This window comes from Phyllobates terribilis, unplaced genomic scaffold (assembly GCF_046119375.1).
Source record: "Phyllobates terribilis strain yellow unplaced genomic scaffold, ASM4611937v1 Scaffold_2__4_contigs__length_985480577, whole genome shotgun sequence".
NCBI lineage: Eukaryota > Metazoa > Chordata > Amphibia > Anura > Dendrobatidae > Phyllobates > Phyllobates terribilis.
Genome location: NW_027362762.1, coordinates 741,672,536 through 741,960,893, shown reverse-complemented (window position 1 = coordinate 741,960,893; position 288,358 = coordinate 741,672,536). Strand labels below are relative to the sequence as shown.

The window sequence follows — 288,358 nt, the reverse complement described above, 5'->3', positions numbered from 1 at the left end:
TTTAACCAGAGCTGTGCCTTTGATTGCTGCCAATTGTAGCTTGGCTTATGAGGTGTGTGCTTGCTCTGTGCTCCTTGTCTGGTATTCTGTTTTTTGCTGCACGACCTAGGACTTGTCTTGACCATCCGTTTGCCTAGCCCTTTTGTCGTGACCTAATACCTTCTTGGAATATTGACTTCAGACTATTTTCTGACTACGCCTTTGCCTCACCCCTCTGTCTATGATGTACTCTCTTGGCTTTTGACCTCGGACCTCTTGACAATCCAGCCTCACGGTTTATGGGTGAGTAGTGGCTAGCATAACATAGCATACATGTATATGCATTCATATGATCACCCAACTGCACAGAAAATACAGGTTGGCGATCACACACTGTCATGATTTGGCAGTCTGCAGTCAGACTTTTCAGAAAAAAACAAAGATAGAAACATAATAAGCAAATACCCTACAGTAGATAAATAATCAGCAATAGTGCATGAAAATAATATAGGGTACTTAGTTAACATAATTTTGATCAAAAAAATGCAAAAGCCATCCCACCACTTCATGGTGACCCTAATCGGCCTAACCTCTAATATTTAAAACCTTACCGTTTGTCAAGCAACATGCATGTGTATAAGAGCTGAGAAGGACTGAACCCGGCTAGTAGACACGCAGCCATGGGGAACCACATGAATATAATATCCAGTTCAAAGAAAAGGCAGGCAACACCTTTATATTCACAGGGTGCAAACAAACTGAAAAAAGTATGTGTACCCTAGGGTATTATTTCCATGCACTATTGCTGTTTATTTATTTACTGCAGGGTATTTGCTTATTCTATTTCTATCTTTGGATTTTTCTGCTTAGTGGCCAGTGTGAACATGCACTTAAATGCTTCATGCTCACCAACTAATATCCCAGTTTATTTCTTAAGTTTTTTTCTTTCAGTTTGTTTTCACCCTGTGCATATAAAGGTGTGACCTGCCTTTTATTTGGGCTGGACATTATATTCACGTGGTTCCCCATGGCTGTGTGTCTACTAGTGTTGAGCCACCCCCGTAGTGTTCGGGTTCGGTTCGGTTCGTCGAACACCGGGATGTTCGAGGAACTGTTCGTCGAACTGTTCGTCGAACACCTTAGAACACCGTCGAACACCGTTAAAACCAATGGCAGGCAAACAAAAACACATAGAAACACATAGAAAACACCTGCAAAGGTGTCCAAAAGCTGACAAACTGCTCAGAAGACACTCTCTTTAAAAAAGCCGACCGGCAATTCAGCAGCGGCATACACCGGTACCCGACAATTTAGACAAGAAGAAATAGAGCATCACACATAGATTAGATAGATAGAAACATGTCAGTCACACATATAAGAAGTACAGTGACAGTGTTGGTTACTGCACTTGTCATTTAGTGTAAAGGATTTATTAAAAAAAATATTAGTGTTTTCATGCACCGTCTCTTTAAAAAAGCCGGCCGGCAATTCAGCATCTGTACCCGACAATTTAGAACAGAAAGAATAGAGCTTCACACATAGATTAGATAGATAGAAACATGTCAGTCACATATATAATAAGTACAGTGATAGTGTTGCTTACTGTACTTGTCATTTAGTGTAAAGGATTTATTTAAAAAAATAATAGTGTTTTCATGCACTGTCTCTTTAAAAAAGCCGGCCGGCAATTCAGCAGCGGTACCCGACAATTTAGAACAGAAAGATAGAGCATCACACATAGATTAGATAGATAGAAACATGTCAGTCACATATATATGAAGTACAGTGATAGTGTTGGTTACTGTACTTGTCATTTAGTATTAAAATAAAGGATTTATTATTAAAAAAATTGGCGTGGGGTTCCCCTTAATTTTAGGCTCTAGCGGAGGTTAAGCAGACAGCTGGGGCAGATGTTTGAAGCCTGGGAAGGGGGTAATACCCACGGAGCTTCCCAGGCTACTAATATCAGCCCCCAGCTGAATACAAAAAAAAAATGACGTGGGGTCCCCCCTAATTTAATAGCTAGCAAAGGCTAGGCAGACAGCTGGGGGCTGATATTAATAGCCCAGGAAGGGAGCCATGAATATTGGCCCCCTCCCAGGCTAGAAACACCAGCCGTCAGCCGCCCCAGAAATGGCGCATTCATAGGATGCGCCAATTCTGGCACTTAGCCTCGCTCTTCCACGCTGCCCTGGTGCGGTGGCAGGGGGTAATAGGGTTGGGGTTGATGTCAGCTTATAATGCCAGCTGACATCAACCCCAAGCTTTCTGTGGCCCAAGCTTTCTGGGCCACCCCCGCTGCAAATTGCAGTCCGCAGCCACCCCGGAAAATGGCGCGTTCATAGAAGCGCCATCTTCTGGCGCTGTACCCAACTCATCCAGGGCCCTGATGCGGTGGCTCACTGGGTAATAAAGGGGTTAGGGCCAGCTTGGCATTATCAGCTGGCCCTAAGCCCGAAATTCATGGGGTCACGCCAATATTAGACATGACCACCATGAATTTCTAGTAAAGTATTTAAAAAAAACACAACACCCAGAAAAAAGTCCTTTAATTGAAATAAACACACAATTCTTTATTGTTCTAAATTAAACCATACATACCATCACGCCCATTCCAGCTGAAGCCAACGATCTCCTGAAATAAAAGAAAAATAATAAAGCAACATCATCCTTACCTTTCCATGGTTCCCATGACAGCTTCAGCTCTGCTACATCGAGATGACAGGCTGGACCGCAGCAGAACGCTGCCATCCAGCCTGTCATCCCGCAGACACTGAGAAGCGCAGGCTTGCTTGCGCTCCACAGTGTCTCTCTGTGAGGGCATCCAGATGAGCCGAGTTAATGTCCAATGAACTCGGCTCACCTCATGCACGTCACTGACAGCGTGGGAAAATTCTCCTGCACTCAGCGCTTCAGCGTGGGAGAATTCTCACACTGAAGCGCTGAGTGCAGGAGAAGTCTCCCACGCTGTCAGTGACGTGCAGGAGGTGAGCTGAGTTCATTGGACATGAGCTCACCTTATGCACGTCACTGACAGCGTGGGAAAATTCTCCTGCACTCAGCGCTTCAGCGGGAGAATTCTCACGCTGAAGCGCTGAGTGCAGGAGAATTCTCCCACGCTGTCAGTGACGTGCAGGAGGTGAGCTGAGTTCATTGGACATGAGCTCACCTTATGCACGTCACTGACAGCGTGGGAAAATTCTCCTGCACTCAGCGCTTCAGCGGGAGAATTCTCACGCTGAAGCGCTGAGTGCAGGAGAATTTTCCCACGCTGTCAGTGACGTGCATGAGGTGAGCCGAGTTCATTGGACATGAACTCGGCTCATCTGGATGTCGTCACAGAGAGACGCTGAGCAGCGCAAGTAAGCCTGCGCTTCTCAGTGTCTGCGGGATGAGAGGCTGGATGGCAGCGTTCTGCTGCGGTCCAGCCTGTCATCTCGATGTAGCAGAGCTGAAGCTGTCATGGGAACCATGGAAAGGTAAGGATGAGGTTGCTTTATTATTTTTCTTTTATTGCAGGAGATCGTTGGCTTCAGCTGGAATGGGCGTGACGGTAAGTATGGTTTAATTTAGAACAATAAAGGATTGTGTCTTTATTTCAATTAAAGGACTTTATTCTGGGTGTTTGTGTTTTTTTTCACTTTGACTATGGGGTTAGTAATGGGGGTGTCTTATAGACGCCTCTCCATTACTAACCTGGGCTTGATGTCAGCTGGCATTATAAGCTGACATCAACCCCAACCCTATTACCCCACTGCCACCGCACCAGGGCAGCGTGGAAGAGCGAGGCTAAGTGCCAGAATTGGCGCATCCTATGAATGCGCCATTTCTGGGGCGGCTGACGGCTGGTGTTTCTAGCCTGGGAGGGGGCCAATATTCATGGCTCCCTTCCTGGGCTATTAATATCAGCCCCCAGCTGTCTGCCTAGCCTTTGCTAGCTATTAAATTAGGGGGGACCCCACGTCATTTTTTTGGGGGGGTCCCCCATTTTAATAGCTAGTAAAGGCTATGTATTCAGCTGGGGGCTGATATTAGTAGTCTGGGAAGCTCCGTGGGTATTACCCCCTTCCCAGGCTTCAAACATCTGCCCCAGCCGTCTGCTTAACCTCCGCTAGAGCCTAAAATTAAGGGGAACCCCACGCCAATTTTTTTAATAATAAATCCTTTATTTTAATACTAAATGACAAGTACAGTAACCAACACTATCACTGTACTTCATATATATGTGACTGACATGTTTCTATCTATCTAATCTATGTGTGAAGCTCTATTCTGTCTGTTATAAATTGTCGGGTACCGCTGCTGAATTGCCGGCCGGCTTTTTTAAAGAGATGGTGCATGAAAACACTATTATTTTTTTTGATAAATCCTTTACGCTAAATGACAAGTACAGTAAGCAACACTGTCACTGTACTTCGTATATATGTGGCTGACATGTTTCTATCTATCTAATCTATGTATGATGCTCTATTCTGTCTGTTATAAATTGTCGGGTACCGCTGCTGAATTGCCGGCCGGCTTTTTTAAAGAGACGGTGCATGAAAACACTATTATTTTTTTTGATAAATCCTTTACGCTAAATGACAAGTACAGTAAGCAGCACTTTCACTGTACTTCGTATATATGTGGCTGACATGTTTATATCTATCTAATCTATGTGTGAAGCTCTATTCTTTCGGTTTTAAATTGTCGGGTACAGCTGTATGCCGCTGCTGAATTGCCGGCTTTTCATGTTTCACTGTGAGCACTGTTCCCATCGATTTGGGCAATCACTGTAATGCCACAACCACCATGGCTGTGGCATTACAGTGAGTGGCAGACAATCCCTGCATGATTGGTGCTCTAAATAGCGCCAGACATGCAGGACACGCTTTTGGTGCACGAACAGTTATCGAACATAACCTCGAACAGCCGAATTTTTTGCAAATCGTTCGGGTTCGTCGAACAACTCGAACACCGCCCAAAACAGCTCGAATTTGAGATTGGCGAACAGTTCTAGTCGAACACCGCTCATCTCTAGTGTCTACTAGCCGGGTTCAGTCTTTCTCAGCCCTTATCCACATGCACGTCACTTGACAAATGGTAAGGTTTTAAATATTAGAGGTTAGGACCATTCCGATTACGATGAACATGAAGTGGTGGGATGGATTTTGCATTTTTTTTTTATCAAAATTATGTTAACTAAGTACGCTATAATATTTTCATGCACTATTGCTGTTTCTTTATTTAATGCAGGGTATTTGCTTATTATGTTTCTATCTTTGGTTTCAAAATACTGTATGGCTATGTGCCTACGATGCAGAAATGCTCAGGATTTTTTCCTGAGTGTTTCTGCATCTCCCTGGCAGAAAAAAACACATGTGGATTGTACATGCGGATTGTACATGCGAATTGTACATGCGTTCTCCTGCCAGGGACATGCAGATGTGAAGTGTTTATTCACTGACATTTCCGCATGTGGATTGACAAGCGCTTTCCAAGCGATTAGCATCACTTGGAAAGTGCTTGTGACAACTAGGTCACACTATATAAATCCATGCAAACAGCATGGATTTATATAGTGTGACCCGAGAGAGTGGCAAAAATAAAAAAATAAATATATACTTACCCTCCGATGGCCCACGCTGGCTTATTTCGCTCGGTCCCGGCTGCCGGCAGCAATGAATTGAAAGACCTGCCGACGTCAGCGTCGCGTGACCCGTCACATGACTCTGACGTCAGCGCAGGTCCTTCAACTCACTGCAAAGTGGCGGGAAGCAAGTAGGAGCACAGCGCGGGCCGACAGAAGGTAAGTATACATTTATTTTTTATTTTATTCTTTTTTTACAGCTTTTTAATGGTACCTGGGTGTGGATGAGACTCTCCTCTCATCTACAACCGGGTACCATCCGCACATTAGAACGCTTGGATTATGCATCTACATATACAGTGATGCGTAATCCATGCGGTCTAATGCAAGTCAATGGCGGCGAAGACGCAGCGCTTCCGCAAAATAATTGGTAGTGCTGCGTTTTTTTCCGCAATGATAATCCACAGCAGAAATTTCTGCAGCATGTGCACAGCACATGCGGATTATCATTGGGGAACATTGCTGCCCTTCTACCATGCGTTTTTAATGCGTTTCCACAGCTGCAAAAACGCTGCGGAAACGCATTAAAAACGCATCGTGGGCACACAGCCTATCAGTTATAGAAAGATTGTATCTGGTAGCAAAAATAAAAGGACATAGCGTTACTTATACTTCTTGGCCATGAGTTTCCTTTTAGTGTTTACAATATTTTTCTAAAATCCTGCTAGTTATGACTATAATTGGACAAATATATCATGAGATTAGAGGTGACATTGGATCTGGATTTAATACAGCATTTAGCACTTGGGCAGTCAGGAAAAAGTTTAAGCAGATATGTGAATAATCCCCTGTATGTGCAAGTCAAAGTTGTGCATAAATTACATTATTTAGAATGTTCTCAGTTTGAAGAAAATAAAAACTTGACAATTAATGAAGTGTTCTTGTTTATAAAGTTTATAAAAGTGATTTCTGTACTTGTACTTAGCTTGGGTGAAAAGTTTCCACTTATGCCCATTATATATATGAAAAACATTTCATACCACATTGTATAAGAATTGATTCATGCAAAGTTGTTTTATGTTTAATTCCAATCTTTTGGGTCACGCTGTACTGAAATGTTTTTAATGTTCAGCTATTTCATCAAATCATATAGCAACTGCTGTTTTTAAAGCTTCAGATAGCTCCTGTCAACTCTAAAGACTGTTATCAAAAAATTTGACCACAATAACCACAAAGCTTTACAGTTACTAGTAAGGCCCCCAAGTAAATGTTATGTTCACCTTTTTTTCATATTTCCATTACATATTAAAAGTTTGCACTGCGAAGAACATTATGTTAGCAGCTTTGTCAAATTATATTCCTAGTTGAATTATTACTTGTTTTGTTTTCAGTTCAGGTATGATGAGAGCCACCAAGAGCTAGAGTAGATAAGTGATATATAGAGTCTGGCATATGGTAAACTTGTTGGGCCTTGGGAGGCCACACACCCTCTAGCTAATCAATGCTCAATTTGTAATCGAAAGCATCATAAAAACAGAAAAAAATAAACAGTTTTGCAAAAAAACAAGAGTGCCAAATTTTGGAATGTTTTCAAAGAATTTTGGCGCTTGTCAAATAAAAAATGTCTCCCAGTACAATGTGGAATTTTGCTCCAGAGAGTGATATTATCCATGGTGAAATTGGGGAAGATGGGGATAACGCAATGTAAAATCTGTAGGTAGCACGTTCGGATTTTATTACAGATTTTTGGATATTATTCTCAACAGAAAATTTCCATGTAGCATATAGAGGAGCATATATCAGCACCATTTAAATAACTTGTGATGTATAAATTAATTATACATGTTTTTAGCCAGTATAAGCTACAGTACATACCCTTGCCCCAGACTGGCAAGTCCAGTATTTATTCACTTAGACTCACAAGTTTGTCCTACAATTTGCCTCTTCAGCAAACTCCTCTACTAGCTGCCTTCTGCCCACAACCCACAACTTTATTTCTGGATTCAGGCCATACTCACTTTCTTTTCCACTTCACCACACAGGGTCCAGGATGTCTTTTCCACTTCATCACTCAGGTTCCAGAATGCTCTGGCCATACAGTATTACTCTGCCACTGGATCCAGTTACAGAATCTTGCTACCTCTGTTCTGCTTCTTCTTTCACACACTCATTACTATGTGGCCTTGTCTGTCACACTCCCTGTGACTGGCTTCACTTCACTACTAACTGCTGACTCTATAGGAAGTAACTTTCCTCTTACTCCTAAATACTACTCCTATCTGCAGGGCTGGCTACCTGTCAACTCTTCTTTGCCCTGCATCTAGTATATCATAAATACCTTTAAAAATGTAAAATAAAAAAATACCTGATATTGCAGCTACAATATAACGCACTATATATTGACCTTCTTATTTATACCTACCTGACCGCAGAGGTTGGCAACCTAAATGGAACGATATATGGCACCCCGCTTCCCAATGGCTGTCCCTTTATATCCCTATATGGCCCTGTGAATTTAGAGAATAGTGATAAAGATAATAATAATCAGGGTTAAACAATGTATCACATGTGGATACATATAGAGCAGTCTGAAAGAAGTAGGACAATAATAGTGTTTAAAGATAATAATAACCTATTCCTCTATTGTTTTACAAAAACATGTAATATACTGTAGGTATTAGCACTTATTCGTCAATCTCTCAGTAAGACTCTGAGGAACCATGATACTAGTCTCCATAAGTCCCAAGGAGGTTGACAACAATAAAGTGACAGTGGTTATAATTGAAGATAAAGATACCAAGAGGTTACTTATCTCATCATAAATGCCTCAACACATTCCCCCAAAGCAGGTTCATCAGCAGGCCAATATGTTTTATACAGGAGTAAATGGCGGATCCAAGATGGTGTGTATCTTATCATGCCCAATCCATTTAAATATCCCACCTAGCCCCACACGGAGGCTGATGGTCTCATCACATAACTACTGGGCCTCAGTCCTGCATCCCCTGCTTCCCCTGTCATGCAGCACTATCTTCATTGCTGGGTGTAATATTTGATCGTCCAGCTTGACAGTATATTAAAGGGTGTTCTGCTGTGCTGCTGGGCAGTCTGTATTGCTGCGCAGCTGATCATATTTTATATTCTGTATAATAGGTCTAGCTGACTGGCCAATGGCAAGGCCAATTATTGAGCATGGTGCCCATATTATATTTTCCTTATACATGCGATCCCTGACAGTTATAGGTACTACTACTCTGGTGCATAAATCTTGACTCCTGTTCTGAACATAGTGTACTTATACTACCTCTTCTGTCTGACACTCAGATTGTAACTTGAACTTGACCCTTGACCCTTTTCCTGACTGTTGATTTTTTCTCCAGATTCACTCTCCTGCTTTTACCTTTCGCTATCCTCCTGAGATTGCTACTGCCTGCTTAATTTGTCATTGTCCCTGTCTTCTGGCTTTGAACTGGCTTCATGACTGTTTTACAGACAACATGCTCCACCGGCCAGCAACTACATGGGTGCAAATGAGGGATCTTTACAGAATCCTGTACATTGGTGAAATTATAAAAAACAAAGTGTTCTTTAGGACCTATTAAGAAGAGGGGATAATGCCAAGACTGTCAGTGGAAGGCTTCTTAATAGTTGCTAGATCTCCACGTTTCGTCAGTAACAGTATTATGCTAGTGCATGAGATTTTGAAAACCTACTCATACGTACAGACAAAATCTGAATTAATTTGCTGGACATTTTTCCAGAAGATTTTACTCTTCGCAAAATAAAATGTTAACGTCTTGAGGAACCCCTTTTGGAAAAAACATGCTGTATTATACAGCAAGACCATTTGCATTCTAGCTTTTAGTCACATTTCTTTTTATGAATTATATGAATATTTTGTTTTTCAAATAAAGCAGTTTGTATAATGTTTGTGATTGGAAAAGTTTAGGAATGTATAAAATGTGTAATGGTTAGAACATTAACAGTTCAAATACTGTAATGTGAATCTTGTGTTGGTTAAATTGTAAGATTTACTTTAATCAAGAAAAAAATCAATAAACAAACAAGTAATATTTGATGTAAAATAAAATAAGTGAAGTGATTCAACAATGAGCTAGAAAATATTATGTGCTCTTTTAGTGAATTAGATGTTGTTTTCCTAAAGCATCTGAACAGCTATTTATTTTCCTTTAACGCCTCTGGTCTATTTGAATTGGACCAGAAAAAACAAACACATCTCACAATACATTTCAGATCCAAAAAAGGTAAAAATGTATAAAAAAATTAAAATTCCACAGTAAACCATGGCTTTGCAGTAACTTAATTTATAGGAATTGCTAAAATAAAAAATGAATAATATTCTCTTTTACCCCATGGTACCATAGCAATACTTGCAGAATCAAGTAAAATTGTGATTATTACCACTACTCAGCTTGCAATTATAAGCAGCTTCTTAGAGAAGAAAAGTTGTTCATAATCTTGCAACTGTTTTTCTACCAATGGTTTACTGAAATGCTTATTTACAAATTACTAAATAGTAACCACCATTTCACTTAACTAAAAAAAAAACACTTTTATTCACACATGCTAAAACGTATACTATACTAAAGCAACTGAAAACTTAAAAAAAGAATCTGATATATTTCCCTACGGTATCTACTTTTCATTCATTTGTTCCAAATGCCATGCATAGCAAATAGCAATAGAGTGCATACCACACCTCATATATTATTAGGGAAAAGTCAATTTGAAAATTCATTAATTCAGCACCCAACATGTTTCGCCACATTATTGCTTCATCATAGGGATCCAAGGCTATGACACAGGAATGCAATCCCTCAGGTATATTTAATGATTTCCAAATCCCTTTTACATACAGTACAGACCAAAAGTTTGGACACACCTTCTCATTTAAAGATTTTTCTGTATTTTCATGACTATGAAAATTGTACATTCACACTGAATGGTTGCGATTGTAGCCAGGTCGCCCAATTTTCTTTGATAGGCAGCTCAATCCATCACCATCTGAACTCATTTACTCACTGAGACAAATGATTGGCACTTCACTAAAGATATTATATCCATGCTTCCTTACAAAAAGTCACACCTTTAAACAAGACCTACTGACTCTGCTATGCTTGAAATCATAAGAACTGGAGTGCAGGAAACTGTCAGCAATTTCTCTGGCCTGATGAGTCAAACTTTGAAATATTTGGCTGTAACAGAAGACAGTTTGTTTGCCGATGATCTGGAAAGGAACAGTAATGAATGTCTGCAGGCAACAGTGAAACAAATACATTTTGGGATTCGGTCAGGATTAATGGTGTTCTCAATGCTGAGAAATACAAGCAGATATTTATCCAGCATGCAATACTATCAGCGAGGCGTCTTATTGGCTCCAAATTTATTCTGCAGCAGATCAATGACCTCAATCATACAATGTCATTAAGGACTATCCTTAGCGTAAAGAAGAACAAGGAGAACTAGAAGTGATGATATGGTCCTTACAGAACCCTGGTGTCAACATCATGAAAGCTGTCTGGGATTACTTTTAGAGATAGAAGGATTTGTTCATTTGTCTACAACAGAAGGTTTGTGGTTAGATCTTCAAGATGTTTGGAACAATTTCCTTCCCAAGTTCCTACAAAATTGTGTGCAAGTCTACATAGAAGAATTGATGACGTTTTGAAGGCAAAGGTGGGTCACAATAAAAATTGATTTGATTTAAATTTCTCTTTTCTTCACGCACTTGAATTTGTTAATTGATAAAAATAAAATGTTAGCGCTTCTATTATTTACAGAATTCTTACTTTGCAGCATTTTTCCACATCTGCCTAAAACTTTTGCACAGTATTGTACATTTTAGGAATGTATCACTCCTTTTGTTAGGCAAATAATAAATTGTAGTAAACTGTACTTTTTAACATCCACTGGATTTATGAACTCCTTTAACCACTTCCTGCCTGTTTTCACCTTCGTGACCAGGCCAATTTTTTCAATTCTGACCAGTGTCACTTTATGAGGTAATTACTCTGGAACGCTTCAACGGATTCCCCTGATTCTGAGATTGTTTCTTCGGGACATATTGTACTTCATGATAGTGGTAAAATTTCTTCGATATCACTTGCGTTTATTTGTGAAAAAAATCAGAAATTTGGCGAAAATTTAGCAATTTTCAAACTTTGAATTTTCATGCCCTTAAATCAGAGAGATATGTCACACAAAATAGTTAATAAATAACATTTCCCACATGTCTACTTTACATCAGCACAATTTTGGAACCAACATTTTTTTTGTTTGGAAGTTCTAAGGGTTAAAAGTTGACCAGCGATTTCTCATTTTTCCAACAAAATTTTCAAAAACATTTTTTTAGGGACCACATCTTATTTGAAGTGACTTTGAGGGGCCTTTATGACAGAAAATACCAAAAAGTGACACCATTCTAAAAACTGCACCCCTCAAGGTACTCAAAACCGCATTCAAGAAGTTTATTAACCCCTCAGATGTTTCACGGGAATTTTTGGAATGTGGAAGAAAGCAATGAACATTTAACTTTTTTTCACAAAAATGTTACTTTAGACCCAATTTTTTTACTTTCACAAGGGTAACAGGAAAACATGGACTACACAATTTGTAGTACAATTTCTCATGAGCAAGCTGATACCCCATATGTGAGGGAAAACCACTGTTTGGGTGCACTGCAGGGTTCGGAAGGGAAGGAGCGCCATTAGACTTTTTGAATGTAAAATTTGTTTGAATAATTAGCGGACACCATGTTGCATTTCGAAAGCTCCTGATGTGCCTAAACAGTGGAAACCCCCCACAAATGACACCATTTTGGAGACTAGACCCCTTAGGGAACTTATCTAGATGTGTGGTGAGCACCTTGAACCCCAGGTGCTTCACAGAAGTTTATAATATTGAGCTGTAAAAATAAAATTTTCACATTTTTCCCACAAAAACGTTTTTCAGCCCTTAATTTTGCATTATCATAAGGGTAATAGGATAAATTGCACCATGAAATTTGTTGTGCAATTTCTCCTGAACACGCCGATACCCCATATGTGGAGGAAAACCACTGTTTGGGCGCACGGCAGGGTTTGGAAGGGAAGGAGCGCCATTTGACTTTTTGAATGTAAAATTTGTTTGAATAATTAGCGGACGCCATGTTGCATTTGGGGAGACCCTAATGTGCCTAAACAGTGGAAACCCCCCACAAGTGACACCATTTTGGAAACTAGATCCCTTAAGAAACTTATCTAGATGTGTGATGAGCACCTTGCACCCCCAGGTGCTTCACAGAAGTTTATAATATTGAGCAGTAAAAATAAAATTTTCACATTTTTCCCACAAAAAATGTTTTTCATTCCCTAATTTTGCATTATCGTAAGGGTAACAGGATAAATTGCACCATGAAATTTGTTGTGCAATTTCTCCTGAACACGCCGATACCCCATATGTGGAGGAAAACCACTGTTTGGGCGCACGGCAGGGTTTGGAAGGGAAGGAGCGCCATTTGACCTTTTGAATGTAAAATTTGTTTGAATAATTAGCGGACGCCATGTTGCATTTGGGGAGACCCTAATGTGCCTAAACAGTGGAAACCCCCCACAAGTGACACCATTTTGGAAACTAGATCCCTTAGGAAACTTATCTAGATGTGTGATGAGCACCTTGCACCCCCAGGTGCTTCAGAAGTTTATAATATTGAGCAGTAAAAATAAAATTTTCACATTTTTCCCACAAAAAATGTTTTTCATCCCCTAATTTTGCATTATCATAAGGGTAACAGGAGAAATTGCACCATGAAATTTGTTGTGCAATTTCTCCTGAGTACGCCGATACCCCATATGTGGGGGAAAACCACTGCTTTGGTATACGGCAGGGTTCGGAAGAGAAAGGAGCGCTATGTTGGCTGGGATAGGTTGCAGACACCATGTCACATTTGAAGAGTTGCTGACATGCCGAAACAGCAGAAACCCCCACAAGTGACCCCATTTTGTAAACTACACCTCTCAAGGAATTCATCTAGGGAAGTAGTGAGTATTTTTTAATTTTTTAATTTATACCATTGGGCAGTGAAGAAAACATAATTATATTTTTACCACAAAAAAATGTTTTACCCTCAGATTTTACATTTTCACACAGGGCAATGGGTAAAAATGGTGCCGAAATGTGTCACACAATTTCTTCTAAAAGTGGCAATACCCCATATGTGGCTGTATCGTACCGCTTAGCCATACGGCGAGATCTGGGAGGGACGGAGCGCTATTTGACAATTGGAGAACAAATTATTGTAGAATAGGCATTTGGATTTGGGAGCACAAAATTTTCTGAATTTCTTTTGGGGGGCAAGGGCTATTTCGCTTTTCCAGAGCCTTTCTGCTACCAGTAACTTGGAAGTCCCTTATATTTTTAACAGATAACGGACCTGAGTGGGGACTAGCTTTTTTTGAGGACTGAGTTGAAGCTTTTATTGGGAACATTTTCCGTAACATTTATCCGGCGCTCTAGGCTGAGCACTTACATCGGGGTTTCCATCTAAATTTCCAAGTGATGTAATTCAGATGAAACCCCTGCGGGATCCATTCACTGTAATGAGGCAGCAGAGTTACTCTGGACTCCGTCTGGCCTCTGTTTAGCGGTGTCCTTTTTTTCAGATGTGCACAAAACTGTGGCCAACCGCACTTTTATGCGCGCCTAAAAAAACTGACACCGTGGGATCACAGGCCAGTCGGCATCCACAGTGGCCTATATCTGCCTCATTACAGGGAATCTTCCGTCATGGGTTCCGTCTGAATCATGTATTTCAGAGATTTACACGGAAACTCTGGGGCAAGTGCTCAGCGCAGCGCGCAGGATAAATGTGAGCAGAGCCTTACTGCGATCTTTGGGAGACATAATAAACAAATCAGTAGCAGGTGAAGAATTGGTTTTATTTATTTTTTACGCCGTTCCTCGTGAGGTGTAAGTGATGAGATTACTTTATTCTTCGAGTCGGTGCAATTACAGAGATACCAGATTTATATTGGGTTTTTATGACTGACAGCTGTCACACACTAAGGCTATGTGCCCACGATGCAGAAATGCTCAGGATTTTTTCTTGAGCGTTTCTGCATCTCCCTGGCAGAAAAAAACGCATGCGGATTGTACATGCGTTTTCCTGCCAGGGACATGCAGAAGTGAAGCGTTCTTCACTTGCATTTACGCATGCGGGTTGACAAGGGCTTTCCAAGCGATTTTAGCATCACTTGGAAAGTGCTTGACAACTTGGTCACACTATATAAATCCATGCAAACGGCATGGATTTATATAGTGTGACCGAGAGAATGTCAAAAAATAAAAAAATAAATCTATACTTACCCTCCGATGGCCCCCGGTGTCTTGCTTCACCGTCCCGGCTGCCGGCAGCGGTGGATTGAAGGACCTGCCGACGTCAGCGTCGCGTGACCCGTCACATGACTCTGACGTCAGCGCAGGTCCTTCATTCCATCGCGAAGTGCCGGGGAGGAAGGAGGAGCGCACCGCGGGCCGCCAGAAGGTAAGTATACATTTATTTTTTATTTTATTCTTTGTTTTACACCTTTTTTATGGTACCTGGGTGTGGATGAGACTCTCCTCTCCTCTCCACCCGGGTACCATCCGCACATTAGAACGCGCAAATTGCGCAAGTACAGATGCAGTCTTGCGGAATTGGCGCGTTCTAATGCAAGTCAATGGCGCCGAAAACGCAGCACTTCCGCAAAATAATTGGTACTGCTGCGTTTTTTTCTGCAATGATAATCCGCAGCGGAAATTTCCACAGCATGTGCACAGCACATGCGGATTATCATTGGGGGACATGGCAGGCCTTCTACCATGCGTTTTTTAGCGGTTCTGCAGTGCTTTTGCCGCTGCGGAAATGCTTAAAAAACGCATCGTGGGCACGCAGCCTAAAAGACGCTTTTTTTTTTCAAAATCTAGCTTTTGCATCGCCATATTTTGAGAGCTATAATTTTTCCATATTTCGGCCGACAGAGTAATGTGGTGGCTTGTTTTTTGCGGAACGAGTTGACATTTTTATTGGTACCATTTTTGGGCACGTGACATTTTTTGATCGCTTTCTATTACGTTTTTTGGGAGGTAAAATTAACAAAAACCAACAATTCAGGAATAGTTTTTTGAGGTTTTTTTTTATGCCGTTCTGCGTGTGATAAAAGTGATCAGGCAGCATTATTCTTCGGGTCAGTACGTTTACAGCGATACTACACTTACTGTATATTTTTTTATGTTTTGGCGCTTTTACACAATAAAACCATTTTATAGAAAAAATATTTTTTTTGCATCGCTTTATTCTGAGAGCTATAACTTTTTTATTTTTCGGCTGATGGAGCTGTATGGCAGCTTTTTTTTTGCGGAACAAGATGACGTTTTCAGTGGTTCCATTTTTATTTCCATTTTGCTTTTTGATTGCATTTTTTCCACTTTTTGTTTGGCGATATGATGAAATAGCATAGTTTTTTGCTCCGTTTTTTATTTGTTTTTATTACGGTGTGCACAGAAGGAGTTAATTAGTGTGATAGTTTTATAGATCGGGTTGTTTCGGATGTGGCGATACCAAATGTGTGTTTGTTTTTGCATAAATATACGGATTTATTGGTTTAATATTTTATTTATTTATTTTTATTTATTTTGTGATTTTTTTTAAACAGTTTGAAAACATTTTTTAGACTTTTTTTTACATTTTTCCTTAGTCCCTGTATGGGACATTAATTTTTATAATCACTGTTCTCATGCAATGCAATAGACATGTATTGCATTGCATGAGAGCTTTGCTGACAGTTTCACAGTCAGTGTCTCCTGCTAGACTCAGCTGCAGGCTGAGCTTAGCAGGACACCATACATGGCAGACCCGGAGGTGGTCATGTGACCTCCGGCTGCCCTCTGGCTGCCATGACAACGGCAGGTCCTCTCAGACATCAGCGGGCCATTGGAGAGGTAAGTGGACGACCCCCCCTCTCGTCTCACTATCTTCTAAATGCCGTGATCGCTATATATCGCGGCATCTAGAAGATAGCAAAGGGTTAACATCATTGGGACCTGATCCAATCAGGTCCCGATGATGTCCCCTGTCACTGCTACTGATCTGAACCGCAACCGCAGCGCCTGCAGGACCCTGGGGGTCCTGAGCGCTGCGGGACCACCGACCATTTATAAACGTCGGTGCTGCACAGAGCCCAGGCAGCTCTGACGTTTATATACAGTGGGCGGTCGGGAAGCGGTTAAGCAGTGTATTGCAAAAGATGCAAATTTCATATAGGAAATAGCTTACAGTTTATTAAAGGCAGCTAGCTAATGTTCATAAAAATATAAAAAATATATAGCTGCACTCTAGGTTGCTAGAATGGTAAATTTAGACAATTGGAACTACATTACTGCCATGAAAAATGATAAGTGCTACATTATGTACATGTGGAATTTTGGAAAAATGGAACCGCAATATTGCTCTAGAAAAAATCACAGTAGGAGAAAGGTACTTAGTGCTAGATTTATGGGCTAAGTACCTTCCTTCTAATGTAAATGGATGGATTTTAACTTTTCTCTATGAGATGGACAAATGAAAAATCTTTTATTTCCCCATGTCCCAACAAAGTTCTAACTTACATATATTTTTTATTTAACTTGTAAACTTGTATTATAATCCCAGGATTCTTATCTCTGAGTTGAACCCCCTGTTGCTGCCTAAAAGGGACATTCACACTTGGGGTACATACCTAGTCCCAATGCCCTTTACACTGTTTTGACTTTGCATTGTATTGGGGATATCAGCCATTGCTTCTGTAGTTAATGGTACTTTGTGAATTTGTTCTGAGTACAATTTATAAGCCCCTACAGTAGATTTAAAAAGTCTACACACTCCTGTTAAAATGCCAGTTTTTTGTCATGTAAGAAACCATACCAAGAAGAATCATTTCAGAACTTCTTCTACCTTTAATGTCACCCATAATATGTACAATTCAATTAAAAAAAACTTGAAAACTTTTTAGGTAGAAAAAAAAGAAATAACTAAAATAATGTGGTTGTATAAATATGATCCTTTAAAACTAATACATTGTTGAAGTACCCTTTGAATTTATGACAGCATTCAGTCTTTTAGGGTAAGAGTCTAGCATGACCTGGCACATCTATAATTGGCACTCTTTGCCCACTCTTTCTTGCAGTAGCGCTCCAAATCTGCCAGATTACAGGGGAATCTCCTGTGTACAGCCCCCTTCACGTCAACCCACAGATTCTCAATTGGATTCAGACCTGGGCTCTAGATGGGCCATTCCAAAACTTTGATCTTCTGGGGAAGCCAATACCTTTTCTGAATTGATGGTATGCTTAAGGTTAATGTCATGCTGAAAGGTGAAATTCATCTTCAGATTTTTAGCAGAGGCCTAAGGGTTAAGTTGCAAAATTAACTGATATTTGAAACTGCCAATAATCCCTCCAATTTAACTAAAACTCCAGTTCCAGCTGCTGAAAAATAGCCCCAAATAATGCTGCCTCCACCATGCTTCACTGTGGGTATTTTGTTCATTTGGTGATGCGCAGTGTTGGCTTTGTGCCAAACATATCTTTTGTAATTATGGTCAAACCTTGGTCTCATCAAACCATAATACGTTTTCCCACATGCTTTTGGTAGACTTGATCTAGGTTTTGGCAAAGCATAGCAAGGCTTGGATGTTTTCCTATGTAAGAAAAGACTTCCGTCTTACCATCCTACTACAAAGGTAGACATACAAGTAATACGGGAGATTGTTATCACATGCAGCACACATCCGGACCAACTTTCTTCTTGTCTTTTCATAAATTTTTGAGATCTGTCCAGTTCTAGGTAATGTTAATGGTGTGCCAAATTTAAGCCACTTTTTAATGACAGTCTTCACAGTGTTTCATGGTATACCTAATGCTTTGGTAATTTTCTTGTACCTTCTCCTGACTAATAACTTTCAACAATGAGATCTCTTCATTGTGTTGTAAGCTGTTTATGGACCATGGCATTTGCTGCAAAATGCAACTTATAAAATCCTATAAAATTCCTACTGAACAGTTATACTTTTCATGAGATTAATCAAAATCACTTTAAATGATGGCAGCTGTGTATTGACTAATATTTCACATGAATTTAAATGTGATTGGCTAATTCTGAACAAAACCACATCCCCAATTATAAGTGAGTGTTCACACTGTTGCAACCACATTGTTGTTGTTTCAATTTTATTATTTTCCCCCACAAAATGATTACACTTTGTTTCTTAATGGATTTGAACAGATTATGAGTGAAGCTAAGGGTATGTGTAGCACCCTGAGGATTCGGCTGCTACAGGGGTATTGCACCTCAACCCAGAGGTGTGATATTCCACTCCCGGGTAAGGATGGAGTGTGGATCTGAGCTCGGTAGGCTGCATGCACTACACACATCCCATTTCCGAGGAACAGGCCGACGGTACTCCCACTTAGAAATGTGCAGGTACGACCGAGTCTGTTCCTGGCTGGAGTGGGAGGGGGGTGGAACATCCCAAGTAGTGTAGGGGCAGATAGGGGGAGCAGCCTGGGTAAAGATAGGAGCTCATTGGGTGCTGGTCACCTGAGCTCACACATAGAGGGTGTATATAAGGTGGGCACCAACTAAGAACAGGGTCAGTTGCAGAGAGAAAGTCAGCGAGCGGAGGAGAAGAGAGACCCAGAGTGAGAGAGGAGAGAGAGAGACCCAGAGGGGGAACCAGAAGAAAAGGACTCCAAGAACCCAACTTAAATCCCCGGGTGAAGAGTCGGCACAGGGTACCGGAACCCAAGCTGGTGGGGGCAAAAACACTCCCCAGCCAGAGACCGGAGACCGTGGGCAGCGTTTGTCACGGTCACCCACCACATCCACCACGAAGGCATACCACGAGGAGGGTCAGGGAACCCCAGGCCAAGGGTCTCCCCACAGAAGGCCCGAGGGAGCTGGACCTGGGTGGATCAATAGTGGGGACGGCCAGAGAAAGGACAGAAGGAGAGCTCAGGGTCACGCTCCGGACTTATTTGGGAGTTGGCTGGATCCAGAACCTGGTGGACGCAGCACGGCTCGGGAGGTCACTCGAAGCTGGAGTGACCAGAACATCAGCAGTGAGTAAACATCCTAAACTGCATAACCCGACTCTGTCTCTGATTGCCGTCTACACTGCATCACCACAACTCCCATCCTCTGCACCTGATCCCCCTGAGGCTATACCCCACCCGTTGGGGATTATACCATCAAAAGCTGCACCAACACCATCAGCCTCAGCGGACCCTGCTGCAGCGGCGGCCATAGTGACCGCAATACAACGGGTGGCGTAGTCGACATAAAGAACTTTATAACATCTGTAGGACTGCCACATACTCTGAGCTTGACACCCTGGGCACGGACCGGGTCACAGCCACTCGGAAGACTACAACCCCCATCTGATCCGGCTCCGGGTATTCCCCTAAAGAATATGGCCCAGGGGGCGCGTCATATGAGCACACGGTCAGAAGCCGCCTGCAGACCCGACGCTGCAGAATAGCCACTCGTCTTCCGCCCTCGTTATGCAAATGAGTGGCATCATTTTTATTTTTTCACATGCAGACTTTCCTCATAGATGTTAGTCTATGGGGAAAGTCTACACGCGGACCCGCAAGAGAAATTGATATGCTGCAGGTCTGAAAGACGTGCCGCAAGTCAGTTTCGGCGGGTGATCCGCAGGTGTACGGAGACACATAGTGGACATGGGATTTCTAGAAATCTCATCCACTATGCTGTAACATCAGGACACTGCAGGTTTGACGCTGAATAACATGCAGCGTCAAACCAGCAGCGGGTCTTGACCGTGTGCACATACCATAAAGGTGGAAAAAGATCAGAAATGATTCTTTTTCCATGACAAAAACCTGGCATTTTAACAGGAGTGTGAAGACTTTTTATATCCACTTTGATGCAAGAATGTCTCAAGGCTTTCAAACTTTGACCATGATTTCAAATGCTGTTTAAAGGTTTTTACATTTTTGAAAATTATATTAATAGCAATGTGATTTAACTGGAGAAATTTTGACGAGCCTCAATGATATAAAACTATAATTCATTTTTTGAGAAAGAAAGCCTGCCATAACAAGGTATATCTCTAGAAAATTTGTAAATCCAGCATCAAAGCATCCAACACTAGTATAATATATATCTCAAACGCTTTTCAGTCTTCAGTCGCTGCAAAAAATATAGTGCACAAATCGGCATTGTTCTAAGGGAAATAATTAACTACAGTAACTAATAAAGCATCACTTTCATTCACACTAGCTGAAATGTATACTAGAGAAACTGAAAATTAAAAAAAAAAATCTGGTATCTTTCTCCTTAGTGTCTAACTGTCATTTATTTGGGACAAATTACCATGCTTGACTAACAGCAGTAGAGAAAAGGATCAGGTGCACTCCACTCCTCATACATTGTTAGGTAAACACCAGTTTAACTTTCTTTAACACACCTCCTCTCCCCGCCCCCCGACATGCTATTAGTTTAGCATGTCAATTGGCACAAAGGAATGAACAGTAGATACTATGGGGTAAGACACCAGATATTTTTTTACATTTTTCAGTTTGTATAGGATAATAAGTTTTATCAAGTGTGAAGAAAAGTGAAGTTTTATTAGTTAGATGGAAGGATGATAATTATTTTCCTTAGAGCAATTTATAAATAAGCAACCTTGTGTCAATCACAAAAAAAGTGCTTCAGCCATAAAGCTCTTATTACAGCCAGGATGCCCTCATAAAAGCATGAGTGTCAGACTCCTAACCAGAGCATCCTATAACAGCCAGAACAGTCGCCCCCATTAAAAGCATGAGTTCTAGGCTGCCTATAGACATGGATATACAGTGTGGAAAAAAAGTATTTAGTCAGCCACCAATTGTGCAAGTTCTCCCACTTAAAAAGATGAGAGAGGCCTGTAATTCACATCATAGGTAGACCTCAACTATGAGAGACAAAATGAGAAAACAAATCCTGAAAATCACATTGTCTGATTTGGACAGAAATTTTTTTCAAATTTTGGTGGAAAATAACTATTTGGTCAATTACAAAAGTACATATCAATACTTTGTTATATATCCTTTGTTGGCAATGACAAAGGTCAAACGTTTTCTGTAAGTCTTCACATGGTTGGCACACACTGTTGCTGGTATGTTGGCCCATTCCTCCATGCAGATCTCCTCTAGAGCAGTGATATTTTGGGGCTGTCGCTGGGCAACACGGACTTTCAACTCCCTCCAAAGGTTTTCTATAGGGTTTAGATCTGGAGACTGGTAGGCCACTCCAGGACCTTGAAATGTGTGACACCCCAGGGGTCTGGTTGCCACAGTGATAGAGATGTTATGTCTGAGAGCAGGTGGGAGGTCTCTTGGCCAGGGATCCTATGCATGCCACACCTCCTGCCCAGTCTTGGGAGGGGAAGAACTTCCCCTATATAAACCCGGGGCTGGAGCAGGGTTAGGAGTCAAGGAGAGTAGAGACAAGAAACAGTCATAGGAAGAAACAGCAGGAGCTCAGTGGGAGCAATACTACTACGAGTCAGGGGCTGGCAGCTGCAGAGCTCGCCCTGACTGAGAAGCTTTCTTACCGGACCCGGCGTCCGAGGCTGTGGGGACTAACTCTTACCCAGCAGCAGAAGCCGACCGGCAGGGGATTTCAGGTCCTCAGGCCCAGAAACCCGAAGGCACGGTCACACGTGTGGGACCAGCACCGCCATCGTGGAGCGGAAGCCAATAGAAGGCCCCGAGTCACCGGCCATACGGGTGAGCACCACACGGTACACTCAGGGACGTGGGCTACTTATATCCGCTTCTAGCACGGTAGCCAGAAGAGTACAGTCAGTTTGGGAGGCCTACAACTCCGCCTGGCCAGGGGAGATCCCATCTGCTCAAGGACTGACCAGGCCCCGTTCGCTAGCAAGTACTCCGGGAGGGTCTATCGTTGTTACCAGTAAAGACCCTGAATTACACCGCACCGTCTCTGAGTGGTTCCTGCTACCCCCATCTTCCACGTCGGCTGCCCTGAGGCCATACCCCTCCCGTTGGGGGTTATACTATCACGCTGCACAATTCTACACCGGCCTCAGCGGTCTGCCCTGCAGCGGCAGCTCCATAGCTGCAAATCAACGGGTGGCGTAGTCAACACTCAAATAACATCTATCAAGACTGCCACACACTGAGTCTGACCCCCTGGGCACGGACCGGGTCCCCGCCACTCGGAGACTACAACCCTCATCTGATCCGGTTCCGGGTAAGCCCCCGTGCGCGAGACGCTGCGCGACACAGCAGGCCCAGGGGCGCGTCAACTTTGGCGTAGTCGGCAGGATCTCGTGCCCGCAACCACCGGGTACTGCGTGCCTGAAAAGCAAAGACTGTTCAAACTTACCAGTGGTGAGGTTTCCCGCCATCCGGCGCCATCTTCTGCCTTCTTCCCGCCATCCGCGAAGTTTTCCCGCCACCCGGCGCCATCTTCGGCCTTCTTCCCGCCATCCGTGGAGTTTTCCCGCCATTGGACGCCATCTTGAGGACGCCGCGCGGGAAGAAGAGGGGCGTGGACTTCGAAAGCGCGCGAGAACTGAAGCCCCGCCTCACGTCCGGACGTTGCGTAAGGTCCTGGAAGGAGCCCAGCAGACGCCGACGTCACCGGAGCGCGACGGAAGGTCCTCAACCCTGATGATCTACTGCGGAGCCGCGGCCTACGGAACAGGATCATCGCAAGGTAGGCCACGGTCCACTAGGGGGGAGGAAGATGTCGGATACGGAGGAGAGCTTCACTGCCTCAACCCCCGCCAGCGCCACCGCTGCTGCAGTTATGCCCTTCACCATGCCCTATATCCCGGGAGCAGCTTGGCTACCCCAGTACTCAGGGGAGTCACATACCCTGCATGACTTTAGAGAAAAGCTGGATAGCCTCTTCCAGGTGTACCCCCTCACAGAAGAGCAAAAAGTGAGCATCCTGGTGGCCCAACTAACCGGGGCAGCTAAAAGGGAAGTAAAATCCTGGCCACCTGGGAGGAAGACTGTCGCAGGGATACTAACCCGGCTGAAGGATACCTTTGATACCCGCACCTCAGCCGAGATTAAGCTTAGATTCTACGGGTGCAAGCAGCGAGCGCAGGAGAGTATAAGGGACTATGCACTAAACCTACAAGAGGCCCTGAGGGCCATTAAGCAGACCGACCCTGATGGAGTGGGAAACGAGGACAGGCTGTTGACTGAACAATTTATAGAGGGACTGTATTGTAATGCCCACCGAACCCAGTTGCGGGCGATGGCCTTACAGGATCCCCATCTGGGCTTTGCACAGTTCAAGGACAGAGCCATCCGGGTGCTCCGAGAACCGGCACCGGGTGGCGTTATGACCCACAGGCGCCCAGCTATTACTTACCACCAGGAGGCGGTGCCCTTGTCGGCAGGGCCTGTGGGAGCTGATGGGCAGGCTTTGGACAATGACCCGGCTCCAGACCTACACCATCAGGTCCAAGAGCTAGCTAAGAGCGTTGCTGTGCTAACCCGAACTGTGCAGTCTTTACAGGTTTCCACCCCAGGGAAGATCCAGCTGGCATCCGGACCGGAGGACATCCCGTGGCGTCGACCAAGGAGGACCCCACCGGCCAGAGGAAGACCCAGTGACCGATACAGCGAGGACGGACGACCCATCTGCCGCCGCTGCAATCAACCCGGACATATGGCAAGGTACTGTTCTTTAAACGGGCACAACCTGGGGTAGAGGGCCAACCCCCAGAAAAAAGATCACCAGGCCCATCGAACTGGCGCGACAGATATGTGGGAGGACGTCCAGTCTTGCCTGTGGTACTGGATGGCATTCCCATGAGTGCCCTACTGGACACCGGGTCGCAGGTCACCACCATCCCGTACGTGCTCTTTAAGCAGTACTGGAATGACTCGGATATTACCCGCTACCCTGACGACGACTTGAGTATCATCGCCAGCAATGGCCAGCCTGTGCCACAGATCGGATTTAAAGAGACGACCATCAAAATCGGTAGAGTCGAACTGGCAGCACAGGGACTGATCATTGTAGATATTGACAAACATGAGAGTCACCCAAAAATAACTCTAGGAACTAATGTAATTGAAAATTGTCTTGCAGAGGTGATTTTCCTTTTACAGCAGGTTGCCAAGAACGCCAGCTCCGGCGAGCAGCGGGTGCTCCAGAAAGAGATCCGGGCACTGATGCGACGGCAACAGGTGGAACTCTCCGGCGGTGAGATTGGTAGCGTAAGAATGTGTGACCCTTTTCCTATTGCCATGCCCCCAAAAAGTGAAATGATGATTTGGTGCCGGGCAGCTATTGGTCTGAGAGGTAGGGATTACCAGGCAATGGTAGAACCAGTTTACTCGGACAGTAGGCCCACCATTTTGACAGCACGGGGGGTGGTTGATGTACGCCATGGGAGGGTGCCCGTTCGCATAATAAATATCGGGGAGAGGGAAGTGTATCTGCCCCGGTATGCCACGCTAGCTAAATTATACACCATTAACCAAAATTCTATACAATCTGTGGAACCCTTGCCTCCATCTCACCCGGAGGAAGGTAACGGCTCTAAGAAAAACATGGAGGACTGGTGTCAGCAACTACATCTGGGTACTGACTCCACTCCCGCACACCAGAAACAAGGAGTCTATCGGGTGGTTCAAGAGTACGAGAGAGTGTTCAGTAAACACCCGTTAGACTTCGGGCGAGTCAAGGGGGTAGAACACCACATCCCCACGGGAGACCATCCTCCTATAAAAGAGAGGTATCGACCCGTACCCCCTGCCCACTACCAACACGCCAAGGGGATGCTTAGAGACATGAAGGAGGCTGGGGTGATCAGGGATAGCTGTAGCCCCTGGGCAGCTCCACTAGTCTTAGTCAGAAAAAAAGACAACACCATGAGGATGTGTGTAGATTACCGGAAAATCAACCGTATCACACACAAGGATGCGTACCCCTTACCAAGGATAGAGGAGTCATTGGCTGCTTTAAGATCTGCTAACTTCTTCTCTACCTTGGATCTCACTAGCGGGTACTGGCAGGTTCCTGTAGCAGAGGCGGACCGGGAGAAGACCGCATTCACCACCCCGATGGGACTTAGCGAGTTCACCTGCATGCCGTTCGGACTCTGCAACGCACCAGGAACCTTCCAACGACTAATGGAGTGTTGTCTGGGCCACAGAAACTTCGAGACGGTCTTGTTGTACCTGGACGATGTCATCGTATATTCCAAGACGTATGAGGACCACCTGAAACACCTGGCGGAAGTGTTCGAAGCTCTGGCGAGTTACGGCCTAAAGGTGAAACCCTCCAAGTGTCACCTCCTGAAACCAAAGGTGCAGTACCTGGGACACGTGGTGAGCGCTGACGGAGTGGCTCCCGACCCTGATAAGATCACCGCAATTAAGGAATGGCCAAGCCCCTCCAGCGTAAAAGAAGTGCGGCAGTTCCTCGGGTTGGTAGGCTACTACCGAAGGTTTATTCCCGGTTTCACCAAAAAGGCAGCACCTATGCAGGACCTCCTGATAGGCCAGTCCCGGAAGGCCAAGAACCAGAAGCCGCCCTTCAAATGGGAGGAGCTGGAAGAAGAGTCCTTCCGCCAGCTGAAGATGGCCCTCACGGGGGACGAAATCCTGGCGTACCCGGATTATAGCCAGCCCTTTATCCTCTACACCGACTCCAGTAACATCGGGCTAGGAGCCGTACTGTCCCAGATCCAGCAGGGGAAGGAACGAGTAATCGCCTACGCCAGCCGAAAACTGCGACCCACCGAAAGGAACCCCGAGAATTACAGCTCATTTAAGCTAGAGTTCCTGGCCGTAGTATGGGCAGTCACCGAGCGCTTTAAGCATTACCTCGCTTCTTCCCGGTTCACCGTGTACACGGATAACAACCCGTTGACACACCTGGACACGGCAAGACTCGGTGCCCTGGAGCAGAGGTGGATGGCCCGTCTGTCCAACTACGAGTTCACAATCAAATACCGGGCCGGACGCTCCAATACCAACGCGGATGCCCTGTCCAGGATGCCCAACCTGCCGGACGAAGGAGAAGATCCGGAGGGACTGGAAGAAGTTGAACTCCCTGCGTTCCACCGTCATGGGACTATCCAGTATTCCCACCGGGTAAGGAGTAAGCAGGCTGCTACGTTGAACCCCTTACCTCACTACAACTGGGCGGAAACGCAAGACAGCGACCCTGCCGTCCGACTGGTGAAGGAGATGCTGACTCGCCCGGAGGCTTGCCTTGAACCAGACGCTCCGGAGGAAGCCAAACAACTATGGGCAGAGAAGAGTCGACTGTTCCTTTACAAGGGGAAGTTGTGCCGCAGAATGGTTAACTCCCGGACGCATGAACTACTCTGGCAAGTAGTGGTGCCACGAAGAGACGCAGCCATGGTGATGGAGGCATACCACGACGGAGCTGGACACTTCGGGTGGAAGAAGCTGGAGTTCCTGCTGCGCGAGCGATTCCACTGGGTAGGCATGAGGGGAACCATTGAGAAGTGGTGCAGAGACTGTGGCCCGTGCAACCTGAGAAGGAAGGACCGTGCCAGCCAGAAGACTCCCCTACAGTCCATCGTCACCCGGCAACCGTTGGAACTGGTAGCCTTGGATCATGTAAAACTGACCCCAAGCAGAAGTGGCTACGTCTACGCGTTAACCATCGTGGATCATTACTCCCGGTTCTTGGTTGTCGTCCCCGTCAAGGACTTAACGGCTCAAACAGCAGCTAGAGCCTTCCAGCAGCACTTTTGCCGTCCACACGGGTACCCGGACCAAGTGCTGACGGACCAGGGACCTGCCTTTGAAGCGGAGGTCTTCCAGGAATTCTGCAATCTGTATGGCTGCCGGAAGATAAGGACGACACCCTACCATCCGCAAACTAATGGACTTTGTGAGAAAATGAACCAGGTGGTAATGGATCTTTTAAAAACGTTGCCCCTGGAAGAACGCAGTCTGTGGCCTGAGAAGTTGCCCGATCTGGTGGACCTATACAACCACATCCCGGTAGGTTCCACCAACTGTACCCCGGCTTACCTAATGAGGGCAAGACCTGGTAAGTTACCTGTTGACCTGGAAATGGGAGTCCTGACACCCGAGGACACTTCACCAGAAACAGACTGGGACACGGAGAGGCAGCAGCAGTACCGGAGAGTACAGGAGAGCGTGGAGCGAAGTCTCTGTCAGGCTAGGGAAAGACAAGAGAAAACTTACAACCAGTATGCTCCCGCTGTTCCTCTGGTACCCGGAGAGCAGGTCTTGAAGAGGAAGAGACGGCTCCACAAGTTGGACGACCAGTGGGAAAAGGACCCGTACACCGTACTGCCCTCAAGCCACGAGAACCCGAAGGTTTGTACCATCAGTAAAGACGGAGGGGAAACCACAGCTATTGTATCCCGGGACCACCTGAAGAAGTGTCCCGAACAACTGAGGAACCCTGAAGAGGAACAAGAAGACCATCGACCCGTAGAGGAAAGGGAAGATATGGTTAGTACTGTGCTCGGGGACTTCCCTCGGTCTTGGACTCAAGTCAATGGTGCAGTTGTGGTACCCGTACTCACCTTCCTCCAACCAGCATCCCAAGCACCTACGGAGCAACAGGTAGAGCTGGAAGAACAGCCGGTCCAGGAGGCAGAAGACCCCACACCCGCAGACCAGGAGGATCAACCCTCTGCTTGCAGTGAGCCTGCCATATCCCTAGTGAGCCAAAGAGCCGGTAGACAGCTGCCCAGTTTACCCTTGACAGCTCCTACACCCTGTAGTTCAGGGCTAGGCAGTCAGCTCCGTAGGTCCACTAGGGCCACTAGAGGCCAGTTACCCGCACGGTGGAGGATTTGAAGTGTATAAATTGTTTTATTTATGTTTACCTGTGTATTGTTGCTTGTGTATAATTTTGTGTTTCTAGTTATTTGTAGGAGTCCTTGGTGGATTTACCGGGAATCCTTGTACATAGTTGGAGCGTAACCCAGGACGGACTAAAGACTGTTAAGGACTCGGGGTAGGACAGACCCCTACCTGGTTACGTCTCCCTGTTTTGGTGAAATGGACACCTTGCTTTTCAAAACTGCACCCGGTTGCGGACACGCCGTGACCATCTTTATATGTTTTTCTTATTGTACTATTATTGTTTATACCTTGTTATGTTTTTTCTAAAATATCTTTAGTCCCGGAGTACTAAATTTCACTAGGGGGGAATGTGACACCCCAGGGGTCTGGTTGCCACAGTGATAGAGATGTTATGTCTGAGAGCAGGTGGGAGGTCCTTTGGTCAGGGATCCTGTGCATGCCACACCTCCTGCCCAGTCTTGGGAGGGGAAGAACTTCCCCTATATAAACCCGGGGCTGGAGCAGGGTTAGGAGTCAAGGAGAGTAGAGACAAGAAACAGTCATAGGAAGAAACAGCAGGAGCTCAGTGGGAGCAATACTACTACGAGTCAGGGGCTGGCAGCTGCAGAGCTCGCCCTGACTGAGAAGCTTTCTTACCGGACCCGGCGTCCGAGGCTGTGGGGACTAACTCTTACCCAGCAGCAGAAGCCGACCGGCAGGGGATTTCAGGTCCTCAGGCCCAGAAACCCGAAGGCACGGTCACACGTGTGGGACCAGCACCGCCATCGTGGAGCGGAAGCCAATAGAAGTCCCCGAGTCACCGGCCATACGGGTGAGCACCACACGGTACACTCAGGGACGTGGGCTACTTATATCCGCTTCTAGCACGGTAGCCAGAAGAGTACAGTCAGTTTGGGAAGCCTACAACTCCGCCTGGCCAGGGGAGATCCCATCTGCTCAAGGACTGACCAGGCCCCGTTCGCTAGCAAGTACTCCGGGAGGGTCTATCGTTGTTACCAGTAAAGACCCTGAATTACACCGCACCGTCTCTGAGTGGTTCCTGCTACCCCCATCTTCCACGTCGGCTGCCCTGAGGCCATACCCCTCCCGTTGGGGGTTATACTATCACGCTGCACAATTCTACACTGGCCTCAGCGGTCTGCCCTGCAGCGGCAGCTCCATAGCTGCAAATCAACGGGTGGCGTAGTCAACACTCAAATAACATCTATTAAGACTGCCACACACTGAGTCTGACCCCCTGGGCACGGACCGGGTCCCCGCCACTCGGAGACTACAACCCTCATCTGATCCGGTTCCGGGTAAGCCCCCGTGCGCGAGACGCTGCGCGACACAGCAGGCCCAGGGGCGCGTCAAATGCTTCTTACGAAGCCACTCCTTCATTGCCCTGGTGTGCTTGGGATCATTGTCATGCTGAAAGACCCAACCACGTTTCATCTTCAATGCCCTTGCTGATGGAAAGAGGTTTGCACTCAAAATCTCATGATACATGGCCCCATTCATTCTTTCATGATCAGTCATCCTGGTCCCTTGGCAACCCCAAAGCATGATGTTGCCACCCCCATGCCTCACAGTAGGTATGGTGTTCTTTAGATGCAACTCAGCATTCTTTCTCCTCCAAACACGCCGAGTTGTGTTTCTACCAAACAGTAATACTATGGTTTCATCCGACCATATGACATTCTCCCAATACTCTTCTGGATCATCCAAATGCTCTCTCTGGTAAACTTCAGATGGGCCCGGACATGTAATGGCTTAAGCAGGGGGACACGTCTGGCACTGCAGGATCTGAGTCCCTGGCGGCGTAGTGTGTTACTGATGGTAGCCTGTGTAACGTTGGTCCCAGCTCTCTGCAGGTCATTCACTAGGTCCCCCCATGTGGTTCTGGGATTTTTGCTCACCATTCTTGAGATAATTTTAATCCCACGGCGTGAGATCTTGCCCCAGATCGAGGGAGATTATCAGTGGTCTGGTATGTCTTACATTTTCTAATTATTGCTCCCACAGTTGATTTCTTCACACCAAGTTGCTTGCCTATTGCAGATTCAGTCTTCCTAGTCTGGTGCAGGGCTACAATTTTGTTTCTGGTGTCCTTCGAAAGCTCTTTGGTCTTCACCATAGTGGAGTTTGGAGTGTGACTGTTTGAGGTTGCGGACAGGTGTCTTTTATACTGATAACAAGTTCAAACAGGTGCCAGTACTACAGGTAATGAGTGGAGGACAGAGGAGCCTCTTAAAGAAGAAGTTACAGGTCTGTGAGAGCCAGAAATCTTGCTTGTTTGTAATTGACCAAATACTTATTTTCCACCAAAATTTGAAAAAAATTCTGTCCAAATCAGACAATGTGATTTTCAGGATTTGTTTTCTCATTTTGTCTCTCATAGTTGAGGTCTACCTATGATGTCAATTACAGGCCTCTTTTTAAGTTGGAGAACTTGCACAATTGGTGGCTGACTAAATACTTTTTTCCCCCACTGTAGATATGTAGAGCATATGTTTCATTATAAGGCATTAAAAAAGGACCTAAAACTTACATGAAATATTTCAGTTCTAACTAAATCAAATTGGCCTAGCGGGTTGCATTATTACAAATATAAAGGTGGAGAAGTTGTCCTGACACCCTCTCTGAAGATTTATTGTATTGTCATAACCCTTTTTATATATGATTTTACATACTGTATGCAGAAGCAGTTTAATAAGCCTGTGGATAGGGTTAACAGTTGGTGACAGCCCAGGGTGGGGAGGAGTTACATGGGCACTTAGGAAGCTACTTCCTGTTTGTTAGATAATTGATGAATAGCCTTTGAAGGAATAAGAAGGATTGTTGATTAGAAAGCAACAAGCTGGAGAGTGTGTTAGGGACAGAAGATTCGAAGGGTTATATAGTTTCAGAACAATTAACTACCAAGATGACCATAGTGCAAAGTTTGAAGGATAAGTAATAAGAGGGTTCCTTTCTTCATCAATGAGTACATGCTGTAGCAATAAACAGAGCTGAGGGAGGCGTAATTCCCTAGGCAGTTAGTTAGGAGTGGCCCACAGAACAACATGTAAACCGGTCCTGGATGTTTAGAGAAGTCCTATTCCGATCAGGAAGAAACACGGGGTAATCATTGCAGTGGAGGATTATCAGTCTGACGGTCAGAGCCAGGAAGCTCTCAGAAGGTGGCTCAGTGGTTATCACTGCAGCCTTGCAGCGCTGGGGTCCTGGGTAGTGTTGAGCCACCCCCGTAGTGTTCGAGTTCGGTTCGGTTCATCGAACACCCGTGTGTTCGCCGAACTGTTCGGCGAACTGTTCGTCGAACACCTTCGAACACCGTTAAAACCAATGGCAGGCAAACAAAAACACATAGAAACACATAGAAAACACCTTCAAAGGTGTCCAAAAGCTGACAAACTGCTCAGAAGACACAACTAACACATGGAAAAGTGACAAGTACATATAGTCATGCGAAAAGAAAAGAGGTGGAGGAGTAAAAGGAGGGGGAGACACAGATATAGGCATGTCATGCCCTTCTAAAATCCAAAAAGTGAGAAGCCGACACGTTCAGTCCGCTCCTGCCCGTGCCACCTCCGCGTCGCCGGGTTTGTGCCAGAGCCGCGGTGAACCCTGACGGCCAGCCCCCCTCTCCCAATACTGGTGCCTGTCCGCTGGTGGGTCGAGCGAGCCCCCCTGTGGTGGAGGCAGCTCTAAGCTTTTTAATTTAAATTGTCTCTCTAATTTGAATGAATACACTTTAAATCCATTTACAAGGATCTATTGGAGGGCAAGTCTCATGCCAGCAGCCGCGTAATTCCAGCTCCAATAGCGTCCACTAAAGCTGCTGCAGTTAAAAAGCTTTTATAAGGATCGAGCTCGGCTGTCCACCGCAAGGCATCCTACTGCCAGTCCCAGCCCCTATGCCTTGGGGTGCCTCCTGATGCTCTTCACTGAGTATCCCGTGGTCCCGAAGCATTTCCTTTGAAAAAATTAAGTGTCCAAACTACAGTTGGTGTAGCTTGCTTAACAGCCGGGATAATCCGCTGACTAGCAGACACTGCTACTAGGCACAAAGTATTTCCTGGGCTAGATGCAGTTAAAAATTTGTAATTAGATACTCTCGTTGGATGCTGAGAAAGCATTCCATAGAGTCTCCTGGCACGCCATATATGATTCTCTTAAAAAGCTTGGGGTAGGGGTCTAGGGGACCCTTTTATAGCCAAAATCACGGCCCTGTATCGCAATACGTCACCTAGGCTGAAGATAAATGGAACTGTAGCACCCTGAGGGCTCGGTTGCTACAGAGGTATTGCACCTCACCCAGAGGTGTGATATCTCACTCTCAGGTAAGGATGTAGTGTGGATCAGGACCCGACACCTGCATGCATTACACCACATTGCCGTGGGGCAGGGCGACCAATATGCCCCTGAGATGGGCACGACAGTCCCTGTCCCTGGCTGGAGTGGGGGGAGGGAAAACTGAGGAAGGGGAACCCTGTAGTGCAGGAGCAGGGAGGAAGCAGTTCCTGGGTGCATTGAGAAGGGAGTATAAAAGGTGGGCACCATCTTAGTTCAGTGCAGAGAAGTCTGAGCAGAAGTGGCAGGGAGCAGGGGCTCTGCATGAGCTCTGCTCCGGAGGCGGGCCTAGTAACAGAGGCCCAGGCCTGGAAGAGGGAGAAGGAAGGAAGAGGAGCGGAGAAGGCTCCAGGAACGAGGAACGAAGGGATACCAGGGGTGCGGACGGACGAGTCGCCACCGTACGCCCGAATCCACCTGCGTGGAGGGGTCAGGCCAAAGGGGGAGACCGGTCCCCGAAACTAGTGGAGGCAGGAAACGACCCTCAGCTAGAAACAGGAGGCTGTGACATTTTATGTGGCGCAGCCCCTCGCTACACCCGCTAGGAAGGCACCACATAGGGTCAGGGAAACTGGCGCCAAGTTTACCAAGAGGAGGCCCGAGGCAGCCGGACAGAAGGGTTGGTAAGAAAGGCCAGACAAAGGACACACAAAGGGGGTCCTGTGAAGCGCTCCAAAGTTATCTGGGAGTTGTCTGAGCCCCTCACCTGGTGAGCACAGTACGATGTGGGCAGCCGTTACCTGCAGACGTGGTCTGGATAATAAGAACTGTGAGTAAAGGCCCTGGACTGCATCACTGACTCCGTGTCGTTACTGCTGCTGCCCTGCACCATCACCCCCATCCTCCGCATACACTGCCCTGAGGCTATACTCCTCCCGTGGGGAGTTATGCTACGCTCTGCTGCACCCACAACACCAGCCTCAGCGGTCTGCCCTGGAGCGGCGGTTCACTCTGACCGCAATCCACGGGTGGCGTAGTCGGACATTTAAACATCAAAACCACATAAATAGTTCCGCCACTGGTTTGACCGCCCTGAGCCACGGAACCGGGTCGCCGCCACGGAGACTACAACCACCAGCATCCACCAAAAAGGGTCCGGCTCCGGGTGTCCCAAGGCCCAGGGGGCGTGTCAGAACATTTTCATCACCTTTCACAATCACCAATGGGACAAGGCAGGGATGTCCTCTGTCCCCTCTCTTATACATCCTAGTGACGGAGCACCTGCTCTCATCAATTCGCCATAACCCCAATATTAGGTGGATTGAGGTGGGAGGCACCGAGTACAAGTGCTCTCTATTTGCTGATGATGTCCTAGTATATATCACTCAATCACATATATCCATCCATGCTGTTATGGCTGAAATAGATCACTTTGTTACATGGTCAAATTTTAAAATCAATGCAGCGAAGTCTGAGGCCCTCGATGTCTCCCTCCCCAAATCCATATAGGATTCCATCCAGTCCAACTTTCCCTTTGCCTGGCCCTCACAGGGTATCAAATACTTAGGAATTCCTATTCATAGAGACCTCTCCCATCTATGTTATCTTAATTTTGGGCCCTTTATTGAACAACTCCATACAGACCACGGTTGGCAAGTTAGAACTGTAAGATTCACTACGTGAACCACTGGTGTTTTGTGGAAAAGCACATGTACACTGTGTTCCAAATTATTATGCAAAAAGTGTTTAGGAGTGATAAGGGAAGAATTTGTTTGTTTGTCAGTTAAACTCATTGATGGTGATGTGTGTCAGGGCTCTTTATATCACTGTAAGCAATTGCAGACACCTGTGCTAATTAGTTTGGCAGGTGTGTCCAATGAAAGGCAAGACTACTTAAGAAGGCTGTCTCACATTATTAAGCAGCCTACATTTTCTGCCAAAATGGGAAAGAAAAAGGATGTGTCGGCTGCTGAGAAGCAACAAATTGTGGAGTGTTTAGGTCAAGGCATGACTACAATCAACATTGTGCGATGATCAGGATGAAGTGTCTTGGCAATCAAGAAGTATGTAGCTGATTCACAGTACACACGTGTGCGTGCTGATAAGGGCAAATTGAGGACTCTTTCCTACAGGCAATTAAGTCAGGTTGAAAGAGCAGCGGCAAAAAAGCCTTGTCATAGCAGCAGACAAGTTTTTGAAGCTGCTGGTGCCTCCAACGTCCCCCGAACAACAAGATGCAGGGTCCTTCAGAGGTTTGCAGCAGTGCATACGCCATCCTGTCGACCTCCTCTATCCACTTCACACAAGCAGAAACGGCTCCAGTGGGCCAAACATTACATGAAGACTGATTTCAAAACTGTTTTGTTCACGGATGAGTGCCGTGCAGCGCTCGATGGTCCAGATGGATGGAGTGGAGGATGGCTGGTTGATGGACACCCCACGCAAACACGGCTACAGCGCCAACAAGGAGGAGGTGGAGTAATGTTTTGGGCTGGAATCATGGGGAGAGAGATTGTCGGCCCCTTTAGGATCCCTGAAGGCGCTAAAGATGAACTCCATAATGTATGTGGATTTTCTCAAACAACACTTCCTGCCATGGTTCAAGAAGAAGAACCGTGTATTTCACAGCAAGATCATTTTTTTGCATGATAATGCACCATCTCATGCTGCACATAAAACATCTGCATCTCTGGCTGATATGGGCATAAAAGGGGACAAACTTATGGTGTGACCCCCATGCTCCCCTGACCTCTACCCCATTCAGAACCTTTGGAGCATCATTAAAAGGAGTGTCTATGATGGCGGGAGGCAGTTCACATCTAAGCAACAGCTCTGGGAGGGTATTCTGTCCTCATGCAAAACAATTGAAGCAGAAACCATCCAAAACCTGACAAATTCAATGGACGAGAGAGTTCAGAAGCTCCTTTCGAACAAGGGGTCCTATGTGAAAATGTAACATCACCTAGAATAAAGTTTTGAGTTGAAAACTGTTTGATTTCAGTTTCTAACAACCTGCTAATGCTTATAATTTCAAAAATGACCATTTTTTTGGTCTTTATTAAAATGAAAAGGTTGATCGAAAAGTTTGGGGGATCTAAGAGTGTGGCAACCCAGTAGTCATGATTACTTCGAATTCTGACAATATGAGGGTCATGCTGCAGGTAGTGCAGCAAGAAGGCACTTATGTGTCTTGCGCATCTCGGAGCCCCAAAATTATTTTCCGGGCTAGATGCAGCTAAAAATTATTATTAATTTTAAATCTGGTGAAGCTTTAGTATAGATGGCCTAATAGGATCAGTGCTGCACACTGCTACAAAGCCCAAATTATTTTCCAGTCAAGATACAGATAAACATGATTAGTAATTTTAAATCTGGTGGAGCTTATTATAGATGGCCTAATAGAATCAGTGCTGCACACTGCTACAAAGCCCAAATTATTTTCCAGCCAAGATACAGATAAACATGATTAGTAATTTGAAAGCTTAAAACGGTTGGTAGGGTGATTTTAACCAATCATCAAGCTTTTACTCTCCCCAGGATGACACAGGGGTAGAAAAGTCGTTTCGGATCCATGATTTGTTCATCTTTATGAACGTGAGTCTGTCTACATTATCAGTGGAGAGCCGCGTGCGCTTATCTGTCAGCACACCACCAGCAGTGCTGAACACACGTTCAGACAGAACGCTGGCTGCGGGGCATGACAAGATCTCCAAGGCGTAAGTGGCTAGCTCCGGCCATTTATCCAGATTGGAAGCCCAAAAAGAGCAAGGGTCCAGTGACACAGTCATGGCTTCAATGTTTACTTGGAGATACTCCTGTACCATCGTCTCTAGGCGTTGACTATGTGTCAGACTTCTTGTCTCCTGTGGCCTTGCAAAGGATGGGCTAAAAAAGTGGTGAAATGATTCCGCAAAATTGATGTTACCAGCAGATACTGTGGTTCTGTTACGGTTTGAGTGCTGAACACTTGACGGTCCCACGGTTGGCAAGTTGGAACTGTGAGATTCACTACGTGCACCACTGGTATTTTGTGGAAAAGCACATGTAAGATTCTGCAACAGTCTCTGCTGATACTCCTGCATGCGTGCATCCCTTTCTATGGCAGGAATAATTTCTGCAAATTTACTTTTGTACCGGGGATCTAACAGTGTGGCAACCCAGTAGTCAGGATTATTTCTAATTCTCACAATTCGAGGGTCATGTTGCAGGTAGTGCAGCAAGAAGGCACTCATGTGTGTTGCGCATCCAGGAGCACCAAGTCCCTGTTGTGTTGGTGGCGAGGTAACAATCATGCTTCCTTCCTCTGTCCTCTCCCCCCAACCTCGCACAACAGAAATGTGATCAAGGTCTCCCTCATCTGATGAGTCTTCCATCAGTTCGTCCTCCACTTCTTCCTGGGCTCCTGCACCTTCCTCACTAGTTTGGCTGCTACCATGCGCCCTGGTAAAACCATCTCCCCCACCCTCACATGCCTGCCGCCTTGGTGCTGCCGACCGTCTGGACCTTGCAGATGTTAGCCCTTCCGCATACAACTCCTCCTCCTCAACTTCCTCCACCTCCTCTTGTGCCACCACCTGACTCCGAATTCTGTTTAACATGTGCTCCAGCATGTAAATCACCGGAATAGTCATGCTGATAATGGCATCGTCAGCACTAAACATCTTCGTCGCCATTTCAAAACTGTGCAGAAGGGTGCATAGGTCCCTGATCTGAGACTACTCCTCCAGCGTGATTTGCCCCACCTCTGGATCTCATTGGCCCAGGCTATACGTCAGAACGTATTGCACCAGGGCTTGTCGGTGCTGCCACAGTCGCTGCAACATGTGCAGAGTTGAATTCCACCGGGTAGGCACATCGCATTTTAGCCGGTGAAGTGGCAGGCCCAACGACTTCTGTAGAGATGTAAGTCGCTGAGCTGCGGGATGCGAACGGCGGAAGTGAGCACACAGCGACCGTGTCCTCTGCTGAAGGCCATCTAGTCTGGGATAGTGGGCTAAAAATTGCTGGACAACCAGGTTCAACACGTGAGCCATACAAGGCACGTGTGTGACATTGCCCCGGCGAAGGGCCGCACCCAGGTTTGCAGCATTGTCGCACATGGCCTTCCCTGGTTTCAGGTCCAGTGGAGACAACCATTCATGAAATTGGTTCTCCAGAGCTGACCACAACGCCTCAGCTGTGTGACTCACATTTCCCAGACATTTCAATGTAAAAACCGCTTGATGACGTTGAGCCCTACTGCCAGCATAGTAAGGAGGTGTGCAGGATCCCTTCTGCGCAGTTAGAAAGCTTGTGGCATGACCAGACAGGCTTTGGGTGCAGGTGGAAGACCGAGAGGAGGTTGAGGAGGCAGAAGCAGTGGAGGAACTTTGACATAAAGAGGATTGACGCACAACTCGTGGGGACAGCAAGACTTGGACAGCAGCCCCTTGTCCTGCTGTCACCATAGTTACCCAGTGCCCAGTCAGCGACATGTAACGCCCCTGTCCATGCCTACTCGTCCAAGTGTCTGTGGTGAAATGCACCCTGTCACACACAGAGTTTCTCAAAGAAGCGGTGATGTTGTGTGCGACATGCTGGTGGAGCGCAGGCACACCTTTCTTTGAGAAGTAGTGCCGACTGGGCATCTGGTACTGGGGCACTGCGACGGACATAAGGTCTCGAAAATCCTCTGTGTCCACCAGGCGGAAAGGCAGCATTTCTGTAGCCAAGAGCTTGCACATGGTGAAATTCAACCTCTTAGCTTTCTCATGGCTAGGAGGAAATGGTCTTTTACTTGTCCACATCTGAGGGACCGAGGGCTGGCTATTGTGCTTAGACGGGGTTGATAAGGGTGTCCCCGGCAAACTGCCGGTCTGTGAGGAAGATGCAGGCGGACATGTTAGGTTGCTTTGATCCAAAGGTGGTGCTATCGATGTCGGACAGCGCTCAACACCAGCTGGTGTTACCACCTCCAAAGAAAATGATGACCTGCCAATCACGCTGGCTGTTGCGGGTAAAGAGGTGGCAGGTCTGCGCCCCAAAACAGGTGTGACTGCTGTCCCCCCAGTCACAGAGGATGAAGAGGCCGCGGATGCACAAGATATGGCAGACGGTGGTTGGCCCGGCCGGCTAGGCCGCATTGTAGCACACTGAGCTTCCCACTGCAACTTATGCTTCATGTCCATGTGCCGGTTCATGCATGAAGTACTCAAACTATGTATTTTTTTCGCCTCTACTTAGCTTTTGCTGACAAATGTTACAGATAACACGAGTTGGGTCATCTTTATCGATCTGAAAAAATGCCCAGGCTATGCAAGGCTTAGCACCCATGCGACCTGAAGAGCCACCACGACTTGTGGTGAGAGGCAGAGTTGTGTTTGAGGATGCAGTTGTTGACGTGCTTCCAGTACTACGTCTCTGTCCAGGAAGGCGCAACCTGACCTCGTCGTCACTAGCATCTTCCTCCACCTCCTCTGCTGACCTCATCTCTTGGCTGACTGTGGGTTGACAGTAAGTGGGATCTCCAACCTCATCATCATCACCCTGTGCGTTATCACACCCGTCGTCCTCAGAGCCAACCTGTTCCTGCCCTGACAAAAAACTAAAGTTGTCGCTCCAATCAGGTATTTGAGTCTTATCATCGTCTTCCTCATTGTCTCCACCAACAGGAGTTACAGTTTGGGAATGAGGGTCTACATTATGGTCAGAACCTTCTGCGTCTGGTCCTGGATCCGACTCATAAAGATTCTGGGCATCAGTGCAGATCATTTCCTCGTCTGAATTCACAGAAGCGCTGGAGTCGACCTCTGATTCCCAGGCTATAGTATGAGTAAACAGCTCTGCAGACTCAACCATCTGTTCTACCTCATACTCAGACGGGCAGCTGGAGATTTGGGAGCTGTGAGGAAGCAAGTGCGATTGGGGTGACACCTTTGAGGACTGGAGTATTTGTGATGTTGAAGTTGATGTGGAGGAGAGCCCACTTAAAGGAGCACTTGATATCCGTTGAAGCACCTGCTGTTTTTGTGCCTCATCTGGAATTTGTAGCGATTGGCGTGGCCGTAAGAAAGGGATCTTATCACATTGTCCGCTAAAAGAAGTAGACATTTTAGTTTGGCTGGAAGATGGTCTTTCTTCTGCAGATGTTACTGTTGCTTTAACACCTACCCCACGGACACAACCTTTTTTCCCCTTCCCAACACGCCTATTCCCCTTTCCACTAGCAGCAGGCCTTTTTCCACTCATTTTGGTGGTTAACTAATTCACAACTCTGGAGTTGTTTGCACAAAAAAACAATGGATGGGAACCAAGCAGAGCTGAGTGGCCAAACTGTGGTATTAGGCCAAAACTATTGGCTGGGTTAGATGCAGAAAAAAATTATATTCAATTTGCAACCTGATGGAGGTCAGTATAGATGGACTAATAGACCAAGTCCCACACACAGCTAGAAGCCCAAATATTTTTTCAGAGGTAGATGCAGAAATTTTTTTTATTCAGTTTGCAACCTGATGGAGGTCTGTATAGATGGATTAATAGAACAAGTCCCACACACAGCTACAAGCCCAATATTTTTTCAGAGGTAGATGCAGAAAAAAAATATATTCAGTTTTCAACCTGATGGAGGTCAGTATAGATGGACTAATAGAGAAAGTCCCACACACTGCTAGAAGGCCAAATATTTTTTCAGAGCTAGATGCAGACAAAAAATTATTTTGAATTTGCAACCTGATGGCGGTCAGTATAGGTGGACTAATAGAACAAGTCCCACATACTGCTAGAAGGCCAAATATTTTTTCAGAGCTAGATGCAGAAAAAAATTATATTCAGTTTGCAACCTGATGGAGGTCTGTATAGATGGATTAATAGAACAAGTCCCACACACAGCTAGAAGCCCAAATATTTTTTCAGAGGTAGATGCAGATAAAAATTATTTTTAATTTGCAACCTGATGGAGGTCAGTATAGATGGACTAATAGAGAAAGTCCCACACACTGCTAGAAGGCCAAATATTTTTTCAGAGCTAGATGCAGATTAAAATTATTTTTAATTTGCATCCTGATGGAGGTCAGTATAGATGGACTAATAGAGAAAGTCCCACACACTGCTAGAAGGCCAAATATTTTTTCAGAGCTAGATGCAGATAAAAATTATATTCAATTTGCAACCTGATGGAGGTCAGTATAGATGGACTAATAGAAGAAGTCCCACACACAGCTAGAAGCCCAAATATTTTTTCAGAGGTACTGTAGATGCAGATAAAAATTATTTTTAATTTGCAACCTGATGGAGGTCAGTATAGATGGACTAATACAACAAGTCCCACACACAGCTACAAGCCCAATATTTTTTCAGAGGTAGATGCAGAAAAAAAATATATTCAGTTTTCAACCTGATGGAGGTCAGTATAGATGGACTAATAGAGAAAGTCCCACACACTGCTAGAAGGCCAAATATTTTTTCAGAGCTAGATGCAGACAAAAAATTATTTTGAATTTGCAACCTGATGGCGGTCAGTATAGGTGGACTAATAGAACAAGTCCCACACACAGCTAGAAGCCCAATATTTTTTCAGAGGTAGATGCAGAAAAAAATATATTCAGTTTGCAACCTGATGGAGGTCAGTATAGATGGAGTAATAGAACAAGTCCCACACACAGCTAGAAGCCCAAATATTTTTTCAGAGGTAGATGCAGATAAAAATTATTTTTAATTTGCAACCTGATGGAGGTCAGTATAGATGGACTAATAGAGAAAGTCCCACACACTGCTAGAAGGCCAAATATTTTTTCAGAGCTAGATGCAGATAAAAATTATATTCAATTTGCAACCTGATGGAGGTCAGTATAGATGGACTAATAGAGAAAGTCCCACACACTGCTAGAAGGCCAAATATTTTTTCAGAGCTAGATGCAGAAAAAAATATATTCAGTTTGCAACCTGATGGAGATCTGTATAGATGGATTAATAGAACAAGTCCCACACACAGCTAGAAGCCCAATATTTTTTCAGAGGTAGATGCAGAAAAAAATATATTCAGTTTGCAACCTGATGGAGGTCAGTATAGATGGACTAATACAACAAGTCCCACACACAGCTAGAAGCCCAATTTTTTTTTTCAGAGCTAGATGCAGAAAAAAATTATATTCAATTTGCAACCTGATGGAGGTCAGTATAGATGGACTAATAGAATGATGCTATGCCCAAAAGATTTTACTTCACTAGGTGCAGTAAAAAAATTGGTATTCTATACACAGGTGGTATATCTTGCAACACAGATAGGCTACTCCATTGACTAACACACTCTGCAATAGGCCAAAAAGGATTAGCTTTGCTAGATTCAGCCAAATGCTGTGAAAAAAACTTGCACAGCACTGGCACAGACCTGCCTGGCAAAAACTGATAGGAACTGATGTAACCTAGTCCTGAAAAGGACTCCATTTACAATTAGTCTTTACTCCCACAATCTATCTACTTAAGAGCACAGACCTGCCTGATAAAAGTCGTAGGAAATGCTGTAACCTAGTCCTTAAAAGGACTGCAATCACAACTATTCCCTACTCCCAAGCTATCTGTAGATTTGTGCGAAAATTGGCTTGAAATTAACAAGGTATAGCGCACACAGCAACAGCGGTGCCGTCTAACACGCAGCTGCAGCAGTGAGAAAATGGTGGCGACGGGGAAAATGGCTTGGTCTTATAGGGCAAGGACATGTGACATACACTGCCAATGACACACGCCCTTGCTTGTCTGAAAAAAAGCACTTCGCTCCGTGTGTGCGCTGCTGATAGGCTGACAGATTGCACCTCCCCACTGTAAATGCGGGAAAGAGAAAAAAAAAATGGAGATCTTCATTGTTCCTGCAGAGATCCATCCCCTGCCCCTCCCCCCACCCCACTGTACACTCAAACTGCGTATTAACATTAATTTTCATCATTACTGAGAAAAAATCCAGTTATGATTTTGGTGCACGAACAGTTATCGAACATAACCTCGAACAGCCGAATTTTTCTCAAATTGTTCGTGTTCGCCGAACGGCTCGAACACCGCCCAAAACAGCTCGAATTTGAGATTGGCGAACAGTTCGAGTAGAACAACGCTCATCTCTAGTCCTGGGTTCAAATCCCACCAAGGACAACATCTGCAAGGAGTTTGTATGTTTTCCCCATGTTTGCGTGAGTTTCCTCCCACACTCCAAAGACATACTGATAGGGAATCTAGATTGTGAGCCCCAATGGGGACAGCGCCCGTAATGTCTGTAAAGCGCTGTGGAATTAATGGCGCTATATAAGTGAGTAAAATAAATAAAAAAAATAAGTACACTTGTGGCGCCCCTGAGGGTTCGGTCACCGCAGAGTTATTGCATCTCATCCAGAGATGTGGTACCTCACTCCCAGGTAAGGAAGGAGTATGGCTCAGGACCCTAACACTACATCCACTACACCACATTTCCGGGGAACAGGGCGAGATTGCTCCTACGGGAGAGCACAGTCCCTGGTCCCTGGCTGGAGTGGGGGGAACCACCTAGAGAGGGGGAACTATGTAATGGATGGGGTGGAGGACATAGATCCTGGGAGCACATGTGTAGGAGCTATAAAAACAAGGAACTGGGGAGAGTTCTAGTCAGACAGACTGAGAAGTCAGGGAGCAGAGGCTCTGCATGAGCTCTGCTCCGGAGGCGGGCCTAGCACTGAGGCTTGAGCCTGAGAGAGAGGAGAGGGAGCTGGACGGCTCCAGGAATGAGGAGTGAAGGGACCCTAGGGGTACGGGCCGTGCAGAAGGCCACACGTACGCACGTTGCTACCAGGAGGGAGAGGGGTCAGGCCAGAACAGGGAACCGGGTCCCTCAACTAGTAGAGAACCAGCAAATGCTTAACTAGGAACCGGAGGCAGCAGTGTTTCAAGTGCTGTAGCCACAAGTCCACACCAGTCGCACTAAGAAGGTGGCCACATAGGACCCAGGGGACGGAACATACGTCGCCCGCCAAGGCCCGAGGGTACCGGATAGAAATGGCGCTGGGTGTGAGGTACAAGAAGAGGCCAGGGGAAGGTACACAGAACGGGGTCCTGATAAGTGCTCTGGAAATACCTGAGGGTGGACTGAACCCCTCACTGAGTACGCACAGCACGACGGGGGAAGATTGCTTGGTACATGTAATCTGAACTACAACAACAGTGAGTAAAGACCCTGGGACTGCACTATCTTGTCTCTGTGTTCCTTGCGGCGCCAGCACTCACAGCACTAGAATGCCCTGCACAATCACCACCGTCATCCAGTCACGCTGCCCTGAAGCTACACTCCTCCTGTGGGGAGTCATATCACCTTGCTGCACATACCACCAGCTTCAGCGGACTGCTCCGCAGCGGCGGTTACCAATAACCGCATTCCACAGGTGGCGTAGTCGGACATTAACATTTGTACACATAGACTACCCCCTTGGTTTGACCGCACTGGGTCACGGACCGGGTCGCCGCCACGGTGACTACAACCCCCAGCATCTACAGGCCCGGCTCCGGGTATCCCCACGGCCCAGGGGGCGCGTCACACTGTCACTCATGAATTGTAGCTATGCCATCGATATGCCATATGAAACTCAATGTAAGTATGAGCCACTGCCTAATGCAGAAGAAATGTACAAAAAGTATCGTGCACGATATCACCGTTTGAAGTATTCCAGTAAAGACGCTTATATCTTTTTAAAATGGATGGTTGTCTCACCAATTTGTTGCATATTTTTAATGTCCCAGTACCATCATACTGCTTATGGCCTCAAAAGGGATAAGCAAGCAGCAAATCCTCAGATTGCACACACACTCAGGTTTACCATAACAAGGTGTTTTGGGACCGCGAAGCAAACCTCGCCGCGAATGGTCCCTTACACTTATACACAATTCCATCCATACAGTAATGAAAGTTATCTCTCTGTTATGGTTTTAAATTCTGTGTACTGTAAATAAAGTATGACATCAGCAATGCTTTGTAAAGTCTTAGTTCAGGCTCACTGCCTCGTTTCATCCTCCAGATGAAAGAAATGTTACTGTGCATTGGAATAATCATTGACATTAACTTGACTGGCAAATTGCTTCATGGAATGTAAGAAATGACAGCATACCTTCAGATAATAACTTCTTAACCTCTGGCAGATTTTCAGTTGTTGGGTCAGAGATTACAAAGATTTGTAATGAGTGGAATGAAGAACACTAACTAGGACATACCTGGAGATTCCAGGATAATCATTGAAATACACAGACAGTAGTATGTGGAGAGTCCTAAAAGCAGGCCTGTTCTAAAGAACCTCAGTACAAGACATTATGCTGTTCCCCACCACTGTGTTTTTGTTAGTGCCGTACAGTGCACAAGTGTTATATAATATACAGGCAATTAAATTACATGATTTTTTACTTAAAGGCAACCTGTAATTAAATACATGCTGCCCAAACCACGGGCAGCATGAATTAGAGCCTGGTTGCGTGGTTGTAACAGGAATGTTTTATTCTGTAACGCTGCAACATTAAAGAGTAATCATACTTTGAATAGTTGTCTGTGCACTACATGGCCCAGCTGACAGGTCTCTCCCTTTGTGTTTACATCTGAATGCTTTTATTAAATTTTTTCGGGAAATGTGGTGACTAAAAATGGCAATTCTGACATTTTGTTTGTTTGGTTTGGGTTTTTTGGGCGGGAGGGTTCGGTGTTTAACATCTAGTTTAAATAATTGCATATTTTGATAGATTAGACTTTCATACATGATCTTACCACATATATTTATTTTTTTAACATTTTTAAATTTCTTTATTTTCATTATTTTAAACAAATACTTATGTTTTATTTCTTTTTTTAAAACTTTTTTCATTTTTATTTCATCTTTTTAGCCCCCTTAAGAGACCTGAAACTTTGATAATCTGATTGCTTATACTATATATTAAAATACCACAGTATAGTAGTATTTGGTAAATTGCGGTTTTCCTATGGAACCCAGCCTGTGGCTAACCTTCACAGGTAGAGCAATATGATAGTTACCGGGGCTTTCAGGAGGCTGCTGACTGCCATGACTGAAGGATTACAGTTACTTTCCTCCTGGTAGCCATGCTTCCAGTGCAGCAGCTGGGCAGCTTTAGAATTCTATTAACCTGAAGACTAACTCCATATCTGCAGGGTAATAGCATTTGGGGACATGACAGGTTCCCTTTAAGTCCCACATAGAGTCAAGCAACTTGATTCGCAGGACCATGATCCAGCAGCCTGGTGAATATTCTGGTGCTGCTGGATGGAAGCCCTATGAATTGGGAGCCTTACCTGATAGTATCCATGACTAATCTTTTTATTAGCTGACACAACGAGTGTGCGTCACAACCATGGTATGCCAAGACGACTAAACAAAAAGGGAACCGGGAATGATTGGCAGGGCTGCCGTCCAGAGGCCAAAGAATGCTGATGATCATTTCTAGTCCCTCACAACCCACGCTTTGTTCCCTTTATACTATATATGTTTGGCCCTATCCCTTTATAAATTAGTCATGGCCGAAAGTGTTGGCACACAAAACCCCAAAATGGGCAGGAAAGAATTGTTGGCATCCTCAAAGGTTACATACCCTTTGGAATAAATAACTGCATCAATTGTTTCCTAACCATAAACAAACTTCTTACACCTCTCAAATGAAATTTTGGACTACTCTTTTGCAAATTGCTCCAGGTCTCTAATATTTGAAGGGTGCCTTTTCCCAACAGCAATTTTAAGATCTCTCCATAGATATTCAATGGGATTTAGATCCGTACTAAATTCTGGCCACTTCAGAACTCTCCAGTGCGTTGTTTCCATCCATTTCTGGGTGTATCTTGAAGTATTTTTGGGGTCATTGTCCTGCTGGAAGACCTATGACCTAGGACACAAACCCAGCTTTCTGACACTGAGCACTACATTGCTACCCAAAATCCTTTGGTAATCTTCATATTTCATGATGCCTTGCACACAATCAAGGCAGCCAGTGCCAGATGCAACAAAACAACCCCAAAACATCTTTGAACCTCCACCATATTTGACTGTAGGTACTGTGTTATTTGCTTTTTAGGCCTTTTAGGCCTCATTCTGTTTTCAGTCCACAAGATGCTTTCCCAAAAGGATTTTATTTTACTCATGTACATTTTGGAAAACTGCAGTCTAGCTTTTTAATGTCTCTGTGTCAGCATTGGGGTCCTCCTGGGTCTCCTGGCATAGCGTTTCATTTCACTCAAATGTCGATGGATAGTTCGCGCTGACACTGATGCATCCTGAGCCTGCAAAACAGCTTTAATTTCTTTGGAACTTGATTGGGGCTGTTTATCCACCATCTGGGCTATCCTGCATTGCAGCTTTTCATCAATTTTTCTCTGCTGTCCACGTCCAGGGAGATTAGCTACGGTGCAATGGGTTGTTGTTCACCGTGGACAATGGAACATTAAGATCTCTGAAGATGGACTTGTAACCTTGAGATTGTTGATATGGTTTAACAATTTTGGTTCTCAAGTCCTCAGACAGTTCTCGTCTCATCTTTCTGCCCTCCATGCTTAGTGTGGCACACGCAGACACAATGCAAAGATTGAGTTAACTTCTCACCTTTTTATCTGGTTTCAGGTGTGATATTCATATTGCCTGATATTCGCCACAAGTAAGTTTGAAAGAGCATCACATGCTTGAAACAAAGTTGTTTACTCACAATTTTGGAAAGGTGGCAACAATTTTGTCGATCCTATTTTGGGGTTTTGCGTGAAATTATGTCCAATTTCCATGTTTCTCCTTTTTTGTGTGTTGTTCCAATACACACAAAGGAAATAAATATGTGTATAACAACAAAAAGTGAAATTGCAATAATTTTCTGGGAGGAATACTTCATTTTCTGGAACAATTTCAAGGGTGCCAACACTTTTTGCTGTGACTGACACTCTAAAAATGTATTGCTTGCAGTTATTTCAAATATCTATGTTCTAATCAGGCTACAAATATCCATATTTATGTATATTAGTTGTTACTTATTGATTTACCGTGAAGCTGGGGGCCACATACAGTATCATGACTTTTGAGACTATGACACACTGTACTGTCATTATTACTTTATCTCCATAGACACATTTTATCTATTGCTTCATTCATTCCTGTCTGCACCCACAGACAGCAACATTATTATGCCATATGTCCATGTGAAATGCTTATCTTCTGAATCAGGAGAATGCAAAGTTCAATAATCTGTCAGCAGGCTGCAACCTTATTGCTCATTTCACAGTGAAAGCCCAAATATCCCAAAACCTCAAAGTTTAACAAACTCTAATCAGCTACATAAGTTAGCCTGCTAAATTATTTAAATGAAGTATTGAAAATGATCTCAGAAGGCTTTCTACATTGTTAACTATTAGAGATGAGCAGATTGATCTGTGAAGGCTCGGGTTCGAGGAGAATTTCCCGAAATTAATGGTTTCATACAAATGCAAACACTTTCAGATTTGACACCACAGCACCATTTCCAACACTGCTGAAGCAGTAGAGAGTGGTCTAATGTCTTTTTGCATGGTTGGGTGGATTTCCCCATAATTGCCCTTTGCTATGACATCTAGAGGATTATCATAATACAGTGATGGTCAGTACCTGATCTTTCACAGATCAGCAGTTCCCAGTGGAGCACAGTTTATACGGCAGAGACTTTTTCCATGTCCAAGGTCACTGGGTAAGTCTCTCTCTCTCCTGTACAGTGTAAGCTCTTATGGTTCTCTCTCTTTTTATCTTTTGTAATCTGTAAGCTCTTATAATCAACAGGATCCTCTCTTTTTCTCTCTTCTGTAATTATCAGCAGGGTCCTCTCTTTCTCACTCACTTGCATGTAAAGTGTAAGCTAAGCTCTTATGGTCAATGGAGTCATCTCTCTCTCTTCTGTATTGTGTAAGCTCTCATGGTCAGCTTGGTAGTTTCTTGCTCTCCTCTCCCCCACAATTGCAAGCTTTCCAGTATTGATATTCGTGGGAAGGGTGTATGCACCCTTTGCAAAGTTCTTGTACAGGGTGGCCCAAAGGTAGGTTTAAAAATATTGCACCATTGATGGAAGAAATTTCCAGCACTTACAAAATGAAACAGTGTTAAATGTTAAAGTAATACACACACAATGTAATAAATTACAAGTACATTTCTTTTGCTGTGTGTCAGTGTAACGGGTCTGGGAGACGGAACCTCTGAGCAACTTATACAAGGGGGCGGTCCTTGTAAGGAAGCGGGTGGCGACCAGGGAAGACAGGCAGGCAGTCACAGCAGGTGACCGGGACAGTCTCTGGGTAAACGGGCAGGAGGTCACAGCAAGTGACCGGGACAGTCTCTGGGTAAACGGGCAGGAGGTCACGGCAAGTGACCGGGACAGTCTCTGGGTAAACGGGCAGGAGGTCACAGCAAGTGACCGGGACAGTCTCTGGGTAAATGGGCAGGTACGACCTGTGACGGCTGAGCCTCCAGGTAGGCTAGCAGGCAGATGGCAGATGAGTGCTCCCAGGTGAGCAGGCGAGAGTCTCTGGATAAGCAGGTGGTCACAGCATGTGACGGCGGAGCCTCCAGGTAGGCTAACAGGCAGGTAGCAGATGAGCGCTCCCAGGTGAGCGGGCAAGAGTCTCTGGACTGGCAGGTGGTCACGGCACGTGACGGCGGAGCCTCCAGGTAGGCTAACAGGCAGGTAGCAGATAAGCTCTCCCAGGTGAGCGGGCAAGAGTCTCTGGACTGGCAGGTGGTCACAGCACGTGACGGCGGAGCCTCCAGGTAGGCTAACAGGCAGGTAGCAGATGAGCGCTCCCAGGTGAGCGGGCAAGAGTCTCTGGACTGGCAGGTGGTCACAGCACGTGATGGCGGAGCCTCCAGGTAGGCTAACAGGCAGGTAGCAGATGAGCGCTCCCAGGTGAGCGGGCAAGAGTCTCTGGACTGGCAGGTGGTCACAGCACGTGATGGCGGAGCCTCCAGGTAGGCTAACAGGCAGGTAGCAGATGAGCGCTCCCAGGTGAGCGGGTTAGCTGGTCCATAGACAGACTGACAGGAGTCGGATGGCAGATCGTCGGACCTCAGGCTAGCAAACGGGTAAGCGGATAACAGGCAGGAATCAGACAGCAAACTGGCAGGAAACTGGCAGGAAACTGGCAGGTAACTGGAAACGGGACCGGAGGGCTGAAGCAGAGTAGTGAACAGTGCAACAACATTGCTCGGGCACCTCCATTTTGGAGGAGGTGCCTTATATATGGAGGGATCCTCCGGCCATTGGCCGGGGACTCCTTAGGGCGACGCGCGCGGCCCCTTTAAGAGAGGGGGAGCGCGCGCGCGTGCCCTAAGCACAGTGACAGGGGGAGAGCGGGCGCTGCAAGCAGAGCGGGAGGAAGCCGCCGGGCACGGAGCAGAGAGGTGAGGGGAACAGCGTCCCTGCCTAGCAGGAGGCAGGGACGCCGACGCTACAGTACCCCCCCTTTAGGCCCCCCCTTTTTTAGGCCAGACAGAAATTTAGCAAGGATGAGAGGGGCATGGATGTTCTCCTGGGGCTCCCATGTTCTCTCCTCAGGACCAAACCCCTTCCAATCCACTAGAAAAAAGGTCTTTCCTCTTACCCTTTTGGTGGCCAGAATGTTCTCTACCTCAAACTCGTCTTCAGCAGAAACCGGAGCAGGAGGCGTACCTGTAGACTTGGAAAAGGAGTTAAGTACCACGGGTTTGAGAAGAGATACATGGAAGGAGTTAGGGATCCGTAAGTTGGCCGGGAGTTTCAATTTATAGGCCACCGGGTTGATCTGTTTGATAACCTCCATTGGGCCGATGAACCGAGGCCCTAACTTATAGGAAGGAATCTTGAGCCGGACATATTTGGATGAGAGCCAGACTTTATCTCCGGGACGAAATTGTGGGGAATCCAGGCGTTTTTTGTCGGCGTGTCTCTTCATCCGCTCGGACGACTGAAGGAGTGCGGATCGGGTACTCTCCCAAATGGAGGAAAATTTGCTAACGAGAGATTCCGCGGCCGGGTTGTCCACAGAGGTGGAGACAGGAAAAGGGATCCGAGGATGCTGACCGAAGACTACAAAAAACGGGGATTTAGAAGAAGATTCGCTCTCGTGATTGTTGTAAGAGAACTCGGCCCATGGTAGGAGATCCACCCAGTCTGAATGGTGGGCATTAACGAAGTGCCGGAGGTAACTGGTCAAATTCTGATTGATCCGCTCCACTTGACCATTGGACTGTGGGTGGTAAGCGGAGGAGAAGTCCAGGGTGACGTCGAGCAGTTTACATATGGCTCTCCAGAAGCGTGAGGTGAACTGAACCCCACGATCCGACACGATGTGGAGAGGCAGACCATGGAGACGGAAGATGTGGCGGATAAAGTCTTTAGCTAGCTTGGGAGCAGACGGGAGGCCTGGCAGGGGAATAAAATGAGCCATTTTGGAAAAGCGGTCAGCGACCACCCAAATGACCGTACAACCGGCAGAGACGGGGAGATCTGTTATGAAGTCCATAGCTATATGTTGCCACGGGGCAGCAGGCACAGGCAGAGGAAGAAGGCGGCCGGCAGGCAGGTGTCTCGGAACTTTGTTGCGGGCGCAGGACACACAGGCAGAAACAAAGTCAATTACATCCTTGTGCAGGGTAGGCCACCAGTAGTGCCGGGTAATAAGCTGGAGGGTCTTTTTCTGACCGGCGTGCCCAGCTAGCTTAGACGAGTGACCCCAGTGTAGAATCTTCTCCCGATCGGACTCCGTTACGAACGTCTTACCGGGAGGGAGACGATTTAGGCCCACGGGGGCTACCTGCATTACTCTGGCGGGATCGATGATGTGTTTAGGCTCCTCAAGATCAGACACCAGAAAGGATCGGGACAGGGCGTCAGCTTTGATGTTTTTGTCAGCCGGACGAAAATGAAGAATGAAATCAAAGCGGGCAAAAAACAAAGACCACCGGGCTTGGCGCGGGTTAAGTCTCTGGGCGCTCTGGAGATATGCCAAGTTCTTGTGGTCACTGTAAATTATTACCGGGCGGAGAGCCCCCTCGAGCAGGTAACGCCACTCCTCCAGTGCCATCTTAATGGCCAACAATTCTCCGTCTCCTATAGAATAATTGCGCTCAGAAAAGGAGAAAAGTTTGGAGAAAAAGCCACAGGTTACCTTTCTTCCGGAAGAAGATTTTTGGGTAAGTACCGCCCCAGCTCCGGAGGAGGAGGCGTCAACTTCTAGGAAGAATTGTTTGTTGCCGTCCGGACGATGCAGCACCGAGGCGGAGAGGAAGGCCTGTTTTAAGGAAAGAAATGCCTCCTCTGCTAAGGGCGGCCATTCTCTGGGGTTCGTACCTTTACGGGTGAGAGCAGAGATAGGGGCGGTCCGGGAAGAGAAGTGCGGTATGAACAGGCGGTAATAGTTGGCGAAGCCCAGGAACCGCTGAATAGCCTTCAACCCCTCTGGTCGGGGCCACTTCTGGATGGCAGACAGTTTCTCAGGATCCATTTGTAGACCTGTCTGAGAGATTATGTAGCCCAGAAATGGAAGAGAGGTCTGCTCAAAGATGCACTTCTCATATTTAGCGTAGAGGTGGTTCTGCCTGAGCCTGATCAGGACCTGACGAACGTCCCTCCGGTGAGTAGGAAGATCCAGAGAGAAGACCAAGATATCGTCCAGGTACACCACCACACAGGAGTAGAGAAGATCACGGAAGATGTCATTGACCAACTCTTGAAAGACGGCAGGAGCGTTACAGAGACCGAAGGGCATCACAAGGTACTCATAGTGGCCGTCCCGGGTATTGAATGCCGTCTTCCACTCATCCCCCTGACGGATACGGACCAGGTTATACGCCCCACGGAGATCCAGTTTGGTGAAGATTCTAGCCCCCCTCAGATGGTCAAATAATTCAGGAATAAGCGGAAGGGGGTATTTATTCTTCACAGTAATCTGGTTTAGGCCTCTATAGTCTATACATGGACGGAGTGAGCCGTCCTTCTTTTTGACAAAGAAGAAGCCTGCTCCCGCCGGGGAGGTAGATTTTCGGATAAATCCCCGGGCCAGGTTCTCCTCAATATATTCAGACATGGACCGGGTTTCAGCAGCGGACAAAGGGTAGATTCGCCCACGGGGAGGAGTAGAGCCGGGCATCAGGTCGATTGGGCAGTCGTATGGTCTATGAGGAGGTAAAGTCTCTGCCTCTTTTTTATTGAAGACATCCGCATAAGACCAATAGGGAACCGGAAGACCGGGCAGATTGGCTGGGGTAGAAGAAGGACGGGCAGGACGAACGGGAACTAGACAAGTCTTATGGCAGTCCTGTCCCCAGCGAAGGACCTCTCCGGTCTGCCAGTCAAGCACGGGTGCATGTTTCTGGAGCCAAGGCAGGCCAAGCAATAGTGCGTGAGAGAGTCCAGGCAGAACATGAAAGGAGATGCTCTCAGAATGCAGCATTCCCACCTGTAGAGTCAGAGATTCGGTGATGAGTTGGATGGGATGTGGTAAGAGACCCCCATCCACGGCGGCGACAGATAAAGGTACGGCCAGAGGTTTGGTGGGAATGTGGTATTTTTCTACCAGGGATTGAGAGATGAGATTTCCAGCAGCTCCAGAGTCAAGTTGAGCCAGTTCAAAATAGCGGTTCTCTCCGCAGAAGATAGAAACAGACAGCAACAGGGATGGAGAGGGTTTACTTTTGTCTAGGGCGACCTCTCTGAGCGATCCTAGACACAGGCGTTTCCCGACCTCTCAGGGCAGGAACGGATCCGGTGCTCCTTACTGCCACAGTAGAAACAGCTCCCCTCGGCACGGCGTAAGTCTTGACGGGTCTTGACCATCTTGGTCTGGTCGACCTGCATAGGCTCAGGTGAGTGTGCCTGGGGAGTAACAGAGGGAGTGACGGGTCTCTGGAAGGTAGGGACTAGACGTGGAATCCTCCTCTCACGGGTGACCTCCCTAGCGCGCTCCTGGAACCGGATGTCAATCCGGGTGGCAAGTGTAATCAAGTCGTCGAGAGTGGTAGGAATGTCCCGACCGGCGAGTTCATCTTTAATACGGCCGGACAGACCCTCCCAGAAGACGGACACCAGGGCGTCGTTATCCCAGGCCAGCTCCGAAGCAAGGGTACGGAACCGTATGGCATATTGGCCCACGGTGAGACTCCCTTGACGGAGGCGTAGCAGAGATGAGGCGGATGAGGTCTTCCGTCCGGGTTCGTCGAAGACCTTCCGGAAAGCCGTGAGAAAGGCTGGCAGGTCGGACACCAGAGGGTCTCCTCTCTCCCATAGAGGATTTAGCCAAGCCAGTGCCTCTCCCGTGAGATGGGACATGATGAAGGCTACTTTGGCCCGGTCGGAATTAAACTGGTGGGACTGGTGTTCAAAGTGCAGGGTGCACTGGTTAATGAAGCCCCGAGCTTGAGCGGAGTCGCCTCCGAAGCGAGGAGGTGCAGAAAGCCGGATTCCAGAGCAGGATACTATGGTATTGGTGGGCAGCGGAGTAGCCGGGCTGCGAGTCATGACACTAGCGGTGGTTGCTGGTGGGGCAGTCAAAGTGTCCAGGCGAGTATTGACATTCCGCAGGTGACCCAGGATGGACTCCTGTTGGGACCTCTGTCGGGACAGTTCATGACAAAGGTCCGAGAGCGAGGGAGCTTGGGTGCCACCGGTTTCCATGGCCCGAGCAAACTGTAACGGGTCTGGGAGACGGAACCTCTGAGCAACTTATACAAGGGGGCGGTCCTTGTAAGGAAGCGGGTGGCGACCAGGGAAGACAGGCAGGCAGTCACAGCAGGTGACCGGGACAGTCTCTGGGTAAACGGGCAGGAGGTCACGGCAAGTGACCGGGACAGTCTCTGGGTAAACGGGCAGGAGGTCACAGCAAGTGACCGGGACAGTCTCTGGGTAAACGGGCAGGAGGTCACGGCAATGACAGTCTCTGGGTAAACGGGCAGGAGGTCACAGCAAGTGACCGGGACAGTCTCTGGGTAAACGGGCAGGTACGACCTGTGACGGCTGAGCCTCCAGGTAGGCTAGCAGGCAGATGGCAGATGAGTGCTCCCAGGTGAGCAGGCGAGAGTCTCTGGATAAGCAGGTGGTCACAGCATGTGACGGCGGAGCCTCCAGGTAGGCTAACAGGCAGGTAGCAGATGAGCGCTCCCAGGTGAGCGGGCAAGAGTCTCTGGACTGGCAGGTGGTCACGGCACATGACGGCGGAGCCTCCAGGTAGGCTAACAGGCAGGTAGCAGATGAGCGCTCCCAGGTGAGCGGGCAAGAGTCTCTGGACTGGCAGGTGGTCACAGCACGTGACGGCGGAGCCTCCAGGTAGGCTAACAGGCAGGTAGCAGATGAGCGCTCCCAGGTGAGCGGGCAAGAGTCTCTGGACTGGCAGGTGGTCACAGCACGTGACGGCGGAGCCTCCAGGTAGGCTAACAGGCAGGTAGCAGATGAGCGCTCCCAGGTGAGCGGGTTAGCTGGTCCATAGACAGACTGACAGGAGTCGGAAGGCAGACCGTCGGACCTCAGGCTAGCAAACGGGTAAGCGGATAACAGGCAGGAATCAGACAGCAAACTGGCAGGAAACTGGCAGGAAACTGGCAGGTAACTGGAAGCGGGACCTGAGGGCTGAAGCAGAGTAGTGAACAGTGCAACAACATTGCTCAGGCACCTCCATTTTGGAGGAGGTGCCTTATATATGGAGGGATCCTCCGGCCATTGGCCGGGGAATCCTTAGGGCGACGCGCGCAGCCCCTTCAAGAGAGGGGGAGCGCGCGCGCCCTAATGTCACGGGTGTGTTGCCACGAAGATCGTCACGAGTACACAGCCTGACTTCTCGCAGCTGACTTGTTGGTGCTTTGTGTTTTCTCGGCAGTGTAGGAGTTAATTCTCTCTCTCTCTGGGCTAGCTGAGGTCCAGCCTCGCCCAGCTGCAATCAATGCTTCTTTAGTGAGACTCCTTTATATTCCTGCAGGTCTGTTTGGGAGGTGTCGGTGAAAGCTTTTCATTCAGACTTACAGAGCGGATCGTGGTGTTTGGAGTTGCTGAGATAAGTGTATTTGGAAGTGTTTTTTCCCTTTCCTCGCTTTATCATTTATCTCCTTTCCCGTTGGTGTTCCCTCTGTTGTAGTTGTGTAGAAGTTGTATGCAAGGTGGTTTTGGTTTTTCCCTTGTACTGTCTCGTTCGTCTAAATACTGTGTGTGGGCATATTATTTCTGGTTCCCTATTGTTGTGATCGGGGTCCTTCTCAGGACTAGATTACTTAGGTGCAGGGATCCTCAGGAGGTAGGGGTTACGCTGGCGGCCTGGACCTCTGTACCTTTAACAGTACCTCCAGGTTGAGGGGTTAGTCAGGGTCCCAGCTTAGGGTCAGCTTAGGCCCCCTACCTCCAGTATTCTGTGACAGTGTGACATTTTCACCGACCCACTTAGTTTTCTCCAGCTACCATGGATCCAGTAGCCGGTCTAGCTCGGCAGTTGCAGAGTTTGTCCATGGGGCTGGCGGACGTTAAGTCCAAGGTTTTGCATCCTCTGGAGCAAGCCGGACCAGAACCTAAAGTAGCTCTCCCTGACAAGTTCACTGGGGGGCGGGACAAGTTTTTTGTTTTCCGGGAGGCATGCAAATTGTACTTTCGGCTGCGGCCTCGGTCATCGGGCAGTGAAGAACAAAGGGTGGGAATTGTCATCTCGCTCCTACAAGGGGACCCTCAATCTTGGGCGTTCTCTCTTCCCCCAAGCTCCCCGGTTCTCCAGTCAGTGGATAGGTTTTTCGCTGCTCTGGGACTCGTATATGATTACCCAGATCGGATCTCCCTTGCTGAGTCTAAGTTACGTAGGATTCAGCAGGGAGATCGTCCGGCGGAGGAATTCTGTTCGGAGTTCCGTAGGTGGGCCACGGACACCCAGTGGAATGACCCGGCTCTTAGGAGCCAGTTTTGTCATGGTTTATCCGACAAATTACAGGATGTGTTGGCACAGTATGACTCTCCCGCGTCACTGGAAGCCGCTATGGCCCTTGCTATTCGTGTTGACAGACGGCTTCGGGAGAGGTGCGGGATAACTCTACCCCCTGTAATGTCTCCACCTCCTACAAGGTCCCCTCATATGGTGGTTCCCCTGGTCAGTCCGGAGGAGCCTATGCAATTAGGAGGGACATCATTTCGGGGAAGGGGACCGGTGGTGTGCCATAAGACAGGAAGGTGTTTCCTCTGCGGGAAAAAGGGACATTTTATTGGGGGGTGTCCATCCCGTCCCTTGCAGAGTAAAGAGTCGTCGAAAAAACTGTTGATCCCAGGTTGTGTGGTGGACGGCAATCTGGGAGTAGGTATTTCGTCCCTAGGTTCGTCTCAGTTTCTCGTACCGGCGGAGGTGGTGGTGGGTACGAGAACTGAGAGGATATCTGTTCTTCTGGATAGTGGGGCCGGGGCTAATCTGGTTGATGCTCGGTTTGCCCGGGTTCAAGGTATGCGATTGAGTGAGTTGGCTAAACCCATCCCCATATTCTCGATCGATGCCAGGCCTCTCGGTCAGGGAAGTTTTTTGCAAGCTGTGCATGGTGTAAAACTTCAAGTGGGGGCAATACATAAAGAACTGTTGTCTTGCTACGTGTTGGAGGGTCTTCCCACTCCTATAGTGTTGGGCCTTCCTTGGTTAGCTAAGCATAACCCGGTTATTAATTGGCAAACCAGAGAGATAAGCCAATGGAGTAAATTCTGTAATAAAAACTGCATGAACACGGTCATCGGTGCGGTTACTCCTTGGGTCTTACCTCCATTTCTGGCGGACTTTGAGGATGTATTCTCGGAGAATGGGTGTCAGGAACTACCTCCTCATCGCGAGTATGACTGTTCTGTAAAACTGCTCCCTGAGGCCAAGTTACCTAAAGCTAGGTTGTATAACCTTTCTGGTCCTGAGAGGCAGGCCATGAAGGATTATATTTCTGAAAGTCTGGCTAAGGGGCATATTAGACCTTCATCTTCACCGGTGGCCGCGGGGTTCTTCTTTGTTAAGAAGAAAGATGGAGGCCTACGCCCTTGCCTGGATTTCCGTGAACTTAATCGGATTACGGTCCGAGATCCGTATCCGCTCCCACTTATTCCCGATCTCTTTAATCAGATCGTGGGCGCCAAATGGTTCTCTAAGTTGGATCTCAGGGGGGCGTACAATCTGATTAGGATGAAGGAGGGGGATGAGTGGAAGACGGCTTTTAACACTCCGGAGGGGCATTATGAGAACCTTGTCATGCCATTCGGTCTGACTAATGCCCCGGCGGTGTTTCAACACTTTGTTAATGATATTTTTCGCCACCTGGTGGGACAGTTTGTTGTCATATATCTGGATGATATCTTAATTTACTCGCCGGATCTGGTGTCTCATCAGGAGCACGTTAGACAGGTGTTACAGATCTTGCGGGATAATAAACTGTATGCCAAGTGGGAAAAGTGTGTGTTCGCCGTACAGGAACTCCAGTTTTTAGGCTTCCTGGTTTCAGCGTCCGGTTTTCGTATGGACCCTGGGAAAGTGCGGGCAGTTCTTGAGTGGGATCGGCCGGAGAATCTTAAGGCACTACAACGTTTCCTGGGGTTTGCTAACTATTACCGGAAGTTCATTCGTAATTTCTCGTCCATGGTTAAGCCTCTCACAGACATGACTAAAAAGGGGACGGATTTTTCTAGGTGGTCTGACAAGGCTTGTCAAGCATTCTCCTCCTTGAAAAAATGTTTTGCCTCGGCACCCATACTCATTCAACCTGATGCGTCTCAGCCATTCTTTGTAGAGGTAGACGCTTCCGAGGTAGGGGTGGGAGCAGTATTGTCACAGGGTTCGTCCCCTGGTAAGTGGCATCCGTGCGCCTTTTTCTCTAAAAAGTTGTCGTCCGCTGAGAGGAATTACGATGTCGGCAATAGGGAACTCTTGGCCATTAAGTTAGCTTTTGAGGAGTGGCGCCATTTTTTGGAGGGGGCAGTTCATCCGGTCACCGTCATCACCGATCACAAGAACCTGCTATATCTGGAGTCCGCTAAACGTCTGAATCCCAGACAAGCTAGGTGGTCATTGTTTTTTACCAGGTTTAATTTCGTCGTTACATATCGTCCTGGGTCTAAAAATGTAAAGGCGGATGCCTTATCTCGCAGTTTCCCTGGGGCCGGGAATACGGACGACCCGATTCCTATTCTTCAGGAGGGGGTGGTGGTTTCGGCAGTATGCTCTGAGCTGGAGGAGGAGATATTGGAGGCTCAGGGGGACGCCCCTGTTGGACCTTCGGGGAGACTGTTCGTTCCAGATCAGTTGCGACAAAAGGTGATCGAGGCACACCATAACTCAGTTTTTGCAGGACACCCGGGGAGTAAAGCAACTGTGGATCTCCTCTCGCGTCGGTTTTGGTGGCCTAACTTACATAAAGAGGTGGTAACTTTTGTCGCGTCCTGTGGGGTTTGTGCGCGCTCTAAGACCTCACATACCCGTCCGTCTGGGGCCCTCTTACCTTTGAAGATCCCGGAGCGTCCTTGGACTCATCTGTCTATGGACTTTATTACGGACCTCCCTCCGTCTTCGGGTAAAACGGTCATACTCGTTGTAGTGGACAGGTTCAGCAAGATGGCACATTTTATCGCTCTTCCGGCTCTCCCTAATGCTAAAACTCTTGCGCAGGTGTTCATTGGGGAGATTGTGAGGCTTCACGGGGTACCCTCCGAGGTGGTGTCTGATCGGGGGTCTCAGTTTGTGTCCAAGTTCTGGAAGGCGTTTTGTGCTCGGCGGGGGATGCATTTGTCATTCTCGTCGGCTTTTCATCCTCAGACCAATGGTCAGACGGAACGTATGAACCAGAGCTTGGAGACATATCTTCGGTGTTTTGTGTCAGAGAACCAGGAGGACTGGGCTTCTTTCCTACCTCTGGCAGAGTTTGCTCTCAATAATAGGCGGAGCGAGTCCACTGGTAAGTCCCCGTTTTTTGGGGCATATGGTTTTCACCCCCAGTTTTGTACTTTCAGTAGGGGGGGCTCTTCGGGGGTTCCGGAGGAGGAACGATTTTCCTCATCTCTCGCTTCAGTATGGAGAGGGGTGCTGAAGAATCTGAATACTATGGGGAACCGATACAAACGTATGGCTGATAGGAGGAGAGTGTCTGGTCCGGACCTAAGTGTGAACGATCAGGTATGGTTGTCTACCAGGAATATTAAACTTAAGGTTCCCTCCTGGAAACTGGGTCCCAGGTTCATCGGGCCGTACAGAATCAGTTCTGTTATTAATCCGGTGGCATTCCGTCTTGACCTCCCCCCTACGTTTAAAATTCACAACGTGTTTCACAGATCATTGCTTAAGAGGTATGTGGCGCCGGTGGTACCGTCACCTTTACCTCCCCCTCCTGTGGTTGTCAATGGTAACTTGGAGTTCCAGGTATCGAGGGTCATTGATTCACGCTTTAATCGCCGGTCCCTTCAGTACTTGGTTCATTGGAAGGGGTATGGTCCTGAGGAGAGGATGTGGGTTCCTGCATCGGATATTAACGCAGACCGATTAGTTCGGGCCTTCCACTCGACTCACCCGGATAAACCTGGCCCTGAGGGTCCGGAGGCCCCTCGTAGAAGGGGGGGTACTGTCACGGGTGTGTTGCCACGAAGATCGTCACGAGTACACAGCCTGACTTCTCGCAGCTGACTTGTTGGTGCTTTGTGTTTTCTCGGCAGTGTAGGAGTTAATTCTCTCTCTCTCTGGGCTAGCTGAGGTCCAGCCTCGCCCAGCTGCAATCAATGCTTCTTTAGTGAGACTCCTTTATATTCCTGCAGGTCTGTTTGGGAGGTGTCGGTGAAAGCTTTTCATTCAGACTTACAGAGCGGATCGTGGTGTTTGGAGTTGCTGAGATAAGTGTATTTGGAAGTGTTTTTTCCCTTTCCTCGCTTTATCATTTATCTCCTTTCCCGTTGGTGTTCCCTCTGTTGTAGTTGTGTAGAAGTTGTATGCAAGGTGGTTTTGGTTTTTCCCTTGTACTGTCTCGTTCGTCTAAATACTGTGTGTGGGCATATTATTTCTGGTTCCCTATTGTTGTGATCGGGGTCCTTCTCAGGACTAGATTACTTAGGTGCAGGGATCCTCAGGAGGTAGGGGTTACGCTGGCGGCCTGGACCTCTGTACCTTTAACAGTACCTCCAGGTTGAGGGGTTAGTCAGGGTCCCAGCTTAGGGTCAGCTTAGGCCCCCTACCTCCAGTATTCTGTGACAGTGTGACACCTAAGCACAGTGACCGGGGGAGAGCGGGCGCTGCAAGCAGAGCGGGAGGAAGCCGCCGAGCACGGAGCAGAGAGGTGAGGGGAACAGCGTCCCTCCCTAGCAGGAGGCAGGGACGCCGACGCTACAGTCAGTGTGTATGTTTACCCATATAGTTGTGCTCAAAAGTTTACATACCCCAGCAGAATTTTTGCTTTCTTGGCCTTGTTTCATAGATTATGAATGATAACAAAAAAACTTTTTCAACACGCATGGTTATTGGTTGGCTGAAGCCATTTATTGTGAAACTACTGTGTTTTCTCTTTATAAATCTTAATGACAACCAAAAACATCCAAATGACCCTGATCAAAAGTTCACATACTCCAGTTCTTAATACCGTGTATTGCCCCCTCTAACATCAATGACAGCTTGAAGTCTTTTGTGGTAATTGTGGATGAGATTCTTTATTTTCTCAGATGGTAAAGCTGCCCATTCTTCTTGGCAAAAAGCCTCCAGTTCCTGTAAATTCCTGGGCTATCTAGCATGAACTGCGTGCTTGATATCTCCCCAAAGTGGCTCCATGATATTGAGGTTAGGAGACTGAGATGGCCACTGTAGAACCTTCACTTTGTTCTGCTGTAGCCAATGACAGGTCGACTTGGCCTTGTGTTTTGGATCGTTGTCATGTTGGAACGTCCAAGTACGTCCCATGCACAACTTCCGGGCTGATGAGTGCAAATTTGCCTCCAGTATTTGCTGATAACGTGCTGCAGTCATCTTTCCTTCAACTTTTACCAAGTTTCCTGTCCCTTTGTAGCTCAAACATCCCCAAAACATCAGAGATCCACCTCCATGCTGTACAGTAGGAATGGTGTTCTTTCATCATAGGCCTTGTTGCCCTCTCTCCAAATGTAATGTTTATGATTGTGGCCAAAAAGTTCAATTTTGGTCTCATAACTCCAAATTACCTTGTTCCAGAAGTTTTGAGGCTTGTCTCTGTGCTGTTTGGCATATTGTAGGTGAGATACTTTGTGGCATTTGCGCAGTAATGGCTTTCTTCTGGCAACTCGACGATTCAGCCCATTTTTCTTCAAGTGTCTCCTTATTGTGCATCTTGAAACAGCCACACCGCTAGTTTTCAGAGAGTCGTGAATTTCAGCTGATGTTATTTGTGGGTTTTTCTTAGCATCCCAAACAATTTTCCTGGCTGTTGTGGCCGAAACTTTTGTTGGTCTACCTGACCGTGGTTTGGTTTTTACAGAGACCCTGATTTTCCATTTGTTAATCACAGTTTGAATTCTGCTGACTGGGATTATCAACTCCTTGGCTATTTTTTTGTATCCCTTTCTTGTGTGATACAGTTCAACTACCTTTTCCCGTAGATCGGTTAACAATTCTTTTGCTTTCCCCATGATTCACAATCCAGAAACGTCAGTTGCTGGATGAAAGATGCAAGAGTCTGTCTGGATCCCAGAAACTCACTCAGCTTTTATGCACACACACTGATTACAAGCAAACAGGTCACAGGGGAAGATATTACCTTTAGTAGCCATTCAAACCCATTTGTGTCAAATTCTGTGCATGTTATCAGGCCAAAATCACCAGGGTATGTGAACTTTTGATCAGGGTCATTTGGATGTTTTTGGTTGTCATTAAGATTTAAAAGGAGAAACCACAGTAGTTTCACAATAAATGGCTTTACCCAACCAATAACCATGAGTGGAGAAAAAGTTTTTTTGTTATCATTCATATTCTCTGAAACAAGGCCAAGAAAGTAAAAATTCTGCCGGGGTATGTAAACTTTTGAGCACAACTGTATAATCGGTTGTGATCATTTTCATTGATTTAACTGTATAGCTACTTTTGGGCTATCCTGAATGTTAGAAATCCCGCGCACTATATTTCAGACTCTTCTGGGATTGGCAGGCCCTCTTTTTCTTTCACAGCTTGAAATCGTTTCCTGACTCCTTCCTCCTGAACAGTTATAAAGTATCATGATGTGCTAATAGATGAATAGATTGGTTTATATACAGTTGCATAATTTAAGTAATCCAGAACAGAAGGTAGAATTAATTTAAACCAATATTTCTTAACACTTCTAAACTAAGTAATTCCTAGTAAATGAAATTTCAGCCATATTCCTACAATTTTATGAGTCAGTATCAATTAAAGTGGTTGTCAACCCCTTTTTATTTACTTGGTGAAATCATATGAACGCTGCAATTCTGTGGCTTATCATTGGCTGCTGTGGGCATGTGATGTCCCTGCTAAAGTGGCATAAGTTATGCTAGAAATGAACTCCAGTTCCTGACTGGAGTAACGTTTCTGGCAGTGGTGCATTATTGTTCAAAGATGCATCAAGGTCATTAAGATACTCATGCCTCTTAATGAATTAGGCATATCTTACTCCAGAGTACAGTTCATTAAGACTGCCTTACAAAACGCCTGTCTTGATGAATTGGGTCCTTAAAGTTTAGTGGGTTTGTTTGTTAGCATTTTTTTTAAAAGGTTACACTTTTTTAAATTTAGGAAAAGTCCCCCATCAGATCTCTATTTATTTTTATTTATTTATTTTACTCACTTATATAGCTCCATTAATTCCACAGAGCTTTACAGATATTATTGGATCTCTATCTCTCCTTTTACAAAATTACAAGTGGGAGCTGTGGGAGAGCACAATGCTGCCTTTGTCATCTTAGTTGCCTCTTACGCTACGCTCAGCTGTGAAGATTCACGTGACATTGGCTGTTGCGCTTTGCTTAGGCAGTGACTGAGGTGACAAAGCTCACTTTATTTGAAATAATCTCAGCTGATGTCAATGCAGAGTGCAGCAGTGAAGAGGAGTTTGTCATTAGCTCCAGCGCTCTGCATAGGCAACGACCTAGATGGCAAAGCTCATTTCTTAATACTGTGAGCTTTGTCATCTCAGTCACCATCTATGAAGAGTGCAGCAGCTGTTAACAAACTTATTTTAACTGTTGCACTCTGCACAAGAACTTGTGATGCCGACATTGGTATCAAAGCAGCCCCTGACTTTTTCAATCAACTAGTTCTCTGGCCACTGGGAGGGCGCCTGGGGCACATTTTTGGCACCTGGGGCACAGGCCTTTGTGGCCACCCAATGCTATGCCACTGCTGTGCACCTCTTTTGCTGATAATTACAGCATTGCCTTTTTCAAGGAATTGGGCTGAGTGAAGTTATTGTCACATACAGATAGCAGGGAGATGAGCGGTTCAAGGAAACTGACAAAGCAAAATCCACTTTGATAAAAATGTATTTTAGAGATAAATATGGCTATAATTGGATATGTTTCAATGAGAAACCTAATTTATGATATTAGCAAAATAACATACAAATTAGCCTATTATTATGTGTTTAAGGCTCATATAATCACTTTGACAACTGTTGCAATGAAATCCTATTTTTAATATTAGAACAATGGCATAGAATGAAAGTTGTCACATGATATAATATGTATATAGTTGTCATAACATTATTAATATTACTATTAATAATATGAATATAATTATTACTATTATATCACGTAACACCTCTCTCTGAGTCGCTTTAATATAATTTATAAGGGTAAATTTTAGAGAATAGAGTAAAACATCTGGTTCGAAAGGTGTGTCAACTTGTTCTGTACTAACAAGAGAACTGATATTCTCCTGGTTGTAAATTGCTCTCAGGCAAAGAAGAGGAATGCATGACTTATATTTTCAGTTCGGCTGGGAAAAATTATCTGAAAAATATTTTTAGCATAAAGAAATACTGAAAAAAGTCATTAGGTTGTAAAACAAATGGGATGAAAGCCTTCAAATTAATTGGAAGCTGACATCAGTCTAGAACATTTAATATGGTATTTCACTCTTCCAGGTATCACACTTCTGTTTAATTCACAATAATAGTCTAATAGAAGGCAGTACAAATACAAGTATCAAGATACACACTAAGAAGTTTCTACAGTATATTTACCAAAAAGTTCTCTTTTTGTTATACCCACAGCATATTACTGTGTGAATACTTTTACTATATAGAAAAATGTTGGTTCCTATTCTTTCAAAATAAGATAAAAAACATAAAAGACTATTAATATGACAGTGGCATTAAACTGGTGCGATCTGCTGGGAGACATGTTTATTGACCTCTGGCTCCAGCCATGTCACAATCACGGGGTGCCAATGGATCTGCGGGTTGCATGAGCACCTGAGGCTCACAGGAGATATTCAGTCTCTCTATACAATGTGCAAGTGATAAAATGAATGCAGGTTTAAGTCCCATAGGGGCATTAACATGTTAAAAAAAAATAGTAAAAAATATATATAAAAAATGTTACAACTCTAAAACTTTAAATCATCCTCTTTTTCCAATCTGAAAATAATAATAAAAAAAAAGAAGAAGGGAATAGATAAGCATATTTTGTATTGCTTTTTTTGTAGTATTTTTTTACAGCATTTAGGGGATAAAATGAATTAAGTAGGAACTAAAAATGCATTATTACACTATACAGGTATTTTAATCATCAAAGAAGCACAAAGGGGGCATTGCTAGTTTCAAAGGGACAAAAAGAATGCACTATTTCTTTCTAACGTGCACACCGAGGGATTTCATATTTTCTAGAGATTACCGTTACCATCTAAAGGGTGCAAAAATTGTGTTATTACTCTGTAAGGGGCATAATGGTGAGCATTATTATTATGTGGGGCACTAAAAGGAGCATTGTTACTGTGCTAAACATCAGGTCCTGTAAAAGGGACAAAGAGGGCAGCAAAAGGCTCAGTACTGGGGTATCAGCAGGATGGGGAGTTTGTGTAGTCTGTGACTATATGGGGACAGTGCTGGAAATGTGAGAAGCCAAATGTTTCCATGTTGTTAACTCTGTAGATGAGTCATGGCTGGAAGAAGTTGCCATCATTTCTGTCTGGGCCAGATGGAAAAGACTGGAAAAGTGAATGTATGTATGTATAATATATAACTGTACTCAGGGGTGAATTAAGAGTAGCCAGGGCCCCAGGCAGTTTAGAGTGTGTGTCCCCCCAGCACCTGATGTAAAACTTGACGTGTCATATGATTTCCTTGAGAGATCGTGTGATCGATCACGTGATTAACACACAGGTGCTCTGGTGCACATCTGCAGATACAAAAAGCCAGAGAGACCGCAGCGCAGTGCAATTTTTTTCCCTTATATACAGCCCTATACATAATAGAGGATGCTATGTAATAAGAAACGGCTCTATATATATAACAAGAGGACGCTATACAGTTCTGCTCCTCGTTATTGGCACCCCATAATTTTTTCATAAACTGTACAATATCTTAGGAAATAAATGGAAATGTACCAAAGTTATATCCTCAGGATTTTTTAATTAGTGGTCCAAATAATACAATAATAAAACATTGTTTTTTAACTTCCATATTGCAATTTCAAAGAAGAAACAGAATAAACTCCATGTGTAATGCAGGTGCCGGAATGCAACGCACAGAGACACAAGGCGAGAACAGTCAGAGATGTTTGTAAACAGTTTTATACAACAGGTATACTGAAACAAGGGATTAGCAACAAGGGTAATGAACAGTGGTTTGAAATATCAGAAAAATCCGAAATTTCTCAAAGTAAGGCGCAGTCTCTTAAAATAAGGTGCAGTCTCTTAAAGTAAGGTGATGCCCTCAAGCATGAGAGACACCAGACAAGTTCTTTAACTGTGAATTTGGCCCTAGCGGGGGTCACCGGTTATTCCCACTAGGCCGTGAGTCTCTTTCCGGATAAATTCAATTAAATCACGTTGTGCTACTTTAGCCCCAACCGTCCCCCTCCCAACCTGAGTACTTAAACCCAATTGTCCCCGATACCGTGGGTGAGCAGTGGAAGTGATGGCCCTGCTCACGTATGCAGCTCCTCTCTGCTTGGCCGTTGGAGGCAGTCTCTCGAGCCTTGGATAGGGGGGTCCAGGCCTCGTCTGTCGGCGGCCGACGTCGGGTTCCGCAAACTCACTCAGCACCGCGATCAGGTTCCTAGTATCCGCAGCAGGCACAGCACTCGGGTCACAACTGTGAGGGATCCGGAGCTCTTTTACCGGTGCCCGGCTGGAGCACCTCTCAGGCCTCTGGATTTGGCCTGTCACGTGGGGTTTCTCAGGACGCAGGGAGCACGTCTGCTCCTCTCTGCTGTTTGGTGCCAAAGACCCCTCAGGTTTGGCGCGCTGGCCTCTTATCCCTCTGAACTCCTTCCTGGAAGTCACCTGATCGGGTCCAGCGTCTGAACCTGCCCTCCCTGCAACTTCCCTTGTATATTTTGGTTCTGCTTGACTGTCTCTGGCAAGTAGATGGCAGTCTCGCTCCATCCTTGAAACGTCATGTTGAAGTTCTTTTACAAGCTTTCTTGCCCGTTCTACACATGTGCATCAATAAAGACACCCATAATTAATACTTGGTTGCACACCCTTTAGCATTGCTGACAGCCTCCAAACGTTTCTTGTAGCCATCTATAAACTTCTTGCACTTCTCAGCTGAAATTTTCTCCCACTCTTCCTTTGCAGTTTGTTCAAGCTTGTGAATGTTTGCAGGGTTCTTTTTTCCATTTGCAGATTTTAGCTCACCCCAAAGATTTTCAATGGGATTGAGGTCAAGACTCATTGCTGGCCATTTTAAAACAGTCCAATCATTTCAACCCTTCCTGTGTACTTTTGGATGTGTGCTTTGGGTCATTGTCTTGCTGGAGAATCCATGATCTTTGACTAAAACCAAGTTTTCTTACACTGGGTAGGACATTTCGCTCTAAAATATCTTGATAATTCTCTGATTTCATGATTCCTGTGATACGGTCAAGGCCTCCAATACCAGACGCAGCAAAGCAACTCCACAGCATTATGGATCCTCCATCATGTTTACAGTAACTCTTGGAAAGGTGTTATTTTTCTTCTAAGCTTCATTGAGCCGTCTGTAAACTGTTGCTTTGCATTGCATTGTTTCATCTGTCCACAGAACATTTTCCCACAAGGATTGTGGTCTGTCAAAGTACTTCTTTGACAAAGATCAGTCGTTCCTTTTTATGTCTTTTCTTCAGCAATGGTTTCTTCCTTGGCCTTCTCCCATAAAGCTCTGCTTGGTTTAGTGTGCGGCGTAAGGTACTTGTTGAAACCATGACCCCAGACTGTTCCAGGTTGGCCTTCACGTCTTTGGATGTTTGACAAAGTGTTTTTTCCACCATTCGCACCAAATTTCGAAGACATCTCTTGTCAATTTTCCTCTTTCCACCACATTCAGGGAGGTTCTTGACGGTTCCATGCTTGGCAAACTTCTTAATAACATTGCACACTGTTGAAACTGGGATACCAAGGTCTTTGGAGATGGCCTTATACCCTTTGGAAGTCTTGTGTTTGCTAATAATAGCTTTTCTGATGTCCTCAGACAGATCATTTGTCTTCACCGTTGTGACAAAGGATCAGGGCCTACCATGTGGCTTTTTAAAACAGTGAAGTCATCATTCATTGGCTAATTCATGTCACATGGGCACCGACAATCACAGGAGAATTTCTTTTGTGATTTTCCACAGGTGAGTCAAAATGTGTTTTCATACTAATTTAATATAGAGGGTGCCAATACCAGTGTCACAGCAAGCTTTAGGTGTTTCTATTTTTCCATCCCATTGTTTTTGGTTTGAAATTATTGTTTATCATTTGCTCTTTTGTATTTAACACAAATGCTCTATACAAAAAACTGTTTCACTTGATTCATTTTTTTCAGGAGACATTCCACATTATGTGCTTAAACTTCATGAGTGCCAATAACGATGAGCGGGACGGCGCTATATATAAAAAAGGGAATGCTATGTAATAAGGGACAGCACTATGTATAACAGCAAGAGATGCTATATAATATGGGACTGATCACTCAGTATGCATCGTTTAACAGCCTGTTTAAACAGACAGACAGCAGTAAACAACTGCCAATCGGTTATGGTTTACCGATTGGTGGTCATTTAGTGCTGCCTGTCTGTCCATGTAAACGTTCACCTATACAGAATAAATATTTACATCCAGTAACTTTCCGCTGACATCTCGTCTGATTACAGCCTTTTAATTCTTTATCTTGTCAAACCTTCATGTTGATGTCTTAACGTCATGACATGAAGGTAACGTCATGACTCACTGCAGAGTGTGCCGCACTGATCATCACGCCCCTGAAATTAAAAGCGGTCACATATATGTACACATTTGTTTCCCGAATAAGAAATCCCCCACACTGCACTGCTGAATACAGACATACACCCAACATTAATGTACAATTAGTTATTATGCACCCCACCATTCCAAATGTAAATTGATAATCAGCCACTTTTCCCCACCCAATAAATATATTAATTTAATTAGCCACTAAACTCTTTCACCTATTTCATTACCAGTCACTATCCTGCATCCTCAACGCTCCACTACTGTGCTCCTCCTACTTCCTCGATTCATCATAATTACATACCCCTCCAATTCGTTGTATTCATACTCCCCCATATTCATTATGTCATGTCTTCTCTCCCACCTCTCACCCTCAATTCATTATAATATAATGTCCTCTCTCCCACCCCCATTTCATTTACTTTATTGAAAAGAAAAAATAATAATTAATACTTACCTCTCCATACAATCGCCTGTGGCTCTACTTCCTCTTGTGGCCGGCTCATTCATGCTGGCACTAGCTGAGTCACAGAGAAGGCAACGGGAGCTCCCTGCTGCACTGCCATTCTATATTTCTGGCAGCTGAGCTTAAGGAAGGCTCCCTGCCTGATGATAAGCACCTCCATTAGTGGCGCACAAAATATTATTACGAGAGCAATCTGGCCATGGCCAAGGCCCCCCCTGGTGACTTGGGCCCCAGGCAGTAGCCAAGATTGCTTTCATTATAATCCACCTACAACCGTTTTGTAATCACTTATATGGTCTGCTGAACTGATATCTACCACTACATGTTCACTGTATAGTAGCAAAATTAATTTTGTTTTTTGCATAATTATTTGTACTTAGTGATGGCTCTGTCATCTTCTGAGATGCCCACTTATACCACCTCGAATGCTCTACCAATCATGTACAGCAACAAATACGTATAGTCAGCCTCCGATACTTACCCCCCTACCGAATCTTCAAGCTCTTGCCACAGACGCCATGCTGAAAAATACTTATCCCAAGTGCTCAGAGTGACCGAACTCTTCACCAGCCTCAAAACTGTACGTAAACCAAATCCCACAATCCGGCGCCAGCCCCCAAAACTGATCCCACTGGAAGCAAGACAATGCATCAGTTATTGAATTCTGCACATCAGGCACATGATTGGTACAAAACTAAACATTAAACGTCAGACACCTCAACACCAAGTGACGTAACAAAGCCAAAACTGGTAAGAACCCAGCTGACAAGTTATTTATACACTGAACCAAACTAAAGTTATCACAAAAGAAACACATTTTCTTGTTCCTGGTTCAGTACCCCAAACCTCCAATACTACCACAATTGGAAACATTTCCCATAAAGCCAAATTCCTAGTAAAACCTGTAACTCTCCATGCTTCTGGCCATTCTACCACACACCTACTTCCACCAAAGTAGGCCCCAAAACTGCATGAACCTGACTCGTCTGTAAGCAAAGCCAGATTAATGTTGCTCTTATCTAACCACACTGATCTCATGTTACCAGATTGAAGAAAGTCAGCCCAAAGCTCCAAATCCTCCTTTTGTTCAGCTTTCAGTCTTACAAGATCTAAAGGGTGTCTTTCTGACACCAGCCATAGCATGTGCCAATCTTCTTGAAAAAACTCTACCCATTGCCAGGATTCTGCAAGCAAAATTAAGCTTACCTAAAAGAGAATGCAAGTGAAGGAGTCTCAATTTTTTAGCCTGTAATGCATTCTGTACAGAAACCTTCAAATCCAGTAACTTATCTACTGGCAAATGGCATTCCATCCTAACGGTATCCAAGTCGACACCCAGGAACTTTAAAACCATGACGGACCCTACGTCCATGGTAAATGGAATGCCGAAATGAGAAGCAATTTGTTCAACTGTCCTCAGCAGCAAGGAACATACTGGGGACCCGGCCGATCCAATAGACAAAAAGACATCTAAGTAGTGAAAAATGGTGTCCACACTGAACTCCTCCCTCATTACCCATTCAATGAAGGAACCAAACTTTTCAAAGTAGGCCCACGAGATAGAACACCCCATTGGCAAATAACAATCCACTTAAAAACTATAGTCCCAAAAACAACCTTGCAAGTAAAAACTCTCTGGATGAACTGGAAGCAACCCAAAAGTAGACTCGATGTCCGTGTTATCCATAAGAGACCTTTTTCCTAGTTTACGCACCCTGTCCACAGCTCTATCAAAAGAAACATACAAAACCCACACAAAATTAAGGTTAATATCATCATTAACTGAATTGCCTAAAGGATATGACAGATGAATCATAGAATCATAGAATGGTAGAGTTGGAAGGGTCCTCCTGGGTCATCTGGTCCAACCCCCTGCTCAAAGCAGGATTCGCTAAATCATCGCTGTCCAGCCTCTGTTTGAAGACATCCATTGAAGGGGAACTCACCACCTCTCGTGGCAGCCTGTTCCACTCATTGATCACCCTAACTGTCAAAAAGTTTATTCTAATATCTAATCTGTGTCTCCTCCCATTCAGTTTCATACCGTTGCTTCTAGTCTTTTCTTGTGCAAATGAGAATAAAGATGATCCTTCTAAAATGTGACATCCCTTGAGATATTTGTAGACAGCTATTAAGTCTCCTCTCAGTGTTCTTTTTTTCAAGCTAAACATTCCCAAATCCTGTAACCGTTCCTCATAGGACATGGTTTGCAGACCGGTCACCATTCTGGTCGCTCTTCTCTGAACTTGCTCCAGTTTGTCAATGTCGTTTTTAAAATGTGGTGCCCAAAACTGAACACAGTATTCCAGATGAGGTCAGACCAAAGAGGAGTAAAGTACGATAATGACTTCACGTGATCTGGACTGTATGCTTCTGTTAATACATCCCAGAATTGTATTTGCCTTTTTTGCTGCTGCATCACACTGTTGACTCATGTTCAGTCTATGATCTATTAGTATACCTAAGTCTTTTTGACATGTACTGTTGCTTAGCTCTATTCCTCCCATTCTGTATATGTTTTTTTCATTTTTATTGCCAAGATGTAGTACTTTGCATTTTTCCCTGTTAAAAACCATTCTGTTAGATGATGTATTAACCTGAATTTATTAGGTTCTTTCTTCAGGATTACCCTCAGTGAAGAAACATACAAATAAGGCCATGGAAGAAAAATGTCCTGACATATGGCCAAAGGCAACGTCCTTTTCCAACTTTTCCCTAACAACACCAAGTGCATACAGGCCGCATGCAAATTATTTGGTCGCATAAACATGGTTCAACAACATAAGGGATCCTAAAACCAAAACTGAAACCCTCACTTAACAAAACAGCTGCTTCTCTATCAGGATACCTCTTTAGAAATGGCAGCATCCGATCTACTCTCACTGGTGTCATCCCTTTTTGCAGAAGCCTCGTCTGACTGTCCCTTTCCCTTAAATCAGCGTGGCTGTGGGACACTCTGCAGCCAGAACATTCATGTTTAAACTTATAGGATGAGATGAACCGGCACTCCAGTTCATTTAATTGCCAGCACAGACTCTTTTGCAGACCTGCTGAGGATGCCGCTGTGTTTGCAGCACGTCCAGCACTCCTAGAAAAGGACTGTGACGATAACCTAGACACTGCCATCATACATAACCACAAGCTAATATCCTTATTGTCCCACTGCAAACTTGGACGAACAGCTTTGCTTTGTCTAAACTGTTCTTCATAACGAAGCCACGCTGTACCGCCATAAATGCGGTATGCCTCTCCAATCAAATCCAGATAACAAAACAATGCTGAACAATTGTCAGGAGCTTTCTCAGCTATAACACCAGCCTATATGGCAAACATATATGCCTATATGCAGCATCCGGATAATGAGGCAATACCACATTCGTTCCTACTCATCCTTCTTAGTTTCATCCGGTTTAACCCTATCCAGAATAAATTTCTCAAGTGGCAACAACGAAAAGATATCAACATATTCATCTGTACAGGCTAGACTTCCAGGTATATAGCGCGGTCATGTGACCCAGATGTCATCCCACTGGCCTCACGCTTTAACCCCGGTGAAGGGAAGAGGTCAGTGATGTCACTCACCTCCTCCACTGGACCAGGCCTACGCTGCAGATTCCTTCCAGAGTGACATGCGGTGGATGCAGGCTGGGTCACCACCTATGCCCCTGAAGGGAGTCACTTCAGGGCTCAGTCTCTCTGGAGGCCTGAACCTTCTCATTCAACCTGTAGAACCCCTCCTCAGTGTTCCATTGTTCCAGCTGGCTCTGTAGACACCACTGCCACCACCAAAGAGGAAGTCCAATAGACAACCCCTCCTTTTATACCCCCCAAATGGAACCCTCCTTCCCATAAGTCCATAAACTCCTCCCCCAAAATTCCCGCTCAAACCACCACTTCTTCCAATTAACCCTTCATCACCAAAAATTCTGGTATAGTAAACATTCTAAGTCATGGGACCCTCCATTGAGCCATGGGGACGCACAGTCCCGGCCATTCCTGTACAACTAGATGTATATTCAGAGAGTACCTGACAGGTTCCTTATATACAGGGCCGTATTAGCCACTAGGCACTTGAGGACGGGTGCCTAGAACAGCGAGTTAAAGGGGTGGCGCCATCTTGAAAGAAAAAAAATTACATTTTTTTTCAACCCCCTTTCCCTTGGCCGGACCAAGTGTCAAAACTAGCATTTTTTTAAGTGGGCGGGGGAATTCGATATGCGAGTGCACAGCAGGGACAGAAGAGCTTTAATTAGCTCCCTGCCTAAACAGAAGAAATCAAGAAAATACTTACCAATGGTACAGAACCTGCGATGACGTCACAATCATGTGACACGAGGAGGAGGAGCCACAGAGTTTTGCCAGCTGAAAGCTGCAGAAGAAGCTGGTGGAGATGTGGAAACTGAGGGGTAATGAGGGAACAGGGGTAATGAGGAGTGCAGGCTCTGTGGGCTGTGGGGGTGCAGACTGACAGAGGGATGTGTGGGGGTACAGGCAGTGGTAAATAGAGGGGTCCAGACTGTGACAGAGGAGTGCAGGGAGTGTTAGATAAGAGGGTGGAGGGAGTGTGAGATAATGGGGTGCATGGTGTGTGAGATAATGGGGTATGAGATAAATGGGTACAGGGGGTGTGATATAAGGGTGTACAGGGGGTGTGAGATAAAGGGGTGCATGGAAAGTGAGATAAAAGGGTGCAGGGGGAGTGAGATAAGGGGGTGCAGGGGGCGTGAGATAGAGGGGTTTGAGATAGAGGGTGCAGGGGATGTGAGAGAGGGCTGCAAGAGGGTGCAGGTGGTGTGATATAAATGGATATGTGGCGCCCTGCTGTGCATTAGTGCCACAGATCCTAGAGGGGTGCATGGACGGATTCCTCCACAAGAGGCCCCCACAGAATACACACACCTCCACCTTCTACCTCAGACCACCAGAGAGAGCCCGTTAGGGATATAAATAGGGAAGTTGGAGCTAGGCAGTCAGTCTGGTCTGGAGTCTGGAGTAAGTCTGAAGAACAGTTTCCTCAGGGGACAGAGCTAGTTCCAGTCTGTGAGAATCCAGTCTGTAGAAGGAAGCCTGTTGAGAGGAGCTCCTGCAGAAGCCATCCTGCAGTGGAGCGCAGTCCAGACTCAGGGAGCTCAGGTTAGTGAGCCCAAGGCGTGCTGACGCCATAAGAGCGGTGAAGCGCGGCAAGCTGCCGCTAGTGCGTATAGCCTAGTGAGGGCCTCGGGCGAGGCCGAAGGCTAGAGGAGTGAGTAGCATTGGGGGCAGAGGAGCTGTACAAGCTCACCCCAGAAAACATATACCGGACACCGGGTCCGCGTCTACAAGGCCGTATATCCCCCTGTGGAGACAACCGGAGACCCCTGGAAGACTTCAGGTCCCAGGATCACCCGAGAGCTGATACGTACCAGAGCCAGGAGTCACGGAGGCCCCGCAAGCTGGGAGCGTGTACTCCAAGAGAAGGCCCTACCACAAAGTCAGCCGGTGCAGGACAGAGACAAAGTTAGGCCTAGCTCCAGGCAGGTCAGAAACTTACCACACAAAGGCAAGAAACAGGAGGCCTTATACCCGCTCACTGGGGAGAATCCTGATATGCACCCTTCACCCTACAGTGCTCCGGAATGTGCCTGATCTTCCATCAGTAAAAGGTACTGAAGTGAACTGTGTCTTTGCCTATCCTTCTTCAGACCCGGCTGGGTTCCCCCTGTCCTGCATCCCTACATTCACGCTGCCCTGAGGCCTAGCTCCACCTGCGGGGAGCTATACCACCCAAGCTGCCTTAACACAGGCCTCAGTGGGCTGCCGCAGCACTGGTGATCCTCACCAGACACCACAGGTGGCGTCACGAACTTTCACATAAGTATCCACCATTTTAAGAGAGGCCCAGGGTACGGGCCCGGGAGCCGACTACCGCGACATCCCCAAGACCAGGCAACAAGGCCCGGGCGCCGAGTCGTCCCCGTCCCCTGGGCACGTCAGATACAAGGTGCAGGGGGTGTGAGATGAGGGGATGCAAGGGGGTAGACAACTCCTTTCAATATACTTCTTCTGTGCACATGCTGTGTAATAGAATTGTTCTCGGCAGCACATGTTTATTCAGGACTACCTGCTGCCGAGAACAATGATATTTATAGAGGTTGTCCACTACTTTAACACTGATGACCTATCCGTAGGCTAGGTCATCAGTGTCTGATCAGTGGGGGTGATATCAGTTGTTCTCGGTGTCAGCGGCCAGAACTGCTTAGTTACAGAGCTGCACAACACAGGGGGCAGACGTGCAGTACCCGGCCGCGGCCACTTTACCATAGACGGAGCTGTGCAGCTCCATAACTGATCAGTTCCAGCCGCCGTCGACATCAAGAATAGTTGATCGTTGAGGGAGCCGGGTGTTGCACCCCCACCAATCAGACTGATGACCTATCGACCTATTCTAAGGATAGCTCATCAATGTTAAACTAGTGGACAACCTCTCTAAGCAGCTTATATCTTATTTCACTCAAAGGACAAACATTTTGCTCGTGCATCGGGTGACTGACAGCCTGTTCTGTGTAAATGTGTTCAGTGGCTCTATTGGGGCTTAGATCTGACCCTAGTTGAGTCAGGTGGCAAGATGATCAAGGTGGCATCTGATTGGCTCCAATTTATTTTACAGCAGGACATCGAGCCCAAACATAAAGCCAATACCATTAAAGGGGCTGTCCAGACTTGGAACAAGAGTCTGCATTCTCTGTATGTGACAGCTGCATCGTGACGGCTTGTGGTGTGCACGCTATTATGATTCCCTAATGCAAGATAGTGGTCATGTGACTTCATGCTACTGATTTACATACCTGGGGTCACATGCCGACTCAATGTATTCAGCTTCTCTCAATAACAGTGAATTGATTGCATTTATTGCTTAGTGATAAACTTGAATAAAAATGTGACCTTCCAAGTGTTTGCTGGCATCGAGCAAATCATCAGTGAAAAAAACGGAAGAAAAAAAAATGTAAGCAATTAGGATGACTGAGAAAAAAATCAGCCCCTTTCACACAGATTGTAATACACGGATGTGTGAATCTAGCATCAGACTGTCGGCTGAGCACTTTGATATCGGCGGGTTTTGGCCGACCTTAGTCTAATGTGTATGAGGGCCCTTAACTACTATCAAAAGGAAAAAGACACTTCTAGACCTCATTCACACGTCCGTGTAAACATGTATGTGTAAAATGGTTCCTGTGTCATCAGTGTATGGTCCGTGTATCATCAGTGTACGGTCCTTGTGTCATCAGTGTACTGTATGGTCCGTGTGTCATCAGTGTATGGTCCGTGTGTCATCAGTGTATGGTCCTTGTGTCATCAGTGTATGGTCCTTGCGTCATCAGTGTATGGTCCTTGCGTCATCAGTGTATGGTCCGTGTGTCATCAGTGTATGGTCCTTGTGTCATCAGTGTATGGTCCGTGTGTCATCAGTGTATGGTCCTTGTGTCATCAGTGTAAGGTCCATATGTCCGTCTTTACCATCAGTTATCGTCAGTGGTTTTCACAGATGAATAAATAAATTACAAAGCATCTCCTATTCTTCACAATGTTAATCACAGACAGCACACAGACTGTATACTGATACTATCCGTGTGCTGTATGTGTTTTTTCTGGACCCATAGTCTGGAATTAGCACTTTTTATATGTTGTACTGTAAAAAAATGGACATATCTCCATGAGCTTTGCACGGGCACACAGTGCGTGAAAAAACACGGATATGTGAACTGCCTCATAGACTATAATGGTTACCTGTTGTAGCCGTGAAAAATATGGATAGAATCTGTACATGTAACACTGACTGCTGCATGAGGCCTCTGTTAGACTTACCAATAGGGGGCGTGACCCCTTAAAGTGCCTAGCGCAGCATAAATGTGACGCGCCCCCTGGGCCATGGGGTACTCGGTAGCCGTGCCGGTCGGTGCTGGGGGATGTCACGGTGGCAGTGACCCTGTCCGTGGCCCAGGGCAGTCAATTAAAGGGTAAAAGTGAAAGGGGAATAAAGTTTTTATAGAGATAATGTTCGTGACGCCACCTGTGGTATGCGGCTATATGGGGCTGCCGCTAGAACCTCTGGAGCTGATGGTGACGCAGCAGAGTTGGTTCAGCTCTCCACAGGCAGAGCTTAGCTCCAGGGCAGGATATAGGGGTTTTATGAGGTAGATGTTGTTGGTGCTGTGTAGTGCAGGGCTGGTGATGGCGCAGCAATAATTCCAGGACACAGTGGAGTGCAGTCTTCAAGGTTTACTCACAGTTTTTCAAGACTCCAGGTTACCAGGGCCAGTGTGTAACCTCCCACGTCGTCCTGTGTTCACCAGGGAAGGGGTTCAGCAACTCTCAAGTTTCTCAGGAGTACTTAAACGGGACCCCATTCTATGTTCCTTTCTCGGTCGTCGTCCCTGCGCTGGCTCTCGCCCTCCTGCCCTGCGCCTCACAATCAGTGTCCCAAGCCGGTAGCCTCGGGTCTTGTCGGGTGACTTGCAATCCCCTGGACCCTATGCGGCCACTTTTTCGGCGATGTAATTGTGGTGGTTGGCAGCTGCACCTTGCAAGTACTGTAGCCTCCGGTTATCTAGCTGAACCTGATTGTTCCCCTCTACTTTAGGGGCCGGTCCCCTCTGCGGCCTGATCCCTCCACGTCCGTGTAGATTTGGGTGCACGGGTGGCATCCTGCACTCACCGTGCCCCTGGGATTCCATCTGTCTCTGGAGCCTTCCCTCTGCTCCCGTCCTCTCTCACTCTCTCTCCTGGGCCTCTCAGACTAGGCCCGCACTCCTCTGTACTCACACTGCACTTGACACGCCCCCTGGGCCATGGGGTACTCGGTGCTGGGCTGGTCGTTGCTAGGGGAGATGTCACAGTGGCGGTGACCCGGTCCATGACCCAGGGCGGTCAGTAAAAAGGGGATTTTATAGTTTTTATGTACAAAGTTCGTGACGCCACCTGTGGTATGCGGCTAAAGGGAGCCGCCTCTGCGGAGCAGGTCCTCTGGAGCTGATGTTAGTGCAGCAAAGCTGGTGTGGCTCTCCACAGGTAGAGTTTAGCTCCAGGGCAGTGTAGATGTTATAGGTAATGCTGGGCGCTGTAGTTCAGGGTTTGATGGCGCAGCAATAATCAGTCCACAACTTAATGGCGGTTTCCTCTTATCTTTACTGGCGGTGATTAGGCAAACCGTGACTGGGGTACTCGCTAGAAGTGGAAGTCCGGGCAGCCTGGAAGCAAGTAAGGAATCCACCTCACCAGGTGAAGTTGGAGGCCTTCCCTTTCCACTAATCTCTTTGGCCCTGCTGCTTGTAGCTGTGTAGTGGCCCTCTTCCCTGAGTGCAACGTCTTTGTGCTCATCCGTATGGCAGGCAGCTCGGGCCTTGCTGATGCGTAGCTCCAACGTGGCGGTGCTGGGCCCTGCGGTGCTGCTGAGCCTTCGGGCATCTGATGGGGCCAGGAGACCTGCAGTCTGCTGCCCTCCGGTTTCTGCTGCTGTGCCTTCAGTGCCCCACAGCCTCGGACTCCCGTGTCCGATTCCTCTGTGTTGGTTCCTTCTGGGGTGAACTGCCGCGCAGCTCCACTCCCAAGCTCCTCTGTCGTCGACGTCCTCACTTCAACTCCTCACACTAAGTCTAACTAACCCCGCCTCCTGATCCCAGTTGCCAAAGGGAGGTGCTCCCCTTGCTGGTTTGGAGCCAGAACAGTGTTGCATGCTTAGCAAAACCTAATTAGGGGACCCCTGCTTGCTTCCCGGCATGGCATCACCTCTTGTGAGGGAGGCAATGCCACTGTTGCAACCGGACCCCTGGGGTGCCACATTCCCCCTTAGTTAACGTCAGTACTCCCGGACTGAGGATACCTTTTAAAATTGACAAATAACAATTCACATTACAAACAGGTTACAAAGTCAAAAATTACAAAAACCCAACAAAAATTGAAAGCAGTCACTGCGGCGCTTAGTCTTTACACCACAATCTGGGGATTGTCTTTTTCCGGATAACTGAAATTTGGGTGGTGGGAACCGCATCAACCCACTTTGTGAATCATCCCTGGGTGTGGCTTCAGGGCACTCTTTCGTTGGGCCCGGTCTTCAGCCACGCCTGCGGTTTATTTTCTTGGCCGATTAGTAACTATTTTCAATATTGTCCTGACCACACCTAGTCCTGTGGTCCAATTGTCCATAAATTCAACAAATATACATATCCAAGATTATTTAACGGGTACAACTATATACAACATACGCTTTAATTCTCTTATACTTTAGTTCCTCCAGCGGGCAGGAAGCTGACCTTTTGTACTCCGGGTCGACCTACGTAGTGTTACGGATCCGGGTGGTGGAACCTCTGTGCTGCGGTGCAAGGAGGGACCCAGAGGGGCGTAACTAGCTATCAACTCGGAGTGTACGGTCGTACGGCGGCTCAATCGACTCCGTGACCAGGGAGGGTCCGAGCAGAGGGACCAGGTGCTACTCTGGGTACGACCTTGTAAGGGAGCAGGTGACTTCTACGGTACAGATTGCAGGGACTGACCAATATTACAGATGGGCACAGCAGGCAGGCTGACGAGTGATCCGGATAGATGGACTGGCATACACGGCAGGCGACAGACGGGAGCCTCTGGGTAGGCGGTCAGGTGGTGACAGGCAGGAGCCTCTAGGTGGGCTGTCAGGTGGTCACGGCAGGTGACAGGCAGGAGCCTCTAGGTAGGCTGTCAGGTGGTCACGGCAGGTGACAGGCAGGAGCTTCTAGGTAGGCTATCAGGTGGTCACCGCAGGTGACAGGCAGGAGCCTCTAAGTAGGCTGTCAGGTGGTCACGGCAGGTGACAGGCAGGAGCCTCTAGGTAGGCTGTCAGGTGGTCACGGCAAGTGATGGGCAGGTGCTTCCAGGTAAGGAGGTGGGCAGAGCCCATAGACAGACTGGCGGACTGAAGGGAAGACAGACTGTCGGGCTGGAGAGTAGTCCGGCTGGCGGACTGGACTGGTAGTCAGGCTGGCGGGCAGGACTAGTAGTCAGGATAGCAGCGGGACCTGAGGGCTGAAGCAGAGGTAAGTACACTATGCAACATCTATTGCTCGGGCACCTCCATTTTGGAGGAGGTGCCTTATATATGGGAGGACCTCCGGCAATTGGCCGGGGACTCATTAGGACGGCGCGCGCGGCCCCTTTAAGAGGGAGGGAGCATGCGCTCCCTAAGAACAGTGCCCGGGAAGCTGCACGCGCCGGCAGCAGCAGGAAGAGGAGCGCTGGAGGACGCTGGGCAGGGAGCGTGGCGGTGAGAGGGACAGCGTCTCTGCCTGGCAGGGGGCAGAGACACCGATGCTACAGTACCCCCCCCTTTATGCCCCCTCATTTTTAGGCCAGAAAGAAATTTGTTAAGGAGAAGTGGGGCATGAATGTTCTCCCTGGGTTCCCAAGTTCTCTCCTCTGGGCCAAACCCCTTCCAATCCACCAGAAAAAAGATTTTTCCTCTTACCCTCTTGGTGGCCAGAATGTTCTCTACCTCAAAAACGTCCTCAGCGGAAACCGGGGCAGGGGGAGTACCTGGATTGTTGGAAAAAGAATTAAACACAACTGGTTTGAGGAGAGATACGTGGAAGGAGTTGGGAATCCGCAAGGTGGCCGGGAGTTTTAACTTGTAGGCCACTGGGTTGATTTGTTTAAGGACTTCAAATGGACCGATGAACCGAGGACCCAACTTATAGGAGGGTATTTTAAGCCGAACATGTTTGGAGGAGAGCCAAACCTTGTCTCCCGGATGGAATTGAGGCGGATCCAGACGTCTCTTGTCAGCATGTCTCTTCATCCGCTCGGAAGACTGAAGAAGTGCGGACCTAGTATTTTCCCAAATGGTGGAAAATTCGCTGACCAGAGACTCCGCGACAGAGTTGTCCACAGAAGCGGAGACGGGAAACGGAATCCGGGGATGTTGACCGCAGACTACGAAGAACGGGGACTTGGAAGTAGATTCGCTCACATGGTTGTTGTAGGAGAACTCGGCCCATGGTAGGAGCTCCACCCAATCAGTATGGTGAGCGTTAACAAAGTGCCAGAGGTAGCTGTTAAGGATCTGGTTGATACGCTCCACTTGGCCATTGGACTGAGGATGGTAAGCGGAGGAGAAATCCAGGGTGACATCTAGCAGCTTACACGTAGCTCTCCAGAAGCGTGAGGTGAACTGAACCCCTCGATCCGACACAATGTGGAGGGGTAGGCCATGGAGATGGAAGATGTGAAGGATGAAGTCCTTAGCCAGCTCTGATGCAGACGGGAGACCAGGCAGAGGGATGAAGTGGGCCATTTTAGAAAAGCGGTCGGCGACCACCCAAATGACTGTACAGCCGGCAGAAACAGAGAGATCTGTAATAAAGTCCATAGCAATGTGCTGCCACGGGGCAGCAGGTATGGGAAGAGGCAGGAGGTGACCAGCTGGAAGATGTCTGGGAACTTTGTTGCGGGCACAGGACGAACAGGCCGAGACGAAGTCTACCACATCCTTGCACAGGGTAGGCCACCAGTAATGCCGAGTAATGAGCAGGAAGGTCTTCTTCTGACCGGCATGGCCGGCTAGTTTAGATGAATGACCCCAGTGAAGAATCTTCTCCCGATCTGGAACCGCTACAAAAGTCTTACCGGGTGGGAGACGAGTCAGGTCCAAGGGGGCCATACTCATCACTTTGGAGGGGTCGATGATGTGCATTGGCTCCTCCTCTAGATTGGAGGACAGGAAGGATCGGGACAAGGCGTCAGCATTAAAATTCTTGTCCGCCGGGCAGAAATGTAGGATAAAGTCGAAGCGAGCGAAGAACAGAGACCACCGGGCCTGACGCGGATTGAGTCTTTGGACATTCTGGAGATATGCTAGGTTTTTGTGATCAGTATAGATGATCACCGGGTATAGAGCCCCTTCAAGCAGGTAACGCCACTCCTCCAGCACCAATTTTATGGCTAGCAGTTCTCGGTCTCCTATGGAGTAGTTGCGCTCAGACGAGGAGAAGATTTTGGAGAAGAAGCCGCAGGTTACCATTCTCCCGGATGAAGATTTTTGGGTGAGCACCGCTCTGGCTCTGGAGGAAGAAGCATCAACCTCCAGGAAGAACTGTTTGTTGCAGTCCGGACGGTGCAGCACTGGGGCAGAGGAGAAGGCTTGCTTTAAGGAAAGGAAGGCCTCCTCAGCTTCGGGCGGCAATTCCTTGGGATTTGCTCCCTTACGGGTAAGCGCAGAGATGGGAGCAGTCCGGGAAGAGAAGTGCGGGATGAAGAGATGGTAGTAGTTGGCGAAGCCCAGGAATCGCTGAATAGATACATAGTTACATAGTTTATAAGGCCGAAAAAGGACAAGCGTCCATCCAGTTCAGCCTATTTCTTGTGCACTGCAGCTATTCCGCAGCGTTGATCCAGGGGAAGGCAAAAAAAAAACATGCAGTATAGGCCAATTTACATCATTGAGAAAAAATTCACTTCCCGACTCCAATCTGGCAGTCAGATTAAATCCCTGGATTAATCAACTATCACTAAGCATAAGATGTAATTTTATTGTTCTCAAGAAAGGCGTCCAGGCCTCTCTTGAACTCATTAAGTGAGTTGGACATCACCACTTCCTCTCCCAGAGAGTTCCAGAGTCTCGCGGCTCTGACCGTAAAGAATCCCCTTCTATGCTGGTGCAGGAACCTCCTTTCCTCCAGATGCATAGTGTGCCCCCTCGTCTTTGTCACCATCCTTGGTATAAACAGGTCATGGGAGAGATCTCTGTACTGCCCCCTGATGTATTTATACATGTTTATGAGGTCTCCCCTAAGCCTTCTCTTTATCAACATAAATAGGCCTAATTTTGACAACCTCTCTGGATATTCTAGTCCCTCCATTCCCTTTATTACCTTAGTCGCCCTCCTTTGTACCCTCTCTAGCTCCAATATGTCTTTCCTGAGCACTGGAGCCCAGAACTGTGCACAATATTCTAAGTGCGGCCTTACCAGCGCTTTATACAGAGGAAGAACAATGTTCTCATCATATGCCCCTATTCCTCTTCTGATGCATGCCATGACTCTATTTGCCTTTGCAGCTGCTGCCTGACACTGGGCACTCCAATTTAATTTGCTGTTAACCAAGACGCCCAGGTCCTTCTCCATGTCAGATTTCCCCACCGGTTTCCCATTTAATATGTATGGGTGACTGCTGTTTTTCTTTCCCATGTGCATGACCTTACATTTATTGGCATTGAACCCCATTTGCCATTTTTTGGCCCAACTCCCCAATTTATCTAAATCTTCCTGTAGCTGTGCCCTATCCTCATCTGTATTAACTACTTTACAAAGTTTAGTATCATCTGCAAATATTGCTATTTTACTATGCAACCCTTCCACTAGATCATTAATAAATATATTAAATAATATAGGGCCCAAGACAGACCCTTGAGGCACCCCGCTAGTAACCCTGACACACCCTGAGCTTTCTCCATTGATAACCACCCTCTGCTTTCTATCACTCAGCCAGCTATTTACCCACTTGCACACATTATCCCCCAGACCAAGCATTCTCATTTTATATACCAACCTTTTGTGTGGCACGGTATCAAACGCTTTGGAGAAGTCAAGGTATACAACATCCACTGACTCTCCCCGATCCAGCTGTGAGCTCACCTCCTCGTAGAAGGCGATCAGGTTTGTTTGGCAGGAGCGATCCCTCATGAAACCATGTTGATATGGAGTTAGACAGTTATTATCATTAAGATATTCTTCAATAGCATCTCTAAGAAATCCTTCAAACAATTTACCCACAACAGACGTTAAGCTGACTGGTCTTTAGTTCCCAGGGTCACTTTTAGACCCCTTTTTGAATATTGGTACCACATTTGCTTGGCGCCAGTCTAGTGGGACAGTCCCTGTCCATAAAGAGTGCTTGAATATAAGATACAGCGGTCTGTCTATCACATTACTTAATTCTTTCAGTACCCGGGGGTGTATGCCATCTGGGCCTGGTGACTTGTCTATTTTGATATTATTTAGGCGTTTCTGAACTTCCTCCTGGGTTAGGTGGGTGATATTTAGCGGAGGGTTTACTTTATCACTCTGCATTTCCTCCGATAAATTGTTTTCTTTTGTGAAAACAGTGGAGAAGAAGCTATTGAGTAGGTTTGCTTTACCCTCATCGCCCTCTATGATTTTACCCAGGTTATTTTTCAATGGGCCAACGCCATCAGTTTTAATCCTTTTACTGTTTATATAGTTAAAGAACAGTTTGGGATTCGCTTTACTTTCCTTGGCAATTAGTCTCTCTGTCTCCTCTTTTGCTATTCTTATTTGTTTCTTACAGATTTTGTTTTTTTCCCTATAAGATATTAGCGCTTCCTCGCTGCCTTCTTGTTTAAGTTTACCGAAAGCCCTTTTTTTGTTTTTCATTGTCCTCTTGACTTCCTTATTTAGCCACATTGGCTTCCTCCTATTCCTAGCCCTTTTATTCCCATAAGGCATGTACCTTCTACAGTGACTATGTAGGACTGTTTTGAAAATTTCCCATTTTCTATCCGTGCTCCTATTACTGAAGATACTATCCCAGTCTATAAGGTGAAGGGCATCTCTTAGCTGATCAAACTTTGCCCTCCTGAAGTTCAGTGTTTTTGTGACTCCCTTGCTGGGCACCCTACTGAAGCACATGTGGAATTGTATAATATTGTGGTCACTATTTCCCAGGTACCCCCCGACCTGCACCTCAGTTATTCTGTCTGGCCTGTTAGTTAATATTAAGTCTAAAAGGGCCGTCCCTCTAGTTGGTTCCTGCACAAGTTGTGACAAATAATTGTCTTTGATAATTGACAGAAGCCTGTTTCCTTTCTGAGATCTACAGTTTTCGGTTTCCCAGTCTATATCGGGGTAGTTGAAGTCCCCCATAATAATCACCTCGTTATTTTTTGCTACTTCGTCTATTTGTCTCATTAATAGACTTTCCGTGGCTTCTGCTATATTTGGTGGTTTATAACAGACTCCTATGATAATTTTATTATTGTTTTTTGCCCCATGTATCTCCACCCATAAGGACTCGACCTCCTCATTTCCCTCCCATACATCCTCCCGTATTGTAGGCTTTAGACACGTCTTTACATATAGACAGACTCCACCCCCTTTCCGATTTCTTCGATCCCTTCTAAACAGACTGTAACCCTGTAAGTTAACTGCCCAGTCATAGCTTTCATCTAACCATGTCTCGGTTATTCCCACTATGTCATAGTTACCTGTAGATATTTCTGCTTCCAGTTCATCCATCTTGTTTGTCAGGCTTCTGGCATTCGCTAGCACGCAGTGTACACGATTTTGTTTTGTTCCAATCTTCTCACTGTGGATTGTATTGGAAATTTTCTTACCTCCCTTCCAAGTATCTTGTCTTGGACCTTCTTTGTCGCACTTCATATCTTTCATTAGTATGTTCTCTGGTTTCATGTTCGTGTCCGGCGTTTTTCTTCCCATCCCCTCTTCTTCTAGTTTAACGCCCTCCTGATGAGTGTTGCGAGTCTCCTGGCGAATGTGTGTTTCCCAGGTTTGTTGAGGTGTAGTCCGTCTCTGGCAAGGAGTCCGTCATAGAGGTAATTCACACCGTGGTCCAGGAATCCAAATCCTTGTTGTCTGCACCATCGTCTCAGCCAGTTGTTCACATCAAGGATCCTGTTCCATCTCCTGATGCCATGCCCATCTACTGGAAGGATAGAAGAAAAAACTACCTGCGCATCCAGTTCTTTTACTTTCTTCCCCAATGCTTCAAAGTCCTTCCAGATTGTCGGTAGGTTCTTCATTTCCGTGTCATTGGTGCCAACATGTATCAGAAGAAATGGGTGGACATCCTTGGAACTGATGAGCTTCGGTATCCTATCGGTAACGTCCTTGATCTTCGCACCTGGGAGGCAGCATACTTCTCTTGCGGTTATGTCCAGTCTGCAGATAGCTGCTTCTGTTTCTCTCAGTAGTGAGTCTCCCACCACCACCACTCTTCTTCCCTTCTTGGCTGTCCTTTTTCTTGTCGCTTCTGGGTGTTTCTGGGTGCTCTTTTCTTCTTTGCTTGCTGGTAGTGCCTCAGCCTTAAACCCCTCCGGACGGGGCCACTTTAAGACGGCAGAGACCTTCTCAGGATCCATCCGTAGACCAGTCTTAGAGATAATATAGCCCAGGAACGGAAGAGAGGACTGCTCGAACAGGCACTTCTCAAATTTTGCATATAGGGCAGAAACGGATCAGGTGCTCCTTACTACCACAGTAGAAACAGCTCCCCTCGGCTCGGCGTGTCTCTTGGCGAGATTTGACCATCTTGGTCTGGTCGATCTGCATAGGTTCGGGCGAGCGTGCCCGGGGAATTGCTGATTGGGAAGCCGGTTTCTGGAAAACAGGAGCAGGACGAGGAAATCTTCTCTCCCGGGTAGTCTCCTTAGCACGTTCTAGGAAATGAATGTCAATCCGGGTTGCTAGTGACACCAGGTCATCCAGGGTGGTAGGTGTAATGCACACGCCCGGGCTGAGTGGCGTGTGCGTGTATATGTAGTGATTCCACTGGACCGTGCCGGAGAGTGAATGCCTGGAGGGGCGTAACTAAGTATCCACCCGATCTGGTATGCAGGCAGGGAGATACTGGCAGGTACGACAGGTTGGAGCACCGAGTGGATAGGACCCAGTACAGACTGGGACTCAGGAACAGAATCGCAGATGCGGTGGACAAACAGCAGAGTGAGGCCGCCCAGAGCGGCGAGCAAGAGCAGAACAAGACGAGACCGCCTGGAGCGGTGAGCGAGAGAAAAGCAGGACAAGGCCGCCTGGAGCGGTGAGCGAGAGAGGAGCAGGACGAGACTGCCGAAGCAGCGAGCAAAGGGTCAGAGCAGAGCGAGACTGCCGGAGCAGCGAGCCAAGGGTCAGAGCAGAGCGAGACTGCCGGAGCAGCGAGCAAAGGGTCAGAGCAGAGCGAGACTGCCGGAGCAGCGAGCAAAGAGTCAGAGCAGAGCGAGACTGCCGGAGCAGCGAGCAAAGGGTCAGAGCAGAGCAAGACTGCCGGAGCAGCGAGCAAAGGGTCAGAGCAGAGCGAGACTGCCGGAGCAGCGAGCAAAGGGTCAGAGCAGAGCGAGACTGCCGGAGCAGCGAGCAAAGGGTCAGAGCAGAGCGAGACTGCCGGAGCAGCGAGCAAAGGGTCAGAGCAGAGAGAGACTGCCGGAGCAGCGAGCAAAGGGTCAGAGTAGAGTGAGACTTCCGAAGCAGCGAGCAAAGGGTCAGAGCAGAGCGAGACGGCCGGAGCTGCGAGCAAAGGGTCAGAGCAGAGCGAGACTGCCGGAGCTGCGAGCAAAGGGTCAGAGCAGAGAGAGACTGCCGGAGCAGCGAGCAAAGGGTCAGAGCAGACCGAGACTGCCGGAGCAGCGAGCAAAGGGTCAGAGCAGAGCGAGACTGCCGGAGCAGCGAGCAAAGGGTCAGAGCAGAGAGAGACTGCCGGAGCAGCGAGCAAAGGGTCAGAGCAGAGCGAGACTGCCGAAGCAGCGAGCAAAGGGTCAGAGCAGAGCGAGACTGCCGGAGCAGCGAGCAAAGGGTCAGAGCAGAGCGAGAGTGCCGGAGCAGCGAGCAAAGGGTCAGAGCAGAGAGAGACTGCCGGAGCAGCGAGCAAAGGGTCAGAGCAGAGCGAGACTGCTGGAGCAGCGAGCAAAGGGTCAGAGCAGAGCGAGACTGCCGGAGCAGCGAGCAAAGGGTCAGAGCAGAGCGAGACTGCCGGAGCAGCGAGCAAAGGGTCAGAGCAGAGCGAGACTGCCGGAGCAGCGAGCAAAGGGTCAGAGCAGAGCGAGACTGCCGGAGCAGTGAGCAAGGCAGAGCAGAGGGGACAGGGCTCTGCTCACACGGAACAGACTGGAAGGGAAAGGCAGAACCAGGTACACACAGGATACTTGCAATGAAGTAGTGAGTGGACTCTAAACTCACAAACGGGAGTACAGGGACAACGAGTAGGAGTTAGGTACAGGATCAGATTCTGCAGGAAAAGGGAAGGTACGGACATAGAGAAAAATAGGTAACAGGCTAGGAGAGTATTCAGACAAGAACAGACACAGCAGCAAGATACAGGAGCGGGTCTAGGTATGCGGCCCCTAGAAGGCGGAAAGAACAGGCTAGGAGCGAGTTCACACTGGCCTGGAAATACAGCCTCCAGGATAGGCAGAAGACAACAGGCTAGAAGATAGTTCAGACAGGACACAGTTCAGACACGGGAACTGATACCGCAAGGCAGGAAGCATAGACAGGACCTGGCACATAAGTGACGGAAGCCAAGTGACAGAACACAATGTTCAGGCATGGATTCCAGGGAGGAGCTGGGTTAAATACCAGGTGACAGACAGCAATAGGCTGATGACGCATTAGGGGTGTGCCAGCAGCAGCTGCAAGAAGCAGGAAGTGATCGGGCGCCGCCCTTAAGCAGCAGAAACAGAGGCAAGCAGACAGCATGGAGGGAAGCCAGGCTAGAAGACTGGACTGGAGATCAAGTGCACGCTCTTGCACAATGGGAGATGGACCACTATGCAAGTACGCCGCCAGGTATGTTACAGTACCCCCCCCTTACGCCCCCTCTTCTTCAGGCCTGCCAGAATGTTCCGCAGGGAATTCGAGGGCCAATCCTTCACTTCAAGGAGATCACTTCCACTGTCCACAGGAAAAACTGGTCTCATCTGAGTAGCTAGGATGCTACCTCCTATCCAGCCATCCTCAGCAACAGACGAAACGGGTGGAGTACCAGGAACAGCACACAAGGAAGTCTCTCTCCACTTATTATCAGGTAGCACCCCAGAGGGTTCAGGAGACAACTGGAAGTCCTCCGCCAGGTTGGAGGGGTGCAGAGACTCGGGGGTTACCTCTGCTTCGGGGTACATCTTGTCAAGCTCACAGGATGAAATGGGTGAGGTATCAGGTACAAGGTGTAGAAAAGTCACTGTCTCTTTGTTATCTGGTGGTACCCCGGAGGATTCAGGAAACAACTGGGGGTCCTCCGCCAGGTCGGAAGAGTGCAGAGACTCGGGGGTAACTCTGCTTCGGAGTACACTAGGTCGGACTCGCTGGAAGAAGCGGGCGAGGTATCAGGTACCGAGTATAGGAGAGTCCCTGTCCATTCGCTATCAGGTAGCACCCTGAAGGGCTCAGGAGACAAATGGAGGTCCTCCGCCTGGTCGGAGGGGTGTAGAGACTCGGGGATAACCTCTGCTTCGGAGTACACTAGGTCGGACTCACTGGAAGAAGCGGCCGAGGTATCAGGTACCGAGTATAGGAGAGTCTCTGTCCAATCGCTATCAGGTAGCACCCCGAAGGGTTCATGAGACAACTGGAGGTCCTCCGCCTGGTCGGAGGGGTGTAGAGACTCGGGGATAACCTCTGCTTCGGAGTACACTAGGTCGGACTCACTGGACAAAGCGGGCGAGGTATCAGGTACAGAGTATAGGGAAGACTCTGTCCATTCGCTACCAGGTAGCACCCCGAAGGGTTCTGGAGACAACTGGAGGTCCTCCGCCTGGTCGGAGGGGTGTAGAGACTCGGGGTTAACTACCGCCTTGAGGTACCCATTGTCAGGCTCACAGGACGGAGCGGACGAAGTATCGGGTACCGGGTGTAGGGAAGTCTCTCTCCATTTGTCATCAGGTGGCATCCCGGAGGATTCAGGAGGCAACAGGGGGTCCTCCGCCAGGTAGTAGAGATGCACAGACTCGGAGGTAATCACTGCTTCGGAGTACCCTTGGACAGGCTCACCGGTAAAGTGGGTGAAGCATCAGATACCGGGTGCACGAAGTCCTCCTGTGTGGATTCTAGGTGGGCAGAAGTCTCTTCGGGCAGGAGAACTGGTGCGCTACCCATGCACATTACCCGTCGGGGCTGCTCCAGGATACAGGGAAGTGAAGCTTCAGCAGGGACTTCAAGGTTGGGGTCAGGAGGTCTTTGGGAGGACAGACCCTGGCGTGACGGCTTGCCTCTACGCCTAGCACGTCTGGAGTGCTTCTTGAGGTTGGGAGAAGTATTCCGGAGAGCGTAGTCATCCTGTGTGGATTCTGGGTGGGCAGTAGTCTCTTCGGGTTGGAGGACTAGTGCGCTACCCACACACATTACCCAACGGGGCTGGTCCGGGTTATTGGGAAGTGAAGCTTCAGCAGAAGCCTCCGGATTAGGGTCATCGAAGACCATTAGAAAGGCCACCAGGAAGGCCATTATGTCCAGGACGATAGGATCCTGTGCGTCCCATAGGGGGGTGATCCATTTCAAGGCATCACCCGCTAGGTAAGACATCATGAATCCCACCTTAGCCCGATCGGTGGGAAAACAAAGAGGGTAGAACTTGAAGTGTAGCATGCATTGCTCCACAAATGCACGACTCTGTCTTGGATCCCCATAGTACCGTGGCGGATCCGCAGGAACGGGTGCAGAAAGCTCCATCTGGACGGGTGCGAAATTTGCCTGGAACTTCAGTTAGTAGCAAAAAAAAAATAAATAAATTTCTTCTAGATGCACCACGTGGTATACTCGCTTTTGGTGCAAAGGGGTGGAGTCAGTGCCCACTTGTAGCTTCTGACACCAATCCTCCATCTGCCCCTTGGAGCCATTATCCTCCGCCGGTTTGGACGGAAGCAAAGGTTCCACTGTCTTTATTGAGTTGTTACTGACAGTGAACAGCTTGGCAAGGATAGCATACCGGGATAAGTGGACCTCTTTCTCCCCACAATTCAGGATGCATATCGGTATTATCCCTTTGCGGACATCGACTACCCCCCTGGCTGTCAAGATGGTGGGCCTACTGTCAGAGTACACGGGTTCCACCAGGGCCTGATAATCTTGACCCCTGAGACCTATTGCTGCCCGACACCATATTAACATTTCACTCCTAGGGGGCATTGCAATGGGGAATGGATCACTCATCCTGATGTGACACCCCAGGGGTCTGGTTGCCACAGTGATAGAGATATTATGTCTGAGAGCAGGTGGGAGGTCCTTTGGTCAGGGATCCTGTGCATGCCACACCTCCTGCCCAGTCTTGGGAGGGGAAGAACTTCCCCTGTATAAACCCGGGGCTGAGGCAGGGTGAGTCAGACAAGGAGAGTGGAGAAGAGAAGCAGCATAGGAAACAGCAGAGTTACAAGGAGTCAGGGGCTGGCAGCTACAGAGCTCGCCCTGACTAAGAAGATTCTTTACCGGATCCGGAGTCCGAGGCTGTGGGGACTAAATCCTACCCAGCAGCAGAATCCGTCGGGCAGGGGATTTCAGGTCCTCTGGCCCAGAAGCCTGAAGGCACGGTCACACGCGTGGGACCAGCACCGCCATCGTGGAGCGGAAGCCATTAGAAGGCCCCGAGTCACCGGCCATACGGGTGAGCACCACACGGTACACTCAGGGACGTGGGCTACTTACATCAGCTTCTAGCAAGGTAGCCAGAAGAGTACAGTCAGTTTGGGAGGCCTACAACTACGCCTGGCCAGGGGAGATCCCATCTGCTCAAAGACTGACCAGGCCCCGTTTGCTAGCAAGTACTCCGGGAGGGTCTGTCGTTGTTACCAGTAAAGACCCTGAACTACACCGTACCGTCTCTGAGTGGTTCCTGCTACCCCCATCATCCACGTCGGCTGCCCTGAGGCCATACCCCTCCCGTTGGGGGTTATACTATCACGCTGCACAATCCTACCACCGGCCTCAGCGGTCTGCCCTGCAGCAGCAGCTTCCTGGCTGCACTCAACGGGTGGCGTAGTCATGAACTATTTACTACTAATAGACTGCCGTCTAGTTTGACTCCCTGGGCACGGGCCGGGTCGCCGCCACGAGACTACAACCCTCCACTGATCCGGCTCCGGGTAGGCTCCCGCGTGCGCAACGCAGCGCGACACAGGCCCAGGGGCGCGTCAACTTTGGCGTAGTCGGCAGGATTTCGTGCCCGCAACCACCGGGTACTGCGTGCCTGAAAAGCAAAGACTGTTCAAACTTACCAGTGGTGAAGATTCCCGCTATCCGTGGAGGTTTCCCGCCATCCGGCGCCATCTTCTACCTTCTTCCCGCCATCCGCGAAGTTTTCCCGCCATCCGGCGCCATCTTCGACCTTCTTCCCGCCATCCGTGGAGTTTTCCCGCCATTGGACGCCATCTTGAGGACGCCGCGCGGGAAGAAGAGGGGCGTGGACTCCGAAAGCGCGCGAGAACTGAAGCCCCGCCTCACGTCCGGACGTTGCGTAAGGTCCTGGAAGGAGCCCAGCAGACGCCGACGTCACAGGAGCGCGACGGAAGGTCCTCAACCCTGACGATCCACTGCGGAGCCGCGGCCTACGGAAGAGGATCATCGCAAGGTAGGCCACGGTCCACTAGGGGGGAGGAAGATGTCGGATACGGAGGAGAGCTTCACTGCCTCAACCCCCGCCAGCGCTACCGCTGCTGCAGTTATGCCCTTCACCATGCCCTATATCCCGGGAGCAGCTTGGCTACCCCAGTACTCAGGGGAGTCACATACCCTGCATGACTTTAGAGAAAAGCTGGATAGCCTCTTCCAGGTGTACCCCCTCACAGAAGAGCAAAAAGTGAGCATCCTGGTGGCCCAACTAACAGGGGCAGCCAAAAGGGAAGTAAAATCCTGGCCACCTGGGAGGAAGACTGTCGCAGGGATACTAACCCGGCTGAAGGACACCTTTGATACCCGCACCTCAGCCGAGATTAAGCTTAGATTCTACGGGTGCAAGCAGCGAGCGCATGAGAGTATAAGGGACTATGCACTAAACCTACAAGAGGCCCTGAGGGCCATAAAGCAGACCGACTCTGATGGGGTGGGAAACGAGGACAGGCTGTTGACTGAACAATTTATAGAGGGTTTATATTGCAATGCCCACCGAACCCAGTTGCGGGCAATGGCCTTACAGGATCCCCATCTGGACTTTGCACAGTTCAAGGACAGAGTCATCCGGGTGCTCCGAGAACCGGCACCAGGTGGCGTTGTGACCCACAGACGCCCCACTACCACTTACTACCAGGAGGCGGCGCCCTTGTCAGCAGGGCCTGTGGGAGCTGATGCGCAGGCTTTGGACAATGACCCGGCTCCAGACCTACACCATCAGGTCCAAGAGCTAGCTAAGAGCGTTGCTGCGCTAACCCGAACTGTGCAGTCTTTACAGGTTTCCACCCCAGGGAAGATCCAGCTGGCATCCGGACCGGAGGACATCCCGTGGCGTCGACCAAGGAGGACCCCACCGGCCAGAGGAAGACCCAGTGACCGATACAGTGAGGACGGACGACCCATCTGCCGCCGCTGCAATCAACCCGGACATATGGCAAGGTACTGTTCTTTAAACGGGCACAACCTGGGGTAGAGGGCCAACCCCCAGGAAAAAGATCACCAGGCCCATCGAACTGGCGCGACAGATATGTGGGAGGACGTCCAGTCTTGCCTGTGGTACTGGATGGCATTCCCATGAGTGCCCTACTGGACACCGGGTCACAGGTCACCACCATCCCGTACGTGCTCTTCAAGCAGTACTGGAATGACTCGGATATTACCCGCTACCCCGACGACGACTTGAGTATCATCGCCAGCAATGGTCAGCCCGTGCCACAGATCGGATTTAAAGAGGTGACCATCAAAATTGGTAGAGTCGAACTGGCCGCACAGGGACTGATCATTGTAGATATTGATAAACATGAGAGTCACCCAAAAATAACTCTAGGAACTAATGTAATTGAAAATTGTCTTGCAGAGGTGATTTTCCTTTTACAGCAGGTTGCCAAGAATGCCAGCTCCGGCGAGCAGCGGGTGCTCCAGAAAGAGATCCGGGCACTGATGCAACGGCAACAAGTGGAACTCTCCGGCGGTGAGATTGGTAGCGTAAGAATGTGTGACCCTTTTCCTATTGCCATGCCCCCAAAAAGTGAAATGATGATTTGGTGCCGGGCAGCTATTGGTCTGAGAGGTAGAGATTACCAGGCAATGGTAGAACCAGTTTACTCAGACAGTAGGCCCACCATTTTGACAGCACGGGGGGTCGTCAATGTACGCCATGGGAGGGTGCCCGTTCGCATAATAAATATCGGGGAGAGGGAAGTGTACCTGCCCCGGTATGCCACGCTAGCCAAATTATATATCACTAATCAAAATTCTATACAATCTGTGGAACCCTTGCCTCCATCTCACCCGGAGGAAGGTAACGGCTCTAAGAAAGACATGGAGGACTGGTGTCAGCAACTACATCTGGGTACTGACTCCACTCCCTCACATCAGAAACAAGGAGTCTATCGGGTGGTTCAAGAGTATGAGAGAGTGTTTAGTAAACACCCGTTAGACTTCGGGCGAGTCAAGGGGGTAGAACATCGCATCCCCACGGGAGATCATCCTCCCATAAAAGAGAGGTATCGACCCGTACCCCCTGCACATTACCAACACGCCAAGGGGATGCTTAGAGACATGAAGGAGGCTGGGGTAATCCGGGATAGTTGTAGCCCCTGGGCAGCCCCATTAGTTTTAGTCAAAAAGAAAGACAACACCATGAGGATGTGTGTAGATTACCGGAAAATCAACCGTATCACACACAAGGATGCGTACCCCTTACCAAGGATAGAGGAGTCATTGGCTGCTTTAAGATCTGCTAACTTCTTCTCTACCTTGGATCTCACTAGCGGGTACTGGCAGGTTCCTGTAGCAGAGGCGGACCGGGAGAAGACCGCATTCACCACCCCGATGGGACTTAGCGAGTTCACCTGCATGCCGTTCGGACTCTGCAACGCACCAGGAACCTTCCAACGCCTAATGGAGTGTTGTCTGGGCCACAGAAACTTCGAGACGGTCCTGTTGTACCTGGACGATGTCATCGTATATTCCAAGACGTATGAGGACCACCTGAAACATCTGGCGGAAGTGTTCGAGGCTCTGGCGAGTTACGGCCTAAAGGTGAAACCCTCCAAGTGTCACCTCCTGAAACCAAAGGTGCAGTACCTGGGACACGTAGTGAGCGCTGACGGAGTGGCTCCCGACCCTGATAAAATCACCGCAATTAAGGAATGGCCAAGCCCCTCCAGCGTAAAAGAAGTGCGGCAGTTCCTCGGGTTGGTAGGCTACTACCGAAGGTTTATTCCCGGTTTCACCAAAAAGGCAGCACCTATGCAGGACCTCCTGATAGGCCAGTCCCGGAAGGCCAAGAACCAGAAGCCGCCCTTCAAATGGGAAGAGCTGGAAGAAGAGTCCTTCCGCCAGCTGAAGATGGCCCTCACGGGGGACGAAATCCTGGCGTACCCGGATTATAGCCAGCCCTTTATCCTCTACACCGACGCCAGTAACATCGGGCTAGGAGCCGTACTGTCCCAGATCCAGCAGGGGAAGGAACGAGTAATCGCCTACGCCAGCCGAAAACTGCGACCCACCGAAAGGAACCCCGAGAATTACAGCTCATTTAAGTTAGAGTTCCTGGCCGTAGTATGGGCAATCACTGAGCGCTTTAAGCATTACCTCGCTTCTTCCCGGTTCACCGTGTACACGGATAACAACCCGCTGACACACCTGGACACGGCAAGACTCGGTGCCCTGGAGCAGAGGTGGATGGCCCGTCTGTCCAACTACGAGTTCACAATTAAATACCGGGCAGGACGCTCCAATACCAACGCGGACGCCCTGTCCAGGATGCCCAACCTGCCGGACGGAGGAGAAGATCCGGAGGGACTGGAAGAAGTTGAACTCCCTGCGTTCCACCGTCATGGGACTATTCAGTATTCCCACCGGGTAAGGAGTAAGCAGGCTGCTACGTTGAACCCCTTACCCCACTACAACTGGGCGGAAACGCAAGACAGCGACCCTGCCGTCCGACTGGTGAAGGAGATGCTGACTCGGCCGGAGGCTCGCCTTGAACCAGACGCTCCGGAGGAAGCCAAACAACTATGGGCAGAGAAGAGTCGACTGTTCCTTTACAAAGGGAAGTTGTGCCGCAGAATGGTTAACTCCCGGACGCATGAATTACTCTGGCAAGTAGTGGTGCCACGAAGAGACGCAGCCATGGTGATGGAGGCATACCACGACGGAGCTGGACACTTTGGGTGGAAAAAGCTGGAGTTCCTGCTGCGCGAGCGGTTCCACTGGGTAGGCATGAGGGGAACCATCGAGAAGTGGTGCAGAGATTGTGGCCCGTGCAACCTGAGAAGGAAGGACCGAGCCAGCCAGAAGACTCCCCTGCAGTCCATCGCCACCCGGCAACCGTTGGAACTGGTAGCCTTGGATCATGTAAAACTGACCCCAAGCAGAAGTGGCTACGTCTACCCGTTAACCATCGTGGATCATTACTCCCGGTTCTTGGTTGTCGTCCCCGTCAAGGACTTAACGGCTCAAACAGCAGCTAGAGCCTTCCAGCAGCACTTCTGCCGTCCACACGGGTACCCGGACCAAGTGCTGACGGACCAGGGACCTGCCTTTGAAGCGGAGGTCTTTCAGGAATTCTGCAATCTGTATGGCTGCCGGAAGATAAGGACGACACCCTACCATCCGCAGACTAATGGACTTTGTGAAAAAATGAACCAGGTGGTAATGGATCTTCTAAAAACGTTGCCCCTGGAAGAACGCAGTCTGTGGCCTGAAAAGTTGCCCGATCTGGTGGACCTATACAACCACATCCCGGTAGGTTCCACCAACTGTACCCCGGCTTACCTAATGAGGGCAAGACCTGGTAAGTTACCTGTTGACCTGGAAATGGGAGTCCTGACCCCCGAGGACACTTCACCAGAAACAGACTGGGACACAGAGAGGCAGCAGCAGTACCGGAGAGTACAGGAGAGCGTGGAGCGAAGTCTCTGTCAGGCTAGGGAAAGACAAGAGAAAACTTACAACCAGTATGCTCCCGCTGTTCCCCTGGTACCCGGAGAGCAGGTCTTGAAGAGGAAGAGACGGCTCCACAAGTTGGACGACCAGTGGGAGAAGGACCCGTACACCATACTGCCCTCAAGCCATGAGAACCCGAAGGTCTGTACCATCAGTAAAGACGGAGGGGAAACCACAGCCATTGTATCCCGGGACCACCTGAAGAAGTGTCCCGAACAACTGAGGAACCCTGAAGAGGAACAAGAAGACCATCGACCCGTGGAAGAAAGGGAAGATATGGTTAGTACCGTGCTCGGGGACTTCCCTCAGTCTTGGACTCAAGTCAATGGTGCAGTTGTGGTACCCGTACTCACCTTCCTCCAACCATCATCCCAAGAACCTACGGAGCAACGGGTAGAGCTGGAAGAACAGCCGGTCCAGGAGGCAGAAGACTCCACACAAGCAGAACAGGAGAATCAACCCTCTGCTTATAGTGAGCCTGCCGTACCCCTAGTGAGACAAAGAGCCGGTAGACAGCTGCCCAGTTTACCCTTGACAGCTCCTACACCCTGTAGTTCAGGGCCAGACAGTCAGCTCCGTAGGTCCACTCGGGCCACTAGAGGCCAGTTACCCGCACGCTGGAGAATTTAAAGTGTATAAATTGTTTTATCTATGTTTTTCTGTGTCTTGTTGCTTGTGTATAATTTTGTGTTTCTAGTTATTTTTAGGAAACCTTGGTGGATTTACCGGGAATCCTTGTATATAGTTGGAGCGTAACCCAGGATGGACTAGAGACTGTTAAGGATCCCCATAGTACCGTGGCGGATCCGCAGGAACGGGTGCAGAAAGCTCCATCTGGACGGGTGCGAAATTTGCCTGGAACTTCAGTTAGTAGCAAAAAAAAAATAAATAAATTTCTTCTAGATGCACCACGTGGTATACTCGCTTTTGGTGCAAAGGGGTGGAGTCAGTGCCCACTTGTAGCTTCTGACACCAATCCTCCATCTGCCCCTTGGAGCCATTATCCTCCGCCGGTTTGGACGGAAGCAAAGGTTCCACTGTCTTTATTGAGTTGTTACTGACAGTGAACAGCTTGGCAAGGATAGCATACCGGGATAAGTGGACCTCTTTCTCCCCACAATTCAGGATGCATATCGGTATTATCCCTTTGCGGACATCGACTACCCCCCTGGCTGTCAAGATGGTGGGCCTACTGTCAGAGTACACGGGTTCCACCAGGGCCTGATAATCTTGACCCCTGAGACCTATTGCTGCCCGACACCATATTAACATTTCACTCCTAGGGGGCATTGCAATGGGGAATGGATCACTCATCCTGATGTGACACCCCAGGGGTCTGGTTGCCACAGTGATAGAGATATTATGTCTGAGAGCAGGTGGGAGGTCCTTTGGTCAGGGATCCTGTGCATGCCACACCTCCTGCCCAGTCTTGGGAGGGGAAGAACTTCCCCTGTATAAACCCGGGGCTGAGGCAGGGTGAGTCAGACAAGGAGAGTGGAGAAGAGAAGCAGCATAGGAAACAGCAGAGTTACAAGGAGTCAGGGGCTGGCAGCTACAGAGCTCGCCCTGACTAAGAAGATTCTTTACCGGATCCGGAGTCCGAGGCTGTGGGGACTAAATCCTACCCAGCAGCAGAATCCGTCGGGCAGGGGATTTCAGGTCCTCTGGCCCAGAAGCCTGAAGGCACGGTCACACGCGTGGGACCAGCACCGCCATCGTGGAGCGGAAGCCATTAGAAGGCCCCGAGTCACCGGCCATACGGGTGAGCACCACACGGTACACTCAGGGACGTGGGCTACTTACATCAGCTTCTAGCAAGGTAGCCAGAAGAGTACAGTCAGTTTGGGAGGCCTACAACTACGCCTGGCCAGGGGAGATCCCATCTGCTCAAAGACTGACCAGGCCCCGTTTGCTAGCAAGTACTCCGGGAGGGTCTGTCGTTGTTACCAGTAAAGACCCTGAACTACACCGTACCGTCTCTGAGTGGTTCCTGCTACCCCCATCATCCACGTCGGCTGCCCTGAGGCCATACCCCTCCCGTTGGGGGTTATACTATCACGCTGCACAATCCTACCACCGGCCTCAGCGGTCTGCCCTGCAGCAGCAGCTTCCTGGCTGCACTCAACGGGTGGCGTAGTCATGAACTATTTACTACTAATAGACTGCCGTCTAGTTTGACTCCCTGGGCACGGGCCGGGTCGCCGCCACGAGACTACAACCCTCCACTGATCCGGCTCCGGGTAGGCTCCCGCGTGCGCAACGCAGCGCGACACAGGCCCAGGGGCGCGTCACTGACACTGCCAACTTCTCCACCAGACAGCTCTACCTGTTGTCTTTTCATAAGGGCCCTGATTTCCTTCTGCAGCACTCGCTGCTGATTGGAGCTGGCAGTCTCTGCGACCTGTTGCAACAAAAGAATAATTTCTCCAAGACAATTTTCTATCACATTGGTGCCTAAGGTTATCATGGGGTGACTTTCTCGGCGATCAATATCAACAATAATCATTCCCTGTGATGGCAATTCTACTTTGCCAACTTTTATGGTCACCTCTTTATACCCCACCTGAGGCAAGGGCTGATGTAGCACCCCGAGGGCTCGGCTGCTACAGGGGTATTGCACCTCGAACCAGAGGTGTGGTATTACACTCCCGGGTAAGGATGGAGTGTGGACTAGGGCTCAGTAAGCTGCATGCACCACACACACCCCATTTCCGAGGGACAGCTCAACGGTGCTCCCACTAGACAGAAGTGCAGGCACGACAGCATCTGTCCCTGGCTGGAGTGGGGCGGGGGGTGGAATACCCAGTGGTGTAGGAGCAGATAGGGGTGGGTCTCTGGGCATAGGTAGGAGCCCATTGGTTGCTAGTCACCTGGGCTCACACATAGAGGGAGGTACATAAGGTGGGCACCATCTTAGGACAGGGTCCAGTTCAGAGGAGAGCCAGTTCAGAGAGGAGCTCAGCCAGAGAGTGCTGACAGGGAGCTGTGGCTCAGTCTGGGTCCAGCTCCAGAGGCAGGCCTGGAGTGGAGGCCAGAAACAGCAGTAAGAGTGAGAGGAGAAGACAGGAAGTAGAGCCTCTGCATGGGCTCTGCTCCGCAGGCAGGCCTTGTCAGGAGGCTGGAGCCTGAGAGAGAGAGAAAGGAGAAGGAACAGAAAGGACAGTAAGAAAGGAAGCAAGGAACAGGAACTCAGAGAAAGGCCCAGAGACACGAGTGAAGAAGGAACCCTAAGAACCAACGAGATAATGGGTGAAGGGTTGGCAGAGCAGGGTACCTGAACCCAAATTGGTGGAGGCGACTAATCCTCAGCCAAAACCGGAGGTTGTGACCACATCTTGGTGCGACCCCTCACTACATCCACCAGGAAAGCATACCACATAGGGTCAGGGAAACCGGAGAGAGGTTTCGCCAACAGAAGGCCCGAGGCAGCTGGACAAAGGTGGGTCACTAGTGGGGACGGCCAGAGAAGGGAAGAGAAGGGAGCCCTGTGCCACGCTCTGGAATTGCCTGGGAGTTGGTCGAGCCCCTTGCCTGGTGAATGCAGCATGACTCGGGCGGTCCTACCTGCGCACAAGTGACCTGATAAAGAACTGTGAGTAAAGCATTGAAAACTGCAACCACACGTCTCTGTGTTTCATCGCCGCACCAGCACCATTAGTACTGGGACGCTCACACCATCACCACCATCATCTACTCTAGCTGCCCTGAGGCAATACTTCTCCCGTGGGGAGTTATCCCATTCTTGGCTGCGCATATAACATCAGCCTCAGCGGTCTGCAGCGCAGCGGCGGTCCCCACTGACCGCAATCCACGGGTGGCGTAGTCGGACAATTACAATACAAATAGACTGCCACTGGTTTGACCGCCCTGGGCACGGACCGGGTCACAGCCACGGAGGACTACAACCCCCAGCTATCCGGCTCCGGGTATCCCCCTGCACCGCACAGGCCCAGGGGGCGCGTCAACTTTGGCGTAGTCGGCAGGATTCAAACCAACCCGCCACCAACGGGTATTGCGAGCCTGAAGAAAATTGTACATGTACCTGGAAAAGAAGTCACCTGCCATTTCCAGAAGTTTCCCGCCGTCCGGAGTCGTTTCCCGCCATCCGGAGCCGATTCCCGCCATCAGACGCCATATTGGGTCGTTTCCCGCCATCGGACGGCATCTTGGGTCGTTTCCCGCCATCCGCAGCCACTTCCCGCCATCGGACGCCATCTTCGGGACGCCGTGCGGGAAGAAGAGGGGCGTGGACGCCGAAAGCGCGCGAGATCCGAAGCTCCGCCCCACGCACTGACGCTGCGTAAGGTCCTGGAAGGGAGAGGGAGCGACGCTGACGTCACAGGAGCGCGACGCAGGGTCCTCAACCCCGACGATCGACTGCGGAGCCGCGGCCTACGGAGGAAGATCATCGCAAGGTAGGCCACGGTCCACCAGCGGGGAGGAGGGCACCAGGAACGGAGAGCGAGATGGCGGACCGGCAGCAGACTAAGCTGCCCAGCATCGGCAGTGCCCCAACCAGCGCCAGGAGAAGACACGGGATGCAGGAGCGGTCGCGGGAGCAGGTAAGAGGAGTCTCCTTGTCCCGGACACTGCGAGCGTCAGCCTGCTCCCAGGCCCCCTGGTGGAGCCACCGATCCCGGGCGCTGCAAACACTGACCTGCTCCAGACCCCACAACAAGCCCTGCTGCCGAGCCCTCCAGCCCTGGGCACTGCCACCACCAGCCCGCGCCCAGGCCCAAAGTCGCACCCTCTGATCCCGGGCGTCATCAATGGCGGCCCTCTCCAGGCCCGGTCGCAAGGCCTGAACTCCCCAGGCGCAAAGGGACTGTATGCCCTCCATGTCCACCGTCTAACAGAGGAGGAGCTGCGGTACCGCCCAGACATGGACTACCCTGAGGGCCCGGACGGGTCTGAAGAGTACGAGGAAAGAGCATCAGGAGGACACCGTTACCAGTAAATGGTAAAGTGGAACTGTATATAGTTACCCGTCAGGGTACAAGAACTGTTGTGAAACTGTTAACTGTGTGAACTGTTACCTGTGTGCCCCTAATCCCTAACCAGGCTGAGGACTGTGAGCAGACATTCCCCCTTTCCAACCGGCCGAGGACTGAGAGCGGCCAATCCCTTGTAAATAGTTGCGCTTCTTAAAGCGCCCCCTACTGGTTTAATACGAAACTGCAACGTCTACCTCAGGACGAATTAAATGGACTGTTGCACTTAAAAAGAAGATCGAACACCTAGTCACAAGTTGCACCGCGGCCAGGATTCAAGAATGTGTTTTGAGAATGTTTTCCTTGCGAGTGTTCTATAATGAAAAAGTTTTATATGCTGCTAGAGTAATAATGCAAATGTTTTATGTGATGTTCTATATGCTAAAAGAGTTCCGGTAGTTTTGGCCATAGCTAGTGACAGAAGAATGTTAAAGAAAAGAAAAAGAGTACCAGTAACGTTAAAAAGAGAAGAATACCTCCCAAAAAGGGATGAGTTTTTGGTTAATGTCTTATATGCGAGTGCCCTTTAAAAATGTGTATGTTTTAAATAGTTTTTACTCTTTTCCAGCCCGAGGACGTGCTGTGGTTTACCAGGGGGGAATGTAGCACCCCGAGGGCTCGGCTGCTACAGGGGTATTGCACCTCGAACCAGAGGTGTGGTATTCCACTCCCGGGTAAGGATGGAGTGTGGACTAGGGCTCAGTAAGCTGCATGCACCACACACACCCCATTTCCAAGGGACAGCTCAACGGTGCTCCCACTAGACAGAAGTGCAGGCACGACAGCATCTGTCCCTGGCTGGAGTGGGGCGGGGGGTGGAATACCCAGTGGTGTAGGAGCAGATAGGGGTGGGTCTCTGGGCATAGGTAGGAGCCCATTGGTTGCTAGTCACCTGGGCTCACACATAGAGGGAGGTATATAAGGTGGGCACCATCTTAGGACAGGGTCCAGTTCAGAGGAGAGCCAGTTCAGAGAGGAGCTCAGCCAGAGAGTGCTGACAGGGAGCTGTGGCTCAGTCTGGGCCCAGCTCCAGAGGCAGGCCTGGAGTGGAGGCCACAAACAGCAGTAAGAGTGAGAGGAGAAGACAGGAAGCAGAGCATCTGCATGGGCTCTGCTCCGCAGGCAGGCCTTGTCAGGAGGCTGGAGCCTGAGAGAGAGAGAAAGGAGAAGCAACAGAAAGGACAGTAAGAAAGGAAGCAAGGAACAGGAACTCAGAGAAAGGCCCAGAGACACGAGTGAAGAAGGAACCCTAAGAACCCACGAGATAACGGGTGAAGGGTTGGCAGAGCAGGGTACCTGAACCCAAATTGGTGGAGACGACTAATCCTCAGCCAAAACCTGAGGTTGTGACCACATCTTGGTGCGACCCCTCACTACATCCACCAGGAAAGCATACCACATAGGGTCAGGGAAACCGGAGAGAGGTTTCGCCAACAGAAGGCCCGAGGCAGCTGGACAAAGGTGGGTCACTAGTGGGGACGGCCAGAGAAGGGAAGAGAAGGGAGCCCTGTGCCACGCTCTGGAATTGCCTGGGAGTTGGTCGAGCCCCTTGCCTGGTGAATGCAGCATGACTCGGGCGGTCCTACCTGCGCACAAGTGACCTGATAAAGAACTGTGAGTAAAGCATTGAAAACTGCAACCACACGTCTCTGTGTTTCATCGCCACACCAGCACCATTAGTACTGGGACGCTCACACCATCACCACCATCATCTACTCTAGCTGCCCTGAGGCAATACTTCTCCCGTGGGGAGTTATCCCATTCTTGGCTGCGCATATAACATCAGCCTCAGCGGTCTGCAACGCAGCGGCGGTCCCCACTGACCGCAATCCATGGGTGGCGTAGACGGACAATTACAATACAAATAGACTGCCACTGGTTTGACCGCCCTGGGCACGGACCGGGTCACAGCCACGGAGGACTACAACCCCCAGCTATCCGGCTCCGGGTATCCCCCTGCACCGCACAGGCCCAGGGGGCGCGTCAATGACCATTGCTGGCATAGATACTAAGATGTTCATCTGGACGGCGGGTAATGTCTGAATCAGTCCAGTATTGTTTATAAAGGATATATGGCATCGTGGTCACCTGGGACCCAGTGTCCAGCAATGCGTTCATTGGGATGCCATCAGGCACGACAGGTAGGACCGGTCATCCTCCCACGTACTTGTCTCGCCAGCTTTGTGGGCCCAGCCATCTTACTCCTGGGGGTTGGCCCTCTGCCCCAGGGGTTGCTCATTTAAATTACAGAACCTTGCGTAGTGCCCCGCCGTTTGACAGCGGCGGCAGATGGGTTGTCCGTCCTGGTCGTAGCGATCGCTGTTCCTCCCTCTGGTCGGTGGAATTCTTCTCTGTCGTCGCCACGGGACATCATCTGGACTGGAAGCCAGGTGGATCTTTTCCTTGGGAGACACTTGCATGGCCTGCATGGTTTTGGTTAGTGTAGCCACACTTTTGGTCAGCTCCTGGACCTGAATGCGGAGATCTGCAGATGGATCATTACCTAGGGTCTGCGCGTCAGCCTCCACAGGTGCTGGGGAAAAGGATGCCACCTCCTGGTGGTATGTGATAGCGGGGCGTCGGAGGGATGCAGTGCTCCCTGGGGTTGATTCTCGCAGCACCCGGATGGCTCTGTCTTTAAATTGCGCAAAGTCCAGATCAGGGTTTTGCAGTGCCATTAGGCGCAGCTGTGTCCGGTGAGCACCAGACAGGAGCCCCTCAATAAACTGCTCAGTCAGCAATCTGTTCTCATCATGCACACTGTCGGGGTCTACCTGTTTGATGGCCCGCAGCGCCTCCTGGAGGTTTAGAGCATAGTCCCGTACACTGTCCTGCATCCTTTGTTTGCACCCGTAGAACTTCATCCTAATTTCTGCTGCGGTGCGGGTGTCAAAGGTATCCTTCAATTGGGCCAGTATTTCTTTTACAGTGCTTTTGCCTCTGCCCAGCCAGGACTTCACCTCTCTCTGGGCTGCACCGATTAGCTGGCCTATGAGGATGCTGATTTTCTGCTCCTCAGACAGGGGGTACACTTTAAACAAACTGTGCAGTCTCTCCTCAAAGTCGTTCAGGGTGTGCGACTCCCCTGAGTACTGGGGCAACCACGCCGCCTGCGGTATGTACGGCATTGATAACGGCATTAGAGTGGCGGCGGCCGCGCCTGCCGCTGAATCCTTCCCCCGGTTGGGCATCTTCCTCCCCCCTAGTGAGCCTCAGCTAGGTCCTGGGCGTCGGCTGACGTACCAGTATGCTGCTCTGCAGGCGGAAGGATCTCCTACCCGGCGGTTCCGGATCAGGCCTCTTGCTTTTTCTCGGCGGGCGGCAAACCATGTGATAACGCAGTTCAGTAAAGTCTATGGCACACAGGACCCGGATATACCGGGCTTCGTGAATCCTGTTCGTGACGCCAAGTTGAAGCGCCCCCTGGGCCGTGGGGTACTCGGTGCCGGGCCGGTCGTTGCTAGGGGAGATGTCACAGTGGCGGTGACCCGGTCCGTGACCCAGGGCGGTCAGTAAAAAAGGGATTTTATAGTTTTTATGTACAAAGTTTGTGATGCCACCTGTGGTATGCGGCTAAAGGGAGCCGCCGCTGCGGAGCAGGTCCTCTTGAGCTGGTGTTAGTGCAGCAAAGCTGGTGTGGCTCTCCACAGCTAGAGCTTAGCTCCAGGGCAGTGTAGATGTTATAGGTGATGCTGGGCGTTGTAGTGCAGGGTTTGATGGCGCAGCAATAATCAGTCCACAACGTAATGGCGGTTTCCTCTTATCTTTACTGGCGGTGATTAGGCAAACCGTGACTGGGGTACTGGCTAGAAGTGGAAGTCCGGGCAGCCTGGAGGCAAGTAAGGAATCCACCTTACCAGGTGAAGTTGGAGGCTTTCCCTTTCCACTAATCTCTTTGGCCCTGCTGCTTGTAGCTGTGTGGTGGCCCTCATCCCTGAGTGCAACGTCTTTGTGCTCACCCATATGGCAGGCAGCTCGGGCCTTGCTGATGCGTCGCTCCCACATGGAGGTGCTGCTGAGCCTCCAGACATCTCATGGGGTCAGTAGACCTGCAGTCTCCTGCCCTCCGATTTCTGCTGCTGGGCCTTCAGTGCCCCACAGCCTCGGACTCCCGTGTCCGATTCCTCTCTATTGGTTCCTTCTGGGGTGAACTGCCGCGCAGCTCCACTTCCCAGCTCCTCTCTCGTCGACGTCCTCACTTCAACTCCTCACACTAAGTCTAACTAACCCCTCCTCCAGATCCCAGTTGCCAAGGGGAGGTGCTCCCCTTGCTGGTCTGGAGCCAGGACAGTGTTGCATGCTTAGTAAAACCTAACTAGGGGACCCCTGCTTGCTTCCAGGCATGGCATCACCTCTTGTAAGGTAGGCAATGCCACTGTGGCAACCGGACCCCTGGGGTGCCACACACTCCTGCTCCCTGCCCCGGAGAAGGAGACTGGCCTGTTCTAGAACCTTCTACCTTCTATTTATACTCTTTCTGACGGTGCTCCACTGATATGCTTCCTCCACCCACTCCCACTACATGGTCCCCCCTCTCTTGGTTCCCCCCCTCCCAACCAGGGACAGGGCTCATCAGTGGATAAGTGCATCTTGCCCCTCCTGCTGGTCTGGAGTGGTGTTGTGTTGGATGTAGGTGGGTGGGTCCCGGGTAGTACTCCCTCTTTACCTGAGAGGTACCACACCTCTGGGTGAGATGCAGTACCTCTGTGGTGACTGAACCCGCAGGGGCACCACAAATGCAAAATGCGGCCCTGCTTATTTACTATGCCTTACAGGATCATTTTAAATAGTGCATGACACAGAGTGTCCCCATATCTACATTCAGCCTATTCAATGCCTTCATATATATTCATTGATATCATGTATCGAATTTATAGGAATTTGAACAATTTGCAATTCTATTTGACTAAAATAGCATCTGCCATTTTACACATTGAAGAAGATTGCATCAGCTAGAGAAGACTCACTTTGATTTTGGGCATGGCCAGGTGGACTTCCTCATAATTTGTGATCCCATACTGTAATGTCTGTATACTCTATTTTCCTCCCTTCCCTGCCCAGGAGCTGTGGTATGATCAGACCATGTACCTGTACGGTCAGATACAGCCATTACACAGTACACAGCAGAGGCACATTTAGAAGATTATCTCAACACAAGAACAATTTTAATCACATCCAATTGTGGAACTTATTTTTATTCCAAGATCTATTGATTAAAATGTACTTTGTTCATGGAAAAAATCCTTTAACTATACCTCTAGCCACACCAATTTAACATTTCATTCTTCCTGGGTAACGTCACTAAAAGGATAGAAAGTGATGGACAACCCCTTTAAGGCTATGTTCACACTAATGCTAAACCCTTGTATTGTCCTGTTCAAGTCATGGAATAGAGTAATGGAAAATATCTGAGGACGGATTTGTTAATAGAGGCTGACCAACGGAGCTTGACATTCCTCACTAATAGTGATGAGCGAGCACTAAAATGCTCGGCTACTCGTTGCTCGGGTCGAGCAAATTGGAATAATCGGGTGCTGGAATACTATGGGAAACTCGAGCATTTTTCAGGCGGCTCCCCCTTTCAGGCGGCTCCCCCCAGCGGTCTGCAGAAGGCCTAAAAATTGCCCAAATCGATGGGAACAGTGCACAAATGACATGGGAACAGCATGGGGAAGACCCTTGCAAGCATTTCAGACTCCCAGGTCACTGCTGTCAACAAAGTTGTCAGAGTATTACGCCACTTTTACGGACTCACAATAAAACATACAAAAACTAAACCAAAATGGATTTTCCTGGGAAATATGTTAAGGAACATCCTTTCCAGGGTAATGACTTGTATATAAGGCTAAATAAATAACCAAAAACAAAAATACTCCTCCACACCTTGGGCTATGTTCACACGTAGCGTTTTTGATGCGTTTTTACACTTTTGCATTGCTTTCAACCAAGACAAATTCATTCACTGGGAAATGTCATTTTACAACCTTATCTGGCCATGTAGTGTGTGACACATCATCAGACACATGCATATGTGTCACCCTGGCCTGGATGCCACAAAATGTAATAAAGCTGTGTCTGAGAGCAAGGGGGAGGTTCTCTAGTCAGGGGAACATTAGCATGCAGTACCTCCTGTCTCAGGCCTGCCGCCAACAGCTGGAGATGTTTGAGAAGGAGCAGCGAGAGCGGCGGGTGAAGCAAGAGAAGCTGCAGGTCCAGAGCGCGGAGCAGAAAATGAAGGCGCGACAAGATCCCCGAACTGCCCGCAGACCCCGAGTCACCGGGACTGTGGTGAAGTTCCAGATGGAGCGCGGCTGGGGCTTCATCCGAGACCCCGAGACCATCAGTGACGTGTTTGTGACAAGGAGAGATGTGGAGAGTCACCTACCGGAAGGCCATCGTGGGCGGGATCTATTCCCAGGCGACGTGGTGTCTTACACCCGACACCAAGGCGTGAAGGGGTGGTGCGCCCTACGCGTCCGCCGGGTAGTAGAGGAGGAGGAGCGGCACTGCTCGGACGCTGAGTACCGGGAGGGCCCGGACGGGCCTGAAGATCCGTATGAGGAGGAAGAAGGAGCGTCATGAAGACACCGTTATCAGTGAACGGTCAAGTGGCATTATAAATAGTTACCCGTAAGGGTGCAAAGGAACTGTGTGGGACTGTTTCAAATTGCGTGTGGTCCCCGTTGGGACTGATATAGGACTGTTTGATTGTTGCCCTATCCCCTAAGTAACCTGGCTGAGGACTGAGAGCAGCCATCCCTCTTCCCCTAACAGGCTGAGGACTGTGAGCAGCCATTCCCCTATCCCCACCGGCCGAGGACTGGGAACGGCCAATCCCTTGTACATAGTTGCGTTTCCTAAAGCGCCCCCTACTGGTTTTATACAAGAACCGCAACGTCTACCTCAAAGTTAAAATGGACTGTTGCACCTTTAAAAAGAAAGAACGCCTGGTCGCAAGTTGCACCGCCGCCAGGATCCAAGAATGTGCTTTACTTAAAAAAATGTTTTATGTGAAAAGGTTTTATATGCTGCTAAATAGTCATGTGAAAGTTTTCTATAATGTTTTATACAAAAGAGTTCCGGAAGTATTGGAAAAGTTTTCTATAATGTCTAGTGAAAAGAAAAGTGTGTCCCATAAAGGGAGTTGAACCGTAATGTCTGTTTCTAATGTAAAAAGTTATTGAAAAAGTCTTTGCATGTCCTGTAATCGACTGTTTTTGCTCTTTTCCATCCCGAGGACGTGCTGTGCTTTACCAGAGGGGAATGTAGCGCCCCGAGGGTTCGGCCGCTACAGGGGTATTGCACCTCAGACCAGAGGTGTGATATTCCACTCCCAGGTAAGGATGGAGTGTGGACCAGGGCTCAGTTAGCTGCATGCAGCACACACACCCCATTTCCGAGGGACAGCTCAACGGTGCTCCCACTAGACAGAAGTGCAGGCATGACCGAACATGTCCCTGCTGGAGTGGGGAGGGAGGGGTGGAACACCCAGTGCTGTAGGGGCAGATAGGGGGCGGTTCCTGAGCGTAGGAAGGAGCCCATTGGTTGCTGGTCACCTGGGCTCATGGCTAGAGGGAGGTATAAAAGGTGGGCACCATTTTAGATCTAGGTTCGTTCTGTGGAGAGGAGAAGACAGGGAGCAACAGCTCAGGCTGAGTGCTGCTCCAGAGGCAGGCCTAGGGAAGAGGCCGGGGCCTGAGAGGAGAAGGAGAAGTGGGCCTGGAGAAGAGGCCGAGGAGGAGGTGAAGTGGAGCTGAGATTCTGGCTCATCTCAGCTCCAAGAGAAAGGAACAGAAACAGAAAGGAACTGCAAAGAAGGAGAGACAGAGAAACAGAAGGGCTCAGGAACAAGAAGGTGGAAGGAACCCTAAGAACCCACGAGAATCCAGGGTGCAGGGTCAGGCAGATTAAGGGTACCGGATCCCAAGTTGGTGGAGGAGAAACAACCCTCAGCCAAAGACCGGTCGTCGTGATCATATATTGGTGCGACACCTCATCAAACCTGCTAGGAAGGCACCATATAGGACAGCGGAGGACGGGGCCCACGTTTAACCGCACAGGTCTGCGGCAGCTGGACAAAAGTGGGTCACTGGTGAGGCAGGCCAGAGAAAGGATTAAAGGGGGTCCTGTGCCATGCTCCTGAACTGCCTGGGAGTTGACCGAGCCCCTCACCTGGTGGACGCAGCACGGCTCGGGCGGTCACTGCTGGCCGAAGTGACCTGGAACAAACGAACTGTGAGTAAAGACCCTGGACTGTAACTTGTTGTCTGTGTGCTCCTTCGCGCCTCCAGCACTATTAGCACCGGGACTCGCACTACCATCACTCCCACCATCCACTACACTGCCCTGGGACTGCACTCTTCCCGTGGGGAGTCACATCACCTCAGCTGCACCCATCATCAGCCCCAGCGGACTGCCTTGCAGCGGCGGTTCCTAATAACCGCAATCCACGGGTGGCGTAGTCGGACATTATCTGAAGCACTTAGCAGACTACCATTGGCCTGACCACCCTGAGCCGCGGGACCGGGCCGCCACTACTACTACCCCCATCGTTCCCCTATCGCCCGGATCCGCGTGCCCCACGGCCCAGGGGGCGAGTCACATACATCATCAGCCCCAGCTGTCTGCCTTGCAGCGGCGGTTCCTAATGACCGCAAATCCACGGGTGGCGTAGTCGGACATAATCAACAGCACATAACGGACTACCACTGGCCTGACCACCCTGAGCCACGGAACCGGGTTGCCACTACTACTCCCATCGTTCCCCTACTGCCCGGATCCGAGTGCCCCACGGCCCAGGGGGTGAGTCAGCTTTGGCGTAGTCGGCAGCATCTCGTGCCCGCAACCACCGGGTACTGCATGCCTTCAAAAGACTGTCATACCTGCCATGGTGAAGGTTCCCGCCATCCGGAGCTGTTTCCCGCCATCTTCAGTCGGTTCCCGCCATCTTCAGCTGTTTTCCCGCCATACGAAGTCGTTTTCCCGCCGTCGGACGCCATCTTCAGGACGCCGCGCGAGAAGAAGAGGGGCGTGGACGCCGAAAGCGCGTGAGACCTGAAGCTCCGCCCCACGCACCGACGCTGCGCAAGGTCCTGGAAGGGAGAGAGAGCGACGCTGACGTCACCAGGACGCGAAGCAAGGTCCTCGTCCAGAGCAGCACCAGCGGAGCCGCGGCCTACAGAAGAGGATCGTCGGAAGGTAGGCCATGCTTAACTAGGGGGGAGGAAGATGTCGGACATGGAGGCACCCACTACCACCAGCGCAGCTGCAGCAGCGGTGATGCCATTTTCCCAGCCCTACATCCCTGGAGCAGCCTGGCTGCCTAAGTACTCAGGGGAGCCCCATGCCATAACTGACTTCAAGGAAAGGCTGTACAGTTTGTTCCAAGTCTACCCCCTGACAGAGGAACAGAAGGTCAGCATACTAACAGGGCAGTTAACTGGCGCAACCCAAAGGGAGGTAAAATCATGGCCCACTGAGGAGAAAAAGACCGTGAAGGGTATTCTGGCCCGACTGCGGGGTACCTTTGACACTCGTACCTCTGCTGAAATTAAAATGAGGTTCTATGGATGTAAGCAGCGGGCACAGGACAGCATCAGAGACTATGCCCTAAATTTGCAGGAAGCCCTGAGGGCCATCCAACAAGCTGACCCAGGCAGCGTGCAGGATACGGATAAGCTCCTAACAGATCAGTTCATAGAAGGTCTGCTGTCTAGCGCCCACAGGACCCAGCTGCGCCTCATGTTCTTTCAGAACCCTGATCTGACCTTTGCCCAATTCAAGGACAGGGCCATAAGGGTGCTCCGTGAATCCGCAACAAGTGGCGCTATAAACCCCCGGCGCCCTGCTCTCACCTACCACCAGGAGGCGGCGCCCTCCTCTATGGACTCCGTGGGGGCTGATGCACAGGCCCTGAACTAAGCCCCGTCAAAAGATCTGCACCACCAAGTCCAGGAGCTGACCAGGAGCGTCGCGGCGTTGACCAGGACCGTCCAGGCGTTGCAAGTGGACCCATCAAGACCCATCGAGCTGGCTTCAAGTCCAGAGGATGTCCAGTGGCGTCGACAGAGGAGGATCCCGTCATTCCGAGGGAGACCTACAGACCGCTACGCAGAGGATGGACAGCCCATTTGCCGTCGATGCAACCAGCCCGGACACATTTCCAGGTACTGTAATTTAAACGGGTCCAACCTGGGGCAGAGGGCCAACCCCCAGGCATAAGATCACCAGGCCCTTATAACTGGCGTAATAAGTACGTTGGGGGGCGCCCGGTTTTACCCGTGGTGCTGGACGGTATCCCCATGAGCGCCTTGCTGGATACTGGGTCGCAAGTAACCACTATCCCTTATGTACTTTTTAAGCAGTATTGGACTGATGCTGATATCACACGGTATCCAGACAGTAACTTGAGCATCATCGCCAGTAATGGCTTACCCGTGCCGCAGATGGGGTTCAAGGAGATGACCATTAAAATTGGTAAAGTTGAACTACCCGCACAGGGAGTAATTATTGTGGACATTGACCGTCGTGAAAGTCACCCTAAAATAACTGTGGGTACTAACGTAATTGAAAATTGTCTTTCAGAGGTAATTGTAATTCTACAACAGGTGGCGGTGAATGCTAGTTCCAGCCAACAGAGAGTCCTCAACAAGGAGATAAAAGCCCTGATGAGACAGCAGCAGGTAGAACTGTCTGGTGGTGAGATCGGTAGCGTAAGGCTGAGTGACCCATTCCCCATTTCCATGCCTCCCAAAAGTGAAATGATGATCTGGTGTCAGACTGCAATCGGGTTGAGAGGTAGAGACTACCAAGCCATGGTAGAACCCGTGTACTCAGACAGCAGGCCCACCATTTTGACAGCCCGGGGGGCGGTCGATGTCCATCATGGGAGGGTGCCCGTTCGCATTCTCAACATTGGGGAGAGAGAGGTACACTTACCCAGGTATGCTACACTTGCCAAACTGTTTGTTGTCGAACACAAAGCTATCAGGGCCGTGGAACCCTTGCCTCCATCTCCACAGGCGGAGGGTAATGGCTCCCAGAGACAAAAGGAGGACTGGTGCCAGAAACTCCATGTGGGTGCTGACTCCACTCCCCTGCACCAAAAACAAGGAGTCTACCGGGTGGTACAGGAGTACGAGAGAGTCTTTAATAAGCACCCGCTAGATTTCGGCAGAGTAAAAGGGATAGAACACCACATCCCCACAGGGAGCCAGCCACCAATAAAAGAGAGACACAGGCCTGTACCCCCTGCACATTATCAGAACTCCAAGGGTATGCTAAGAGAAATTAAAGAAGCTGGGGTCATTAGAGATAGCTGTAGCCCCTGGGCAGCCCCCTTGGTTCTGGTGAAAAAGAAGGACGGCACCATGAGAATGTGCGTGGACTATAGACAAATCAACCGTATCACCCACAAAGACGCATATCCGCTGCCTAGAATAGAGGAGTCTTTAGCCGCACTAAAATCGGCTAACTTCTTTTCTACTTTGGACCTTACTAGCGGGTACTGGCAGGTTCCTGTGGCAGAGGCTGACAAGGAGAAGACCGCCTTCACCACCCCGATGGGACTGAGCGAATTCAACTGTATGCCTTTCGGGCTCTGCAACGCACCAGGGACCTTCCAGCGGCTGATGGAATGCTGTCTAGGGCACCGAAACTTTGAGACGGTCCTCTTCTACCTGGATGACGTGATCGTCTATTCGAAGACCTACGAGGACCATCTAAAGCACCTGGCCGAGGTGTTCGAAGCCCTGGCAGGCTATGGCCTGAAGGTGAAACCATCGAAGTGTCACCTGTTGAAACCAAAGGTCCAGTACCTAGGGCACGTGGTAAGCGCGGAAGGAGTAGCCCCCGACCCTGACAAGGTCACGGCAATCAAGAGCTGGCCAAGCCCCTCGAACATCAAAGAGGTGAGACAGTTTCTCGGGTTGGTAGGCTACTACCGAAGGTTCATCCCCGGGTTCACTAAGATGGCAGCTCCTATGCAGGACCTCCTGATCGGACAGTCTAAGTCCAGGAGTCAAAAGCCACCCTTCAAGTGGGATAAACCGGAAGAGGAGTCCTTCCGCCAGCTAAAGATGGCCCTCACAGGGAACGAGATCCTGGCCTACCCTGATTATGGCCAGCCTTTCATTCTCCACACAGACGCCAGTAATGTGGGACTGGGAGCCGTACTGTCCCAAAACCAACAGGGCAGAGAAAGGGTGATCGCGTACGCCAGCCGGAAGCTGAGGCCCACCGAGAGGAACCCGGAGAATTACAGCTCCTTCAAGCTAGAATTCTTGGCGGTGGTGTGGGCCGTGACGGAACGCTTCAAGCATTACCTGGCCTCCGCAAAGTTCACGGTGTACACGGACAACAACCCGTTAACACACCTAGACAATGCAAGACTTGGTGCCCTGGAATAGCGGTGGATGGCCCGTCTCTCCAATTATGACTTCGTGATCAAGTACCGGGCAGGCAAAACCAATGCCAATGCTGACGCCCTATCGAGAATGCCTCACTTACCTGAAGGTGACAAAGACCCAGAAGAGCTGGAGGAGGTAGAACTCCCCGCGTTTCACCGGTATGGAGCCGCTCAATACTCCCACCGCGTGAAGGAGGAGGATCTAACAACTGTGATGATCAATCCCCTACCTCACCACAGCTGGGCCGAGACCCAAGATAGTGACCCTGCAGTCCGTCTCGTGAAAGATCTGCTGACCCGGGAAGACGCCCGCTTAGATCCGGACGCCCCTGAGGAAGCCAAGCAGCTATAGAAAGAGAAGAGCAAGCTGTTCCTCTACGAAGACAAGTTGTGCAGAAGGATTGTCAACCACCGGACGCACGAGCTGACCTGGCAAGTCGTGGTTCCAAGGCGGGATGCAGCTATGGTCCTGGGGGCTTACCATGACAGAGCGGGGCACTTCGGTTGGAAGAAACTGGAGTTCCTGCTAAGAGGAAGGTTCTTTTGGGTCGGCATGAGAGGAGCTGTAGAAAAATGGTGCAGAGACTGTGGCCCTTGTCACCTTAGGAGGAAGGACTGCACCAGCCAGAAGACACCCTTGAGGCCCATCGTCACCACGCAGCCTCTTGAGCTGGTAGCTGGTAGCTGGTAGCTGGACCACGTCAAATTGGCTCCAAGCCGGTCAGGATACATCTATGCCCTGACAATCGTGGACCACTATTCCCATTTTCTAGTGGTGGTCCCGGTAAAGGACTTGACAGCCCAAACAGCGGCCAGAGTCTTCCAGCAATACTTCTGCCGTCCACACGGGTATCCGGAACAGGTCCTGACAGACCAGGGTCCAGCGTTTGAAGCTGAAATCTTCCAGGAGTTCTGCAACCTCTATGGCTGTAAGAAGATTCGGACAACGCCTTACCATCCACAAACCAACGGGATGTGTGAGAAAATGAACAATATAGTCATTGATCTCCTGAAGACGTTGCCCCTGGAGGAACGCAGCTTGTGGCCAGAAAAACTGCCGGACCTGATAGACTTATACAATCATATCCCGGTGAATGCTACCAACTGCACCCCGGCTTACCTGATGCGAGCCAGACCAGGTAAGCTGCCCGTAGACCTGGAAATGGGAGTCCTAACGCCTGAGGACACCTCCCTGGATGCGGACTGGGATACGGAAAGGCAACTGCAGTACAAGAAGGTACAGGAGAGTGTGGAGAAGAGCCTGGCCCAGGTGAGAGAGAGGCAAGAAAAACTCTTCAACCAACACGACCCTGCTGGTCGCCTAGAACCTGGTGAGCAAGTCCTGAAGCGGAAGAGAAGGCTACATAAGTTGGACGACCAGTGGGAAAGGGAACCCTACACCGTACTGCAGTCTGATCACGACAACCCGAAGGTGTGCGTGATCACCAAGGACGGAGGAGAAACCACTAGTACCGTCTCCAGAGACCACCTCAAAAGGTGCCCCGAGCAACTCCGTAGTGCAGAAGAGGATCAGAGTGACCTTGAACCCGCAGAGGACAAGGAAGTAATGATCAGCACCGTTCTCGGAGAGTTCCCTCAGTCCTGGACTCGCATAAATGATGCCATAGTGGTACCCGTCCTGCATTTCCTGCAACCGGCACAGCAACAACCAACATCAGAGCCGGAAGGTGAAGAGGAGCAAGCGGTTACAGAGGCAGAAGAGCCTGTACCAGCAGCCCAGGAGAGTCAACCCTCTGCTGACAGTGAGCCTGCCATGCCTGCGGTAAGCCAAAGGACCCGCAGACAGCTGCCTGCCCTACCTGTACACCCAGCTGGTAGCTGTACCCCTAACGCTAGTGGGGAAAGCCAAGTCGGTCCACCAACAGACAGTGGGTTAAGGAGATCAAACAGGAGCACAAAGGGGCAGATACCCGCTCGCTGGAAAATATAGAGCACGCTAAAACTGTAAATAACCCTGTTGCCAAATGTTGAACTGTTTGCAAAGTTACATGCATGTTTGGTAATTCTGTGTTTCAGTTTCTTGCAGTTACCGTAAGGACTCAAAGGTTATGGACTTTTTTATAACCGGGACCTTGTATGGACTGCGTTCGGAGTCTAGCCAAGGAATGAACTAAGACTGTAAAGGACTTGGGGTAGGAGAGACCCCCACCTGGTTAAGGCTCCCCGTTGTATTGGTGATATGGACACCCGGTCACAGACCACACTGTGACCTTAAGAACTCATTTTGTGCGTCACTTTCCTGATAATGTTTTATGGTTATGCATGTTATTCTTTATTTACTGTTTAGTCCCGGAGTACTAAATTTTACTAGGGGGGAATGTGTCACCCTGGCCTGGATGCCACAAAATGTAATAAAGCTGTGTCTGAGAGCAAGGGGGAGGTTCTCTAGTCAGGGGAACATTAGCATGCAGTACCTCCTGTCTCAGGCCAGTAGGGGGAGCAGGCTGCCCCTATAAAAGCTGGTGCTGGGGGCAGGGTTAGAGAGAACTGGACAACCTGTGTCTGAAGAAAGAGGTGTCCGAGAGCAGGGACAGACAGTTGTATTGCACCCTAAGAGGAAGTGTGGCAGGAGGAGAGCCACAAGCCAGAGACAAGAGGTGAAGTGAGCCTGTCTTGGCAGATAAAGGACTTAATTCACCAGACTTTGGTGTCTGAGGCTGGGAGGATTCCACATCCTACAGCAGATAACCAGTCTGCAGGGGACTGTATATTCCTTGGCCTAAGAAGCCTGGAGGCTCTGCTACAACAGAAGGGACCAGTAAAGCCGTACCAGGCCGGGAGCAGAAAGGAACCCACGTCGCAGGCCATACAGGCGAGAGTACACGGAAAGCTCGGAAACGTGGGCTGTTACCCTATCAGGAGGAGATAGCCAGAAGGAGCGCAGAAAGCACGGTAGGCCTACACCCTCACCCTGACCAGGGCCAATTTCCCCATTGCTCTCAGACATCCAGGTCCACTCCTAGCCGGGACTGTTTGTGGGTCAGTTAACCTGTTCTAGTAAAGACCCTGAACTGCAACCTGTTGTCTGTGTGCTCCTTGCTCCTCCAGCACTAACGGCACTGGGACTCTCGCCACCATCACGCCCACCATCCATTATACTGCCCTGGGGCCGCACTCTTCCCGTGGGGAGTCACACCATCCCAGCTGCATACATTATCAGCCCCAGCTGTCTGCCTTGCAGCGGCAGTTCCTAATGACTGCAAATCCACGGGTGGCGTAGTCGGACATAATCAACAGCACATAACGGACTACCACTGGCCTGACCACCCTGAGCCACGGAACCGGGTTGCCACTACTACTCCCATCGTTCCCCTACTGCCCGGATCCGAGTGCCCCACGGCATAGGGGGCGAGTCACATACAGTGCTGAAAATACATGGGAACAGCATGGAGAAGACCTCTGGAAGCATCTCTGACTCCCAGGTCACCACCTAAAAGTGTGCCCATCATAAGTGATCCTTGGCGCATGCAAAGATGCCTCCCGCCATGCACCTGCCACCATGCACCTGTCGTTGCAAGTGCAAGTAAGCAGCCAGCCACCCACCCACCCACAGGCTGCAATACTATACTGCCAAATTTTTGACAACTGCTTGCACTTGAAATGTGGCCTTTTAGGCTCGTGAAGGCGGAAGCTGTCCACAATCTTATGGTGGCGACGACCGGGTATACATACTTGGTCCCCAGCCACCACTATTTGTTCCGGTGTCGTCTCAGCCTTCCACAAGCACGGGTCCCACAACATTACCCATGCCCTCCCCAGTGCACTTACTGGGAAGGACCGCCTAACCAAAACACGTGGTCAAGTGAATGTAACCAGGTACCGTACAAAGCCAGTCCACAGCTTTTTTTGCTGAGTATTATTTCACCACAGCCATATTCTTTAGCTTGGTGAAAGGACTTGGGAAACCATATCTATCCAGCTGTCATTTATCCCAGGAAGTCCTCTAAAGCTGCTTTCACTTGAAATGTGGCCTTTAAGGCTCGTGGAGGCGGAAGCTTTTTATAACCTCATGCCGGCGGCGGCCGGGCGTCCATACTCGGTCCCCAGCCGCCACTATTTCTCCCGGCATCGTCTCTGCCTTCCACAAGCACGGATCCCACAACATTACCAGTGCCCTCCACAGTGCACTTACTGGGAAGGACCGCCTAACAACAAACACGTGGACAGGTGAATGTGGCCAGGGACGGTACGGAGCCAGTCCGCAGCTTTTTTTGCTGAGTTGTATTTCACCACAGCCATATTCTTTAGCTTGGTGAAAGGACTTGGGAAACCATATCTACTCAGCTGTCATTTCTCCTAGGAAGACCTCTAAAGCTGCTTTCATTTGAAATGTGGCCTTTTAGGCTCATGGAGGCGGAAGCTTTTCATAACTTCATGCCGACAGCGGCCAGGTGTCCATACTTGGTCCCCAGCCGCCACTATTTCTCCCGGTATCGTCTCCGCCTTCCACAAGCATGGATCCCACAACATTACCCGTGCCCTCCCAGTGCACTTACTGGGAAGGAATGCAAACCACAAACACATGGACAGGTGAATGTGGCCAGGCACTGTACGGAGCAAGTCCACAGCTTTTTTTGCTGATTTGTATTTCACCACAGTCATATTCTTTAGCTTGGTGAAATGACTAGGGAAACCATATCTACCCAGCTGTCATTTATCCCAGGAAGTCCTCTAAAGCTGCTTTCACTTGAAATGTGGCCTTTTAGGCTCATGGAGGCGGAAGCTTTTTATAACCTCATGCCGGCGGCGGCCGAGTGTCCATACTCGGTCCCCAGCCGCCACTATTTCTCCCGGTATCGTCTCCGCATTCCACAAGTACGGGTCCCATAACATTACCCGCGCCCTCCCCAGTGCATTTACAGGGAAGGACCGCCTTACCAAAACACGTGGTCAAGTGAATGTGGCCAGGGACGGTACGAAGCCAGTCCACAGCTTTTTTTGCTGCGTTTTATTTCACCACAGCTATATTCTTTAGCTTGGTGAAAGGACTTGGGAAACCATATCTACCCAGCTGTCATTTATCCTAGGAAGTCCTCTAAAGCGGCTTTCACTTGAAATGTGGCCTTTTAGGCTCGTGGAGTCGGAAGCTTTTCATAACCTCATGCCGGTGGCGGTTGGGTGTCCAAACTCGGTCCCCAGCCGCCACTATTTCTCCCGGTATCGTCTCCGCCTTCCTCAAGCACGGATCCCGCAACATTAGCAGTGCCCTCCACAGTGCACTTACTGGGAAGGACCGCCTAACCACAAACACGTGGAGAGGTGAATGTGGCCAGGGACGGTACGGAGCCAGTCCACAGCTTTTTTTTGCTGAGTTGTATTTCACCACAGCCATATTCTTTACCTTGGTTTAAGGAATTGGAAAATCATATCTACACAGCTGTCATTTCTCAGAGGAAGTCCTCTAAAGCTGCTTTCACTTGAAATGTGGCCTGTTGGGGTGCTCTGCCTCCCTCCCCCTGTGTACTGCTATCCTCGCTCTGAATGTCCTAATGCCAGGTTGGGTCAGTTACTATATCATCCACCACCTCGTCTTTCACTTCCGCACTCTGGTCCTCCTCCTGACTTTCTGGCAATTGTGTCTCATCAACGTCTACCTCTTGTGACACTTTCCCACCGTCGCCTTCGTGTGACCGTGGCTGCTTAAATATTTGAGCTACATGGGATCTCCTCTTACCCCGCTTCAAGTGGACCGGGTGAGAGGCCCGAATCTATAAATGGAAAAGTGAACAGCTCTTCAGAGTGTCCAAGTGTGGGATCAGTTGTCTCTGGGCACTCGGCATGGTAGGAGGAAGGATGTTCAGAGTGAGGAATATGCGGTCCAGACTCACAGCTACTGAGACTTGACCGTGTGGAAGACAAGGTGGTGGTGGCTAAGTGACTGGAAGCATTATCTGCTATCCAACCAATAACCTTTTCACACTGCTCTGTGTTCAATAGTGGTGTTCTATGGTCCCCTATTAATTGGGAGAGGAAGGTTGAGCGAGAAGATGTGGGTGTTTGTTGTGGCACAATTTCAGCTTGCCCATGGCCTCGGCCTCTGCATGCACCATCATCACCATCATGTCCAGTTCCCCGTCCCTTGCCACGTGCCTTGCCCATTTTAAATGGAGGACAATATCTTCCACCCTCACTACAAATGACTGAATTGGGAGCGAACTTATATGTGATACGTGTGACTGACAAACCACAGTTTTAAATACCTGGCCTGTAGGTAACTATTTTGAACAGCAAACTGGTGTCAATTGCTTCACTGACACACTGAAATAAATTTTTAATGGAGGTCAGAAATGGGAGTATTTTCTGAAAACGTATTTGCGATCCGTGTGACGGAGAAAACACAGTTTTAAATACCTGGCCTGTAGGTAACTATTTTGAACAGCAATCTGGTGTCAATTGCTTCACTGACACACTGAAACACATTTTTAATGGAGGTCAGAAATGGCAGTATTTTCTGAAAACGTATATGTGATCCGTGTGTCGGAGAAAACACAGTTTTAAATACCTGGCCTGTAGGTAACTATTTTGAACAGCAATCTGGTGTCAATTGCTTCACTGACACACTGAAACACATTTTTAATGGAGGTCAGAAATGGCAGTATTTTCTGAAAACGTATATGTGATCCGTGTGACGGAGAAAACACAGTTTTAAATATCTGGCCTGTAGGTAACTATTTTGAACAACAAACTGGTGTCAATTGCTTCACTGACACACTGAAAAAATGTTTAATGGAGGCCAGAAATGGCAGTATTTTCAGCGCAATTATATGTGATCCAGGTGACGGACTAACCACAGTTTTAAATAGCTGGATTTTTAGCGCTGTAATATGGAAAGGACCTGGCTGTATTCTGCAGTGCCAACAAGCAAATGGCGCAGAAAAACTGTGTTCTCTGGATTGCTTTTTAAGCAAATAATGAGGATTAAGATCCAAAAAAAAATTAATCCTGGCCCCTGAGACCTGGGTCTATTTCAAGAAATATCTAACAGCAGCAGCAGACAGAATTGGAATGGGGTCTCTTGTGCTATATGCACTGCAGTCTGCTATATACCCTGCCGGCCTGCCTATATACACTGCCTGCCTGATATCTCTGCAGATGGATTAGTCCTCAGAAGGACTGTTTGTTGAGATGGATATGTGTCTCTAATATAGTTTGGTACAGCTACACTAACTAGAAACAAGCAAATCTGTCCCTAGCTCAGCAGCACCTCTCCCTACACTGTCTGATTCCGGAGTGACTGTGACAAGCATGGCGGCGCCAGGTCTGATATAGACCTGATGACGCTGTGCGGCCAGCCAATCACTGTAATGTCACAACCAACATGGCTATGGCATTACAGTGAGTGGCAGGCAATCCCTGCATGTTCATTGGCGCTCACTCTGTGGTCCAGCTCACCCCAAACCATCTCAATTTGGTTCAGGTCTGGTGACTGTGGAGGCCAGGTCATCTGACGTAGCACCCCATCACTCTCCTTCTTGGTCAAATAGCCCTTACACAGCCTGGAGGTGTGTTTGGGGTCATTGTCCTGTTGAAAATTAAATGATGGTCCAACTAAACGCAAACCGGATGGAATAGCATGCCGCTGCAAGATGCTGTGGTAGCCATGCTGGTTCAGTATGCTTTCAATTTTGAATAAATCCCCAACAGTGTCACCAGCAAAGCACCCCCACACCATCACACCTCCTCCTCCATGCTTCACGGTGGGAACCAGGCATGTAGAGTCCATCCGTTCACCTTTTCTGCGTCGCACAAAGACACGGTGTTTGGAACCAAAGATCTCAAATTTGGACTCATCAGACCAAAGCACAGATTTCCACTGGTCTAATGTCCATTCCTTGTGTTCCTTAGCCCCAACAAGTCTCTTCTGCTTGTTGCCTGTCCTTAGCAGTTGTTTCCTAGCAGCTATTTAACCATGAAGGCCTGCTGCACAAAGTCTCCTCTTAACAGTTGTTGAAGAGATGTGTCTGCTGCTAGAACTCTGTGTGGCATTGACCTGGTCTCTAATCTGAGCTGCTCTTAACCTGCGATTTCTGAGGCTGGTGACTCGGATAAACTTATCCTCAGAAGCAAAGCTGACTCTTGGTCTTCCTTTCCTGGGGCGGTCCTCATGTGAGCCAGTTCCTTACCCACCATGTGACTAGCGGTGGGCGTATATATTCAGGTCCTGTTAGGTACACTTCACAGCGCCTCTTGAAAAAGAAGAGCGAAACGCGCGTCGGGGCGCGCTTCCACTTGTAAGCACTCCTTGTGATTCCCCTGGCATCCTGCGGGCTTTCTGTCACCCGGTGATTTGTATCGGGGTGAGTGATTTTTTCTACTTCTTGGGCATTCCTTGTGTACTTATGCATTTCACTCTATGGGCATATGGCAGCTAGTACTTTCTATTCTGGCTTTGCATTTCCTCCTCATGTTACCATTTTACATTTTGCGATTTTTGCACATTATGTTGTCCATTTTGTCTATCAAAATGACTTGCGCCCTATAAAGGGTGATTCTTTATAATCATGTACTGCTATAATGTGGGGCTATACATGTATGGAGTGTCCTTTTGCATGTACAGTTGATTATGCCCTTTTCTTTTAGATTGTCCCGCATTTTTGTTGCCATGGGTCACTTTGTTTTCTGGCACTACCTTCCTAGATCCTCTTGCCTTGCCATTATTATTTTTGTATAACCCTCTATCATTATGGTGATGAATTACAAATAAAAATATATTTTTTCTTTTGCTATACTACTCTTGTTTTCTCCTGTTTTTTCATATTGAATGTGAGTAGGCAATTTGAACCTGGTGCCGGACAATATGTCATAGCACCATGTTCCATACCATAGTATTTATTTGGCCAGCCTTGTTCTTATGAGCCAGTTTCTTTGTAGCGCTTGATGGTTTTTGCAACTGCACTTGGGAACACTTTCAAAGTTTTCCCAATTTTTCGCACTGACTGACCTTCACTTCTTAAAGTAATGATGGCCACTCGTTTTTCTTTACTTAGCTGCTTTTTTCTTGCCATAATACAAATTCTAACAGTCTATTCAGTAGAACTATCAGCTGTGTATCCACCAGACTTCTGCACAACACAACTGATGGTCCCAACCCCATTTATAAGGCAAGAAATCCCACTTATTAAACCTGACAGGGCACACCTGTGATGTGAAAACAATTTCCGGTGACTACCTCTTGAAGCTCATCAAGAGAATGCCAAGAGTGTGCAAGCAGTCATCAAAGCAAAAGGTGGCTACTTTAAAGAACCTAGAATATAAGACATATTTTCAGTTGTTTCACACTTTTTTGTTAAGTATATAATTCAGCATGTGTTAGTTCATAGTTTTGATGCCTTCAGTGTGAATGTACTATTTTCATAGTCATGAAAATACAGAAAAATCTTTAAATGAGAAGGTGTGTCCAAACTTTTGGTCTGTACTGTAGATATTTATATACTGTGACAAAGTCACTGGCAAAGTACTGGAGGGGAGATATGTAGCACTTAGATTGTTAGCTCCAGTAATATACTGTAAACATAGGAAAAATGTTCCAGCACACTAAGTGATGAGAGGGGTTAATCATCCATGTTTAGTGCTAGGGTGATTAAACACTTGTAGATAGGGAAGAGCTCAGAGGATAAATTCCCAGTCTTTTAGAGCATTTGGTGAGTTTGGAGGCACAAGCTGTCAGGATTTTTGTTGCCCTTCTACAGTTTGAGCACTAGTGGCCGCTATTGTTCACTTTAATATTGTGCTGCAGTTTCACTCCTTAGCGCTGGAGGCTGCTGTTGGATTCTTGTGTTTTGCAATTGCCCTTTACCAAGATGGCAGATTCTGAATCTATGGAATCCATCTTGTTTCCTGTTTGGGCCTACTTAAAGCCTCATGGATCTCTCACTCATTGCTTGAGTATTGTGTCTAGCTGTTAGCCTAGTTTCACTCTCCAGCTCTTGAACATTCTTATCCAGATTGTTCTATTCATCTACGGATTGTTTCCTACAACTCCTTGCTATCTCTAAGAACTTCTACTACCGCTTGCTGTTCCTGCTTGTGCATCTTCATCCATTGGTTTCCTGCAGTGCTACACCAGTATCATAACAGGATACTCAAACCTTCATCATGGATGCCGCCGACAGAGGAGAATTGGAGGTGCGTGTAACTAAGATGAACTGTTTGCTTACCAACATCTATGCAGATATGCAAACTCTAAAAACAAAATACACAGCATTTGAAAATCAGACAACTCATAACGTTCACATTTTTGCAGACGTTTCATTAAGAATTTTTCAGGTATAATTGCATCATCACCGAATTAACAAAGAAAGGCATATCCTTTCTTTGGTCTCCTCAAGCACAAAATGCTTTTTTCTTGCCTGAAGAAGTTCACCACAGCTCATTCATCCCAATCCTGAACATGCCTTTATTGTAGAAGTGGATGCTTCAGATGGTGCAGTAGGGGCCATTCTACCTCAAAGAACAGGAACAAAAGATTTGCTAGATCCTTGTGCTTATTTCTCCAGAAGTTTGACCATGTCAGAGAAGAATTATGATTTGGGGAACAAAGAGCTCTTAGCTATCATTGCTGCTTTCAAGGAATGGAGACATCATATAGAAAGAGCAGCTCAACAAATTGTTGTTCTAACTGACCATCAGAACCTTGAATTTATCAGGTCTGACAAATGTGTGTTCCCTCGCCAATTTCTTAACATATTCAATTTTGTTATCTCTTACAGACCTGGCTCCCATAATGGTAAGACTGATGCTTTATCTAAGATCTTCTCTAAAGATCTGTCTACAGCAGCACCACCAACAACTATTCTGCCTGAGTCCAACTTCCTGGGGGTGATCCATAACAAAGACCTCCCGGAAAATGACCGGGAAGGATACGAGACAGGCCCAATTCTTTTGCATTTACCAAATGATATATCTCTTACCTTTCATAATAAAGTATGGATTCATAATCATTGCAACTATGTTCCAGAAGCTGTGAGACTTAAAGTACTAAAACTAATCCATGGCTCCAAGTTAGCAGGACACAAAGGAATTACAAAAACACAAGAATTTCTGTCTCATTTCTTTTGGTGGCCCAATTGCCAAAAAGATGTTAAACAATATGTATCTTCCTGTAACACCTGTGCTATGTATAAAACTCCCTGCACATCACCAATGGGATTATTGCAGCCTCTGAAAATTCCATCTCGTCTTTGGGGCTCTATATCTATGGACTTTATTGTGGAACTATCAGTTTCAAAGGGAAAGAGTTCAATTCTAGTAGTGGTGAACTTACTCACCAAAGCAGCACATTTTGTCCGCTGCACTGATTTACCATCTGCTAAAGAGACTGCTGATCTTATAATTCAAAATGTGTTTCGTCTTCATGGGGTTCTAGACAAAATCATCTCTGATCATGAAACATAATTTACATCTATATTCTGGAAGAATTTTTGTGCAACATTGGACATTGATGTCAGTTTATCTTCTGCATTCCATCCCTAATCTAATGGTCAGACTGGATGAACAAACCAAACCTTAGAGCAATATCTCAGATGCTACATTTGTCATATCCAGGATGACTGCGTTGATTAGCTTCCTATGGCAGAATTTGCATGCATACAACAATTCTCAAAATGCTTCAACCAAACAAACACCATACTTCACAAATTCTGGTTACCATCCAAGTACCCTTCCTAATTTTCCCAGAGAAATGCCTATCCCTGCTGTCACCGACAGAATACAATGCTTGCAACAGAATCTGAAAATACTAAAAGACACTTTAAGAATTGCCCAGGAGAAATATAAGGAAGCAGCAGATAAATCTCGCAGACCATCCCCAAGCTTCCAAGTGGGTAATGAAGTATGGTTTTCTACCAAGAATTTGAAACTCTATATATCCTCACCAAAACTGGCCCAAAAATGTATTGGTCCATTTAAAATAATTGGACAAGTTAGATAAGTAGCTTTTCGCCTTCAACTTCCCAGAACAATGAAGATACATCCAGTGTTCCATGTCTTACTAAAGACAGTTGTTCCAAAATCCTTTTCCAGGGCGTTGTTTGCCTCCTCCTGATCTTATTGAAGTGGATGGGCAAGAACATTACACAGTTGAAAAGGTCCTGGATTCCAGAATATTCAGAAGCAAGTTTCAGTACTTAATAAAGTGGCAAGGGTACAGCCATGAAGATAACTCCTGGGAACCTGTAGAAAATCTCAGTGCTCCTCAACTACTTAAAGAGTTTCACCAAAATACCCACAAAAACCAAACTAAGCATCGTCCAGAGGCCGCTGTTGAAAGTGGGAGTAATGTCAGGATTTCTGTTGCCCTTCTACAGTTTGACCACTAGTGGCCACTATTGTTCATTTTAATATTATGCTACAGTTTCACTACTTACCATTTACCACTGGAGGCTGCTGTTGTGTTCTGCAATTGCCCTTTATCAAGATGGCGGATTCTGAATCTATGGAATCCATCATGTTTCCTATTTGGGCCTACTTAAAGTCTCATGGATTTCTTACTCATTGCTTGAGTATTGTGTCTAGATGTTAGATTAGCTTCAGTCTCCAGGTCTTGAACATTCTTACCCAGACTACAACTCCTTGATATTTCCAAGAACTTCTACTACCACTTGCTGTTCCTGCTTGTGCTCCTTCGGCCTCTGATTTCTTCCAGCAGAACTACACCAGTATCGTGACACAAGCTCTGGAGCTGTATTGTCATATGCAGGAAAGCTAAAGCTTGGGTTGTTTGTTACTGAAGCGGGTGGTTACCTGTAGCAGCAAGGACTGTGCCATACGTTATGTTTTTCTTTTCCTGTTAGGCTGGGAAGGCCGTGTTTGTTTTGCTAACATTGCCATGGTTTATGCAGTAGTCTTAATAAACTCGGAAAGATGTAAAGAGACTGTGTTCCTGTGTCTACTTCTATGTACAGCCGAGTGAACCAATCTACCATAGTTGGCGGAGAATGCAGGCAAGATCTCCAAAAAGCAAGAGTGATGGCTGTGGACAGACTTCATGTCCTGTGTGAATGCCGCTGTAAGGATGGAGCAGTGGTTAGACAAAATAGAAGAACTGATTAAGCATCTGGTCCAAAGCCAGCACCAGCAGCAGCAGCTCCAGCAGTAACAGCTGGCACAACAGGAGACAAGTAAGCTGCTGATGCAACAGCTCCAGCAACAGAGCCGACAAAAGCAGCGGCATATTGAGTTACTTGCAGAGGTGATTCGTGACACAGCGCCAGCTTCGATCCCAAAGTCAGCTGATGATATCTCTGTCTGGAAGGCAGTGAGAAAAGCCTTGCAGAAGATGACCCCGGGTGATAACATAGAGGCCTTTTTAACTGTTTTTGAAAGGGTCACCCATAGGGAGAAACTCCCGCCAGAGCAGTGGGCAGAATTCCTGGCGCAAGTACTTATCGAGGGAGCCACAAAAGGCCTCCTATGATTTAGCCTTACAGAACGCCAAAGAATATGAAAAATTAATAACAGAAATTTTGGCGTGCTTGAGGATGACAATGTCTGTCAGGGCAAAATGGGTCCACCGCTGGGCATATCATTGTGACAAACCCCCTCTCTCCCAAATGATTTATCTGCTGCACCTCGTCCAAAAGTGGTTATAGTCGAAGTCCTCTACACCAGCATAGATGGTGGAGCGAGTTGTAATGGACCGATTTGTGCACTCCCTTCCAAGCTTGATGCAGACTTGGGTTGCTCAGGGAGATCCCCGCAATGTCGATGACTTGGTCGGACTAGTCGAAAGGTATCAGGGGGTTGACGGGTCTGTGGAGAGGCAACCCATTCCATACTGGGGGGCGGAGATTAAAAAGGGGGTGGGGTGTACAAAGTCCAATGGGGCGGCAGAGGTCATTCCAAGGCCCTCATCAGAAGATGTAATTTGCTGGAGATGTAACGGCCCAGATCATATAGCTTCACATTATCCCCTGACCACCAAGCAAATGGACTGTAGCATGGGATGTAGGTGTTCATTCTACGCATATCCAGCTTGCAGTGTGGACTGTCCACTCGGCAAGGGGCCCCAAGTTTGTCTTTTAAAAGTGAATGGCCTGCAAATGACTGGACTGCTAGACTCAGGGAGTTTGGAGACCCACACTCCCTCTCCAATTGATCCTTGGATCCATGCTAAAGACTATCCAGTGGTAAGAGTAGTCATTGAGATGCCCGAGGTACTGAGTCCCATGAGGTCGGCATGGTCCAGAATTTATTGCACACAATTATCAAAAGTCGTGACTTTGTGTTGTTTTGAGACTTATGGGGGAGGGGCGGAGACCTCAATTGCTCGGGTAATAAACGGGATGGCCCTAAAAAAGTCTCAACAACCCCAGAGTCTGATGAGTTTCAGCTCTGTGTAGTGGGTGAAGAGGAAAATATAGTATCCTCACATGACGCAGACATTCCTGAGACAGGGGTGACCAGAGAAAATTTGGGGTTCACCCAACATATGGACCTATCTCTAAAAGAAACGTTCAATGAGGTAACCGTCATAAACAGCATAGCACAGCAGTCAGGGGCTGACACCAGGTTTCTCTATTTCATGTTGAGTGGGTACTTATTGCACCGGGTTATTAAGGTGAGGGGGGAGATAGTGGAGCAATTGTTTGTACCAGAACCCTATAGACAAAGGGTGTTGGATAGGGCCCATTCACATGTCTTGGATGGCCATCTGGGGGGGAAACAAAACTCAAGAACGAGTCATGCGGAGGAACTATTTGCACAAATGTCAATGAGAAATCCTAAGGTATTGCAAGTCCTGTCCCACCTGCCAGTTAACCGCTACCACCTCCCCCTTCCAAAATCCTCTGGTGCTGCTATCCATCAAGTCAGAGAAACCACGTTGAAACTCCATGTTGGCTAGACAGACCAGAAGGAGACACTAAGCGGGTCACTGTGGTAGAGACACCGTCACCGGCCCAGAAGCAGCAGTGCCGAAAACTGATTTAGCTGAACCAGGACCTGTTTTCGGAGTTGCCAAGATGTACGCAGGTTGGTGAACATGGAATCCTGATGAACCATATGTGCAGGTGAACCCAAAGCCATATAGAATCCCTGAAGCCTGCCGAAAGGTGATTTCGAAGAAAGGGGCTAAATTTAACGCGTATCCGATACCCCACGACGATGAACTCATATCGAAGCTAGGGTCAGCCAGATACATCACCTCCCTGGAATTAACAAAATGTTACTGGCAAATCCTCCTCTCTCAAACTGCCAAGAAGAAGACGGCCTCTTACATCTGGCGGTTGCTTCCAGTGTTCCAGAAGCCCATTCGGGCTGCAAAGAGACCCAGCTACCTTCCAGAGGGCCATAGACCAGCCCTTAGCCCCTGACAAAAAGTACGCCGCAGCTTACCTCGACGATATTGTGATATTCAGCCCGGATTGGGGAAGTCATCTGCAGAAGATCCAGGCCACCTGGATGCGCTGAGGAAAGGTGGGTTTACCATAAACCCAAAGAAGTGTGTCATCTGGAAAAAGAAGGGAAAATACCTGGTCTACATCGTTGGAAGAAGCAAAGTAAAGCCGCAAGTAAATAAGGTGGAGGCAGTCCAAAATTGGCCGAAACCGGTCCCCAAGAAACAGGGTTCTGGCATTTCTGAGAATGGTGGGATGCTATCAGTGGTGTATCTCGAATTTCACCATGATAACTGCTCCCCTGACTGACCTTCTTAAGGGCACGAATACGCCAATGGCCAAATGGCCTCTTGAAGGAGAGATGGCATTCCAAAAGTTGAAACTCAGGGCTACAGGTCTTCATCTTTCATGTGGAACACAGGCCTGGGAAGCTGCATGGTAATGCAGATGCCCTGTTTAGACTTCTCTGCTTGGTGACTGAAGGTGCCAAAACCTACGGCTTTGGGCAGAAGGGGGGATATGTGACAAAGTCACTGACAAAGTGCTGAAGGGGAGATATGTAGCACTGAGATTGCTAGCTCCAGTAATATAAACATAGGAAAAATGTTCCAGCAAACAAAGTGATATTGCTGTATTGTCATGTGAAGGAAATCTAAACCTTGGGTTGTTTGTTCTTGAAACGGGCGGTTACCCATAGCAACAAGGACTGTGCAATATGTTATGTTTTGTTAGGCCAGGAAGGCCATGTTTGTTTTGTTAACATTGCCGTGGTTTATACAGTACTCTTGATAAACCATCGGAAGATTTAAAGAGACAGTGTTCCTATGTATTGTAACATGCAGAAGTAGTGCTGTTGCCGAGTTTGACATGCAGAAGTAGTGCTGTTGCTTTAAAAGCATTCAGCAACTATTAGAAGTAACACAAGCACAGGAGACAGAATTCAGGTCAGGAGGGAAGCTAAACAAAGGTCAGTTAGACTCCATGAGCTAACAGTGTAGAGCAGTGGTCCCCAACCTTTTTTGCACCAGGGACCGGCTTGAAGCAAGATCATTTTTCCATGGCCCAGCAAGGAGGGGGTGGGGTGGGCGGGGCTTTGGTCATATGGGGGCGGGGTAATGGAGGGATTTGGAGTTTAGTGCATACTTATCATATAGTGTAGACCAGGTCCCCGCCAGGAGCTATGCCAGGAGCCGCATCACTGAGGCCCCATCACGCCCTGCAGCAGGACAGGGCAGCTGTCCTGACAGCTGCTGTTCAGCTGCATTTACTTCATCCCAGGGGCGGACACAGACTGTAGTGGGCCCCTGTGCAAGAAATTTTTGGGGCCCCCCCCGCCCTTCATAAGGCAACAAAGTTATGTAAACATAACCCCCCCATGTGCATCTCTCACCCCCCCATGTGCAGCTCACCCCCGTGCATCTCTCATCCCCCTCCGTGCATCTCTCATCCCCCTCCGTTCATCTCTCATCCCCCTCCGTGCATCTCTCATCCACCCCCCGTGCATCTCTCATCCCCTCCGTGCATCTCTCATCCCCCCCGTGCATCTCTCACCCCCCCGTGCATCTCTCACCCCCCCGTGCATCTCTCATCCACCCCCCATGCATCTCTCATCCCCCCCGTGCATCTCTCACCCCCCCGTGCATCTCTCATCCACCCCCCGTGCATCTCTCACCCCCCCGTGCATCTCTCACCCCCCCGTGCATCTCTCATCTCTCCCCTCCCTCCCATGTGCATCTCTCATCTCTCCCCTCCCCCCATGTGCATCTCTCATCTCTCCCCTCCCTCCCATGTGCATCTCTCATCTCTCCCCTCCCCCCCATGTGGATCTCTCATCTCTCCCCTCCCCCATGTGCATCTCTCATCTCTCCCCTCCCCCCCATGTGGATCTCTCATCTCTCCCCTCCCCCATGTGCATCTCTCATCTCTCCCCTCCCCCCCATGTGGATCTCTCATCTCTCCCCTCCCCCATGTGCATCTCTCATCTCTCCCCTCCCCCCATGTGCATCTCCCATTCCCCCCACTCCTAGTTAATTGTATTTAAAAAAAAATAAAACTTGTTATACTTACCCCCATGCGATCCCTGCAGAATCCTGGCGCTCGTCCAAATCGCTGACACCAGGTTCTCCTGACTTCCGGCCATGTGACGGCGCCGTCACATGACCGGAAGTCAGGGGAATCATGAAGGTGCTGCCGCAGCAGCGCAGCGCTAAGATGTCCCGGACCCGGCGCTTAGCATGCGGCCGGGGGCCCCATGAGGAGAGAGACGCACAAGAGGGGGGCTCCGAGGGGGCTCCTACCGGCCGGGCCCCATACTGGAGTCAGGGCAGTCATGCCCTGATGGCGGCCCTGCTGGAGGCTGGAGGGGCCCCCTCTCCCCGCGGACCGGCTGAAAAACCCCAACGGCCCGGTCCTGGTCCGCGGACCGGCGGCTGGGGACCTCTGGTGTAGAGTATTATTGGCTAGGAAGATAAGGACTGGAAGGAAGCCTGTCATAGAGATCATCTCCCTCATCACACCCTTCCCCCCTCCATCTCCATGCAGGATAAAGAATGCTGTGTACTACTGAGTCCTTGTGAAGGAAAAGCCTGTGGTTGTGTATGCATTAAAACTGTGCTGTACTGTGCCACCGGATAATAGACTGTGTACTGCTGTGCTGCAAAGGAGACTGTACTGTTATTACTGGAGCCTGTTGCTCAAAGAGACATTTGCATTGCACTGGCCGTGCCTCATTAAATGTTACTGTTCTACGGTTTATTAAGGCTTTTATCAGGTGTGTCTGGTCAGTAACTGAATCTATCGTGTGGCTGAGAGAAGCTGCAGTCTATGGTCGCCCTGAGTAACGGTTTCCCCCAGGATTCCAACAAATTCATGTAACCAGTCTCGCACCTATCTGAACTTAGGCGGCGTGCGTGTAACAATATATATATATATATATATATATATATATATATATATATATATATACAGTACAGACCAAAAGTTTGGACACACCTTCTCATTTAAAGATTTTTCTGTATTTTCTTGACTATGAAAATTGTATATTCACACTGAAGGCATCAAAACTATGAATTAACACATGTGGAATTATATACTTAACAAAAAAGTGTGAAACAACTGAAAATATGTCTTATATTCTAGGTTCTTCAAAGTAGCCCTGTGTGCTGCTAGGAGACACGGCCCTGTGTGCGGCCGTGTCTGCTAGTGTGACATCACGCAGTGTGGGCTGCACTACTGCACCGGAGAGGAGCTGGAGGACTGGAGCCGAGCCGGGGGATGGTGAGTGTGTGTGTGTGTGTGTGTGTGAGTGTGTGTGTGTGAGTGTGTGTGTGTGTGTGAGTGATTGAGTGAGTGTGTGTGTGTGTGTGCAGGCAGATATCATTGTGTGATGTCTGTTTATATGTATTTTTGTGTCTGTATATGTTTGTGTGTGTGACTGCTTGCGGCCTCCTGCTGTGTATAGATGGCTACGGGCGGCCCCCTGCTGAGTATAGATGGCTACGTGCGGCCTCCTGCTGTGTATAGATGGCTACGTGCGGCCTCCTGCTGTGTATAGATGGCTATGTGCGGTCTCCCGCTGTGTATAGATGGCTACGTGCGGCCTCCTGCTGTATATAGATGGCTAAGTGCAGCCTCCTGCTGTGTATAGATGGCTATGTGCGGCATCCTGCTGTGTATAGATGGCTACGTGCGGCCTCCTTCTGTGTATAGATGGCTACGTGCAGCCTCCTGCTGTGTATAGATGGCTACGTGCGGCCTCCTGCTGTGAATAGACGGCTACATGCGGCCTCCTGCTGTGTATAGATGGCTACGTGCGGCCTCCTGCTGTGTATAGATGGCTACGTGCGGCCTCATGCTGTGTATAGATGGCTACGTGCGGCCTCCTGCTGTGTATAGATGGCTACGTGCATCCTCCCGCTGTGTATAGATGGATATTTGTGGCCTCCTGCTGTGCATAGATGGCACCATGTGGTCTCCCCCGCTGTGTATAGATTGATACGTGCGGTCTCCCGCTGTTTATAGATGGCTACGTGCGGCCTCCTGCTGTGCATAGATGGCTACGTGCGGCCTCTCGCTGTGTATAGATGGCTACGTGCGGCCTCCCGCTGTGTATAGAAGACTACGTGTGGCCTCCTGCTGTGTATTGATGGCACCGTGCGACCTCCTGCTGTGTATAGATGGCTACGTGAGGCTTCCTGCTGTGTATAGATGGCTACGTGCGGTCTCCCGCTGTGTATAGATGGCTACGTGCGGCCTCCTGCTGTGTATAGATGGCTTTGTGCGGCCTCCTGCTGTGTATAGATGGCTACATGCGGCCTCCTGCTGTGTATAGATGGCTACATGCAGCCTCCTGCTGTGTATAGATGGATACATGCGGCCTCCCGCTGTGTATAGATGGCGCCGTGCTACCTCCTGCTGTGTATAGATGACTGCGTGTGCTTAATATTAAGCCATACAATTAATGTAAGGCTATGTGCCCACGATGCAGAAATGCTCCGGATTTTTTTGAGCGTTTCTGCTCTCCCTGGCAGAAAAAACGCATGCGGATTGTACATACCTTTTTCCTGCCAAGGACAAGCGGATGTGAAGCATTCTTCACATGCATTTCCGCATGCGGATTGTCAAGCGCTTTCCAAGCGATTTTAGCATCACTTGAAAAAGAACTTGACAACTTGGTCACACTATAAAAATCCATGCAACCAGCATGGATTTATACAGTGTGACCGTAAAAGAATGGTAAAAAATAAAAAATAAATATATACTTACCTTCTGATGGCCTGCCGATGTCAACGGTCACGTGACCCGTCACATGACTAAATGACGTCATCACAGGTCCTTAGTCTACCGCGAGCTGCCAGCAAGCCAGGACGCATCGGATAAAACACCGGGGGCCATCAGAAGATAAGTATAATATTTATTTTTTATTTTATTCTTTTTTTTACAGGTTCTATGGTACCCGGGTCCGGAGGAGAGTCTCCTCTTCTCCAGACCCGGGTACCATCCACACATTGAAACGCATGGAATCCGCATGTACAGATGCAGTGATGCGGATTCCATGCGTTCCAATGCAAGTCAATGGTGGCGAAAACGCCGCGCTTCCGCAAAATAATTGGTGGTGCTGTGTATTTTTCCGCAATGATAATCCGCAGCGGAAATTTTCGCAGCATGTGCACAGCACATGCGGATTATCATTGGGGAACATGGCAGATCTTCTACCAAGCATTTTTTAAGCGTTTCTGCAGCGGAATTGCTGCTTAAAAAACGCATAGTGGGCACACAGCCTAAAAAAATTATTATAATTAATATTGTGCCAAATTAATTTCACGTGAACTATCACATGATCTATCACAGGGGATCATGTGACATGTGATACATCAGGTGTGTGTGTGTGGGGGGGGTGCCCGCAGCTTCTAAACTGCCCGGGGCCCTTGCTACTCTTTATCCACCCCTGTGTGTATTACAAAGATACTGCTCTCCAGCCACCACCGGATAATGGCAGACGGGGGGATGGACCTGTACAAATTGCAGTCAGTAGAATCCTGATACTAGAGATACTTGTCTTGCATGCAGGGCACCACGTCCCAGACCTCACACTGTTCCTCCCCTCACCACCATGCCTCTGCCACCGCCCTATAATGGCGGCGCAATGAATTGTTGTTGGGTGTGTTCTAATTGTGGCCAGCGGAATCCATTGTCAGCAGATTATTGTGTTGCATGTCACGCGCCCCGTCCAGGAGGCCCACCACTTCACTACTACCCAAGCCACTCCTAGTGCCCCATCCTCATCCTGCAGCAGCCATGTTACTACACCCTTTGCATCACCTCCGGCCTCTGACCAGATGTCAGTGGGTGTGCTCCTTCCCAGTGGAACCCACCCTTCCTGTAGTGTGCTTCCTTCCGGTGGTGGCCATCTTGGCACACCCGGAATGCAGGCCACAATACACACTACACCCGGAATGTGTATGATGAAGATCATCATGATCAGTGTGTGACACAACTTAGAGCTACAATCAACAATATTCTGAACTATGTTGGAACAAGGAACCTTACTTCTATTGCTCTTCCTGCTATAAGTTCTGGAATGTATGGATTTCCTATGCAAGCCTGTGCCCAAGCGATAGTCCAAGCTATACGGGAGTATAGAGGACTAATTACGTTGGAGGAGATAAGACTAATCAGCAATGACTATCATAAATGTCAAATTCTCACCCGAGCTGTGGAAAGTGCCACAGCTAGATCAGACTCACTCAGCCGCCAGATGACCTCAGAAGATAACCCCAATGAACTATTTCCTGGACAAACTAGCCCACCTCCTGTTGCTGTGTTGCCGGTATCTCCCTCAACATCTTCTCAGTCAGAATCTCCAGTGCCAGATCACCATAATAGATATGTGACATTCACACCCTCACAAATTAATCAAGTGATTAGTCAACTACCTGACCCAGACAGACACACTATGGCGTTCTACAGAAGAATCAGACAAATTCAACAAACTTATTCAACCACTTGGAAAGCTCTTCATGAAATCACTAGCATTAAAGCGGGAGATGCCTTTTGGCCAATAATTCAAGTAGCTCTGAATGACAGCCAAGTGACAGACAAGGAGACTTACCAATCAGGAGGAGCTTTTTGTCAACAACTTCAGCAACGGGCCAAGGAGCGGCTCACGGACTCATCTACCAGTGTATTGGACTGTACTCAAGAATCAGGGGAGAATGTTGAAAAATTTTACACCAGAATCTATACTCTGTTCAAGGATCAAGGGTTCAATGAAGGTCAGAGGATCCAACACAATCTGCTAGTCACTTCATTTGTTAGGGGACTGAAATCTCAGCAAAGCTTACAGACTCCAGACCAGAATATGTGGACATGTCCCCACGAAAGGTACTCCTCATTGCTAAAGCTATAGAGAAACAATTGAATGCTGTACCAAGGCCTGCTCCAGAGCCTACTCCAGCACCTACACCGACTCCTATTCCTGCTCCAGCTGCTCTAGCAGTCTATCAACCTGCAGATAATCAACAAGAACAGTTGCCATATTCCCCAGGATACCCACAACAACTATACCGCTCACCCCCACAATGGATGGGTCCTCCACAAATGTACAGAGGACCGAGTTTAAGACTAAGAGAACCAATCTGTCACCGTTGTAACCAACCAGGTCATTTCAGAAGAGGATGTCCAGAGAAAAGAGGGGATCCTTTCTATGGCTCGATGCCACTCTCTTACAACCCGCAATTTAAAAGAAGAGATTCTCCACGCTACCAAGGGACTCCACTGTACTCCCGCCAAGAGTATAGACAGCCATAACGGCAGCCACCACAGAGAGAGTATGAGACAACGCCAAGAGAACCTGTGCAGAATTACAGAGACCAGCCACCGCAACAGATGTACCAAAATAACAGGGACCCACCTCGCCGGTTTGCGGGGAAAGACCAGAATTACCCCGCATAGGACAGTGGCAAGCCCGTGCTCACCTTGACCTCAGTTGAAAACGTCACCACTAAATCTGGACTGATTTCTACTGTTAAAATAGATGTAGGGGACAGAACTTTACCTTTTCTAGTAGACACGGGTGCAGCCAGATCAGTAATACGGTCAAGAGATTTACCCTATGAATCGCTTATATCTGATGATTTCCTTTCATGTGTGGGAGTGGATGGAAAACCACACTCATCCCGACTAACATTTCCATTGCCTATTGGGAAAGAACAGAAGCTGCTGGCCAGATTGCTAGTTTCAGACACCTGCTTGCTTAATTTGTTGGAAGCAAATCTACTCCAGAAGTTAAATGCCCAGATATCATATGATGAGAATGGAATGCATCTAGATGTCTCTACTCCGTTATCATTAGAGGAACAAACAAAGGTACATGCCCTCCCATTGTGTGTCATCCAATTTGCGACAACCGCCATACCACAGCATTATCTTGACGGCATACCACCTGAACTCTGGTCTCAAGGTCCTGATGATATAGTCCGGCTGCCTGTCCCGCCAGTCCAAGTTTTCCTGAAAGAAGGTGCACGGATTCCCAGACTCCCACAGTACCCACTGAAAGCAGCCCAAGAAGTGTCATTAGATGCCCAGATCCAAGAATTACTCAAGAAAGGAGCATTAATTCCCTGTGTGTCTCCTGCTAATACTCCATTGTTTCCAGTGAAAAAGAAGACTGCAAGAGGAAAACCGGATAAATTTAGGATGGTGCAAGATCTGAGAGCTGTGAATGCAGTTACAATCATAGAGACCGCAGTGGTGCCAAATCCACATACATTACTCAGTGACATTCCCCCTGAGGCAACGCATTTTACAGTAATCGACTTGGCAAACGCCTTTTTAGTGTGCCTCTGCGTCCAGACTGTCAGTATCTTTTTGCTTTTACGCACAGAGGAGTACAGTACACCTGGACCGTTATGCCTCAAGGAGCTCAGAACTCTCATCACTTCATACTGGCCTTAACTACCTGTCTCCAACCCTGGAAGAGTGAGAACCCTGAAGTTACATTGATACAATATGTCGATGATCTACTCCTCTGTTGTCCAGACGACCAAACTTGCCACAGGTTCAGCTATTCTTTGCTACAATTTCTGGCCACCATCGGATGCAAAGTTACTCTGCGAAAGCTAAAATGGTGTTGTACCAAAGTTGTGTTTTTGGGTCATTGCATATCCCAAGGTACCATGCATCTCACCAAAGAGCGGAAAACTGCAATTTGACCAAGCTGAAGATGCAATGGACCAGTTGAAAGAAGTCATCATTTCAGTCGCTGCACTGGGGATTCCCAACCATGAATTTCCATTCTTTCTATTTGTCTCTGAAGTGTGTGGCCATGCCTCAGGAGTTCTGGCACAAAAAAACATGGAGGCCACATGAGACCCATCAGAAATTATTCCAGTAAATTCTATCCAGTGGCGCAAACAGCTCCAACATGTCTCAAAGCAATTCTGGCAGCTACAGAACTCCTCCACAGAACAGAAGACCATGAATACCCTGATTCGAGTGACCATGATTGCCTTGAGGTCATGAAGACAGAAACCTTTCACTTACCTACTGTCTCTGAGCAGCCACTGCCTGAAGCGGATCTGATACTGTATACTGACGGGACCAGATACGCAGATGAATATGGAACTTGCCATACCGGATATGCGGTGGTGTCCCCACCAACGGTTGTTTCTGCTGGACCACTGCCATCTTATATGTTAGCTCAAGAGGCCGAACTGTATGCTCTGACCGAAGCCTGCAAGTACGCAGAGAGTCGAGTGGCCAATACCTACATGGACTCGAGGTACGGATTCGGGATTGCCCACGACTTTGGCCTGATATGGGCCCTGAAGGGCTACAAGACAGCCAGTGGAGCTCCAATCCGGAATGCGGCGGCAGTGAGAAGTCTGCTAGAAGCTCTGAAGTTACCTAGGCAAGTGGCTGTGATCAAAATGAAGGCTCATGGGAAACTGAATTCAGAGGAAGCCAAGGGGAATCATCTGGCTGACATTACAGCAAAAGCAGCAGCTATGGAACCAATATTTCCAGAGGAAGCAGAGGTGTCGGCGGCTACGGAGGTGTTCGTGCTCACAAGAAGTCAGAGACAACAAGGGGATGAGGAAAAAACGGGAATGAGAAATTTGGGGTTGGAAGATGGAGAGGAGCAAAGACTTGAAGAGAATCCGACACACGGGACTTAAGTGGACCAACAGAATGCCGTAACAGAAGAAGAATAACAAGGATGGATCGGACGGGGAGGAACGTTTTGTAAGGACGGAATCTGGAGAGTGGGAAGAAGAATATGTCTGCCAAGAGCACTGTATCCTGCAGTGGTTCAGTGGGCTCATGGAAAGGTACATAGAGGGAAGAATCAGATGATTTCAGCTATCAACAAACTCTAACTCTATATTGCACCCGAGATCTCTCAGCTCTTGCTACAAACTATACTAGGATCTGTGAGATTTGTAACACTTGTAATCCCGGAAGAACAGAACGTGTGCCAAAGAAGAAACTGGTAAAGTCACAGTATCCTTTCCAGAGAATCCAAATTAATCATATGCTATTACCCAAGAGTGGAAGATATGAATATGTTCTGGTGGTGGTGGATATGTTTTCCGGCTGGACAGAAGCATACCCAGTAGCTAACATGACCGCTAGAACTACAGTGAAAAGGCTTCTGGCAGAACTTATCTGCAGATTCGGGATTCCAGAAGTGATTGAAAGTGATCAAGGACCCGCCTTCACTGCAAAAGTTACCAAATCAATCTGGGAGATGATTGGGGCGGATTTGGGCCTGCATACTCCTTATCATCCTCAAAGTAGCGGCAAAGTTGAAAGGATGAATGGCACTTTGAAAAACATAATTCTTAAAACCAGTAAAGAATTGTCACTTCCATGGCCGCAGGTGCTGCCTATTTCCCTATACTCAGTCCGAAATACCCCGAGACGACCCACAGGGCTCACACCATATGAGATCTTGTTTGGGGGGCCACCTAGAATGGGTCGATATTACCCAGAGCAGCTTAGTTCAGGGAGTGATAAGCTTGTGAATTTTGTTGTTGGACTTGCTAAAGAGTTAAAACTAACACATGCTACAGTTTACTCTTCTATTCCAGACTCAGATCTTGAACCAGGTACTCACAGCATCCAGCCTGGAGATTTTGTCTGGATAAAGAATCACGTGCGAGGCACACTGGATGCCAGATTTGGGGCCTACCAAGTGCTGCTTACATCACCTACGGCTGTGAAGGTCAAAGGCCGAACATCATGGGTCCACGCATCACATTGCAAGAAGGCGGTCTCAGACTCACAACCCTGATGTTCCTTTTTCTGATGACATAAGCTGGGGGGGAAGCCTTTGTTACGGTAACACGCGCATTCCAAACAATTATTACTAAAGAGAATGATATTCCAGTTTTCTGGTACAACACTTCCTTGAATGTGGTGACATGAAGATTAGGATTAGACTGGAGGGCAAATGGACAGGGGAATGTGACTTAACTAAAGCAATAATGTCTGTTTACCTTATATCTGAGTCCCAGGAATCCAAAGAGGAAATAAAGGCTGTGTTTGTAGGTACATACAGGGCCAAGAGAGAAGTTAACCCCAAAGGCAGTTTTGACCCACATATATTGATGTTCTCGGAGTGCTTAGGGGGGTGCTAGATGAATTCAAGGCCCGAGACCAAGTGAAGGCGGGATTTCAGTTCATAATACCCATAATAACCATTAACAAGAACGTAGATTGAATAAATTACATATATTATAACCAACAAACATTTGTCAATTACACCAAAGATGCCTTACAAGGGATAGCTGACCAACTAGCACCCACATCTACCATGGCCTTCCAAAACAGAATAGCTCTGGATATGTGGCTTACAGAAAAAGGAGGGGTATGCAAAATGATAGGTGAGCATTGTTGTACTTATATCCCAGACAATACTGGCCCCACAGGGAAAGTTACTAAGGCTCTCAAAATCTATGAACAAACAGTTCCCCTTAGAACAAAGGTGTTGTACCAGAGAGATTACCAGGAGTAAATGAGTTTGTAAAGTTAATATCCATATTTCTGTGTTAGGGGTGGCCCTCGATTACCCAGTCACTAGATCTTTTAGGGTCTCCATCCCTTTACTGTAGGTCTTCGTATGAGTTAGATTTAGGAACGTCGGTGGGCCTTAACATACTGTGAATTCTTCTCCCCCTCTGATTTTTAGCATATGGATATTAAAAGCAAATAATTGATTTTAGGGGGGTCTGTCAAGGTAAAATATATATTATAGAAAATCCATTAGTTTCTTTTAGTAGATTACCTAATCAGTGTGAATCAATATAGAGATGATGGAATAATCTATGTGTATGTATGTATGCAAATGTGTATATGCACATGGATTATGTTAATAGTTAATGAATATATAACTAACAGCTTCTGTTCTAATTTGTAGACATGAACAACTAAATGATTTCCTGGGAATGACGTATGCATGTGCATGGCTGATAACAGAGAGATTCATGTCGAGTTGGCAAAGATGGCGCTGAGAGACCAACTCACCCCCTCCCATCGGAATTCCTAAGGCGTTACTCAGACCAAGAGATACATAGATGAACAAATTACAGTGTGCCGAGTTATCAGAAAAGAGCAATAAATTTTACTAATCCCACCTAGAAGGAGAATATATATGAATTGAAGGAGAATATATATATATTTTCTGTATTTTCTTGACTATGAAAATTGTACATTCACACTGAAGGCATCAAAACTATGAATTAACACATGTGGAATTATATACTTAACAAAAAAGTGTGAAACAACTGAAAATATGTCTTATATTCTAGGTTCTTCAAAGTAGCCACCTTTTGCTTTGATGACTGCTTTGCACACTCTTGGCATTCTCTTGATGAGATTCAAGAGGTAGTCACCGGAAATGGTCTTCCAACAATCTTGAAGGAGTTCCCAGAGATGCTTAGTACTTGTTGGCCCTTTTGCCTTCACTCTGCGGTCCAGCTCACCCCAAACCATCTTGATTGGGTTCAGGTCTGGTGACTGTGGAGGCCAGGTCATCTGGCGTAGCACCCCATCACTCTCCTTCTTTAAAAAAGATAACTTATCAGGTGTCAAATACTTTGATAATATCTCCACATCGTGCTCCAGTTCAACATGAAAAATGTAATAAAAGGTTTTTTTTAAAACTGGCATTGCATACACCAGTCTGAATGAATAGGCCTGCTGGAGTATGATGTGCCTAATTCATTAGGAGGTACACTCCACTTAATGAATTATGCAGATCTCTCAAGAGACATGTGTTGCTGCCTGAAATTTACTCCAGTCAGGGATTGGAGCACATTTTTTGAGTAAGTTAGTGGCGTAACTTTTCATGAATTTCATGGTTTGGAATAGTGTAACGTTTCATGAATTTCATGGTTTGGAATAGTGTAACTTTTCATGAATTTCATGGTTTGGAATAGTGTAACTTTTCATGAATTTCATGGTTTGGAGTAGTGTAACTTTTCATGAATTTCATGGTTTGGAGTAGTGTAACTTTTCATGAATTTCATGGTTTGGAGTAGTGTAACTTTTCATGAATTTCATGGTTTGGAGTAGTGTAACTTTTCATGAATTTCATGGTTTGGAGTAGTGTAACTTTTCATGAATTTCATGGTTTGGAGTAGTGTAACTTTTCATGAATTTCATGGTTTGGAGTAGTGTAACTTTTCATGAATTTCATGGCTGGATGTAGCGACACCCCGTCCTGCCCATTCTCCAGCCATGCTACAGCAATATTGGCCTAGCTGAAAATATTATTGCACAATTTGTGAGTTACGCAAAAATATTGTGATTTATTAAGTTGTTTTACACCAGAATATTGACGTAAACACCTTAATGAATCGGCCCCAAAATGTGAAGTTTCCAATATGGCAACTAATACTACAATTTCATCCTGATTGTATACAGCTAAGCTGCAGTTTCTGCTATGAGGCCATAAAAGAAGAATATACCTTAAAAAAAACATATAGGAAAGGATACATATAAACTCCAAATATTCACTTTATGTACATAATTTTACTTTTGGTGCAGTTTGTGATGCTTTTGCTTAGGAAGTGGGTGTAAATAAAAGCAGGAAAAAAATAAAAAAATCTAAGACGTGAGCATTTTTGAGGGATGTAATCCTAGTTGAGAAATCGATAATTGTTATTACGTGAATAAGGTCTAAGTGTGAAAAAGTTAATTTAGACGTAAATAGTAATGTCTGCATGATACTAAGTATTTATATTTATATTATAAGATGATAAAGTTCTGAGAATTTGGAATAATCAAAAGTTGTTTACATGTCCAACAAATCCAGATGCAATATAGGATGTGTAGCTAGCTACCAGCTATCATGCTTCCTTACTTTCTGGTGATGTGTAATGTTTCAGCCCCATAAGTAAATCTCAGTCCTCAGCCCTCCCTCATTGCTTCCATTGGGCAGTAGGCGGTGTTCTGCTGATCAGTTAAATTCTTCCCAATTTTTTTTCTCTGGCTTGCAGAGACTGCAGATCTTGTGTGAATGTGTTTAATGGTGGAGTAGACGTTTCCTCTCTAAACTCTTCTCAGTGAAACGAAATATTAAAAGTTCACAGGAAACAGGAGTCGAGGAGAAGAATAAACACTGGTCAAAGAAAAACTTGTGTCGTTTCCTTCAGTCAGGAGTGTCCGTCTCTCAATCCCTTCTCATCCCTCCCTCAAACAAAGGACCAAGAAGAAGAAAATGAGGAAGAAAACTCTGAACATCTAAACAGATGCTTTAAGAGGACAACTGATTCCATAGAAATGGAGGTGTAAAGTCCAGCGGAAGAGACAAGGTAATATCGACTAGCTTATCCCCATTCTTTTCAATGTGTGTTCTGCACTGGTTATATACTCCCCATTATCCATACTGTCCAGGATCACCAGAAACTGTACATAAATGCATAGCTAGTAGAGGCAGTCAACATGATTGCTGAGGTTCATTATGTTCATGCACTATTGTAATGAAACACGGAAAGTTGTAGAAAACTCTGGAAAGCGCGGTCGCCTTATACACAATACACATTGCAGGGAAACTTCATGTAGCAGATGTAAACCATTATTCCCTTTTCCATGCGTTTTCTGCTGAATTTTCCCATCAGGACGGTTTAGTTCACTCACAATGAGTTGCTTAGAGAGAAGTTTAACCCTTTGATAAAGAACTGTGTGGCTGATGTTCGTAGTTTGCCACAGAAGCAGCAAATAACCTTAATTTCCATGTTAAACTATATTGATACAGCTGACTGCATGAACTTAATGAGTAACATTGAAGTATTTGTTCAAAGAGCCAAAACAGACTTCCAAAACCAAATGTTCAGCCGTACGAAGAAATGTTGGGGGAGTGGGGGAGGGTTGAGACATATATGACTCAGTGGGATGTTATATCCAGGGGGATAGTGAAATGCTCTGGTCTATATTCAATGTAACCACTTTACCTGAGGACAATATAAAAGTTATATATATATGTGTGTGTGTTTCTATATAGAACTATATTGTAACACCACACACCGGTGCACCATGCCACATACTTTTTGCCAAGCAGGTGAGGTGCAATGTGTCGCCTTCCTTCAATACCCCGCGGTATTAATAGGACAGATGTAAAGAATTGGAAGGCCACCCCACATCTACGCTGTCCTACCTTGCATGCTGCAGCATTCACACTGCTACAAAGTCAGCACACAATCACAATAAAGCCAAGAGGATTGGTAACATATGAGCAGGCCATGCAGCTGATGTGGGGCCCCTGGAGATAGGGGCCGAGACTTGGCAAGTCCCTTTGCCTTTTAGATGAGTTGTATTGTCAGCTAAAGACATTGGGGAGTTGTCCCATAAGTCATAGAAAAGGATTGAAGTAAAAAACAAAAGCTCTTATGGGGGTAAAATCGCCACCATAAAGTGGAACCCGGTTTTATACTATAGGATTTAATCATTTAACCTCTTGGAACTATTCTTAGATCTTGTGCAGACGACTGTTTAGTCGGATGGTGCTATCCATGGGTTTGAGGGATATCACTTCTACCCATGTTATTCCATGGGGCTGTGCACATGTCCGATTTTATCCTTGGACCGAGTGATCCGTGGAAAAAAAATCACAGCATGTACGATTTGCCGGCAAGAATCGGATGACACTGGCCCATTTATGTCAATGGATCCGTAGAAAAAATCTGACCACACTCGGGTGACATCATGGAGAAAGTGGAGAAACTTTTTTTTCCTCTGTGCCTCCGAGAAAATCGGATCCTACTCTGATCACACTCTGATCATAAATGGACCGATTTTCACGGAGGGAGAGAAAACAGTCGTGTGACCCAATCCTTAGGGTAAGTCATTAATGTGTGCCCCCCTGCATGGTGCTGCATCTGATACTTCATCCTAGTCCTCCTTGCTCCCTTCTTCCTGCTGATTGGTGGCGGGATATAAGATCTGATCCCCACCAATCACATATTGCCGGCCTATTCCTAGGTGATCCCAGAACAATGTTATTGTCTGTCTAACCTGCCTGAATTATTCCCGGCTTTATACATAAACAATTTGAAAGGCCAATTTAACACCATTTTGTTACAAGAGCATTTATCATCTCAGTAGGCCAGAAAAAAGTTCAGGATCAGATGTCATTACTGTAGCATTATGCTGTGATTTCTGTGTATGTGACTCCAGGTTTTCTAAATATTTTATCTGTACTAAAGAGTTTAGTGAAGCACATCCGTGAGGACTAGAGCTCCAGACCATCATGTTATCTTCTTACATGTTACATCTTAAAGTAGTATAATAATAAATATTATTATTATTATTACTACTACATGCACTGATTCACGACTTATTGATCAAAGACTAAGACTTAAGGTAAAACATGTAAGTGCAACAAAGTAAAGAGTAATGAGTTGCATTGATGTGTCTGACAATCATTAGTGTGTTTGTCAAATATGGATCATTGCCTAATAATTATGCTAAAATATTCGTGTTAGCTTATGTACAGTACAATTTGTGTTAAACAACCTTTGATGTTGTACATTAAGGTATCCTTAATGCAAAGCAATGCATTGTATTGGGTATTAAATGTTCAAATCTATGGGTACAGAGAGAACATTGGACTGCACTCGGATGACATCTGAGTGCAGTCACATTTCTGCAGTCTCACAGAATGGAGCAGATGGAGACATTTTCTTCTCCATCTGCTCCTAACAGTTTGCTACAATTTTCTCTTCTGAGAGAATCGGATCACACTATGCTGACACTCGGATCAAACACGGATCAGAGTTTGATCATAGTGTCATTTGCATAATCGACCCGATTCTCTCTGGCCGTAGCCTAAAAACTGTTTTATCAGCTGCAGATCTACCAGTTATTTGAATTCTAAGCTCTGTATAATCCCGCCCACATTACTGATTGACAGCTTTCTGTGTACACTGTGCATAGGCAGAAAATAGTCAGTTATGGTGGAAGCGGAGTTATACATGGCTCATGAATATGGAGGACTACCGAGCAGCAGGTTTACTAGTCCTCTAGTGATAAAACTCCTGCTGATAAAACTGTATTTTTATCAAAACTACAGAAAACAGCCCAGTAAGTGACACATCCCTGGAATCAGAGTCTCTTCTCCTACATTATGCTGCTCTCAGGATAGGCTGACTATACCAGGTAACAGATTCCCAAGACCAAGTACAGAAGAACTTATTTCATCATCTGGTTACAGACCAAAATGTCTGACTGACTGCTGGTCTCCTGACCCAAATTTACAGCCTCTTATACTGTATGCCTATGAGGCTATCAGTTCTGGTCAGGAGATCCGTGGTGAGTCCAGGCATTTTATGCTATAGTTACATTTAAAGGGGTTATCCTATAATCACATTTTAGCACCTATCCAGATGAAATAGGCATCTGATTCCTAGGGGTCTCACAGCCGGGACCACCATGGTCATAAGAATGAGGCGCACTGACAATGCATTTATTATTCAGGAATCTGATGGAGAAAGTCCTGGATAATGTCCATGCAAGCCTGCCAATTGTGGATAGGTGATAAGTTGTCATTGTAGGACAACCACAATTGCCACCCTACTCTTGCATTTTTTTCTGAACAACTGGACCAAAAATCACATACAGTGACAAATTTTTACAGACATAAGCAATGGCCCTTTTTGAAAACCATTCTTGTGTGCCAAGTCCTCAGCATGAAGCCCAAGAATCACAAAAAATGCAGAGTTGAAAGGATAGAATAGATAGAGTGTATATAGTGTTAGGGCGATGCTTTCACTGTGAGATATACTGTGAAGTTGTATATAGATGGTGTCAACGCAGCTCTGGATATACAGTGGGGAAAATAAGTATATGATACACTGCCGATTTTGCAATTTTTCCCACCTACAAAGAATGGAGAGGTCTGTAATTTTTATCATAGGTACACTTCACCTGTAAGAGACAGAATCTAAAAATAAAAAACATAAAATTACATGATATGATTTTTACATAATTAATTTGCATTTTATTGCATGAAATAAGAATTTGATACAATAGAAAAACAGAACTTAATATTTGGTACAGAAACCTTTGTTTGCAATTACAGAGGTCAGATGTTTCCTGTAGATCTTAACCAAGTTTACACATACTGCAGCAGGGATTTTGGCCTACTCCTCCATACAGATCTTCTCCAGACCTTTCAGGTTTCGGGCTGTCGCTTGTTAACATTGAGTTTCAGCTCCCTCCAAAGATTTTCTATTGGGTTCAGGTCTGGAGACTCGCTAGGTCAGTCCAGGACTTTGAAATGCTTCTTACGGAGCCACTACTTAGTTGACATGGCTGTGTGTTTCGGGTCATTGTCATGCTGGAAGACCCAGCCACAATCCATCTCCAATGCTCTTACTGAGGCAAGGAGGTTGTTGGGCAAAATCTCTTGATACATGACCCCATCCATCCTCGCTTATACACGGTGCAGTCGCCCTGTCCTCTTTGCAGAAAAGCACCCCCAAAGTATGATGTTTCCCCCGCCATTCTTAATGGTTGGGATGGTGTTCTAGGGGTTGTACTCATCCTTCTTCTTCCTCCAAACAAAAGGCGAGTGGAGTTGATACCAAAAGTTCTATTTTGGTCTCATCTGACCACATGACCTTCTCCCATACCTCCTCTGGATCATCAAGATGGTCAATGGTGAACTTCAAATGGGCCTGGACATGTGCTGGCGGGAGCAGGGGTACCTTGCTTGCCCTGCAGAATTTTAATCCTTGACGATGTAGTGTGTTACTAACGGTAATGTTTGACACTGTGGTCCCAGCTCTCATCAGGTCATTGACCAGTTCCTCCCATGTAGCTCTGGGCTCATTCATGACCTTTCTCGGAATCATCCTTACCCCACGAGGCGAGATCATGCATGGAGCCCTAGACCGAGGAAGATTTACCGTCATCTTGTGTTTCTTCCATTTTCTTATAAATGTGCCAACAGTTGTTACCTTCTAATGAAGCTGCTTGCCTATTGTCCTGTAGCTCATCTCAGCCTTGTGCAAGTGTGCAATTTTGTCCCTGGTGTCCTTAGACAGCTCTTTGGTCTTGGCCATGGTGGCGAGGTTGGAGTGTGATTGATTCAGTGTATGAACAGGTGTCTTTCATACAGGTAGCAAGTTCAAACAGGTGCAATTAATACATGTAATGAGTGCAGAGTAGGAGGGCTTCTTAAACAAAAACTAACAGGTCTGTGAGAGCCAGAATTCTTGCTGGTTGGTAGATGATCAAATACTTATTTCATGCAATAAAATGCAATTTATTTAAAAATCATACAATGTGATTTTCTGTTTTTTATTTTTACAGTTGAAGTGTACCTGACGCGCCCCCTGGGCCTCTGTTGTGTAGCGTTGCACACGCGGGGACTACCCGGAGCCGGATCTGATAGGGGTAGTAGTCCTCGTGGCGACGATCCGGTCCGTGCCCAGGGTGTCAAACCAAGTGGCAGAATTTAGTAGAAGATGTTATAGTGTTCGACTACGCCACCCGTTGAATGCGGTTATGAAGCCGCCGCTGCAGGGCAGACCGCTGAGGCCGGTGGTACGGTTGTGCAGCGTGGATAGTATAACCCCCAACGGGAGGGGTATGGCCTCAGGGCAGCGGACGTGGAAGATGGGGATAGCAGAATTGCACGCAGGCACCAGGAACCACTCAGAGACGGTGCGGTGTAGTTCAGGGTCTTTACTGGTGACAAAGGTAGACCCTCCCGGGAGTACTGGCTAGCGATCGGGGCCTGGTCAGTCCGTGAGCAGATAGGATCTCCCCCGGCCAGGCGGAGTTGTAGGCCTCCCCAACTTATTGTACTCTCCCTGGCTACCTTGCTAGAAGCGGGTAAAAGTAGCCCACGTCCCTGAGTGTACCGTGTGGTGCTCACCCGTATGGCCGGTGACTCGGGGCCTTCTGGTAGCCTCCGCTCCACAACGGCGGTGCTGGTCCCTTGCGTGTGACCGTGCCTTCGGGTTTCTTGGCCAGAGGACCTGAAATCCCCTGCCGGTCGGTTTCTGCTGCTGGGTATGGATCAGTCCCCACTGCCTCGGACTCCGTGTCCAGTGAGATCTCTTCAGTCAGGACGAGCTCTATAGCTTCCAGTCTCTCACCCCTTTTATCACTGCTCCCACATAGCTCCTGATCTTGCTCTCCCTGTATCTGCTCCACTCCAGACCAGACTGTGTCTCTGTCTGGGACTCCTCTTCTTCTCCTCTAACCCCGCCTCAGCCCCAGTTTATATAGGGGAAGTTCTTCCCCTCCCAGGACTGGGCAGGAAGTGTTGCATGCTTAGGGTTCCTGACCAGGAGACCTCCCACCTGCTCTCAGACATAATATTGCTATTACTGTGGTAACCAGACCCCTGGGGTGCCACATTCCCCCCTAGTAAAATTTAGTACTCCGGGACTAAACATATTTTTGAAAACATAACAGGGTATAAACAGGAACAATACAATAAGGGAAAACACGTTAGGGCGGTCACAGCATGTCCGCACCCCTGTGCAGTTTTTGAAGCAATAAGGGTGTCCATTTCACCAAAGAACAGGGAGCCGTAACCAGGTGGGGGTCTGTCCTACCCTGAGTCTTTAGCAGTCTTAGTCCATTCCTGGGTTACGCTCCAAACATATATACAAAGAATTCCGGTTAATCCACAAAAGACACCTATAAAATAACTGGAAAAACATAATTATTTACAAGCAACAGTAAACAGGTAAATACCAATAAAACAGTCTGAACACTTTAGATCCTCCAACGTACTGGCAACTGGCCTCTAGTGGCCCTAGTAGACCTACGGAGCTTACTGACCGGTCCTAAGCTACAGGGTGTAGGAGCTGTCAAAGGTAAGCTGGGCAGCTGTCTACGGGTTCTTTGGCTCACTAGGGGCATGGCAGGCTCACTATAAGCAGAGGGTCGATTCTCCTGGTCTGCTTGTGTGGGGTCTTCTGCCTCCTGGACCGGCTGCTCTTCCAGCTCTACCTGTTTTTCCGTAGGCACTTGGGATGCTGGCTGGAGGAAGGTGAGGACGGGTACCACAACAGCGCCATTTACTTGTGTCCAAGACCGAGGGAAGTCTCCGAGTACAGTACTGACCATTTCTTCCCTTTCCTCTGCGGGTCGAGGGTTTTCTTGATCTTCTTCAGGGTTTCGTAGCTGCTCGGGACACTTCTTCAGGTGATCTCGGGAGACAATGGCTGTGGTTTCTCCTCCATCCTTACTGATTGTGCAGATTTTTGGGTTTTCATGGCTTGATGGCAGTACGGTGTACGGGTCCTTCTCCCACTGGTCGTCCAACTTGTGGAGCCGTCTCTTCCTTTTCAAGACCTGCTCTCCAGGTACCAGGGGAACAGCGGGAGCATACTGGTTGTAAGTCTTCTCCTGTCTTTCTCTTGCTTGACAGAGACTTCGCTCAACGCTCTCCTGTACTTTCCGGTACTGCTGCTGCCTCTCTGTGTCCCAGTCTGCTTCTGGTGAAGTGTCCTCGGGTGTCAGGACTCCCATATCCAGATCAACAGGCAGCTTACCAGGTCTTGCTCTCATTAGGTAAGCCGGGGTACAGTTGGTAGAACCTACAGGGATGTGGTTGTATAGGTCCACCAGATCAGGCAGTTTCTCAGGCCACAGACTGCGTTCTTCCAGGGGCAACGTTTTCAGAAGGTCTATCACACCTGGTTCATCTTCTCGCAGAGTCCATTGGTTTGCGGATGATAGGGTGTTGTTCTTATCTTCCGGCAGCCATACAGAGTGCAGAACTCCTGGAAGACTTCCGCTTCAAAGGCAGGTCCCTGGTCCGTCAGCACCTGCTCTGGGTATCCGTGTGGACGGCAGAAGTGCTGCTGAAAGGCTCTAGCTGCTGTTTGAGCCGTTAAGTCCTTGACGGGGACTACAACCAAGAACCGGGAGTAGTAATCCACGATGGTTAACGCATAGACGTAGCCACTTCTGCTGGGGGTCAGTTTTACATGATCCAAGGCTACCAGTTCCAACGGCTGCCTGGTGACGATGGACTGCAGGGGAGTCTTCTGACTGGCACGGTCCTTCCTTCTTAGGTTGCATGGGCCACAGTCTCTGCACCACCTCTCGATGGTTCCTCTCATGCCTACCCAGTGGAACCGCCCGCGCAGCAGGAACTCCAGCTTCTTCCATCCGAAGTGCCCAGCTCCGTCGTGGTATGCCTCCAGTACCATAGCCGCGTCTCTTCTTGGCACCACTACTTGCCAGATCAGTTCATGCGTCCGGGAGTTAACCATTCTACGGCACAACTTCCCCTTGTAAAGGAACAGTCGACTCTTCTCAGCCCACAGTTGCTTGGTTTCCTCCGGAGCGTCTGGGTCAAGGCGAGCATCTGGCTGAGTCAGCATCTCCTTCACCAGTCGGACGGCGGGGTCACTGTCTTGCGTTTCCGCCCAGTTGTAATGAGGTAAGGGGTTGAACGTAGCGGATTGCTTACCCCTTACACGGTGGGAATACTGGGTAGTCCCATGACGGTGGAACGCGGGGAGTTCAACTTCTTCCAGTTCCTCTGGATCTTCCCCTACGTCCAGTAGGTTTGGCATTCTGGACAAGGCATCCGCGTTGGTATTGGAGCGTCCTGCCCGGTATTTGATCGTGAATTCATAGTTGGACAGGCGGGCCATCCATCTCTGCTCCAGGGCACCGAGTCTTGCAGTGTCCAGGTGTGTCAACGGGTTGTTATCCGTGTACACGGTGAACCAGGAAGAGGCGAGGTAGTGCTTAAAGCGTTCGGTGACTGCCCACACCACTGCCAGGAACTCTAGCTTGAATGAGCTGTAATTCTCAGGGTTTCTTTCGGTGGGTCGCAGTTTTCGGCTGGCGTAAGCAATTACCCGTTCTCTCCCCTGCTGGATCTGGGACAGTACGGCTCCTAGCCCGATGTTACTTGCGTCGGTGTAGAGGATAAAGGGCTGGCTGTAATCAGGGTATGCCAGGATTTCATCCCCCGTGAGGGCCATCTTCAGCTGGCGGAAGGACTCTTCTTCCAGCTTCTCCCATCTGAAGGGCGGCTTCTGGTTCTTGGCCTTCCTGGACTGGCCTATCAGGAGGTCCTGCATAGGAGCTGCCTTTTTGGTGAAACCGGGAATGAATCTTCGGTAGTAGCCTACCAACCCGAGGAACTGCCGTACTTCCCTTACGCTGGAGGGTCTTGGCCATTCCTTAATCGCGGTGATCTTATCAGGGTCGGGAGCCACTCCGTCAGCACTCACCACGTGTCCCAGGTACTGCACTTTTGGTTTTAGCAGGTGACACTTCGACGGTTTCACCTTCAGACCGTATTTTGCCAGGGCTTCAAACACTTCCGCCAGGTGTTTCAGGTGGTCCTCGTAGGTTTTGGAATAAACTATAACATCGTCCAGGTACAGCAGGACCGTCTCAAAGTTCCGGTGTCCCAGACAGCATTCCATCAATCGTTGGAAGGTTCCTGGTGCGTTGCAGAGTCCGAACGGCATGCAGGTAAACTCGCTAAGTCCCATCGGGGTGGTGAATGCGGTCTTCTCCCGGTCCGCCTCTGCTACAGGAACCTGCCAGTACCTGCTAGTGAGATCCAAAGTGGAGAAGAAGTTAGCAGATTTTAAAGCAGCCAAAGACTCCTCTATCCTTGGTAAGGGGTACGCATCTTTGTGTGTGATACGGTTGATTTTCCGGTAGTCTACACACATTCTCATGGTGTTGTCTTTTTTTTTAACCAAGACTAGTGGAGCTGCCCAGGGGCTACAGCTATCCCTGATTACCCCAGCCTCCTTCATGTCTCTAAGCATCCCCTTGGCGTGTTGGTAGTGTGCAGGGGGTACGGGTCGGTATCTCTCCTTTATGGGAGGATGGTCTCCCGTGGGGATGTGGTGTTCTACCCCCTTTACTCGCCCGAAGTCTAACGGGTGTTTACTAAACACTCTCTCATACTCTTGAACCACCCGATAGACTCCCTGTTTCTGGTGTGAGGGAGTGGAGTCAGTACCCAAATGTAGTTGCTGACACCAGTCCTCCATTTGTTGCTTAGAGCCGTTACCTTCCTCTGGTTGAGATGGAGGCAAGGGTTCCACGGCCTGTACAGAATTCTGGTTTATGGTGAACAATTTGGCTAGCGTGGCATACCGGGGCAGGTGTACTTCTCTCTCCCCGATATTTATGATGCGAACGGGCACCCTCCCATGGCATACATCGACCACCCCCCGTGCTGTCAAAATGGTGGGCCTACTGTCTGAGTAGACTGGTTCCACCATTGCCTGGTAATCTCTACCTCTCAGACCAATAGCTGCCCGGCACCAAATCATCATTTCACTTTTCGGGGGCATGGCAATAGGGACAGGGTCACACATTCTCACGCTACCAATCTCACCACCGGAGAGTTCCACCTGTTGCCGTCGCATCAGTGCCTGGATCTCTTTTTGGAGTACTCGCTGCTGGCCGGAACTGGCGTTCTTGGCAACCTGCTGTAAAATGAGAATCACCTCTGCAAGACAATTTTCAATCACATTAGTTCCTAGAGTTATCTTTGGGTGACTCTCGCGCTTGTCAATGTCCACAATGATCAGTCCCTGTGCTGCCAGTTCGACTTTACCGATTTTAATGGTCATCTCTTTAAATCCGATCTGTGGCACGGGCTGACCATTGCTGGCGATGATACTCAAGTCGTCGTCAGGGTAGCGGGTTATATCCGAGTCATTCCAGTACTGCTTGAAGAGCACGTACGGGATGGTGGTGACCTGTGACCCGGTGTCCAGTAGGGCACTCATAGGAATGCCATCCAGTACCACAGGCAAGACTGGACGTCCTCCCACGTATTTGTCACGCCAGTTCGATGGGCCTGGTGATCTTATTCCTAGGGGTTGTCCCTCTACCCCAGGTTGTGCCAGTTTAAAGGACAGTACCTTGCCATATGTCCGGGTTGATTGCAGCGGCGGCAGATGGGTTGTCCGTCCTCGTTGTATCGGTCGCTGGGTTTTCCTCTGGCCGGTGGGGTCCTCCTTGGTCGGCGCCACGGGATGTCCTCCGGTCCGGATGCCAGCTGGATCTTCCCTGGAGTAGAAACCTGTAAAGACTGCACAGTTCGGGTTAGCGCAGCAACGCTTTTAGTTAGCTCTTGGACCTGATGGTGCAGGTCTGTAGCCGGGTCATTGTTTAAAGCCTGCGCATCAGCTCCCACAGGCCCTGCCGACAAGGGCGCCGTCTCCTGGTGGTAAGTGGTAGTAGGGCATCTGTGGGTCACAGCGCCACCTGGTGCCGGTTCTCGGAGCACCCGGATGGCTCTGTCCTTGAACTGTGCAAAGTCCAGATGAGGGTCCTGTAAGGCCATTGCCCGCAACTGGGTTCGGTGGGCATTGCAATGTAGACCCTCTATAAATTGTTCAGTCAACAGCTTGTCTTCGTTTCCCACGCCGTCAGGGTCGGCCTGCTTAATGGCTCTCAGGGCCTCTTGTAGGTTTAGTGCATAGTCCCTTATATTCTCATGTGCTCGCTGCTTGCACCCGTAGAATCTAAGCTTGATCTCGGCTGAGGAACGGGTATCAAAGGTGTCCTTCAGCCGGGCTAGTATCTCTGCGACAGTCCTCCTCCTCCCGAGTGGCCAGGACTTTACCTCCCTTTGGGCTGCCCCTGTTAATTGAGCCACCAGGATGCTCACTTTTTGCTCCTCTGTGAGGGGGTACACCTGGAAGAGGCTATCCAGCCTTTCTCTGAAGTCATTTAGGGTATGTGACTCCCCTGAGTACTGGGGTAGCCAGGCTGCCCCCGGGATATAGGGCATAGTGAAAGGCATGACCGCAGCAGCGGTGGCGCTGGCGGTGGCTGTGGCAGTGAAGCTCTCCTCTGTATCCGACATCCTCCTCCCCCCTAGTGGACCGTGGCCTACCTTGCGATGATCCTCTTCCGTAGGCCGCGGCTCCGCAGTGGATCGTCAGGGTTGAGGACCTTCCGTCGCGCTCCTGTGACGTCGGCGTCTGCTGGGCTCCTTCCAGGACTTTACGCAACGTCCGGACGTGAGGCGGAGCTTCAGTTCTCGCGTGCTTTCGGAGTCCACGCCCCTCTTCTTCCCGCGCGGCGTCCTCAAGATGGCGTCCAATGGCGGGAAAACTCCACGGATGGCGGGAAGAAGGCAGAAGATGGCGTCAGATGGCGGGAAAACTCCACGGATGGCGGGAATCCTCACCACAGGTAAGTTTAACAGTCTCTCTTTTTTTTTTTTCAGGCACGCAGTACCCGGTGGTTGCGGGCACGGAATCCTGCCGACTACGCCAAAGTTGACGCGCCCCCTGGGCCTCTGTTGTGTAGCGTTGCACACGCGGGGACTACCCGGAGCCGGATCTGATAGGGGTAGTAGTCCTCGTGGCGACGATCCGATCCGTGCCCAGGGTGTCAAACCAAGTGGCAGAATTTAGTAGAAGATGTTATAGTGTTCGACTACGCCACCCGTTGAATGCGGTTATGAAGCCGCCGCTGCAGGGCAGACCGCTGAGGCCGGTGGTACGGTTGTGCAGCGTGGATAGTATAACCCCCAACGGGAGGGGTATGGCCTCAGGGCAGCGGACGTGGAAGATGGGGATAGCAAAATTGCACGCAGGCACCAGGAACCACTCAGAGACGGTGCGGTGTAGTTCAGGGTCTTTACTGGTGGCAAAGGTAGACCCTCCCGGGAGTACTGGCTAGCGATCGGGGCCTGGTCAGTCCGTGAGCAGATAGGATCTCCCCCGGCCAGGCGGAGTTGTAGGCCTCCCCAACTTATTGTACTCTCCCTGGCTACCTTGCTAGAAGCGGGTAAAAGTAGCCCACGTCCCTGAGTGTACCGTGTGGTGCTCACCCGTATGGCCGGTGACTCGGGGCCTTCTGGTAGCCTCCGCTCCACAACGGCGGTGCTGGTCCCTTGCGTGTGACCGTGCCTTCGGGTTTCTTGGCCAGAGGACCTGAAATCCCCTGCCGGTCGGTTTCTGCTGCTGGGTATGGATCAGTCCCCACTGCCTCGGACTCCGTGTCCAGTGAGATCTCTTCAGTCAGGACGAGCTCTATAGCTTCCAGTCTCTCACCCCTTTTATCACTGCTCCCACATAGCTCCTGATCTTGCTCTCCCTGTATCTGCTCCACTCCAGACCAGACTGTGTCTCTGTCTGGGACTCCTCTTCTTCTCCTCTAACCCCGCCTCAGCCCCAGTTTATATAGGGGAAGTTCTTCCCCTCCCAGGACTGGGCAGGAAGTGTTGCATGCTTAGGGTTCCTGACCAGGAGACCTCCCACCTGCTCTCAGACGTAATATTGCTATTACTGTGGTAACCAGACCCCTGGGGTGCCACATACCTACAATAAAAATTACAGACCTCTCCATTCTTTGTAGGTGGGAAAACTTGCAAATTCGACAGTGTATCAAATACTTATTTTCCCCACTGTAACTGAAGGATAAGGTATGATGCAACAGCATAAAAGTGGCTGCAGCTCTGAATGTGACTGGAGTATTATTCAATGACAGGAGATAGTGACCAAAGCGCTGGATATGACTGGAGTACAACAAGACATAATGAAACAGGAGAATAGTGACTGCAGCTCTGGCTATGACTGGAGTATACAATATGATGTTACAGCAGAATAGTGATTGCAATTTTGGAGGTGACTGGAGTATGACATGATATAACTGCATAATAGTGCCTGTGGATGGATGTGACTGAAGTATGAGGTATGATGTAACTGCATTCTCCCAATACTCTTCTGGATCACCCAAATTCTCTCTAGCACACTTCAGATGGGGCCGGACATGTAATGGCTTAAGCAGGGGGACACGTCTGGCACTGTAGGATCTGAGTCCCTGGCAGCGTAGTGTGTTACTGATGTTAGCCTGTGTAAAGTTGGTCCCAGCTCTCTACAGGTCATTCACTAGGTCCCCCCGTGTGGTTCTGGGATTTTTGCTCACCGTTCTTGAGATCATTTTGACCCCACGGGGTGAGATCTTGTGTGGAGCCCCAGATGGAGGGAGATTATCAGTGGTCTTGTATGTCTTCTATTTTCTAATTATTGCTCCCACAGTTGATTTCTTCACACCAAGCTGCTTGCCTATTGCAGATTCAGTCTTCCCAGCCTGGTGCAGGGCTACAATTTGGTTTCTGGTGTCCTTTGACAGCTCTTTGGTCTTCAACATAGTGGAGTTTGTAGTGTGACTGTTTGAGGTCGCGGACAGGTGTCTTTTATACTGATAACAAGTTCAATCAGGTGCCAGTACTACAGGTAATGAGTGGAGGACAGAGGAGCCTCTAAGGCTATGTGCCCACGATGCAGAAATGAAGCTGAAAATTTCTGCAGCATTTCTGCATCTCCCTGGCAGAAAAAACGCATGCCGATTGTGCATGCGTTTTTCCTGCAGAATACATGCGGAATACATGCGTATCCACATGCGTTGACGCATGTGTTTCCGCATGCAGACTGACAAGCACTTTCCAGGCGATAGCATCACTTGGAAAGTGCTTGACAACTAGGTCACACTGTATAAATCCATGCAAACGGCATGGATTTATATAGTGTGACCGTAAAAATAAAAAAATAAAGCTATACTTACCTCCGATCCCCCGCCGCGTGTGCTGTCGCGCTCGTCCTGGCTTCTTCCTGGTTGCCGGCATCTCGCGAGACAGCCTGTGGTCACATGACCGCGACGTCATCTCAGGTCCTGGAAGGTAAGCGCTGCAGGGGCCGCCGGACAGGTGAATATAAACTTTATTTATTATTTTATTATTTTTATTACAGGTACAATGGTACCCAGGTCTGGATGAGAGTCTTCTCTCCTCCAGAACTGGGTACCATACGCATATTGATTCGCATATAATCCGCTTGTACAAATGTACAGACACAGATTTTATGCGTCTCAATGCAAGTCAATGGCGGCGCTTCCGCAAAATTAATGAACATGCTGCGGATTTATGAGCGCTGCAGAAACGCTGCGGAAAAATCCGCAGCATGTGCATTGACATTGCGGAATGCCATTGGGGACCATGGGGTGTGGATTACCATGCATTTTTTATGTGTTTCCGCTGCGGAAATTCCGCAGCATAAACGCATGAAAAACGCATCGTGTGCACGCAGCCTTAAAGAAGAAGTTACAGGTCTGTGAGAGCCAGAAATCTTGCTTGTTTGTAATTGACCAGATACTTATTTTCCACCAAAATTTGAAAAACATTTCTTTCCAAATAAGACAATGTGATTTTCAGGATTTGTTTTCTCATTTTGTCTCTCATAGTTGAGGTCTACCTCTGATGTCAATTACAGGCCTCTCTCATCTTATTAAGTGGGAGAACTTGCACAATTGGTGGCTGAGTAAATACTTTTTTTCCCCACTGTAACAGCAGAATAGTGACTACAAATTGTGATGTGACAAGAGTATAAGACAGGATGTATCAACGGAATAATGATTGCAGCTTTGGATGTGACTGGAATATAAGACCTGATGTAACATCAGGATGATGATAGCAACTCCGCTCCTTCCTTATGTGTCCCGCATGAGTCCAGCTCGTCAGTCTGTTTGCACAAGCACATGCACAGTACAAACTTTGGTAAAAAAAAAAAATAAAATCTTGAAGGCTGTTTTTTATTTCTGACGGACACTATGTACAGCAGAACATGAATTTATGGACAGTTGGCAACTGGGGGGAAAACCTCTCCAAAGACTAAAGCCCCGATCCTTTAAGACTGATATTTTATGCGCCACTCTTAATGAGGAATGTACACACCATATTCATTAACAAGTGCACGCCATTTAATGAATTTGGCACATCTGTGGCATGCACCTCCATGTGCATCACCAGAAATGTTACTCCTGTCAGTTTGGGGTGTGAAATCCTACTGACAGATTCCCACCATTTACAATAGAGAGATACACACAGATGCATGGCCTTTTTCTTTCTAGACAAAGAACAGGTGAGAAGTTGAACCCCATCCTTCAGATAAGCGGGGATCCTGGATGTGGAACTAATACCTATAATGTAATTTATGTCATATGTTTTCAACATGCCATAAATGTCTTTGATTATAATACCTCTTCAAAGGGGACCTGTCATGTCCCAAAACACTATTAGCCTGCAGGTATGGGGAAAATTTGCATGTTAATATCGTTCTAAAGCCATGTGGACACCGCCCTGAAACCACCAGGAGGATATGATTTTTTTTGCTCTCAGTCATAGAGGTGCGGTCAGCGCGGCTTTAGTCACCACTCAGTATATAGTGAGAGGCAGCTGTAACCGGACTCCAGCACTGTCTGAGAAACGGCTCTGCACTGAATCACTATACAGCGGGCTGTCAGTCAGTGTCGGGGCTTGGTTACAGCCGCCGCTCACTATGTACTGAGTGATGACTGAAGCCGCGCCTCTATGACTGAAAACCCTAGGCTGTTTGGAGGAATAAAGTTAATTTCCTCCAGCAGCGGGGCTTTCAGTACAACGGCCGCACGACTTTAGAACACTATTAAACTGCAGAGTAACCCCATAACTGCATGTTAATAGCATTTTTTGACATCACAGGTCCCCTTAAAGTTTTAATGTAGTCCTTGGTATTATTTTAATCTAACAATATGGTCATCTGATCCAAATGAGTTTGTGCAACCCAGGGCTATGGGGTGCAGCAAGCTGATTCAGAAGTTCTCCTGCAGGATATGTCACCCAGAATCAGTTTTATAGAATAGGACTGGGCATCTGGCTAAGTAGGGCCACCATCCTCACTGTTTTAGACAGGTTTTCAGCTATATAATTTCATAAAGGACTGCTACAAGCTTTACATGTTCTAATATGTTATGCTCATCCTGTTAAACTTTGGGCTTTCATGCGACAGTACAATCTTTTTGCCTATGCTACTATTATCTTGTTATTATCAGCTAGTGATTATTACTGTGTACTATCAGACTTGTTACTTCTGTCTATTGCAGATAATAGCACAATGAATAGGACTCTAATATTACATCTGGCAATCTTGCTGGCAGTGTGGTTAATATGTGCTTCTGACCAAACTCAAAGGAGAGCACTTCAGAGGGACAATGGAGCTAGCAGTAGATCACATAATGGAAGAACTCTACCTTCCCATAGACAGCATGGCCATCTACAAATAAATCAAAATACATCTTTAAATAAGGGTTTACAGAAAAGAAACTTATCACAAACTATGCAAAGAGATGAAAGTCAAACTCAGGTTAAAAGGGTCAACACACAACAAAGGACTGGTGTGAGGCAACCACAAGCTAGGATGTTGAAAGATGACAGCACAACATCTGCACGTTCTAGGACAGCACGTTTTCCATCTACTGCGAGTTCACCTAATATTCTTGCTAGCTTTGCTGGAAAAAACAGAATATGGATTATCTCTGCACCTCATGCATCTGATGGCTATTACCGACTCATGATGAGCCTTCTAAAAAATGATGTGTATTGTGAACTTGCGGAAAGACATATTCAACAGATTGTCATATTCCACGAGGAAGGAGAAGAAGGAGGGAAAATAAGACGAATTACAAATGAAGGAAAGATCTTAGAACAGCCTATTGATCCAGCAATTGTACCAAAAATGATGACTTCTTTGAAACTGGAAAAAGGAAAGTTTGGTATGGTTCTTCTCAAGAAGACTTTGCAAATAGAGGAAAGGTATCCTTATCCTGTTCGTCTAGAAGCAATGTATGAGGTCGTTGATCAAAGTCCCATTAGAAGAATAGAAAAACTCAGGCAAAAAGGTTTTGTACAAAAATGTAAAGCAGCTGGTGTAGAAGGTCAAGTATCCGAAGAAGGAGAAACTGGTGGTAGCAGTAGTACTACAAGAGGTACAAAGCCTACACCAGCTAGTGAAACTGTTCAAGTCACAGTTAAGAAGGAGGAACCAAAAAGAAATGTCATCCCTACAAGGTCAACTAGAGTTAAAAGTACAAGAAAACCCTACACAACACCATCCACACCTTCAACCACAGTTAAAATAACAACTATTGCCCCTTCCACAAAGGCCACTACACGAATACTAACTACAGCTTCAAGAGCACCAACAACAGTGCCAACAACAGTTCTTCCCACAACGCAGAAGCCATGGTCTACTAAGCCTATGACTACTTCAGAGTCTCATAGACAAGCTGAAGTAACAACTCGTGATCCAGAAACAGCAAAGCCCTATTTTCCTGTGAGAACCGATAAACACAGAGATAGACAGCATGTGCAGACAGGAAAGCACTTTGCTACTACAAGCAAAACAAGCAAACCAGTGGTCCATGAGTCCCACACAGTTGCTCCCGTTGTTTCAACAACCACTACAGAGCATTATACAAAAGAAAACACAGGGCGGTTTGGGGATAACCGTACAGATAGACAAGGCCAAAGTTCTCATGATGTCACACCTACTCAAAAGAAACCTCAAAAGACTAAATCATCTAAAAAGAAAGGCGTTGAGAAAATATTTACAAATGAATATGATGATAAATTTAACCCTGGAAAACCCACAACATCACAAGTCGAAGAAACTGTAGAAGAGGTAAACATTCCACCCAAAAAGGGGAAAGAGCAGAAAAAGGAGGAAAAACCTGAGAAGATTGATAAAAAGAAAAAGAAAGCTGATAAGTTAGAGAAACCTCCAAAGAAAGAAAAAACTTCTAAAAAAGACAAGTCCGATAGAAAAGTTAAGCCAGAAAAAGATCGCAACAAAAAGAATAAAAAGGCAGGAAAAGATGATGAAGAGAGTTATATGAAACCAGTGAAAAAGACCGTTACCGAAGCCCCGAAAAGATCATTGTCAACATTCCTGCACAACTTTGATGGCAAACGAAGACTATTGGTAGGTCTTTCGGGCACTTACCTGAGATGTAACTGTTTTATAACATATATTATTGTTCTAGTATTAGAAATCAGTTGCTGGGTTTATAGGGACAGGCTTGTATTGTTTTGGGAATCATTATGTTATATGAACTTAAAGGGGTTTCCACGACTATGATATTGATGACCTAACATAATGATAGGTCATCAAGTTCAGATCATGGGGTTACGACACCCAGCATTCCCACCAAATAGTAACTGATCCAAGAGCGGCAACTAAACAGTTTATGGAGCTATGGTGTTCCCCTCCATACACTATTTATGTCTGGTCCCTGTCAAAGCTAATCAATGGGGTGCAGGGTTTTGGCCCCACTGATCTGATATTGATGTCTTATGCTTCAGTATAATAGTAGTAGAAAACCCCTATAAGGAGATAATGAAGATACAGAAAAGTATTACATTCTTCGAATAGATACTAATGTGATCATTCTTTATCTAAGACATTGCATGTAAACAAACACAAAGTTAATGGTAGCCATATGGACACAAGTAAATATATCAGTCTTGAATATAATAGGACCAAAAGCATACCAACAAACGAATTTGATTACAACATGTTTTTGATTTTGTTCCCTCTGAGGATAACTGAGGATAACTGAAAACGTTTCCCATCAAATGTATCAATGGTATATTCATAAACTACCGTATTTTTCAGACTATAAGACTCACTTTTTTCCTCCAAAATTTTGGAGGCAAGTGGGGGGTGCGTCTTATAGTCGGAACATATGTTCTGCTGTGGCTGTGGGTGGTGGGGGTTCTGGGGGAGAGCGGCAGTAGGCGATGAGCAGGGCCAGGAGGCAGCTGCCACCTGTTGCAGCCTACACTGTGCCGCTATTAAAGAAAATGAATATTCACTGCTCCCCACAACCATGGGCATGGGGAGCAATGAATATTCATTTTCCTTAATAGCCGGCACACTGTGCCTGCAGCGCGGCTCCTGGTAAGTGTGGCACCCTTCATCCCGGTATGTAGGGCCCCCCTCATCCCTCTTCCTGGTATGTATGGCACCCTTCATCCTTGTATGTAGGGCCCCTCTCATCCTGGTATGCTTGGCACCTCCTGATCCCCTTAGCGCTGCAAAGAAAAAAACAAACAATTATGCTCACCTCCTCTTTCCTCCATTGCTGTGTCCCGCTCTGTTCCAGAATAGTCACTGCTCCCCACTCCAGGACTGCGTGCGTGGGGAGCAGTGACCATTCATTCTCCCTAATAGCGCACACACTGTAGCTTCAGTGCGGCTCCTGCTGCGCTCGGTTGTCAGCGTGCCCGATATTAAAGTCCATGAATATTCACCACTCCCATGGGTGTGGCGAATATTCATGAGCTTTAATAGCAGGCACGCTGGCAGCTGAGCGCAGCAGGAGCCGCGTTGCGGCTACAGTGTGCGCTATTAGGGAGAATGAATGGTCACTGCTCCCCACGCACACAGTCCCGGCGTGGGGAGCAGTGACTATTCCGGCACAGCATCTCGCAGTGTTTGGGTGCATGGCAGTTACGCCATGGGCATTTCACACAGTGAGAACCCTGAGGAGGCAGAGCGGGACACAGCAATGCAGGAGAGAGGAGGTGAGTATATTTGTTTATTTTTTTTTCTGTGCAGTGTGACGGGGAACAGGGGGTGCCAAGCATACCAGGATGAGAGGAGCCATACATACAGGGATGAAGGGTGCCATACATACCAGGAAGAGGGATGAGAGGGCCATACATATCGGGATGAAGGGGGCCATACATACAGGGATGAAGGGTGCCATACATACCAGCAAGAGGATTGAAGGTGCCATACATATCAGGAAGAGGCATGATGGTGCCATACATACCAGGATGGGTGTGAGGGGGGCCATACATACCAGGATGAAGGATGCCATACATACCAGGAGGAGGGATGAGGGGGGCCATGCATACCAGGATGGGGAATTGGGGTGCCATGCATACCAGGATGGTGGATTGGGGTGCCTTGCATATCAGCATGGGGATGAGGGCCACGTATAACAGGAAGGAAGGGGTCATATATACCAGGATGGGTGATATTAACAGAATTGGGTGACATTACCCCTATAACAGTGTCAGCAGCAGACCCCCTACCGCTTAACAGGGCATCATGCCTACATTTTTTTTCTATTTTCCTCCTCTACAACCTAGGTGCGTCTTATGGTCCCGTGCGTCTTATAGTCCGAAAAATGCGGTATGTCATAAATGTATGATCTGTGGAGGCCTAACCACTGGGACCCCAAGTGATCACTAGAACAAAGGAGGTACACCACTCTTCAAATGAGTCTGCCACCTCAAGACTGCTAAGTTTTACTGAAAAGTGCACAAAATTGTAATGTCCTGTTTCCACAGTGAAGCAGAATGTGACCTACTCTGGAGAGTGCAGCAGCCCCTGTGTTTTTGTGATTCTGGGGTTCTTCATTACCTGACCCAGTAAAAGAAAACCAGTTGTACTTTCTTAAGTTTTATTATTTGTAATGTTTTATAGTATTACAGTATGTTATCATTACTTCTGCAATCTTTTATTTGACCTCACTGGGAACTTTATACAGATTTTTAAAAGAGACTGTCTCCTTTGAAACAGAGTATCTAAATCTATTTCCTGATTACTGTGATTTACGAGGGTTGAGAGTGAAATTGTCTCTTTTAAAAGGTTATTTCCAAAATCACAATATGATCTTATAATAATGTACACATATATTTAGTTAGGTCAATTTAACTCGATTTTAAATCTACCCAATTTTGCACATATTATTTCCAAGAGATGCCTCATCCATGCTCTATTTATCCTCCAGTTGCTATTGGAAATTCCTGCTGTAGTTCCAGTGCTCATAGTCAGTCATGAGCACTGCAGTGTCTCTCACCTGGATTCCTGACAACATAGCTCTGCTGTGCCTCTACCTCTAGAATGCACTCTGTGCCTCTGTACACTGTGTGCTCCAGTCCCGTCCTCTGCCTGACCAATTTTACCTTTTGCCATCTACTGTACATGTGTATAACTGCATGTATGTTTTTACATCATTGTTAGCATGTTTATCTCAGAGCTCAACTCTTCTGCACTTCTCCACAACAGAGCTTGTAATTAATAGACAGTGCAGAGTTGAGTTATGTCTGCAGCCTGCTGCTGACATATTAGTGATGTAACGCTGCAAATTCTGCTCTGTTAATGCATGAGGCAAAAGATAATCCTCTAGACACATATATTCAGTACTTTTAGTAGCAGCTGTACCTGGTATTACATTCAACTGAATGGGGCTAAACCTACATCAATAATGAAAGATTACCAGGAATGAGCGTTCCTAAAAATTCTCATTTCACATTAATCTGTTTGTGTCCCCAGGCTGCCTATAAAAATGCTCATTCATCAAATTAAATTATTTTCTGTGCAATGCAAATGATCACCGTTCTTAGGGGTGCATCGTCCTGTGTTAGCAGGACTCACACTGCCAAGATCAATGATAGCCTATGTACAGTGGCATGTAAAAGTTTGGGCATCCCTGGTCAAAATTACTGTTATTGTGAACAGTTAAGCAAGTTGAAGATTAAATGATCTCTAAAAGGCTTAAAATTAGAGATGACACATTTCCTTTGTATTTTAGACAAAAAAATATATATATTGTCATTTTTTTTTTTCATTTTAAAAATTACAAAAAGGAAAATTGGCTGATGCAAAGGTTTGGGCAGCCTTGGAGATTTGTGTGCTCAGATACTTTTCAGACCTTAATTAGCCTGTTAGAGTTATGGCTTCTTCACTATCATCGTTAGGAAAGGCCACGTTATGCAAATTTCCCAGCTTTATAAAAACCCAGCGTCCTCTAAGCTTTTGCCAAAAAACAGCAGCCATGGGTTCTACTAAGCAGCCGCCTAGCACCCTAAAAATGAAAGTGGTGGAGGCCCACAAAGCAGGAGAAGACTATAAAAAGTTAGCAAAGCGTTTTTAAGTTGCCCTTTCCTCACTTCGAAATGTAATTAAGAAATGTGGAGGCCAAGACAAGGTGTGGAAGACCAAGCAAAATTTCAGTGAGAGCTGTTTGTAGGTTTGCTAGAGAGGCAAATCAGAATCCCCACTTGATTGCAAAAGATCTTCAGAAAGATTTAGCAGATTCTGTAGTTGTGGTACAGTGTTCTACTGTTCAGAGACACCTGCACAAATATGGCCTTCATGGAAGAGTCATCATAAGAAAACCGCTCCTGCGTCCTCACCATAAAATTTAGCGTTAGAAGTATGCAAAAGAACATCTACACAAGCTTGATGCATTTTGGAAACAAGTCCTGTGGACCGATGAAGTTAAAATAGAACTCTTTCACCACAATGATCAAAGGTATTTGTGGAGAAAAAAGGGCACAGAATTTCAGGAAAAGAACATCTCACCAACCATTAAGCATGGGGGTGGATCAATCATGCTTTGGGGTTGTGTTGCAGCCAATGGCACGGGGAACATTTCAGGGGTAAAAAGCGTTTACAAGCTGTGATACTTTCAAAAAGTGGGTGCTACTAGGTACTAACCATGCAGGATGTCCACATTTTTGCTTTGGCCCATTTTCCTTTTCATAATTTTTAAAATGTAAAAGATGACAATATTTATTTTTTCCAAAAATACAAAGGAAACATGTCATCTTTAACTATAGGCCTTTTAGAGATCATTTCATCTTCAACTTGCTGTTTACAATAACAGTAATTTTGACCAGGGGTGCCCAAACTTTTACATGCCACTGTACACTGGGCGATCTACTATAGGTTATGTAGTGCGCATCATTTACCATGGTCTGCCTGTGTAAACAGGCTATTAAATGACCACCGAGCAGTAAATGTTTACCGATTGGCGGTCTTTTAGTGGAGCCTGTCACATATGTACACGGACCCTAACTTGCAATACCAAGCACAGCTGTAAGGGTATGTGCACACGATGCAGAAATGAAGCAGAAAATTTCTGCATCATTTCTGCATCTCCCTGGCAGAAAAAACGCATGCAGATTGTGCATGCGTTTTTCCTGCAGAATACATGCGGATCCACATGCAGATTCACATGCGTTTCCGCATGCAGATTGACAAGCGCTTTCCAGGCGATGTTAGCATCACCTGGAAAGTGCTTGATAACTAGGTCACACTATATAAATCCATGCAAACAGCATGGATTTATACAGTGTGAACCGAGAGAGTGTATATACTTACCTCCGATGGCCCGCGCTGTCCTGCTCACTCCGTTCTCCCGGCTGCCGGCAACTTTGAATTGAAAGACCTGCCGACGTCAGCGTCACGTGACCCGTCACATGACTCTGACGTCACCGCAGGTCCTACAACTCACTGCAAGTGCCGGGAACCAAGCGGGAGCGCTGCGCGGGCCGACAGATGGTAAGAATACATTTATTTTTTATTTTATTCTTCTTTTTACAGCTTTTTTAATGGTACCTGGGTGTGGAGGAGACTCTCCTCTCCTCCACACCTGGGTACCATCCGCACATTAGAACGCACCAATTACGCAAGTACAAATGCTGTCTTGCGGAATTGGCGCGTTCTAATGCAAGTCAATGGCGGCGAAATCGCCGCGTTTCCGCAAAATTAATTGACATGCTGCGGATTTTTGACCGCAGCGTTAACGCTGCGGAAAAATCCGCATCATGGGCACAGCACATGCGGATTTCCATTGGGGAACATTGCTTCCCTTCTACCATGCGTTTTTCATGCGTTTCCGCGGCGTTTACGCAACTGCAAAAACGCCGCGGAAACGCATGAAATACGCATCGTGTGAACACAGCCTAACAGTATTTTCAGTGTGGGGTTGTGATGTACAGAAGAGAGGCAAGGATTACCTTAATTAACGTCTGTTAAAAAGATTCACCTCAGTTTATTCTTGAATATCTCAAATGTGTCATACAGCTAATCACAACTCCAAAGGAGGAGAACAACATGTATTCCCAGCAACGTGATGAATATCTGGAGACAGTTTGTGAGATGGCCGTAAGAAAGATCTCAATTATCACAATCTTTGGTACATTGACCAACAGCACGATGAAAATTGATCACTTCCAACTAGGTAAGTTATTCTTCATATATGAAGTTGAAGTCTCATTTTGGGAAATGTTCTTCTGATTTTGGAATAACATCTTCATTTAATACAGTTTAACAGCAGCATACTAACTTATTTGGAAAGATCTCTAGCGTTGCATGGAAAAAAGGTAAAAAATACATTTATGGTGATGACTTTTGACTGAAATATGGCAGAAACTTGAACAACTTTGTACCTGGAGTATTTTGATGATTCAGTTATATTCTCAGATTTCGTACAATCTAACATTTTGTAGCTTAAATTCAAGAACAGCTAAATCATTTTTTTTTTCTGTTTTTTTTAGCTTCAACAATGTAACCAGACTTTTGATTTAATGTTTGAAGATAGTCTTCTAAGTGTTGGTATTATTCATCGATGAGCATGTTATTTTCAAGACAGTCATTGTCGTATTAGCCATTGCGTTATGTGCAGTCTGTTTATGTAGTATCATCATCAATGCTAATGAATGGCATTCTCTGCAGCACAGCAGTGTTTCTGGAGAAGTAACCTTACAGGATTTGTTGTCTCACACATTGTATTTGGTTCTCCTTGAGTGTTGCATGGGTTAAGAGAGGAAAATATTTTTCCTAACATCCTGTTAAAAGAAATGTAGAACTTAGGTGTGGTTTCCATAGCTCAAGTCCATTCTCCAGTGTATCACCCATAGAGAGAGTAGAGGTGTTGAGTTACCCCAGGTACATCAAAAAGAGAAGGAATCAGTGAGTGCCAGGATCTGAATGCTGTACTCATGTGTGCAAGATCTCCCCAGCACCTCCAAAATAGCATTAGGGCATGAAAATAAAGCTTAAAATGTACCCACCCTTAAAACTTCTTTGAAATCCTTATTAACATATGTGTATTTGTATCATGCAGTTTTCTGGCCCCTGGCCTATCAGTACTGGGAAAGGGGGCATATAATGGACACAGATGACTATACTATTTCAGGGGAGATAGGTCATATCAATGTTCTCCTGTAAAGAAAGTGTTTAGAAGAAAAGTCTAGCGGAGACCCTGAAGGGCCACACTCACAATCTGCTCCATTTTTCCTAATAAATTAGATTTCATCACTCTCACCTCCAGTTCAAGGTAATAGTCGGTCCTAAAAAGACATCTGCTGAGCAGCTTTCATATTGCTTTTATTCCCTATCACGCATGGAGAAGGTACTAAGTTTCATCTCTGGTGACCCTTGGCTTATAAATAAAAAAAAATGCATATATAGCTGTTATCCGAATCCCTCTCTTTACATGTGTGAATAATTCAGGTAAAGCCGGGGTCACACAACCGTAGATTCTCTCATCCGAGAGAATCGGGTCGATTATGCTAGTGACACCCTGATCTGAGTTTGCTCAGAGTGTTAACATAGTGTGACCAGAGTCTCTCGGATGAGAGAATCGGATCACACTGTGAGGAGAAGATGGAGATTAAAAAATTCTCCATCATTACCGATTCTTCATCTTTTCCATTGTGTGACATCGGACTGCAGTCAGGTGTCATACGAGTGCAGTCCAATGTTTTCTCCACACCCATAGACGTGAATGGGTGCGTGCCATCTAATTTCAGTGTGAAATCACAGCATGGTGCAATTTGTTTCACTAACAGATTCTGTCAGTGATAAAAATTGGTCATCAGCACTGCCCCATTGAATAACATTGGTCCAAGTGCTATCCAATTAAAAATCAGATAGCAATTGTCGGATGTATATGGCGGTGTGAGCAAGCCCTCATAGGGATAAGTGGGCAAATAAGATCCATTGGTGCAGAGATTACAGGCACCATCATTTGCATAGAATAAAGAACAGGATGGGGGTTTCCAAAATAAAAGGTATAATGGGGAACTTTAAATAAGAAGGTATTGACCAAAGTGGTCATATATTTTATAGGTATGTTTGGCAGCTTCAAAGATCCGGATGCAGATAAAGCCGGAGCGCTATAAAATCCGATGGATTATTACGTGTCCTCATATTTACAACTAGTTTTCCTGTTCAGCTAAACAGAGCTAAATTGTTTCCTGCACATAGTACAGATGTAGCTATGGCCAGAAACAGTCATCATGTTCATTTCTTTTTGGAAAGAGCATATTGGCCATAGTCAGATGTAATCATCACTCTAATCATCTTTATTAATTGAAATGATATTCATAGCACCTTATGGAAAGAATCATATATTCATTATTAATCTGTATAAGAAGTAACTCAAAAAAAAATAAATACTTTGTATGTTTGTATGATGTTTTGAACTCAATGTCGTACGAAATAAGGACAGAGAAGCATTTGATTGCTAAATGAATGTATACATAGTGGAGAGTTACTTAAAGTGCACCTTCAGTTTTTTCAAACTTCTAGTATTAGACAGTACTGGTGGACTTCCATAAGACCCTTATTCTGGCCATACACATTATATTAAAGAAGCACTCCTATTATGTTTTTTTATTCATTAAATGTGTCTTTATATACATGTAATATAGTGTGAGTGTATTAATATACTCACCTACTGCTGCTCTCTCTGGTGTCCAGCGCCGTTCTTCTAATCTTCTCAGTGACGTCACCGCAATTGCGACTAATCAGCTCGCTCTATGCGCTATGCCTGAGTTTCTTTTACAATGAAAGCCTGTTTAGCTTCATTCTGATGCTCCATAGGCTTACATTGTAAAAGACGCTTCCGGGTCACATAGAGCACAGGGTGACCCGGCCAGACTGTAGAGTGTTGACGTCACTAAGATGAAGAGAAGAACGGCGCTGTACACCGGATATAGCAGCGGTAGGTGAGTATATTAATACACTCACACTACAGTATATTACATGCATATATACAAACATTTAATGAATTAAAAACTTAATGGGAGCACTTCTTTAATGTTGGTAAAACCCACTGATTACAGCTGAACTGGTAAACCATCTACTGTGTAGAGGAACCTTCTGAGTCTCGTCTGATGGTAGATGTGTTGGAAGAGAAGAATTTGGCACTTGGAGTTCTCAAGGTAGTTGCCTCCCGGAAGTTGTCAATCAGGTGATCAAGGCTGACTTTGTTTTGCTTTGGAGCTTAGGCCCCTACATTTACTAAACCAAAGGGACCTCAGGTGCTTTCCCCCTCTCCACCTTTGGTCTGTATCTTAGACATTTCAGGACTGATAGGGAAATGAGTAATGGTGGTCAGAAGTAATTGTATTCTCTTGGATCAACTACTATACAAAATTCTAACATTCTGTATCTCTATGACTTTTCAGAGGTTTGTTAAAACCAGAAGTATCAATCACTTTATATGTTGGTTCAAAAGGACTATTATTGTAGAATGCTCTTACCCACGTCCAAGGGGGAGGATTTGTTAAGATCAGTATTTTATATGCAGATGTTAAAAAAAAAGCTTGCTGGAGTGAAACAAACTTAATTTATTTAAGATGTTTGCCTCTCAAAAATTGAGGCACATCTCTGTGCACCATAGTTTGTGACTTTTTTTCAACCCAAAAAATTGGTGTAAAGGAAATGTTTAATTCCCCCTTTGTGTATGTTACATGGCATGTGCACATTAACCCCTTAAGAACCCTGGGATTTTCCGTTTTTGCGTTTTCGTTTATTGCGTCCCTTGTTCCCAGAGCCAAAGCGTTTTTATTTTTTGGGAAATATGGCCATGTGAGGGCTTATTTTTTGTGGGACGAGTTGTACTTTTGAACGACATTACTGGTTTTACCATATCATGTACGGGAAATCGGGAAAAAAATTCCAAGTGCGGTGAAATTGCAAAAAAAAAGTCCAATACCACATATGTTTTTTTGTTTTTTTTTAACCATGTTCACTGAATGCTAAAACTGACCTGCCTTTCTTATTCTCCAGGTCATTACGAGTTCGTAGATACCAAATATGTTTAGGTTCTTTTTTATTTAGGTGGTGAAAAAAAAATCCAAAGTTTGCTAAAAATAAAAAAAAAATGACGCCATATTCCAAGACCTGATTTTTCGGGATCTGAGGCCGGGTGAGGGCTTATTTTTTGCGCACCGAGCTGAACTTTTTATTGATACCATTTTGGGGTAGATCCGATGTTTTGATCGCCCGTTATTGCATTTTATTTCAATGTTGTGGCGACCAAAAAACGTAATTCTGGCGTTTAGAATTTTTCTCTTGTTACGCCGTTTACCAATCGGATTAATTCTTTTTTTATATTGATAGATCGGGCGATTTTGAACGCGGCAATACCGAATATGTGTATGTTGGGATTTTTTTTTTATTATTTTATTTTGAATGGGGCGAAAGGGGGGTGATTTAAACTTTTATATTTTTTTAATTTTTTTTAATATTTTTAAAAACATTTTTTTTACACTTTTTGCTTGCTTCAATAGTCTCCATAGGAGACTAGACGCAGCAATTACCTGATCGCTTCTGCTACATAGAGGTGATGAACAGATCACCTCTATGTAGTAGAAATGCTCCTGTGCTATGAGTGAAACACAAGTAAAACAAACCAGAATATGTGTTAAACCTTAGATTCCTCAAAGTACCAGCCTTTTTCTCTGATGACAGCTATACACACCCTTAGAATTATATCAAGCAGCTTCATCAGGTAGTCACCTGGAATTGATTCCCAATAGTCTTGAAGCAGTTCCCAGATATGTTGAGCACTTGTTGGCTGTTTTGCTCTCATTATGCAGTTCAACTAATCTCAAACTCTCTCAAACTATCTTGTGGGGGAGGCCACATCATCTGACACAACACTCCATTTGCCTCTGTGTTTTGTTGTAACACAAATAATGTTCCTACTAAGTGCAAACCAGATGGGACGGCAAGTCATTGCAGAATGCTGTGGTAGCTATGCTGAGCAAGTGTGCCATGAATTTGGAATACATCAGCAACAGTATTACCAGCAAAGCACCCCCACACTATCACACATATAGAAACCATCTACTCACATTTTCAGCATCTCACAGAGACATGGCAATTGGTACCAAAAATTTCACATTTTAACTTATCAGACCACAGTACAGATTTGTCTACTACTTGATGTCCGTGCATTATTTATGAGGGCTGTTATCGGAGGTGCTGACAGTATGTGGTTTAGAAGGCTGGTAAGTCTGATGAACTTATCCTCTGCAGCAAAAGTAATTCTTGGTCTTTCTTTCCTGGGGCGTTGTGAGAGACAATTTCATTATCGCTGTTGATCAGAGGTGTATCAAGGCTTTCTGGCACCTGGAGCAAGAGTTCCGTTTGGCGCCCCCCCCAGTACATATGCGATTTGCACACTTAGTCACGTGCCGACGAGCTGCTCTGCCTAATTCTCTCAATGTTCAGTGAAAAGAAGAAGCAGAAAGAGAAGCTCGTTGCCACATGACCGTAAGTATGAAAATCGCATATGAGTGAGGTATCCATGTGATGACTGCTGAAACCTGCAAGCAGAGCTGAATCCTGACAGCGAGTATATTACACACTGTTAGGATTGGCTACAGGGCTTCATTTTATAATTAAAGGGCTTGTCCAGGTTGAGATTAAAGTTTGCAGTCACTCTATGTGACTGCAGGCTTCTGAATTCTCACACAGCATACATTGCACACTTTTAGGATTCTGCCTTGCACAAGTATGCGATTTGTACACTTCTGGCCACATTCCGACTAGACGTGTCCCGCCACACTCAATTCATTGTCATTGAGTGAGGCCACGCATGTCTAGTCAGCATGTGACCGTAAGTATACAAATCGCCGGCACCAGAGAATCCTGACAGCGTGCAGTGTGCACTGTGAGAAGTCAGAAGTCTGCAGTCACATAGAATGACTGCAGACTCATCACAAACTTAAACAACCCCTTTAATGCTCCTAACATAAATAAAAATATGAGAATTAGCATCACAAAAAACATTTACATCCAGGTACCTGATAGCTGACGTTGTCTCTGGAGTTGTTTTCTTTCTTCTTCATCTTGTCCAGATGCCATGATGACTTTTCTCATCCACACCTGTCTCTGCAGACTTCCATCTTCTCCAGTCTTCTGCAGCACATCCCCACACGATGCCCTTAAAGATAGCAGTGTCAGTATAATGCTCCTGAATAAAAATATCTACCCTATGCTGAGCCCCTGAATAAATAATTGCCCCTCACTATATTCCCTGCACAAAATATGACCCCCACACTATCCCTCGTATGGTACATGCCCTCCACACTGCCCTCTCCTTACCATACTGGGCCTCCTCTTCACACTGTCCTCTCACACTGTGTCCCCCTTATAGGGCCCAGTGTGACCCCTCATCACATTCCACTCCTTGGCATACTGTCCCTTCCTGGCTGTGCCCTTACACTGCCCCCCATACTACACCCCCAACACTATTCAGTCTCTAATTCTGTGCTCACTCACACTTTTCTCCCCCCATTATTTCCCCCTCCCCTCCTCCTCCTCATACTGTCTTCTCTCACATCCCCCTGCTAACCATACTGTCTCCTTATATATTTACCTGCACACATCACATCATCCTCGCTCCCCATACTGTGTCCGCATACATTCCCCTCCTTCTCTCCCCTTATTATGTACTCACCCATTCTCCCCATTCTGTGTCTGCACCAATCCCCCACACACAAAATCTCTCCCACCCCTCTCCCAACACTAAATCTCCCCAGCCATACCATAAATCACCTCCATAGTAAATCACCCACCAGACATACCATAAATCACCCCCCATAGTAAATCACCCCCCAACCATACAATAAATCACCCCCCCATAGTAAATCACCCCCCTGCCATAACATAGATCACCCCCTCGCCATACCATAAATCTCCCCCCATAGTAAATCACCCCCACAATGAATCTTCACCTCCACACCATCTTTGGTGTCTTCAGCTCTGAAGCACAGAGCACTTTCCACCAATGTGCACCTCTGCAGCTGCAGTGCCGGTGAGTGACATCAGCAGCGTGATCACATGACCTGATCATGCTGCTGGCGTTGCTCTGACCCTGACAGTTGAATGCTGGGAGTCGGCACGCTGCAGCTTCTCTGAGCTCGGTGTCAGCTTGACACCCTGCTCAGAAAACTGCCGACTCTCAGTCCGGGGGGTGGCAGGACGCAGCCACTAGGGAAGACACATCGGACTGTCGTATTAGGTAGCCCGACTGCGCCCCCCCTTCTGGCTGCACCTGGGGCACATTTCCCGCCTGCCCGCCTAGATACCCCTCTGTATTGATGGTTGTCATAACTGCACTTGAATATATCTTGAAGCTTCCAGAAGCTTTCTGAATTGTCTGACCTTCATGTCTAAAAGTAATGATGGACTGTAGTTTCTCTTTACTTGAGTGGTTATTGCCATATTCTGGCTTAGAACAGTAGTGTAATAGGGCTCAGCACTGTCTGGAACTGTGTACCAACACTGCTTCTGCCAAAGACTCCTGATGATCGCTAACACTTTCTGAAGGCTGCTGATTCCACAATTGAACTCTTGACAAGGCATACCAGTTCATTGGAAGCCATTCCAGCTGAATACTTGATGAAGCAGCTTCAGAAAATGTCAAATGTTCAAAACTATCAGAGAAAAAAGGGGGAAGTTTGAAGAAACTAAGTTTTAACACATATTCTGGTTTGTTTCACACATCTTTCTATACTCTTTGCTAATATATGTGTTTTTTTCTTTATGGTTTTGCTGCCTTGAGTCTTAATCTACAATGTGCACATTGAAAAAGAACATGGAAAACAATTGTATGAACAGATGTGTCCAAACTTTTGACTTGTACTATTTATCATGCTTTCTTTCCCATTTTAATCATTAAAGGGGAAACAAAGGTGTTTTTTATCAATTACATCTGTTTCTGGGGCTGGGCTGGTCCCTGTTCTCCCTCCTTGCCGGTTTCTCTCCTTTTCAATACGCAATGACAGTGGGCTCTCTTGCCGGCTCATCACTTCTCTTTGGAGCTGGAGAAAGAGCACAATGTTAGTGCACATTCAAATGAATATATAGCAAGGAGCATACTGACCAAGGATCAGAATTGACAACTGGCACATGCTGAGTACAGAAGGGACTAGTCCTAACCAGAAAATGGACGTCACTGATGAAGGTTGTTTTGGCTTGGGACTGTAGCTACGGCAGTCATTTCAGCCCCGGCCCTCTGACAAGGTCCCTTTTCGGTATGCCAGCATGCACTGGGAATTCTCAAACGAAACTTCACTGGAATTCTTAAAAAAAAAGTAAATAGGAATTTAGAGAAGGAACAATAGGGAATTTTTCATATTAGAAAAGTGTTGAGATTATTACGTTAAATAAACAGACATTTAGTAAGAAAATCACCTTTGGTTTCAGACCACCCTTTTAAGTTCCTAAACAGTTTCCAAACCAACAGATTCTAGGTGTATGCTTAAAAACACATGTAAAAGCACATAATTTTTGTCGGCATACCAACGTTGATGCTTTACATGAAGTGATGTTTTTGTCAAATGCTGAATTTTCTGAATTTTTGGCTTAATCGACCCTTATTGAGTGTAGATAAGTAGTCAAGAATAATGGAGCCTTTGCGAAGTTCAGTAACATTTTTGGTTTTGTTCAGTGTGATGAGCTTCAAACCCTTCAGGACTTACTTCTATACAATTAGATGCCAGCAGGGGGATTGATCCTAGGTCTAAATTACTATAATATGAAACACATGAAATTTTACATGAAAAATAATAAGAAAAATGGTTTCACAGATACATTTTATGGACACTTGAGGTTAGAGTTAAGCTTTGGTTTTTCTTATCTTGTAGGAGAGCCAGAATGTGTTCTACCCTAGGACATGCAGCTCATGTTTGATTTAATGATGCCTCACTGCAAAAAGAAAGGGAAAGCTTTGAAATCACCAGGTAGATACACACAGCTCAGATACACACTCAGATTGGCCAGGAAAGACAAAGTAACACCATCCGAGAAAGCTTAAATAAACTGCTCCAAAATTAAAAAAGCAATTTGAGCAAACTTGTAGGCAAACAAATGGTGTAAAGTGAGCAGCTGTGTCAACACAAATCAGTCATACTCCCATATAGAAATGACACGGAAGGGTATGCAAAGATAGCACGACAATATTAAGTAGACACTTTCATTAGGAACAGCTAACATAGAAACTTTACTTCCAACTTTCAAAGTAAAAGAACATCTGGGAACAATTAACAAATGGGACAGAATCCGCAAGACTCAGTAAAGCTACATCCCGGGACGGGGCAAACACTATTGTGGACTCATAGCTACAGTGCTGCTCGGACTCTTTCTACATGACGTCAACTGTTTTCACAACTTTTATTAAATTGTGTTGAGTAAAACTATTACAGTAAATGGAAAAAAGCAAAACTACCTAAACTTGAAAATTACACTGAACAATCTATTTTTTTATAGCGCCAGGTTACTTTCCCCAACTTTGTATTATTTCCCAAACTCAAAAACTAGGGAGCATCACATGTTGGATCTGACCAAGAGAATTTATCATTGTCACTAAACCAGTTTTTAAAAATGTGCAAAATTCAGTACAAGGCGTACTTACAGTTAGGTCCATATATATTTGGACAGAGACAACATTTTTCTGATTTTGGTTCTAGACATTACCACAGTGAATTTTAAACAAAACAATTCAGATGCAGTTGAAGTTCAGACTTTCAACTTTCATTTGAGGGTATCTACATTAAAATTGGATGAAGGGTTTAGGAGTTTCAGCTCCTTAACATGTGCCACCCTGTTTTTAAAGGGACCAAAAGTAATTGGACAATTGACTCCAAGGCTATTTCATGGACAGGTGTGGGCAATCCCTTCGTTATGTCATTCTCAATTAAGCAGATAAAAGGCCTGGAGTTGATTTGAGGTGTGATGCTTGCATTTGGAAGGTTTTGCTGTGAAGTAAACATGCGGTCAAAGGAGCTCTCCATGCAGGTGAAACAAGCCATTCTTAAGCTGCAAAAACAGAAAAAAAACATCCGAGAAATTGCTACAATATTAGGAGTGGCAAAATCTACAGTTTGGTCCATCATGAGAAAGAAAGAAAGCACTGGTGAACTCATCAATGCAAAAAGACCTGGGCGCCCACAGAAGACAACAGTGGTGGATGATCGCAGAATAATCTCCATGGTGAAGATAAACCCCTTCACAACAGCCAACCAAGTGAACAACACTCTCCAGGAGGTAGGCGTATCAATATCCAAATCTACCATGAAGAGAATACTGCATGAAAGTAAATACAGAGGGTTCACTGCACGGTGCAAGCCACTCATAAGCATCAAGAATAAAAAGGCTAGACTGGACTTTGCTAAAAAACATCTAAAAAAGCCAGCACAGTTCTGGAAGAACATTCTTTGGACAGATGAAACCAAGATCAACCTCTACCAGAATGATGGAAAGAGAAAAGTATGGCGAAGGCGTGGTACAGCTCATGATCCAAAGCATACCACATCATCTGTAAAACACGGCGGAAGCAGTGTGATGACTTGGGCATGCATGGCTGCCAGTGGCACTGGGTCACTAGTGTTTATTGATGATGTGACACAGGACAGAAGCAGCCGAATGAATTCTGATGTATTCAGAGCCATACTGTCTGCTCAGATCCAGCCAAATGCAGCCAAACTGATTGGTCGTCGTTTCATACTACAGATGGACAATGACCCAAAACATAAAGCCAAAGCAACCCAGGAGTTTATTAAAGCAAAGAAGTGGAATATTCTTGAATGGCCAAGTCAGTCACCTGATCCCAACCCAATTGAGCATTCATTTCACTTGTTAAAGACTAAACTTCTGACAGATGGGCTCACAAACAAACAGCAACTGAAAACCACCGCAGTGAAGGCCTGGCAGAGCATCAAAAAGGAGGAAACACAGCGTCTGGTGATGTCCATGAGTTCAAGACTTCAGGCAGTCATTGCCAACAAAGGGTTTTCAACCAAGTACTAGAAATGAACATTTTATTTACAATTATTTAATCTGTCCAATTACTTTTGGTCCCTTTAAAAACAGGGTGGCGCATGTTAAGGAGCTGAAACTCCTAAACCCTTCATCCAATTTTAATGTGGATACCCTCAAATGAAAGCTGAAAGTCTGAACTTCAACTTCATCTGAATTGTTTTGTTTAAAATTCATTGTGGTAATGTCTAGAACCAAAATTAGAAAAATGTTGTCTCTGTCCAAATATATATGGACCTAACTGTACGCAAAAATCCAGCTCTTTTCCCTTTTGTGCTAGCACCGTGATTTTTTTTTGGAAAGTGGGTAAGGTTTTCTAAGAAGGGGCTTAGCCATCTACAATGCCATAAATTTACAATAATGTACACCAGAAAAACTGGTATATATGTGGAAATCAGCACCAATTCATAGCTAGTGATATGTAACACCAGTCTTAATATACGGATGGCTCCACTGTGGATGGTATATTTGATATGTATGACTATTTTATGGGTATTATTATGTGTCTAGCATAGTGGGCCAAGGGATTCTCGGTGGTTGACACACAAGTGAAATTATTTATAGTTTATTAATATCATTGTATTGATACTGACACATATTTGCATTATTCTTCTTTATAAGCTTTGATATGAGATATGGGGTAATAGTGGGTGCTACCATTTGTTACTAGCTCTCAGAACTTATGTCTATATTTTTGTGTTGAAGTTATAATTATGGTTAGTTTTGGAGGTATATCCAGAATAATAAGATTGGGGTTAGAGTGATATGTAAATCTTAAAAATTGGGCACATCAGGAGTTGACATGCCATATGTGAAAATTATGCCGGTGTACCGGAACCCAGTAGAGTAGGGGATCGCGCAGCTTCTTACTCTGTGTAAATAACAGAACTGGTAACTTTCATGGCTCGGAAATACTGATAGTTTGTTAAAAACATTTACATTGGCTTTATGTTAAGCTATTGAAGGCCAAGGAGCACAAAGACTCTTCTAGCAATCAGGCCCATATTTCCAATAACTGCCTCTGTCTATTCCTGTAGCACATGCTTCAATGCTTCCAAATTGATAAAAGTGGTGTCCTCGACGATGAGACCCCGGCTATGAAAAGAAAAAAAAACTGTCTTAGGAAATCTTCTTTCAAGTCAGTCAATTTGCAGTTATGCCAGCAAAAGACCCATAAATTATATCTCAGGGTCTGCACTGGTTCTGGAGGAGGAATCCAGTTATTCACTATGTGAGGTTCCATGGGGAGAGAGGGTGGATCTGTGGTAACATATTCCCTTTAATATATTTTCCAGAAATGCTGACAGAGATATTTGAACCAAATCTTCTTTTATTAACTCGGTGAGGTTAGCGCACGTCCGTCCTTTCCTTTTGATCTGCTCAGCAGCCGCATAAAGATCAAATATCTTTAATTTCACTATTTGTCTGTTTAACCGCAGACATAGGAAAACGCTGGAGGCCACATCACTAACGCCAAGGCAAATACATCATTCATTTGTGATTCCCAATACCGTAATCCATAGTATATGTTACATAACGGACGGTGCATTGGTCAGATAATGAAATAGGTTTCAAGTCATTTTAGGAAACCAATGTCCCTTTTACAAGTTGACGCACAAAATGTTCAAAGAGTATTTTATGGGCTACGAAAAAAACATTTTGATAATACCTCAACCACCTGGCAGAATGTTTCTGTACCAATGCTTCAGCCATTTCTGTATAATTTCTTCACATCCGAAAATAGACATGAATATGTGTTCTGTGATTACCTGTGAACACTGCCGGTTTTGTTTTTCAGTTCTCGCTGAATACCAGTAAAACCCTAATTTATGGCGTTGTGCAAACACAGAAATGTGTGAAGTGTTTATTCCGGAGAAATCGTATATCTGCTGATCTTGTCAATAATTATGGCTGTCTGGTTACATTTCAATATATCTCTTTCAGTTTCTTTACCTTTTTAAACAAAATATAATTTGTTCTAGAAAATGAAAAGATTCAATTGGTCTCTGCCCAACATGTCTCGAAAATTCCTCCATCCCATCGGAACCCATGTTATTATTAAGTTATACTTTGGGGTGGACCACTGGTTCATTTAAGGCTCCTCTGTTGGCCCAATGGCTCAGAATGGTGAGCGCAGGCAGACTGTGCAGACATGTATTACAGGTGTCAGCAAAGTGTGACAATACCACTTCCCCCAAATTGACTTTGGAAAGAAGCTGGAGTTAAAAGGTCATAACTACAGCGGAGATAGTGCTAAAAGTTACAAGCATGACCCTGTCGAAGAAAAAATGGCAGGGCTGTGTACAGCTATTCATTCCTTACGTCAAATCTGAATTAGACTGTCCTAGTGGACCATTGTTTTAAAGAGTAATCATCTCTTTAATTTTTTTCCCATTAATCAATAGTACACATGAAAATAAGCAACTTTGTAATATATCTTACCGGAGAAATCTGTGCCATTCACCTCCTGGACTGATCTTTCTTACAGACTTTCCCATTAATGTTTCACACATCTGAATATCACAGTCCAAGTACAAACCGTCACCTATGGAATGGCCACAGGTCTCTTGACTCGAACTCAACAGCCTCATAAATATCTATGACCCACAGCCAATATGTACATCACAGTCCATACTAGGACCATAATTTGTAGATGTGAGAAACTGGCCTTAGAGAAAGCAGCTGGGAAGGGGACAGGTTGTACACAGATCACCAATGTCACGTGAGGGTAGTTTGATATCCCGGGGCTAAGGGCTCCTTCCTTATCTCTAAAGCTAAGGGCGCCCTAGCTATTCCTTGGCGTACCTAGTAGGTGTAATAATAATCATATTAGAAAATACCTCCAATTAGAAATTTAGTAAAGTTCTTCTGATTCACTTTGTTGCTTACCCCATGTGCAGGGCATTGCAGTAGCTTAGGTATCCATGGTTCCGACTAACTATTAGGTATTTCCTAATATTATTACTCTTATTATTACACCTTCTACATATTGGGATAGGATCTTGGAGATGAGAATATCCCTTTAAAGTCCAGAAAATGTGGTATTCTGCCTTTTCCCCAGTCACGAGGGTGAAATACATTAATAATTAAAATTATTATTAGGATTATTGTTGTTAATATTATATTGTCCTGTAGTAGGAAATTAGTATGCATTTTACACTACACGTCTTCTCATTTTGAACTTTTTTTCTTCCTGAACTTTGCAAAGCAAATGTTTGATAACTGATCTTGCATACCATGTGGAGTACCCTAGAGACCAAACCAACCTCATGATTCATGTACCCTCTCCCCATTCAGGAAGGTTGGGTTACACTCATTTATGTGTCCCCTGTGAGCTGTTGTTCAAAGAGAAACAAAACAACATTAGCCTTATTAGATTACAATGAACAAAGAGACATTAAAAAGACACTGCGTGTTTCCATTCATCACTCTTCCACCCTGTCTTTATACTTTATACCTAGAAGAGGAATATAAAAGTAATGTAACTATGATGTCATCTTGTTTTCCTAGATCATATCAATAGTTTCTAATGATTTTACACGGAAACTATGCATCATCAACCATGAACGATGGTGCAACAATGTATAAGAATGTGTCTGAGTCTCAAGGGGAAAACTTAGGGTAGATGATGGGAAGCTGCTATCAGTCATGGCTTAGATAATGACATCATATTCTCATATGTTACCTTAGTCATTTCAATGAGGCATGGCTGAATTTTGGTGTTTTTTTAGCTTATCATGTCTACTTATAACAGCACACATGTGGCAACTGGAAAGGGAATAGTTGATAGAGAAATTGTATAGATTATTGCAGTCCCCAGAAAGTAGCGGAGAACAGCCCCTCCCTCAATACGGTAATATAAAGAATGCCAAGTTTTGCATATATTGTTGCTATTGCATCTTTCTAGGCCTTGAGGGCTATTATTATTATTTTTTCTTCTGCACCTACTTATAAGGATGAGATAATTCCAATCTTATGTCCCAGTCTACACAGCAAAGCTTACACCTCTTAAATATGAATAACAGATTTCTATACCATTGATAGATCAACAAAGGAATTACTAGATCTCGCTATACGTGACACCGGTTTAAAAACCCATTTATGAAAAAAAGCAGTCAACAATGTTGGTCTTACATACACTCTGCCGAAAAATATGGGTGCACAGTAAAAAAAATAATGCAACAAACTACAAATTAAAAAAATTGTCTAGTCCACGAAGGTATAATTGTTACTAAATACTATTCAATTGCTACTGGGCACTTAGAACTTTGCTGAAAGTGCTTGGCCTGGAAAATATAATTTATTTTTCAATATGAATGATTTCAGATGGTAAGTTGATAGTTCTTGATTGCATAGACCACTGCCATTTGGTTATGACTGGATCATACGTCTCCACCGGACTCCTTTACTCATGGTTATGGTTTCATCTCAAGTGAGTATTTGATGTTTAACAGGTCTAATGTGGTCTCCGTATCACCAGGACCACGAGTGTGCTGGATACAGCCTGACAATGACAGCCTATGAGAGTCAGGCTGCATCCAACACACTGACGGTTCTGGCCGGCGCCAATCACACCCTTTCAACTATCAATTGGAGGAAGACAGGAAATACATTTGAGAAGTGAATGATATTAGAAGGGTCTATGATAAGGAATAAAAAAGCGTTATCACAATATGTATGGTTCACGTATAGCATACCCTTCTTTTCTCATTCATGAGGTAGAGGTCGTATATGTGTCAGTAATGCATGTTTGATGCGGTTATTATATGCTTGGTGCATAAGAATACTTTTTAAGAGAAATAGGAAGAGTAATAGGAGAAAAGGCATTGCGGTTACTTTTTTATAACATTTTTATAATGTAGATGACGCGCCCCCTGGGCCGTGGGGTACTTGGTGTTGGGCTGGTCAGTGCAGGGGATGTCACAGTGGCAGTGACCCGGTCCGTGACCCAAGGCGGTCAATAAAAGGGGATTATAGTTTTTATAGTTTAATGTTTGTGACGCCACCTGTGGTATGCGGCTTTATGGAGCCACTGCTGCGGTGCAGATCCTCTGGAGCTGATGGTGACGCAGCAGAGTTGGTTCAGCTCTCCACAGGTAGAGCTAAGCTCCAGGGCGGTGTAGTGATGATAAATGAGGTAGATGTTGCTGTGCAGTGTAGTGCAGGGGATGGCGCAGATAATAATTCTAGGACACAGTGGGGTGCAGTCTTCAAGGTTTACTCACAGTTGTTGAACTCAAGGTTACCAGGACCAGGGTGACCTCCCACGCCGTCCTGTGTTTACCAAGGCAGGGGTTCAGCAAATTCCCAGGTGTTTCAGGAGTACATAACGGGACCCCATTCTGTGTGCCTTCCTCGGTCATCTTCCTGCGCTGGCTCTCACCCTCCTGCCCTGCGCCTCGTAACCAGTGTTCCAAGCCAGTAACCTCGGATTTTGGCGGGCAACCTGCAGTCCCCTGAATCCTATGTGGCTACCTTTTTAGCGATGTAGTTGCGGTTGTGAGCAGTTGCACCCTGAAAGTACAGAAGCCTCCGGTTTCTAGCTGAGCCTTGTAGTTCTCCACTAGTTAGGGGCTGGTCCCCTTTGCGGCCTGATCCCTCCACGTTCCTGCAGATTCAGGCGCACGGGTGGCATCTGCACTTCCCGTGCCCCTGGGATCCCCTCTGTTCCTCTTGGAGCCTTCCTCTGCTCCCTTCCTCGTCCTGCCAGTCCTCCTGGGCCTCTCACTCTAGGCCTGCTCCTCTGAGCAGAGCTCCTACAGAGCTCCTGCTCCCACTGCTTCTTCTCTGTCTGACTGGTCTCAACTGAACTGCTTCTAGATGGTTCCTTCTTTTTATACTCCTTCTGAAGTGCTCCCCTGTACTTCTTTCTCCACCCACACCCACTACATGGTTCCACCCTCCAGCTAGGGACCAGGGACTGTGCTCTCCCTTATGAGCAATCTCGCCCTTCTCTCTGAAGTGGAGTGTAATGGATGCAAGTGTGTGGGCCCCGGGCAGTACTCCATCCTTACCTGAGAGTGAGATACCACACCTCTGGATGAGATGCAGTACCTCTGTGGCGACTGAACCCGCAGGGGCGCCACATAGATATTTAGGATTTATGCCTTATTGTACACTGTGGGCAGAATTTTTAGGCAATTTGTATTTTTGATGAATAATTTAATTATTAAACATCTACAGTGCTGTCAATCAATATCACAGGTTCATAAACCTGAAATCTGAATATTTAAAAAAGTAAAAGAGAGGTTTTGACTTTCTTAGGTAAATATCTATTTGTGCAGAATTATTGGGCAACTATTAGTGTTCAGAATTATTAGACAACTAAATGAAAAACATCCTTTTTCGCATCTCAATTGTTTATTTTCATCTGTTAAAGTGAGAATATTGTTATGCTCATATAAGGTTTGCCATTACATGGCTCAGTTGGGGCTTACGTCTGAACCCCCACAAAATGAGATTCGGGCGTATGCGCTGACGGGGCAATTGACTATAATGATGGAAATGGAGTCACTATGTGCTCTGTGGGGCATCATTTTTGGTTGTCTACGTCTTGCTGTCCGCCACCAATAGGCATATACAGCTGAAGATGATGCACAACAGAGCACACAGTGACTCCCTCTGCATTATAGCAAATGGCCTCATAGGGGCATATGCTCGAATCCCGTTTTGCGGAGGTTTGGACATAAGCCCCGATGAGCCACTGAACAAAGTGGCAAACGCTATATGAACCCAGCCTAATAACAAAACAGCTCAAAATGTACAAAAATACATTTCTGACATTTAAAAAAAAAGTATCAGTGACCAATATCACCCCCCTTCTCTTCAATAACAGGCATAAACCTTCCATTCATGAAGTCTGTCAGTTTCTTAATCTCTTGACGATCAACTTTTTGGGTGGCACCAACCACAGCCTCCCAAACACTGTTCAGAGAGGTGTACTGTTCTCCTTCATCATAAATATCCTGTTTAAAAAGGACCCACAAGTTCTCAATAGGGTTTAGGCAGGTGAAGAAGGGGCCATGTTATTATTATTTCATCCTTAAAGCCTTTACTGGCAGCCAAGCAGTGGAGACTTCAATGCATGCGATGGAGCATTGTCCTGTATAAAAATCATGGTTTTCGTAAAAGATGCAGACTTTTCCTGTGAATCTACTTGAAGAAAGTGTATTCGAAAGACTGGCAGTAGGCTTGGGAGCTAATTTTGAGTCGATATTCAACCCGAATAGTTCTAACTAGCTCATCTTTAATAATACAAGCCCATAGCAGTAACCTATCTCCCCCGTGCTGACACCGAAATGGAGGTCTGTGCCCATTACTGATCTAATCACGGGACCATCCATCTGTTCAGTCAAGACTCACCCAGATCTCACCAGTTCATAAAACCTTTGAAAAAGTTTTCAATCTGTTTTCAAATATTTCTGTCTTATTCAGGTTTCAGCCTTCCTTACCTTGGAGCTGACACCGGAGAAACCTCACAGCCAATGTGAGGCTTCACAAGTCTGCAGTCACATAGAGTGACAGCAGACTTGCCATTTTAGACCGGAGAACCCCTTTAATAATAGCAGCACATAGCAGTACCCACCTCTACCTTACTGGCATCTGAGTCAAAGTGGAAGTCTGTGCCTGTTACTGATCCAGCCATGGGCCAATCCATCTGGTCCATCAAGAGTCACTCTCATCTCATCAGTCCATAAAACCTTTGAAAAATCTGTCTTCAGATATTTCTTGCCCAGTTTTGATGTTCCAACTTCTGTGTCTTGCTCAGTGGTGGTCGGGTTTCAGCCTACCTTACCTCAGCCATGTGTCTGAGCACTGAACACTTTGTACTTTTGGGCCTCCAGGGAGGTTGTAGTTTGATGTTCCAACTTCTGTGCCTTGCTCAATGGTGGTCGGGTTTCAGCCTACCTTACCTCAGCCATGTGTCTGAGCACTGAACACTTTGTACTTTTGGGCCTCCAGGGAGGTTGTAGTTCTGGAATATGACAACACTGGAAGATAATGGGTTCCTGGTTGCTTCATGTTTGATTCTTCTCAAATCTTTGGCAGTTAATGTGTGACTTTTTTTATCAACACGTTTTTTACGACTCTGTTGACTACTTGGAACAAAACTTTTCATGTTCTGTGATCACGGCCCAATATCTTAGGAATTTCATGAGTGCTGCATCCCTCTTTAAGACGTTTAACAATTTTTTACTTTTCACGGTCAGTTAAATCTGTTTTTGGGCCATTTTCTTGAGATGAAACCATAACCATGAAACAAGCTGTCTAATAATTCTGCATACCTTGATGAAGGATAGTGATATCCTTAGACCAAAACATCCCTCATTACACAAATACACATCACATGATCGGCTTCATCCAATAAGCAATCGAGTTTATACAGCTTGGAGTTGAAAAATATGTATAAAAGTGATGATATCGTCAAAATAATCACTTGCCTAATAATTGTGTACACAGTGTATATAATCAGCATTTGGTTTTAGTCCAAGATTTACTATATACTTTTCAATCCAGTTCTGGGTTGCCAACTTAACTTTTATTTTTTCTGGGCAGCTTATCAAAAAAATCACAGACAAACAATATTTTAATGGACACAATGAAAATTTTAATAAATCATTATGATTATTAGTAATACATATCTACAGCCTATAATTCTGATAAAAAAGACTTCAGCTTCATTCACTGTAAATTGTCAATGATGATAATTACAGTAAAAATTATCTGTATAAGTTTCTTCGTCTTCAAAAAAATCACGAATGCCTTAAATTTTTTTTACTAATAGAGGAAAAAAGTGACCAATTTTTACAGACTGTCCTGGAATTTCTGGAAAGCTGGCAATCCTGATCCCGTCCACAATATACCACATAAATGAATTGAACTATAGAGTACATAGGAAGGAGAAGTGACATTAAATAGATTATGTGCTACTTAAAAAGGAGTTGAATATGACTCTGAAACACGTCTGAAAATACAATAGTAGACCTGGCAATAATATTGTTGGATAATATAGTTCTGATATACAAAAGCTTTGAATGTTACAACACATGCGCAGAAAAGGCCGTGGAATAATAAGGCACAGCACATTTATCAGATCGATACAATTGAAGTGTAATACATGTGTATGCATTTGCATATAGCACTGCAGAACTGCGGCGGTGTAGAAATCCACCCCCTTTCTGTCATGCTTCTGGATTTGAAACATTGATTCTGTGTTCTGTGGTTGGCATCTCTTTCTACTGAGCCACAATGGATGCACCTTTTCTATGGGTGTTTTAGATCTGTTATCTTTGTTTCCGTCACATTTGGGTAACATGTGTTTTTCATTTACTCAGTTTGTCTGTCCTATCACCTTTCGGGTGTAGCTTTAAATATCTTCCCCTACTGGTGTTTCCTGCTGGTGATAGACTTTGTTGGATTCATTCACTGTGCTGTAGTTTCTCTTGGTTGCAGTTGTTTTGTGTATGATTCCTTTTCTCCTTAGGGAACTGCTACTCTAGCGATCCTAGGAGCTGTTAAGGACAATCAGGCACCATCGAGTGGAGGCAACATTGCATTACCTTAGGGTGCCGACCTCCACGTTCAGGAAGGGACAGACCAGGGTCAGAGAAGGGCTTTTTATAGTTCGAACAGGGACCTGTTTGGTTTAGGTATTTGTCTTCCTAGTTTATACCTTACCCATGTGAATGAGCTCTGGCAGTCATAACACTTTCCTACAAACTGCTGCTTCCCTTGTTGTAATTGCAGGCTGCCCAACCACTTCAAGCAATGGCTCCTCATTTCTTGCTGGATGTTTGGACCACCATGGCCCTTGTTATCATTCCGACACTGAGTACTTCCACCTGATCACCACTCTGCTTACAAGCACTGTTTCAACCTTTCTGTTAGAAACTAGTCCTTGCTGGCCAGCACGATCAGTGAAGCCCAGCTACTCACATTGGCCTTTACAAATATGGCACCGGCATCCCACTCGAGCAAAGTAAAGTTGTAAACTGCGCATGTCAGAGAGCGTGTGCGGTACCCAGTTGATACAGCCACAGCACAGGAGACAGGGTTGAGACTGCCCCTTCTCTCCCATCCCCTTTTCTATGTCGTATTTACTTTGAGTAACTGTTGTGCAGTGACATATTACAAAGAAGTAAATATATATGGTAGCACCAGTGGAAGAAGAAAACATTAAAAGGTTTTCCCAATATAAACTACGGCCACCACCTTTAAGATCTATTGTACAGTATTCCAGCAAGATTTATACAAGTCCCACACCCCCTCTACGTGGCTCAAAAATCACTTTTATAATCTCCCCATACGGTGCGATCTGATCCGATGGGCGTCACGGGTCTTGTTTCGGCGCATCCTCTCTTATCGCAATCGCTGTCCTCCTGCTTGCTTCATATGGATGATGCATCCTACAGTGTCCCCCAATGGTGCTCCTGCGCAGGCGTCCTTCACTCTGCCCTGCTGAGGTCTGAGCAAAGTTCTTTAATGTGCATGAGGGACATAAATCTCCCGTTCTGGTGAACGGTCTGGGCCTCAGCAGTGGAACCAACATCTTTTTAACAACTGTCACCTTTCCATTAGCCTGAAATATCCCTTTTAAAAGGAAATGTGTCACTTTTAAAATGTGCCACCTGTTATGCACACGCCCGGGCTAAGCGGCGTGTGCGTGTGATTGGTAGTGATTCCACTGGACCGTGCCGGAGAGTGAATGCCTGGAGGGGCGTGACTAAGTATTCACCCGATCCGACCAGGGTCGCACGACGGCATACGACGCCAGTGCACCAAGGAGGAACCGAGCAGAGGGACCAGGTGCTACTCCAGGACAGACCCCGGACACGGCTGTTGACCCACACAGGGAAATACAGGAACAGGCTGGTAGGCTGGCACACAGACTGGAGGGTATAGGCAGGCACGACTGGTATGCAGGCAGGCGGGTATGCAGACAGGGGGGTAAAGGCAAGCACAGCTAGAGTGCAGACAGGGAGGCACTAGCAGGTAGGAACACAGGCGGGATAGGACCCAGTACACACCGGGACTCAGGAACAATACAGGCAGAGGGTTACAGGCAAGCACAGCTAGAGTGCAGACAAGGCTGAGCAGGGAGGACAGGGCTCTGTTCACACGGAACAGACAGGAAGGGAAAGACAGAGCCAGATACTCACACAGTACTTGCAGAGACAACAAGCAGGAGTTAGGTACGAGTTCAGACTCTGCAGAAAAAGGAAGGGAACGGACATAGAGGCAAAACAGGTAAAGGACAGGAGAGAGTTCAGACTGGAACTGAGTGTACGGAGGAGACCGACACTGCAGAGGGATACAGGAGCGGGTCTGGGAATACGGCCCCCAGAGAGGCGGAACGAACAGGCAAGGAGCGTGTTCAGACAGGACAGACCAGACACAGGAGCGGGTCTAGGAAATCGACCACTAGAAGGCGAGAGGAACAGGCTAGGAGCGTGTTCAGACAGGACAGACAAGAGAACACAGAAAGGAGTCAGTTCAGACACGGGAGCTGATACCGCAAAGCAGGAGACATACAGGACTCAGTTCAGACACGGGAGCTGATACCGCAAAGCAGGAGACATACAGGACTCAGTTCAGACACGGGAACTGATACAAAAAGCAGGAGACAAGAGACGGGACCTGGCACCTTCAGAGTGAAAGCACACACTGAAGGAAACACTATGCTCAGGCAGGGATAGAAGGGAGCTGCTGAGCTATATACCAAGTGACAGACAGCAATAGGCTGAGGACGCACAAGGAGTGTGACCCACAGCAGGTACAAAAGGCAGGAAGTGATCGGGCGCCGCCCTTAAGCAGCAGAAACAGACACAAACAGACAGCATGGAGGGAAGCCAGAGAGACATTCTGGACAGGAGATCAAGTGCGCCCTCTTGCACAGTGGGAGATGGACCACCATGCAAGGACGCCGCCAGGTATGTTACACCACCTAATAAAATATGTGTATTATTAATTCATTTTTAAATAATAAAAATAACTTATTATAATTGTTTTTCCTGTTTCCGGGCTTCCCCGATATAAACTACAGCCACCACCTTTAATACCTCTTTTACAATATTCTGGTTGTAAGTCCATGTCCAACAGGAATTCAATGGCGCAGCTGCCTGTGCCCTTCTATTCAAAGTCTATAGCACCAACAAAGATAGTTGAGCAGTACACTCTAATGTCACTGCCATAGGTAAAAAAACAAAGCAGCATGACAAATGCACAACCTGATGCTCCAGTCAATTCCTCCTGCACGCAATTTTGCCGCCATGGGAAATCTATGATGTCTAATGGTACATTCTTCTTGGGAGACTGAATATTTGAACTAATAATGCAAATAATTAACTTGTATACAAAAAAAATCTTGGCGTTCATTAAAGGATATGAATTATTTGGTGTTTGGTAAAATAAAGTACCGTATACGAGTCACTGTAGGACAACATATGTTCACAATTTAATTGCAGTTCTATCACTTTCTCAATCCACGTGCTTCTAATTACTATGTAAATCCATGTGCTTTGCCTGACTATTGCTCGAAAAGGATGATTGACTGCCAAAGCTAGACATCATTCTAGCTATAAACTGAAAACAATGGCAGAATAAATATGTTTTTCATTTGCTGTTGCATAATTTTTTTTAAAGGAGAGCTACCAATTAAATAATTAAAATCCATTAAAACACTTTGAAAATATGGATGAGCTTACAGTAATTCTTATCAGTCCAAAGAATTACTGACCTTAAGTCTACTGCTCCTCTGCTCTAGTGTCCACATGACAACACTTACTAGTCAGAATTCTGATGATTCGCTCTTGTGATGAGTCCCTGTCATTACATACAGTGAGGCCTGTACATTTTTTCAACAAAACTGTATCATGATTAATCATGAACGTAAAGGGAATAAGTCAGTAGGATCAACCTTCCTAAGCCGTCTATATGGGCATACAGGTCATAAACAGTTAAATAAAAAGATATTTGCGATCCAATGCCTTCTTCCAGAAAAATACACATTTTTCTTAATATGTAAATAAGCTGTTAGAGGGAATCTGTCAGCAGCTTGTGTTATGTAATCTGAGAGCAGCATGATATAGGGCAAAAGTGCCGGATTCCAGCGATGTGTCACTTACTAGGCTGTGTGTTGTAGTTTCAATACAATCAGTGTGTCATCAGCAGGAGAATCATAGAATCATAGAATGGTAGAGTTGGAAGGGACCTCCTGGGTCATCTGGTCCAACCCCCTGCTCAAAGCAGGATTCACTAGATCATCTCAGACAGATGTCTGTCCAGCCTCTGTTTGAAGACGTCCATTGAAGGGGAACTCACCACCTCTCGTGGCAGCCTGTTCCACTCATTGATCACCCTAACTGTCAAAAAGTTTATTCTAATATCTAATCTGTGTCTCCTCCCATTCAGTTTCATCCCATTGCTTCTAGTCTTTCCTTGCGCAAATGAGAATAAAGATGATCCTTCGTCAATGTGACAGCCCTTGAGATATTTGTAGACAGCTATTAAGTCTCCTCTCAGTCTTCTTTTTTGCAAGCTAAACATTCCCAAATCCTGTAACCGTTCCTCATAGGACATGGTTTGCAGACCGGTCACCATTCTGGTCGCTCTTCTCTGAACTTGCTCCAGTTTGTCAATGTCTTTTTTAAAATGTGGTGCCCAAAACTGGACACAGTATTCCAGATGAGGTCTGACCAAAGAGGAGTAAAATCCGATAATGACTTCACGTGATCTAGACTGTATGCTTCTGTTAATACATCCCATAATTGTATTTGCCTTTTTTGCTGCTGCATCACACTGCTGACTCATGTTCAGTCTGTGATCTATTAGTATACCTAAGTCTTTTTCAGATGTACTGTTGCTTAGCTCTATTCCTCCCATTTTGTATATGCTTTTTTCATTTTTATTGCCCAGATGTAGTACTTTGCATTTTTCCCTGTTAAAAAACATTCTGTTAGTTACTGCCCACTGCTCCAGTTTATTTAGGTCTTTTTGAATCCTCTCTCTCCCTTCTCTAGTATTAGCTATCCCTCCTAGCTTTGTGTCATCAGCAAATTTAATCAGTTTACCCTCAATTCCTTCATCTAAATCATTGATAAAGATGTTGAACAATACAGGTCCCAGGACAGAGCCCTGTGGTACCCCACTTGAGACATTCATCCAACTGGATGTGAAGCCAATTACGACCACTCTTTGAGTCCGATCACTAAGCCAGTTATGAATCCACCTAACAGTTGCCTTGTCCATTCCATACTTGGTCATTTTTTCAATAAGGATGGTGTGAGATACTTTGTCAAATGCTTTGCTAAAGTCAAGATATACTATATCTACAGCATTTCCCTGATCCACCCAGTCAGTGATTCTGTCATAGAAGGAAATTAAGTTAGTCTGACATGACTTGTTAGTTACAAACCCATGCTGACTCTGGTTAATCACTTCATTCTTATCCAGGTACTTACATACATGTTGTTTAATAATTTGTTCAAAGATCTTTCCTGGTATAGAAGTCAGACTCGCCTTCCTATAGTTCCCTGGGTCCACCTTCTTCCCCTTTTTGAAGATAGGAACAGCATTTGCTCTTCTCCAGTCTTCTGGGACTTCTCCTGTTCTCCAAGAATTTTTAAAGATTATGGAGAGTGGTTCTAAAATTTCTTCTACGATCTCCTTCAGTACTCTGGGGTGTAATTCATCTGGACCTGGAGACTTGAACTCATTTATGTTAGCTAAATATTCCCTCACAATCTTTCTGTTTACAGATAACTTGGATTCCTCTATTCCTTTAAAAGGACAGTGAAGATCAGTTGATGTTACATTTTCTTTCTGAGAGAAAACAGATGCAAAATAGGAATTAAAAAGTTCGGCCTTCTCAACATCCTTTCTTACCATTTCACCATTTTCATCCTGCAAAAATCCTATAGCATCTTTGACTTTTCTTTTACTTTTGACATACCCCTAAAATCCTTTTTTATTGCTTTATTATCACTACAGGACTAGGTCTCATGTGCACAGCAATCCAGTCAATCTTTGTAACCCCACACCTTCCCCTGACTGACAATTCACTGTGTACACAGGAAGCTGCCAGTCAGCGGTGTGAGTGGGGTTATAGAAAAGCCCAAAAGTCTTAGCTCTGCTACATCTACTTCAGACAATACAGGGATTCTATCAAAATTACATCAAGCAGTCCAGTAAGTGATAGATCCCTTGAATCAGAATGTATTGACCTATATTATGGTGCTCTCAGATTATAAAGCAAAAATTTGCAGACAGATTTCCTTTAATATCTATGGGCCAGACAAAGATTTCCCTGGGAATCTACCTCCATAGCTTATTTTGAATGAAAAAGGGAGTTATTAGTGTGAGACATGTAGTGACTGATGTCTGCACTCCTGATCTCACTGCAGAGCTGTGTGTCATTTTAACTAACACAGAACAGAAGGGCTGAGCTATGTCTCATTACAAACACATCTGTGGTTGTAGCTCTCCTCTAACAGTGCTATCAGATGAGGTGTACGCCCCTCCCTCCACACTGGCTGCCTGTGAGATGGAAGCTGTGGAAGTGCTAGTTGTAATCAGGCACAGCTCTGCAGCAGAGCTAACAGCTCTATGAGAGGAGATGCAGCTGCAGATGTGTTTATAATGAGACAAAGCTCAGTTCTACTGTACTGTGTTAGATGTAATCAGGCATCTGGAGTGAGATCAGGAGATCAGACTGTCAGTCATTACATATCTCACATTGGTAACTCCCCTTTTCATTTAAAATATGCTCTGGAGGCAGATTCTCAGGGAGATCTATGTCCGGCCCATAGATCTTAACAGCTCATTTATTTATTAAGAAAAATGTGTATTTCTCTGGAATAAGACATCAGATCGTAGATATAAAGGTGTCATTTTATTCAACTTCTGTGACTTGCATGCCCATATAGATGGCTTAGGAGTAGATCCTTTTGGAAGACTGCCTTTAGAGAAAAACCTATAAGCAATAATTGATCAATTTGCTAAAAAAATACTTCTAAATTAAAAATGTGATGTATAGAGTCATTATGTCACATACATTCATCTTCTTGGACCTATTATTCTGCAGTGAAGGGAAATGCTTATAGAATAAACTTTCAGTGACAACTTGAATATTAAATGTTTGCTGTTAACTGGGTAATTCTAGCTTCCTCTATATATTCCCCTATATAATTCAAGTTGGCACAGTCAAATCTCTGTTACATGACTAATGAAGAAGAGCGTACCACAGACAATCAGAGAGGGAAGCCTTTTTATGTGTATCATAAACTTTATTATCATCATTGCACATGTAGGATTTGTCATCAATATTCCCTAAAAAATAGACACTAAGTGTAAGAAATTTATTCATAAATCATAAATAAATAAGGTTATCTTTGACTAGACCTTTTTTGCAGCACCACAACGGGTGGCATTGGCCACTTCACGCAAAACGGCCATTAGTGCAGGTGCCACCTCACCCTTACCCCTGCTTGTTCTGCACAGTGTTGGGAAAACAATGCGACCTATTTTTTTTCTTTATTGCTGTAGAAAAGTGACTGTATATCAGTATTTGGTCAGTATTCGGTCAGTATTTTTTCTCAGGAGTGGGAGCCAAAACCAGGAGTGGGTGATAAATGCAGAATTGGTGACTTGTTTCTATTATACCTTTTCTCTGATTGTTCCTCACCTGGTTTTGGCTCCCACTCCTGAGAAAAAATACTGACCGAATACTGACCAAATACTGATAGTGGGTCTGAGGCCTAAAGGAATAAACTGATGACTTTATGGCTAATGTGTTACAAAAGGAAGATACAATCTGAATGACAAACTGCTGCTTTAACAAATAAAATGCTATGCACACAGGAATATGTATAAATGTGTGTGTTATTCAAGGGAATCTGACTCCAGGTTTTTGACACCTAATTTAAGAGCAAAATAATGTAGAATCCCCCCCCACACACACACACCCACACACCCACCCACACACACACACACCCATCACTGATTGGCACTTTATGCCTATGCACAGTGCACACAGAAAGCTGTTAATCAGTGGTGTGGGCGGGATTATACAAAGCTCAGCATTAAGTGAAATGGTAGATCTTCAGCAGATAAAACAGTGATTTCATCAAAATGACAGTAAGGGGTCCAGTAAGTGATACATCGCTGGAATCAGGGTTTCCACCCCAGCATTATGCTGTTTTCAGATGTGGTAGCAAAAAATCTGGTGACAAGATTCACTTTAAATTAGATTACAACAAGGAAGAAACATTTTGATACTGTTCTATATTGCTTTAGATAACGAAAAACCAATGAAGGTAATTGGAGATGATGACTTACTGGACCGTGAGCTGATCACAGAATTAAGAAAAGAGTATGGGATGACTTACAATGATTTCTTCATGGTACTGACAGATTTAGATATGAGGGTTAAGGTAAGTAGATCTTTCCATTTTATATGTACTGTTGATAATATAAGTATGTTGTTATTATTAATATCATTGTTATTGTTTTAGACTTGGGGACTCTAACGATATGTACACACTTAGCAGATTCTATGAACAAAAATCTAAAAATTGTGTCCCATAGATCTGCACTAGATTTGTATCCTAAAGCGTTTCCGTGAATCTCTACAAAACCATTTTATATAAATGGGATAGTTGCAAAAAAATTTGGAATAAAAAATTCCCACAGTTGAATATAGCCTCATATGACATCCAGTAAATCTATTGGAATTTCTTAGCACATATTCAAAAGTACTGCAGCCAACAGCTGGAGGGATGTTTTAACTTACATGTACCATGTCATACATGACATACCACCTCTGTAATAAAAGACGTTCTGTTTAAAATTCCTCAATGTGCAAAGATAAAAATCCACTGGTGGGTAGCAGGAAATTCTTGTCAAAAGGCCAAAACTGCTGGTTATTTGCAGGGTCAAATCAAGCAAATCACAATAAACAGTATGTCTTATACCTAATAACAGGTTATAACCCAATAATGGCGTCATATACATTTTGTTTAAAAAGTAGACTTGTACAATAACTTTTGCAGATTATCTCAGTGTCTTACTTCAATTTGCTTTTATTAGAAAACAAACTAAACAAAGTGCAGCCTTAGATCAGAGGGCGTTCCCACTGCCTAGTACAAGGGTGCAAATACAAGGCGCGTGTGGCATTATTAAAGCTTTATTCACTTGTTAGTGATTTTTTTCAATCCACTTGAAAATAATTGTTTTTCATCAGTGCACTGCATCCATTTTTCATCCATCTTTAATCCTTGTGTCCAGATTTCCAATCCGTGTGACTTCCATTTCTACTTCATATGCAATAAAAGATGGGTGAGCTGGTGACGAGCCAATGAAAAACAGATATAATACGGATTCCATCATTGTGATATTCATTTCATTCACTAAATCATTGACTTGAATGGGCAAGTTGACCATCCATCAGCAGAAACAAAACTGACATTTGAATAGCCCCTTAAAATCAGATGTGTCAGTGTAAAGGCCCCGTCACACTTAGCGACGCAGCAACGATCCCGACAACGATACGACCTGTCAGGGATCGTTGCTGCGTCGCTATGTGGTCGCTGGTGAGATGTAAAACAGGCAGGCTCACCAACGATCAGGGGAGCAGCGACATCGTGGAAAGACTCTTTCCACAATGTCCTGCTCCTGGTTACGAGCCTGCTGAAGCAGGAGCAGGCTGGTAACCATGGTAAACATCGGGTTACTAGGGGCACACGCGCACCTAGTAACCCATTGTTTATCATGGTTACCACTCTGCTACGGTGAGCGGTTACCGCTTACTTTAGCAGGCTCGTAACCATGATAAACAACGGGTTACTAGGTGCACATGTGCCCCTAGTAACCCGATGTTTACCATGGTTACCAGCCTGATCGCTGGTCCCGCTGGTCACACACAGCGTTGTATGCTGACCAGCGGGAGGGCAACGACCAAAAAATGGTCCAGGACACTTTGCAGCGATCAGCGACCTCACAGCAGGGGCCTGATCGTTGCAAAGTGTCACACATAGCGACATCGCTGGTGAGGTCGCTGTTGCGTCACCAAAACCGTGACACAGCTGTGATCTCGCTAGCGATCTCGCTATGTGAGACGGGGGATTAAGAAAGATGGACAGCACACAGACAATGAATGATGATGTATGAACAAAGCCTGAGATAACAGATGGATGAAGGTTAATTAGGTGGTGTACATTTGGCTAATCATAAACCTAGAGCCTGGGAGAATCTGAACATAGTGCAGAGAAAACAAGTTGTGTGCTCGATAGAGATGGTGTTGATCGATTCGTTAGATCCTGTACCAACAATCATGTCAGTACTCTGTGGCCTCTAAAAGCCCAGTGAACCGACTCCTACCTGCCGTCATCTGCAGCTTCTCTTTTGATTAGCTTGCCTGGCACAATGTCATTGGTGAAACATGATGCACACACAATGTCATGCTAAGCCGACTAATGAAAAGAGGAGTCATACCGTAGATTATGGCAGTTCGCAGGGCTGCCATCCATCGACCATGAAGTACTGATCTGACCGATGGACCATGGTCCTGTGAATTTATTCGCTCATCTCTGGTGCAAAGCTGAGTAGGCATCAAATCCGGAAGATCAAAATACCGCCCTCTATAAGGGGGTTATGATGGACATATGTGTGACATCATACTAAGAGTTGGCGTGATGCCTGAGGGCACATTATATGCAACTAAACAAGTGTCCTATACCAGTGTTCTAAAATTATGTTATTTAGAGGACAATGACAGCTTATGAGTCAAAGTGAGTGATTAAAGAAGCACTCCTCCCATCAAAGTTTTTATCCTCTTAATATATTGCAGTCATCATATTATAGAGCACTGTGTACTTACAATTGCTCATTCTGCTTTTCTACCCAGTTAATTCTTCTCTTTTCTCTACTTTATGTAGAAACAGGAAGTCTCTTGTCCCTGCATGAGTGATTCCCTTTTCAACTCCTGACCCAGCTGCTCTGCTCCTCCCCCCTGCCAGGGACTTTTTCAGTGACTGATGACTTGTGCAGAGAGAATTGACCTCCTGTTTCTACATAGAGCTTAGGAGGATTCAGCTAGTCTGTTTTTAATGACGTGATGTCATAGACCTAATAGAAAACAAAAAAATAAATTTGGAAAGCAGAAAAATCCAGCTCACAGATGAAGTCCAAAAAAGTGCATTTTATTTTCCAAGGTACATGAAACAAAGATTAAAATTGTGTGTTCACAAAAAAGAGAATACAGGCATCTTTTGACGCGTTTCGAGTGGCAAGCGCTCTTTGTCAACATCTTGGACGTCTGTTGGACGTTGCACCCTGCCCAGGTGCTATCTGTGCTCCAGAAGTGTGGAACTGCAGGTGGGGAGCTGGATTTTTCTGCTTTGTCTATTAAATGTTGCACCCTGCCCAGGTGCTATCCGTGCTCCAGAAGTGTGGAACTGCAGGTGGTGAGCTGGATTTACTTCTGTAAAAATTAATTGGGCAGAAAGGCAAAATGAGCAATTGTAAGTACACATTGCTATATAACATGATGACTGCAATATATTAAGAGGATAAAAATTTTGATGGGAGGAGGAGTGCTTCTTTAAGTCCACATGTTCCTAGTTCCCTTGCAGGCCTGGACAAAACTTGTACTGTAGTCTATGTTTTCTCACAAATAAAATGCTGAAGACCAGGGCAAACATACGCGAAGGAGCCACAGAAGAGACACACAGTGATTCAATGAGTGTGAGTTGGGCTGTGAGATTCTGGATGGAAGCTAAAAAATTAGCGTAACTATGGACTTGGAGGTATAGCAACAAGGCCCAAGCTGGGGAACTCGAGCTCCCCTGTAGCACTGACCACATCCCATACACATGGTATAGCGGAATCTGGCAGAGAGAAAAGGTCGATGGTTTCGTTGCTGAAAACTCTTTTGCTGTGTTTTACAGCATACAATAATGGAAAGTTATGGGTTTTCATCTTGTTTTCAGAGCCCTAAAGAGTCTTATTAAAACTGCATATATCTTTGCAGCGGACTTAAATCTGTCTCTAAGGTTATTGTGTCATTTTTCCTATTCTTTAGGAGCTCAGTTACATTGACTTGTCCATTGTGTTCAGCGCTTCATAATCATGTAAAATCACAGCCCAGACGATATCAAAATGTAAAGTAGGACAAAATGGGTTAGGGCTACTGTCAAATGAAATGGGACAAAATGTATAATTATTTCCGCATACAAGTGAGTGCCTTAGACAAAACTCTGCATTCTTACCACTTGTCAAGAGTCAGTCAGTCAAACAATGAAGCCATAACACATATGGCTCTAACTCTGTTCTCAAACCCATCTTTTCAGGGCCCTGTCTGTCCCCCTATCACTGTCTCTGCATCTCAATGATTTTATTCTACAAAGATTTGCTTCTCTCATGTTTTCTTCTGGTCTCTGTGTAGCCTGAGGCTGTAGCTGTGGGCGAAGCACTCGTCTCCTTTTAGGTCCCGTCGTGCTACATGAAAGTGGGGGTCCTGGCTGGTTGTGTGGACTTGTGCTGTGAGGGCCTTACGCCCATGCAGGCCCATGTAGCCGACGGCTTGGGCTGGCCAGAACCATGTGTTTCACAGTTCCACGACAGGGACTTCCGTTCCAAAACAAACTTTTTACTGAATGGTAATTTGGTAGAGGTTGTATACAAGGGATAATGGGTGCAAAGTTTTATGGACATTTCCTTTACATTTCCTTTACAGTATAAAGCATTTTTCACTTCAATATCCTTCCTCCGTAGTTTACTCCAGGGCTAGTGAGGCACACTGTTTCTCTCTACTCTGGCACAACCCAGTCCTGATCAGCAAGTCTCCTTACTTGCGCTTTGATTCTGCATCCTAATTCTTCCATTACTGGTGCCCTGGAACCCTTGCTCTCAGGACCCCCATTAGACTGTCATACTCAGTCCTGCTTAGCTCCGTTACGTTCTGCGTTACAAGCTCTGGGGTTCGTGACTCGGCATCCTATCCAAGGACAGTTCTCCAGAAGGCCACTCTGTTTTGTCAGTCACTTCTCTTCAGGATCACACTATCCCTCGTTCTTAGTCTCCTCTCACTTAGGGTCACCCATTCATGCAGCTCTGCTCACTTTACACTCCAGACCCTATCTACCCAACTAACAGGAACTCAGTCACTTTCCCTAACACTAACCCCTTCCACTGTGGGCTAGTCCCAATATTAACTCTATTCTAACTTACCCTATCGTCACTACCTATACTACAGTCAGCTAGCTACATCTTACACTACCTATCCTATACTGTACATTACTAACATCAACAGGAACATATTACATTTCACATGGCACATTACATCATCATATATACAAAGACGGAAGACATTATTCACACTACACAATACACATAACGCAATTCGTGTCTTCAGTTGTAGTAACGTGACAGCACAGTCCACCATCCTTACACCTGTAATAGGCAATCTCACATCCCACACTTCAGATCTTATGCTCTAACACTTATATGGTACCCCTCCACTTGAACCCTGTTTCTATCAAGGCTACTCCTTGCACCATTTACTCCACACAGTCTAGTATACAGTAGTACAAGACTAAACATCTAGGCCACATCAATAACCGTTCACAGGGATCCTCCCAGGAATAAACATCAGCCCCTCCCCTCAGGCTTGGACTCAGCACCTTCAGCCATTACTGGTTTGCAACTCAGTTGACATTTTCCACAGCCCCAGCAGATTCTTCAGAACTAATCAATTGGCTGACAATATAGTTCAGCTATCGCTTGTTAGGCAGCAATGCACATGGAACAGTCAAAGGCCCATTTCATACACAGCACATCTTTATTATCTACAGACCACTGCCCATCCATTCTTGTATTCACTAGGACACACTTTGCAAAGCAAGCAAATTGCCTTCTGCTCTGAGGTCTGCTTACTTTCTAACTAGTGACCTATCATTACAGCTCCTTACAGACCCCGCCATCATTTCTCAGAAATTATGGCCACTGGTCCACCACTTTCACACTAGCAACTTGCTTTGCATTTTAGTGTAGGAAAGTGAGACAATTAGGAACCTTAACGTGGTTGCGAGCTTTTGCATGTTTCCAAAATATTGAAAAATACCATATGCATTTATTGCATCTTTAGGTATTGTACATTTTTTAATCTTTTGCAGGGTGAGGCGGGACCCTTTTAGTGTTGGCTTGGAGAATTGGGGTGTCTGTCCTTGTGAGGTGCACTTATATAGTGCTGGACAGCCCCACCAATCTAATAGTGTGGGCATTACTGATAGGCTGTAAGCCAGACACTGTGCAGAACATGTATCTGTGTGACTTTGAGCCTTATACAAGCCTTATCAATGTGCTTTATAACACTAGACAGCCACCGCCCCCATGAATGATTATTTCATCAATATTTTGAACCTGTGCTGTCTCTACCTTTATCATAGGGGCCTGTTGTTGGTAAAAATGGCTGCCTTTTTTATGTGATGTTTTTTGAAAGTTATGTCCTTTTCTGTGAGTTGCTCCACACTATCGAGCTATTGTAAAAAGAAAAAAGTCTCTCTTGTATTTTCTGTTTTGTTCTTACTTCCTGGTGCAGTACTGTGTGACTGTGCGTTTTTTCCTTTACCTGATGTTCTGAGAAGTAAAATCTTGTTATCCCATGTAATCTGCTCTGTGAAGTTTCTACCGCAACTTTGGGTATCCAGCAGCTGTGCAACAGGTTATGGGCCCAGGCACCGAGGACCCCAGGCACCGAGAACCCCAGACACCCAGGACACCTTAACTCTCAGCAAGACCCTGGTGAATGCAGAAGAATTGTTCAGTACAATTCTCTCCAAACAAGTAAGACAAGTTAAAGATAACGAGTAGCACAGAGCTAAAACTCACAATAGCTAAGCTGAATAATGAGAATTATCAGTTATGGAAGTTCAAAGTAGATATATTATTGTCTAAAGATAATTTATGGGAAGTAATCACTACAGATAGACCTGATGAGGATAATCAGACATGGGATAAGAGAAATAGACAAGCAAGAGCTACCCTCAGCCTATTAGTGGATGATGCTCAATTAAGCCACATAAGGAATGAGGATACAGCAAAGGGAATGTGGGAAGCACTAAGAAAGCTACATGAAAGACCCAGCTTATATCACAAGTTATTTCTGCTAAGAAAGCTTTACAGTATGAGACTAAGTGCAGACAATGACATGCAGAAGCATATATTCTCTATTATGGAAGTGATATCACAGCTGAGATCAATTGGTGAAGATATTAAGGAAAGCCATGTAGCAGCAATATTATTGTGCAGATTACCGGATTCATATACTGCTTTGATAACTACACTAGAGGCAAGACCTGAAACAGACATTACATTAGAGTTTGTGAATAACAGACTCATAGATGAATATCAAAGAAAGAAAGAACAAACAAATGATTCTTCTACTGAAAAAGATAATGGAAATGCTCTTAAAGCTACGGAATCAAAAAGACCCTATAATAAAGAGACAAGAGAATGTTTCAGATGTAAGAAAAAAGGACATTTAAAGAAAGACTGTGGAAAGCTATATGAAAAGCAGAACAACAGAAATTACATCATAAAGAGAATATACAGAAGGTGAAAAACACAATTTCTGATTCATGTGAAAAAAATTGGAATGGCACATTTAAAGTGACTGATAAGAAATCATCGTGGGGTTGGTTTATTGACTCAGGAGCAACAAGTCACATGACAAGTAATAAAAAATTATTTACTGAACTTAATTTAAATAAGAAGGAAGCCATTTATTTTGCAGATGGGAGCAAAATAACTGCAGAAGGTGTTGGACAAGGAATGCTAAACTGTTCTAACAAGTTTGGGCATGATTCAAAAATACTTGTACAGGATGTGTTATATGTTCCAGGATTAGAAGGAGGATTCTTATCTGTAAAACATCTAACAGCTAAAGGACTTAATGTGAAATTCAAAGATGATGAGTGTACAATCCTAACAGGAAACAAGGTAATAACCAATGTCAAGGCAGATGAACAACTATATCATCTAGACACATTAAAGGAACAGATGAAGTTCTGTACACATGATCACAAGAATTGTATTCACATGTGGCATAGACGTCTAGGACACAGACATCCTGAAAGTATAATGGAGCTACAAAGGAAAGAATTGACAAAGGATCTATTGATATCTGATTGCTCAATTACCGTAAGATGTGAATGTTGTATAAAATCAAAAGCCACAAGGATATCTATTCCTAAAGAAAGTGAAACGAAAAGCACAAGACCACTTGATTTGGTGCATACTGACGTATGTGGACCCATGAAAGTGACTACATCAGGAGGCAATAGATATATGGTGACTTTTATAGATGACTACTCAAGATACACAGTCACATACTTGATCAAGAACAAAAGCGAAGTTTTCAATAAACTAGTAGACTACGTGACAAAGTCGAATAACAAATTTCAGAGGAAGCCAATTGTCATTACAAGTGATAATGGAGGTGAATTCACAGGACACCAAATAGAAAACTACTTAAGAAAAAATGATATAGAGCATCAAAAGACTGTTCCTTACACACCTGAACAAAATGGAGTCGCAGAAAGGAAAAACGGAACTCTGACTGAAATGATAAGGTATATGCTGACAGATTCCAAACTATCAGAGAAATATTGGGGTGAGGCAGCAATGACAGCTACATATCTACAGAACCGACTTTTTTCTAGAAAACTGAAAAAAAACCATATGAACTGTAGCAAGGTATGAAACCAAGTGTAAATCATTTAAGAGTTTTTGGTTGTAAAGTTTTTGTATTCATTCCAACAGAAAAACATTCCAAACTTCAAAATAGGTCCATGGAAGGAATATTTGTTGGATATAGTGAAAATTGCAAAAGGATATAGAATCCTAGATCCCAAAACAGACAGAGTTATGGTGAGTAACAGTGTGACCTTCATTGAGGATCTAAATGAAGACACTATGAATACTGAAAGTGAAAAGAAACAACTACAAACAGACACAGAACCAAGACATTCAATAAGAGAAAACAAAGGAAAACCACCAATACGCCTTTCATACAAGGCAAGTACAAGTAAAATTTATGAGCCTACCTCTTGGGAAGACATATCTCGACTTCCTGAAGAAGAAGCCAATAAATGGATAGAGGCAACAGAAATAGAAATAAAATCCATGCATGACTCAAAAACATGGACACTAACAGAATTACCAGAAGGAAGAAAAGCTATAGGATGTAAATGGGTTTTTAAAGTAAAGTACCGAACAGGTGGCACAGCTGAACGATACCGAGAAAGACTCGTAGCTAAAGGTTATTCTCAAAAATATGGAGAAGACTATGATGAAACATTTGCTCCAGTTGTCAAACATACTACAATAAGAATTTTGTTTGCAGTTGCAGCAATGAAACAGATGGAAATTAAACATCTCGATGTAGAGACAGCATTTTTGAATGGAAGTTTAACAGAAGATATTTACATGGAACAATCTCCAGGATTCAAAGATGAAAGTAACCCAAACATGGTTTGCAAATTACAGAAAAGTATATACGGTTTAAAACAAGCTGCTAAAGCGTGGAAAGATAAAATCACGGAGGTGCTCAGAAATGAAAAATTTAAAGGAAGCAAAGCTGATCCTTGCCTGTACACAAAAAGACTAATGGACAGATGGATCTATGTACTCATATATGTTGATGACATTTTAGTTTGTTTTGAAAAAGAAAGGGATAAAGAGGACATACTAAAAATCCTGAATCAACATTTCGAGATCAAAGCCTTGGGAAATGTGAAAAGAGTACTTAGGAATACAGATAGAAAGAGAAGAAGATGGAAGTTTCCTACTTAATCAAAATCACATGATTCAAGACATAACCGAAACATTTGGATTGAAGGATGCAAAACCAACAAAGTCTCCAATGGAAACTAATTATCTTAAAGAGATGAGAAGTGAGAAAAATGTGTTACCAAATAATGAAGAGTACAGAATTGCAATAGGAAAATTACTGTATCTAGTGACTGTTTCAAGGACAGACATTGCAGCAGCAGTAGGAATTCTGAGTAGAAAAGTGTCCAAGCCAAATAAAGCGGATTGGAATGCTGTGCAGAGCAGTAATACGTTTTTGAAAGGAACCAGCAATGTTAAACTGAAACTGCCTACAAGTGATAAATGCATTTTAACTGGATACGTTGATGCAGATTGGGGTGGAGATCCAACTGTCAGAAAATCTACCAGTGGCTATCTTTTTTTTCTCTCAGGTGGACCAATTAGTTGGACTAGTAAAAATCAATCAATAGTAACACTGTCTTCAAGAGAAGCAGAATATGTTGCAGCAGCACATGCGAGTCAAGAAGTTCTATGGTTAAGACAATTGCTAATAGACCTAAGACAAGCACAGTTGGAACCAACAAAAATAAATGAGGACAATCAGGGATGTCTTGTTCTTGCTCAGATGGAAAGAGTTAACCCAAGAACCAAGCACATTGATGTGAAGCATCATTTCTTAAGGGACCATCAGGAACAAGGAATCCTGAAATTAGAATATTGTCCAACTGAAGATATTACAGCAGACATTTTCACAAAGGCATTGAATGCTGAAAAACATCAGAGACTAATGAAGAAATTGTGTTTGACTGAATAAGTCCTTACTGTTGAGAAAGGGTGTTGGTATATGCAACAGTTGTGGACTTCTTTGTTTGTGTGAAGGAGGACTTTATGCTGATCTGACAGTAGATGGCGATGTTGTGTAAAGTTTCCTTGTTTACCGTATTGAAAAAAAGAAAAAAGTCTCTCTTGTATTTTCTGTTTTGTTCTTACTTCCTGGTGCAGTAATGTGTGACTGTGCATTTTTTCCTTTACCTCATGTTCTGAGAAGTAAAAGCTTGTTATCCCATGTAATCTGCTCTGTGAAGTTTCTACCGCAACTAAGAAACAGGCATTCCTCACATGTATTATAGCTGTCAAACAGTCGCAAATCATGAGCACGGAATGACTGAAACATAACATCCGAGCACTCTGAAGATACTCGGAAAACACCCGAGCATGCTCGTAAATCTCGAGTAACGAGCATGCTTGCTCATCACTAGTCCTGAACTTTCACTGCTCAGAACAAGTACACGTACTGGTGTAGCACTTCACTCAGTAAACCACGCAATCACAGAATGCCGCCAAACCTCCTCCTTATATTAGCCTCTAGGGGGCCATTGTGTTATACTACTAATTCCTGATTATCCAGTGATTTAGGGGTTGCCTGTAGCGGTTTAGTGGATACTTCCAATATTGTAGTCATGATATGGTTATGGCAAAATAAATAATGGAGGTATTGACATCCTCTCAATTGTCTCTAGCTGGTTGGAATGTATACATACATTAATTCTTCTGCCAAAATTACCCTTGTAGGCTACCTTTACCTAATCTTTCAAGTCAATGAGCCAAGCAGTAGCAGTTTACTTTTCTTGACATATTGTTAGAAAGCTACTGTGCCTCATATGATGTAAACTAACACCAATTTGGATATATAGATGTACATAAGATTTTCTTGTTAACAATAATTTTTGGAGAAAGTAAAGAAGGTGTAAAGAAATGTTCAATACACTCATTTTTTAAATTATAGATGGACCATGAAATACCTCTTCCCTGTGGCAAGTATTACTAAAACTGACTGAGCTGCAATGCCAAATCTAACATTTTTTAATTGAAATGTATAAATAAAATGTTAAGTTCCCAGCTCATTTATTTAAATTGGTTTTCATTGTTTTATTATGCAGCAATATTATGAAGTGCCTATTGCTATGAAGTCAGTGTTTGATATAGTTGACACATTCCAATCCAGAATTAAAGAGATGGAGAAGCAGAAAAGAGATGGGATTACATGTAAAAGGGAAGACAAGACAAGATCACTTGAAAGTTTTCTCTCAAGGTAAGCTTCTCTAAAAATAATTAAGTGAGGCACACTTCTAAAATTAAGTCTTCAAATTTGAGTTAAAGGGAACCTGTCATGGAAAAAAAACTATTAACCTGCAGATATAGGGATAATCTGCAGGTTAATAGCATTCCGAAGTTGCCTGGCGCCAGTACTGAGAGCCCCGCTGCCGGAAGGAAATTCATTTTTTCCTTACGGCAGCCTTGGGCTTTCAGTCATAGAGGCGCAGCCATTGTGACTTCAGTCACTGCTCAGTGCATAGTGAGTGGCGGCTGTAAATAAGCCCCGGCACTGACTAACAGTTAATTTCCTCTTGGCATAGGGGCTCACAGTGCGGGTGCCAGTAGCTTCAAAACGCTATTAACCTGCAGATTAACCCCATATCTGTAGGCTAACATGAAGGTTTTTACATCACAGGCCCCTTTAAAAAAATTAATCCATTCCAAATGGAAGGCACTTGAGCGAAACTAAAATAATGCGAATCATTTGCTTAACTCTAGACAACTTTTTCTTTATCTACAAGATTTCAATATACATTGGAATATCTGTTATGAATAACGTATTGTTTACAATATAGGCAATCATTTGTGAGAATAGGCATTATTTTCAATACATATAAAAAAAAATTACAATCTACAGTGACCAGGAATTTGTAATGATAAACTTGTGTCATAGTTCACATAGATGGCTTTATTAGACAACAAACTGGAGGTCCAGTGCATAGTACGCCATGGTTGTTTGCAATATATGAAACTGGGAAAGAACAATTTCTGCCATTCTCTTACATACCTCTTTGCCCAGTTCCCTGGTTGTCTAGTGGAAAATATCAAAAAGATCCTGGTTGCTTAGAGGGAAAAAATTCTTTGGAAAAGTATGAAAAAGTCATTTTTTTCATTGTTTAGTAGTAGAGTTTCCATTGTATTTTTTTTCTAAAAGTCTACTTTGATAATGCCTGGAAGGATATTTAGCAGTTGATATATTAGGTACATCAGTCAAAAGTGATCATCCTACAAACTGCATCTGACATTGAAGAATTATCTTAAACATATCCATTTGTTCAGTCTGTCCTCATACTTCAAACAGAAGGTTATGCACTGCAAAATACTTTGACTTGTTTTAATCCAACTTTTGAAATTGTACTGACAGGAACATTTTCATGTAAGAACAAACATGTGCCTTCCCTTCAAATGCTAGAACTCACATATGTTGTCAGTCTGGATGTTTGCCACCCACTAGAAGTAGAAAAGAAACATCTGATTATCATCCATATTTGGAACCTCCCTTTAAGTAGGAGGTACAGTTTCAGTTCTGTAGGAAAAGGCCTCCAAGAAGTACAGAAATATTATAAATGAGATAAAGCTGGGAGCAGGAAGTCATGATTACCACTAATTTCCAAATAAAAAAACTACATGAAAGATCTAAGACTCGGGAAATTCGGCCCGGCACTAAAATTGCAAAATGAAAATCAGCTCCAGTGTAATAGTACACATTTTATAACAGAGTAAATATTAGGTCTCTTTATACAATTCTATAAAAAATATAAATGCAGTACATTATTTAGATAATGTAGCTTTAAATGATATTCACATCTTCACTGCAAGTAGTAACTTCTTTTTTATCACTAATTTAGCTCAAGAGGCTCTTAAAGCATACCTCCCAACTTTTGAAGAACAGAAAGAGGGACAAACTATGCGGTGCGCGAAGCGCGCCACGGCAAATTTTGGCCACGTCAATTCCAACCTTAAAAATTAATTGTATTTTCAACAAACTTTGCATAAATCAATAGGACAGGCAAATATATGAAACTTTCCAATATACAGTGCCTACAAGTAGTATTCAACCCCCTGCAGATTTAGCTGGTTGACACATGCGGAATTAACTTGGCATTGTGACATTTGTACTGTAGATCAGCATGGAAGTGGGAAATGCACTGCAGCAAATTTTGTTTTTGTTTTTTTTTTTTTTTAAAACGTTAAAAGTTAATTCAGAGTGTCATTTATTATTCAACCCCTCAAACCACAAGAATTCTGTTTGGTCCCCCAAAAGTATTAAGAAGTAGTTCAGGCACCAAGAATAATGAGCTTCACATGTGTGGATTAAAGATCTCTTTTGCCAGCCTTTTCTGACTATTTAAGACCCTCCCCAAACTTGTGAACAGCACTCAGACATGGTCAACATGGGAAAGACAAAGGAGCATTCCAAGGCCATCAGAGACAAGATCGTGGAGGGTCACAAGGCTGGCAAGGGGTACAAAACCCTTTCCAAGGAGTTGGGCCTACCTGTCTCCACTGTTGGGAGCATCATCCGTAAGTGGAAGGCTTATGGAACTACTGTTAGCCTTCCACGGCCAGGACAGCCTTTGAAAGTGTCCTCCCGTGCCGAGGCCAGGCTTGTCTGAAGAGTCAAGGCTAACCCAAGGACAACAAGGAAGGAGCTCCGGGAAGATCTCATGGCAGTGGGGACATTGGTTTCAGTCAATACCATAAGTAACGTACTCCACCGCAATGGTCTCCGTTCCAGACTAGCCCGTAAGGTACCTTTACTTTCAAAGCGTCATGTCAAGGCTCGTCTACAGTTTGCTCATGATCACTTGGAGGACTCTGAGACAGACTGGTTCAAGGTTCTATGGTCTGATGAGACCAAGATCGAGATCTTTGGTGCCAACCACACACGTGACGTTTGGAGACTGGATGGCACTGCATACGACCCCAAGAATACCATCCCCACAGTCATGCATGGTGGTGGCAGCATCATGCTGTGGGGCTGTTTCTCTGCCAAGGGGCCTGGCCATCTGGTCCGCATCCATGGGAAGATGGATAGCACGGCCTACCTGGAGATTTTGGCCAAGAACCTCCGCTCCTCCATCAAGGATCTTAAGATGGGTCGTAATTTCAACTTCCAACAAGACAACGACCCAAAGCACACAGCCAAGAAAACCAAGGCCTGGTTCAAGAGGGAAAAAGTCAAGGTGTTGGAGTGGCCTAGTCAGTCTCCTGACCTTAACCCAATTGAAAACTTGTGGAAGGAGCTCAAGAATAAAGTCCACATGAGACACCCAAAGAACCTAGATAACTTGGAGAAGATCTGCATGGAGGAGTGGGCCAAGATAACTCCACAGACCTGTGCCGGCCTGATCAGGTCTTATAAAAGACGATTATTAGCTGTAATTGCAAACAAGGGTTATTCCACAAAATATTAAACATAGGGGTTGTATAATCATTGACCCACACTTTTATGTTTAAAATTTAATAAAATTCAACTGAGCAACATAACTTTTTGGTTTGTAAGATTTATGCTTCTGTTCATAAAACCTACTCTCGTTTGCAGTTTGAAGGCTCTAACTTATTTGCATCTTATCAAACCAGCTAAATCTGCAGGGGGTTGAATACTACTTGTAGGCACTGTATCTTATCAGAGAAATTTGCTTCCTTCCCCACTTATCAGACACTTGTCCTCTCCTCCTGCCTCCTGAACTTGTCATCCACTCTGAAAAAATAGCTTAGCTCTTACTCAGACAAGACAGACTGTCATTTGACACCTCTCCATAATTTGTTATGGAGAGAAGAAGGGAAAGGAGGAGTGAGGAGCAGGGAGTGAAAAGAAGCAGTGGGAGACACAGAAGGATCATGGTGAGCTCATCACTATTTTTGTGTCATTTCCTCCATGCTGCTTCTGCTTGCCTCTGTGTGCTAAAAAGGGATAACAATCTAAAACCTTCTCTATGCAGGAGAGATTATAGCAGGTAGTTTCCTCCCACCAAGTCAGAGTGGAGTGTAAATTAGTGATAAACCATGCAGAGGGTAAACTGAGGAAAATTCAGGATAGAAGTCACATATTGGCCAGAAATAATGTTATTCTTCATTCACACACACAGGACAACTTATTCTAAAAAGTTATTTGAAAGTATGGTTACCCTTTAAGCCTACAGTTAAGTATCAGCTTTGCATTTGTTTCCCATTTTTCTTTTCATATCTGTTCAAACTCTGTCAAGTTGTATGGTGGACTTTTAGAGCTGATGCTCACAACAGAATGCATGGAGGCTATAACACTCCCTAGTGTTTATGATAGGCCATCATTATCAGATGGGAGAAGATCTGTTTTTGGCAACCCTGGCCATCAGCCCCACCAGTTAGTTATCTGATTGAAGGCTTTGTGTCCTGTTCATCTGATGGTCCTGTGAGGAAGTTAAAAAACAGATATAAATGGAATTGATTCTGAGTCTCTGACCCATCTAAGCCCAATTTTGTAAAAAAATAAAAATAAATAACACATAAATAAATAAAACAGCAAAAATATCTAAATGTTCATTGCATAATCAACAGTTGCTTTCAGGTCATAAAATGAGATTATATTTCACATTTGTAATTCAATTTATGTTTTGCAGTTCTAGATTTTGATTCTAAATATTGCAAGCATAAATTCAGTAATCTGTGTACTGAAATAGTGCCAGACAGCCACTTAACATATCTGCAAAAGTCTGTGTTCAATCACAACACAATTATCTTCTTGGAAACAAATCACTCTGTTTCTAAATATCTTATAAACAGTATAATAATCATTTCCTAGTGGACTAGAGTGGTAAGGGGTTAGTGATTAATTCCCTGGAGGTATTGGCTGCTCGATAGATTTCCAACTGGTGCCCAGTAGTTTACTAAGGCTCTACCAATGATCAATGTGTGGCGATGGCAGAGAGGACTGTACAGCAGTGATTTCCATGAGAAGTTGTCACAAATACTGAAAAGACTTTGAAAGGAATCACCACCCAAACTATTTATATGCATGGGTAGCTCTTTCAAAGAAAAATCCAGCAATTCCTTTATCTAAACAGTCTGTTGCTTCCTTATTGAGAAATTAGTGCTTGAATGGATATGCAAATGATGCTGAAGATCTGAAGCCTCTGTCACTCCAGCTCTATTACCCTCCTGGGACCGCCTCCTCCTGCTTTAACTGACAACTATTTTGCTGTGTGATGTAAAGCAAAGGAGATACCAGTCAAGCAGAAGGAGACAGCACTGGGCGGAGAATAAAGCCAGAGTGACAGAGGCTTGTGAAGATCTTCCATGCGCCGAAAGCATTTCAGCCTCAGTTGCATATCTATTGAAACATTTATTTCTCGGTAACGGAGGATTGCACTATTATGGTAAAGGTATTGCTGGATTTGTCTTTGAAGCAGCTATATGCACATATAGATAGTTTGGGGTTGTAAAATCCCGCTGGCAGATTCCCTTTAAGGGAGGTTCTAAGACCAGAATACATTTTCCACATTTCCCATTGTCAGCATAGCCCTATATATCAATAATAGAGAACAATTTAAAAGGCATTTTGTAGATTTGAGGATTTGGAGTGTAATAAATTAACAAATAACATTGGTGTCCAAAGCAAAACAGGCCCCACTCCACCATGACTACTTTCAGTAGTAAATTCAGAACATAAAAGGTGTTTGATTTTGGCACCCACTCTGTGCCTTTTGTCTTTAGGGCACACAATGATACCCCTGCATATAGTTAATATATTTGTAGTATTAAAGTAAAGTGATCATGCACACAGTAATGTCACGCTGGAGAAAAAATGTGCACACTGATGTCACTTTACATGAATAATGCACAGTTGTCATAACTTCAGATATTCCGAGCCAGATTTACCAATAGAAACATTAGGCGTGTTCCGTTAAGCATCCTTCAGAAAGGCAACTTGCTGATAGGAAAACCTACAAATGGATACACTGAAGACTGTGGCTAGATTGTAGATGTTGATACATTTATCATGTGTCATGGTCCTGAAGGGGTTAGTACAGCAGTAAGTACTCATTTCAGTTATAGCACAAGAATTATAGAAACACTGACATCACAGCACACAGATATTTCACAAAGTTATGAAGTAGCTCAAGAATAATGCACACAGCGATGCAACAGTAAAGGAATAATGCACATGATAATGCACAGTAATGGTGCAAGAACGATATGCACAAAAATATCACCATGCAGAAATCACAGAACTGGAAAAAAAACATGATGTCACCATGCAAGTACAAATGCATCTCACTAAATTAGAATATCATCAAAAAGTTAATTTATTTCAGTTCTTCAATGCAAAAAGTGAAACTCATATTTTATATAGAGTCATTACAAACAGAGTGATCTATTTCAAGGGTTTATTTCTGTCAATGGTGGTGATTATGGCTTACAGCCAATGAAATCACAAAAGTAATTTTCTCAGTAAATTACAATAATTAACAAAAACACCTGCAAAGACTTCCTAAGCGTTTAAAAAGGTCCCTTAGTCTGTTTCAGTAGGCTCCACAATCATGGGGAAGACTGCTGACTTGACAGATGTCCAGAAGGCAGTCATTGACACACTCCACAAGGTCCCGGAGTTCCAATTTTCATTTGGAAATCAATGTCCCAGAGTCTGGAGGAAGAGTGGAGAGGCCACAATCCAAGCTGCTTGAGGTCTAGTGTGAAGTTTCCACAATCAGTGATGGTTTGGGGAGCCATGTCATCTGCTGGTGTAGGTCCACTGTGTTTTATCAAGACCAAAGTCAGCGCAGCCGTCTACCAGGAAATTTTAGAGCACTTCATGCGTCCCTCTGCCGACAAGCTTTTTGCAGATGGAAATTTCATTCTCCAGCAGGACTTGGCACCTGTCCACACTGCCAAAAGTACCAATACCTGGTTTAATAACAACAGTATCACTGTGCTTGATTGGCCAGCAAACTCGCCTGACCTTAACCCCATTGAGAATCTATGTGGTATTGTCAAGAGGAAGATGAGAGACACCAGACCCAACAATACAGACGAGCTGAAGGCTGCTATCAAAGCAACCTGGGCTTCCATAACACCTCAGCAGTGCCACAGGCTGATCGCCTCCATGCCACGCCGCATTGATGCAGTAATTGATGACACTTGAATTAGATCACTCTGTTTGTAATGTCTCTATATAATATATGACTTTCACTTTTTGTGTTGAAGAACTGAAATAAACTAAGTTTTTGATGATATTCTAATTTAGGGATGATGCAAAATGTGATTTTTCAGAAGATGGATCTTGAATTTAGTGAAATACAGAGTGGAGCTCCATTCAAATTTCAACAATCCTTCATCCTACATTGATATGCATCATCATCAAAATGTTCTTATTATATACTTTAGGAATATACTGTGAAATAAAATTTCTCAAAGTGCCAGATTGATTACATAGCAGACCCTATTGGCTATAACCAGTGGTGGGATGGGCCGGGGGACAGAAGAGCATTTTCCCCACGGGCCGGTCCCTTAGGAACAGTTCAGGACCACCAGATGCATGAGGGACATTGTGCTTTTAAATCACAGACGGCTGCATCATAATCTGTAATCTTACAGGTGATTAAAAGCAAAGTACAGCACCACTAAAGCACCTGGCGGCCCTGCAACTTTCCATCACCGCATCAAAATCTCTAAGGCACACCCACATAACAACGCGCTGTGCGTGACACGCCTTCCTCTAACCCGCTGGAGAGGAGTGCTTGTTCGCTCAGGAGACATGAACTGTCACCGACGCCTCTTGTTTTGCCCATGGGCCAGGTCGGATGTGACAGAAGAGCCATGTGAGGACATGACATGGTTGTAGAGCGCTGCTGTCAGTGTTTATGGTGTTATGGGGTATGGATCATAATTCCTTGGGGGAGTGAAGGTTCCAGCAATGAGGTATATGATTGGGGCAGTTATAATTATTATTCTATGGAGGGGTATAATTATTAGAAGGGTGCAGAGAGATGCTGGGGGGTTATGATTAGTATACTGCAATGGGGTAGTGGGATCAGGAATGTGATTACTGCAATTGGATTTGGGAAGGGTATATGATTGAATCTTAGTGAATTTATTGTACTATATGAGGATGAGATTATTATAGGCAGTCCTGACACCACCCACCACTTTTCACTACCAGTCAGGAGTTAGGTCTCAGCACTGCCTATGGTGCCCATCACTACTTATCTATAGTACTAGGCAGCCATGGTGATGCCCTGCCCACCAGTGTTCACAGTAAGTACAGTAGTCAGTGGTAGTTTAGTACTGGCACGGGGCACTGACTGCTGTGTGCCTTGTCAATCTGAGCGCTCCTGGAATATCAGAAGACTACCCGCTACGCTAAGCGCTGCATCTACTTCACATTGAAAGTGCCCTGTGCCAGTACTAAACTACTACTGCCTACCATACTGACTGTGACCACTGGTGAGCAGGGCAGATACTGGACTCTCTCTGGTGGTTGAGTCCAGATACATAAGTGAGCCGCGTCATATCTCCCTAGTACCATGGATAAGTGGTGTCAGTCCTTCCTGCTTCTCCTGAGGTAGCACCCTAGACAGGTGCCTACCTCTGGCTATACTTCATCCCTGCCCTGATCCAATGGGGAAGATGTGATTAATTATGCAACAAGGGAAGAATAATTACCACAAGGGATGTAAGTGATCATACTCTGGCAGTGAGATCTATACTGCAGGAGGGGGTGTATGTCATTATATTAAGGATTTCATTACAGTGTGTGGAGTGGTGAGGGACATAAAACTACCAACAAAGTATTCGATTATGTTACATAGCGGGTGACTATACTACAGCATGTACATTACAAAAGGTGACAACAGGGGGCACTCTTTATGTATTATACTACCAGAGGTGCCTTGAGTGCTACATAAGACCCAATGCTAAGGCCCCCAAACACATTAGTATAATGTTGGCCGACAGGTTCGAATGATGGTCTAATGTGTATGGGGGTGCCGGCCAACTGATGGTCAGAAGAGATGTTGATCAGTAATGTCTGATTTCGGACTGCCGATCTCATTGCTTTCCCAGAAATAAGTCGCTGGCCGATGTGTCAGTCGGTGGTTTTCTCGACCGAACAAGCTCTCCTGTGTATGGGAAAGTGGACCAACATTGCTGAATGATCAGCCAAAGCATTGTTATGCCAACACTCATCTAATGTATATGGCTACTGATGGGCCAGTGTATTGTGCCTCCCAGGCTAAAATTTAACTATAACAGGGGTCTGTCGGATTCCTGTCATAGTGTCCAGAGATGTTACAATACTTTATCCTTTATTTTTGGCAGAATCTATAACTAGGCCTCCAATGCAAATGTGAACAGAGCCTAATCTGTGGACATTTAGTGACAAAACTGATGGGTGAAACAATGGGGCTGCAACAGGGTATTAATGATTAAACCCAGAAAACTCTCCCTTTGTTACAAACTGCGCTCACTTTTCAGTATCAGCAATTACTGCCTTGTTTTTTGTAATTTTATGCTGATTACATATTCTACTAATACTGTATGCTGGATGATTCCCTCTTACCTCAATATTTGCTTAACACAATGGATTCTTATTGTGTCTGCACGTATGGTGGTAATTTCACTGTCACTCACAATCACATTAACAGCGTAATGATTTAAACATATTTTTAACACTTTTAACCTTTACAAACATTTACATTAATCACACAAAAGCAGCTGTTAATCAGTGATTTTAAAGAAAACTTGCTAAATTGAATTTCCATGTTTTTTTCAGGGTGACATGCATTAACAAGTTTTATTCCTTAAGGCTTTGTTCACATGCAGCATTTTTTAAGTTTTTTTATGCAAATAAGATGCTGTTTTCAACAGTACCAGGAAAAGCTATGAGATTTCAGAAATCTCATGCACACATTAGTATTTTTTCTTGATTGAATTTGAAAATTGCAGCTTTTTTTTAATCTGCAGCATGTCAATTCTTTCAGTGTTTTTTTCAGCTTTCTTTCACTTGTAGAACACAATGAGAAAGTGGGAAAAAAAATTACAGCCAACAGGTTTTGCTACATTTTTACAGCATTTTTTGCTGAGTTTTTGGTGAATAAAACTAACTTTATTAAAAATGTACTGCAGACAAATCACAGATGTAATCCGCATAAAAAACAAAGCTAAAAACTGCAGCAAAACCTGTGTTTTGATTGCACTGTTTTTCCTGCTAAGAGTGCAGGTTTTGGCTGCAGAAAAAAATCCTGCAAAAATGTTACGTGTGAACATTGCTTAAGGAGAGTCTGTCAGCAGGTTTTTGCTACCTCATCTAAGAGCAGCATGATAAAGGCAAAGAGAACCTAAATTCAACTATGTACCACTTACTTTACTGGGTGCAGCTATTCTGAAACATTTAGAGTTTTTAGATTTAGCAATGCAGCAGAGCTAAGAAAGCTAACCCCACCCACACCATGTTTTTTATGTACAATGTCTATAGACAGTGAGCTGCTCAGAGGAGGGGGCAGAGTAGGATGAGAGTGCATGCGCCAGCTAGTCACAGCAATGATAATGGTGATAAAACCTTCAGTGTAAATAAACAACACACAGTTGTTTATTGTGGCACATCGTTGAATTTGGTGTTTTAACCCCTACCTCGTGCTGTCCTCAGATTATATAGCAACAACCTGCTGATGGATTCCCTTTAAACCCTTTACCCCCAAAGGCTGTTTGCATGTTAATGATCAAGCCAATTTTTACAATTCTGACCAGTGTCACTTTATGAGGTAATAACTTTGGAACGCTTCAACGGATCACACTGATTCCGAGATTGTTTTTTCGTGACATATTGTACTTCATGACATTTATTTGATATGACTTGCGTTTATTTGTGAAAAAATCTGAAATTTGGCGAAAATTTAGAAAATTACACAATTTTAAAACTTTGAATTTTCATGCCCTTAAATCAGAGAGATATGTCACACAAAATAGTTAATAAATAACATTTCCCACATGTCTACTTTACATCAACACAATTTTGGAACCAAAATTTTTTTTTGTGAGGAAGTTATAAGGTTTAAAAGTTGACCAGCGATTTCTCATTTTTCCAACAAAATTTACAAAACCTAATTTTTAGGGACCACGTCACATTTGAAGTGACTTTGAGGGTCCTTTATGACAGATAATACCCAAAAGTGACATTATTCTAAAAACTGCACCCCTCAAGGTGCTCAAAACCACATTCAAGAAGTTTATTAACCCTTCAGGTGCTTCACAGGAATTTTTGGAATGTGGAAGAAAACAATGAACATTGAACTTTTTTCACAAAAATGTTACTTTAGACCCAAGTTTTTTTATTTTTGGAAGGGTAACAGGAAAAAATGGACCCCAAAATTTGTTGTGCAATTTCTCCTGAGCACTCCGATACCCCATATATTGGGGAAAACGACTGTTTTGGTGCACAGCAGGGCTCGGAAAGGAAGGAGTGCCATTTGACGTTTTGAATGTAAAATTTGCTTGAATAATTATTAGACGCCATGTCGCATTTGGGGAGCCCCTGATGTGCCTAAACAGTGGAAACTCCCCATAAGTGACAACATTTTGGAAACTAGACTGTTCAGGGAACTTATCTAGATGTGTGGTGAGCAACCTGAACCCCCAGGTGCTTCACAGAAGTTTATAACGTAGAGCCGTGAAAATTAAAAAAAAATCAAACTTTTTCCACAAAATGATCTTTTAGCCCCAAATTTTTTATTTTCACAAGAGTAAGAGGAGAAAATAGACCCCAAAAATTGTTGTGCAATTTCTCCTCAGTATGCCGATACCCCATATGTGGGGGAAAAACACTGTTTGGGCGCATGGCAGGGTTCAGAAGGGAAGGAGCACTGTGTCACTTTTTGAAAACCTAATTGGCTGGAATCTAAAGCGAACACCATGTCATGTTTGAAGAGCCCCTGATGTGCCTAAACAGTGGAAACCCCCCACAAGTGACGCCATTTTGGAAACTAGCCCCCTCAAGGATTTTATCAAGGGGTATAGTGAACATTTTGAACCCAGAGATACAACACAGAATTTGATAACATTAGGTCATCATATTGAATATGTTGTCATTAGTCTTGAGCACAAGTGTTGGCTATTTGAGTTTGTATCGGGTTATTAGGGTATGCATCGAGTATCATGGGTTCTCGAGTGACATTCTCAAGTCTACGCCCCACATGTTTCACGGTTGCTAGACACCCAAAAAAAAATATGCTGAGATTGCTCGTGTATGCCAGGCAATCCCCGCATGTTTTTTTTTTTGCTGTATGACAGCCGCAAAACATGCGGGGCGGGGACTCGAGCATATCACTCGAGCACCCGCGATACTCGGTGCATACCCGAGCACCTGATGCAAACTCAAGTAGCAAGCACTTGCGCTCAACACTAGTCGCCATATCATCATTATTATTTTTTTTTACTTTTGAAAAAATCCCAATGCTAACCCTAACACAACCCTAACCCTAACACAATCCTAACCCTAGCACAACCCTAACCCTATCCGTAGGGATCCATTCACTTTAATTAGGTAGCAGAGTTACTCTGGAATCCATCTGGCCTCTGTTTAGCAGTGTCCTTTTTTTCAGAAATTCACAAAACTGTGGCCGACGGCACTTTTATGCACGCCTAATAAAAAGATGGAACCGTGGGACCACAGGCCAGCCGACGTCCACGGTTCCTCCATCTGACTCATTACAGGGAATCTTCCGCTCGGGGTTCCATCTGAATCACGTATTTCAGAGATTTACACAGAAGCCCCGGTGTAAACGCTCAGTGCAGAGAGCAGGATAAATGTGAGCCGAGCCATACTGTGATCTTTGGGAGGCAGAATGAACAAATCAGCAGCAGGTGAAGAATTGGTTTTATTTATTTTTTACTCTGTTCCTCGTGCGGTTTAAGTGATTAGATGACTTTATTCTTCTTGTCGGTGTGATTACAGAGATACCAGATTTATATGGGGGTTTTTATGATTGACAGCTGTCACAAACTAAAAAACGCTTTTTTTTTTTTTTGCAAAGACTAGTTTTTGCATCGCCATATTTTGAGAGCTATACTTTTCCATATTTTTTCCGACAGAGTCATGTAAGGGCTTGTTTTTTGCGGGACAAGTTGATGTTTTTATTGGTACCATTTTCGGGCATGTGACATTTTCTGTTCGCTTTCTATTCCTATTTTTGGGAGGCAGAATAAACAAAAACGAACAATTCAGGAATTGTTTTTTTTTGTTTGTTTTTTTATGCTGTTCCGCGTGTGGTAAAATTAATAAGGCTGCTTTATTCTGTGGGTCAGTACGTTTACAGCGATATTACATTTATATAGTTTTGGCGCTTTTACACAATAAAAACTATTTTAAAGAAAACATTTTTTTTTGCATCGCTTTATTCTGAGAGCTACAGCTTTTTTTCTTTTTTTGCTGATGGGGCTGTATGGCAGCTTATTTTTTGCGGGGCAAGATGATTTTACAAAGGTACCATTTTTATTTACATATGTCTTTTTGATTGCATTTTATTCCACCTCTAGTTCGTCAGTAAGCACCGTTTTTTTAATCGTTTTTTATTTATTTTTTTACGGTATTCACTAAAGGGGTTAACTAGTGAGACAGTTTTATAGGTAAGGTCGTTCCGGACACTGCGATACCAAATATGATTACTTTTATTGTTTTTTTTTCCCATAATAATATTTATTTATGGGTACTATATACACTGCTCAAAAAAATAAAGGGAACACTTAAACAACAGAATATAACTCCAAGTAAATCAAACTTCTGTGAAATCAAACTGTCCACTTAGGAAGCAACACTGATTGACAATCAATTTCACATGCTGTTGCGCAAATGGAATAGACAATAGATGAAAACTATTGGCAATTATCATGACACCCTCACTAAAGGAGTGGTTCTGCAGGTGGGGACCACAGACCACATCTCAGTACCAATGCTTTCTGGCTGATGTTTTGGTCACTTTTGAATGTTGGTTGTGCTTTCACACTCGTGGTAGCATGAGACGGACTCTACAACCCACAGAAGTTGCTCAGGTAGTGCAGCTCATCCAGGATGGCACATCAATGCAAGCTGTAGCAAGAAGGTTTGCTGTGTCTGTCAGCGTAGTGTCCAGAGGCTGGAGGCACTACCAGGAGGCAGGCCAGTACATCAGGAGACGTAGGAGGGCATCAACCCAGCAGCAGGACCGCTACCTCCGCCTTTGTGCAAGGAGGAGCACTGCCAGAGCCCTGCAACATGACCTCCAGCAGGATCACTGCTATACATTATAACCTGTCAGTGCTGCAGACACAAGTTACTTTGATCATGTACTGCGCATGATCAAACTAACTTACAGATGCCTGATGACCCGGATGCCGTCATGACGATATTGGGTCACCATGGCAACGATCGGGACCCCGCACTGATGGCGTGGGATCTCCAATCCAGGAGCAGAGGGGCTTTTGTCCCTCTGCTTGCTCGTTAAATGCTGCGATCACAGCATTTAGAGGGTTCAAGTGCCAGGAGCAGTCAGAATTATCTGTTGTAATAGTACATACCTAAGGCCCAGGGCACAGGGACATATTATTACATACCATGTCAGAAAGTGGTTAAGGGTCTGTCTACAGGGACCAACCTGTGGCATAGTACAACCGCCGATTAGTAAACTTCTACTGATCTACGGTAATTACACAAGTAGGCTAAAGTTAACAATGCGCACTGAGCAATCTATACTACGGTAGATTGCTCAGTGCAATGCACATAGGCTGCTAGGCTGCCATTGTTCTCGGCAGTGTGAGTCCTGTCTACACAGGACAATGCACCACTGAGAACGATGTTCTTTTGTGCTTCACAAAAGATAAGATTGACGCGCCCCCTGGGCCTGTGCTGCTGCTGCTGCTGTGCAGGGGGAATACCCGGAGCCGGATCGCTGGGGGTTGTAGTTTTCCGTGGCGGTGACCCGGTCCGTGCCCAGGGTGGTCAAACCAGTGGCAGTCTATTTGTATTGGAATAAGTGTCCGACTACGCCACCCGTGGATTGCGGTCAGTGGGGACCGCCGCTGCGCTGCAGACCGCTGAGGCTGATGTTGTTTGCGCAGCTGAGTATGGGATGACTCCCCACGGGAGGAGTATTGCCTCAGGGCAGCTAATGTGGAAGATGATGGGAGTGATGGTGTGAGTGTCCCAGTACTGATGGTGCTGGTGCGGCGATGAAACACAGAGACTTGTAATTGCAGTTTCCAAAGCTTTACTCACGGTTGTTATTCAGGTCAATGCTGCAGGCGATGACTGCCCAAGCCGTGCTGCGTCCACCAGGCGAGGGACTCGGTCAACTCCCAGGCAATTCCAGAGCGTGGTTCAAAGCTCCCCTCTCTTCCTTTCTACTGGCCGTCCCCACCAGTGACCCACCTTTGTCCAGCTTCCTCGGGCCTTCTGTTGGCGAAACCTCTCCCGGTTTCCCTGACCCTATGCGGTATGCCTTTCTGGTGGATGTAGTGAGGGGTCGCGCCAAGATGTGGTCACAACCTCCGGTTTTGGCTGAGGATTAGTCGCCTCCACCAATTTGGGTTCCGGTACCCTATTCTGCCAACCCTTCACCCAGTATCTCCTCTGGGCATATGGGGTTCCTTCTGCCTTCGTGTCTCTGGGCCTTTCTCTGTGTTCCTTGCTTCCTTTCTCCTCTGTTCCAGTTCCTTTCTTACTTTCCTTTCTGTTCCTCCTCCTCTCTCTCTCTGCTGTTTCTGGCCTCCACTCCAGGCCTGCTTCTGGAGCTGGGCCCAGACTGAGCCACAGCTCCCTGTCAGCCCTCTCTGGCTGAGCTCCTGTCTTCTTCTCCTCCTCTCTGAACTGAACCGGACTGAACTCTGTTCTAAGATGGTGCCCACCTTTTGTACCTCCTTCTGACACCCGAGCCCAGGTGACTAGCAACCAATGGGCTCCTGCCTATGCCCAGAGACCCACCCCTATCTGCTCCTACACCACTGGGTATTCCTTTCCCCGCCCCACTCCAGCCAGGGACAGAAGCTGTCGTGCTTGCACTTCTGTGGGAGCACCGTTGAGCTGTCCCTCGGAAATGGGGTGTGTGTGGTGCATGCAGCTAAACGAGTCCTGGTCCACACTCCATCCTTACCTGAGAGTGGAATATCACACCTCTGGACTGAGGTGCAATACCCCTGTAGCAGCCGAGCCCTCGGGGTGCTACAAGATCATTTCACCCGAAAAACTAGCATTTTGTAAGCTAGTTTACACAGCAAGATAATCATGGTTTTAACAATGCTCGTTCACGATTATCTGTAGTGTAAATTGGGCATTAGTACAGTGTCCATTTTAGGACATGATCAGATATCAAAATCAAACATCAGAATGATGTCAGTTTGAGGCTAAATACCCTGTCTGAGAACTGAATTTGATAAGTGATTCTGACAAGTGATTCTGAAAAGTGATTCTGACAAGTGATTCTGACAAGTGATTTTGACGAGTGATTTTGATGAGTGATTCTGACGAGTGATTCTGACAAGTGATTTTGACAAGTGACTTTGACAAGTGAATTTTACAGCTGTAATAATAAAAAAAAAACCTGTTCGCTGATGGGACTTGAACCCAAAATTCTGTGTCCCAAAGCCAGTGCACTAACCAGCTATAAACTCAGTTGTGAAAACCTACAAGTTCTATTTGGTTATATGATTTTCAGTGCAAACTTGTTTAAAACTCATTGGGACTTATGCACAGACTGCAAGCAAGCCAAATTCAAATGATGTTTGATTTTGATGTGTGAGTCTGATGTGTGACTTTCTTCAAACATCAGAATCAGAATCATGACTTTTAGTCACCCTGAGTATTTTCATGGTTGATCTCATAAAACTAGAAAATCTATCAGCAAGTATCACTTGACTGGATAGCTTAATGGTAAGGTATCCGTCTCTGAAACTACAGTGTTGGAGTTCTAATCCTGATAGGAATAAGATTTTTTTTTTATTATGGCTATTAAGCATACAAACTACAGGGGTGTTTTACTTTTAGGTTGCGTGCCCACTATGCGTTTTTTCAAGCGTTTTTGCCGCGGAATTTCCGCAGCAAAAAGGCTTAAAAAACGCTTGGTAATACGTGCCCCATGGTCCCCAATGATAATCCGCATGTGCTGTGCCCATGCTGCGGAAATTTCCGCTGCGGATTATCATTGCGGAAAAATACGCAGCATGTCCATTAATTTTGCGGACACGCAGCGTAGTCACCGCCATTGACTTGTATTGAACCGCATGACATCCGCATCACTGCATCTGCACATGCGGATATCACACGGTTCAATGTGCGTATGGTACCCAGGTCTGGAGGAGAGGAGACTCTCCTCCAGACCTGGGTACCATAGAAACTGTAAAAAAAAGAATTTAAAATAAAGATTATTCTTACCTTCCGATGTCCTCCCCTCCGTCTAGTCTGCTGTATGGGTCGTGTTGCTATGAAGGACCTGCCATGATGTCATTGAGTCATGTGACCTGTCACATGACTCAATGACATCACCGCAGGTCCTTCACACCACCTCAAGCCGCCCAAGACACCAGACGCAGCAGAGAAAACACCGGGAGGACATCAGAAGGTAAGTATAATCTTTCTTTTTTATTTTTTACCATTCTTATTCTTTTTTTTCTTAACTAACTTGGTCACACTACTATAAATCCATGCCGGTTGGAAAAGCGCTTGATAACCCGCATGCAGAAATGCATGCAAAAACGCTTGACAAGCACTTCTACCTGGCAGGAAAACTGCATGTAAAATCCGCATGCGTTTTTCCTGCCAGGGAGAAGCGGAAAAAATATGCAGCATTTCTGTATCGTGGGCACTTAGCCTTAATATCTGACACTCTGATTGTCATCCTGATGTGTTACGAGTTTCAGACACACTGTCTATTTGGTAAATTACATAGCCAAAGTAAATTGGGAGTTTGCAGCCAGTACCTGGGTGGATGGAAATAAAAATTTACAATAAAGACATTTTATCATTAGACCCCTTTAAGAAATTATGCAAATGTAAAGTCACTTGGAAATAGATATGTAGTAAATTATTGCCTCCCAATTTACTTTGGCTATGTAATTTATCATGCAAATAGACAGCGTGTCTGAAACTCTTAACACATCATTAAAAGTAAAACACCCCTGTAGTTGTGTGCTAAACAGTCATAATTTAAAAAAAAATCTAATTCCTATCAGGATTTGAACTCTTAACATTGTAGTTTCAGAGACTGATGCCTTACCATTAAACTATACAGTCAAGTGACACTAGCTGATAGCTTTTCTTGTCTTATGAGATCAACCATGAAAATACTCAGGGTGACTAAAAGTCATTGTGATTCTGATTCTGATGTTTGAAGAAAGTCACACATCGGACTCGCATCAAAATCAAACATCATTTGAATTTGGCTTACTTGCAGTCTGTGCATAAGTCCCAATGAGTTTTAGACAAGTTTGCACTGAAAATCATATAACCAAATAGAACTCCTAGGTTTTCATAACTGAGTTTATAGCTCAGTGGTTAGTGCACTGGCTTTGGGACACAGAATTTTGGGTTCAAGTCCCATCAGCGAACAGTTACCTTTTTTTTTTATTATTATTACAGTTGTAAAAGTCACTTGTCAAAGTCACTTATCAGAGTCACTTGTCAGAATCATTTGTCAAAATCACTCGTCAGAATCACTCGTCAAAATCACTTATCAAAATCACTCGTCAAAATCACTTGTCAGAATCACTTGTCAGAATCACTCGTCAAAATCACTTGTCAGAATCGCTCATCAAAATCACTCGTCAAAATCATTTGTCAAAATCACTCGTCAGAATCACTCGTCAGAATCACTCGTCAGAATCACTTGTCAGAATCACTCATCAAAATCACTCGTCAAAATCACTTATCAAAATCACTCGTCAAAATCACTTGTCAGAATCACTCGTCAAAATCACTTGTCAGAATCGCTCATCAAAATCACTCGTCAAAATCATTTGTCAAAATCACTTGTCAGAATCACTCGTCAGAATCACTTGTCAGAATCACTCATCAAAATCACTCGTCAAAATCACTTATCAAAATCACTTGTCAAAATTACTTGTCAGAATCACTTGTCAGAATCATTTGTCAAAATCACTTGTCAGAATCACTCATCAAAATCACTTGTCAGAATCACTTGTCAGAATCATTTGTCAAAATCACTTGTCAGAATCACTCATCAAAATCACTTGTCAGAATCACTTGTCAGAATCACTCATCAAAATCACTTGTCAGAATCATTTGTCAAAATCACTTGTCAGAATCACTCATCAAAATCACTTGTCAGAATCACTTGTCAGAATCACTCATCAAAATCACTTGTCAGAATCACTCATCAAAATCACTTGTCAGAATCACTTGTCAGAATCACTCATCAAAATCACTCGTCAAAATCACTTGTCAGAATCACTCATCAAAATCACTCGTCAAAATCACTTGTCAGAATCACTTGTCAAAATCACTTGTCAGAATCACTTGTCAGAATCACTCATCAAAATCACTTGTCAGAATCACTTGTCAGAATCACTCATCAAAATCACTCATCAAAATCACTTGTCAGAATCACTTGTCAGAATCATTTGTCAAAATCACTTGTCAGAATCACTCATCAAAATCACTTGTCAGAATCACTCATCAAAATCACTTGTCAGAATCATTTGTCAAAATCACTTGTCAGAATCACTCATCAAAATCACTTGTCAGAATCACTCGTCAAAATCACTTGTCAGAATCACTTGTCAGAATCACTCATCAAAATCACTTGTCAGAATCACTTGTCAGAATCACTCATCAAAATCACTCGTCAAAATCACTTGTCAGAATCACTCATCAAAATCACTCATCAAAATCACTTGTCAGAATCACTTGTCAGAATCATTTGTCAAAATCACTTGTCAGAATCACTCATCAAAATCACTTGTCAGAATCACTTGTCAGAATCACTCATCAAAATCACTTGTCAGAATCATTTGTCAAAATCACTTGTCAGAATCACTCATCAAAATCACTTGTCAGAATCACTCATCAAAATCACTTGTCAGAATCACTTGTCAGAATCACTCATCAAAATCACTCGTCAAAATCACTTGTCAGAATCACTCATCAAAATCACTCGTCAGAATCACTTGTCAAAATCACTTGTCAGAATCACTTGTCAAAATCACTTGTCAGAATCACTTGTCAGAATCACTCATCAAAATTACTCGTCAAAATCACTTGTCAAAATCACTTGTCAGAATTACTTGTCAAAATCAGCTCTCAGACAGGGTATTTAGCCTCAAACTGACATCATTCTGATGTTTGATTTTGATATCTGATCATGTCCTAAAATGGACACTGTACATTAGGCCTCTTGTACACAGGCTTAGTCGGGATCTCTGTTCCATAGATGCTGAGTATGTTGTCATTGTATCCTTAGACCACTATGCTGGTAAGAGCATTTAAAAAATTGTAAAATGTTCAATCACATCATATAGGGGACCAGTTTCCATTTTGCACCCCATGCTTCAGGGTACAATTCATTCGCTCATGTGCATGAGACTTTGGACATATTGATACTTTTGGCTTGCTACAAACTTGTTAATGGGTAAATTTGGCATTAGATTGATGCCTGAAGCCCTGAATCATGAAGCATGAATCAGAGCCTGACTGCATCATTACAGCCAGGTATGTTTTACTCTGAAACGCTGCAGGGTTTCAGAGAAATCCTAGTTTGACAAACTGTCTGAGGAATATAAGGAGAGACCTGACTAGCCTGGTGCTGCTCGTGGTCAGTTTCAGCCCATCCATACATGAGAGATTTTGATAATATATGCCAAATCCTCAAAATGGAATGATACACTTTATATCTGCTGTCCTCACTACAATTCATAGATGAAAGTTCTTAACTGGGGGGCGTGATCCGTTATTAATTAACTCAGGATTTCGTAGAGGGATATTTGAGAATGGGTTTTCTAAACTAGACAAACTTTTGGAAGTCAAGTGTGCAAACCAGAGACTTAGGCTGGATACACATTGCGTCTTTACTGCATGTTATTGGCTCCTGCAAAATGGGATTCAAGTGAAACCGACGATGGAGCCATTGAGTTTAATGAACTAAACGGAGTGACTTTGTGCTCTGTCTGATCTTCTTTTCTGCAGTGTTCGCCTTTTTGACTTGGGCACAGATTGACTGTCAACCATACTTTTGCTTCAAGAAGACGGACATTACCTGAAACAGAGGCTAGACAGATCACAAAGTGACTCTTTCTGCTTCATTAAACTCAATGGCTCCTTCAACAATTCTGCACTAATCTTATTTTTCAAGGCTTCAGACAGACATATGGCAAAAACACAATATGAACAAAGATTAAAGGGGTATTCCCATCTCCAATCCTAACCCTAACTATATGTAGTAGGTGTAACAGTAATAATATTAGCAAATACCTCCAATTAGAAATGTAGTATGGTTCTTCTGATTCGCTATGTCGCTTACCCCATGTGCAGGGCATTGCAGTAGCTTAGGTATCCATATTTTCAACCACTCATATAGCGACAGTTAGTTAATTTTTAGTGGTCGTAACCATGGATACCTAATCTACTACAATTCCCTGCACATGGGGTAAGCAGCATAGCAAATCAGAAGAACTATACTACATTTCTAATTGGAGGGATTTGCTAATATTATTATTATTATTATTATTATTAATAAACTTACTACAAATAAGGATGGGACCTTGGAGATGAAAATACCCCTTTAACTAAAAGAAAAGGGATGTGGCTATTTATCATATACTATAAGTTCAAGAACAGATGAAGTCAAAGCTCTCAAATCCTTACCATTGTCGTGTTCTGACATGTCTAGATGATGACAGTTTTTAGGCCTCAGTCACATGGTGGAGCTGTGTGTACTTAACCTACATAATGCCAGATCGTCCCCACCTTTCAGAATTTGGCGAGCCATGTGTAGGCAATAAAACATGGCAACATTTTTTTCTTCATGGATTCTAAATTAATTTGTAAGAAACAAGCTTGTTTGCAAGAAATAGTAGGCCCTTAGTGGTAAAGTATGGGCCCTTAGGTTTACAGATGTGTAAAAAATGGATCCCTAGTACAGTCATGTGTATGAGGACTTAGAACGATAGTTTCCACTTACCGTATTTTTCGGACTATAAGACACACCGCACCTAGGTTTTAGATGAGGAAAATAGAAACATTTTTTTAGCAAAAAATGTGGTCATGATGAACTGTTAAGGGGGAGGTGGTCTGGAGCAGACACTGTTATAGGGGTAATGACCCCAATTCTGTTAATATCCCCCATACTGGTATATATGGCCCCCTCCTTCCTGTTATAGGTGGCCCTCATCACCATCCTGATATGCATGGCACCCCAATCCCCCATCCTGGTATGCATGGCACCCCTCATCCCCATCCTGGTATGCATGGCACCCCTCATCCCCATCCTGGTATGCATGGCACCCCCTGATCCCCATCCAGATATGCATGGCACCCTCATCCCCATCCTGGTATGCATGGCACCGCCTGATCCCCATCCTAGTATGCAAGGCACCCTTCATCCTGGTATGCAAGGCACCCCTCATCCTGGTATGCATGGCACCCCTCATCCTGGTATGCATGGCACCCCTCATCCCTCTTCCTGGTATGCATGGCATCCCTCATCCCTCTTCCTGGTATGCATGGCATCCCTCATCCCTCTTCCTAGTATGTGTGGCACCCTTCATTCCTCATCCTGGTATGCATGGCACCCTTCATCCCTCTTCTTGTTATGTATGGCCCCCCTCATCCCTCGCCTGGTATGTATGGCCCTCCTCATCCCTCTTCCTGGTATGTATGGCACCCTTCACCCCTCTTCCTGGTAAGTATGGCCTCCCTCATCCCTCTTCCTGGTATGCTTGGCACCCCCTGATCCCCATCACGCTGCACACAAAAAATAAACAATTATACTCACCTCCTCTCTGCACCAGCACTGCGTCCTGCTCTGCTTCCGACACTGATCTCACTGTGTGAGCCACGCATGGCGTCACTGCCATGTGCCCTCACAATGTGAGATGCTGTGCCGGAATAGTCACTGCTCCCCACACCGGGACTATGGACGTGGGGAGCAGTGACCAATCACTCACCTTAATAGAGCGCACACTGTACCCGCAGTGCGGCTCCTGCTGTGGCTCTGCAGTCTCGTGCGCCCGCTATTAAAGAGCATGAATATTCACTACTCCCCATGGGAGTGGGTTGTGGTGAATATTCATGGTCTTTAATAGCGGGCACACATGACCGCAGAGCTGCAGTAGGAGCCACGCCGCCGGTACAGTGTAAACGCTATTAAGGAAAATGAATATTCACTGCTCCCCACGCCCATAGTCCCGGTGTGGGGAGCAGTGACAATTCTGGCATGCAGCGTGGGGAGCAGTGAATATTCATTTTCTTCAGCAGCGGGCACAGTGTAAGCTGCAGCAACCGGCTGCCTCCTGTGCCCCGCTCCTTCGCCGCTGCTGCTCCCCCCACAGCCACAGTATATTTTATAAATATTCGGACCATAAGACGCACCCCCCCACTTTCCTCCAAAATTTTGGAGAAAAAAAGTGCATCTTATTGTCCGAAAAATATGGTAATTCTTTTCTCTTACCCCTTCAGAAATGTCTTTTTCTGTAATATAGCACTAAAGCCATTATAACAGAGAACACAGTTTGTCTTTGTTAATTACTGCAATTAACGAACAATCTGTGATTTTCTTTACAATATTTATATTCAGCGACACTTTTAAGCGGTATTGCATGTGGGTTTTCTGCTGGCATCCCCTGGGTAAAGATAAAGTATTTTATTCATTGTCGATGAACAGATTCCAAGTATTCTATGCAGCTCAAGTCTGTTACTTCAATACATTTTCCGGTACTGAGCCAAGAGGAATTATACTTTTCTCTATTCATCTTTTTTACAGAAGGAAAATTTAATTTGCAAATTAACTTCTTTCAAAAACGGTATTTAAAAAAGAAAAAGTAGAACAAAGATTTTATTGGTTCAGTCTGCGATGGAAATTTAATCATACAGTATATAAAAAAGCAATTTTCTCTTAGAAAAATACAAAAAAAATGTAGCAATTCGCATGGACGATTTATACTGCCAGAAATTCTGAAAATGACTATAAAATTATTTAGAAAAAAAAAAGTCTTTATTAAAGTTTTGATTGTATTAGGTTTGTCTTTTCTATCCACAGTGTAATCTCAACACACTTTCCTAGACAGCAAATTAAAGGGAAGCAGCAGTCCCTGCACATATAGCAGTTTTCAACAGACGGTGGCGATATTCCTTATTAATAACTAAAGCAACACATTTCAAATATGCTAGTCTTGGCGGTGATACACCAAGTGCCTTGGACTCTTTGAAGTCACTTGTCTCCCATGACTCTACTGGTCCTCACACTAAGGTCAGGGTCACACGACAGTAGATTTTCTCATACGAAGGATTCGGATCGATTATGGTAATGACACTCCGATCAAACTCTAATTAGTGTTGAATCCAAGTGTCAGCATAGTGTGATCCAATTCTCTTGGATTTGAAAATCAGAGCACACTGTGAGGAGAAGATAGAAGACAAAATGTAGAAAAAACAAGATTCTCCAGCGGTGGCAAGTAAGGTAAGTATAAAAACTTCACATTTATTTACAAATATTTAAATTCTATTGCCGATAATAATGGATTTTAAGCATTTGTAAATAAATGTGAAGTTTTATACTTGCCACCGCTGGAGAATTTAACTTTTTCCGCATTACATATTATTGCTATCCGATAAAAAATTGGATGGCACTCATCTGATTACTACAGTGATGTGAGCGAGCCCTTACTTGTAGGTGCTGCTTACCAATATGCTGTCTCTGATGCTTTTGGATGTGTTGAGGATGGTCTAGATGGACACCACTGGTCCCACGCTAATTCCTTGACCGTTCTTGATTTATCTGCTTCTGTCTCCTCTCGGTAACTGGTACCACGCACTTCTCTGCTCTGACTACTACACTGGACACTGACAACACACGGGAGCACACCTTTTGTCCTCCATGAAAGTCAGCCTCATCTGTTGTCCCCACTTTTGTAGATTACAAGAGGACTTAATGCTGGTGGTATTTTATAGAAAATGATGTCCTATGTATGATTCCAGAGCATGACCATAGGGGAGTGTGGAGGACCCAGTCACATGAGGGCCCTAGTGTTTTAGGGAGCCCAAAGTCTTTTTGTCACATTGGAATGAAATCAGAGGCTTATCGAAGACTAATAAACACCTGAGATACCGCTATAGAAAACGTACAAAATGGAGTCATAAAAATGTGTATGTGCTTTTCTCATTTTTGCCTTTCAGTTGAATTAGTTTCTATTGTCAACTTTTTTGTCCACTGCTATTTATAATGCACCATTTATGCAAAAAAAATTGCTGTCTTTTAAAAGTTAAAACATTCTTTACAATGTGTTAATTTCTGTATAGGTTCCGTTGGAGAAGACGTTTGCTGATTATATCTTCTGCCAATGATGAAGAATGGGCTTATCAACAGCAGCTTTATGCACTGACTGGACAAGCTTGCAATATGGGTATGTATAATATCTAGAAATATATTTTTAATAACTTATGCTGGTGCTAAGCAAATTCTGCTCTCTATGTATCTTTCTCTCCCATTCAAAAAATCAAGCAATATATTTTATAGATACCTCCCGTGCTGTGTATTATTCATCTATTTCAAAGTAAAATAAAGAGGAAGATGTAGTTTTGGATGGAAAAGCAAATAAATTGCAGCAGCAACCCACAAGAGCTAATAAAACTGCAAACATTAAAGAAAGAAAAATGTTGGCCAACTCATTCAGTTGTTAAAGGGATTGTCCAGGCTTGGGATAAAAGTTTCCAGACACTCATAGTACACAAATGTCATCCATGTTTGGGCTGTCTGTTTTCTACTGTTTAATGGTTAGGATAAGCTTGGAGGTTTGGGGGGGGGGCTTTATTACATGCCAGAAAAACTGATGGAATATAGATGGTAAAAACTGACACATGGAGCAAAAATGGATGAAAATCTGATCCAACACACTGATAAAAGTCAGTCCATTTTTTCATATATGAGAAAAATCACTGATGTCTGAATAAGAAAGTAGATAGATTCAGGGAATATCCTGTATGTAAGATCAAGATGTGTGTCAGGAGTGACAAAAAATCCTTACATTTATACTTAAACGGTTGAATATTTTCTGTAACTGCGATGTTTTTAGATGCTATGTATTCCATAGTCAATGTCTTCAGGGATCACTTGAACTAATGTATTATCGCACGTGTGAGGCTTTGAAAACTACTGCCGGCACCTGCCAAGCATGCAAGTATTTATAGTTTTAGAGAGCTATTGCTCCTCCTCTTTTCATTCATTGGCCCCAGGCTCCACCAATGAGACTGCAGTGCATCATACTGACGTCCCCTGAGTTCTAGGGCTGGCCAATAATTATTATTTATTATTATAGCACCATTCATTCCATGGCGCATTACATGTGGAAGGGATATACATAGCACAAACAATTACAATACATTTTGAACAATACAAGTCGGCAACTGGTACAGGAGGAGCGAGGACCCTGTCCGCGAGGGCTCACAATCTACAAGGAATGGGTGAGGATACAGTAGGTGAGGGTAGAGCTGGTCGTGCAGTGAATGGTGGAGCGAGGGTTACTGCAGGTTGTAGGCTTGTCAGAAGAGGTGGGTCTTCAGGATCCTTATGAAGGTTTCCACGGTAGGTGAGAGTCTGATATGTTGGGGTAGAGAGTTCCAGAGTAGGGGGGATGCACGGGAGAAATCTTGTATGCGATTGTGGGAAGAGAAGAAAAGAGGGGAGTAGAAGAGGAGATCTTGTGAGGATCAGAGGTTGTGTGCAGGTGGTATGTACCGCGAGACTAGGTCACAGATGTATGGAGGAGACAGGTTGTGGATGGCTTTGTATGCCATGGTTAGGGTTTTGAACTGGAGTCTCTGGGCGATGGGGAGCCAGTGAAGGGACTGATAGAGAGAAGCAATAATGTTGGAATCAGTCTCCTAGCTGGGTTAGATGTACTTTTAAACAGACATTGTGCCCTAATGGTCCATAATTATATCAAGTTTATTAGACCTCAGTTTGATGTAAACCAAGTTTGTCGCTTATAAAGACATTTTATTTGTCATTGGCTATATGAAAGGAAGATAACAGTGCATACCATGTTATGGTTTATAGACAGATTCTAACTTACAGAATATCTCAAAAAGCTCATTCTGATCCAAACAAGCGTTCACATTTCTCCAGGTTGCGGAGTTTCCAGCTTTCCACTGTCTCTTTATATTTGGTGATTTATACTCGTGATCATGATGATATGGCACATGTAGCAGAATTGTGATGTAGAATAAAATGAAATCACCCAAATGTACAATAGCACATTTTTTGGGGAATTGGGCTTGTAGGGGTGCCATTAAGACAACCAATTTTTAGATAGAAGCTGGCCTCAACTGATCACTATGGGTCATGCTTCTCTAACAAAATAGGGAATAAAGTCTATAAACCCTAATAGGGTATCTATACAGGGATTTACCTTTTAAAATGCTTTTGGTGTTTCTGTCAACAAGCTGTTCACTATTTCCAATACCAAAAGGTAAAGTTATGAGTGCAGCATAGACATACTGTCTATCACAGGTTGTAGCTTTATGTGAAATATAATAAATTAATTATAAAATGTTGTTCAAGGTGGATCTATGCTTTTAATTTAACTTTAAAGGGGTTCTCCGGTCTAAATGTGACTGCAGCCTTGTGAATCCTCACAGAGCACACACTGCACGCTGTGAGGATTCTCCGGAGTCGGCGCTGGGAACGGCAGTCATGTGACTGCAAGCATGCGATATGCATAATCCTGGTCACAACCCAACTAGACTGTTTCCTTTCATTGACTGCGCCGGAAACAGTGCAGATGGGTTCTGGCTGGGAGTATGCATATCGCATGCTTGCAGTCACATGGCTGTCGTTCCCAGCGCTGACACCCGAGAATCCGAAAGTTATCACAATTCTATCTATTGTTCCTAACATAACAATTTGAGATGTATTACCAGTAAGTTAAAGGGAATCTATCAGAAGTTTTTTGTTATGTAATCTGAGAGCAGTATGGTGTAGGGACAGAGAACCTGATGCTAGCGATGTATCACTTAGGGCGCAGTCAGACGGCCATATTACTTGCGTGAGGATCACATTGCAATCCTCGAACTGGCCGTCGGCTCTCCTAAACTGAACGTGACAGCTGCATTGAAATATATACTGTCACGTTTAGGCCAGGAGAGCCGACGGCCAGTCCGAAGATTGCGATGTGATCCTCTTGTGAGTAGCACAGCCGTCTGACTGCTCTCTTACTGAACTACTTGGTCTAGTTTAAATAGAATACCTGTTTTCCCTGTTGTAGATGTAGCAGTGGCCAGAATGCTGAACTGTGTATAACTCTACATCACTGATTGGCAGCTTCCTGTGTACACTGTATATTGTCAGCAAGCTGGTGGAGGTGGGGTTACACAGATTAGGCTGACTGGTTTGCACGTGAGACCTTGTCCTGTTGTGATAATCTCCTGCTGATAAAACACTAATTGTATTGTAACTACAATGCACAGTCTGGTAAGTGGCACCTCACTGGAATCAGGGCCTCTGCCCCTACATTATTCTGCTTCTCAGATTAAATATAAAAAACCTGCTAACAGATACATTTTAAGCCTGAACTGCGTGTGTATATTTTTCTTCCCCAGAACCTCGTTTATGTATTTAAAAAAAAAAATGTAGTTTGGGGGAGGATAGGAAATTAGATGGTACATGTGCACACCTAAGAGTCTCCTCTCATGATTCACTTGGAAAGAATGCACAATAAAAACATGTCTGCTGTAGATAAAGGCCAATCTCTCCAAATTCATTTTAGTAAAGGAATTCACACATAAACTGGTTCTCTCTGTTACACAGTTAAAGGGGTAGTCTCAGTTTTTGAAGTTATCCCTTATTAAATGGATCTGCAAGTTAAAAATAAATAAGCAGCATGTGCATGAGATTTCAGAGATATCAATCACTTTGCTGTTGCTGCAAAATGCTACGTTTTTTCTGCGGCAAAAGTGAGCAGGAAAAAAAATGCAGCAAAAGTACAACATGTGAACAAGCCCCTATTAGTCTCAGCTTGCAGAAAATAAGAGACTAGTTCTCTGTGCTTGGTCTTCTGTAGTAATCTGCATCCATAAAGCACAATTTAAGTGCGATATCACAGTTTGCAATTGTGTAATTTGGGTAACTTGTTTAACTACCGATGCTTCTGAATCTGCCACATATTTATGACCCTGTCATAGCGCAGGCTATAACTGTCTTACAACTTTAACTGGAGGCAAGACTCTAGGACAGCTCTAGTTTCGAGTACAAGTACACCTTCTTCTGCTGCGCATATGTTCACACAAATGTCGGGCAATATATCAATGTACCCCATAAAAATGTCAGGCTGTATTTAACCGAGGGGAAAAATGGAGACAATTGTTACAAACGAGGTCCAAATATACAAACACTCCACCATATTTTATAACAAACATAGCCTTATTAATGTCCCAGTGACATCTAGCTATCTGCCTAGGGGAAAATTGATGGTAACCAACAGCGGTATTCAGGTGGCGTGTTTAATATTGAGCTATGATGACAAAGAAATGTGCGTGCAAAAAAGCAATATTTGTTTATAGCATGCACACTTTGTGAAGTAGATAGTGGTGTTTAAATTTCTTTAATATAAAGATTTTTATTTTGTCTTTAAAAAAAGCTAAGAAATGAAAAAAAATATATACCGTATATATAGCTTATGGCTTGTCTGTCAAACAAGCCTGAAAGCGTACATTCTGTGACACACAAGCCTTGGTTTCAGGATTTTTCATCAGCAGCAGATTTAGGAAAGAGGGGTATTGAACTGCCCTTCTTGTTTGCAGTACGTCAAGAATAAAAAAACAAATTGGTTTTCTTAAGGTGCTGAACTGCAGTATATCACAGATCAATCAATTCTTCACTCACAATAACTACACAGCTCCAGCACATGAATCTTTGGATTGTTATTCACAGACTGAGACTACGACTCCCACTTTCAATGTGCTTCTGCACTGCAGTAGTACACCACAATCAGATTTAGGCCTTTTTCTATGTGGAGGTAGACCTTCTGCTATAAAATCCTAAAATGATGCTGCTTGGCCAGCCCTCATCTTTTATAGTCCCTCTGATACCCCCTCCCCCCCCGACTAACCACACTGGACCATGTGATGTGATAGCTGCAAGGTATTACGTGGGGGTGCCTGATGTGGTGAGCCTCTCTATGGCTGATACACTCTTCAGCAGTGGGTGAAATGGCGCCAGGCTTTATTTTTTTTTGCTTTTGCGATTTTAGCTAATCAATTTTTAAATTATTTGAATTTTCTGGGACGGGCAAGTTTCAGGAAATTTGACTCAAAAATCAATTAACAGTGGATCGATCCACACATCTATAAAATATATACATATATATACAGTGGGGAAAGTAAGTATTTGATACACTTCCGATTTTGCAAGTTTTCTCGCCTACAAAGAATGGAGAGGTCTGTAATTTTTACCCTAGGTACACTTCAACTGCGAGAGACAGAACTTAAAAATAAAAAAAAAATCACATTGTATCATTTTTAAATAATTACATTGCATTTTATTGCATGAAATAAATATTTCATCACTTTCCAACCAGCAAGAATTTTGCCTCTCACAGACCTGTTACTTTTTCTTTAAGAAGCCCTCCTACTCTGCACTCATTACCAGTATTAATTGTACCTGTTTGAACTCGTTAAAATACACCTGTCCACACACACAGTCAATCACGCGCCAGCCTCTCCACCATGGCCAAGACCAAAGAGCTGTCTAAGGACACCAGGGACAAAATCGTAGACCTGCACAAGGCTGGGATGGGCTGTAGGCAAATTTGGTGAGAAGGCAACAACTGTTATTAGAAAATGGAAGAAAGACAAGATGACTATCACTCTTCCTCGGCCTGGAAGATCTTGCCTCGTGAGGTAAGGATGATTCTGAGAAAGGTCAGGAATCAGCCCAGAACTACCCGGGAGGACCTGGTCAATGACCTTAAAAGAGCTGGGACCACAGTCTCAAACATTACCGTTACAAGCACACAACGCTTTCATGGATTAAAATCCTGCAGGGCACGCAAGGTCTCCCTGCTCACGCCAGCACATGTCCAGGCCCGTTTGAAGTTCTCCATTGACCATCTGGATGATCCAGAGGAGGCATGGGAGAAGGTCATGTGGTCAGATGAGACCAAAATAGAACTTGTGTTTGCAGGAGGAAAAAGGATGAGTACAACCCCAAGAACACCATCCCAACCGTGAAGCATGGTGGGGGAAGCATCATACTTTGGGGGTGCTTTTCTGCAAAGGGGGACAGGTTGACTGCACCGTATTGAAGGGAGGATGGATGGGGTCATGTATCGAGAGATTTTACCCAACAACCTCCTTCACTCAGTAAAAGCATTGAAAATAGGTAGTGGATTCCAGATTGACAATGACCCAATATACACAGCCAAGGCAACTAAGGAGTTGCTCCGTAAGAAGCATTTCAACGTCCTGGAGTCGCCTAGCCAGTCTCCAGACCTGAACCCAATAGAAAATCTTTGGAGAGAGCTGAAACTCAATGTTGCCCAGCAACAGCCTCGAAACCTGAAAGATCTGGAGAAGATCTGTATGGAGGAGTGGGCCAAAATCCCTGCTGCAGTGTGTGCAAACTTGGACAAGAACTACAGGAAACATCTGACCTCTGTCAATGCAAACAAAGGTTTTTGTACCAAATATTAAGATCTGTTTTTATATTGTATCAAACACTTATTTCATGCACTAAAATGCAATATAATTATTTAAAACTCATGCAATGTGATTTTCTGGATTTTTTTAGATTCTGTTTCTCACATTTGAAGTGTACCTACGATAACAATTACAGACCTCTCTATTCTCTGTAGGTGGGAAGACTTGCAAAATCGCCAGTGTATCAAATACTTATTTTCCCCACTGTATATACATACTGTATATATAGACTGTCTACTAATATTACAGACTTCAGCTTTCAGCACAATTAACAGCAGTGAGCAGTTTTTGAGACATACAAGTATCATCTTCTGTCACCAGTGTGTCAGGTGTAATAGACAGTTGCTCTGGATCTGGCTGTAGACGGTCACTCACTGTCCTTGGCATTGCAGACACCTTCTTAATCCTTCTTCCTTTAAGACCCAGCGGCGACCTCCCTCCTGCTGCTGATTGACACACCCTTGCATGGGAGTTAAAAACCTTCAGTTTGCTCTAGGCAATCGCCGGTGATACTTCAATGTCGTAACGGGTCTGGGAGGCGGAACCTCTGAGCAACTATACAAGGGGGCGGTCCTTGTAAGGAAGCGGGTGGCTCCCAGGGAAGACGGGCAGGTAATCACGGCAAGTGACAGGGACAGTCTCTGGGTAGAAGGGCAGGTAGTCACGGCAAGTGACAGGGACAGTCTCTGGGTAGTAGGGCAGGTAGTCACGGCAAATGACAGGGACAGTCTCTGGGTAGAAGGACGGGTACTCACGCCAAGTGACAGGGACAGTCTCTGGACAGGCAGATGGTCACGGCAAGTGACGGCGGAGCCTCCAGGTAGGCTAGCAGGCAGGTAGCAGATGAGCGCTCCCAGGTGAGCAGACAAGAGTCTCTGAACAGGCAGGTGGTCACGGCAAGTGACGGCGGAGCCTCCAGGTAGGCTAGCAGGCAGGTAGCAGATGAGCGCTTCCAGGTGAGCAGACAAGAGTCTCTGGACAGGCAGGTGGTAACAGCAAGTGACGGCGGAGCCTCCAGGTAGGCTAGCAGGCAGGTAGCAGATGAGCGCTCCCAGGTGAGCGGGCAGGCTGGTCCATAGACAGACTGACAGGTGTCGGAAGGCAGACCGTCGGACCGCAGGCTTGCAAGCAGGTAAACGGATATCTGGCAGGTATCAAGCAGGAATCTGGCAGGTGACTGGCAGGTAACAAGCAGGAATCTGGCAGGTGACTGGCAGGTAACAGGCAACGGGACCTGAGGGCTGAAGCAGAGTGAAGGCTTTGCAACAACATTGCTCGGGCACCTCCATTTTGGAGGAGGTGCCTTATATATGGTAAAGTCCTCCGGCCATTGGCCGGGGACTCCTTAGGACGGCGCGCGCGGCCCCCTTAAGAGAGGGGGAGCGCGCGCGCGCGCCCTAAGCACCGTGGCCGGGAAGCAGCGCGCGCTGCCAGCAGAGCGGGAGGAAGACGCCGGGCACAGAGCGGAGAGGTGAGGGGAACAGCGTCCCTGCCTAGCAGGAGGCAGGGACGCCGACGCTATAGTACCCCCCCTTTAGGCCCCCCCCTTTTTTAGGCCAGAGAGAAATTTATCAAGGATGAGAGGGGCATGGATGTTCTCCCGGGGCTCCCACGTTCTCTCCTCAGGACCAAACCCCTTCCAATCTACCAGAAAAAAGGTTTTTCCTCTTACCCTTTTGGTGGCCAGAATGTTCTCTACCTCAAACTCGTTCTCAGCGGAAACCGGAGCAGGAGGCGTACCTGTAGACTTGGAAAAAGAGTTAAGTACCACGGGTTTGAGGAGGGATACATGGAAGGAGTTAGGGATCCGTAAGTTGGCCGGGAGTTTTAATTTATAGGCTACCGGGTTGATCTGTTTGATAACTTCCAGTGGGCCGATGAACCGAGGCCCTAACTTGTAGGAGGGAATCTTGAGCCGGACATATTTGGACGAGAGCCAGACTTTATCTCCAGGACGGAATTGTGGAGGATCCAGGCGTTTCTTGTCAGCGGGTTTTTTCATCCGTTCGGACGACTGAAGGAGTGCGGATCGGGTACTCTCCCAAATGGAGGAGAATTCGCGAACGAGAGATTCCGCAGCCGGATTGTCCACCGAGGTGAAGACGGGAAATGGGATCCGAGGATGCTGACCGAAGACTACAAAACACGGGGATTTGGAGGAAGATTCGCTCTCGTGATTATTGTAAGAGAACTCGGCCCATGGTAGGAGATCCACTCAGTCCGAATGGTGGGCATTAACGAAGTGCCGGAGATAACTGGTCAGGTTCTGATTGATCCGCTCCACTTGACCATTGGACTGTGGATGGTAAGCGGAGGAGAAGTCCAGAGTGACGTCAAGCAACTTACATGTGGCTCTCCAGAAGCGTGAGGTGAACTGAACCCCACGATCTGACACGATGTGGAGGGGCAGGCCATGGAGACGGAAGATGTGGCGGATAAAGTCTTTAGCCAGTTCGGGTGCAGACGGGAGACCCGGCAGGGGAATGAAGTGCGCCATCTTGGAGAAGCGATCAGCGACCACCCAAATGACCGTACAACCGGCAGAGAGAGGAAGATCCGTTATAAAGTCCATAGCAATATGCTGCCACGGGGCAGCAGGTACTGGAAGAGGAAGAAGGCGACCGGCTGGCAGGTGTCTCGGAACTTTGTTGCGGGCGCAGGACATACAGGCAGAAACAAAGTCTATTACATCCTTGTGCAGGGTAGGCCACCAGTAATGCCGGGTAATGAGCTGGAGGGTCTTTTTCTGACCGGCGTGGCCAGCTAGCTTAGACGAGTGACCCCAGTGTAGGACCTTCTTCCGATCAGGTACAGTTACAAACGTCTTACCGGGAGGGAGACGATTTAGATTCACGGGAGCCACTTGCATTACTCTGGCGGGATCAATGATGTGCTTAGGTTCCTCCTCTAGATCAGATACCAGGAAGGATCGGGACAAGGCGTCAGCTTTGATGTTTTTGTCTGCCGGGCGAAAATGAAGAACAAAATCAAAGCGGGCAAAAAACAAGGACCCCCGGGCTTGGCGCGGGTTAAGTCTCTGGGCGCTCTGAAGGTAAGCCAAGTTCTTGTGGTCCGTGTAAATTATTACCGGGTGAAGAGCCCCCTCGAGCAGGTAACGCCACTCCTCCAGTGCCAGCTTAATGGCTAACAATTCACGGTCTCCAATAGAATAGTTGCGCTCAGAAGAGGAGAAGAGTTTGGAGAAAAAACCGCAGGTTACCATTCTTCCGGAAGATGACTTTTGGGTAAGTACCGCCCCGGCTCCGGAGGAGGAAGCGTCAACTTCTAGGAAGAATTGTTTGTTGCCGTCCGGACGATGCAGCACCGGGGCGGAGGAGAAGGCCTGTTTTAAGGAAAGAAAGGCCTCCACAGCTTCGGGCGGCCATCTTCTGGGATTAGTCCCCTTACGGGTGAGCGCAGAGATAGGGGCAGTCCGGGAAGAGAAGTGCGGTATGAAGAGGCGGTAATAGTTGGCGAAGCCCAGGAACCGCTGAATAGCCTTCAACCCCTCTGGTCGGGGCCACTTCTGGATGGCAGACAGTTTCTCAGGATCCATTTGTAGGCCGGTCTGAGAGATTATGTAGCCCAGAAATGGAAGAGAGGTCTGCTCAAAGATGCACTTCTCATATTTAGCGTAGAGGTGGTTCTGCCTGAGCCTGAGCAGGACCTGACGAACATCCCTCCGGTGAGTAGGAAGGTCCGGAGAGAAGACCAAGATGTCGTCCAGGTACACCACCACGCAGGAGTAGAGAAGGTCACGGAAGATGTCATTGACCAACTCTTGAAAGACGGCAGGAGCGTTACAGAGACCGAAGGGCATTACAAGGTACTCATAGTGGCCGTCCCGGGTGTTGAATGCCGTCTTCCACTCATCCCCCTGACGGATACGGACCAGGTTATACGCCCCACGGAGATCCAGTTTGGTGAAGATTCTAGCCCCCCTCAGGCGGTCAAATAATTCAGGAATGAGCGGGAGGGGGTATTTATTCTTCACTGTAATCTGGTTAAGGCCTCTATAATCTATACATGGACGGAGTGAGCCGTCCTTCTTTTTGACGAAGAAGAAGCCTGCTCCCGCCGGGGAGGTAGATTTCCAGATAAATCCCCGGGCCAGATTCTCCTCAATATATTCTGACATGGACCGGGTCTCCGCTGCGGACAAAGGGTAGATACGCCCACGGGGAGGAGTAGAGCCGGGTATCAGGTCGATTGGACAATCGTATGGTCTATGAGGGGGTAATGTCTCTGCTTCTTTTTTATTGAAGACATCCGCATAAGACCAATAGGGAACCGGTAGACCGGGTAGACTGACTGGGGTAGGAGAAGGACGAGCAGGATGAACTGGAACTAGACAAGTCCTATGGCAGTCCTGTCCCCAGCGAAGGACTTCTCCGGTCTGCCAGTCAAGCACGGGTGCATGTTTCTGGAGCCAAGGTAGGCCTAACAAGAGTGCGTGAGAGAGTCCAGGCAGAACATGAAAGGAGATGCTCTCAGAATGCAGCATTCCCACCTGCAGAGTTATGGATTCGGTGATGAGTTGGATGGGATGTGGTAAGAGGCCCCCATCCACGGCGGCGACAGATAAAGGTACGGCCAGAGGTTTTGTGGGAATGCGGTATTTCTCTACCAGAGACTGAGAAATGAGATTTCCAGCAGCTCCTGAGTCAAGTTGAGCCAGTTCGAAATAGCGGTTCTCTCCGCAGGTGATAGAGACTGACAGCATCAGAGATGGAGAGGGTTTACTTTTGTCTAGGGCGACCTCTCTGAGCGATCCTAGACACAGGCGTTTCCCGACCTCTCTGGGCAGGAACGGATCCGGTGCTCCTTACTGCCACAGTAGAAGCAGCTCCCCTCGGCACGGCGTAAGTCTTGACAGGTTTTGACCATCTTGGTCTGGTCGACCTGCATAGGCTCAGGTGAGTGTGCCTGGGGAGTAACGGAGGGAGTGACGGGTTTCTGGAAGGTGGGGGCTAGACGTGGAAACCTCCTCTCACGGGTGACCTCTTTGGCGCGCTCCTGGAATCGGATGTCAATCCGGGTGGCAAGTGTTATTAAGTCGTCGAGAGTGGTAGGAATGTCCCGACCGGCGAGTTCATCTTTAATACGGCCAGACAGACCCTCCCAGAAGACAGACACCAGAGCGTCGTTATCCCAGGCCAGCTCCGAAGCAAGGGTACGGAACCGTATGGCATATTGGCCCACGGTGAGATCTCCTTGACGGAGGCGTAGCAGAGACGATGCGGATGAGGTCTTCCGTCCGGGTTGGTCGAAGACTTTCCGGAAAGCCGTGAGAAAGGCTGGCAGGTCGGACACCAGAGGATCTCCTCTCTCCCACAGAGGATTTAGCCAAGCCAGAGCCTCCCCCGTGAGGTGGGACATGATAAAGGCTACTTTGGACCGGTCGGAGATAAACTGGTGGGACAAGAGTTCAAAGTGCAGGGTGCACTGGTTTATGAAGCCCCGAGCTAGAGCGGAGTCACCTCCGAAACGAGGAGGTGCAGAAAACCGGGGTCCGGGACAGGATACCATGGTATTGGTGGGCAGCGGCGCTGCCGGGTTGCGAGTCATGACACTAGCGGTGGTTGCAGGTGGAGCAGACAGAGTGTCCAGGCGAGAGTTGACACTCTGCAGGTGACTCAGGATGGACTCTTGCTGGGACCTCTGACGGGACAGTTCATGACATAGGTCCGAGAGCGAGGGAGCTTGGGTGCCACCGGATTCCATGGCCCGAGCAAACTGTAACGGGTCTGGGAGGCGGAACCTCTGAGCAACTATACAAGGGGGCGGTCCTTGTAAGGAAGCGGGTGGCTCCCAGGGAAGACGGGCAGGTAATCACGGCAAGTGACAGGGACAGTCTCTGGGTAGAAGGGCAGGTAGTCACGGCAAGTGACAGGGACAGTCTCTGGGTAGTAGGGCAGGTAGTCACGGCAAGTGACAGGGACAGTCTCTGGGTAGAAGGACGGGTACTCACGGCAAGTGACAGGGACAGTCTCTAGACAGGCAGGTGGTCACGGCTAGTGATGGCAGAGCCTCCAGGTAGGCTAGCAGGCAGGTAGCAGGTGAGCGCTCCTAGGTGAGCAGGCGAGAGTCTCTGGACAGGCAGGTGGTCACGGCAAGTGACGGCGGAGCCTCCAGGTAGGCTAGAAGGCAGGTAGCAGATGAGCGCTCCCAGGTGAGCAGATAAGAGTCTCTGGACAGGCAGGTGGTCACGGCAAGTGACGGCGGCCTCCAGGTAGGCTAGCAGGCAGGTAGCAGATGAGCGCTCCCAGGTGAGCGGGCAGGCTGGTCCATAGACAGACTGACAGGTGTCGGAAGGCAGACCGTCGGACCGCAGGCTTGCAAGCAGGTAAACGGATATCTGGCAGGTATCAAGCAGGAATCTGGCAGGTGACTGGCAGGTAACAAGCAGGAATCTGGCAGGTGACTGGCAGGTAACAGGCAACGGGACCTGAGGGCTGAAGCAGAGTGAAGGCTTTGCAACAACATTTCTCGGGCACCTCTATTTTGGAGGAGGTGCCTTATATATGGTGAAGTCCTCCGGCCATTGGCCGGGGACTCCTTAGGACGACGCGCGCGGCCCCTTTAAGAGAGGGGGAGCGCGCGCGCCCTAAGCACCGTGGCCGGGAAGCAGCGCGCGCTGCCAGCAGAGCGGGAGGAAGACGCCGGGCACAGAGCGGAGAGGTGAGGAGAACAGCGTCCCTGCCTAGCAGGAGGCAGGGACGCCGACGCTACAAATGTACCTTTGTGCATGCTTGGAGCACTAGCTGTTGGCTGGCTTCTTCTCTGGTGCCCCTGGAGGACAGTGGGCGTTACTCTTCTGGTGTCTGCTCAAGCTAAGTTAATCCCCTTTATTTGTCTACCTTGTTGTATTTAGTTTGTAGTGGGGCCTGACCAGTGCTCACCCCTCCCCCTCCCCATCTAGGGCCAAGCCCTAGGGACATACAGGGTTTAGGGTCCTGCTTGACGATAGGTGTGGAACCTATATAGGGACTGTAGGGTAGGCAGGGTGTTATTAGATCTCCCTAGTGTTTGGGCTTCCTCTCCCTCTTCCATTCGTGTTGCACTTAGTGTTTCCCACACCTTGCATGACATCTTCATCATCTCAACATGTAGGATTAAAGGAAACAACAGATGCACACAGAAACTGAAAGGTCGTACAACACTGTTTAGAGCAACTACAGTACATGTACATAAGCTGTAACAGTAAACACATTAAACACATCACCTTTTGCTGTCTGCATAACATAGTGCCTCCAAGATAAGCTGCAACTGTTGCTAATACTTCAATAGCAACAACTCCCATGTATTTCAAATACATAATACACAAGTACTCATTGTCGTACACAAAAAAGAAGGCGGTCATAGAACACCAATATTGTGCTCATAGATTTTACCACCCAGGATAGAAGGGCCTGGTGTTTGTTTCTCCCTTAGATCCCTTTCATGACTTTTGGACCAGCACCCCACCACTTGTTTGCCAGCAATGCAGTGTGGAGTTCTGCACAGTTTTAGACAGCCAGCAGGAAAGTATATAGGACCAACCAAAGCGTATCTCCCTCTTTCCATAATATCTACAGAACCTGCATCTATGTTATGTACTCCTCTGAGTAATTATACAATATATTGCATTAATTCAGTTTTGTACACTTTATATTGTTGTAAAACTAATCCTAGGTCATGTTTAAAACAATTTATTTTACCAGCTGATGACTTTCTTTCACTTGGCTACCTGCCCAACAAACACTAGCCTGAACAGACATGTGTTTTCCAGACACTTGGTATTGCCTGAAAGTTCTGGAAAACACAAGTCATTTCTTCTCAAATAGGGAGGTCTTTGGAACTAGTGACATTTTCCGTTCTGGTTATCATCATCAAAGGTGCAATGAAAATAAGTGTTAAACTGTTGTCTCCTAAAATACATAGATTATTTAATAGTTTTTATTTTGGGGATTTAATATTAACTTAAAAAAAAACGAAAAAAATATTTTACATTAAAAAAAGATAAAACAATCTTTCTATAATATACTTCATGGCTACAACTTGTGGGATCAGATAAGATTATAGGAAATCCTTTTAGTCTAAAACACAGGTAGACAATTAATTTTGCCAAGGGGCCACATAAAAAACTAGGACTGTTATGGAGGGACGAATCAACAAACTGAACTTAAAGAAGTGCTCCCATCAAAGTTTTTATCCTGTTAATATATTACAATCTTCATATTATATAGCACAGTATACTTACAATTACTCGTCTTGCCTTTCTACCCAGCTAAACTTTGTTGGGAGGAGTGCTTCTTTAAGTTCAGTTTGTAGATTCGGTCCTCCATAACAGTCCTAGTTTTTTATGTGGCCCCTTGACAAAATTAATTGTCCACCTGTGTCTTAGACGAAAAGGAGTGCTTCTTTAATTCTGCTCAATATTATTTCCCATAGATGCCACCCCACCAATTCATCCGCTTGTTAGAACCTTGCTCTTAGGTTTTTTCCTTTGCTGGTCACATGACCTCGTTGGCCTATTTAATCCTGCTCCGCCCTTCTGGCTTTGCTGGACTTCATTGTATAACTACTTTCTAGCTAGCCTGTGCTCTGTATCTAACTCTGTTAGTTTGCTTGGTCTACGGACCTCAGTGTTCTATATATTTTGTTTGTTTGTCTGTCTGCTACTATTTCTGTTAGGAGGTGTCCCATTTTCCTCCCAGTCCTTAGTACTTGTAGGGATTCCTTCCCCACATCTATAGGTCTCCGTACAGACTAGCTTAGGACTTTAGCAGGTCTGATCGCAGGATCAGGTTCCCTGTTACATCGTAGGGATTCAGCTGAGTTCTATCGTAGGGACAGATTTCCTCTCTTTCCTTAGCTCTGGTAGCAGAACATAACACCGCTCAAGTTTTCTATCACAGTAACCATAATTTGCAGCAGTAATCATTCCTCAGATGCTATTTTCACTGACATTGCCACACACCCCCCCACCAGCACCTCTTAGGGTATGTGCATACGGTCAGGAGCTGCCTACGGCCCCGACACTGCAGACCGCTTGGCTTCCGCTCATTATGTAAATGAGTGGCGCCATTTTTTTTTTTCACATGTGGACTTTCTTCATATAGGTTAGTCTATGGGGAAAGCCCACGTGCGGACCCGCAAGAGAAATTGACATGCTGCAGGTCTGAAGGTGAGGTGCGTGTCCGAGGGTGAGCCGCAGGTGCCCAGATACGCATAGTGGACATGGGATTTCTACAAATCCCATCCACTATGCTGTAACATCTGGGCGCTGCGGGTTTGACGCTGCATAACACGCAGCGTCAAACCTGCAGCGGCTTCTGACCGTGTGCACATACCCTTAGGATACAGCAATAAGTAGCCACAAGCTCCTCTCAAGAATCCGCTGCAGGGGAATGACAAGTATGTAGTCAGACATGCCGGGTTCAGGAGCGCACAGTATCGCAACGTCGAATGTACATCTGACTCGTATCTGAGGCCTCATTCAGATGTCCATTTTTATCTCATTTGTGAGAAAAAAATGGGCCGATTTTTTTTTTTTGCGCATGTGCATGAAAAACAGAGATCTAATTGAGGCCTAAGGGTTAGGTTTATTTGGCTACACAGGTCAGGTGCCGGAAGCATTGATGTTCCATTAGACTGCAATACTGCCAGTACTATACCATTGGCGTCACTTTGTTACTAATGATTTACAGCCATGTTGCTGCAGCCAAATTTTTTCCCTCCAGCAAAATGGCACCCGCTAGCGGCACCATTTTGATGGAGGAAAAAGAAATTTGCCTGCAGCAATATGGCGTCGCCGGCCACGCCTGCGCAGTAGCATCTCTCGGTAAACGAGAGTTTCTACTGCGCATGTGCGGGCGGTGGGGCCATTTTGCTGCATGTAAATTTCAGGATTTGTACCACAATTACACAGGCAGTATTTAAAATAGGAAACAGGTCAGTGAAGGCACAATGAGCTGTCATAAGAGCATACAGATGAATATGTAAGCAAAGCACCAGATAGAGCGCCCCCCCACAGGCCGCCCCGGAGCACGAGCATATCATTATCTCCAAACTGAGAGTAAAGATTACACAAGAACCACAGCACGGATTTCATCATCCAAGGCATCATTTTAATCAGTGTAATGGCGCCCACCTGACAGTGTATGTAGTTTACTGAGCACAATCCTGCTGACAGGTGCACTTTAAAGATGAATAAAGTTAAAGTTTTAGGATGGCCGAGTCAATGTCCTGACCATAATGATATAGAAATGTTACGGAAAGACCAGAAGTGAGCACTACATGGGAGAAAACCACCAACTTAACAGAGATGATGTTTAATATTCATAGGGAAGAATGGACTAAAATTCCTCCAACACGATGTGCAGGACCAGTCAACAATTACCAGAAATATTTAAATGCTATTATTGCTACACAACAGGTCACAGCAGATACTGAAAGTCTAATATTTTTTTACTCAAGTTGTTTGATTTTGTTCTCTTTATCTACTTTTAGGACTCGTGTGAAAATCTGATGTAGTTTTAGGTCAAATGTATGCAGAAATGTGGAAAATTCTGAAGGGTTCACAAACTTTCAAGAATCTCTGTACTGTTTTGGCAATATATTTACTTTGAATAGTGGAAAAAAAGGTCCACCAACCCAGAAATAGCATTGCCAGGCTTATGATCTACGAATCTCTTTATGCACGTCATCATACACGGATTTGTGTGTAGCGTACAATATTTTTGGTGGATTATAGACTCCAAACTGAATCTTTGCCACAGGAGAAAAGAAGAAAGCTTTGTCCCCGATGCAGAAAATCCATTACAGGGAATTCAAATTAGAGCTATTCTCAGTCCTGATCCGCTGCTGCTCCCCTGTATGTGGAGTGAGTGCCTAGAAGTGAACAATATAGAGTCCATACGGTGCATTATGAAATTTGTACAATGCAAATAATGTATTCTTATAAATGACATAATGAACATAATTTCGCTATAAGAACTATTACTTTCCACAAATAGGCCAACAATTGGCATCCACGGTTTAAACTCTACCCAACCAGTGTAAAACCATCAGATAATAACCCTTAAAGTTTTGCCTGAGAACTGCTGAGTTTAGTTATGTTATAAGAACACTAGGATAAGGAAAGAAAAGTATCCAGCACATAATTATTTTAAGAACTATTATTAGGCTATGTTCACATATGGGTTTTTTTAGCTTTTTTTATGCAAATTTTCTGCTGCCTTTTGCAGTACCAGCAAAGTCTATGAGATTCCAGAATTCTTAGTTCACACATCATGGTTTTTTTTTTGTTCATGTTTTGTTTTGTTTATTTCAGCCATAGGAAGTAATGGATGGTGAAAAAAACGATGAAAAGCGCTCCAAAAACGCATCAAAATTTGTTTCAGCATTTTTCAGCGTTTTTGATGCCAAAATAGAATGGGGTTCTTTTTTTCACAGAGCTTTATGTACATGCATAAAAAGAGACAGGACAGTGAAAAAAATGCTGAAAAAACGCATCAAAACTGCAAGAAAAATCTGCAACAAACCTCCCTTGACAGATCAGGTTTTGCTGCAGATTTGTGACGCAAAAAAAACCATGATGTGTGACCATTGGCTTAAGAAAGTATAATTTACACTCTTACTCCTTGTTCCCCCCCTTCCATATACCCTCCATATACCCTCTCTTCTTTGACCCATACAGTATACTAATTGTCACGACTCCAGCACTCACAAGGTGCTAGGGACGCTCACCTGCCCTATAAGATGCAAGGAGCGTGCTGGACTGTCAGTTTGGGCAGCAGGGCTGTCACTCACCAATCAGTAGAAGGGGCGTGCTGGGCTATCAGTACTGTGAGTGACAGCTCAGCCGCCCTATAAGGTGCAAGGGGCATGCTGGACTGTCAATTTGATGAGTGACAGCCCTGCCACCCAATCAGCAGTAGGGGCGTGCTGGGCTATCAGTACTGTGAGAGACAGCTCAGCTGCCCAATCAGTGATAGAGGCATGCCGGGCTGTTGGTATATTGAGTTACGGCCCAGCCATCCATTTACTAGGTTTCCTCCAGGTCTCTCCCGTTTGAGCGATCATTTGGCTATTTAGCTGACTGGCGATGGTTAACCATTGCCAGTTGTAGTGTCAGCTGAGTGGTGTGTGCCTTTTTTCCTAGTGCTCGGTTATTCTGTTCTTTTGCTGCCCAATCTTGAATCTTGCCTTGACTATCCATTTGTCTTACCCTTTTGTTTCGATCCATTATCTTCCCGGTATTCTGACCTCGGACTGTGACCTGATTACACTTTTACCTTGCCCCTCTGCTTATGACGAACTCTCTAGGTATTTGACCCTGGACCTCTTGACTTCCCTACCTCAGGGAAAGTCCTTGCAGAGTGACGTTGACAAGCGTCACATTAAAATTGTATTGTTTTTGTTTATTAGGAGTTATGTTTTTGTTAATTATTATCCAAAAAAACAATAAAAACATTTGAATAATAAATGAAAACATGAATAAACGGTTCATTTTAGAAAATTTGCATTATGGGCTCCAATGCAAAATCTATCACAGACCCCACCACCCTCATCTACAATGTGTCGCTGATAATAGAGATGTCTTCTTATGCTGTAGAGGGGGCAATGGTTCAATTATCATGGCCGAGGTGGGACTGCTGCCTCTGCATTCCATATATCAACAACAATAACTTGAAAAGCGAATAATTCTTTAATACATTACTTTTTAAGATAGAAGATGCCAACATTCAAATGTTTTAATATGAATCACATTAATTAATGTTTTCTATAACATTAGGCAATGTATTAATCATCCAGTTAAATAGTTTATGATTATACAGAAACACAACATCTCCATCTATAGGCAGCTTAGAGGGAATGTACATAAGTTACAGTGAAAATTACAATTCATTGAATAACTGTCTACCATAGGGTGTGAAAAGATATCTACATTATTATTTTTTTTCTTGGTTTGCTTATTTTTTGGTACATAAGACCCACAAAATAAAATATACATTAGCTCCTGTATAGAACAATATAAAATACCTTTACCATAATGAATTTATTTACCTATTGGATATGTTAGTGAAAAAAAAATTCTGATTAGAATTCAGTATTCCAAAGGTTGGGTTTTTGTTCTAGGCATGAACATCATTAAAATTTTTTTCCTATGATTCCGAACTGTCATGGATCAATCAAGAGGGACAGTCCAAATTTTGGGAGTTGCCCTGCAATCCCAGAAGGATGGGGGTATGTCCCGACTTCAGTTGTATCTGTGACCTAAGAACGCAGATACATCAGAATATAATGGTGGAACAGAGAGCCGATATGTCCTTCCTCCACTGTTCAGTCTATATAAAGACTGAAGGTCCTCCCAGAACCTATAGGGGTGTGTGTGTGTTTAATACTTAGGTAGAATGTGTGTTTTATATTGAGGTATTTGTGTGTTTTAATGTAGCACATTTGTGTATGTACATACATAGCTCTACATGTAGAAAAGTTGTATGTGCTGACATTGCAGAGTTGTGTGTGAGTTGATTTAGCTGAGCTGTTTGTGTTAATTTTGTAGAGCCGTGTGTTGGGGGGACATAATACTGTGGGTAGCGCTGTGGGTAAGAGCCTTATACTGTGTGTGGCTTGAATGTACTGTAGGGGCATCAGACTGTGGGGGGTGTATTCTGGGAGGTTGCCTTATCTTGAGTGTTGGGGACATTATGGGGGCACCATACTGTGGAGAAACACTAATGGACCTCACTAAGAGCAACATTTCTGTGTGGGTGCATATAAAGGACTGGGTGAGTTTAGCGGAATGGTCAATATCTACCGTATATAGCTTATATATAAGCCCTAACCAGTTTTGTAATTCGATTTTTTATTATTTCCCTACACTTCTCTCTATTCTGCTATTTCCTATATGTGTTTTTTATTTTTCTTCCTGTGACGTTTGGTTTGGAGGAGTCTCAAATGGGATGACACAGGAGGCTGGGGCTGCACTCACCACTCTGCATCGTCTTTTACCCCTCCTGAACCAGGACATCAAGGGGCAGGATAGAAGCAGTGTGAGAGACACCAACTCTAGCCCCTGATGATGATTCAATTGAAGGCAGCGATAGAAGCTGTGGGGCAGCGCTGCTGTCACTCACTCTGCTTCTATCACTGCCCTCCAATGACAATTCATTTCAGGTAAGGAGACTTCTATTTTAGAAGTAGTGACTGTGACAGCAACGACTGAAGGTGTGGTCACTACTCGATCACCTTTAATGAACCAGGATGTTATCAGGGTACGGTGGTGACAGTAGCTGTGGTAAGTGTCTGCAACACCGCCCCTAATGACATCCTGTTTCAAGAGGGGTGACCTATGCTGTGGAGAAGTGAGTGCAGCCCCAGTCTAGTGCGATATCTAGTTTGAGACTCCTCACAGAAAGTAAAGTAAAAAAAACACATATCAGAAATAGCAGAATAGGGTAAAGTGTATTAAATGTAATGATAAACTTAATTACAAAAGTGGTTAGGGCTTCTTACGCATTAGACCATCCCTTTAAGGTACTGGCTTAGGTAAAACAAAAACTGCCACAGCACTCCACATGTGCCGCAGTGTTTGTCCCTCTGTCTCCTCATTAAAAGTTGTGAGGTATGGTTTTCCTATCATAAGTGATGGCATATAGTAATGATATCACTTTCTGTCCCATGGTTGTCCGCCTGCTGGGATCATCACTAGTACTGAAATTAAGGTTATGTTGCAGAGAGAACACAGCGCTAAAGTAATAACTTCACTCTTGGAGTAAGTAAAGGTCCTGGCAGTTGGACCCACATGGATCCAAAGTGATGGCACATATTGGCAATGAGATGGAATCACAACCTTTTAACACTGTTTACTTATAAATTCTTTACAACTCTAGAATATTAAAGAAAAACAGGTTGTTTTGACAACAGTAATTATAATAGCTTCCTTACAAATTGATATCAGTACATTTGCATGTGTGTAAGAAAAATTCACTGAAACATCATCTGAACCATTGAATGGCATTATGATATGGTTGTCTGTTATGAAATAAAATGCAACTTGCTGCTATTAAAATTTCCTAATAAAAAGCCGGTATAATACATACTGTTGTTTCATTTAAGGTTTACGGCACATGGCTATTTTGAAAATGGTTGGCATTGGCGTGGAAGGTGGTGGTGTATTAGAGCTCTACCCCATCAATGGTAAGAAACATTTGCTTTACTGGTATTTGGGAAAATAGTCAATGAAAAAAAGGATATTTGCATCAGCCCTTATAACATGATTTCCCAACAAAACTGGTTGCAGGGTTGTGTCTTGAACGGCTGGTCTAACACAAAAGTGTCTTGCGGTCCATACTTGTACAGTCAATGAAACCTCAGTCAGTTCGTGTATTGTGATCCATACTCACATAGTAGTGTAAAACTAGCCTAAGTAAAATTTATTGATTTTATTAAGGCCACCATACAGAGAAGTTTTTGTGACCCACAATTTCAGCAGGTTCGGTCGGCCATCTAATATGTATGAGGTCACCCAACTGATTATGGATTTCAATTGTTCAATCTTTTTGTTTGGGGAGGAGATAATTACGCACACTACAAAGAGACTAGTCCTATTCAAAACAGTGCCGGAAAAATCAGCAGCCATATGTGCGAATCTCTCATTAAAACCAATGGGATTCATTTACAGGGGATTTTACTGGTTTCTGTGAAATGTGGGGTCAACATTTCCCTGATGAAAAAACTTCATGTGAAACATACCTTAAAAAGTAAACTTTTGATACCAATTATTATATACACTCCTCAACACTGAAATTGTAACACCAAGAAGGAAAAATCGTGGAATTACAGAAATACTGTATGGTCATTTCTCAAAAGTGTCCCAGAAGCCATTTTTCAACATGACAATGCCAGGCCACATGTTGCTTGTGCTACTTTGAGCAGCTTGCATGGCGTAAATGTGGTACCATGGCCTGCAGCATCTCCTTACTTGTCTCCCATCAAACACATCTAGGACGCCACTGGTTGACAATTGCAAAGGGTGCTGCCAGCAGAGGACCTTGATGATTTGTGTGCCCAAGTGCATTCAGCATGGTAGAACATTCCACTGACAACCATTAATAATCACGTTGATAGCAGCCAAGACGTTTAAATGTGTTTATTTCTGCACGGGGCGCTCATTCTCGATACTGAATAAGTCAAGATGTTTTGAAAATTTTCTTTCCATTTTTTAATTATTTGCACATTAACATGTCTATCAATCCTGTAATTTCCATAATTGCACAACTTTGCCCTCTTGGTATTGCAATTTCAATGTTAAGCAAAGTATGTGGGACTTTTTAATTTCAAGCAGATAAATGGGAGTCTGAGTCCAGAGAACCCCACCGATCGCTCAAAAAATCCCTTGAGATGTGCACAGCTCAGGAGAAAGGAGTGCACAGCTCCTATCTGAGTGCGTACACACAGCCTAGTATGGTTACAATAGAAATCATAGACTTTCAACTGCATTAGTACTCCACTCTTTGTGCTCGCTCAGGTAGGAGCTGTGCACTCCTTTCTCCTGAGCTGGGCACATCTCGGGGTGTTTTTTGAGTAATCAATGAAGCTTTCAAACACGAGCCCCATCAATCTACTAACAATTTAAATGGCACACATATGTAAAAAAAAAAAAAAAAGTATCAAAGATTTTCTTACTCTTTATTTGTTCATATTCAGTGACTGAAATCTTGATCATACCCAAAAGACCAAAATGCAGAGCTCGATATCCCTGTGCATCACATGTCAGCAGAACGTGAAAGTTACGGGATTTTTAATATGTACAAAGAATAACCCTTATCTATATACAGTTATCTATATACTAGATAGAGGCCCGATGCTATCGCATCGGAAGGGCAGTAATGTCACGATGGGGGCAGGCTTTCCAGCGTTGAGAATCTCTCCCCCCATGTGCTCACCCACCTATCCACTCTCTCTTTCCCCCATGTGCTGACTTCTTCCATCTGTGCGCTCTTCTTTGCCCTGTCTACCCCATGTGCTATCCCCCTTGTCTGCTGTCTCTCTCCTTCCTGTGCTGTGTTTTCCCCTCATGTGCTGTCCCTTTTGAGCTGTCTCCCTCCTGTGCTCTGTCTCCCTCCTGTGCTCTGTCTCTCTTCCCCATCTGCTGTCTTCTCCTCTCATGTGATCTCTTCTTTGACCTGTGTACCCCATGTGCTCTCCCCCTTGTCTGCTCTCTCTCTCCACCCCTGTGCTGCCTTCTTCCCTCATGTGTTCTCTCGTTTGAGATGTCTCCCTGCGCAGTAAATCAGACCGCCGCCATCTTTGTGCAGGCAGATAGCGGCGGTCACATTAAAACTGCGCATGCACTCCTCCTGTACAAAGATGGCGGCGGTCAGTGAATCTGATCCTGGCAGTGGCGTGTGCGGTGTGTTCGCGATGGTGTTCCGCTGGTGGTACCGCACAAGAGGCTGGTACCACCAGAGGTTTCCATATTGAGACACCCATCACTTGGGTGTCCCAATATGGCGGTCGATAAACTTCCGCCGCTTGGAATTCTGGGATCCGGACACATCTAAACGGAACAGAATGTGAAGACATTACAAGGTAAGAATCTATATATAGTACCCCGTATACAGTCATGAGAGAAACTGTATGTTTTTTTTCTTATGTCTTGATACTTAAAACTATAATATTCAAGGAGGGTGTACTCAGTTTTTCTTATCACTGTATAACATGTGGCAAGCAGATTAAATGACTTCACCACTGGCATAAATGGAGCTTGTGCATGAAGACAGATGGAGATTGGCTGACGTTGTCGCTCATATTTATGCAGCAATTAGCTTACAATCAGTTTTGTTGTGATGTCCGGAATCATGAACTTTCCATACACAAGACGCCGTGATTTTCCTGACCTAAGACCTCACAGGGATCACATTAGATTAACATCTATCTCAAAGCCAATCTTCTCATACAATAGTGCGTCTAAGGCCATATGAACACGTTCGGTATTTGGTCAGTATTTTACATCAGTATTTGTAAGCCAAAACCAGGTGAGGAATAATCAGAGGAAAAGTATAATAGAAACACGTCACCACTTCTGTATTTATCACCCACTTCTGGTTTTATCTTACATATACTGATGTAAAATACTGACCAAATACTGAACATGTGAACATGGCCTAATAGTCATGGATCGCTGGTCACTCAACCAGCCTGAAGTATCTTATATATGGAATAATGTCTTATTGTCATTACAGGAAGTTCCAGTGTTGAGAGGGAAGATCTTTCTTTCAACTTAGTGAGAGACATAAGAAACTATTTTCAAATCAGCCCAGAATATTTCTCCATGCTCCTGGTTGGTAAAGATGGCAATGTAAAATCTTGGTATCCTTCACCCATGTGGTCCATGGCCATTGTATATGATTTAATTGACTCCATGCAGCTTAGAAGACAGGAAATGGCCATCCAACAATCCCTGGGAATGCGCTGCCCTGAAGATGAGTATGGAGGATATGGTTACCATGGTTACCCCCACGAAGGCTATGAGGAGGGATATCAGGATGATTATCGACACCATGAGGGATATTATCATAGATATCATGACTAATAAAATGATCATTTGCCAAAAAATATTGGCAATCAGAGTTCAGATATGTAAATGGCGCTTGTATTTTCTCATAGATATGTGGGAGTATATATTTATGTATGCGTGCGTTTTTTAAGAAATTGAACTAGGCCAAAACTGCTGTGCGACGAGACGTTTCTTTCTGCCTGTGGCAAAAATAAGGACATAGGTTTTCATTTACTACTTTGTTTTCAAGTGAAGATATATTTTTTCTTATGTATTTATTGGAAACATTATGCAACACATTCCTAAACATATCTGTGAAGCAAACCATGCTCATGTACGGATGTCAAGGAGCTATGGTCTTGTTACGGCCCCTTGCCTCACAAGTTCTCTTCTTGCATCTATTGATTTATCTCAGTAACTGTAATGGCAGGTTTTCAGAGGACTCATCAGGTTACCTTATTCTTCCCTCGTAGTAAATAATTGTATTTCCCATAAAATAAAAATTCCAGAAAGTAAATTGCTGCGCTCTTCTGTTAATCCTCCTGGCTACTGTAGGTGTTAAAATTCCCTTAGTGTAGGAGACATGTCCCTATACAGTCCGACGCTGTCTTATCACTTTGTAGGGGCAACCCTTATTGAGTAATTCCCATTTCTAGGAGTAATAACAGAGGAAGAGAACAATACAAACTTGAGAAAAAAATGCTCCATAGTTTTTATTTTATTGGGTATACAAGTATTTACTGAGTTATATATACTAAGAGAGTAAAAAACTGCTCTTCAATGAAAGAGCAAGGCAAGAAAATGCATCATAAGTGGCTTTCCCGGAATAACTTTTTACTTTAAAAAAAATGTTTCTTCATATCACCGTGAACAACTTTATACCCTGTCAAAATTGTTTACTGCTTGCGAGATTCTGAACCCCGACACTTGTTCCTGCCAGTTTTCTTCTGCTCCTGCCTCAGATTACCACAATGGTGCATGCGCAAACTAATACCACACGTGGGCAGTTCTGAAACAGGGCTAAAGGCCGGAAAAGAGTGTGATCTCAACAATGAAGACATCTTATTGTGGAAGTACAGTAATTAAAGGGAATCTGTCACAATGTTTTTGTTTCCTCACCTGAGAGCAGCCTGATGTATGGACAGAGACCCTGATTCCAGTGAGGTATCACTGGCCTGCTTACTGCAGTTTTGATAAAATCACAGTTTTCTCTGCTGTAGTTCTCTGAATGCTGAGCTCTGTATAACCCCCCCCCCCCCTCCCCCACCGCTTATTGGCAGCTTTCTGTGTACACTGTGTATAGGCAGAAAACTATAAATCAGTGGTGGGGGCAGGTTTACTAGTGAAAATCTCATACTCATAAAAAATACAGCAAGCAGCCCAGTAAGTGACACATCGCTGGAATTGGGGTCTTTGTCTCTACATTATTCTGTTCTCAGATTAGGTGGCAGAAACCTAGTGACAGCTCCCTTTAACCAAGCACAAATCATACGACACTTAATCTAAGGCAAGATAAGAAGCATATTGGTAAGATCGTATGATGTAAATCAGAATCTAAGCAGCAGTAAGGAATTTTGATGAGGTGTAAATTACAAAGTTGCTTAGGGTTATATGTTTTTCATTTAAAAGTTATTCCCAGAAGAACGCTTGCATAGTCATGTGTCCAATATCCAGAAGAATGCTGCCACTTAATTCCCCAAGACCATTTTTAATAACTTGATTGATGGTAAAGTTCTTCTTTGAGCATGTATTTTCAGGCATATTGAGGTGGCCCACAAATACAGCTCCCCACATTGTGGCCCATTTATGAAAAATAGTACCAAAGAAAAGTTATTAGTGATGTATAGCAACCAATTGCGTAACATCATTCATTCTAATAGTTCAAGCTATATTTAGGAATCCATGAACTATAAATTGGCATAAGTAATGCCTATTGAACTATTTCTGCCAAGTAATCTCCAGTGTATGTCGGTGTAAAATATCAACCTTTCAGCATCAATTTTTATTAATCAAAATATATTGGACATTCTGAGTTCATTATTTAGAATACCTTACAGCAATCAGAATGTCACTAGTGGAATTTGGGGCTTTGTATCAGCCACAATGGAGCTTCAAATGGTACAACAATATATTAAAAGGGAATCTGCCACCAGGTTTGTGCTATGTAATCTGAGAGCACTATAATGTAGGAGCAGAGTCCCTGATTACATGGATATGTCACTTACTAGGCTCTGTTTTGCTGCTTCAATACTATCGGCGTTTTATCAGCAGGAGATTAACATTACAGGACAACTGCCCTTGTGCCTCCTAGTCCAACCACAACCCCTGCACTGATTAGCAGCTCTCTGTTGCCATACAATTTACACAGAAAGCTGTGGTGTGGCAAAGTTATACACAGATCAACAACTGAACTCTGCTCAATCTACAGCAGAGAAAATTGTGACTATCATAACTGCTGCACCCAGTTAAGTAAGTGATACATCGTTGGAATCAGGGTCTTTGTTTCTACCTCATGGTGCTGTCAGATTACATAGCAAAAACCTGCTGACAGGTTCCCTTGAAGAAAATGATTAGCACAGAATGTTGTACCTAAAGGTGACAGTGACATTTACTTTTAGACATTAGGCACTTTGATATCCTATGTAAAATTGGTCCTCTATGTTTGTAATTTAATAATCACAAGTGTTAAAGGCTCATGTATTGTTCATGCGGCTTCTTTTATGTATATTTTGTTTAGTAGGTATAAAGCTTTAGATTTTTTTCTTTAAGAAAGCTGTATCCTGCATAGATTTCCCATCACATGTTAATGCAGATCTTCTTTTTACTGTAGTATTATATTTAATTGTCCAATGTTTAGATCGAGTTAGACAATCCATATGTGTATATATCTCAAATGTGGCTTTTTTTGAGGCATGGCATGCAGTCATCCAGCACTTTTATGCAGCCAGGAACTGTTAAAACTGCTGGTTTAGAAGGCTTTCTACACTAATATTACTAAAGGCTGTCCAGAATCAAAGAGCTGAGTGTTTCTCAATCAAAAAATGCAATAGCTTTTCTAACAGCATAGTAATAGATAACACACATGAATCAACAGGATAGTTCCCATAAAAAAAAATTAAAAGCAATCTTCTACCCCAATGGTAAATTTGATAACATTTCTAATATACGGTCATTGTACTGAATGTGTGCTATTCTGCTGATGCCCCAGTTTCTTAGATTGGTGCTCCATCTTCATCTCGAAAATATCTGCTGAGAAGCATGGGTAACACTGGAAAGTCAACCACACCTACTCCGTCTTTTCATTGATGTGCTATTGACCAGCGCAGAAGATGAGGACGTTGTGTCCAGCCTCTGGCTAAGAACAGACAGGGAAGGCATGGTTCAGACGTTCCCTGGAATTCCCTAAGCAGAAGCCATTTTTTGGATGAAGATGAGGTCCCAATCTCAGAGACGGCAACAGTGATTGCAGATCAGAGGACTTACATATACAGTATTTTTCAGACTATAAGACGCACCCTTTTTCCTCCCAAATTTGGGAGGAAAATGGTGGGTGCGTCTTATAGTCCAAATGCAGGCTTACTGGGAGGTGCGGCGGTGGTGGAGCAGGATGCCTTCCTCAAGAAGCCGGCGGCGGCAGAAGTATGGCAATGCTGTGGCCCGGTGTCAGCAGTGAGCAGAGCAGAGTGCATCATTGTTTTCCCGGCGGCCATTTTCCTGAAGCAGTGGGCTGCCTCCGGCGCCGCGTGTACAGATTGGGATCATGGCCCAGCCGATATCTCAATCTGCACACGCGCCACTGGAGACAGCCATTTCCCTGAAGCCCATGGCTTCAGGAAAATGGCCGCTGGAGGCGGCGCGTGTGTGGTTTGAAATCTCGATTAAACTGAGATCCCACTCTGCGCACACGCCGCACCTGCGGTCCACGGCTTCAAGAAAATGGCCGCCGGGAAAGCAATGATGCACTCCGCTCTGCTCACTGCCGACACCGGGCCCACAGCATTATCACACTTCTGCTGCCGCCGGCTTCCTGAGGGAGGGACCCTGCTCCACGCAAAGCACTCTGCTCTGCCTCACCACCAACACCATGCCCGCAGCAACACCTACTCCTCACACCCAGGACCCGCAGCATTGTCCCAATTCTACAGCCGCCAACTTCCGAGGAAGGGACAATGCCTTCTGTGACCCTTCTCCACCGCTGCTGCCTCCCCAGAATATCTTAAATTTGGACTATAAGACGGACCCCCATATTCTAAAAATCTTTTTTTTCCACCCCAAAATTTGGAGTGACTTTTATGGTCCGATGCATCTCATAGTCCGAAAAATATGGTACTATACTTTAGAAATTTATATCCCACGCCCCATAATGTGCTGCAACACTCTTTGAGATCGTCATTACAGAGATGCTGAGCTTAGTATAACTTCATCCACACCATTGACTGGCAGCTGTCTGCCTATGAAGAAAGAGGTCAATCAGTGGTGGAGCGGGATTATATAGAGCGCATGAATATGGAGGACTACATGACAAGTTTACTAGTCCTCTAAAGATAATCTACTGCTGATACCACAGTTATTTTAGCAAAATTACTTCACTCAGCAAACACATCGCAGCAAAAATAGTAGTAATCTTTTTAGGGTGATACTTATAAGGATCTGGCTAAATATACTACACCCCCCCCCCCCCCTTTCAAATTATTAGACCCCAGACCAGACCTCTACAGCACATATGTTTATGTTATTATGCCACCTAATTTGTCAAGAAATGGTAAGTAAAACAAATTTCCAATGGATCCTATTCATTTCTATAGTGTCACAATACAACATATTCATCCACTGGAATCCGTTGTATTACAACCCCATCGTTGGCTATATTCACACTGACCTCAGTTGTAACAGTTTTTTTTTTTTTATAAAAAATGTAAATATTATTTTGTTGACCTATCTAATAATAGTCCATTGGACATCAGTTAATCTCATGCACATACTTTAAATCCATTTAGTACCCCATAATCTCCTGTACCTGATTGGCTGGGAAGCTCAACTATACAAGCTGCACTCCCTAGTGTGACCCCATTTAAGTGAGGTTGAAGTGAAGATACAAAAGTACCCATTGAATTGTTTTTCACAAGGCACTTTCTTTTTCTTTGACAGCAATCTTTCTACCTAGATAGTCTAACAATGTACCGGACTATTTTCTTACTCTTAATCCCGATTCTTGCTCAGCAGTGGGCACCGCTGCATTGGGTGACAGGGTCAGGATATAAATCCTAGTATTTTATATGAACAGAGTTTGTCCTGATGGGACTCCCCCTTTAACAGTAATAAAAGCAAATGCTGTAAATGTTCCCAAAACTATGGATGTGCACGAAATGAATAACCTAAGTATAGAAATCAGGAGATATACGGTATGCTGTTAATTGATATTCAACATATAATATGCTTTTCTATGACAATTTTTTTCTAATGAAGTGTTACTACGACCATTATTAATGAACTAATATTTCAGATTGCATTGCAGTGCTAATTTGTAAAGACATGGTTTAATGTAAAGAATTATTATGTGCATTGAAGACTTTGCACAATCAATAAAATGTTCGATGATTTCAAAATAGTATTTTTGTCTTGCAATGTACAAAATATTTGACAAATTATTGTAGAAATTGGGAACTTCTATCATTTCATTGTAATTATTTAAGGTGACAACTGGGAGGAGGGTGTTATTGGTTGGGGTGTGTCAAAGATAATGACCCTCATACACATTAGTCGGCTAAAGTCAGCCAAACCCACCGATATTGCTGAGATCGGATAGACCTACAGTCTAATGTATATAATATATTTCCAACTCTCTCCTGACAGATTATGGCAGAGGGTATTAGGACCTGAGCCTGTTGAATCTCAATGGCTGAACCTCAATCCTCCTAAGCCATCTATATGGGCATGCAGGTCAAAGGAAACTGAATAAAATGATACCTTGATCCAGGGGCGGCCACAGACTGTAGTGGGCCCCTGTGCAAGAATTTTTTGGGGGCCCATAGGGGGCATGAAGGGCCTCCCCCCCCCGTGCATCGCTCATCCCCCCGTGCATCTCTGATTCCCCCCACTCCTAGTTAATTAATTGTATTTAAAAAAAATAAAACTTGTTATACTTACCCCCAGGGCCGGCTCCAGGCTTTTGTGGGCCCTGGGCGACAGAGTTTCAGTGGCCCATTTAACACATACCATGATTCATGATGCACAGATACCACAGAGAAATATATATATATATTTATTAGTACAAGGCCAAAGATTTCACTTACTACATTACATGAGCGATATCTACTGTAAATTCTACAATAGCTCAGAAACCAGCGAATCCTCACAGCGCACACCGGACAGTATAGTCCTCCATACAGTATTATGGGCACCATATAATGCTCCATACAGGACACTGACCCCCTTATAATGCTCCATACAGGATACTGGTCCCCATACAATGCTCCATACAGGATACTGATCCCCATATAACACTGCATACAGAATACTGGCCCCCATATAACGCTCCATACAGAATACGGTCCCCCATATAACGCTCCATACAGAATACTGACCCATATAACGCTCCATACAGAATATTGGCCCCCATATAACGCTCCATACAGGCTGTTCCCTCCTTATAATGCCCCATTAAACGAGCGATATCTATTGTAAATTCTACAATAGCTCAGAAACCGGCGAATCCTCACAGCGCACAGTGCAGACCGGACAGTATAGTCCTCCATACAGTATTATGGGCACCATATAATGCTCCATACAGGATACTGACCCCCTTATAATGCTCCATACAGGATACTGGTCCCCATATAATGCTCCATACAGGATACTGGTCCCCATATAACGCTCCATGCAGGATACTGGTCCCCATATAACGCTCCATGCAGGATACTGGTCCCCATATAACACTGCATACAGAATACTGGCCCCCATAAATTGCTCCATACAGAATACTGACCCCCATATAACGCTCCATACAGAATACTGACCCCCATATAACGCTCCATACAGAATACTCTCCCCCATATAACGCTCCACACAGAATACTGACCCCCATATAACGCTCCATACAGAATATTGGCCCCCCTCCCCCTCTTATAATGCCCCATGCAGGATGTCACTTCCCCCTTTCCCCTCTTATAATGCCCCATGCAGGATGTAACTTCCCCCCCCTTCCCCTCTTAAAATGCCCCATGCAGGATGTCACACACACCCCCCCACCTCCATATAATGCCCCATGCAGGATGTCAATTCCCCCCTCCCCCTCTTATAATGCCCCATGCAGTATGTCACCCCCCCATATAATGCCCCATGCAGGATGTTACACCCCCCTCCCTTATAATGCCCCATGCAGTATGTCACCCCCCCATATAATGCCCCATGCAGGATGTCACACCCCCCTCTCTTATAATGCCCCATGCAGTATGTCACCTCTCCCCCCATATAATGCCCCATGCAGGATATCAACCCCCCCATATAATGTCCCATGCAGGATGTCACCCCCCCCATATAATGCCCCATGCAGGATGTCACACACACACACACACCCCCACCATATAATGCCCCATGCCCCCATACATGAAAAAAATAGAAAAATCCAATACTCACCTCACTTCTTACCTGCTGCTGGCGCTGCTCCGGACTCCAGCGTTGTGCGCGTCTTCCCGCTCTGCACTTTGACAGGTCAGGAGAGAGCGCGCGCGGTGTAAAGACGTCACCGCGCCCTCTGACCTGAGACGTTACAGTCAGAGGCCGCGGAAGACGCTGCGGAGGCACGGGGAGGGGTAAGTATTGTGCCGGCGCCATCACATGACTGGAGATGTCCCTGCACTCAGCATGGGGCCGGGGACCCATGCTGAGCGCAGGGACATCTCCAGTCATGTGACGGCGGGGGGTCCTGCGGGGGGGCCCCATGAGGAGACGCACAAGAGGGGGGCCCCAACGGGGCTCCGAGGGGGCCCCGACCGGCCGGGCCCCATGCTGGAGTCATGCCCTGATGGCGGCCCTGCTGGAGGGGCCCCCTCTCCCTCGGGGGCCCCCGTTCAATGAACCGGCTGCATGGGCGGTAGGTCCGCCCTTGCCTTGATCTCTGTGATCCAATATCTTATTCCAGAGAAATCCACATTTTCTTAATATACAAATGATCTGTTAAAATCTATGGGCCGGACACTGATCTCTTTGAGAATCTACCTTCAGTGATTATTTTAAGTAAAAAAGGGTACTACCAGTGTGAGACATGTAGTTCAGGAGATCAGACTGTCAGTCATTACATGTCTCACATTGGTAACTCCCCCTTTCAATTAAACGAAGCTTTGGATGCAGATTTTCAGTAAAATCTGTGTCCTACCCATAGATCTTAACAGCTCATTTACATATTAAGTAAAATATGGATTTCTCTAGAATCAGACATCAGATGGCCGATATTAATGTATCATTTTATTAAACTTTTTATGACCTACATGCTCATATATGAGGTTGGATCCTACTGACAGAATACCTTTAAGCAAAATTGTTCTTTTCGATCTTGTGTGTAATTTTTTAACATGATGCGGTAAAGGAAACATTTGGTGAATATCTGGTGCCTCAGAAATCTGTTTTTTCAACCCATAAGGTCTTGTTAGAAGATAATTATTTTCTTGACATAGCACATAGAAAGTTGAAATTGTCTTATTTTGTTTCCAGCCTTCTCCAATACATCCCCTCAGCTATTCACAATTCCCTGTACCATCTTGACCTGTGCTGAAATAGAAGTTATAGACCATTTATTCCAAATACAGGTGATTGCAGAGAGACCTACCATCTAAAAGAAATAAGTTACAGACTTTAAATTAGATTGAACTCAGATGCCCATGAAACCAGCCCGATTATGAATTGTGATGTCCGGATGACATACAAAATACCAGCATGGATTCATTGGCGGCTTTAAAATTTAGTATTTGGAGACATTGAAACTGCAAAATAAAAGACATGAAAGTGCCACATTCAAGCAGAAGTGCCAGTGCTATAAGTGGAATGTTTAGAGATGCAAGGTGCGAATGATAATGCTTATCGGGCCTCATTCACCAAAATTGTCTTACAGTAAAACTGTTCCACAGAACTGATTGGAGCAAGCATACAACTGATTTTACTAACAATTTCCATATTTTCCAATTCCAGCAAAAAACGGTAACATAAGATCCATGTTCGATGCAAATAACATATATACAGTACAGACCATTTCCAGTGACTACCTCTTGAAGCTCATCAAGAGAATGCCAAGAGTGTGCAAAGAAGTCATCAAAGCAAAAGGTGGCTACTTTGAAGAACCTAGAATATAAGACATATTTTCAGTTGTTTCACACTTTTTTGTTAAGCATATAATTCCACATGTGTTAATTCATAGTTTTGATGCCCTCAGTGTGAATGTACAATTTTCAAAGTCATGAAAATACAGAAAAACCTTTAAATGAGAAGGTGTGTCCAAACTTTTGGTCTGTACTGTATATAGACAATCACAAGTCACCACCAATATTGTAGTGGACATACAGCAGAAGATTATGGAGACGCTTGAAGAGATCAAGTCAAAAATTATCTCAGCAATTAAGCCAATAATCACTTCTCCTGAAGCCAAAATGCATGTCACTTGGGCATGAGGATAAACAGAAGAGCATTACTGGCTGTAATTGGTTACTAATAGTGTTGAGCCACCCCCGTAGTGTTCGGGTTCGGTTCGGTTCGTCGAACACCGGGATGTTCGAGGAACTGTTCGTCGAACTGTTCGTCGAACACATTAGAACACCGTCGAACACCGTTAAAACCAATGGCAGGCAAACAAAAACACATAGAAACACATAGAAAACACCTGCAAAGGTGTCCAAAAGCTGACAAACTGCTCAGAAGACACTCTCTTTAAAAAAGCCGGCCGGCAAATTCAGCAGCGGCATACACCGGTACCCGACAATTTAGACAAGAAGGAATAGAGCATCACACATAGATTAGATAGATAGAAACATGTCAGTCACACATATAAGAAGCACAGTGACAGTGTTGGTTACTGCACTTGTCATTTAGTGTAAAGGATTTATTAAAAAAACTATTAGTGTTTTCATGCACCGTCTCTTTAAAAAAGCCGGCCGGCAATTCAGCATCTGTACCCGACAATTTAGAACAGAAAGAATAGAGCTTCACACATAGATTAGATAGATAGAAACATGTCAGTCACATATATATGAAGTACAGTGATAGTGTTGCTTACTGTACTTGTCATTTAGTGTAAAGGATTTATTTAAAAAAATAATAGTGTTTTCATGCACTGTCTCTTTAAAAAAGCCGGCCGGCAATTCAGCATCTGTACCCGACAATTTAGAACAGAAAGATAGAGCATCACACATAGATTAGATAGATAGAAACATGTCAGTCACATATATATGAAGTACAGTGATAGTGTTGGTTACTGTACTTGTCATTTAGTATTAAAATAAAGGATTTATTATTAAAAAAATTGGCGTGGGGTTCCCCTTAATTTTAGGCTCTAGCGGAGGTTAAGCAGACGGCTGGGGCAGATGTTTGAAGCCTGGGAAGGGGGTAATACCCACGGAGCTTCCCAGGCTACTAATATCAGCCCCCAGCTGAATACATAGCCTTTACTAGCTATTAAAATGGGGGACCCCCCAAAAAAAATGACGTAGGGTCCCCCCTAATTTAATAGATAGCAAAGGCTAGGCAGACAGCTGGGGGCTGATATTAATAGCCCAGGAAGGGAGCCATGAATATTGGCCCCCTCCCAGGCTAGAAACACCAGCCGTCAGCCGCCCCAGAAATGGCGCATTCATAGGATGCGCCAATTCTGGCACTTAGCCTCGCTCTTCCACGCTGCCCTGGTGCGGTGGCAGGGGGTAATAGGGTTGGGGTTGATGTCAGCTTATAATGCCAGCTTACATCAAGCCCAGGTTAGTAATGGAGAGGCGTCTATAAGACACCCCCATTACTAACCCCATAGTCAAAGTTAAAAAAAACACAAACACCCAGAATAAAGTCCTTTAATTGAAATAAAGACACAATCCTTTATTGTTCTAAATTAAACCATACTTACCATCACGCCCATTCCAGCTGAAGCCAACGATCTCCTGCAATAAAAGAAAAATAATAAAGCAACCTCATCCTTACCTTTCCATGGTTCCCACGACAGCTTCAGCTCTGCTACATCGAGATGACAGGCTGGACCGCAGCAGAACGCTGCCATCCAGTCTGTCATCCCGCAGACACTGAGAAGCGCAGGCTTGCTTGCGCTGCTCAGCGTCTCTCTGTGACGACATCCAGAGGAGCCGAGTTCATGTCCAATGAACTCGGCTCACCTCATGCACGTCACTGACAGCGTGGGAAAATTCTCACGCTGAAGCGCTGATTGCAGGAGAATTTTCCCACGCTGTCAGTGACGTGCAGGAGGTGAGCTGAGTTCATTGGACATGAGCTCACCTCATGCACATCACTGACAGCGTGGGAGAATTCTCCTGCACTCAGCACTTCAGCGTGAGAATTTTCCCACGCTGTCAGTGACGTGCATGAGGTGAGCCGAGTTCATTGGACATGACCTCGGCTCATCTGGATGCCGTCACAGCGAGACAGTGAGGAGCGCAAGCATGCCTGCGCTTCTCAGTGTCAGCGGGATGACAGGCTGGATGGCAGCGTTCTGCTGCGGTCCAGCCAGTCATCTCGATGTAGCAGAGCTGAAGCTGTCGTGGGAACCATGGAAAGGTAAGGATGAGGTTGCTTTATTATTTTTCTTTTATTGCAGGAGATCGTTGGCTTCAGCTGGAATGGGTGTGATGGTAAGTATGGTTTAATTTAGAACAATAAAGAATTGTGTCTTTATTTCAATTAAAGGACTTTATTCTGGGTGTTGTGTTTTTTTTAAATACTTTACTAGAAATTCATGGCGGTCATGTCTAATACTGGCGTGACCCCATGAATTTTGGGCTTGGGGCCAGCTGATAATACCAAGCTAGCCCTAACCCCTTTATTACCCAGTGAGCCACCGCACCAGGGCCCTGGATGAGTTGAGTACAGCGCCAGAAGATGGCGCTTCTATGAACGCGCCATTTTCCGGGGTGGCTGCGGACTGCAATTTGTAGCGGGGGGGGGGCCAGAAAGCTTGGGCCTCCCTGCGCTGCGGATTCCAGCCCCCAGCTGCCTAGTTGTACCTGGCTGGACACAAAAATAGGGCGAAGCCCCACGTACTTTTTTTTTAATTATTTCATGAAATTCATGAAATAATTAAGAAAAAAAGGGCTTCCCTATATTGTTGTGTCCGGCCAGGTACAAATAGGCAGCTGGTGGATGGGGGCAGCCCGTTCCTGCCTGCTGTACCTGGCTGGACACAAATATAGTGCGAAGCCCCACTTCAATTTTTTTAAATTATTTCAGGAAATTCATGAAATAATTTAAAAAAAATTGACGTGGGGCTTCGCACTATATTTGTGTCCAGCCAGGTACAGCAGGCAGGAACGGGCTGCCCCCAACCACCAGCTGCCTATTTGTACCTGGCCGGACACAACAATATAGGGAAGCCCTTTTTTTCTTAATTATTTCATGAAATAATTTAAAGAAAATTGACGTGGGGCTTCGCCCTGTTTTTGTGTCCAGCCAGGTACAACTAGGCAGCTGGGGGCTGGAATCCGCAGCGCAGGGAGGCCCAAGCTTTCTGGGCCACCCCCGCTGCAAATTGCAGTCCGCAGCCACCCCGGAAAATGGCGCGTTCATAGAAGCGCCATCTTCTGGCGCTGTACCCAACTCATCCAGGGCCCTGATGCGGTGGCTCACTGGGTAATAAAGGGGTTAGGGCCAGCTTGGCATTATCAGCTTGCCCTAAGCCCGAAATTCATGGGGTCACGCCAATATTAGACATGACCACCATGAATTTCTAGTAAAGTATTTAAAAAAAACACAACACCCAGAAAAAAGTCCTTTAATTGAAATAAACACACAATTCTTTATTGTTCTAAATTAAACCATACTTACCATCACGCCCATTCCAGCTGAAGCCAAGGATCTCCTGAAATAAAAGAAAAATAATAAAGCAACATCATCCTTACCTTTCCATGGTTCCCATGACAGCTTCAGCTCTGCTACATCGAGATGACAGGCTGGACCGCAGCAGAACGCTGCCATCCAGCCTGTCATCCCGCAGACACTGAGAAGCGCAGGCTTGCTTGCGCTCCACAGTGTCTCTCTGTGAGGGCATCCAGATGAGCCGAGTTAATGTCCAATGAACTCGGCTCACCTCATGCACGTCACTGACAGCGTGGGAAAATTCTCCTGCACTCAGCGCTTCAGCGTGGGAGAATTCTCACACTGAAGCGCTGAGTGCAGGAGAATTCTCTCACGCTGTCAGTGACGTGCAGGAGGTGAGCTGAGTTCATTGGACATGAGCTCACCTTATGCACGTCACTGAGAGCGTGGGAAAATTCTCCTGCACTCAGCGCTTCAGCGTGGGAGAATTCTCACGCTGAAGCGCTGAGTGCAGGAGAATTCTCCCACGCTGTCAGTGACGTGCAGGAGGTGAGCTGAGTTCATTGGACATGAGCTCACCTTATGCACGTCACTGACAGCGTGGGAGAATTCTCCTGCACTCACCGCTTCAGCGTGAGAATTTTCCCACGCTGTCAGTGACGTGCATGAGGTGAGCCGAGTTCATTGGACATGAACTCGGCTCATCTGGATGTCGTCACAGAGAGACGCTGAGCAGCGCAAGCAAGCCTGCGCTTCTCAGTGTCTGCGGGATGAGAGGCTGGATGGCAGCGTTCTGCTGCGGTCCAGCCTGTCATCTCGATGTAGCAGAGCTGAAGCTGTCGTGGGAACCATGGAAAGGTAAGGATGAGGTTGCTTTATTATTTTTCTTTTATTGCAGGAGATCGTTGGCTTCAGCTGGAATGGGTGTGACGGTAAGTATGGTTTAATTTAGAACAATAAAGGTTTGTGTCTTTATTTCAATTAAAGGACTTTATTCTGGGTGTTTGTGTTTTTTTTAACTTTGACTATGGGGTTAGTAATGGGGGTGTCTTATAGACGCCTCTCCATTACTAACCTGGGCTTGATGTCAGCTGGCATTATAAGCTGACATCAACCCCAACCCTATTACCCCCTGCCACCGCACCAGGGCAGCGTGGAAGAGCGAGGCTAAGTGCCAGAATTGGCGCATCCTATAAATGCGCCATTTCTGGGGCGGCTGACGGCTGGTGTTTCTAGCCTGGGAGGGGGCCAATATTCATGGCTCCCTTCCTGGGCAATTAATATCAGCCCCCAGCTGTCTGCCTAGCCTTTGCTAGCTATTAAATTAGGGGGGACCCCACGTCATTTTTTTTGGGGGGTCCCCCATTTTAATAGCTAGTAAAGGCTATGTATTCAGCTGGGGGCTGATATTAGTAGCCTGGGAAGCTCCGTGGGTATTACCCCCTTCCCAGGCTTCAAACATCTGCCCCAGCCGTCTGCTTAACCTCCGCTAGAGCCTAAAATTAAGGGGAACCCCACGCTAATTTTTTTAATAATAAATCCTTTATTTTAATACTAAATGACAAGTACAGTAACCAACACTATCACTGTACTTCATATATATGTGACTGACATGTTTCTATCTATCTAATCTATGTGTGAAGCTCTATTCTGTCTGTTATAAATTGTCGGGTACCGCTGCTGAATTGCCGGCCGGCTTTTTTAAAGAGACGGTGCATGAAAACACTTATTTTTTTTGATAAATCCTTTACGCTAAATGACAAGTACAGTAAGCAGCACTTTCACTGTACTTCGTATATATGTGGCTGACATGTTTATATCTATCTAATCTATGTGTGAAGCTCTATTCTTTCGGTTCTAAATTGTCGGGTACAGGTGTATGCCGCTGCTGAATTGCCGGCTTTTCATGTTTCACTGTTGGCACTGTTCTCATCGATTTGGGCAACCACTGTAATGCCACAACCACCATGGCTGTGGCATTACAGTGAGTGGCAGACAATCCCTGCATGATTGGTGCTCTAAATAGCGCCAGACATGCAGGACACGCTTTTGGTGCACGAACAGTTATCGAACATAACCTCGAACAGCCGAATTTTTTGCAAATCGTTCGGGTTCGTCGAACAACTCGAACACCGCCCAAAACAGCTCGAATTTGAGATTGGCGAACAGTTCTAGTCGAACACCGCTCATCTCTAGTTACTAAATATCATCATAGATGGTCATTTGGATTTCCAACATCTCCTGTAACAGGTAGACAATTCCTCCATTATCCTGTGCAAACCACACAAGAGATGCAGGTTCTGTTTTTCATGGACTACCAGATACAATGATGTACACCTACTTGTACTATGATGCTGTATATATAGATCATGCATACAGTGGGGAAAAAAGTATTTAGTCAGGCACCAATTATGCAAGTTCTCCCACTTAAAAAGAGGAGAGAGGCCTGTAATTGACATCATGGGTAGACCTCAACTGTGAGAGACAAAATGAGAAAACAAATCCTGAAAATCACATTGTCTGATTTGGAAAGAAATTTTTTTCAAATTTTGGTGGAAAATAAGTATTTGGTCAATTGCAAACAAGCAAGATTTCTGGCTCTCACAGACCTGTAACTTCTCCTTTAAGAGGCTCCTCTGTCCTCCACTCATTACCTGTAGTACTGGCACCTGTTTGAACTTTTTATCAGTATAAAAGACACCTGTCCGCAACCTGAAACAGTCACACTACAAACTCCACTATGGTGAAGACCGAAGAACTGTCGAAGGACACCAGAAACAGAATTGTAGCCCTGCATCAGGCTGGGAAGACTGAATCTGCAATAGGCAAGCAGATTGGTGTGAAGAAATCAACTGTGGGAGCAATAATTAGAAAATGGAAGACATACAAGACCACTGATAATCTCCATCAATCTGGGGCTCCACACAAGATCTCACCCTGTGGGGTCAAAATGATCTCAAGAACGGTGAGCAAAAATCCCAGGACCACACGGTGGGACCTAGTGAATGACCTGCAGAGAGCTGGGACCAACGTTACACAGGCTACCATCAGTAACACACTAAGCCGCCAGGGACTCAGATACTGCAGTGCCAGACGTGTACCCCTGCTTAAGCCATTACATGTCCGGCCCCATCTGAAGTCATATGGTCAGATGAAACCAAAGTAGAACTGTTTGGTAGAAACACAACTCGTCGAATGCAGAGTTGCATCCAAAGAACACCATACCTACTGTGAAGCATGGGGGTGGCAACATCATGCTTTGGGGCTGTTTCTCTGCCAATGGACCAGGACGACTGATCCGTGTACATGAAAGAATGAATGGGGCCATGTATAGTGAGATTTTGAGTGCAAACCTCCTTCCATCAGCAAGGGCTTTGAAGATGAAACGTGGCTGGGTCTTTCAGCATGACAATGATCCCAAGCACACCGCCAGGGCAACTAAGGAGTGGCTTTGTAAGAAGCATTTCAAGTTCCTGGAGTGGCCTAGCCAGTCTCCAGATCTAAACCCTATAGAAAACCTTTGGCGGGAGTTGAAAGTCCATGTTGCCCAGTGACAGCCCCAACCATCACTGCTCTAGAGGAGATCTGCATGAAGGAATGGGCCAACATACCAGCAACAGTGTGTGCCAACCTTGTGAAGACTTACAGAAAACGTTTGACCTCTGTCATTGCCAACAAAGGATATATAATAAAGTATTGAGATGAACTTTTGTAATTGACCAAATACTTATTTTCCACCACAATTTGAAAAAAAATTCTTTCCAAATCAGACAATGTGATTTTCAGGATTTGTTTTCTCATTTTGTCTCTCATAGTTGAGGTCTACCTATGATGTCAATTACAGGCCTCTCTCATCTTTTTGAGTGGGAGAACTTGCACAATTGGTGGCTGACTAAATACTTTTTTTCCCCACGGTATGTAAAAACAGTTGCCAAACAGTATATAGTCTACAAGTGTTTCAATGTGGATATTTGATACTACCTAAAAATTCAGTCACTAGTGGGAAGAAATTGAATCACCATTATGTTAGAAGTATACATAAAGTACTAAATATAACAAATCCCATATGAATAACTGTATTTTTCAGCATTAAGTACACCATTATTCCATTTACAACACCATAACTCCATCTGCTGAAATGCAGTCCCAAACTTGCAAGGAACCACCATCATGCTTCACTGTTTGCAGATGCTCATTATGTTACTGCTCTCCAGTACGTTGGCAGACATTCTGCCTTCTGTTACAGCCAAATATTTCAAATTTCAACTGATCAATCCAGAGCACCTACTGCCATTTTTCTGCACTCCAATTGCTATATTTGCATGCATAGTTGAGTCACTTAGTCTTGTTTCCATGTCGAAGTTATGGCTTTTGGTCACAATTCTTCTATGAAGACCACTCCTGTCCAAACGTCTCTAAACAGTAGATGGGTATAGCTGGGGCCCACTAGTTGCTAGATTTGAGCTGATAACTAAAAAAATGAAAGCTGCACTCTGAAATGCTATAATATGCAAACACTGAATATATGAAATTGGAACTGCATTACTTCTGTGGAAAACATGTTAAAAAAATAAAAAGGTACTTAACCGCTTCCCGACCGCCCACTGTACATAAACGTCGGCGCTGCCTGGGCTCTGTGCAGTGCCGACATTTATGAACGGTCGGCGGTCCAGCAGCCCTCAGGACCCCCAGGGTCCTGCAGGTGCTGCGGTTGCGGTTCAGAGCGACAGCTCTGACAGGGGACATCATCGGGACCTGATTGGATCAGGTCCCAATGATGTTAACCCTTTCCTATCTTCTATATGCCGCGATCGATAGTGATCGCGGCATATAGAAGATAGTGAGAGGAGAGGGGGTCGTCCACTTACCTCTGCGATGGCCCCCTGATGCCTTCCAGGACCTGCCGTTGTTATGGCAGCTGGAGGTCACATGACCCCCTCCAGATCTGCCATATATGGTGTCTTGCTAGGCTCAGCCTGCAGCTGAAGCCTAGCAGGAGACAGACAGTGTGAAACTGTCAGCAAACTTCTCATGCAATGTAATACATGTCTATTACATTGCATGAGAACTGTGATTAGAAAAATAAAAATTAATGTCCGATACAGGGACTAAGTAAAAATGTAAAAAAAAGACTAAAAAATGTTTTCAATATGTTAAAAAAAAAAAATCACAAAATAAATAAATAAAAATAAATAAATAAAATATTAAATCAATAAATCCGTATATTTATGCAAAAACAAAAAGAGTACACATTTGGTATCGCCGCGTCCGAAACAACCTGATCTATAAAACTGTCACACTAATTAACTCATTCTGTGCACACCGTAATAAAAATAAATAAAAAACGGAGCAAAAAACTATGCTTTTTCATCATATCGCCAAACAAAAAGTGGAAAAAAATGCGATCAGAAAGCAAAATGGAAATAAAAATGGTACTGCTGAAAATGTCATCTTGTTCCACAAAAAAAAAGCCGCCATACTGCTTCATCAGCCAAAAAATAAAAAAGTTATAGCTCTCAGAATAAAGCGATGCAAAAAAAATATTTTTTTCTATAAAATTGTTTTATTGTGTAAAAGCGGCAAAACATAAAAAAATATACAGTAAGTGTAGTATCGCTGTAAACGTACTGACCCGAAGAATAATGCTGCCTTATCACTTTTACCACACGCAGAACGGCATAAAAAAACCTCAAAAAACAATTCCTGAATTGTTGGTTTTTGTTAATTTTACCTCCCAAAAAAACAGAATAGAAAGCGATCAAAAAATGTCATGTACCCAAAAATGGTACCAATAAAAATGTCAACTCGTCCTGCAAAAAACAAGCCATCACATGACTCTGTCGGCCGAAATATGGTAAAATTATAGCTCTCAAAATATGGCGATGCAAAAACTAGATTTTGCAAAAAAAAGCGTCTCTTAGTGTGTGACAGCTGTCAATCATAAAAACCCGATATAAATCTGGTATCTCTGTAATTGCATCGACCCAAAGAATAAAGTAATCTCCTCACTTATACCGCACGAGGAGCGGCGTAAAAAAATAAATAAAACCAATTCTTCACCTGCTACTGATTTGTTTATTATGTCTCCCAAAGATCGCATTAAGGCCCTGCTCACATTTATCCTGTGCTCTGCGCTGAGCACTTACACCAGAGTTTCCGTGTAAATCTCTGAAATACGTGATTCAGACGGAACCCATGACGGAAGATTCCCTGTAATGAGGCAGATATAGGCCACTGTGGATGCCATCTGGCCTGTGATCCCACGCTGTCATTTTTTTTAGGCGTGCATAAAAGTGCGGTTGGCCACAGTTTTGTGCACTTCTGAAAAAAAGGACACCGCTAAACAGAGGCCAGACGGAGTCCAGAGTAACTCTGCTGCCTCATTACAGTGAATGGATCCCGGAGGGGTTTCATCTGAATTACATGACTTGGAAATTTAGATGGAAACCCCGATGTAAGTGCTCAGCCTAGAGCACAGGATAAATGTTACGTAAAATGTTCCCAATAAAAGCTTCAACTCGGTCCTCAAAAAAAGCTAGTCCCCACTCAGGTCCGTCATCTGTTAAAAATATAAGGGACTTCCAAGTTACTGGTAGCAGAAAGGCTCTGGAAAAGCGAAATGGCCCTTGCCCCCCAAAAGAAATTCAGAAAATTTTGTGCTCCCAAATCCAAATGCCTAATCTACAATAATTGGTTCTCCAATTGTCAAATAGCGCTCCGTCCCTCCCAGATCTCGCCGTATGGCTAAGCGGTACGATACAGCCACATATGGGGTATTGCCACTTTTAGAAGAAATTGTGTGACACATTTCGGCACCATTTTTACCCATTGCCCTGTGTGAAAATGTAAAATCTGAGGGTAAAACATTTTTTTGTGGTAAAAATACAATTATGTTTTCTTCACTGCCCAATGGTATAAATTTAAAAATTAAAAAATACTCACTACTTCCCTAGATGAATTCCTTGAGAGGTGTACTTAACAAAATGGGGTCACTTGTGGGGGTTTCTGCTGTTTCGGCATGTCAGCGACTCTTCAAATGTGACATGGTTTCTGCAACCTATCCCAGCCAACATAGCGCTCCTTTCTCTTCCGAACCCTGCCGTACACCAAAGCAGTGGTTTTCCCCCACATATGGGGTATCGGCGTACTCAGGAGAAATTGCACAACAAATTTCATGGTGCCATTTATCCTATTACCCTTATGATAATGCAAAATTAAGGGATGAAAAACGTTTTAGTGGGAAAAATGTGAAAATGTTATTTTTACAGCTCAATATTATAAACTTCTGTGAAGCACCTTGAGGTTCAAGGTGCTCACCACACATCTAGATAAGTTCCCTAAGGGGTCTAGTTTCCAAAATGGTGTCACTTGTGGGGGGTCTCCACTGTTTAGGCACATCAGAAGCTCTCCAAACGCAACATGGCGTCTGCTAATTATTCAAACAAATTTTACATTCAAAAAGTCTAATGGCGCTCCTTCCCTTCCAAACCCTGCAGTGCGCCCAAACAGTGGTTTTCCCTCACATATGGGGTATCAGCGCGCTAATGAGAAATTGCACTACAAATTGTATATTCCATTTTTTCCTGTTACCCTTGTGAAAATAAAAAAATTGGGTCTAAAGTAACATTTTTGTGAATAAAAGTTATAATGTTCATTGTTTTCTTCCACATTCCAAAAATTCCCGTGAAACACCTGAAGGGTTAATAAAGTTCTTGAATGTGGTTTTGAGCATCTTGAGGGGTGCATTTTTTAGAATGGTGTCACTTTTGGGCATTTTCTGTCATAAAGGCCCCTCAAAGTCACTTCAAATAAGATGTGGTCCCTAAAAAAATGTTTTTGTAAATTTTGTTGGAAAAATGAGAAATCGCTGGTCAACTTTTAACCCTTATAGCTTCCTAACAAAAAAAATTTTGGTTCCAAAATTGTGCTGATGTAAAGTAGACATGTGGGAAATGTTATTTATTAACTATTTTGTGTGACATATCTCTCTGATTTAAGGGCATGAAAATTCAAAGTTTGAAAATTGCTAAATTTTCAAAATTTTCACCAAATTTCCGATCTTTTCACAAATAAACGCAAGTGATAATCGAAGAAATTTTACCAATATCATGAAGTACAATATGTCACAAAAAAAATCTCAAAATCAGGGGAATACGTTGAAGCGTTCCAGAGTAATTACCTCATAAAGCGACAGTGGTCAGAATTGAAAAAATTGGCCTGGTCACGAAGGCAAAAACAGGCTCTGGCGTGAAGTGGTTAAATCACAAATTAGCCAATTCGTGTGAGCCCAACAGCCAGTGACAAGGTGTACCCCTTTGTTGGGACCCTAAACCTAACATGATGCCTCTACCAGGCTAAGTGTCTACAATTATGTGGGCAGATAGGATCAAGCTCTATTTAAAAACACCTAAGGCAGATGGGAGGAGTACTCAGTGAGAAGGCGTGTACTCCAAATATCAAAAAACTGACCGGAACTTCCAAACAGAAAAAGACAAGTGTGAACAGGTGCAACTTGATAATTGTAAATTTGAGCTGATAGACATCTTACGATTTCTAAGGGAAACCACTGGGTCTGCGGTTCTCAAAATTGCCTATTTCTTGGGGTCTTCAGTGCTAGAAAACGCAGGCAAATGTTTATCCATCATGCAATTTCATGAGGGAGGCATCTGATTGGCTCTAAATTTATTCTGCAGCAGGACAATGACCTCAAATATACAGCCAATATCATTAATAAATACCTTCAGCCTAAATAAGACAAGGAGTCCTGGAGATGATGATATGGGCTCACAGATCCCTGATCTAAACATCACCAAGGCTGTGTGAGATTACGTGAAAAGGCAGAAGGATTTGCAGAAGCCTATATCCTCAAAAGATCTGAGGTTAGTTCTCCTAGATGTTTGGAACAAGCTTTCTGCTGAGTTCCTTCAACCACAGATGTTTCTATCGTTACTGGAGTACAATTATAAACATTTCATAAGTTTTTCAACTTTTATTGACAAATACATTCCATTCATGGAAAGATTCAATATTTACAAAGATGACCCTTATTTTTCACGACTTCTGCAGTTCTTCCTTGCATGCTGCACATCAGTTTCAGGGCCGAATCATGACTGATGACAAACCATTCTTTCCTAATCGGTGCTTGGAGTTTATCACATTTTCTGCTTTTGTTTGTTCACCTAGTTTTTGAGCATTGACAATAGGTTCTCAATGTTTCCTGGCCATGGACCCATGTATTGTTCACCAAGCCACTTAGTTATCACTTTTTCCATGTGACCAGGTTGAGCCATCATGCTGGAAAATGCATTTTTTCATCACCAAATTGCTCCCTGATTGTTGGGATAAGTTGCTCTTGGAGGATGTTGAGATCCTATTCTTCATTCGTGGCAGTGTACTTAGGCAAAATTGTGAGTGAGGTCACTCCCATAGATGAAAAGCAACCACACACATGGATGATATCAAGATGCTCTACTGACTCATGGTATAACTCACTTTTTCTTTTCTGCTCAATCATTCTTCCAGATGTCACAAACAATCTAAAGGAGGCTTCATCAGAGAAAATAACTTTACTCCAGTCCTATTCAGTCCAATTTCTGGAAAGTTATTTTCTCTGATGAAGCTCACTTTAGATTGTTTGGAACATCTGAAAAAATGATTGTTTGTAGAAGAAAAGGTGAGCGCTACCATGAGTCCTATGTCATGCTGACAGTATAGCATCCTAAGACCATTAACGTGTGGGGTTGCTTTTCATCCATCGAGGGGGTTTACTCACAACTTTGCCGAAAAACACAGCCATGAATAAAGAATGGTATCTACAGTGGCTTGCAAAAGTATTCACCCCCTTTGCTTTATACCTATTTTGATACATTACAACCTGTGTTTAAATATTTTTGTAATCCAATTTGTGTGTGATGCATCAGCACTACATACTGTAATTTGGTGAAGTAACAAAAATATAGGCACTGATTAAATTTATGGGATCAAATAACTAAAAATTGCCATGTGCATATGTATTCACCCCTTTTGCTATGAAGCCCCTAAAAATTTCTGGTGCAAGCAATTACCTTCATAAGTCATTTCCTTAGAGAAAGGAAATACACCTTTGTGCAATCTAAGTGACACATTGTCTGTCAGTATATACACACCTTTTCTGAAAGGTCATGGAGGCTGCAACACTATTAAGCAAGAGGCACCACTAACCAAACAACACCATGAAGACCAAAGAGATCTCCAAACAAGTCAGGGACAAAGTTGTTGAGAAATACAAGTCAGGGTTGGGCTATAAAAAACTATCACAATCCCGATGATCCCCCTGAGCACCATCAAATGCATTATCATCAAATGGAAAGAAAATGATACCACAACAAACCTGCCAAGAGAGGGCCACCCACCAAAACTCTCAGCCCGGGCAAGGAGGTCATTAATCAGAGAGACCAAATGTAACCCTGAAGGAGCTGCAGAGTTTCCAAGCAGAGATTGGAGTATCTGTCCATACGACCACCATAAGCCGTACACTCCATAAAAGTGGCCTTTATGGAAGAGTGGGCAGAAAAAAAAAAAAGCCTTTTCTTACACACAAAAATTGTAAAGGGTCATTTTAAGTTTGCAAAAAGACACGTGGGAGACTCCCAGAATGCATGGAGAAAGGTGCTGTGGTTAGATGAGACCAAAATTTTACTTTTTGGCCACCAAGGTAAACGCTTTGTCTGGCGCCTCACCCCAAGAACACCATCCCAGCAGTGAAACAAGGAGGTGGCAGCATCTTGATGTGGGGATGTTTTTCGGCAGCAGGTACAGGGAAAATGGTCTGAATTGAAGGAAAGATGGATGGTGTGAAATACAGGCATATTCTTAAGCAAAACCTGTTTCAGTCTGTCAGTGATTTAAGACTGGGACAGAGGTTCACCTTCCAACAAGACAATGACCCAAAGCATACTGCTAAAGCAACATTCGAGTGGTTTAAGGGGAAACATGTAAATGTTTTGGAGTGGCCTAGTCAAAGCAAAGACCTTAATCCAATGGAGAATCTGTGGTCAGACTTGAAGGTTGCTGTTCGCCAGAGGAATGAAAGCATCTAACTTGAAGGAGCTGGAGCAGTTTTGCCTTGAGGAATCAACAAAAATCCCAGTGTTAAGATGTGGAAAGCTCATAGAGACTTATCCAAAGGAACTTACAGCTGTAATTTCTGCAAAAGGAAGCCCTACAAATTACTGACTTTAGGGGGTGGAATAGTTATGCACACTGAAGTTTACAGTTATTTTGTCCTATTTGTTGTTCACAGTTGTAGGCATGTTCTTTACATGAACTGATGCAAACGATTGAAAAAAAACAGTGAAATTCCAGGTTGTGAGGTAGCAAAACACGCAAAATGCCAAGGGGGGTGAATACTTTCACAAGCCACTGTAAACATCCTCCAAGAGCAACTTTTTCCAACCATCCAGGATCAATCTTGTGATGAACAATGTTTTTTTTTTTTTTTTTTTTTTAAGTATGATGGAGCACCATGTCACTCGTCAAAAGTAATAACTAAATGGCTTGGAGAATAAAATGAAATTTGGGTCCATAGTTAGAAAACTCCCTAGATCTCATTCCCATTGAGAATATGTGGTCAATCTTGAAAGAGCAGGTGGACAATAACAAAACAAAATAGTGATAAACTCCAAACACAGATTAGACAAGAACAGGTTTTCATCATTGATGATTTGGCCCAGAAGCGGATATCGAACAAGTCAGGGCAAATTGCAGAAGTCTTAAAGAGTAATGGTCAACATGTAAATATTGAATCTTTGCATAAACTTGATGTATTTGTCAATAAAAGTTTAAAGACTTATGAAAAGCTTATAATTGTACTTTAATCACCACAGAAACATTTGAATAAAAGATCTAAAAGCTCTAAAGCAGCAAACTTTGTGTTATTCTCAAAACTTTTGGTCATGACTGTAAATTATACTGGTTTGGATGTAATGGTTGGTCACAACAACCATTGATTTAAAGGGACTGTCCAGTACTTTAGATTACCCCCCCAATGTAGCCCCCCGGGGCCCCTAAGGATTTTTGTAATTAGCTTACGTTGCAGATAATGCCTGTGAGCGGCGCTATCACTGGCCGCTCACAGGCATCACATGACCCCCGGCTGCAGCCGGCTCTGATATCCGCTGACGTCACAACAAGTGCTGTCAGCAGCCGGGGGTCTTTGTCTTCCTGGTTCCACGGTGGATACCAGGCTGTGGGCGGGGTTACCCCCCATGTCACACCCGGCATCCATCGCTCGCTCTGCTTCTCCCCATTCATTGGGAAAGCGCGCGGTGAATGCTGGGTGTGACATGGGGGGTAACCCCGCCCACAACCCAGCAGCCACCGCGGGGACCCCAGCGCTGTCATGCCTCACTTGTCGTGACGTCAGCGCGGGTTCACGTGATGCCTGTGAGCGGCCAAGGATAGCGTCGCTCACAGGTAGAAAAAGCAACGCAAGGTATTTACAAAAATCCTTAGGGGTCCCAGGGGGATACGTGGGGGGGGGGTAATATAAAGTAAAGGCCAACTTCTTTCATTTAGATCTTTCTTTTGTTCGTTCACTTTGTATTTTGTTAATTGATAAAAAGAAACTGAACCCTTCGATTTTTTAAAGCAATTTTACTTACAGCATTTTTATCACACCTGCCTACAAGTTTTGCACAGTACTGTATTTATGTACATATCGGGTAGGTAGAGACTACTTGAAACTTTTGGAGCTCACATGGCACTATAACCACATGTTGAGCTGAGGGCTTGTAAATGTTGTTGCCTCTCGATTAGCAGAGTCGCTGGCGAGCGCTTATGCCAGGAGCTGAGGTCACTTACTCTGTGACTTCTGTAACTTTTGTTTCAGAAGTAAAATAAATTGTGAATGAATTTATGATATGTTGGACGTCATCTCCCAGTTTCTAAACATCTGTGAAAATGATTTTGAATTTTAAACATGTGAACTCCGTTTATCTCATTTACTGGCCATAGGAATATTTCTCGGTGGAGCGCTGCTGTTCGGGCATTCACTTTTTCCAGTCAGCTGTAGGGCGATGGTATCTGATGTGTAATAAGCATTACCTCACTCTTTGATGTCTGCATCCTGAACAGTTATTTTCTGCATTAGTTGCACTTCAAGAACGTAGGCTCTTAATTAAAAAGACTGCATTTAGAAGGGTTTTTTTGATCAGCGTCAATATTCTGTTGGCACCACACAGAAATAAAACAGCCACATCTTAGCATACCTGTTACAAATTACACTCCTGGAACCCCCCATCCCTCACTCACACTTCTAAAGAACAAAACTTAGCGTGAACCTGTTCTTTGACACAAACTTGTAGAAAAAGTTTGCTGCCCCTATACCCCACAACAATTTAAAACTGCTTTTGGTGCCTATACCAGTCTAATATGTCCATGAATTGTCCTGATTCTTTTGCAGTCTCTTTGAGTGTGCAGTTCATGTTCATCAGCATTCTGCCAGCTCTAAAAGCACTGGAACTCCCAAACTTCCCAGCATACATTGTGCCTATCATTGTCCACTGGCTAGCCTGCCCTCAACTGAAAGACTGATGGTTTACACATGACAACATGCATTGAACAACAAATTAAACAGAAGGGAGACAATGTAGTAAAGGGGGTTGCCAGCGCTCAGAACAAGGCACCAGACTCGCCCAGGGGGATATGGGGGGGAAACTCGGTACCCGGGCCTTTACCTTCTGTGGAATGTCACGGCAGTCAGCTCCCGGGCCTGTACCCTGGGGTCACTCTTTAAAAGGGGGGGGTTTTAGTGTTTTTAGTGTACAGTTTGTCTCGTGGCGCCACCTGTGGTTTCCGGTAATAGTTACCGGCGCTGCTGCAGACCTCCGGGGGTGATGGTATGGCAGCTGGGATGTTTCTGCTCCCCACAGGCGGAGCGGGCCCCCGGGGCAGAGTTGATAAATGGAATACAGGGCGTTGTGGCGTAGAAGGGATGATGGCGCGGCGGCAATAACCGACAGAGACAGTGGAATGCAGTCATCCGATTTTACTCACAGTTCTTTTTAGGTTCCTCGGGTACACTGTACAGGTTACCGCTTCCCGCGACACGCTGCGTTTCACCAAGCAGGGGTTCAGAAGTCCCTCCGGCAATTCGAGAGTACTTATCGGGACCCCCTTTCTATATGTTCCTTTCCTCAGCCGACTTTCCGCGCTGGGTCTCTCCCTCCTGCCCTGCGCCTCACAAACTGAGTCCCAAAAAGGCATCCTCGGATCCTTCAGGGTCACCTGGAGTTCCCTGCTCCTACACAGCTACCTTTCTTGGCTACTCGGATGCGAGTATGACAACTGTACCATAAAAGTCAGAAGCCTCCGGTTTCCTAGCTGAGGCTTGAAGAGACACGACTAGCTCAGGGACCGGCTCCCTTCTTGCGGCCTGGTCCCTCTGACACTTGACAGATTACAGCATACGGGTGGCTTCCTGCTCCTTCCGTACCCCTGGAACCCCTTCAGTTACTGGAGCCTTTCTCCTCTGCTCCCCTCCTCTTCTCTCCTCTGCTCTGCTGGGTCTCATTCCCCAAGCCCACTCTGGAGCAGAGCACCTACAGAGCTCCTCTTACGAGGCACAGGCACCTCTCTCTCAGACTCACTCCTCACCGACTGAACTCACTAACTAAGATGGATCTCCTTTTTATACTTATTCTATAAGTGCTCCCCTGTTCTATGTCCTCCACCCACACCCATTACTGGTTCCCCCTCACTCTGGTTCCCTCCACTCCAGCCAGGGACAGGGCTCAGCAGAACACAGCGCATCTTGCCCTTCCAGCCGGCCTGGAGCAGTGTAGTGTTGGATGCAGATGTTGGGGTCCCGGGCTGTACTCCTTTCCTTACCAGAGAGTGAGGCACCACCAGTTGTAGTACCTCTGTGGTGACTGAACCCTCAGGAGCACCACACTCCCCCTTGGTAAAACACAGCACGTCCGCGGGCTGGAACAGAGCAAAGACAGGGTATTTTTAGACATACAAAAATTTTAGAATTCATTCACATAGAAGATTATAAACAAACTCGTCCCTTTATGGGAGGCACATTTTCTTAAACGTTACTGGTTACTTTTATCAAACATTATAAAACTAAAACATTTCTTGTATAAAACATTTTCAGCCGGCTACAGCGCGATCTGTAACCAGGTGTCCATTCTTTCTCAACAAGGTGCAATATCAGCAGCATGAGGTACCCATCCAAAAACCCTCAACGTAGGCACTGGGCGTGGCTGCAGGGCATAGGCGATCTACGCCTTGGACCACGTCTTCGGCCACGCCAAACGGGTTTTTGTTCTGTTGTCTGTGGTTGTATATATAAAACCGATAAGGAGCACTTTAAGTAGCACAAACTATCTACAGGTGTAAGTCTTTGGCTGCTCACAGTCTTAAGCCTGTCAGTTTTTTTAGCCTGACGGGTAACTGGGTAAACGCATAAAACTTGTGCACAATAAATTTTTTTTTTCTTTTTGTATCCTCCAGGGTAACTATATACAATTCAAGTTCAGTTCAGTTACATCTTCTGCGCTCAGTAGTGGTGCTACCTCTGGGGAAGCACCTGTCCACAATAGGCTGGCCCAGCCGGGTCATCAGCTCTAGGTGGCGAGGGTTTACTCTTCTACACCACCCTGTGGACATACGGCAGGGCCATGGGTATCACTGGAGCCACGACCCCTGCTGGTGGGGCGGCCGCCCCGACCTGAGCAGCGCCGGGCGCGAGTTGAGCATCAGGAGTGTTAACCGGTGCTCCGGCGTCTTGCTGGTCATCGGCCATGGTTGCGTCCCCCTAGTAAACCGTAGCCTACCTTCTCTTTCTTTTTCGATTAGGCCGCAGCTCCGTAGACGATGGTCTCCTTCCAGGACCTGACGCTTCCTGGTGCTGCGTCAGAGCGCGAGGCGGGGCTTGAGCTTCGCGCGCTACCAACAGTCACGCCTCTCTGGTTCCCGTGGTTACGCCCCTCTTCTTCCGGCACGGCGATGCGGTAATGGCGGCGATTTTCACCACAGTTTAAACACAGTTCAATTACGGCACACAGTACCCGGTGGCAACGGGCACGAAATCCTGTTCGTGACGCCAGGAAGAGTGATGACTCACCCAGGGGGATATGGGGAGGGAACTCGGCACCCGGGCCTTTACCTTCTTACCAGAGAGTGAGGCACCACCAGTTGTAGTACCTCTGTGGTGACTGAACCCTCAGGGGCGCCACACACCCCCTAACCCATAGACCATTAACAGTCCCTGAGTCTCTTCCACCAGTCCACTATTGAATTCCTTATCCCCCAAGTAAATACACTGCTCAAAAAAATAAAGGGAACACTCAAATAACACATCCTAGATCTGAATGAATGAATGAAATATTCTCATTGAATACTTTGTTCTGTACAAATTTGAATGTGCTGACAACAAAATCACACAAAAATCATCAATGGAAATCAAATTCATTAACCAATGG

General features: G+C 45.5%; 1 protein-coding gene across 1 annotated transcript; it reads left to right on the top strand.

The window, feature by feature from the left end:
- The first annotated feature begins 144,012 nt into the window (after positions 1–144,012).
- Positions 144,013–263,780, top strand: CCDC80 (coiled-coil domain containing 80). Its single transcript, XM_073667236.1, has 8 exons — positions 144,013–144,366; positions 160,943–162,819; positions 168,724–168,880; positions 197,053–197,189; positions 208,527–208,678; positions 233,933–234,036; positions 255,434–255,514; positions 258,562–263,780. Exons 2-8 carry the CDS (start codon positions 160,954–160,956, stop codon positions 258,909–258,911), a joined length of 2,847 nt encoding a protein of 948 aa, XP_073523337.1. The 5' UTR covers positions 144,013–144,366; positions 160,943–160,953; the 3' UTR covers positions 258,912–263,780.
- Positions 263,781–288,358: the final 24,578 nt, after the last annotated feature.

Coding starts and splice junctions, on each gene's coding strand:
- CCDC80 (XM_073667236.1), top strand. CDS start 160,954: ATGAATAGGACTCTAATATTACATCTGGCAATCTTGCTGGCAGTGTGG. Junction 168,881..197,052: donor AATTGATCACTTCCAACTAG/GTAAGTTATTCT, acceptor ATATTGCTTTAG/ATAACGAAAAACCAATGAAG. Junction 197,190..208,526: donor ATTTAGATATGAGGGTTAAG/GTAAGTAGATCT, acceptor TTTATTATGCAG/CAATATTATGAAGTGCCTAT.